Here is a 288,358-nt window from a genome sequence, read left to right as displayed (position 1 = left end):
TAAAGACGATCGAGTATAGTAGTAGGGAGAGCGTAGGGGTACTGGATCAATGTAAACATAGAAATGTAAACACAGCGCCAGTACCCCTATGGGCGCCGCCATCTTGTTTCATGGGCGCCGCCATTGTTGTTGACATTGGTTACCAGGGCGCGCCACCGTCGCCGCCACTGGGCGACGCCATTGTTGTTGACAGTGGTTACCAGGGCGCATCGGTAGGCCGCCATCTTAGTTCAGCCTTTAGTTACCGGAGCGCGCCACCATCGCTCCGAAGGCGGGAATTGTATACAAAAAACCTGGGCGCTAGGTGGATTCGATCCCGGGGACGCACCAACATCGTGGTTAGGAGGCGTGCGCCTTGACCACTAGACCACGAAACCATATGAAGTATGGGGAATTAAATAACGAACATATGCCTTAAAGAAGCTATGCTTAAACCGCCATGTTTAAATGTCAAAAAACACGCTTAAAAGCCCCGCCACTCCACAACCGCCGCCAAGTTGTATGCTTAAAACAAATGACGCCATGATGTATGCTTAAAGCAAACCCCACACCATTAAGCTTAACCGCCATGTCTTAATAAAATATATGTCTATAACCCCCCACCCCAAGTATGCCTAAAACCCCCGCCATTATGCCAACCCGACATGTCTTAAAAAATGCAACCATACTAGCTATGCCTATAGACCCCACCACTCCACAATCGCCGCCATGTTTAAATTACAAAAAGCAACCCCCACCACTCCACAACCGTCATGTCTTTAAAAAATGCTTAAAGGCCCCGCCATACCAGCTATGCCTAAACAGTTAAATATCGAAAAAAAAAAAACCAACCCCATACTAGATATGTCTAAAGCACCATGTCTTTTTAAATTACAAAAAGTATGCTAAAACCAATTACCGCCATATTAGCTATGACTAAAACACTTCACTCCGAGTATGCTTAATCACCATATTTAATTTTTAAAAAAATACCCGCCATACTAGATACGCCTAAACAGTTAACTTTCGAAAACAAGCCGCAATACCAGCTATGACTAAAACAAACATAACCTCAAAAATCCCGCGCAGAGAGAGCGAGATGTTGCCTGCTGGAGCGTCACTCATAAACTGCGCAATTATAATCCCCACATCATATTATAAGCATAATAATGTCTTTAAAAAAATTCTTTAAGTAATAAGCATAGTTAAAATTTATAATATCGTAAAGATAGAAAATAAGCATAGTTAGGACAATGACTATTATCTTACATCAAGTAAAATAAATAATGTAAAAACAATGTGTAGTAATTAGCTCTCGGCCAATGTGTTAAGCATAGTGACTATTACATTACGCCGAGTACAAACACCGTGCTGTAAGCCTCGCTCGTGCGCCGGCGAGCAGGAATGTATTAAGGGACCCCTACAGGTAACACGAAGCGTTCAGTAATTAAAAATAAAACGTAGATGCGGCACAATCGACATAAGGTACCGAGGTAATAAAAAAAATAGCAAATAAGCATACATAAAATAAAAACTCATCGGAACGCACCCCAACCACCCCGGCGACGTGTAACAAATAAAAACGCAGACGAAAAGATATATTAAAAAAAATATAAAATAGGTATATTACAAAGCGGGAGCGGCCCACTCACGAATATGGTTTAGTGTTATAAGCATAGTTAAAACCAAAAATAATGTAAAACAAGTTAAGTATTAAGCATAGTTACTATTATTTTACGTCAAGTAAAAAATAAATATTATACAAACAATGTGTAGTAATCGGCTCTCGGCCATAGTAATAAACAAAATAAAAATAAAATGTAGATGCCGCACGATCGCCAGAAACAAATTACGTATGTTACCGAGATAATAAAAAAAATAAACTATAGGCGCCACCCCCATTCCTAGTATGCTTAAAACACCCACCCCCAAGTATGCCTAAAAGAAACCCCAACCATACTAGCTATGCCTAAATCATTTGCAGCCATGCTTAAAAAACCCCGCCATACTAGCTAAGACTAAATGGAGTGCCACATATACACACCGCCATCTTTAATGTCACAGAGGAGAGCGAGAAACGTAACGTAAAAATGCTTGAAGTAATAAACATAGTTAAAATTTATAATATCGTAAAGACAAAAATAAGCATAGTTAAAAAACGTAGATCACCATGTAATAGTACTGGACCAGATAACATATGCCATAGAGAAAGCATGAATAAGCATAGTTAGGACCCCTACAGTCAACACGTAGCGTTAAGTAATTAAAAATAAAATGTAGATGCCGCATGAACGCCAGAAATAAATTTACATAAGTTACTTAGGTAATAAAAAAAATAGCAAATAAGCATACATAAAAAAAAACTCACCGGAACGCATCCCGCTCACCCCGGCGACTTGTAACAAATAAATATAAATAAACGGTGAACAAACGACCGTGTAGGGGAGCTGTAAGCCTGTTCGCGCACCGCAAATAAGCATACATAAAGGAAAAACACACCGGAACGCACCTAATCCAACACGGTGACGTGTAATAAAAAAAACGCAGACGAAAAGATATATAAAAAATAGTAACACCTATGTACCCCGTGTAGAGTGCAACTCGCACAACCGACAGCATTTAACGATAAGTAAATTATTAAACATATTACAAAGCGGGAACACACGTCTGTACTGCGTAGACGCACTCCTCGAACTGTTGACGAATTCCTGGTACGACGAAAGCCAGCGAGAAAAGAAAGTTATTTCTCGACCCTGGCCCGCCGCGTGCTATAGTAGCTTGCAGCAGACTACACAGAACACGCCTAAGCGTGGAACACAATTAAAAAAACGTACAGCCCAGAGATACATGAAACCGCCGAATGCATGTGACAAAAAAAATTACCATAAATAATAAAAAAAAAACAATTAAAACATAACAAAAACAATCAAAATACACTCACAAACGCAATACAGCGCAATGCAGTGGAAACTCCCATGAAATAATAAAATCGCTTATTGAGACAGCATGATGCAAAGAGTAAAAATCCCTATACGTAAAATAAAACAAACGCGAAAACAAAAATATGACGTAATAAAATAAACAAACGACAGCAAAAGCAAGAAAGGTTATAAAAATACTAATTCAGTTACACATTGAGGAAATAAATGACGGACCCCCAAATACCACTAGGCTAAACACAACCCATAAGTAAATCACAATAAACCAAAACCAGAATTTTAAAAAAATCTATCTACGAGAACAATAATATAAAACTACCACACTCTCCAACACACCAAATGGCATGACCCGATAAATGACAACACAAATAAATATCAATAACCATAAAATACCTACATAATCAAAATACGTTATTAAGCAACCGAACGAACGGCACAACACCAGAGACAAAACATGCTATTCCCATTAGTTAAAAAGACGCACATACGAGTCTGTAGTGCTAGCCCAGCTAGTATACATTCATTATGGTATTTGTGTAGGCAATAAATAGGAAGTACAAAGCGATATAGCCACAAGACGTTATTAAATATAGTAATAAAGTGTATGTATATCCATTAAATAATATACATGTAAGTAAATCGTGTTATACCCTAAACCAAATAACTGCAGGTTTAAGCTCTTATGGTCATACTTTGTAGGAATATAAACATAAGTCGTTTTAACGGTCTGCGTAATACAAATGCTTATCATCAGCTCTGAGTAATATACCATTCATAGAAGTAAACACAGCATGTTATTCTAATAAACTATGTAACATTATAAAATAGTTATACCATCGTTACTAAATAATCATTCAAAAAAATATTAACTGCTATCCATCCGTCCCTTTCGCTCATGACATAGTGTGTGGTGTTCTAAATAAGGAGTGAAAGAATATTATATGAGTCATGTTGTAAATGCTTATAAGATTATTGTTAACTTTCCATCAAGGCTAGATAAAACACAATCTCTATATAGTGGTAGAGGAATAACCAGAGACCAACTATAGTCCTCATACTAGTAAATAAAAATAATTAAGGATATATCGGGGTACATATAAGAACCTATATAACTACACCCAATAAGCATAGGAAGCTCTAACGTTAATAACAAACCGTAAAATAAAAGGTTACTGGTTCAGTTTTAAATAAAAACTATATTCTACTACTACGCATCCCATTAAGCATAAGAAGGACTATAATCCCATACCAACGAAACCTGAATAGAACACACCAGTAATGTTTGTGAAATAACACACTAGGATAACATATTAATAACCACTTAGCCAAAATCGTTTACAGACATAGCAAACACCGCTTCGACGATGGTCCAGAACACGACAGACGCCTCGGCGGACCACTAGTAACTTTCACTTGCCGGAGGGCAGACGGAAATAAGTATTGTTTAATACAAACACGCAGCGTCCTCCGAACACAAACCTCCAGCAGGATAAAATAATATATTAAAATATGTTTTGCCTTGCAAACGATTAATTACGCCACCCATGCCTTTAAAACAAAGATAGTGAACGACGAGGCCCGACAACAACTTTATAGTGACAAGGAGTAAAGAAGGAAATAATAATTACATGGGGTGTACGAACACTCATTTGCCCACCAACTATGTACTACCTACGAGTGCTAATCCATTTATTGCCAGACATAAAATAACCATTTTTATCTATAGAAAACACCTTTACATTAAAATAAATAAGTATGGAAGTAACTGAAGCGTGTACACAAACAAAACTGTATACCCCAACATATATAATTCGTTAATAATAACATAATATAGTTATCAGAAATAACAAGACAACTCGAAAAAAAAAAACCAAACAACGCCTACAGGCATAGTGCAACCTACATCGAAACAACCACTAGATGCCCAATCCAAGACTCAAACCCAGACACCTCATAAACCCACAGAGATGGCCAGGAGAAATTACATTCCATATACTACAGATGCTGTACTAAAAAGACACATGTATGCCAATGAGAACAGGTGCAACCGCCATAACTGAAAGTACTATATAAAAGAAACAATACATTAATACCACAGCCTCAAAAAAAAAACACAAAACAGGAGAATGAACTAAAAGAGCAATTTCAAAAGCCTAAACTAAACAGAAAATTAGGTAAACAATGACGTATACACATGAGAGTACAATTAAGTAGAAATATATATTAAAAATATTACATTACCTAGTGTAAGAAAAACGCATTCAGAAAGACCAGACATCAATTCCCCTCGCAAAATGTTCAACGATACCCATAATAACATACATGTGAAATAGAAAGAGTTAAACACCAACTTTAAAGAGACAACCACTCGTTAAAGACGTGTAAAAGTTTAGATACCAACCATACAATTATAACAATTTAAATACGAAACATATAAAAAATCCTCGGGTAAGTCGTATATCTAGAACCATACTGTCACCAGTAGTTGCCTGTACACATAATGAAGTAATAATAAAACATCCAGTGGTTACAAACAGAAATATTACAAAAATATGCACTTAACAATGACTTAGGTTATCCAGAAGCATATAGTAATAAATATACAAATAAAAAGCAAACAAAATTACAAATAATATGGAATCACCTCAAAAAAAGTAAACAAAGTTCAGACATTACAAACACAGAAAGCTGAAAAAACGCAAATAGATCAGTAAGAAGAAGCTTCAAAGACCAATTCCCTCGCGGATAAAGGATGATAATCATTACAGTAGCACACATTGTCCCACATATGTATCGAAACACAAGGTTAGATCGTAACACACACACACACACACACAAACGACTTCCAGGATGTTTCCACCATCATGTTTGGAACCTTTATACTTATTGTTAATCTAAATTTACATTGATTAACAACGAGAACTGTAATATATAAACAACAGCACCGATAGTAGCTAAACACAACACACTTAATAGAATATTCTCCATCACTTTCACAAACCCATCCGTGAAATAAAAAATGAAGCAGCCAAGAAAAAAGTATCGATATAAAGACCTTAAACTCTGCCGTCCACCGCAACCCAGCATGAGTTGCCAGACGTGACCTTCACAGACAAAAGGGGTTGCCAGTGCGCAACCAATATGTAATTATTGTAAAAGTCTCAATTAAAAAAAATCAAACATGGACGTTCATACAGGCTAGCTTTTTCATAGTTTAAGGAAAACAGGCCGGAACACAACTTGGTAACATAATATTAGCTATTCCTAAACCTTAAATACACACAATGTAAGAAATCGCACTAGCCAACTTAACACTCATATTCCACAAAATATAAGTTCACCGAGATACAATGACAAACGAATATATACATGAATGATAGATAAGTACTATACAAGACACAAAAATTCAAAACATATTTATCAAAGTACACATTCAATACTAACCCCAATGAAGCAGAAAACTCTATTACACCCCAAGCATTGTATATGAAAGTAAGCACATATCACAATTGAACTAGAAAAAAATAAACATAAAAAAAAAAGCTAGCGAACACAGACAAATATTCATCATAACACCATTGGGTGGAAAGAAGATAGTACCATCAATTTCAGCTCTACAACCACATGCATTAAGAAATACATATACTTTTATAAACCACACATGGATATTTTAGTGTATAATCGTTGTGTAGCAAAATTAGGAGGATAAAATTACAATGTATTTAAAAAATAAATCTAATTACAACTAATAAAAAGTATGTGCGCTAACTCACAAGTGTAAAACCATTAATGAAAACATACAAAACCTCTCTCTCTCTCTCTCTCTCTCTCTCTCTTTGTCTCTCTTATTCGCTCTATATACTGGTTGCGAAATTCCACGATTGATACAATTAACTTAGAGATAACCCCCACACCGATGCATTGTAACGTCAACTACATTCCGTTTTTGAGAGGGAAACGAGAGCAACTCGAGAACACTCGCAGACTCACAGCAACGTCCGCCACATTTACACACAGAACTAACCACTCATACCCACCGGATGGGATACGAACCCCGAGCAAAAGGCAAATACCTCCGCTTAAACACAATAACAAGTGATCTAAATATAGAACGATAGTGCTAACGCGAGCAAACACATTGGTTAAAAACTTTTTAGAGTAATGGAAGCAATACGCTCGTCAATTCTGTGTGTCATCTCTGGAAAATCATTACGTAGCGGCGGCAATCTTTACAACATCTTTTATAAAGAACCATAAAGGAAAAAAAAAATCAAAGATAATGATGAAAACAAAAAAAAAACCTAGTATTTGTCGGTCGATGGTAGTGAAATAATGTTAAATAAATATATTATTTTTTACTATAATATGAATCCACGTATAACCATAAGTTTTTTTTTGAAAATTAATCAACAAATCAACATAGATTTAAATTAATTAAAATGTTGTAATAATAAATTCTTAAAATAAATTTATTTCCTTTAACAAATTAACATATATGTTTCAATTAATTAAAAAAAATAGTTTAATAATACTAATTTTAAAATATATTCATTTTTTTATTATAAAATGACTGCTTTTAACCATTAGTTTTTGATAATTTTCAACAAATAAACATAAATTAATTATTAAAAAAATTAATTCATAACAATATTCTTAAAAAAATTTTGCGGCCGCAAAAATTAATTCATAACAATATTCTTAAAAAAATTTTGCGGCCGCAAAAATTAATTCATAACAATATTCTTAAAAAAATTTTGCGGCCGCAAAATTTTTTTAAGAATATTGTTATGAATTAATTTTTTTAATAATTAATTTATGTTTATTTGTATATTTATGTTTATTTGTTGAAAATTATCAAAAACTAATGGTTAAAAGCAGTCATTTTATAATAAAAAAATGAATATATTTTAAAATTAGTATTATTAAACTATTTTTTTTAATTAATTGAAACATATATGTTAATTTGTTAAAGGAAATAAATTTATTTTAAGAATTTATTATTACAACATTTTAATTAATTTAAATCTATGTTGATTTGTTAATTAATTTTCAAAAAAAACTTATGGTTATACGTGGATTCATATTATAGTAAAAAATAATATATTTATTTAACATTATTTCACTACCATCGACCGACAAATACTAGGTTTTTTTTTTGTTTTCATCATTATCTTTGATTTTTTTTTTCCTTTAGGGTTCTTTATAAAAGATGTTGTAAAGATTGCCGCCGCTACGTAATGATTTTCCAGAGATGACACACAGAATTGACGAGCGTATTGCTTCCATTACTCTAAAAAGTTTTTAACCAATGTGTTTGCTCGCGTTAGCACTATCGTTCTATATTTAGATCACTTGTTATTGTGTTTAAGCGGAGGTATTTGCCTTTTGCTCGGGGTTCGTATCCCATCCGGTGGGTATGAGTGGTTAGTTCTGTGTGTAAATGTGGCGGACGTTGCTGTGAGTCTGCGAGTGTTCTCGAGTTGCTCTCGTTTCCCTCTCAAAAACGGAATGTAGTTGACGTTACAATGCATCGGTGTGGGGGTTATCTCTAAGTTAATTGTATCAATCGTGGAATTTCGCAACCAGTATATAGAGCGAATAAGAGAGACAAAGAGAGAGAGAGAGAGAGAGAGAGAGGTTTTGTATGTTTTCATTAATGGTTTTACACTTGTGAGTTAGCGCACATACTTTTTATTAGTTGTAATTAGATTTATTTTTTAAATACATTGTAATTTTATCCTCCTAATTTTGCTACACAACGATTATACACTAAAATATCCATGTGTGGTTTATAAAAGTATATGTATTTCTTAATGCATGTGGTTGTAGAGCTGAAATTGATGGTACTATCTTCTTTCCACCCAATGGTGTTATGATGAATATTTGTCTGTGTTCGCTAGCTTTTTTTTTTATGTTTATTTTTTTCTAGTTCAATTGTGATATGTGCTTACTTTCATATACAATGCTTGGGGTGTAATAGAGTTTTCTGCTTCATTGGGGTTAGTATTGAATGTGTACTTTGATAAATATGTTTTGAATTTTTGTGTCTTGTATAGTACTTATCTATCATTCATGTATATATTCGTTTGTCATTGTATCTCGGTGAACTTATATTTTGTGGAATATGAGTGTTAAGTTGGCTAGTGCGATTTCTTACATTGTGTGTATTTAAGGTTTAGGAATAGCTAATATTATGTTACCAAGTTGTGTTCCGGCCTGTTTTCCTTAAACTATGAAAAAGCTAGCCTGTATGAACGTCCATGTTTGATTTTTTTTAATTGAGACTTTTACAATAATTACATATTGGTTGCGCACTGGCAACCCCTTTTGTCTGTGAAGGTCACGTCTGGCAACTCATGCTGGGTTGCGGTGGACGGCAGAGTTTAAGGTCTTTATATCGATACTTTTTTCTTGGCTGCTTCATTTTTTATTTCACGGATGGGTTTGTGAAAGTGATGGAGAATATTCTATTAAGTGTGTTGTGTTTAGCTACTATCGGTGCTGTTGTTTATATATTACAGTTCTCGTTGTTAATCAATGTAAATTTAGATTAACAATAAGTATAAAGGTTCCAAACATGATGGTGGAAACATCCTGGAAGTCGTGTGTGTTTGTGTGTGTGTGTGTGTGTGTGTTACGATCTAACCTTGTGTTTCGATACATATGTGGGACAATGTGTGCTACTGTAATGATTATCATCCTTTATCCGCGAGGGAATTGGTCTTTGAAGCTTCTTCTTACTGATCTATTTGCGTTTTTTCAGCTTTCTGTGTTTGTAATGTCTGAACTTTGTTTACTTTTTTTGAGGTGATTCCATATTATTTGTAATTTTGTTTGCTTTTTATTTGTATATTTATTACTATATGCTTCTGGATAACCTAAGTCATTGTTAAGTGCATATTTTTGTAATATTTCTGTTTGTAACCACTGGATGTTTTATTATTACTTCATTATGTGTACAGGCAACTACTGGTGACAGTATGGTTCTAGATATACGACTTACCCGAGGATTTTTTATATGTTTCGTATTTAAATTGTTATAATTGTATGGTTGGTATCTAAACTTTTACACGTCTTTAACGAGTGGTTGTCTCTTTAAAGTTGGTGTTTAACTCTTTCTATTTCACATGTATGTTATTATGGGTATCGTTGAACATTTTGCGAGGGGAATTGATGTCTGGTCTTTCTGAATGCGTTTTTCTTACACTAGGTAATGTAATATTTTTAATATATATTTCTACTTAATTGTACTCTCATGTGTATACGTCATTGTTTACCTAATTTTCTGTTTAGTTTAGGCTTTTGAAATTGCTCTTTTAGTTCATTCTCCTGTTTTGTGTTTTTTTTTTTGAGGCTGTGGTATTAATGTATTGTTTCTTTTATATAGTACTTTCAGTTATGGCGGTTGCACCTGTTCTCATTGGCATACATGTGTCTTTTTAGTACAGCATCTGTAGTATATGGAATGTAATTTCTCCTGGCCATCTCTGTGGGTTTATGAGGTGTCTGGGTTTGAGTCTTGGATTGGGCATCTAGTGGTTGTTTCGATGTAGGTTGCACTATGCCTGTAGGCGTTGTTTGGTTTTTTTTTTTCGAGTTGTCTTGTTATTTCTGATAACTATATTATGTTATTATTAACGAATTATATATGTTGGGGTATACAGTTTTGTTTGTGTACACGCTTCAGTTACTTCCATACTTATTTATTTTAATGTAAAGGTGTTTTCTATAGATAAAAATGGTTATTTTATGTCTGGCAATAAATGGATTAGCACTCGTAGGTAGTACATAGTTGGTGGGCAAATGAGTGTTCGTACACCCCATGTAATTATTATTTCCTTCTTTACTCCTTGTCACTATAAAGTTGTTGTCGGGCCTCGTCGTTCACTATCTTTGTTTTAAAGGCATGGGTGGCGTAATTAATCGTTTGCAAGGCAAAACATATTTTAATATATTATTTTATCCTGCTGGAGGTTTGTGTTCGGAGGACGCTGCGTGTTTGTATTAAACAATACTTATTTCCGTCTGCCCTCCGGCAAGTGAAAGTTACTAGTGGTCCGCCGAGGCGTCTGTCGTGTTCTGGACCATCGTCGAAGCGGTGTTTGCTATGTCTGTAAACGATTTTGGCTAAGTGGTTATTAATATGTTATCCTAGTGTGTTATTTCACAAACATTACTGGTGTGTTCTATTCAGGTTTCGTTGGTATGGGATTATAGTCCTTCTTATGCTTAATGGGATGCGTAGTAGTAGAATATAGTTTTTATTTAAAACTGAACCAGTAACCTTTTATTTTACGGTTTGTTATTAACGTTAGAGCTTCCTATGCTTATTGGGTGTAGTTATATAGGTTCTTATATGTACCCCGATATATCCTTAATTATTTTTATTTACTAGTATGAGGACTATAGTTGGTCTCTGGTTATTCCTCTACCACTATATAGAGATTGTGTTTTATCTAGCCTTGATGGAAAGTTAACAATAATCTTATAAGCATTTACAACATGACTCATATAATATTCTTTCACTCCTTATTTAGAACACCACACACTATGTCATGAGCGAAAGGGACGGATGGATAGCAGTTAATATTTTTTTGAATGATTATTTAGTAACGATGGTATAACTATTTTATAATGTTACATAGTTTATTAGAATAACATGCTGTGTTTACTTCTATGAATGGTATATTACTCAGAGCTGATGATAAGCATTTGTATTACGCAGACCGTTAAAACGACTTATGTTTATATTCCTACAAAGTATGACCATAAGAGCTTAAACCTGCAGTTATTTGGTTTAGGGTATAACACGATTTACTTACATGTATATTATTTAATGGATATACATACACTTTATTACTATATTTAATAACGTCTTGTGGCTATATCGCTTTGTACTTCCTATTTATTGCCTACACAAATACCATAATGAATGTATACTAGCTGGGCTAGCACTACAGACTCGTATGTGCGTCTTTTTAACTAATGGGAATAGCATGTTTTGTCTCTGGTGTTGTGCCGTTCGTTCGGTTGCTTAATAACGTATTTTGATTATGTAGGTATTTTATGGTTATTGATATTTATTTGTGTTGTCATTTATCGGGTCATGCCATTTGGTGTGTTGGAGAGTGTGGTAGTTTTATATTATTGTTCTCGTAGATAGATTTTTTTAAAATTCTGGTTTTGGTTTATTGTGATTTACTTATGGGTTGTGTTTAGCCTAGTGGTATTTGGGGGTCCGTCATTTATTTCCTCAATGTGTAACTGAATTAGTATTTTTATAACCTTTCTTGCTTTTGCTGTCGTTTGTTTATTTTATTACGTCATATTTTTGTTTTCGCGTTTGTTTTATTTTACGTATAGGGATTTTTACTCTTTGCATCATGCTGTCTCAATAAGCGATTTTATTATTTCATGGGAGTTTCCACTGCATTGCGCTGTATTGCGTTTGTGAGTGTATTTTGATTGTTTTTGTTATGTTTTAATTGTTTTTTTTTTATTATTTATGGTAATTTTTTTTGTCACATGCATTCGGCGGTTTCATGTATCTCTGGGCTGTACGTTTTTTTAATTGTGTTCCACGCTTAGGCGTGTTCTGTGTAGTCTGCTGCAAGCTACTATAGCACGCGGCGGGCCAGGGTCGAGAAATAACTTTCTTTTCTCGCTGGCTTTCGTCGTACCAGGAATTCGTCAACAGTTCGAGGAGTGCGTCTACGCAGTACAGACGTGTGTTCCCGCTTTGTAATATGTTTAATAATTTACTTATCGTTAAATGCTGTCGGTTGTGCGAGTTGCACTCTACACGGGGTACATAGGTGTTACTATTTTTTATATATCTTTTCGTCTGCGTTTTTTTTATTACACGTCACCGTGTTGGATTAGGTGCGTTCCGGTGTGTTTTTCCTTTATGTATGCTTATTTGCGGTGCGCGAACAGGCTTACAGCTCCCCTACACGGTCGTTTGTTCACCGTTTATTTATATTTATTTGTTACAAGTCGCCGGGGTGAGCGGGATGCGTTCCGGTGAGTTTTTTTTTATGTATGCTTATTTGCTATTTTTTTTATTACCTAAGTAACTTATGTAAATTTATTTCTGGCGTTCATGCGGCATCTACATTTTATTTTTAATTACTTAACGCTACGTGTTGACTGTAGGGGTCCTAACTATGCTTATTCATGCTTTCTCTATGGAATATGTTATCTGGTCCAGTACTATTACATGGTGATCTACGTTTTTTAACTATGCTTATTTTTGTCTTTACGATATTATAAATTTTAACTATGTTTATTACTTCAAGCATTTTTACGTTACGTTTCTCGCTCTCCTCTGTGACATTAAAGATGGCGGTGTGTATATGTGGCACTCCATTTAGTCTTAGCTAGTATGGCGGGGTTTTTTAAGCATGGCTGCAAATGATTTAGGCATAGCTAGTATGGTTGGGGTTTCTTTTAGGCATACTTGGGGGTGGGTGTTTTAAGCATACTAGGAATGGGGGTGGCGCCTATAGTTTATTTTTTTTATTATCTCGGTAACATACGTAATTTGTTTCTGGCGATCGTGCGGCATCTACATTTTATTTTTATTTTGTTTATTACTATGGCCGAGAGCCGATTACTACACATTGTTTGTATAATATTTATTTTTTACTTGACGTAAAATAATAGTAACTATGCTTAATACTTAACTTGTTTTACATTATTTTTGGTTTTAACTATGCTTATAACACTAAACCATATTCGTGAGTGGGCCGCTCCCGCTTTGTAATATACCTATTTTATATTTTTTTTAATATATCTTTTCGTCTGCGTTTTTATTTGTTACACGTCGCCGGGGTGGTTGGGGTGCGTTCCGATGAGTTTTTATTTTATGTATGCTTATTTGCTATTTTTTTTATTACCTCGGTACCTTATGTCGATTGTGCCGCATCTACGTTTTATTTTTAATTACTGAACGCTTCGTGTTACCTGTAGGGGTCCCTTAATACATTCCTGCTCGCCGGCGCACGAGCGAGGCTTACAGCACGGTGTTTGTACTCGGCGTAATGTAATAGTCACTATGCTTAACACATTGGCCGAGAGCTAATTACTACACATTGTTTTTACATTATTTATTTTACTTGATGTAAGATAATAGTCATTGTCCTAACTATGCTTATTTTCTATCTTTACGATATTATAAATTTTAACTATGCTTATTACTTAAAGAATTTTTTTAAAGACATTATTATGCTTATAATATGATGTGGGGATTATAATTGCGCAGTTTATGAGTGACGCTCCAGCAGGCAACATCTCGCTCTCTCTGCGCGGGATTTTTGAGGTTATGTTTGTTTTAGTCATAGCTGGTATTGCGGCTTGTTTTCGAAAGTTAACTGTTTAGGCGTATCTAGTATGGCGGGTATTTTTTTAAAAATTAAATATGGTGATTAAGCATACTCGGAGTGAAGTGTTTTAGTCATAGCTAATATGGCGGTAATTGGTTTTAGCATACTTTTTGTAATTTAAAAAGACATGGTGCTTTAGACATATCTAGTATGGGGTTGGTTTTTTTTTTTTCGATATTTAACTGTTTAGGCATAGCTGGTATGGCGGGGCCTTTAAGCATTTTTTAAAGACATGACGGTTGTGGAGTGGTGGGGGTTGCTTTTTGTAATTTAAACATGGCGGCGATTGTGGAGTGGTGGGGTCTATAGGCATAGCTAGTATGGTTGCATTTTTTAAGACATGTCGGGTTGGCATAATGGCGGGGGTTTTAGGCATACTTGGGGTGGGGGGTTATAGACATATATTTTATTAAGACATGGCGGTTAAGCTTAATGGTGTGGGGTTTGCTTTAAGCATACATCATGGCGTCATTTGTTTTAAGCATACAACTTGGCGGCGGTTGTGGAGTGGCGGGGCTTTTAAGCGTGTTTTTTGACATTTAAACATGGCGGTTTAAGCATAGCTTCTTTAAGGCATATGTTCGTTATTTAATTCCCCATACTTCATATGGTTTCGTGGTCTAGTGGTCAAGGCGCACGCCTCCTAACCACGATGTTGGTGCGTCCCCGGGATCGAATCCACCTAGCGCCCAGGTTTTTTGTATACAATTCCCGCCTTCGGAGCGATGGTGGCGCGCTCCGGTAACTAAAGGCTGAACTAAGATGGCGGCCTACCGATGCGCCCTGGTAACCACTGTCAACAACAATGGCGTCGCCCAGTGGCGGCGACGGTGGCGCGCCCTGGTAACCAATGTCAACAACAATGGCGGCGCCCATGAAACAAGATGGCGGCGCCCATAGGGGTACTGGCGCTGTGTTTACATTTCTATGTTTACATTGATCCAGTACCCCTACGCTCTCCCTACTTATAGTCAGAAGCAGGAGCTGTATAATTTATTGGAAAACCATAAAATTGTATTTTCAGATAAACCAGGTCGTAACAACTTGTATGAAGCTAAAATAGTTGTGAAAGCAGGAGAACCGTTCCACAAGAAGTCGTATCCGATACCTGTGAAGTATTTTCGGGAAGCCGAAGAATATTTAAATTTAATGTTAGACTGGAAATTAGTTCACAGGGAAGCTAGTCCATTCGCATATCCGATGGTCTGCATAAGAAAGAAGGATGGTAGTGTGAGGCTATGTTTGGATGCGCGAGAAATAAACAAAATAACTGTAAGAGATCGCGAAAGTCCGCACAACACGAGCGATATACTGAGATTATACCAGGGAGTCAAGTACTTAACTACTCTTGATTTATCTGCAGGCCATTGGCAGATTCCGCTCAAACGAGAGTCACAGCAGTACACCGCATTTCTTTTCAGAAATCACCAATACGTGTTCAAAGTCATGCCATTCGGACTTTGCAATGCGGTGGCGGAGTTCACTCGTTGTTTAGATGCGACATTGGGTCCGGAATGCAAGAGTTTTGCGCGCGCATACGTGGACGACATATTGATAACTTCCAGTACGTTTGAAGAACACATGCAACATTTAAACCTCGTAATATCGAAACTGAGAGCCGCAGGAATGACAATCAAGCTAAAGAAATCGCTATTTTGCAGGGAAGAGGTACCTTTCTTAGGTCACATACTCACGCCTTCAGGTATTAGAACTGCACCTGATAAGCTAAATGCTATTGTGAATTTTCCTACACCGAGGAATGTAAAGCAGCTCAGAGCTTTTATCGGAGTGATAGGTTTCTACAGAAATTACTCGGATCAAGTTGCTAAGATCGCCTTACCCCTGTTTGCATTACTCATGAAAAGTAAAGAATGGAACTGGACTGAAATTGAACAGCAAGCGTTTGAATCGTTAAAAGGCATATTTTTGAACGAACATGTAATACACCATCCAATCCAAGGGCAAACGTTTATTTTGTACACTGACGCATCAGCGTATGCATAAGGCGTGAAACTAGCGCAATGTGATGAATTGAGCATAGAGAAAACAGTTGCTATGGCGAGTCGTACTATGAACGCAGCGGAAAGAAATTATACAGTAACCGAGCGGGAAGCGTTGGCAATCGTCTGGTCTTTGCAGAAGTTTAGAGATTTACTCCTTGGCGACAAAATAATATTAATGACAGACCATCAGGCACTGACGTGTCTAAAAACTGGCAAGACATTCGGTAGCAGATTAACGCGCTGATGCTTACTGATCCAGGAATACGACATTGAACTACAACACGTGAAAGGTCAAGACAATATAGCAGCTGACTATTTGAGCCGAGCTCCGGACATGTTAGGCGAGTCGTCAATTCAAAACAGAAATAGTAAGGAGTACCTTGTAGCGAAGTTAATCACGCAAGCCATAGAGGAAAATCCTAAGTTACAGGATATATTTCACAATCTTAAGGAAGCGCAAAAAACGGACGATTTTTGCCAAGCTGTCAAAACTAAATTATTGGAATTACCACAAACTCACAAGATACATCTATTGTATAGTATACCAGAAGAAGGTATTCTCTTTAGGAATAATGCACCTAAAACACCAGTGGAAAAGTATTGGAAACCAGTGATACCAGCTAGCATGCAAAACACTATCGTTCGAGAAATACACGAATTGGTAGGTCACATTGGTTCACCTAAGCTCTACGAAATGCTACGAAGACAAGTTTACTGGAATAATATGCAGAAGTGTATATTAAGAATAGTGTCTACATGTGACCTATGTCAAAAATCCAAACACTCTAACGAAAGTATGGAAGGGACATTTCAGCCAATTTTACCTGAAAAACCGCTACAGCTAGTCTCTATTTACCTGTATGGACCCCTACCCACATCCAAGGCAGGCGTAAGATACGTTGTAGTAATTATGGACATATTTTCCAAATATACTAAGCTTTTTGCTATTAAGCAGGCAAACGCTGAGACCGTGTTGAGGAAGATGAAATCATTCATTTCGCAAATAGGAAAAGTAGAGTGCGTTTTGTCAGACCGTGGAACTCAATTCACCAGCGCTAAGTGGCAGCAAGGTATGCAAAGTTTAGGTGTGATCCCTACTACTTCTTCTGTCCGCCATCCTCAAAGTAATCCTGTGGAGCGGCAGATGAGGAATCTAGGAAATATGCTTAGGGCATATTGTCACAATGCACAACAAAGCTGGCGAGATTACATACCGTTGGTAGAATGCATCCTTAATCATACAGTGCACAGTTCGACAGGATTAACACCCCCTGAGATAATTACTGCGGAACGATCAGAGGCGTTACCTATCACCATATTACCTGACCGTGATAAAAACGCGAAAGAACAAGAATCGATAAGCGAAGATATGAGGGAACAAATAGAGAAGTTTGTTAGAGCTCGTCTACATCTAGCTGCAGAACGTCGAAGTAAGCTACAGAAGCCGAAACGAATAACGAAGTTAAATGTAGGAAACTTAGTGCTTAAACGAACTAATCCTGTTAGTGACATGTGGAAACAGGTGACGAAGAAGTTGTTTTTATTATACGAAGGACCATTTCAAGTTTGTGAACGAATAAATGAGAACTGTTACACTCTCAAGGAAACTGACAGTGACAAGGTCATCGGAAGATTTAATTTAACACAGCTAAGGCTTTATAAGCAACCTGAGGCTTAGATACGCTGATCTATTACGCATATGTAATAGTTGATGTTTGGTCAAGTCATCAGTGACGTTCGACATGAAGTAGATTTATTGTTTGGCTTTAATTAATGTTTATCCCAACAGTATAAGGGAGCACTATGTTGCATCGCTAAAACAAGCACGCATGCTTCAGGCTAATTTAGTGTCCACTGTGTCAGAGTACCAGTCATAGGCGTACCCAGGGGGGGTGTTTTGGGGGTTCAAACCCCTCCCGAAATAAGGCAAGAAAATTATGAACACTCATGTCATTCGAGCTAAATTTCTAAATACAGAGCAACGAGAGAAATAGTCACCAAGCAGTCCAATTGGTAAGTAAACGTAAACAAATTTGAATTGCAGTGGTTGGTTCATGATAGGTCAGTCTAAATTCTCAAATAGTGGTGATTGGTCTATGGAATAATCAGTTCAACTCTACTTTGATTATATTTTAGATTGGATTAGTAGAATTGGGCATTGAGTAACAGTAGTGATTGCGACCTAATTTCATAAAAAACTATAAAACTATTAAAACGTGGGGGGGGGGGGGATGGGACGTTTTTTGCTCGTTTTGTCAAGTCAGGTACTTTCATTTAAATACTGTACATCTGTACGTATAACACGAAGAAAAAAGTTTGATTATCGCAAGGTGCGTAATTTTAAACGACTGTTACAAACATTGAAAAGCTGAAATGTGAATTTCTCGCCTCAGATGAAAGGGACCTCGTTGGGTTCAACGTGGTGTGAAGTTGTGTTTGAGTCAGTAGCTTAATGGCCTCCACTCAATGTGTAGGTGTTTTAAGCGAATATTGTAATAGAACAATATAATTTAATATATATATATATAATATACTAGCTGCCCAAACCAGCTTCGCACGGCTATACTAATGGGGAAAAAAATGAGACTAAATATCCCATTTACAGTAATAAAAAATGAAATAAAATGCAATTAATTTCGACAAAAATTTATTACAATGCTTTGTAATGTATCGGAGAGAAAACGAGTAACACCGATGGTTTCCCGCTTCTCGAGCATGCAACGTACAACTGATGTACCCGTAATTCGCTACGGCAGTCTGCAGGCAGTACACTCTTGCGCCGCTCATTATACATGCCCCTCCTTGTGGGTACGCCACTGCCACACCTCGAAGGAAAAAAAATCAAAGCAATGCTCGTTGTCATGGAGACGCAGAAGGCATAAACAATGCAAAATCCCGCTGTGCCACTATTTCCCGGGCTTAACCACCCTTGGGAGTTGATTTTCGGAAAACGTCATCCTGCATAACATGAGGAACATTACTGTCAAGTTCAAGTCTGTAGGATATAAAATTGACAAAAAAAGGGCAATTTTTGATTTTTAAAGTCCCCGTAAAATTTCAACGGTGATGAGGACTGCATTAACAGTGAATTAGTTGTTGCCATAGACACGAATGAAGCATTAACAAAGCAACAGCCGTTGCCATGGTGATTTTCTACCAAAAACTGGAATTTTAATATTTTACACCCCCAAAACTCCCTTTGGGAGCTGATTTTCGGAAAATCATATCTTAGTGAGCGTCTACATACATCACAAAATGAGTAAATATGCTAAGTTTCAATCGGTTGAAAGATTTCAAGTCAATCGTAATGAGTCAGTCAGTTGTATTTCGTACAAATTTATTTTTAAATTTAAATAAATTTAGATAAAATAATAATTAAATCTATACAGAAATATGCCTCGAATTGAAAAAAAAATTGATCCAAGCGATGCCCGTTGCCATGAAGACGCAAAAGGCATAAACAATGCAAAATCCCGTTGTCATGGAGATGGAGTATCCATTGTTGCCAGTGCTTAACCACCATTGGGAGCTGATTTTCGGAAAACGCTGTCATTAATCGAAATAAAATGTGGCCTATATATAAAGTTGGACAAAGTTACAAATATTTGTGCGAAATTTCATTAAAATCAATGCAGTAGTTTCAGAAATTAGCCCGGACAAACATCGTGACAAGAGATTCTTATATTAGTATAAAGATTCAATTTTGTTTTGCTACATTTGAATTGTAAAGCCTGAATTACAACCGCCCGTCGCATCCGTCCGTCATCCATTCGTCCGTCAGCCGCCAAACGATATACAACTTCATTTCACTTCACTGCTTGGATTTTGGCCTTGAGCAGTATCCGTTTAGCCAGAAATATAAATTTCATTATTCTTTTTCATCATCTTTCAACGCAAGTGTATTTTTTTAATGTCTCGATTTTACTCCTATGCCTTACCCGGGACTCGAACCCAGAACCTCTCCACCATAAGCCGGTGTGCATCCGACTACGCTACAGAGGTTGGCTGGCGATTTACAACACTCCGCTCGTCCGTCATAATATTTCTCATTGTCAGTGCTGACAACTGTTGAGTAAACTTAACAATTTTGGGAAAAAAATTATCATATCTTCTTTATATATATATATTTCTTGTGTGCGTGTGTATGTCACTGAACTCCTCCTAGACGGCTGGACCGATTTTGATAAAATTTTGTGTGTGAGTTCACGGGGATTCGAGGATGGTTTAGATTCACAATTGGATATTTTATCTCGATTCTGAGTTAAGAAAAACTTAAAAAAAACACGCTTTAAAAGCAAAAATTGCAACGCATTATTAGAAGATATTAAGTTTTGCTATTGTAAGGAACTAAGTAGAAAGTAATAAAAAAATAAAGATCCTGACAGTTTATAGCGTCGCCATATTTGTTTCAATTTTCAATACCGTTTTTGTATATTACAATTTAAATTGCAGAAAAAAAATCATGTTTCATAGCAACACAAATAGTGAGGATGGTTTAGATTCACAATTGGATATTTTATCTCGATTCTGAGTTAATAAAAACTAAAAAACACGCTTTAAAAGCAAAAATTGCAACGCATTATTAGAAGCCATTAAGTTTTGCTATTGTAAGGAACTAAGTAGAGAATAAGAAAAAAATAAAGATCCTGACAGTTTATAGTGTCGCCATATTTGTTTCAATTTTCAATACCCTTTTTGTATATTACAATTTAAATTGTAGAAAAAAATCATGTTTCATAGCCACACAAATAGCTTTGAATATATATACTGTATAGAAGTCGCCAGCCCAGGTTAAAATTTCTAATACGGTTTTGAGGTAGTTGGTTAATTCACCGCCGCAATCGCCACCATCTCTAGGGCATCGACTTGTGGTGGTCCCTAGCGGACAAGTGTCCAACTCTTCAAAACACCCCTTCCCCCTCCTGTTGGACGACGTTAAGCTGCAGTGAATGATGAATGAGGGGTGCGGGGAATGACAGCGGGCGACAGCGCTGCGCTCTAACGTGTAAATAACAACTAAGACGATACAGGGCTTTACGGCAGCGCACTGCAGCGGTGAAGTTCCCAAGCTGCTCATCATACGCTTCTGAAAAACGTAGAGTAAATCCTATCCACTCGCGACTTCTATACAGTATATATATTCAAAGCAAATAGTGAGTGTGTGTCATTTCTCTATGTCCACGAGGTCTCGCCGCGTCAATTTTCTCCTTGGAGCGAACCCGTCTGCTTAATTAAATAAACAGCTTTTATCGTTGAATGATTTCATGATTTATTTAATGAAAATATGCTCTCATAAAAAAATTAGTTAGATAGACATTCAATAGGTGTCTTTCTCTCACTCTCTCTCTGAAATGTATGTAGCTTGCTCGCGGGTCAGTAATGCAGACAATCTTTACATTCTAGCTCGAGACGGAAAAAACAGTAAATGTGGTTTACAGAGACATTTTATAAAGTGTCTTCCTGTCATTACATTTGAAAGTAGAAACATATTTACTCAAAATTTAGGTAGTAACATATTTTTATTGCAAAGACTGAAATAGAGGTTGACGCCAACCGCCGGTGCTCCCTCTGGTCCGCAAAGGTCGTTATGCCACAACAACACTGGCTCCGAAATGCGTCGAACATGCCCGAGCGTGATCTTCACAAAGTGTAAGAAAGTGCACCGCGACGAACGCCGCGGCGACGACAGCGCCCGGCCGGGTGTGGCAATGCGCCTAACTAAACACTTGATTATTTTGTTAATTAAAACAACCAAATTAATAACAATTTAAAAGAAGGGTTCATATAAGGGAAATTATGTCTAATTGTTTTATAAGCATATATTTTGTAACTTGTCTTTAAGTACAAAACTGGCCGGGGCGGTTTTCCCGCGTTTCACGTGGTTAGGCGCGAGGTCGCAGGGCGGTCTCGCGCTCAGTTACCGTTTGGGGCATAGAGTAAATAAAGTACTAGTACAGAGTGGACACTCAATGCTATTGCAGTTCTACGTTTTTTTTATTCAGAAATGCGCTAATTGCTATACAAAAACGCAAACTTGACAAACATTAAAACGAAGTTGCAATGGCTTAAAACCGAGATAAAGTACCTTCTGGAGTAAGACTTACGTTTAAAATTATAAGTAAATTTTAATTTAAATACAATAATGATCCTATAATGTACAATTTGCAGTTAATATGCTTAAAACAATAATTTGATTAGTAGGTAAATTTGCAGCTTCAACTGAATGTTGGCAAGCTTGTGACTTGTTTCGTGCATGCATTAATATTTATAAAAAAATTGATTTTATTTTTTTTTCCCCCTAATAAGCAAATCATTTAACTAAATATCGGTAAACGTAACATATAATGATTTAGGAGAGCAATATTTTTAAAACAATAAGTAAATTTCTTACCTTCGGGACAGTGTTTGACTTAACCTCATTTCGGTTAAAAATGTTTTCGTTACGTAGCATAACATTTGTTAAAATGCATAAAATGTAACATATTTTCGGATTATAATAAATCGCTGCCTTTTTTTATGTCCAAGAAATAATTTCTGTTCTAGTAGAATCACGTTGATTGAAGTTAAGGTTAGGATTTTCGTAGGTACCTACCGAATTGCATTACAAATCGCAAACAAAATGCATAAAAATAACGTGCAGAAGTATATAATCATTAACACAGGCAATGTGTATTTCTGGCAAATTTAACTGCCTATGATGTACAATTTTTCCACAAAAACTGAAATGAAGCTGTTACCAATGGCATCTAATTCTTTATGGATTAGGTGAAAGTACAAATCTTTATCGTATCTTCACTTCTTGAAGACACGTGTGTAGCAATAAATTAAGAAAAAAAAACCTTAATTTCAACATAAACATTTAAGACACTTAATTTTTTCGCAACCCTAACCTCGGTAAGTGTTCCGTATCACGTATCCAAGTTTATCCCTTGATCCTGTTGGCATGATCATGTATGATTTATCCGGTGGCACATGATGCTTGCTGTTTTAATTAATGTTAAAACAGCAAGCATCATTACCACAGGATCAATGTATTCAGGATCATGCCATTTATTAGTATCAAGGGATAGACTTGGATACGCATTACGAAATTTTTACCCACACCTCCCTCTCGACCTAAAAATAAAATTCATACAAAACATTTAAACTAATTAAAGTACATAAGCAGCAAGTTTGAGCAGAATTTGAGACTCAGTGACATTTAGAACAGTACCTGAGTGACGCCGACCGCCAATGCTCCTCTATGTCGCATAGACCGCTATGCCTCATCAACGTCTCCTAGAAGCGTGTGCACCGAACGCGCTCGTGCGCGCAGCTAAGTGTAGTGCGTGCGTCGAGGCGAACACCATGCAACGAGTGCTGCACCGGCGGAAGGATCCGGCCGGGTGTGGCATGTCCCTCCGCCGCACTACAACAAATTATTTTAATTATGTTTTCCACAGGTTTTATTAAACATTATTTTCCATTAATTAATAATTCAGTCTTTGCTAAATCATGTTTCACTGTGCGATTTGTCCCGAACCTGGCCGGTTCAGTTTCCCGCGAAATTCACACATTTCCTCGGGAGGGCTGGCGGGGGAAGGGGGTCGCGCGCGGCGACACCTTCAGTGTCCTTCCGGGAGCTCGAGAGGCCGGCAGCCTGCGCGCAACGCGGAACCTTCAACCTTTGCATTCACCGACATGTAGTTTTTCAATAGTGTAGCTTCTCTTAAACCTTTTACGTACAGTTCCGCGGTCGGCCTAAATTTACCATGAGGTACTTAACTTAATTCATCAGTGCTCCGAGATGAGTGTTCTACGTCTTACGTAAGTACTGTGGGGAGATTTTGTGGATTTACGTCGGCGCTTCACGCCCAACCTAGTCTACCGGCTACCTAGTTTTGGCCCGCACGGGGCAGCCAGCAGGCGACGCGTGCCATCAAACTTAATAACGAGTCAGTCCCTGGGACACACCTAGGCACCACGTAGAGTCGCCGGAGACACGGGCCTACGTGTTGCTAGCCCAGTTTAATTAGAGTTAGGTCATAGTGTAGTGTATTGTGCGTCAGAAATCATGTGCCATAGCAGAGTGTATTTTTTGTAACTATCGCATCACGTGTACAAGTCCGCCCCTCACGCGCATAACAATCGTGAGCCGCCACTGAGGAAGTGAGCTGCGCGTGTGACTAGTCGCGTCGGGCAAACAGTTACGGCCAGAACGGGCAGCACCATGTATTGGGCTGTGCTGTATTAAATTCACCAATTGTCTTCAGAAGCTTTGTGTTATTATTCAGGCGTCCTGAGCGGCCATAACAGCTCGGGGGGCCCTACTGCGTTGACCCCTACCTCTAGCCACAAGGCCGAACCTTCCCTGAGATCTCGAACTGAACAAAAATCACGTCTAAATAATCGGAGGTAGTGGGGACGGCGTCATAAGTATTTATGTATTGTGTGCTTGTCCTCAATGTGCGACTTCACACTACCTAAAAAGAGGAAATTCTGTAGGGCATGAAAACAAAATGCTCATCACTATTTTAATTACACAAAACTTTTATTTTGTTTCGTTTTAATAATTTACACATACCTAGTTTCGTCAAGCGGAAACTTAAAGTAAAGTTAATTATTATTATCTCTTCTCTTGTTGTAGCAGTAGTTAACACAACACGTAGCTGAATCAGGCATGTTTCATAACAGTGATTTATAAAGCAGTTCATGAAATCATTGATATTATTTAACGAGATTACTATTTCAACATGATTGAAACAAAATTTCCTTAGAAATCTTTTATTAACCTAATATCACTTAATTCAACGCCGACGCCATTAATTATGGTGTTGATGGATAAACAAGTGGTTCAACGTGCCAACGAAAACTCGTTTATTTTCTTTTACGTAAATATATTATTTTCATTTCAACAATATCAATTTATGCCATAAATTTGATAAAATGTTAAAACAATAGTAATTATTATTTAATCAACGTGGTATTTTGATTATAATTTTTGTGCTCAGATGTTGGATAAAGCTGTATAGCAACTAGAAAAATGTGTTTGCTATACCCTATGAAGTGGTTTGGGGCTCGAAGGGGTCGGGCGCTCCGCGAACGTCGGGTCATCAACTCCAGCATTTCTTCAACATTTCAGCAATAGTGTAAGTTTTTGGAAACCTTTTAATTAACTTGGCGCCGACCCCAACCCAGTCGCACGATATTTCGTGCGGCTCTTAATTTATTAAATTCTTCCCAAAAGGGAACTTTATTTTTCATACGTAAATCCATGTCCAGTTTAAGGACCGCGTAGTAGTGGTACGCAATTTTCGGCTGAATAGCCAACTAATCGTTATCGTCGTAGATCCTCTGTATTAAGTGTTGAGAATAACACTGACTAACTTTCGTCTTGTACCTTTCTCCGTTTTCATAGTGCAAAGTGTAATGTGTATTTAAGTGTCTAACTTTTATTTGCAGGAACTTTTACGTGTACGTCTTCAGTCGGCGTGCCCACGTCATTGTTGGAGACGTTAATATTTCGTAGCAGGCTAGACTGCAAACTATCCTGAACATAGAATCTTGCCTGCGTAGTTACGTGCCGGCCTAAGTTACGGCAACAGCCATTCATTTATATGCTAAACCTTTCATAGGGACGAGAAGCCATTGTTTCAGTTTGTTGATATAACTTTGCATTCTATCCTGGTCGCGCGAACCGTCACGTTTAGAGGTACGCGTGTCATAGCGGTCCGACAACGGACGCGGCCAGTCTCAGGGCGTATGAGTGTATCAATACTGAATAAAGTGCAGTGTCCTGTAAACCGTTGTCCATTCATTTACAAGGCATCCTGGGTGGCCTAAACAGCCCAGGTAATTTCTGAACGTTTTTTCAAACTCCGAGATGCGCTCCTGCCTGCAGCCACGAGGCCGAACCCCCGTAAAACCCCTGAGATATTTCACATTATTAATAATTAAATAAAAGCTAAAAAAACAGGCAGCGGGAGTGGCGTCAAGGTGAGAAAAATTATCATTTGTGAACATAAGAAAACTACTACAACTGTATCAACTGTTATGTTTGACGTCGTCCGGCCGGAGGCCGTCTTCAAGCCCGACTTGCGACCGCCCGTACTTAGTCCCGCTAACGAAGCGCGCCCCTAGCCACCCGGTCGAAGTCAAGTGAGCTTCCCGCCACTCCGTACCACAAAGGTAAATTGCGGTAATTACTGAGGGCTCGAGTGCCTCTCGCGTAAAGACGAGTAATTAAGGGAGCCCAGTAATTACCCTAATTTTTACAAACTCTTCACAAGAAAAGTGCGTCGTAGGAGTGTGCCACTTACTTCTGTGGGGAACTTGAAATCACACGTAGCAAGTGCTCCCTTTGCGGCCTTCCGCCTAAACTAATTAAATGACTCTTCCATCATCATTTTCCCCCCGTTCTAACTTGTCTGTAACTGCTTGAGTAGTTGGTTAACTAACAAACAGTCTCCAACTTGACTCTCCTTCCTTTTAAGTACATTTAAATACAATTAATGTAACTACGATTATTATAGGCCTTCCACCATTAGAATTAAGCCTTAGTAATTATTGTGTGAACATTGTAGTGGTTATGATCTCTTTAAGTTATCTTTAAATAAATATAACAGTAAACGGCGAACTTTGGCGCGCGGGATCAGCCTACCTCTCCCCCGCGCCAAGGCTAGCACGCCAGTATCGAACTACTCGCGAACCGGGCCGGATGTCCTTAGTGCCACGGGAAGCCATCATCGCTTTGCAACCACCAAGTAACGCTGGTAAATATAGTCACTAACCAAACCTTCCTTTTTCAGCTTCCCGTGTGCGTCCGCGTTCATTTACGGTGCAGGGCTTAACCCGGCCGCTCCAACTTAAACTGGGCGACGCGACTCCGGTCCACCGCGCAGTGTCTATTAAGGGTATGGGCCGACTCCCGCCCCTCATTTACTACAAGTAATAACATCGCGCACACAAGTGCCGATGCTAACTTCATGGGCATTCGCAAGTAATTTAACACGGACCGCGGCTCACACAAGTGACCCGGCCGCTGCTAAGAACTAAGCTTACGGGATTGGCCGCCCCCAATCACCCCCCTTCCCCCCGTTGCTATGGGTGGAAATGGCGTAAGGGCGGAACTTTCAAGTGTATAATGTAAAGTATAGTGCCTCTCCAATTGTGTGAACTGTAATGTGTAACTCAGTGCTCACAGCGCAAAAGGGGTCAGCCCCGAATAAAACCCAGTAACGTAATTAATTGTGTTCTTCCGTAGTGTTGTTTGCCCCCTCCAGCTAGGGATCAGTGTACTATATTGTGTAAGGAGAGTACTGGATAACTAGCTCTACGAAAAACCCCCCTCTTAAATTCAATCACAGCCGAAGGCCTAGTGGTCCACGCCGGGGCAAAAAGTATCCACGCCCAAAACCATTGGTTAACGACTGTGCTAGCCTGGTGCCCACCGGAACATAACCACACACCACCACTTCCCACTAGGCCCCGCCCAGGTCTCGAAGCCAAGATCGCGGGTGACGGCATGTTATAATGTTTAAATTTCTAAATGGTGCAAGATAATACAAAATTCCATGCGGAAAAAGTCGTGGGCAGCAGATACGTATAGTTATAGGTGTGGGGCTATGCATGCTGATTTTTCATATACTGCATGGATGCGAACATGTAAGAATAATCTATCTATCTATCTTACTATAATAAAACAGTACTTTTTCTGTCTGTTTGTACGCGATTTTGATGAAATTTTGTGTGTGAGTTCACGGGGATTCGAGGATGGTTTAGATTCACAATTGGATATTTTATCTCGATTCTGAGTTAAGAAAAACTAAAAATACACGCTTTAAAAGCAAAAAAACTAAGCATTGTTGATAATTAGCCTCCATGGCAACGGGCTTTTGCATTGTTGTTGCCTTCTGCGTAATCATGGGAAAGGTTTTTGGTAACGGCAGTGGCGTGCCCAAGAGGAGGGGTATGTATAATGAGAAGATACAAAATGTCCAGCGTAGAAATACTTACCGCCATATCCATATCTCACAAAAAGTACATTTGGGCAGGACAATGTCTGTCGGGTCCGCTAGAAAGATATATAGAGAGATAGAGATATAAATAGAAAGATAGAGAGAGTTATAGAGATATACATAGAGAGATAGAGAATTAGAGAGATAAAGAGAGATGCTTAGTATACGTTTAAAAAATTACAAAAAAAAATTGATTGAGGCATTGCAACGCATGCCGGGCATTATCTAGTGTAATTATATTACTTAATAAACAATTATGTAAAGTAAGAACTCGAAACTCATTAAATTCAGAATGTTTTTTTTTTTTTTTTCGGTGTGTATTTTCACATTTCCAAAGTTACCATACGTAATTATAATACTTCCGTGACTTAGACCATTTTTGTTTCAAAAAAGAGCTTTCGAAATGTGTTCAAACGTAAGCTAAGAAATGATTTTGGAATCAGCTAAACCATTAAACAAACTTTAATGCATTTTAATATAATATTTTATATGCAAACACATAGAAGACATTAGGAGGTTATAGTTTCATCCGTTCACCCGTCAAAAGTATAAAGTTACCAAGCTTTAGACGGACGAGTGGATGACATTTTTCAGTCCATCTTATTGGGTGCAGGTCACGTAATTGACAGACGGATGACGGATGGACGGGCTATTGTAATTCCGGCCTTAGTTGCTAACACCCTTACAATCAAATTATACAGCAATTATTATATTGTCATGCCGTCAACTTAATAGGAATAAGTTTGTAAAGAGCGTACGTAAATTCGTTAAGTTAACTAATTATTTATATATCTTTTTGGGGGGTTTTGTAGGTATTTTAATATTGTAACGTGAACTTGCGTAAGTTAATTGAAAGAAAAAAATTGGTTGTCTGTAAAGTCGGTTTACGGACGATAGTTTAACGTGACGTTATAACAAAACATTGATGAAATGATTGATCCAGAAGAAAAGGAAATATCATATTCGGCCTGAGACTGAGCCGTAATAGGTTTTTGCAACCAAACCATTTAGGCATTAAAAATATTATATTCTTTGAGGAAGAATTTTTTTTTTAATTTTTCTATCTTTTGTATGATAAAATCTACCTCTGCATACTTTTATGAATAAAATTGAATCATTTTTATTGAATTATCACTATTTTGTATGGATACAAAGGAGTGAAATGAAATGTACAATTTAATTAATAAATTTTCTTTTATTTGCATTCATTATTCAAATATATTTATTACTTTTGAAATGTTACGTGCACCGTATTTATTTTTACAAGTACAAAAAAAATTCGTACCTGCCGGGATTCGAACCGACAACCTGGTGCCGCCGTCAGTGCTCCCTCTGAGAGCACTGGCCGTTATGTGTCAACACCTGATCAGTGCCGCGCCTCGAACGCGCCCGCGCGCGCAACATAGTGCAGTGCCCCGAACGGCGTGACGTCAGTCACGGCCCCCTACGTGTGCAAAGCGCCCGGCCGGGTGTGGCACTGCGCAAGGGTATTATTTATTCATGCATTTGATAAGATAAACAGAAACTCATAAGTCTAAAACCATTAATAATTAATGTTAATTTAATAATCATTTTATAAAGGGTTATCATTCACAAAACTGGCCGAAGTCATCTTCCCGCGCTCCGCAGTTTTCCCGCGGAATTTCCCCCCTCCCTGGCCCCGGCGGCCAGGGAGGTTAGTCAGTCGCCATCCAGCACTCGCCAGGGCCGGCAGCCCACGCACGGGGAGCTCTCAACTTTCGCGCCAACATATCAGTCACTGCAATAGGTAATTATAGTCAAACCGTTTAACTCCGCTCCCCGGCCGGCCCGAATCGGCCGTTCGCGATTTCGCACGGTCCTTTAATGTAATATGTAGCCTGCCATCGAGCTTTTTCGTGTGATACGTAATCAATTAGGTGACCCCTCGTGGCACCTGCGCCTCACGCCAGTGATATCCCCTCTCGGGGAATAGTTCTTCGCCCACGCGGGGCGGCACTGCGCCAAACCCGTACCTAAGTGTAAGGACGAGTCATTAACTGGGACGTGCCACGGTCGTGCGTGTGATATACTGCCGGATTCCACCGCGCCCGTACCCAGCGTAACGTGGCCCCAGCCACCACGCGGAGTAGCCGCCTTTGTATACCCATCTGTGCGGGACTAACCACAGTGATTATAGTGTTGTGTGTTATCTTAAGTAATTTTGCGGGACCTATCGCCCACGCATTTCACGTTGCGTCCGCGGACTTTCACATAGGCCGGAACAGGTTCATCGTGCGCCTGAGCACCCCACTCGCAAGTCGCCGGGAACAACCCCCTTCAACGTACTTGCCACCGGGTTACCGTGTGGCCGTAACAAGTCCGCCAATAGAGGGTGGCGTGCGCGGAACTTAGGTCGACGATGAAGCGGCCAGTTACGTGAGCGTGTAACGTGTAAATTGTGCGACGGAATAAAACAGCTAACAGTACGTGTGTGTTTTATTAATAAGGCGTCCTGGGAGGCCATACCAGCCCGGGGGGCCCTTTGTCGACGCGTCCCTGCCTGTAGCCACGAGGCCAGGAACCCCGCCCTTGAGACCCAAAATTATTTAAACAGTTAGATTCACGTAAAATTCAGATCAGGCAACGGGGACGGCGTCAAACCTTACGATTAGAAGATTGATTGATTGATTGAAAAAGTCTTTTTATTTTACAATTTGCACTTTACATTGTTTTTACATTTTGTTTTCTTGGTACCCCAGCACACAGTGCTCTTTTACCAAGTTATTACATGGTTATTTACACATTGTTGGTTACATTTACAAAAAAGGAATACATTAAATTAAAGGGAAAAGTTTGAAAAACCCTTTAGTCCTGCGGTTGGAGCCATCTGGCTCAATGGTCTCTTGAACTTGTTGCACACGTTTACACAATTGACACTAATTTTTTATGTACACAGAACATATATTACACTTTTTACAACAGAAGAACAATATAAGAATATATAGAATTATGGCACTATGGTGAGCGTCCATATCTATAACTTTTTTGCACTATGGTTGGTGTCCTTAATATCTTCCTGCTTGAGTGTTTCCCAGTCAGGGTGGTCTGCCAGGGTGGTAGTCTAGAGGTGTAAAAGTAACGAAAAAATGTGTACCCGTATGTATTCGTTACTATAACAATTAGTATTCGTTACTTTTGTATCGTTACTCGTTACTTCTGATACTGCATGACATGGCACATGCTATGTTATGTAACAGCATCGAATCGAGTCGTATTTCGTACGCGTACAGTATGACGTCGCGTAAATAAAAATAAATCGAATATAAACAATTAAAAATATTTGATAATTAACAGCTTTTGTTAACCAAGAAACAATTAACTCTCATTAGAGCGGCTTTATTATAATATATCTTTTAAGATAAGAACATAAAACGTGAAAATACGCGATAATAAAAAACAAAAACATACATATTTATAATTTGTAAAAAATACTTTCTTACGTTGTTTCTGTTCGAATCTAAAACTTTGTCTACACACACAATACCTTTAATAAACAGTAAAAACCTTGGACGACGAATTTCCAAATTATACTTTTATTAATAAACAAACATCGTTCTTTGTAACGAATAAGCGCGCGCATGCGTGAAACATACGAAAGATGCAAGTAACGAAATGCATTCGTGTGTAACGTTTCGTTACTCGTTACTAGATGCCGCACCCGTTACTCAGTAACGAATACATACGGTTTGCTACAGCTCTATTACACAATTTGTATGTGAGGAAAAATGTTTAGTTTTGTTTTCATTCATACCATTCTGAATAGTTGGTCCTTTATAACTTTTTCTACACACAATGATATTTATATGTTACTTCAATAAAGAAAATGTATAATAAAAATGTGAGTTTTGGAATGATATGTAGCTTGACACATGGTAGTATTTAAACAAAATGTGTATCAGCTGCAACATTTCATTGTTTTGCACAATTTGTACATAGTGAAAGTTTCCCTCAGCTGTCAATTACGTTTCCACCTCACAGGAGGAAACAGTCTTTTTTTCCATGGTCGTGGTATAGGGCTTCATGATCTTGGCAAGTGGCGAATAAGAATCCCTCCTTCGGCTTGCACAAGAAGTCTTCCGTGTCCTTTATAGTATTTGCAGCATAATAAAATTGCCACTTACTGATATAACATGTAGAATATGAAACTGATGTCAACTATACTTTGTGTACAGCACCAAAAAGTAGATGTTTGTGGTTGCATGAAGATCCCAGAATCTCGTATGTTTAAGTGTGTGTGTAAGTGTGTGAGTGTGCACACATGTATTTATAAACAATCTCGCAAAGTTAGAAATGTTGTTTGCTCCTAAATATTATTTTGTACCTAACCAAGTCACTGAGACAGATAGAATTACTATCATGAACTGTTTGACGAAAAATCTGCAGGACTCGGTAAAATACCAACACAAGTACTGAAATGTTATGCTAATAGTATATAGCTTCAATCTAACGCTCTCGGGCATCGTGGCGGCGACAAGGCTCGACGATGACGGCAGGCGGATGATCAAGGACAGAAGCACCTGTCTTGATCTGGTTCCTCTTATTTTTATTTTAAAATCTTGAGGAGAGAGCGCCGTCGACAGTGTCTTGCCGTTTCACTGCTCGCTGCCCTGGTTTGAGGTCTTGCCGGCCGCTCCAGTGACACTTGCACTTATTATGGCGACAGACTTCCTGCAGTTATTTTCACCCTGACTACTGATTGTGGCATAAGCCCTCCATAACAACAATAATACATCATTAGGAGGGTTTTATTCTCCACAATTTATTTTACAAAGTAAAATTTTTTAATCATGTTTGCCTGAATACTGTACATCAACAATTGTGTTTGTATATTCACACTACAGTGCACTTTGGATACATGAGGAAGGGTTGAGGAATATTACTACCTAATGTATTTTGTCACTACAAAGCCCTATGTGATAAATACATTGAGCCAAGTTTTGCCAGATATTGTACCTTCATTACTTAGACTTAAAAAAATCTGGCCTGAACATTCAATTCAGCTGTATTATTTAATTTCATGAGTGTAAAATCCACAGTACTTAGTTTTAGACCCTTGTGGTCTATAATAAATATAAGTCAACTGCAACCACTCACATTAAATAATTGAAGTGTGCCTCCTGGCTGTAAAATACTGAAACCTGCTAATTAATAACAAATGGTAAACGAGTAAAAATGCTCAGAATGAAACTAGTTATGCTCTGTCTTGCCAATAATTATAATAGATATTTGAAATATGAGTTATAAAAAAATTTACCAAATCCATTATTGTAGGATATAATACCCCTTAACTGTTATCAAAATAAAAGTTCATACACACAAGTTTTCTCTCAGAGGGAATTCTACCTTAGAGGCGTTCAGGTGTAATCCCATGAATGTTAGCTTCGCACCGCAGGTCATTCAACCGAGTGCTTAAACAAATGGCCCGTACCTGCAGTTACACTCATACAAAGCAGAAATACTGGAGCAAGGACACTTTGTCACAACCCACCACCTCCGGCTAGCTTAAATTAGGTGATGAGTGGAACATACTGGTTGCAGGTCACGAAGAAAGAAGAAATTTATACACAATGTTCCATGTATTACCTGTTTTTTTTTTTTTTTTTCATTTACAAATCACACTATTTTCCGTACAAACCGAATAAATATTAATTACAAGTACATAAAAAAAGCTAACAAGTAGGGAAAAACTAACCTGTCTCAAGACAGTCTAATGGGTAGGGATATGTTTTAATGGTTTTATTGTTAGATCAATTTTGTTTGAACAGGTTATTTTGGTGTTATTTTAATACATCATCTTTATTTATAAAATAAGTTTATTTTCAATAAATATGTTACTACAATATTTATTAAACTAAAATAGTCCCATTTTGACTGACACATTATGCATTTAAACAATAAAATCTATAAAATGTCTAGAACAAAAAAAAAAACTATAAATTTTTAATGTTTGAAAAGTGCCAACGTTATTAATGTAAGAACATGTTATTAATAAGAGATACAATTATAAACAATGTAATATCAATTTTTTCTATTCCATTTAGTTTTAACATTTGATACAAAATTCATGCAAAATGATAAAAGAAAAATTTTGCTATATGAGTAAGTTTTGTCAAATTTCTCATTGGTATCATGTTTTTAGTTACATTTTGGTGCTAAATGGTATACATAACTTGCATTTCTGTGTTATCATCAAGATTACCTTGGTGAGATAACATGTCCTACAAAGCGGTGTTCATAAATTATTTTATACATAAAATTAAATAAGAAATGAACAACTCTTCCACATTCCAGCACAACCCCCATCCCCTTTCCAGGATTATAAACACTGTTCGATGGCAATTGTAAAATACTGGAAGGGTGTGACTGGGTCCATAAGTGAAAACCACCTTGAGCAACGCAAAGGCATTTTCATCTTCCTTCCTAGGGAACACAAGGCACTGAAAATACACCCATACAGTTCATGAGCAGAACAGGAGACATGGTTTTAGCATCACATACTATTAACATCAGGGACACAGACCAGTTATGCTTTCTTTGAAGTGCAATAAAATTATGCTCGACAATGTCAATATTTACAGATAGCAATAAAAAGTGCACATGCAAACAACATAAAAGTGTACACACAGTTCCATGAAAATTCAGTCTTTTGCATAAAATATACTTCAGTCTTATTTTACTTCTGAATAGTGTTTTGGAACTTCTTGTTCAGACACTTTTCTTGAAAGACAAAATGTGAGTGCTGCACAGTGCAATTACTGAGCTTTGCCAATGACAATGTGAGTGGCAACGAACTTTGATATTAGGCCTGGAGGTGCTTCAACGCCAACAAACTTGATGTGATCTCCTGGGGAAAAACATGCACACTTTCAAATATACAGTCCTGTTAAACATTAAAAAATTCTATCATTAGAGAATACATACATGAGAAAAATATAGTAGAATCAGAATAACATTATGAACTAATTGATTTCAGCAAAACTAAATGTTATATCTGCATCACTCATAATTTAATTCAAAAGAATACTGAGAAACGTTTAACTATTTTTTTTTTTTTTTTTTACAATTTGCATCAAAAGAGATTTTTAAAAAGAATCCGCAGGCAATTCTCTAAACGGAAATAAAACCTTAGTGAGTCCTATCTGAAAAATATTACAAATTACGTAAATGTGAGGAGTCATGGCATCTGGGAAATAACATAATAATGTAGCCGACCTAACCTAACCAACCTTTTACATCAATCCATTCAGCTGCCAAGCTACACATTTACCTTAAATGGGCTTTTTATTCTTGTAAACCACAATATGATCTATGGAAAAAAGTACTGTTACTGTTTAACAAACTCTCTGATAACACATTGTGTTATACAAAATAATTTGTGCATGGAGTCCACATGCGACAGAAGTGAAACTTCTTGCTTATTATATTATTAGGTTTAGAGAACATAATTCTCTTTGACTGAGGTCACAGATAAAAAAAAAATGCAATATGCGAGCGCTAAACTATGCTATTGTGCATGTATGCGAGTGTGCATGTATTCAAGTGTGCAAGCTTGCAGCATCATTTCTACCTCTCCCCTGCCTCATCTCCCAGTTCCCCCTCCATGTACCTAACTATTCCCCTCCTCTCACAGTTCCCCTACCACATACCTAACTATTCCCCTCCTCTCCCGGTTCCCCCACCACGTACCTAACTATTTCCCCTAATGCGATCAGAATTTTCATAATGCTCGAAAAGTGTAGCAAAAAGTTTCAATTCATAAATTTATGTGTTCTGCAGAGTTATAGCTGGTGGTCATAGTCAAAAAAAGTCTCAATCCTAAAATTAATAATAATAATAAAAAACAAATGAAAGTGGTTTAATAAGCACTAGATAACAGAATGTGCAGACCAATGAATGTCGGATGTTTATTTACTCTTCTATAGAAAGATATTTATTTCATTTAATAACATATTCTCCAAAAATCAAAATTATATTATTGGCACTCATAGTTATAGTTTTTACAAGATAATCAGTATTTTAGTTCTGAAAAGAAATTATTTAATTGTATTAAAGATCAAAATTTAAAACATAAAATTATTGTTTTCAGTAAACTTTCTACATATCCCCCATCATTTTTATGTTTTACCATTAACCACATTCAAATTTCCCTCTATGTTCCAAATTTTTCAGATTTGTAGTAACCCTGATCTGTTTATATAATTCTAGTGTCATTTTCACAAAGAAATAGAACCCATAAACATGTGGGTATTGCTTTAGCTATCAACCAAAAATATGGTCATTAGACACTACAGAAAAAAACCATCAAATGGACTTGGAAAAGGAATTTGCAATGTCCTATGGTAAGAAATTATCTCAACATGTGCTTGGAAGTTATTTTGGGTAGAGATAGACTCTAAAAAACTGTCAGCAGCTTCAGCTTGACTGCTTGAAAGTCAAGTTACTTGTACTTGATGGGAAAAGACTATACTACAGCTTCCTCAAAACTTAATAAGTACTAGACAAGTACAAATACATAGCATAAAATCACTTACCACTATTTTGAAAGCCCTTTACCATTAACTTATATCACACTCTTTGACCAATGTGGGACATTAGGAGTACGAAACATGTCAATGCCATTACAAATACATACTACTAAAAGTTAGTTATTTTTATAGCTTTTTTTGTTGCAAGATTTAACATCAGATTCGTCCTCAAACAATCATGCTGATCTATTGGCTTTGAGACTTTCAGCTCTCTCAGCAGTGACATGTCTCTATAAAGATTTTGTTCTAAAAGCCACTTTTAAGACCCCAATTTTCCTTTTTTTTTTAGTGGCTATCAGCCAAACAAAATTATTTGCCAAATAGTGCAAACCTACTTGCAGTCATTTTAAAAGTAGAACACAGACTGTCAATAATCTTGCAAAAGAAACGAGCATAACCGTTGTAGTGTGGTTAGCGGCAAAATATTTAACATGTCCACTAGTGTAGGTGACACTTTACTGAACTTGTATCACCTTCTGTCACACTCCAGCTTTAATTTTGCAAAGCCAAGGAAAACTGAAACCAGATTGGCGGAATAATTATCTAACCATAGAACAGTGTTCAAATAATGTACCACCTTGCTCCGTCATATAAATAAATATTATTCAAGTGTGAAGAGTGACGTTAAAGCCTCACCTTCTTTCAGGAATTTCTGGAGATTACAATGCTTAAGGCTATGTCCCAACAAATAACACACACTTCTGTGGAACAGTGCACTCATCGATATGTTATGCTTCATCAAAAGCATGGCTACTCCGAACTCATTGTTGATGAGGAACATTACTCTGGCTTCAGTCTTTACGAACATCGCATTGGGATCAGATGCAAACTGAAAAATGTAACAAAAAAAGTGGTAGGTTATTACATAAACTGATATTACATGAACAAATAGCCACTTCATCATGACTAACACATTTAACATATTATCACAACAACAAAGTGTCACCAACAGCGGCCATATGTAGCAAGTTTGAGTACAAACATGATGTAAAAAAAGTATTGTATTGCTAAAGATTTCCCTGGAAAGTCTCGCAACTGAACTTGAGAACTATTTAACTATGGGAGCAGATAAATTCTAACTCAATTATAATGGTCTGGGTCTTACTCGACACAGCAACGGAATTTTTAATAATCGAGTGTTATTTTAATTACCATCTAATTGATGCACCAAAGTTCAGAACAGCTCTAACCTGATACAACATCTGCTGTAAATTGCTTCCATCTGTCAACAGGTGCTTCAGTCCGATGTCTGTGGACACCTCAGACTTGCATATGTTTGGTCGTCGCCCCTTCCAGACAAGAGTCGCAAACCAGCTACACGACTTGACGTTGCCTTGCGAGTGCATCGGCATGGCATCAAAATACACAAGGTCGCCCACCTGTATCACCTCCGGAAGTTTTTGGTTCTGATCCACTGTCTTGCCAAACAAAACCAACTTGTGTGCTGTGAAATAAACACGATTTTCTCCTGAAAAAAAAAAAAAAAATTTGCCCATGAAAATTGTATGTGGTCAAATCCTAGGTGTAAGTTTCAAAAAACAGAATTTTGAATTCCGTTAAATTTTAATAAAAAAAAATTAAGGATACAGAGTATTAAATATGATTTTAAAAAACACGTCATACTTAAGTAATAAAATAACTGTTGGACTTAGGTAGACCAATATAAAAAAATTCTTTTTATGTTTACCAACAGTTGTTTACATAAATATTCCCCTAAAATGGTGGTTGGATCATTTCACATTCTCAAAATCTTAAAATTCAAGAGTGCTGGCTGCAAATGAATGAAAAAATAAATTAACCAGGATTTAATTTCTAAATGAAACAAGATCACTGCAGGCCAATAAAGGGTGACATTGTGAGATTCAGGATTGACAGATGCATTAATGGAGGGAACGGGAGTACCCAGAGCCAATCAACCACCTCACTGCAGAGCCCGCAGCATTTACAACTTGTGAAAAAAACGTGTTTGCCCTGATCGCCAATTAAACCTTGATTGCTTTGATGGGAGGTAAGTAATCTAACCACAGATCACTAAATTATTTCAGGGAAAAAAAAAGTATCTAGGTGTTCCCTCCAAACTTGCTGCTCAGCTTGAACTCAGTCAACCAATGGTAAAGATTTTATAAACTATACACAATCCCCTTTAATAGCCATAACAAAACATCAATGGCACTTTCTAATCACAGAAAAAAAAATCTCTCAAGTCTAAAAATTCAACTAGGCCAAACCTGATTGACCGAAAACAAAGAGAAGTAAATGTTTAAAGTCATAGCTTATTCCAATGAAGTGAAATAAATATGTATACTAAATGAATTGTATCAGCATGAAGGAACATTACCACATAGTTTCCTGGACAGGGCATTGAAATATTACAATTGGTTTTTTAACTGTGAAGGTTGTAGAATTGCGAATTCCAGGAAATAATTAATATATTAACCCTCAATTTCAGAAGCTACAACTCTACAACCTTAATTAGTAAAAAAAAAAAAAAAACACAATAACAACAACAACAACAACAACAACAACAACAACAACAACAACAACAACAACAACAACAACACATTTGCAATATTTTTTGGCCATTAAGCAAAAGTAAAAATGTGGTATTGAGCCTAGGTACCAATAAAACTTATGCAGTTAATTTATCATGCTCAGTTATAATCTGCCATGACATTCAACATTTACAGGTTATTAGGACAAAAATTTTGTGGAGTATAACAACTTTAGATATTATTTATAAACATCAGCTTCATTGTAAATCATTGAAAGGCACTATTATAAAATAAGTCTTAGATGATAAACTTTAAAAATCAGAAATAGGAATAAGTAGCAAAGTTTATAAGAAGTGATGGACTTAATTGGATGGATGACAGGTAACATAGTTCCATGAGGAACTTACAGAAGGCTTACGACAAAGAACCATCTGCAATGTTAAGTGCATATTATGGAGCTTATTAGACCACAAGTGTGTGTTGAAATGGTTAGGGTATTTTCTGATGGGAGGAAGCAGTGGTCAGAGTTTAATACAGTTGTTGAAAGTTACTGAGGAGCATCCTGGGACCTTTAAGCTTACTGTTTAGCAGTTCAAATGAATGATATAAATTATAGCAAGACGAAGATCAAGGATAGTAAAGTTTAAGAATAAATAAAATAGTAGCCAGAAAGGCTTATCGTTGGAGGCAGTGGAGGGAATGGGTTATGAATTCTTCGGGGTGTCATTACGACCGGACTTCAACCATATTAAGTCCCGCTGCGGGATAGGCATTTAAATGCAAAAAGAATTTACGTGTGATTTCCACAATTTTTGTGATAACAGTGTCAAACAAAAATCATAAAGTAGATTTAAAGTTTTAATTTTTTACTTCAAGATGGCGATATAATATGATACAATACTCAAAGTATCATAGATTTCTGGCTATTCATTTAATCACTTAAGCAGCCACACTACACTACTGACTGAGTTTAACTCTTTAAAAATGGCAGCAAGGCTGATACTATAAAAACAAAGTCACAGCACACTTTTTTGTAATTGAAACAGATGCGAGGCTCCAGCACATGGTTTGGGCGGGGCGCACCAGGGGGGAGAGAATAACGCGCAGGGTGGCGAAGGCAGGCTGCCACGTCGCCAGCTCCTTCCTGGAATGTCACCCACCCCCTCGCGGTTGAGAGCGGGGGAGACGGACAGGGGCTTATGTCAACCTCTTAGCTAGGCGTGAGGCAGAGACAGTTCTGCATTTACAACTCTAGTGGATAGTGTTTAATTCTTTACAGGACAGCAAATAAAAACTGATAACATGATGGTTGTGTATAGAAAATGTATCATTTATGCTCGCGCAGTTCATCTTCACAAATTTAGTTTGTACATGACTTTAAATAACTTTTTTCTGTGGTTGTTTATTCATTTATGATTAAGGAGGATTTTGTGTTATGCAAAAGACGCTTGCTTCACCTAAAACAATTCTGTTTGAACAATATGTTAATTAAATTTTTAAATTACACATGTTTTGTGACATATGTCTCTAAGTTCTATATTAAGGTTTTGATATACAGTGTAAACTGTTTATAACGTCACTCGATTTAATGATAAACTCCTTAAAATGTTGAAATTGCTTGATTTTGGTTGGTTTACCTCATTTTCTATACAATAATACATTCTATATAGCGTCACGCTCACTCTATTTAATAACAATACAGCATTATAAATCATTAAGCAGTACTTTCTAAGTTGCCGAAGTTGAAAATAACTGCAGCTGTGTAATTTTTTTTGTTTGCTGTTTTGTTGTATTATCTAGCACGTTTTCACTTCGACTGACGTACCGGAGATTCTAAGAAATTTTGTCTTTTGTTTTTGTATGATGAACTTGCACATGTTTACCTCGGTTACTAAACTTTTGTCATATTGTTACAAGTTATCATTTTCGCAATTTCTTACAGACTTTCGAACTGTAAACATGGTAAGTAAACGAAAATCTTTGTGTATTGACGAAAAAGTTTTATTAAGCACTTGATGCAACGAAACTATTAGAAAAATACTTTTGATATAATCATGGTGAAGCAGCAGTATCTCAAGATATCAGTAAAATAATAAGAAAATACAACTAAAATATTGGAGCAGCAAAACCATCAGACAAAGATAACAGACTACCTATATGCAATAAGTGTTGTTATTTGTATGAATATTAATGTTTGTGTGTAAAATGTGTACTATATTAGTAAATACAAATTATTATATAATAGTAAAATGGTATCTTTATTTCTTTCCATTTAATGACCACTCTCTATAACGCTGAAAAATGCTCAGTCTGTTAAGTGTCATTATATAGAGTTTACACTGTATTTGTATAAGTATATTTTGAATAGCGAGTTTTAAAAATACTAGCTTAGAATAGCAATCACATATTGAGGTTTATGCTTCTTCGGAAAATGCAAATGTTTCCTGAGACACCCCCCCCCCAAAAGCAAACATATTATGATTGCTTGTGTCAAAACTTTGTAAAATTTTTGGTACAGCTGAGAAGATTTAAAAAAATCAAGCTGCACTAACATTCTGTCCATTTCCATTGAAAATTTTGTAAGGAAAAAGTTGGCGTCGCCGAGATCCGTGCCTAGCTGTGCCCTCGGCTACCGAGCTTAAGGGAAATGGATGAGGAAGGGTATGTGGCACCAGCTTCTCACCAAGCTCACTTATTCACTCTTGAGCAGCCAGGCAGTATTGTGGTCGCAACGCTCGACTACGTGTAACTTGTTCAACCAAGTAGTACGCAGTGTGTTGTTTACAAAAAAATGTGCAATAATGGGCAGCACAAAATATCTCAAGAAACTACCTCGATTATCACAGCAAGGGAAAGGAAATCCACAAAAAGGAAAATGCTTCTGGCACATACTGCAAAAAAACAAAAAAAGGTATGTACAGTGAGTGTTATATGTAATATACATACTCGAATATATATTTGTGTGTGACCGTATTATAAATATGTTTAAAAATAATACTGAAACCTGACTGCGTTGGATTTTAACTTTCATTTTTTGTAAGAGTTTAGGATGTATTTGCTTTGAACATATTCCATACAGATTTGATGTTTCCTTTTTTTACTTACAAATACGTAATAGTTATAGGCCTATAGTCTGCAAATTCATTAATGATACATAATATACATGTGTGCTAGTAGTGACAATGTTTGACGTAAAAGTGCAGACTATTTTAGTTTCCATATGCAGCTATAAATGCCATTTTTATTTTACGATGCAATTTGATGTTAATAATTTATTGTAATCCTTATCATCAATTTCAAGAGCTGTCAATGATTGTCAGTAGCGACAACAGCTTGTAAAACAGAAACTGAGAAAATGTTCCAGAAATATTTCTGTAAAATACACTTTATGTTATTATGTACATGTTTCTATTTTACCATGCATAAATTATTTTACACGTCTATACAAAACATGTATATTTTTAAAATTACTCAATTGATATAACAAATCAATTTAGGTTAAAAGTAGTACTGAAATGGATTTTCTGAGTTACGGTGACGTTTTTGGTGATATGAACTGCCATGGAACCTGTAGACCCATCTTACATTTGCCAAAATATGACTGAAATACATTATTATATAAGTGAACATTTAATTTTATGTAATAATAATGAATAACTAATATAAAAGGTATACTATTAATTAAATGTTATAATTACATGCATGACATCTAAATGGTGCATGAATAAGTACATCTACGAGTATTATGTATTTCTGTGACAAAACTTTGGTGCTCAAAAAGGGGGTTACCTGGAAAGTTTTCCGGGAGTTTTGAAAATTGGTATTTTTATAGATTTCAATGTGCTCTTTTCGAATTTTCACTTTGCCACCTCATATCTTTGCCGCTCGCGCCGCCATATTGGAAAAATGGCGCCCAAAAACAGTTTTTTGACTGTAACTCCTTTCCTACTCATTTTATGGTGAAAATAGTTACAAGATATATTAAACTAGAGAACATTTCCTATAATTTATGTAGTAATACTTTTTTTTTTTGTAAAATTGATAGTTCCAGCGAACGAGCGCCGCTAACCAACACACATCTACACGAAAACACGTATTTCGTATATTAAGACTATGGTCTATACGAAATACGCGTACAGCTAATGCTCTATACCCACGCGTGTGTACACACACACACGGGCATGGGTATAGCATGCTCTTCATATGCGAAATACGTGTACAGCATGCTCTTAACGAAAAATATTTTGTATGTTGAAAAACCCGCCTAAAGATTTTTTTTATGTCACAGGTATAAAGGCGCGCTCCCCCTCTACCTTGGGGCCCCTTAGATGGAACATCTGCCAACCTAACTCAAATATTCTGCGTGAATCATTAGTACGAGTGTATCGTTTCACGGTGTCGTTTGCATTTTCAGTGCCATGGCTTCTGCGGAAGCGAAGAACTGTTTTATTTGTGAAAATCCATTGCATGGAAGTGAGGTGAGTGAAGTGAAGGAAAAAGGAGTGGAGACTTTTGTAAATATAGTATTAAAAGAAAGGACAGTAAGGGCAAGCTCTTGGAGGGACTAAAATCGATAGTGGTTCACGAGGTGTGTCGAAAACATTACAATAATGAGAAATTAATTACTGCATGCTTGCGTAGAGGAAGCGATGTCACACTTTCTCATCCACAACTGTGATCCACTACACCGACATTCTCATTCAGAGATCATTGTTTTTTGTGTGCTGCTGAAATAACAGCAGAGTTTATAGCGAAACAAAAACAGGCGCGCTTGTGCGATCGCAATATTGTGTATGGCGTGCGTAAATTATCAATGAATTACAGCATTTCAGAAATTGCTAGAGCTCGTAACAATGATTGGTGTCGGGCGATTGTTGATTGTCTCGAGCAAGTGAATGATTTAGTTGCTGCCGATGCCCAGTATCACAACTCGTGCATGAAAAAATTGTACCAAGCACCACCGACTGGAGAAATAAAAAAAAGATGCCCGCATGCAAACGAGATCGATATTGCGATGCAGTATATTTACTCGTATCTCGAGCAAAATTCTGAAGAGTGTCAGTTTTCTCTGGATTTATTGATGGGCAAAATTGAAGGCGAATACCACCCACACATCAAAACAGTAAAGGCACAACTCTTTAAGAAATATGGTGACGATATTTTGATTGCCTCAACTGCCAATAAGGCTCCTGTGGTTTGCTTCCGAAGCACAGGTTATAAATTATTGACGGATGCCTGGTACCATAAAAAAAAAAGAAAACAAAACAGAAGAACATCGGCATATTGTGAAGACAGCTGCAGCAATTGTTGTAGAGGATATTCGCTCTAAGGTCTACGAGACAACAAATTATCCTCCATCGGATAATTTTTCCCAAGAAATTGAGTCGGATATACCTGAAACTTTACGTGTTTTTCTTGACGATGTGATATTGAAGAACAAACGTGCATATCTTGAGAAATGGGAAAAAAAGAGCATTGCTCTCGCACATTGCATAATTGCCGCAGCAAGGCCGAAATCTTTTGTTTCACCAATGCAGGTTGGAGTAGCAGCATTTTTATTTCAAAAGTATGGATCTCGGCGACTAATAGATACATTGTCATCTCTTGGATTTTGCTCCTCGTATACCGAAGCGATGCTTTTTGAAGTTTCAGCCATAATACGCTCACCGTTGGATATCAATGATGTTAACGCATTTTCGCAATTTGTTTTCGACAACGCTGATTTTAATACGCAGACATTAGACGGTTATAACACTTTTCATGCCATGGGTGGTATTCATTGTATAACGCCTGGAAATGCTATTGAGCCAGATCAAAATATTCAACGATGTAAATGCCGTCTGTCCAAGTTGTAGATAAATTCTGCACCATTGTATTAAAAACATTTGAGAAGAGAAACGTAACGGGTTTGATGACAATAGAGATTCGAAGCCTCGATAGCATTCATTCGGTTTCAAAAGTCATTTTGCCGTCCGCTCCGGACTTGTGGCTATATGGAAAATGGGTTGACCTGCCTAACATACCTGGATGGAGTGGATTTATGGATTAAGCAACAGCGGAACTTCCCTTCCATAAATCGTTTGTAGGATGCATGCCCTTCATTAATGCTCCACCGAGTAATTACGACACAATTTTCACTGTTCTCTTATCTGCTTCTGAAAAATGTGAGCCATTACATCAGCACACTTGTCTCGTTACGTTTTACCAGCCCCTGTATTTCAAAACGCGGGACATTGTTTCCTTGTGTGCTGAGGACTCCAAATTAAGTAATGTTGTTGTAAGACTCGGTGGATTTCATTTATTAATGTCATTCATGAGATCCATCGGATATATAATGGCTGGAAGCGGATTGAAGGAGCTTTTCAACACCATTTACGCATTTAATTCAATTGAAAAAATTATAGCAGGACATGCATATACGCGTGCTGTAAGAGCGCATATGTTGAGTCATCTTTCAATTGCTAAAATTGTCATGCAGTCAATAGATTGTACAACCGATCTCCGTGCGGATTTGGAAAGAATTCTATACAATTTCGACAGGTCAATTATACTTGTGGCGGACCAGGAAGAATGCTACAAAAAACTTGCTGAGAAACTTGAGGATCAACTGGTCAAATTTGAACAACGTAGTTCTACAGCGAAATTATGGGTGCAATATTTCCGGATGGTCACGCTTGTAAAACAATTCATCGAGGCAGAAAGAATGGGCAATTGGAATTTTCATCTTGATACTATCCAGAAAATTTTGCCTTATTTTCATGCCAGTGGCCACTTCTTATATGCAAAGTCTTGCCTCTTATATTTGCAAGATATGCTTGACTTGAAGGAAAGAATGACAGCTGAGGAATACGAACTTTTCACAACTAAAGGATACTTTACAATTTGACGTTCCGACAAATTTTGGTGTGGTACGTGGTCAGATATGACGATTGCAGGGTGTCTACTAGATCTAGTAAATGAAATTCCCTGATTTTTCCAGGTTTTCCAGGTCTAAAACTGAACTTTTCCAGGTTTTCTGTAACACAATTACGACATTCCACGAAAATGAAAAAAACTGCATAACAGTACATTGACGGGTTTCAAAGTATTTCAACTCACTTAAATTAGTTTAAATAAATAAAAAAAATAAAAAAAACTTCTTCCAGAAGTGGCCAAAGTAACTCAATTGATGGCAAATAAAACATGCTGCTACAAATATTTCACACACTTACTTTTGCAAAAACATAAGTAAAAGGAAGCTCCCATCAATTTTGCAGTGACTCAACTTTTGCGTCTATTGCACTTGCTTCAGAACGAGCCAAATCCAACACTCGAGCCTTCTTAAACTGCAATGCCTTGATCTCCTCTTCAACTCTTCTTTTTCTGCCTTCTTCTTGTCTGTAGCTTCCTTTTCTTTTTGTTTTGTTTGCAGGGCTTCCTTACGCCTACAACTAGCATTTCTGTAACATGGACTTGGTGATATCAACATGCTCTACACCTCCAGAACGTTGAACAAAGTCGTACATCTGTCTTTGTGCGATCAGTATTTCTTCTTGAAAGTTTTCAGTCAGCAGTGTAAACATTTGGACATGTTTACATGTTTATAATTATTGTTGTATCTTAGCTTTGTATTTTATGATCTAAGTAAAAGTAACTATACATTTTTATGTAATGTATGTAAATGCTAAATTGTACATGGTGCGACGACCCAGAGATATTCCATAGTTCATCAGTTGACATTGATATTTGGGATGTTATTCTTCTTTGTTGAACATTTATTTGAGATGTATTGTTCCGTTTATTACTGACTTCGCATCATGTAGATACTGTTAGCTATGGTCTTCGAGTATTGAATTCTCGCCAGGTAAGAAAAGAGGTTGTTTAATTATTCTTCCTAGCTGAGATGCTCGCTGGTCGGCATTTTCGGGAGGAACGAGGGACTTAAGTTTTGAACTGCGGAGCGAATGGACGTTCTCTGTGCGTGTGACAGTTCCTGGGTTCGGGAATTGCGCGCAGAGGACAAGAAGATACGTGGCTACCGCGTAATTAGTTATTTTTGCAAGTCTTAAGTGAAGGAAGTCTGATTCTTCGTCATGCAGACTATAGGGAGTCGCATTTCGCAATTAATTTTACTACCGCGTCGGGCGAATATCCGTCCTTGCAAGACTTCCGATCATCTTCATGCTGCAGTTCCTGTCTGCGCTGGTGAGACCTGCCCAATCTAAAGATTTATCAGCACACCCGGAATGGCGTCAACAGTAGCTGTCATCATCAGTATTGCTACTGGATCGTAGTTTAGACTTTCTTTCACAGCAAGACTGCTCGTATATCCTGGAAAGCTGAGGACGAGATCAGTGGTCCAAGAAGAACGGAGTTTCAACTGCCCTCCCCTGAACTAAGCCGGACTATTTTCTTACGAATAACTTATTTATTAGCTAGATGCTCATGAAATTCAATTTAACCCTGAACATTACTGGCATTAGATATAGGTATCAATGGGTCGTCGCGTGCTAGGAAAATTTGTATAAACTTTAGAGTTATCAAAGTTATCATTTTTTTTGTCTTATCTCCTTATAATATTACTTAATAAACTATGATGAATTTAAATGTTGTAAATTTATGAACCCGTATGATACTATTTCACGTTGACCTGATACTAGATCACACACATCCATTAACATCACAAAATAAATTAAAATATTTAATTACAGATGACCTATCAATGTGGAGCGGAAAGCAGTAAATTCTAATTCCAATACATTAAACACAATAACGTGGGTCTGAAATCTAGCCTAAATTTGATAGATGGTGCACAACTACGGGGCCTCGATTGTCCTAAGCCATTTTCAGGATAGGTGGTAGCCATTTTGTTTAGTAACGTCCTCCTTCTCCCATTTACCTTGTCCCTACATCGAGGAAGGAGCTATGTCAGGTGACGAAGGTACGTACTTTCTACGCCACAGAAGCAAAGCCGCAAACGACACCGAGGAATGTGAGCATAATTCAGCAGAAAATCGTGATAGTTCATACAGCGAGGTTTTATCGCCCGTTAGGTGTTACTTGGCTGATAATCAAAGTAATAAAGTAACTGGGCAAGCAAGCGCCATCGATTCCCCAGAACAAATTCCATTTTCCAAAGAGAAAGAAAACCCGGTTAGTGCAGTAGAAAACACATCACAGACGGGAACGAATTTAACCACGATGGATGATTTCATGCGTGCTTTTGACATATTTTCTAATCAGCTAAACGCGTCACTAACATTGCAGACAAACAGTATTTCAGAGGAATTAACACGTCAAAGAGCTGAAGCGGCGGAACAAAATAAAACTATTTCAGAGGAATTAACACGTCAAAGAGCTGAAGCGGCGGAACAAAGCGCAAAAATAACCGAAAACCTAAATAAAATGCAAACGGAGGTATTAGCGAGAGTAGACTATAAGATCTCTGAATTCACGCAACACGTCACTGCACAAATACATAATGTACGCGAAGAAGCACAAAATTTTCGCGATTCAGTCACCGCGAAATTTACTTCTGTCGAAGTTCAGATGCAATGCATACAGCAATCCACAGAGAATGCTGAAACCGTGTGCCAGGACACAGCTAGGCGGGTAGCAGAGGAAACAATTACGCAAACCACAACTGGCATGGAAATACGTTTCGCTCACGTACAGCAAATGCTACAGCAACACGAGACTGACACTACACAAGAATTTAAGACGGTAATTAATAAAATCGAACGTTTGGAGAGTTTCGCACACAGGATATCTTTACATGATACTAACGCATGTGTAGTGGAATCGCCGTCAACACAACAACCCGATCGTCACATTCCGGCTTCGCCATTGCGTACAGACAACCAGTCGGCAAGCACGGCAAACGTCACACAAACCACGGCAAACGGGCAAGGGATATTAGTTTTAGATGCCGCCACTACGATTAATCATCCTGCGCGTCATTGGGCCGAAGAAATGCCCACTTTTTCTGCAAAAACGAATGAAAACCCTCGTAAATTTCTAAAATCATTAGACGAATATGCTAACCGATTTAACCTTACAGAATCAGAGAAAATGCGTTGTTTGAGTTCGTGCTTGAAAAGTACTGCGTACTACTGGTGGGAGGTTCACCAAAGCAGCACAGAATCATACAATGAGTTTTGCCAACTATTCCTACGCCAACACTGGAGTATGAAAATACAAGGAAACCTACGCGCGCAGCTGCATAGCGAAAAATTCGATCCAAAGCGTGGCCGGTCATTAGAGGCGCATCTTAGTGACATGTTCGAGCGAACGCGTTACTTGGACATTGTTATGAATGACGAAGAATTTATAGCTTTGATTTTGGGACAGTTGCCAATGCGTTATCAGCTGCATCTTTCCGGCAGAAACTTTGAAAATATATCTGATTTTCGTGAGCAACTTCTAGCCTACGATCGTTTGGACAGGCAAAGCCGTGCCAACACGAATGTTCGAGAGGAAGGAGAGCGACAGCCGCCAAACAAGCAGCCGCCATTGTACCAACCGTGGGTACGACGAAATGACAACACGAACAATACGAATATACATCGTACACCACAGGCAAACACATTAATTTGGCGTCAAAACAAAACAAATCACAGGCAAAAGCAGTGGTACCACGACAACGGAACCAATGGTAACTATCGTAGTAATTGGCGACGTAAAGGTGCTGATAAACAACCGTATCCGAATGCTTGGCAAAACAGGCATAACAGTAATAGGGATCAGACTACACCACGTCGGGAAGAAGATGTTAGGGGACCCGATAGGACTCCGTCATCTTCGCCTCAACGGCCTCCCAGGTCGCCGCGACAAGGAGAATGCAGACGCGCGCCAAGGAATTTTAAGCAAGACTACATTCGGTCTAAGCTGCAAACACCGCAGTATTATGATGATCATGGCGAGTCACATTATGGTAAGAATTCTCAAAGTCCGCGGAACCGACTGCCACCTGAAACAAATCCCTCTGGTCAGTTGCAAGTTACCCAACTGCAAAGCACCGCAGCTTACAACGTTGCCAGTTCAACATCATTGCCTTCATTCCGCAAAAATCATCCATCGTCATCGTTACAGCAACCCGGGTACTTTCAGAGACAAGAACCTGTCAACCCAACTTTTTTCTATTCGAATAGTCAAGGCATTGAACCAATACGCAGAAACGTCGCACAGCAGAACACTAATGTTGTTGCGACGAATCCTGAGACATCTTTAAACCAGTAAGCATCGGTGATGGTAGTCCCTATCTCCGATCGCAACTGGATTAACCCCCCATGAAATTTTGTCACACGAACGTTCGGAGGCCTTACCCACACTTTTATTACCTATAATTGACAAGAATAAGGAAGACAATGAAGAGGACGCAAATAAGCAAGAAGAAACACGAGAGCAGTTGGAGGAGTTCGTCAGAGCGCGCCTTCACCTCGCCGCGGAACATCGTAGAAGGGGACAGAAGAGAACACGCAATGACAAACTTAATATTGGAGATCTCGTTCTGAAAAAGTCAAATCCTATTAGTAATTTATGGCAACAAGTTACCAAGAAACTGTTTCTCCTGTATGAAGGACCATTTAGAGTGAGCGACATAATCAACGAGAACTGTTACACCTTGAAGGCTTTGGACAGCGAGGAAGTGATTGGAAATTACAATTTAACACAGCTGAGACGCTACAAACAGTATGAATTGCAGTAACTTATAACATCGTTGAATGTTTGTTTCAAATGGTAGTTATGTTTTAAGTGAAGAAAGGGGTGAAGCAGAATTGTTTATTTGATCATTAATTATATTTGCATTTCGAATGGATAAATGTATGTTGCATCTCTGAAGTGATTAAACATTGGAAGCTGCTATTTTGTTTGTGTTCACTGGATAATAGAAACCAGTGAGGACATCTTGGCGCACCGCGCTGTCGACGTTATTATTTTTGTCCACTGAGCAATGTAGGCCAGTGCGGACATCTCGTGCAGTGATTGCATTACGTCGATTTTAGTTGCCCACACCTAAATGGGGTAGTGTGACGTGATTAGCTTCAATGTTAAGTATTGAGCGATGCCACATTTTTTTTTCATGAAGAATTTTATGGAAGATTCAAAATTTTGTTTTTTTTTCTGCCAATTGCCTAATTCACAGCGGACAAGATATCTACCATGAAACTGATATTGCTGCAAGTCTAATTTAACTAAAGAGCTGGCCCACAAACGAAGAACAACTGCTAGCTGTCAATGGAATGAGTACCTCGAGATTATTTCCCACTAGCACTCATATATTGCTTGTCCATGAGTTAGTCGCTATTCTCTCATTTATACTTGTTAGAGTTGTCCTTATACACTCGTTCTAACATATACTCCAAAACAATGAAAGCGAAAATATTGATTTCTATTTGTTTACTTCTATTGTTGAAAGAGATTATCCTAATCTGTATGATGTCCTTCTCCATGCTCCTGTTTATTCTATCGCGTTCTTTTTCTCTTCTTCTTACCTTATTCATGTTTTCATTACACAACACGACATATTACCTACAAATCAAGAACTTGAATGCTGTTGCATTTATTGGTATTTAAGTGTGATTTTCATTTTTCGCACGCTTTGTCATACAAAAATAGGAAATTGTTATTGGTAAAATAATTACTAACTGATTTTCTTTATCTAATATGCAGTCATAAGGGATACTTAAAATAATAAAATAAAATGCGGTTTCAATTTGTTTATATATATAGTAGGACTGTAAATATAAGAGAGCATAGTTCTTAATGAATTTGTTGTTTTATTCATATTACATGAATTAGTGATGCAAACTTTAGTGTAGACGCAATGTTATGAAATTTTAAAACTTAGATGACAAGAGAAACGGTTAATGATAAGGAATTGTCAAATTAACCTACACCGACACCCATTGAAATAGGTGAACATTAACATTAATTAATACAGCCTCATTAGGGAGTGAAATGCGCGAAAACGATCGTTGGTATACGATATGCTACTTCGATGGTAATTCGCTAGCGAGTGATTAAGGTCACAGTGCTTCGATCTACACTCATATAAGTGCAAACTTCATCTGTTAAGACTTATCGACTTTTTGTAAATTATGTGATTGTGTCAGCGAACAAGTACGTCCTAACAGACTATAACAGTATTAAGTAACAAATCAATTTTATTCTTGGTACAGTTGTATACAAAAGTATTATGTATGATTCATGTTGTCAATTGATGTTGAAAAAAAAATTTGCATCTTTGTTTATCATCTCCATAAACATAAGTCATGTTATGTTATAAGGGTAGTAATATGTGATAATGTCAATTGTAATTTTATGTGTAATACCACAAACATTACAATCAAGCACGATTGCTTAGAAAACATTCAAAAATGAAAGAGACTGACATCAAACAAATTGCATAATATTGTCTATATTTGTCAATTATAAATTTTAAGAGTAATCAAATGTTTTTCTTTCTTTCAAGAAGGTATGAGTTAAGAAAATTTACAATAATGTTATGTCATTAATATTAAAATTTTCTTGAAGCGGCTCTGTAAACATTTGGACATGTTTACATGTTTATAATTATTGTTGTATCTTAGCTTTGTATTTTATGATCTAAGTAAAAGTAACTATACATTTTTATGTAATGTATGTAAATGCTAAATTGTACATGGTGCGACGACCCAGAGATATTCCATAGTTCATCAGTTGACATTGATATTTGGGATGTTATTCTTCTTTGTTGAACATTTATTTGAGATGTATTGTTCCGTTTATTACTGACTTCGCATCATGTAGATACTGTTAGCTATGGTCTTCGAGTATTGAATTCTCGCCAGGTAAGAAAAGAAGTTGTTTAATTATTCTTCCTAGCTGAGATGCTCGCTGGTCGGCATTTTCGGGAGGAACGAGGGACTTAAGTTTTGAACTGCGGAGCGAATGGACGTTCTCTGTGCGTGTGACAGTTCCTGGGTTCGGGAATTGCGCGCAGAGGACAAGAAGATACGTGGCTACCGCGTAATTAGTTATTTTTGCAAGTCTTAAGTGAAGGAAGTCTGATTCTTCGTCATGCAGACTATAGGGAGTCGCATTTCGCAATTAATTTTACTACCGCGTCGGGCGAATATCCGTCCTTGCAAGACTTCCGATCATCTTCATGCTGCAGTTCCTGTCTGCGCTGGTGAGACCTGCCCAATCTAAAGATTTTTCAGCACACCCGGAATGGCGTCAACAGTAGCTGTCATCATCAGTATTGCTACTGGATCGTAGTTTAGACTTTCTTTCACAGCAAGACTGCTCGTATATCCTGGAAAGCTGAGGACGAGATCAGTGGTCCAAGAAGAACGGAGTTTCAACTGCCCTCCCCTGAACTAAGCCGGACTATTTTCTTACGAATAACTTATTTATTAGCTAGATGCTCATGAAATTCAATTTAACCCTGAACATTACTGGCATTAGATATAGGTATCAATGGGTCGTCGCGTGCTAGGAAAATTTGTATAAACTTTAGAGTTATCAAAGTTATCATTTTTTTTGTCTTATCTCCTTATAATATTACTTAATAAACTATGATGAATTTAAATGTTGTAAATTTATGAACCCGTATGATACTATTTCACGTTGACCTGATACTAGATCACACACATCCATTAACATCACAAAATAAATTAAAATATTTAATTACAGATGACCCATCAATGTGGAGCGGAAAGCAGTAAATTCTAATTCCAATACATTAAAAACAATAACGTGGTTCTGAAATCTAGCCTAAATTTGATAGCAGATTAGAATTCACTGAAAATCCTCTTTCCAATGATGCATTTCCATGAGAAAGTACCAACATTATCCTCACAAACTTTAGAAGGCCTGTTTTGGTAGCTACTGTATTTCCCTTAAGAATGAGCATCCACAAGTGATCAAGGCGCCAGTCTTCTCGAGAAAAAGACGAGAACAGTGCTTCAGAATCTTGCGAGGAACATACCAACTAATATGATCACTCAATGTTATCAGCTTCTTGTCCTTATAGCGACTTGTTTTGAAGACCATATTCTAAACTGTAATTCACACGCTGTTTCCTCACACCCGAATTTAAAGCCACAGACGGACATACGCAGGAAATTCCCTTCGTAAGTTTGTACTTCAGGGGACTTTTGTCTTGAAGTTTTTTTACCATAACCTTTAGACAAGTCCTAACATCATTTTTCAGTAACAGGACAGACTTTACTGGTACTTTCTCGTTCTTGATGGCATGGCGTACTGCATAACCCAACTTGATATTGTTAGCAGTCAATAGATTTTCCTAGTTATCTACATCCAATCGATATACATTGCGTTTCTCCCTAAAGCTCTTCAGTACCTCTGGTTTCAAAAACTTTCCTGCCAAAGCTAATAAAATGTCTACCAGTGAATCATAGAGAAAAGGTGCCATGGGTGCTTCACTTTGGAACATTGTGAGAAACAATTCCAGCTCTGATGCCAAAGAGTAGAAGAATGTCAATTTTACTTCTAGAAGATTATCTTCAAGAGCACTTTTCACTACACTGAAACCACAGATGAAATAGAAAATTCACTAACAAATTTCTTTAGGTGGGGTAACATTTTCATGGCACGCTCAGCAACTGCAGTATTACATCTGATTGCACAAAATTTCTTGGAAAAAAGCTTTGATCCAGTTATTCTAATGTAATCTGCCCTCCTTGCAGGTACATGCATAAACAAATAGTAACTGTGCCTGAAAAAACTAACAACGTCCAATTATATAGCAGAAATTCCAGTTTTGAAAGCACCATGGACCATATGAAGCCCACAGCTACCAATTTCTAGCAACGATGGTGAATCTTCACCAAAAGTGTCTGTGATATGTATTTTCAAAGCTAACAAAAATGCCCAGTTTACGTTGAGGGCATCCATAGATACTTAAAATTAAATGCACCTGTCGGTATAATCCGAACGTGGGAAGCACATGCTGCAGTACGTACGTCAGCAGGATAACAGACCAGCTTGAACCAGTTTGTATCACGTGATTTAACGCCACTTCCGAATCCGATGGTAAATAAAAGAAAATGGACGTGGGAACTGTTCGTTATTTTCCATTCAAAAATAAAAAATGGGACGCGATACACTTGATGCTACGTCAATGCAAGCAGATCAATAAACAAAAAAAGTATTGCCAACTAGAACCTACCAAACAAAAATTCCCTGATTACAATATTCCCTGATTTTTCCAGGTTTTCCAGGGTCAGTAGACACCCTGTGATTGAGCAATCGTTGATGAGGACGATGAAATGCCTTGGCGGCCTTACTCATGGACGAGGAGTCAACGACAGCGTGCTTTCCAAGTGGACCTTAGGAATGGTGTTTCTGCACAATGTTTGCGACGAAGTTGAAAAATTTTGCAACGTATCTTTTTCCAGTTCTGAGCAGCATGTTGAAATGAGAAGCTCGCGGTTTAATCGTGATAATGACGACGTAAGAAAACTAATGGATTGGTTGTGCCAACATTATCCTTTTCCGAAAGTAAAGGAACGGATGTCAATAAGCACTGGCATTATTGGAGATTAGAAGATAAATTGTCACATGTCTCAAGAAATTGGAAGTGCTGGCATTTCAAAAATAATTGGCGGGGACTTCTATACTGTCAAATCTAAACGGAATGACAGAGTGAAAGCACTGGGCGTTATGAATGCAGGCATCAGGATAGAAGAAGAGATTATACCGATTAATCAAAGAATGTGCATTGCAAAAGAATCTGATAAGGAACTTGAAAATTTCCTTACGTACGAACTTGCTCCTTTTCCATTATCGCTTTTCAATGACGAAGGCATGCACAAGTGCGTTAAATCTCCTCTATATAAGACATTTGAGCAATATTCTGGAGATATAAATTTTGAAGACGCTATGTATGTCATCGACGGAGGATACTTATTGCACCGAGTCGTTTGGAATCGCGGTGAATCGTTTTCATCCATTTGCAATAACTACGTCGCATTCGTTTGCTCGAAATATCACTCCAACGCCATTTTCGTAATTGACGGATATCCGGAAGATGTAGCAGGCCGTAGCATCAAATATGTGGAGCGATCCCGACGATCACGGAAACATTCTTCAGTAGACATTCTTTTTGACGAGACAATGATCCCGACTGTGTCGCAAGGCAAATTTCTGGAAAACGATTCAAACAAGAACCATCTCATTGGAATGTTGAAGTCAAAATTTGAAGCTGCGAACTTCATGGTCAAGCAAGCCACGGAAGATGCAGATAGGCCTACGCTAATAATCAATACGGCAATCAGCGTTTCATGTACATTTGATTCCGTAATAGTTGTCGGCGAAGATGTAGATCTGCTTATTCTTTTGACGGCTCTATCTACGCGTTCAAACATATACATTCTCAAACCCGAAAAAGGAAAAATTTTGCAACAAATATATTCAACAAAAATTATCATAGACAAAAAAGCTGCAGATAACATTTTATTCTTACACGCCTTCAGTGGCTCTGATACATCAGCACTCTTCAATCAAGGAAAAATAAAATGTATAAATGTACTCCGAAAAAACTCAGATTTAAACGAACTTGTCCAGGTATTTAAAAACCAAAATTCTGACGCAGAGATCATTGCTGAAGCTGGAGAACGCTTCCTTCTTGCATTGTACGGTCACAGTGGGGTCAAAAGTATGTCGTTAAACAACTATAGATACAGATGCTTTACAAAATCAGCATATAAAAATAAATTGGATATTGCATCGCTTCCACTGACAGACGCAGCAGCACGACAACATTCGTTCCGAACTTATCACCAGGTGCAGCAGTGGTATGGATTGGATAAAAACGCAGAGCGATGGGGATGGAAAAAAACAAAGAATGGGCTAATTCCTGTCACCACACTCAAGCCACCAGCTCCGGAAACATTGTTAAAACTTATTTCTTGCAAATGCAAAAAGGGATGTCGGGAAGGCTGTGGATGCATGAAGGCTGGATTAAAGTGCTCCGTTAATTGCACGAATTGCAATGGTACATGTGAGAATTTGCAAGCTTCACTACAAGATAGTGATGAAGAGGAAGAAACGGAGACTGTTCTTGAGCAAACATATGACGAAATTGAGGAAAAAGTTGATTACATTGAATCTGATAACCCTATCGCAGATAACATGGAAGAAATTTCTGTCTGTGATGTTTTGCTTGGTTCTGAAGACGAACTCGCAAAACCTGGTCCATCAGGGATGATGAAGCGAAGGAGAATTCACTAAATGTCATCATTAGTGTAATACATGTGGATTAGGCCTACTGGGGATACCACAAAAAAAAAAAGCAGCACTAACTCTACTTCATGGTGGTGTGGAAATGAGTTTTTGCGCTAATACGAGTTTTGGAGTAGACTTTGCAGCGCTAGTAGGCTTAAACTATCAATTTTACGATAAGAACGTTATGAGATAAATTCTAGGAAATTTTTTCTAGTTTAATTTATCTTATAACTATTTTCATCGTAAAATGAGTAGGAAAGGAGATATCGTCAAAAAACTGTTTTTGGGCGCCATTTTTCCAATATGGCGGCGCGAGCGGCAATGATACGAGGTGGCAAAGTGAAAATTTAAAAAGAGCAAGTCGAAATCTATACAAATACAAATTTTCAAAACTCCCGGAAAACTTTCCAGGTAAAACTACCAAATGACTGGACTATATGACATAAAACTAAACTAGTACTAAATGTTCCATAAACCCTGAAGAAATTTACCCCTAGCGAAATTAAGAAAAAAATAAGTATTGGAATGTAAAAAATCATAACTAACCTCATGTTTAAAACAAATCATTATAAAAATCTTACGCAAACACCAACTGTTATGACATTTACAGGAGTTATTAAATCAAACAAATTTATGAATTCTCTGTAATTGTGGAATAAATGTTTTATAGTATTTTGTTTATGCTAGAAAGGAGTCTAAATAGTAATTTGAACATAAAATTACCCTGACAATTATTCAAATTATAATATTTAGTAAAAAAAATTAACAAGAGGGATTACATATGTGAATTATAATTAGTTATAACACGAACTAAATAAACTACAAAACATTAACTTTATTAGAGATGTGTTTATTTTCTTTGCATTAACAAATTATGCAACTTACTCTGTTTTGTGGTTGGAAACTGAACTCATGCAATTATGTTTCATATTTTATTAAAATGAAACATGCACCTTATATAAAACAAAATATGCTAATAGACCTACTTTATAATTTAGGTGTGTGTGTGTGTGTGCACACACACACACAGAACTATTCAAAGTTACAAGGATTTATTAAAAAATTTCTCCGAAAAGTAGCAATAAACGCTCTTAAAGTATCACTCATTTGCCGCTAGGTTATATTATTGTTCTGCGACTTCACTTTTCGTCCAATATTAGATTTAAATAAATTGAACTTAAATTATATCAATTGTATTTGTTTTCAATACTATATATATGCATTAGTCATATCCCATACACATACTTTAGTGTTATTGATCAGGCGGAACGGTAGCAGGACATACATAGGGCACAACAATTTTTTTTCAAAAGTTCTCGCACTCTCTCAACTATCCCCGAACGAACATATCGATGGTGTTATGCAGTAAGGGCCTTATCAACCAAATTTTCGATTTTGACATTTTGGTATCGTTTTTCAGGATTTTCCAAGCTGAATAGATTGACAGTAAGGGCGTTATCGTAGCCTCAATAACGTAAGAGATATGGAAAATTTAAAGGGCACTATCAACACAGTTTTATTCTGTCTATCGTGCAGTAAAGGCCTTATCACCTTTGTTGAGGGCACTGTCAAAGTTTGCTTAGGAGGTATATTCCGTTTTATAAATAAAGATTCATTATTTATATTAGTTCTGTAGAAGTTGTTTAACACAGCCCATTTCTTTATCTTATTCTATGACTATGAATGGCTTGTATACATAATATTGTTTGCTGTCATTTGCTGTAAATGAGATTGTGTTGTTGCAGAAATGTCCGACTTTAGTAGAGGTCGCTTATTAGTTAATCTTGTGTTAAATCAAGAAGATGAAAATAATTCGATAAGTAACACAGGTAATATTGTACAGTCAGTGTGTGATGATACCTCCAAGCCTGGTTTAGAGGTTAAGAAACGTCTTGCAAATGTGCCAATTAGCAATAGTGTTTTTGAAGGTGAGGGTTCTGTTTTAAATAGAGACAACCAAAATGTTGACGTTAATGTGGTACAATCTTCAGTGGTACTTACCAGCAACGATATAGATAATGCCGAGATAATATTTGATGGGTTTGTGACAGTAACGGACAGAAAAGATGAATACCATGATACTAATGTTTATAGTGTGTCCGAAAATACAAATGCCACAGCCGAAAATTATTTTGCAAGTAACATGCCAAGTGACAATATCACTGGAAAAGTATGTAATAGTGAATTGGTATTGAACGAACGTGTCGATGAAATGTGTACGTTTGGTAGTGAGCGTGGTGACACTGTGGTTGCAAATGAGAATGGAACATTAGATAACGAAGGCAACATCAGTGATTCTATAGGCGCACAAAATGGAGACAACGCATCAGATTCTGATGGAAATGCTAGTAATCACAATGACATGGAAAGTGAAATAGCTATTGGCAGAAAAAGGCAAAGTAAAGAAGAAAGGGGACGTGAGAGACGAAAAAGGCAATGAAACAGTGGTGAGCCCTATGCGAATGACAAAGGATTGTTTGTGAGTGGAAAAAACATGCAACCCAATCCCTGTTCTAAAGGAAAATGTCCCAATAAATGTTCAGAAAGCTTTACCGAAGATGAGAGACAACAGTTATTTCAACAGTATTGGAGTCTTCGCGACAGGAGTAAGCAAAGGGATTGGATACTGTCTTGTGCAGCTCAGGTACAAAATAAAAGGAGATGGACTTCTGACAAATCAAAGCAAAGGGAAACAAGGTGTTATTCTTTCCCATCTAAGGGAAAACGAATAAATGTTTGTTTGAAATTTTTCGTGAAAACATTGAACATCTCTGCAAAAACTGTGCGCTATACATGGGAAAACAAGACTGGCATAAGCAGAGCTAAACCAGATGAACGGGGCAAGAAAGAACCTGCAAACAAAACACCTACTACTATTACAAAAGACATACACACATTCATCCAGAAATTGCCAGCAGTGCCATCACACTACTGTCGTAGTTCTTCCAAAAAAACCTACATACCAATTGAGTACAAGAGCCTAGAAAATGTGTATAGGCTTTATAAGAAAGACTGTCAGGAAAAAATGATCCCCTTTGCTAAAGCTGGGGTGTTCAAGAATGTTTGGAAGGAATTCTACAACATTGGAATACACATTCCGAAAAAGGACAAATGTGTTGTATGTTTGGCAGAAGAACAAGGACGTTTGGAACACGGTGGTATTTCTACTGAAAAGTTTGAAGACCACATTAAAGAAAAAAGAGGCAACAAAAGTGCATTTTACGAACGATCAGAAATTAAGTGGCACTGAAGGATTTTTATGTGCTAGTTTTGACTTGCAAAAGGTGTTAAACACACCACATGGTGACAACATGTTGCTATATTACAGTAGAAAGTATTCTGTATACAACTTTACTGTGTATGAAAACCATACCAGAAAGGTTTATTGCTATGTGTGGGGGGAAAGCGATGGCAACCGAGGTTGCAATGAAATAGCATCTATGCTCCACATGTACATAAACAAAGTCGACTTGGAAAAAAGTGTGAACACACTGTCACTCTACTGTGACAGTTGTCCGGGGCAAAACAAGAATCATGTTATATTGAGTATGATAGCTTATACTTTGCAAAATTTACCTACACTCACAAGCATAACAATAAATTACCTTCTCCCAGGACACACATATATGCCTGTAGATTCAGTTCACGGTGTAATAGAACGCAGCCTAAAACACAAAGTGGTATGGGCTCCATCCGAATGGCCTACATGGATAGAAAATGCTAGAACATCACATAGACCATACACTGTGTATGTCATGAAGTACTCAGACTTCAAAGATTGGAAATCAATTGAAAAGAAGTTTTTCCCCACACAAAGGAAAGAACATACATCAGGAGACAAGATAAAGTTTCAGGAGATATGTCAAGTGAAATTTATGAAGACGTTTGAAACAGTTGACATCAAATATTCATTCCAAGAAGGCAGCGAATCTCAAACTATGACCATTGGCCCCCATAAAGGAAGAGGAAGACCACAACAAGAAGAAGACTGTGAGCTAAAGCAACTTCACAAGGCCAGACGTCCAATTTCAGCTGAGAAATATAAGGATTTGTGGCAATTGTGTGAACGCAACATTATACCGCAGCGGTGCTGGGATGAGTACCAGAAGATACCCTGGAAAGCTTCTGTAAGAGACTGTCTACCAGAGACCGATGAGGAAGATTCTGATGAGTAATTGTAATTAATTTTTTTTTGTATTGTAAGATGTTAAGTCAATGTATACTTATGTGTATTAGCCTGAAATATGTTTCAGTTGAAATGTTCATAATAATTGTATGTTTCTTGAGTGATTCAATATTGTAAAACAGATGATAGTTTAATTATGCAAATGTGAATGTTTTTAATCTATTTAATTAAAAGAACATTGTTTCATTGATAAAGGAATGTTGATGTAAATTTAAGTGCCTATTCTTAAAATTTCCAATATTCTAAATGTTATTGTTCTTAATTTTTTAGAAAATACAGTGGGGTAATTCATAAAATTTTAACAAAGTTAAAAAAAACCTTTCGTGCAGAAAGGGCCATGTAAAAAAATATTTTGGTCACTATCAACTATTCAAGGTAATCTTGCAAGCAGTAAGGGCTTTATCGACATTATATAGTTTGTTTCTATTATTTTTTTGACATTAGTAATTGTGTGTGGAATATGTCATGTCTTATAAAAATACATGTCAGTGTTCGAGAAGGGAAAACAGTGGGAAAGGAATCATGCTGAGCATAGTACAGGGCGACACGAGAAACGGCTTGAGATCAGGAAGGAAGAAACTGAGAAAGTAGTGAAAAGGTTAGACAGCAGGAAAGCCATAGGTAAGGATGGCATAGGGAATGGGATGATAAAGCTGGGGGGGCAAGCCATGGTGAAGTACCTGGAGCTGCTATTCAGTAGATCGATGCAGTAGGGCAAGTTGCCGCAAGAATGGAAGGAGGCGGTGGTGGTACCGATATACAAGAAGGGGGGTAGCAAAGAGGACCCAGCCAGCTATAGACCTGTTAGTATCACGTCGGCGGTGGGCAAGGTGATGGAGAGGTTAGTGCACAGGCATGTGGTAGGGGAGCTGGATGGTAGAAAGTGGATTGACAGGAGACAGCATGGATTTCGAAGGGGATATTCGTGCGAGACTCAGCTGGCTGGACTGTTGGAGGAGCTGGTGGAGGGGGTAGATAATGGTCTACAGATTGATGCCTGCTTCATCGATTTCGATAAAGTTCCTCACGAAAAAATGATGAAAAAAGTGGAGGGAGCTATAAGTGACAGGAGGGTGGTGGGTTGGATTGGTGACTTCATAAGTAACCGGACACAGAGGGTACGTGTGGAGGAGGAGTTATCGGAGGAAGGAAGGGTTACATCAGGGGTGCCGCAGGGCAGTGTGCTTGGCCCACTTCTCTTTACCATAATGATGAATGATATAGGAGAGAAGATACAAGGGCATATTAGGCTTTTTGCAGACGACTGCGTGGTTTACATGGATGCGGAAAGAAATGGGTTACAGGAGCATCTGGAAAGGCTGGAAGAATGGGTGGAAAATAATGGTATGAAAATAAATGGGTAAATATTTACTTGGGCGGTATTTCCGAAAAAAAAATGTTAAAAATCCGAAAATACCTTTATTTTATGCTCTTCAACTTCCTCTTTTCATTAAAAGTGGCGGAGGTAAGAAATTCCAAATACTTTAGGAGATATCTAATTTTTAAATTTCATCATATGTAGTTGAGCGGTATTTGCAAAAAAAAAGTTACAAATCCGAAAATACCTTTATCATATGCTCTTCAACTTCCTCTTTTCATTAAAAGCGGCGGAGATAAGAAATTCCAAATACTTTAGGAGATATCGAATTTTTTAATTTTGCAATACAAGACCTGTGGAACCATTCGAGCGCCGCCATTTTTGTTATTTTGCCGTGTGTTCGTGAATACGTGAATCGTGAATGCGTAATCAATAAAATGGTTGATTAGGTCAGGTCAGTTACATTATTAATACTTTCAAACTAAGCCGACATTAAAAATTATTTTGTGAATTAATTTTAATGGCTGTTTAGTTTTAAAATATTTATAATGTAACTGACCTGACCAAACAAACCCGGACAGAGGGTGAACAGTAAACTAAAATGGTCGATTAGGTCAGGTCAGTTACATTATAAATACTTTCAAACTAAGGTGATATTAAAAATAATGTGAATTAATTTTAATTATTCTTTAGTTTTAAATTATTTATAATGTAACTGACCTTACCTAACAAACCCGTAACAAAGGATGTACAGTAACAACTCACGTAAATTTTTTTGTTACTTATTACTTGCGCAACAATATCAAAATAACAAATAAGACTTTAAAATTAGAAACGTTAAAAACTCACCTAAGTTGGAGGCGGTAATTAAACACCGTTTTAAACAATAATTGAACTAAATAATCACGTATTAGTTCATTTGAATTCTGGCCTATCACGAACAATCACGTGACGACATTATCCAATAAAAAAATAGATACTCGTACGTAAACAAAAAACAATGGTGCACGCACGCCACAGGAATGCGCTGGTTTTGTGCTGAAATTTAAAAATTTGATATCTCCTAAAGTATTTGGAATTTCTAATCTCCGCCGCTTTTAATGAAAAGAGGAAGTTGAAGAGCATATAATAAAGGTATTTTCGGATTTTTAAAATTTTTTTTCGCAAATACCGCTCCACTACATATGAAGAAATTTAAAAATTCGATATCTCCTAAAGTATTTGGAATTTCTAATCTCCGCCGCTTTTAATGAAAAGAGGAAGTTGAAGAGCATTAAATAAAGGTATTTTCGGATTTTTTTCATTTTTTTTCGGAAATACCGCCCAAGTAAATATTTACCAATAAATGTGGGAAAGACGAAAGTGGTCAGGTTTACCAGGAAGAGGAAGATTGTCAGGAGGGAATATCGCTGGAGGGGAGACGTGATAAGTGAGGCCGACAGCTATAAATATCTAGGGGTGGTGCTGCAGGGTAACCTGGGGTGGGGGGAGCATGTAGACAAGGTAGTGAAGAAGAGCAGACAGGCCCTGGGCATGCTGGGACGAGTGCTCAGGGGGGGAAGCAGCAGCATACGTGACAAGGCCTATAAAACTATGGTCCGCCCCATGCTGGAGTATGCCGCAGCAGTGTGGGACCCATACACGGCAGTTCTTGAGAGGGAGCTGGAGGGGGTGCAGAGGAGAGCAGCTAGATGGGTGAAGGGCAAGTGGAGGAGAACGGACAGAGAAGGGAAGGGGGAGTGCAGTACCACAGAGATGATGATAGGAATGAGATGGGAGAGCTTAAAGGATAGAAGACAGAAGGAGAGATTGGTCAAGATGTACCAGGTGCTGAGTGGAGTAGGAGGATGGGGAGAGCTGGGGGGCAAAGTCAAAATGGGAATGCCTAGAAGTAGGAAGGAAAATACTAGGAAGGTTTTCAAAGAGAGGAGGAGAACAGAAAGGGGAAAAAATGTGATGGTCGTGAGGACAGTAGGGGAATGGAATAGGCTGGAGGAGGAGTGTGTGGCGGCTGGGAGTGTGGACCAGTTCAGAAGGAGAGTGAGGGGGAAGTAGGGAGAATGCTTGCCACCGGGCAATTTGTACCCAATTGCAGCTATTAATAAAATAAATTTCATAATGAAATATTTTGAGATTTTTATCATGAAATTGTGATTTTTGAGGAAGTTTTTCTGTTCTCCTGAATAAATTACATTTTGTTGATAGGGCCCTTACTGCATAACACCATCGATATAATCTAAATCTAACAACTCAAAGAGAAATGAAAGGATATAGTATATATGAGTATTAACTAACATTCTCACCTGCAGTATCATATGCTATGACACCGTGCCTCTCAGACATTTCAAAAATAGTTCCATGCAACTGATGAAGGCCTGGCAAAAAATCAGCAGTCTGGTTCACACAACCTGGAGAGTTTTTAGAATTAGAATCCAAACTAACCCCAAACTGACAAGAATCTTGCTTGATAGCATGAGTTACAAACCACGCGCATTCTACAGACTTTATTTCAGGTATTTTGTAGCACCAAAACTTAATAATGGAGCCAACAGGCAAAACTTCTGGCAGAGATTCCGCACGCACATGTTGCCCTCTAATCGTTAACTTCTCCTTCTTTAACAATGCATGTTCTTGATCTCCTTCATGACCAAAAACTATAATTGCTTTGTGCATCTCCACTTCAGCTACCATTCCAGTAAAATTTTTCAAATTCTCTACGGGAGTTGACATTTTATATCACATTTAAAGCAACAAATAAAAACTTGAAAAAATCAGTCATAGCAAAACTAACCCACAAGCCACAAACCGCAACAATTTTAAACGAAAATGATCAATTTGAACAGTTGCTCCAACTGCTTCGAGTCAGTGTAACAAACAAAATAATATTTGTTAATATTCGTTTCATTCTAAATTAAGGGGGAGAGAAAGGAAATAAAACATGCCATTTGGTTGCAACAGTATGTAGCCAACAGAATGTTTTAGCATTTATCCAAAAAATATAGCAACAGAAGAACAAAATGTTTAAAAATAAAAATTATATCAAGATTGTAAATAAAAATAAATTAAATACTAAATGCCAATTATATTACAGGGGAAAATATTTATAGCAGTCAGTTAATCATAATATCTGGTACCAAGTTGACATCACACGGGGCCTTGAGCTCGATACCCGGGATGAGCCTAGTAGTTGCTGGTGTCTCTGTTGAGGTGTTAGTTCTCCGCAACGAGCATTACTCCTACGGGTTCTCCGGGAGGGCGCCAGGCTAGTCTTAAAGCGTCTAGCCATTCATGTGGTGAGTCGTCAGCCCCAGCGTGCACTACTAAGCTCCTAGGCTATTGATTAGGGTATGGTGGCTGAACACAATAAACACACGCACGTCATTACCTGACGTTGGTTACTTGAACGGATGGGAAACGTGGGGAATGGCACGTCCGTCCTAGTTGATGACCCGTTGTCGACTGCCGATGACCGTGGCCGGCCGAGGAAGGGGGCAGTATCATCCTGCGTAAGCTAGGCTAGGGGTGCGGTCTCGCAGCGGGGTCCGGTACTGGCGGGGTGGAGACCGGACTTCACTGTGACGCCGTCACCGCTACCTCTGACTATATAGACGGGATTTTTGTTCGGGTTCGTGATCTCAGGGAAGGTTCGGCCTTGTGGCTAGAGGTAGGGGTCAACGCAGTAGGGCCCCCCGAGCTGTTATGGCCACTCGGGACGCCTGAAGAATAACACAAAGTTTTGTTGGAGAATTTAATACAGCACAGCCCAATACATGGTGCTGCCCGTTCTGGCCGTAACGGTTTGCCCGACGCGACTAGTCACACACGCAGCTCACTTCCTCAGTGGCGGCTCTCGATTTTAATGCGCGTGAGGGGCGGACTTGTACACGTGATGCGATAGTTACAAAAATACACTCTGATATGGCACACGATATCTTGACGAACAATACACTACACTATTACCTAGCTCTTAATAAACTGGGCTAGCAGCACGTAGGCCCGTGTCTCCGGCGACTCTACGTGATGTCTAGGTGTGTCCCAGGGACTGACTCGTTATTATGTTTGGCGGCGCAATGCCGTACAACGATGATACATAAACCCTGACGTGACAGATAACACTTGGACGAACAACTATTTCATTGATACATTACACTTAATAAACTGGGCTAGCGACACGTAGGCCCGTGTCTCCGGCGACTCTACGTGGTGTCTAGATGTGTCCCAGAGACTGAATCGTTATTAAGTTCGATGGCACGCGTCGCCTGCTGGCTGCCCCGTGCGGGCCAAAACTATGTAGCCGGTAGGCTAGGTTGGGGCGTGAAGCGCCGACGTAAATTCACATAAACTCCCCACAGTACTTACGTATGACGTAGAACACTCATCTCGGAGCACTGATTTAATTAAATTAAGTACCTCATGGTAAATTTAGGCCGACCGCGGAACTGTACGTAAAAAGGTTGAAAAGATATTACACTATTGCAAGCTACATGTCGGTGAAAGCAAAGGTTGAAGGTTCCGCGTTGCGCGCAGGCTGCCGGCCTGGTTGAGCTCTCGAAGGACACTGCCGGTGTCGCCGCGCGCGACCCCCCTCCCCCGCCAGCCCTCCCGCGGAAACGTGCGAATTTCGCGGGAAACTGAACCGGCCAGGTTCGGGACAAATCGCACAGTGAAACATGATTTTGCAAAGACTGAATTATTAATTAATGAAAAATAATGTTTAATAAAAACCTGTGGAAAACATAATTAAAATAATTTGTTGTAGTGCGGTGGAGGGATATGCCACACCCGGCGGGATCCTTCCGCCGGCGCAGCACTCGTTGCATGGCGTTCGCCTCGTCGCACGCACTACACTTTGCTGCGCGCTCGAGCGCGTTCGGTGCACACGTTTTTGCGAGATGTTGATGAGGCATAGCGGTCTATGCGACAGAGGAGCATTGGCGGTCGGCGTCAACTGTCACGGGCGGTCCGACGTCAAAGTATTATATACTATTATTTGATGGAGCCAAATTTTATAATTTTATTGGCCCATTAACCATTGGAAAAATTATGGCGTCTTTATTTTCCAATTACTCAGCTTAAGGGACAAGAAGGAAAGTAAAGGAAAAGGCTTATTGCACATTGGTGAGGCTGATGTTGGAATACGCTGACGTGTCCCGGCAGCAGCGTCGGGTGATGGAGTGGCATGAGGTGGGGCGACAGGCCCCACTGGTAGGTTGGCAGCTGCTCCTTGACGCACAGATATTGGTCTAACCTGCCCTCATGCTTGGCATGAGCGAAGATAGGGGAGAGGGGGGTAGTAACAGGAGCTTAGAGCGAAATCCCCGAAGGGCCGCTCCAAGGGGGGGAAAGGAGTCTAGAGCGTAATCCCGAAGACCGCTCCAGGGGGAAGAAAGATGCTAGAGCGTAAACCCGAAGGCCGCTCCAGCAAAAGATTCCAGAGAATAATCCCGAAGGCCACTACGAAGGAAGAGGAGAGAGAGAGAGAGAGAGAGAGTAGGAAGAGGAGAGCAGTAAATAAACACCAATTCAATGCTACTGCTATATTTCCCCAGATTTCTCTGGGGTAAGGATCTATGGCTAGGCAATTTTTTTTTTTTTTTTTTCCTAACCTAACTAAAACTAAGTGTATTTTGTTTGGGAGGGTCTGGGTTAGGGAAGACTCTAGGTGCGTCCCAGGCCGAAGCCTTTACGCCTATTCATGCTGGGTTTAAGCCATGCAGACAAGGGAGCATGCATCGTGTGCTTGTTCGGGGATTGGCCAGCCATGGCTGCAATTGGCGCCATGACTAACTCCCCTTCCTAAATACTAGACTATAACTAGATAAGTTGGGCCCAGGTAAAACCTGCATAGACACAGGGAAAACCCTGGGCACTTTCATGCGGGATGCAAAATTTCATGCATTAATTACAAGCAGGTTGGTTACAGGAACAGAAGGATGGTTCAGGAAGAAGAGTTGGTCAGAGTAGAAATAGTCTACCATGCGGGGGTTGGGCGCTTGGACGGTTGTGTCCGCTTGTGGTGTTTAGGGGCACTGGTTTTTTTGGGGGGCGACTTAGTCGTTTCCCCCCAGCTGCCAGCCAGCTGAAGTTAATACTATTTTGTTTCCTAATTCTAAATGACATGTGTTGTAGCGCATGTGTGAGTATTAGATATTTTTATTACGTTAATTACCCGCGAGCTGAGACAAGGGCCTTACTCCGGAGAAACTATAGCTTCAGGTCGCCTGTCGCCTGTCAATGGCTGTCGGCACTTAGAGAAATTAGTTCGTCCGTCATTGCTTAGCCCATTATCACAGCATCTACGCATCGATAGCTACGAATAATTAATTTAAATAGTGTGCCCGCAAGTTGATGTGTCGGGACAAACTCTGGAGAGGACATAGCTTCAGATCGCCTGTCGCCAGCAAAAGGCAGTCGGTCGGTTAGAGAAATTGCCCACTCCTTCATTGCGAATCCCTAGCAGCAACTTCCTACGCTTATTTTCTACGGGTTTGTGTACTCTTAAAAATTAGTTGTGATGTGTGTGATAGCTGCCAGCATACTTGTGTGAAGTGCACTAGTGTTTTTGTGTAATTTGAAGGCGCGACCTGCCCTCGCTATGCTAAAGCATAGGGCAGAATTTTCTCGCCGGTCCGCAACCGTTTGGTCGGGGTACCGCTTTTTCGGGTAAGCTGCGCCGAGCGTGGCCGGGTGGCCGCGTATGCGCGCTGTGATTGGCCGCAGGGTCCGGCCAATGACAGGTCACTATGGTGGTCGGTGCGCGAGTACCATTTTCGGTCGCTTAAACTTAATTATTTCATCCGGGTCGTATTGTCCGAGGGATGAAACAAGTGGGTTTTGATTTGTCGCACATTTATCGTAAAATGTTTGTGTAGTTCGAATGTAGAAATCGTGTAATGTCTCCATGTCCGTTTCCCGATGGAGTGCCTCTACTGGGCAGTATCTGGGGGCGTCTGTGGCGATACGAATGCATCTATTTTGTATTCGCTGCAGTTTTAGTAGATGTGTTTTGGCTGCTGTGGCCCACACGGGGGCTGCATATGTAATTATGGGTCGAATGAGGGCGGTATACAGGGCCAAGCCATTGTACACAGTGCCTCCCAGGCGCCTACTCATTACTGGGTAGAGTGAGCTCATTCTCCCATATGCTTGGCCGCGCTTGGTGTCTATATGGTTTCGCCATAGAAGTTTGCGGTCCATGATGACTCCTAAGTATTTAGCTGCGTCCTTGTGCGGTATATTTTCGCCAAACAAGGTTAGCTGTGGCCTGTTATTTGGTTGCGGTAGATTTTTTCGTGTAAATACTACTACTTCAGATTTTGTGGTATTTATTTTAGTGCGCCATTTTGTGCACCAATGTTGCATTGTATCTAGCGCGGTTTGCAGTCTAGTCGTAGCTAGGCGCAGGTTATGTGATCTGCTGTACAGAACCGTGTCGTCTGCATAGCAGCCTAGCTTCACTAGGCGGTGCTCTGGCTTGGGTATGTCGCTTACATACACATTAAATAATACTGGCCCTAAAATGCTGCCTTGTGGTACACCAGCATTTATGTGTTTAAGTGTGGATTTAGTGCCTTCCGTGGTGACTCTAAATGTTCGATTGGCCAGGTATGATGCTATTAATTTTACGTAGCAGTCGGGGAAGCCTGTTTCATACAATTTGTATATGAGGCCTGCGTGGAAGACTCTATCGAATGCTTTTTCAACATCTAGAAATGTAGCAATTACATAGTCTTCGACATTGAATGCGCTAGTTATTTCCTCTGTGAGGCGAACTAGTGGCTGTATTGTGGAATGCGCTGCGCGAAAACCAAACTGCTCGTTGGGCAGAATGTTATGTTCTCTTATGTGTATATTTAACCTGTGTAAAATTATACGTTCGGCTACTTTTGACAGTGTGCTTAACAAGCTTATTGGTCTGTAATTTTGCGGGAGGGTTTTATCTTTCCCAGGTTTATGAAAGACAATTACATTCGCCTCTTTCCATTGTTCGGGAAAGTGTTGCAATTTAAAATCGCATTAATACACGCAGCTAAATATTCCAGTGTTTCATCTGGAAGTTGTTTTAAGACGATAGCCTGGATGCTATCGTTTCCGGGGGCTTTTCGAGGTTTCATGCATTTTATAACCCTTTTTATTTCTTGTGTGAAAGTGGGAGCCGGTTCGGCTATCACTGGCTGTTGTAGTTTAGTACGCAATTCCCTGTATATTTGCGCAGTGAATTGCCTGTCGCATGGCTGATTGTGTGGCTGGAATGCGGTTTCCAGTGTTTTTAAAAAGGCTTCTGCCTTGTCCGCGGGTTTGAAAGCTATTCCCGTGTCAGTTTGTAGGGGAGGAATTTTCTGTGATTTATTAGGTATGCGTTTCGTCATAGTCCAGGCGCTATTGTCCTGGATTTTGAGTTTAGAAATTTTATGTTCCCATGTGCGGGCGCGCCAGAGTTCTATTTCTTCCGATATTACTGTCTGTAATTCATTTATTCGGCGCTTGGTTTCGGCCTGTCTGTGTCTCGTGTACCGTCTACGTAGGCGGCTTTTTTGTGCTATTAATTGCGAGATGTATGCTGGCAGCTCGTCATGCTCTAACCTAATCTCCTTTTCTGGTATGCACGCGGTTATCCCGTCTTGTATTTTTGTTGTGAGGTCAGCTATCGCTGCCTCCAATTCATTGCCTGTTGTAATATTAAGCTCTGTAGCGTCAGGCAAGGCATGTATTAAATGATTTTGAAAGCCCCTCCAATCGGCGCGGTGATAGTCTTTAGTTTTGCGGGGCGTGTTGGTTTCTGTGTTCGCATTGTCGAATAGAATGTGAACTGGGAAGTGGTCTGAGGACATTTCATGCACCACTTCCAGCTCGAAACCTGTATTAAAACGCTTATTAATAACCATGTCCAGTATGTCAGGAAAAGAATTTATTTGGCCTGTGTCATGAGTAGGCTCTGAGGGAGCATGCACATGGTAATTCCTATTAAGTTGGTGCGTATAGAGCAGTCTACCGTTCGCTGTAGTGCGCCTGCAGTTCCACTCTATATGCTTAGCATTTATGTCCCCGATAGCCAGGAAACACGGCCCTACATTGTATAAAGCCTCCAGGTCTGCCACGGTAAGTGATCGGCCTGGTTTAGCATATATGGAAATTATTTTAACTTGTTGTCTATTAATGACCAGGTTAATGCCTACAGCTTCTAAGTTAGGAAACTGTGGGAGCTGGCATTCTGTATGTTTAATGCGCCTATGCACAGCTAGAGCTACGCCTCCGCATCTGGCGCTGTTATCCCGATCGTGCCTATAGATGACATAATTTAATATAGTAAGTCGGTCTGCTTGTTGCAAAAATGTTTCATTGATTGCCGCGATATCAATTTTAAAGTTATTCAGGTGATGAATAAATTCTGATATTTTATTTTTAATTCCACGTGCATTCCAGAAAAGGATTTTGTATAGACTATTATTAGTATTTCCGGCCGATTGCGTTTGGTACGGTCCGGAATTATTTGCTGCCATTGAGGCGAGCAGTCAGTAGCTTTACGAAGCCCATTGTGGCCTGTATTTTATCTGGCAGCTCCGTTTGCGGATTGCACCATATGGCCATGAGTTGGCACATTGGCATGATGGTCGCTGCCAGGTTGGGGTCTGACTTGAAGGTCTCGGATTGCTCCAATACCTGCAGGAAGTCCTCCAGCACTGGTTGTTTTGGTGTGGGCGCGGGGGTGGGCTGGGGTGCCGATGACGTCCCCGGGGCGGCATCAACTGCCATTGTGTCGGCAGGTGCAGGTGAGGCCTGCTGCGGCTGTGCACGGGGGGCCTTCTGTGGCTCTCTGCGTGGTTGGGCCGGAGCCTGCGGTGCGGGAGGCGCAGGTGTGTCGCGCGGCTTGCGTGCAGCACTCTTGCCATTTTTGTGGCCGCTCGGGTGCTTTTTGAAGTGTGGCGCGGGCTGGCCCTGGAACTGTCTGCGAGGCCTGTAGTCGTTGGCACAGACTGGCCATTCTGTTTCTCGGTAGTTCGGATCCTGCGCAAGGGGCGCGAACCTGTTTGGTGCTGGCTGGGGAAAGTATTGCCCCAGTTGGGGGGGCGCAGGGGGGCCCCAGGGGCAGTGCCTGGGTGGCGCCGGTGGGCCCGAGTACTGGCGCGGGTTGCCAGGTTGCTGGCCTGAGGGGCCTTGTGGCTGGGGCGGTGTTTGTGCTGCCGCTGCAGCATGCCGATTTGCCCTCATGTCATATTTTGATTGCCGCTCTCGCTCGCGTCGTGTCTGTGGCGGAAGGTGACGGCGCGATTTAGCCTTGTAGACTGGGCAGCCCCGGTAGTTGGCTGCATGCTGCCCTTTGTAGTTCGCGCAGCGAACGTATTCGCGATGGCCCCCGTGCGAGCAGTCGGGAGCGCGGTGCGGGCCGCTGCACCAGCGGCAGACTGGCTTGGAGTTGCAGCCCCTACCCACGTGCGTGAACCGCTGGCAGTTGCTACACTGACTCGGTCCTTCCGGGTGGCGGTAGCTCTCCACGCGTATGCTCATTCCCGCGAATTCCCTGATTGCAAGAATTTTATCACTGTCGCAAGTCTGAGGGACTTCGAATACTAGTTTATCACACTTCTGGCGCGTGTGCCTGTTTTCCAGGAACCAGAACGACTGCACGGGCAGCCGCATGTCCTGGAAAGTTTCGGTCACGAATTCGGTCGGGGTCTCCCTGTGGACTCCCCGAAACACGAACTTGTTTGGAATCTCGTCCTTTTGCAGCAGGACAGAGAACTGGGCACCGATGGCCTTAAGGGCCCTAATCGCGGTTTGGTACTCGGGCACGCTCGCGGTCTGGATCTGGAGTTGGTCGCGGCCACGGTTGTATACCGTGAACTTGTCCTGAAGGGACCCCTTCAGGGCGCAGTAGATTGCCGGGTAGTTGTGGGTCGCATCCACAATCGCGTACAGTGGCTTTATTTGGCTCCTGCCTTGCTTGGTCGCTGCCTGTGCGGGCTGATCGGTCGCTGCCGCGGGCGCAGGGGGCTGGGCCCTCGTCCTGGCCGTCCATTGCGTCATGGTGTCGCTTAAGGCGCTTGTCCGGCACTGTTTGCCACTCGCCGTCGCCAGTGTCTCTCGGTACGGCCGCTGATGGTGTAGTGTCCATGGCGTCAGATGTCAGTGTCGGTGACAGCCTAACCACACTCGCCTCCAGGGATGTTAGACGTACCAACTTGTTGGTACACATACCATTTTTCAGGGTCTTGTACCATGTACCAAGTATAAATTGTGCTGGTATGCAGAAATACCAACTTTGAACATCGACCATACGCGATGCGCCATGCATTACCAATTAACATTAGGCGTGGACGAATAATTCGAATAGTTGCATTTTAATAATTCCATCTGTATACGTTTAATAAAACTGCATTTTAAGAGAAATTTTTAAGTGCCAATTTAATTGAAACCATTCATACTAGGTGCTAAAGTTTTTATGGCCATCTTATAATTTCAGAAGCTAGTTCTGTAGAAATTGATCACAGCGCCATGCCGTATTGCCGTCATGGCGTGCGGATTGAATAAAAAATAGGTTACCAACCTTATCATACTTTATTTGTTGACAATTGTGTAACCTTTTATGTTTCCATAGTATATATCGTATTAAAGCAGTTTATATAAATATCATTATATATATATATATATATAACCTATGAAACAAAATCTACAGGATCTTTGTCAGTGTAAGATCTTGGAGTGTACCAGTTTTTTTTCTTCAGATACCAGCTTTTAGTGACATCTGTACCAGGTTCGTTGAGCCACTGTCTAACATCCCTGCTCGCCTCACCCGCTGACCGCTTCCCTGGGACTCAGTTAGCCAGGGTCGCGGCTAGGCCAAAGGGTGCTGCACCCTGGGTGTAAGCAGTGCTGCTGATTGCTGTTATGTCTGAGTCAACAGCACAACTGTTACCCCTGTGCGCTGAGAAGCGCACAGGTAGGCTTCTGCGGGCTGTGCGGCACTAAAAAGTGCAGACACAGCTTGTTGCTCTCTTCCACTCTTCACTCCACGCTGTGGCTTGAAGGTCTCGTAGAGCAGCTCCTCAGGACGTCCTCTCTGCTCGGCAGTAGTGATGGGTCGTTCGTTAACGATTCGTTCAAAAAGAACGAATCTTTGAGAGAACGAAATCTTGCGATTCGTTCGCGATGTAAAGAACCGGCTCTTTGAGAGCCGGTACCTTGAAAGATTCGGTAGAACGAAAATGCGGAGAGAACGAGAGAACCAACCGGCTCTTTGAGAGCCGGTACCTTGAAAGATTCGGAAGAACGAAAACGCGGAGAGAACGAGAGAACGAGATGAGAGAACCTGCCACGCGCCCGGTCTGATTCGTTCGTGAAATGATTCATGACGTCAGGAGTCTGAAGAATTAGTAATCACAGCGTGAGCATGTTCATAAGAGCAAACGATAACTGATCAAATAAAATAGGGTAACATGAAAAGTATCTATACCTGAAAATGTCAACTGTTAAGTAGTGGTTTAAAATTGCGTTTTCACATTCACATACACAAATTTGGGGGAAAAAAAAACATGAATTAAAAATAACAGGGAAAGTAACTACAAATGTTCACACTTACCATTTAGGTGTTAATTAATGTACCTACTTCATTTTTCTCTCTTCATACTGAATCGCAGTAGTAGTATTCAATTTTTGTCTTTTTTTCTCTAAATGTGTTGGTCTACATGTAAACACTTTACTCTCTCTAGAGTGTAAATAGCCTGTATATTAATATTTGTAACTTAAAAAGTAATACAATATAAATAATCTTGTTTCATATACGCAACTGTGATTCACTGGCTACGAAAAGCAATGTTCAAGTACTAGCTATAATAGTGCGATTACAAATTAAAGTTAAGAAAGATCACTTTCGTACCTAACATTCTTAGATTTAATGCTCCCGTATTATATAGAATCACTGCATGAAGCATTTGCAGCGATCAACAGTCAATAATTTTATAACAGTCAGTATACAACTAGAGGTTTGAAATTTCATTTACCCATGCAGAGTAGATAAAGATAACCACCCACGCGATCCAGCCTCCTCTCGTTATCGGGTCACGCGATAACGAGGGGAGGCTGGAAGCAAACACGTAGCCAATACTCTAAAGGATGAACGAGTTACGTCACCTGATAAAAGAGCCAGATCCTATTCACAGAAAAGAACGAAATGACCGAGATGATAGTGATGGGTCGTTCGTTAACGATTCGTTCAAAAAGAACGAATCTTTGAGAGAACGAAATCTTGCGATTCGTTCGCGATGTAAAGAACCGGCTCTTTGAGAGCCGGTACCTTGAAAGATTCGGTAGAACGAAAATGCGGAGAGAACGAGAGAACCAACCGGCTCTTTGAGAGCCGGTACCTTGAAAGATTCGGAAGAACGAAAACGCGGAGAGAACGAGAGAACGAGATGAGAGAACCTGCCACGCGCCCGGTCTGATTCGTTCGTGAAATGATTCATAACGTCAGGAGTCTGAAGAATTAGTAATCACAGCGTGAGCATGTTCATAAGAGCAAACGATAACTGATCAAATAAAATAGGGTAACATGAAAAGTATCTATACCTGAAAATGTCAACTGTTAAGTAGTGGTTTAAAATTGCGTTTTCACATTCACATACACAAATTTGGGGGGAAAAAAAACATGAATTAAAAATAACAGGGAAAGTAACTACAAATGTTCACACTTACCATTTAGGTGTTAATTAATGTACCTACTTCATTTTTCTCTCTTCATACTGAATCGCAGTAGTAGTATTCAATTTTTGTCTTTTTTTCTCTAAATGTGTTGGTCTACATGTAAACACTTTACTCTCTCTAGAGTGTAAATAGCCTGTATATTAATATTTGTAACTTAAAAAGTAATACAATATAAATAATCTTGTTTCATATACGCAACTGTGATTCACTGGCTACGAAAAGCAATGTTCAAGTACTAGCTATAATAGTGCGATTACAAATTAAAGTTAAGAAAGATCACTTTCGTACCTAACATTCTTAGATTTAATGCTCCCGTATTATATAGAATCACTGCATGAAGCATTTGCAGCGATCAACAGTCAATAATTTTATAACAGTCAGTATACAACTAGACGTTTGAAATTTCATTTACCCATGCAGAGTAGATAAAGATAACCACCCACGCGATCCAGCCTCCTCTCGTTATCGGGTCACGCGATAACGAGGGGAGGCTGGAAGCAAACACGTAGCCAATACTCTAAAGGATGAACGAGTTACGTCACCTGATAAAAGAGCCAGATCCTATTCACAGAAAAGAACGAAATGACCGAGATGATAGTGATGGGTCGTTCGTTAACGATTCGTTCAAAAAGAACGAATCTTTGAGAGAACGAAATCTTGCGATTCGTTCGCGATGTAAAGAACCGGCTCTTTGAGAGCCGGTACCTTGAAAGATTCGGTAGAACGAAAATGCGGAGAGAACGAGAGAACCAACCGGCTCTTTGAGAGCCGGTACCTTGAAAGATTCGGAAGAACGAAAACGCGGAGAGAACGAGAGAACGAGATGAGAGTACCGGCCACGCGCCCGGTCTGATTCGTTCGTGAAATGATTCATGACGTCAGGAGTCTGAAGAATTAGTAATCGCAGCGTGAGCATGTTCATAAGAGCAAACGATAACTGATCAAATAAAATAGGGTAACATGAAAAGTATCTATACCTGAAAATGTCAACTGTTAAGTAGTGGTTTAAAATTGCGTTTTCACATTCACATACACAAATTTGGGGGGAAAAAAAACATGGAATTAAAAATAACAGGGAAAGTAACTACAAATGTTCACACTTACCATTTAGGTGTTAATTAATGTACCTACTTCATTTTTCTCTCTTCATACTGAATCGCAGTAGTAGTATTCAATTTTTTTCTTTTTTCTCTAAATGTGTTGGTCTACATGTAAACACTTTACTCTCTCTAGAGTGTAAATAGCCTGTATATTAATATTTGTAACTTAAAAAGTAATACAATATAAATAATCTTGTTTCATATACGCAACTGTGATTCACTGGCTACGAAAAGCAATGTTCAAGTACTAGCTATAATAGTGCGATTACAAATTAAAGTTAAGAAAGATCACTTTCGTACCTAACATTCTTAGATTTAATGCTCCCGTATTATATAGAATCACTGCATGAAGCATTTGCAGCGATCAACAGTCAATAATTTTATAACAGTCAGTATACAACTAGACGTTTGAAATTTCATTTACCCATGCAGAGTAGATAAAGATAACCACCCACGCGATCCAGCCTCCTCTCGTTATCGGGTCACGCGATAACGAGGGGAGGCTGGAAGCAAACACGTAGCCAATACTCTAAAGGATGAACGAGTTACGACACCTGATAAAAGAACCAGATCCTATTCACAGAAAAGAACGAAATGACCGAGATGAACGTATCGTTCTGAACGAATCTTTCACGGAACTGATCCGAAAGTACCGGTTCGGTCAAAAGAACCGTTCTGCCCATCACTACGAGATGAACGAATCGTTCTGAACGAATCTTTCACGGAACTGATCCGAGAACCGTTCTGCCCATCACTACTCGGCAGCCGGGCGACCTCTCTTTAAATGGCTAGGCACATTTCGACCTAGCTTAAATACAGCTCCTTCAGACATTCGTAACTGACAAAGCGACAATCTTTCTCCAATACAGAAAAACAGGCCATCCTGTGCCCTCCCCAGTAATTCACACACTAGGATATTATTTACTTATAACATATATAGCACTGACACACATTTTATATTATACAGTCATTAATAAATCCATATGCACTGCTATAACCGTTCTAAAGATGCGTGCTGTCATCTATGATATGTAAACGGCACCACTCGTAGCCTATATCCCACGGCTGGTGTAGAGAAGCCTGTTGGGATACGGCTTTCTTGGCGAAGCGGCCATGTTGGTTGCAGAGAGAGGCCGAGGACAATTATAGGACACAACAATGCTACAACAATTTGGGACTCATACATACTTGAGGAAGGAAATTAAAGCGCTGGAAAGAATGCAACGTACTATAACAGCGAGGTGGTTGACGAGTATGTTGCTGAGAAGGAAATGCAAGAGAGGGTCGATGCATAGACCATCGGAGATGATGAAGGAGCTAGAGTGGGACACACTGCAAAGGAGAAGTGAAGTAGATAGACTGGTGAAAATGTTTTGTAAGATTAAAGAGAAGAGGGCTGGGGAAAGCTGCAAGATAGGTTGAACAATTGGGTTTAACAGAGGGTTTAATATAGGGAGGAGGGATTGTAGTTGAAGATCCAGGGGAGTGGTGACGAACGGAAAGTGGTAAGTGAGTATTTCTGGTGAGGACTGGGTGGGAGTGGAATTGTCTTAGTGGGAAGATGCAGGTTGTAAAAGGAGGGAAGAAATTAAGGAGACCTGAGGAACTGGGAGAATAGATTATGAGGGTTGGTTCCTTGCCACCAGGCGGAAGCCCAATCGCAAGCATATATAATTAGCCAATAAAAATTAAGGGACTGAGACAGGAACAGAAAGATGTAATTTCGTTCCAACAGTTTAGTTATCGGTTTCTAACGAATGGGGCGTTCTAATCGTTAGCAAGGAGTATAGATAGTTAGGTTATGGCCATTTATGTTGTTTGTAGCCAGTCGTTGAGCCAGTCACGTTTATTCGTGCTTTGTTGATGTTTACAAAGGTAACAGAGTGTTTGACAAAATGCACTGTTGAGTAAAATAATGTATAAATCAGGCATATTTTCGACTGATACTGATTTCGGCTCTGTAAATGGATTAGCCTGCAGTACTTTTATGTTTATTACATAAATTTAGCTACAGGAATCTATTTTTTCTTCCTTATAAGTACTGTTAGTGACGTCTTTCGGTAGGTATATCAAACAATATATTCTAGAATATACTACAATCCAGTACGGTTTGGTATTGTTTGCGATGCCAAATATATATAAAGTATTTATAGATGATGTTCAAATATGATTTTTATGACCCGGGTATAGTAAAGTATACTATAGGCCTACCTATTTTTGTATAGAACACGATACTGTACGTGTATTACCTACGGTATTGTCTTCTATACAATATCACATGGTTTAGGATATTGTAAGGGTACCACATTTATCTAATTAATTTTTTTTTCTATGATATATTTTTTTGTGTATCAAGTAAACTTCAGCCCTACCTATTCTAATATAGAACATGCTACTATATACCTATATACACACATATACACATAAATATTTAACACTTTCTGTACCCTTATGTCATTTCCTGAAGAAACATATGCTAACAAGCGTGTTGAATCTGCCCTGTCGAAAAGTTACCCTTACCACATTGCAATGTAAAAAAAAATTAGCTGTCTTACCTTTACCAAACGTTCACTTTGTTCTTATTACTTCAATGAGTGTAAAACTAACCTACTTTAAGAAAACAAGACTTTTTACATTACAATGTAAATTTTATGATTAACCTGCCAAATAAAACTAATATTTCATCTAACATCGCTGATGAATCACAGCAGGGTGAAGTTAAATTTATGATACCGGATTCCTATTGATTGGAAATAAAGTAGGGGAAAAGTATGAAGTCATCAAAGTTGCAATACCAATGATAAATTGAATTGAGTAAGGAAGGAAAATATATTATAGGTATAAAATTGGCAATAGCGATAGATAAAATATCACAGTTTGAAAAAAGGCATATTATAGTTGAGTTTTGGAGCCACTGTGATAAGATAAGTGCATTAAGTGGCCCGCCTCGTCAGGGGTGTAAATAATATATATTTAAATTTTAATACTTTACTCCTACTTTGTCATCGTCCGGCCGACTAGTCCCTGAATGATACTATTTTTCCGGCTACTCAGGGTTCGGTAGAGGGGGATTCGGGCCGCGTGGCCAAGGGACTTAGTCTCCAGAATTAAAATTAACACAACTGGAATACAGTTTCCTGGTTCTTTATGCACGATAAGATGAACCCTTTACATGGGGCTACCGCGTTTCCGCCTGTGACTATTGCTATAGGGCGAAGCCCGGTTCCGCGCACTTATATTGTACTGAAATTACGGGACGTCGCGCCCGTGACGAGTATTACTCACGCAGCAAAGACTTGAATTTGCTATGACTCGTGTAATAAGATGACCGTCCGACTGGACAACACAATGTCCGGGAGGACACAAAAAACACTGTACACACAATGGCGAATATCCAGTCTACAAAATACTCCGCGACTCGCAAAACTCCAGAGAAGCACACACGTGAGAAAAGTGACAAGATGTAAAACGCGACTGAATGACGAAGTGACAAACTCGGCTCAATGACAATGCGACTGCAAGAACTGAACTCCCTTCTCCTCGGCAAAGTCTGGAACTACAGCAAGACACCGCGCCCGTTCCAATCTCAGCGTCTCGGAGCGATGTCACAGACACGTCCGCTGTCTCTCGTGTCCAGCTGCCGACTGCCTCCCTTCCCCGCCTGGCGCGCCCGAGCGCCCGTGTCTCTCCCCTCTCCGCGAGCCCGCGGAACACGCTCATTGGTCACAGGCGGAAGCCACGGCCTTGGCGCCCGGTGAACAAGTAAAAACTTATTATACATAACACTTCAAATAATAAAATAAACTATTTACAATAAAACAATGTTAATGAATATTTACAATAATTAGTCACGTCTGGTCCTTATGTATTTTACAGTTGATTTCCCCTGGCGCGCGAATCTGTCTTCCCTCCCCTGCCCTAGCCGCATAGCACAATCGGCGCATACATGACACAGGGCAGGAGAAGGCATTGGCGTGGCATAACGGGCTGTGAGAGCTGGGTTGACACCTGGGTCGACTTAAACTTTACCAAAACCTCTGGTTTTGCTACAAAACTCACTCTTTCATTCTTATTTATACAGACTATACATCAATATTCATTCTTTCACTGTCACCAGTATTGCATACTATAATTCACTTTGTTCTTCTATTCAAGTATGCTATCATTTGTCAATTTTAATGACATTAATTTCCCATATATTTTTTTAACCAAAAATTACACTCCCTGCTTACCAGTATCAAGATGTTAGTGAGGCGGGATGATAAGCGTGACGCTTGCTGGTGCTTCTAGCGCGGTGTCGCCTCTAAGCGCAAGGCTCTGAACTAACGCACAGTCTTCTCGTCACAGGATAACTGTGAAATTTTGAGCGGTGAACGTAACATTATATGGTCGAGAAAGGAAGATAAAGGTGTATTGCACGTCTGTTAAGTGCTTTCAAGAATCTGTACCGGTTGTTTTACGCTTAAAATTTACTGTGAAAACACGCGTTTTAGCCATTTTCGCTCTTATAAAAATACAGTTTAAAAACTTAATCCAAAATTAAAAGTACTTTTCGGCCCTCGTCAAACTCCTAAATGCTTTTCGTAAACAGACCGCACACGGATATCTTGAGTAGTTTTCAAATCGCACTGAAGCTCTGCACAGTGTGTGTGTGCCCGGGTAGGTGGGGGCCTTAATGAAGAAATTAATTTTTTATAAAGTGACTAAATAAGTGCACAAGAAGTAATTAGTAGATATTAAGAAATTTATTGGATATATGTGGAAATAAGTGAAGAAGTCATAAGAGAATATTAAGGTCATGTTTATTTATATTAAATCAATATAATGGTGCAGTGTAGAGAAAGAATTTGTGGTTTGTGATTCTAGTAGTGAACAGGGTAACGATTGTTCATGTTTCGCAATATAAAATAAATTAAATGGGGTAATGGCAACTGTTTTACTGTAAATTTAATATTTAAAGAGAGTTATTGATAGTAAAAGATTATTGTCATAAAGCCTAGAAAGGTAAGTGGGTTTTTATGGCTTTTAAATGACTGTGATTTGTAGTTTTATGTGCATTTAGTTTGATGTTTTAGGTGAGAGGAGAAATGTATGTTAGGCTAGTTTTACAACTGTTGAAGACAAGAAGCAAAGCAAAAGTTTTGGTGAGGATAGATCAGCTAATAATATATATATATATGTGCATGTATGTGTGTCTATATATACATACACACACACACACACACACATATATATATATATATATATGTGTGTGTGTATATGTGTGTATATATATATGTGTGTGTATATATATGTATGTATATATGTATATATATATATATATATATATATATATATATATATGTGTGTGTGTGTATATGTATATATATGTATATGTTTATGTATGTACAAATGCATCATGATATGGTAGACATGTTGATGAAGTCATCAACAAAACTTTGCTGAAGCAATTACGACCTGTGAGTTCTTATGGTATAAGGGAGGAAATTTATGGGTTTTGGCAAGAGATACCTAATGTAGATGCAGTAATTTTGGTGTAGGTACATTAAAGGTTAAGGTTATCGTAAAGTAGTGACGTCGACCCAAGAGTCTCCTCGGCTCCTTCAGGACGTTATGCCTCGTCAATGTCCTCCCTTGCGATACGAGTGCACCATCGGTGAAGTGCGACAGCCAGGTACGCACCCACGTGCGCCCTAGCATACCAGTGAGCTTCTTTTGTGTAATAAATAATTCTGTGTTTTATATATTTTTTCCAAATGGTCACGAGCCTCAATAATTGTGTATATATTTGTAACCATAACTAATTAACTGATGTGTAAATTCACAGTTTGATTAATGTCTCGCTAAGTTGTGTAAATAATTTTGTAACTTTTCTCAAATGTTTCGCAGTGCTAGTAATGTAGCCGCAGCCTGGCGCGTCGCGGGGTGGGGCCTCTCCCACGCCGGCCGATTTCTCCTCCCCTCCTCCGCGGCCCGCGGGCCTTGGCCCGCTGGCGGGCAGGGAAGGGCAGAGTTGTTCAGGGCGCGATCGTAGACAGACGTGCACGCCGCTCCGCACTGCTCGCGAGGCGCGTCTTCTGAGCTCGGGGTCCGACGACAGTGTAACTGCACGGGTTGTCGCGTCAGCTGAGCTGCATCCGTCGAGTCGCTCACCCAGTTGAGTTTTACGAGTCTTACGAGTTACGTCACCAGTCGAACGTCCTAGAACGCGTAAGCGCAGTTACGAACCGCCGAACTTTCGCCGTCAGTACGAGACTTTACGTAACGGATCGCGCACGTGTTGCGCATCTTTGCGGAGCAGCCTTAATCGGGGACATTGTTACGTGGGAAAATTTCCAGTTTGTGCCGGGACGTGTTAATGGACGGGACGGTCTTCCGGGAGTCCGGGTCGCCGCGGGAAGGGCGCTCGTTCCCCGACGGGTCCGTCAGGCTGCGGCAGGCTCTCAAAACGACAATAAAGGGGGCTCGTGGAACTGTTAACACCGAGTTATCCTTGGAACTGCCTACCACTCTTCCTCCTCACCTCACTCTCCCTCCAGGTCCTGTATTTCCCGGTCCCGGCCACGTTGGCCTGGACCCACACCTCACCGACGAGAGCAGTACGGGCACAACAGGACAATTACGTAAACGGGTAATCAGGGACCTAAAGCCGAGGGACGTCAGTAGATTTAAATTCAACCAGGTCTAGGTTGTTTAGTGATACCAGTTGCAGTATTTCATTTGGTGAAAGTGAGACATTTTGCCATGATATTTTTGCGGTTTCGTGAAGTAGTACAGTCCCACCCAGTCTAGTCTATTTTGTGTTACCGGAATTTATTATTTGAAAGAGAGATGGTTTGAAATAATATTATCTCGGTATCACTATTTAAGATTTTTTTTTCTTGGTATTGTTAAGTAGTCCCACCCGATCGAGTTATTTTTGTGATACCAGTATTTTATTCCCCATATTTTACCACTCTTCCTACCACTTTTATTTTTCAGAATCATGAAGTATTCTAATAAATAGGGCTTGCTGTTATATTTCACGATACCGCATAAGTTGTAACATTTACAGACACTAATTTCTTTGAAAATGAAATATCAAGATCGCAAAATAGACTAGAGGCATGGAGGGGTTGGGGAGGGGGGGTGGGGGTTAATTACAGTGTACTTTACGATATTCAAAAATGAAATGTGTGATAATAGAGTGCTTATAATCCCGAGTTTGGTTTCCACCCTGTGGCAAGTAGTCACTATATAACCTTCCCACCCCTACTTTACATTCCAAAAATTGTCAGCTTATTCCTATTTAAGTTCCCTCACCACCCCATTCACTTCCAACACCTTACCCTCAAGCGCATTCCACTTCTGCTTGGTCCTCACCAAAAGAGTGACCTTTCCTCCCTTCCCTTTTATCTCCACATCCGGTGTATCTTGCATTTGTGGTCTCTTTTTCCTCTTTAGCCTACCTTTCTCTGTAAAGCCTGTTTCCCAGCTTCTCTCAGCCCCATTCCAACAAAAAAAACTTCCTTTGCTACCTTCCTTTTCTTTGTGAATCTATGTTTGTTGTGTTTACATTATTCTTCCTATTTTTGGCACCAACCACGCCAACGTGTCCCCAAGTCCACAAACAACACACAGTCATCTGCAAACAACATAACCTTACATTAAATTCCTTCAGGTATATTATTCACCACAACCATGAACCTCTGGGTTACCAGGAAACTTTCCTGATGCACCGCTGATGTCTGATCTGTCCATCCCCACTCTCGCTTACTGCCTCCTGACACCCAGAAAGCCCTCCCACACAGTTCTCAACCCTGCTGTCACTTATCCACATTGCAACCTTCTCCATTACCCTCCCATGCGGCACTTTATCAAAGGGCTATTCAAGGTCCATGAAGCCTGAAAATGTCTGCTTTCCCCATCTCCTGTCGCCATGAGATCCTCATCCTGTGTCGTGCATGAAAACCCTTTCTTAGATACATGTTGTCTATCATCCAACCATCCCAGTCTATCAGTTTCCCCCATCATGTATCTGGCTATCACTCTCTTCATTACCTTACCCATACTGAATGCCATTGGACAGGCCTGTCGCTTGCAGGGTTTGTCTTGTCTCTTCTTTGGAAAATACAGTAGTATATATATATATTATAAGCTATCTCAAGTTAGTCAAGTTAGCATCTAAAAAAGGATTCTGGCCATTAAAAAATATATTTACTTATTGTCTTAAACTTTGCAATTTAATTCCACCACTTGCTTTTGAAGGATTGTGTTATCATATTTTAGTCATGTTCCATATTGCACTAATTACAGTGATTAATTTTTTTTTGTTACAGCACCTAATTTGCAAGCTGTTATACTAATATATTTGATTGAAAAATGATGACTCCTCTACATAATGTGGTAAGCATTTTTTGTTGATGTGAAACATTGTTTAAATCTAATCCATTGACTAAGCAGGAAATTAAAAAAAAAGTTTAATAGGTGTTATGAGTTTTACACCATCACTAGTAAGACACCATCACTAGTAAGATGTTCCTGAATACAGACCATAGTGTGTGAACATTTTGATGCAACATTAGGCTTTTAATGCCTTCCTCTCCAATAACTTTGAGACTTGTGTTGTCGTCTGCTGCAGCAGAGACTCCAGCTGACCCCTGAGCATGCAGACAGTACAGGCCAATCAATCCTGACACCACCACTCCTGAGAGTCTCAAGCTTACACACATCCAGACCACAACATCAACATACCAAGTGACATCCCGGGGCAATGAAAAGTAGCAAACCTTGTATCCTTGTAGACTGATTTAGGAATAGAGTAGGGGTAAATTCACTTTAAAAAATGGTGCATTAGTTATTGATCTATAATTGGTGTGTTGATTCTCGGAGGACAATAATCAACAAACTCTCCTTCCCCTTTACAAACAATTGTTCCTAATGGTTAAGTTTTTACTGTGGGCTGGAGACCACAATTGTGACTAACAATAATGTTGAATGTTTCTTCATACAATCTTTCTCCTGTAAATAGATTAAACAACTGATTATTAAAATAATATGACTTTGCCCCACAATTCAGAATGGGTTAAATTGTACTCACAAGTAGCATATGAGACACATTCTGTGGAATAGGTAGAGGGGAAGTGTGCCAACATAGCAACTGGTACCAAAAACAGTTGTGTAAACTATTTCAGGTACCTCAGACAGTCTTACTGATGTGTTTACCTTGGATGAAAGCATGAACCACACAGTGGTTGTGACTGTGCTCACTCTGTCCTGGATGTGTTGCCTATGCCATTCCAGAATGACTGAGAACTACCTCCATGAGCCAAGTGTGCTCTCCCACCAGTCTTCACAGTAGAAATACACAGTGACATTATACACAATGCTCATGACCAGAGATCATAAGGTTATGTGTCCCTCTATTAGTGCTGCATTTGGTTGTCCTTTTAATGAAACATTTGTAAGCCCTTCTTAAAATCAAAGTCTGTATTGCTCTGCCAGAAGCAGATTCAGCATCACAATGAGACTAGTAAGTTGCATTTTTTTTTTCATGGCAGGCTACTGTGAAAGTAGATAAAATGAGTTGTAGAACTACTTTTCTTGATTTGCCACTAACTTGAGAATGTACAAATGTGACTGTGTTGCATTGAGTTATGTGCAGGTACAGGCAGTGATTTTATTCAGTTTGAGCCTAGAAAAGTTCATTTTCCAGAAAAGTATTTTTGGGGAAATTGACTAGTAATTTACTGAAAAAGTTCCTTCAAAACTGGAAAATTTTCCAACTAGTTAGTCTTTCACTGAAATACACAAATTTTATACAGACAGAATCAAATAAAACGTATATTTTGTCTTGACGTCGGCCCAAAGGCCTCCTTAACTCTTACAGGCCTATATGTCACGCCAATGCCTTCTCCTGCCGAGTGGTGCTTCGTGGAAGTGTTTCTACTCGCCGAGGGTGCAGTGTAGACTTGTGTTTTGTTTTGCAGGTACTTATTTTGTATTGTATTTCATTTTATATTTTATTTGTTTTATAGTTTATATAATTTTTTATTTATTTTATTCATGTTTGGCCAATCCGCGGGCTCGCGGAGGAGGGGAGTCGCGGTCGCAGCACGTGGGGAAGTCAGTCGCGCTCGGGAGACGCTGGGAGGTGGACGCGGGAGACGTCGCTCCACAGCTTGGGTGAGGCCGGCGTCGGCAACGCAGCAAGTCACCATCCAATCTGTGTCGGTCACGGGACGCGGTCTAGGAGCGCTCCCTGGATATTAATAATAACTCTTATTGTTTCTTTTTAGCCATTTTTAGTCGCGATTACAGTACGGGTGGGACGCCCCTTGCAGTGTGCGGAGAAACTAAAGCGCGCGGAACCAGGCATCGCCCTTTTTGAGACTGCCACAGGCGGTATCACGGTAGCCCCATGTAAAGGGTGTGTTTTATCATACATAAAACCCGGAAACTTCCTGCTGACTTTTATTTCCTGAAGTCATCCTGGGCAGACTAGATCCCTTAGGCCTCGGGGCATGAACCCTAATCTACCGCCCCTGAGTAGCCAGAGACGCGCCACTAATAACAGGGACTAGCCGCTGCCTTGACAGTCTTTCTTTACCAACTTTTGTCTCACATAATTTTTAATAGTAGATGCTACTCCCTTCCAACTAATAGAAACAAAAGAACAATACCTACCAATTTGTAGCATGGTACAACTATATCAACCTGTCTTAAATTATGTAAAAATAAATTGGTAATAGAAAAAAGAGTAATTTTCCAGAAAAAAACATGTGGTTAATATTTTTTCTGAAAATTATCTCACTCACATCTCTCGTTGAGCCTGAACAGACTGTAGTTCATTTAGTATTACGCAGGGTGCAAGTGTTATACCGTGCAGGCTCTTTGACCAAGCATGTTCGGGACCATGGTCGTAGCGATTTGGCCGGATTGTCGAAAGTCAATATAGTTTTAACAGGAATACCAAAGAATAATTATTACACTACAATGGTATTTAAAACAAGTTGCAATAAGCTTCTCTAAAACCAGCACTTAATAGAGTTAAAAAAAAAAAAAAAAAAAAAAATGCTATACGTTGCTTTGTCTCAACAAACATCTGAATCCACTCGTAAAATCTGAATGCGGGAGGCTCAATCGGTGCCGGATTGTAAAATGTGCCGAACCCGAGAATGCAGGGTCAAAGATTGCTGACTCTGTTGAACTATGAACACGGACTAGCTCTACAGCTCCGGTCAGCCACTAAGGGTGTTGTCCGAGTTCGCTAGGATCCAGTTGACTTCGTCTGCTGTCACCAAGGACAGTTGGAAGCAACGTGTAATCATGCCACGAGCCCAGAATGCCAACTGTAAAAGATCAGAAGAAATTTGTCTTATTTTTTTTGTGACAAAATATAATTTGGTGCCATGTTATAATTGCCATAGACAAAATTATGGATTTTTGCAATTTAAATTGTGTATAGAGAAAGGGTGATAGGTTATGTACCTATAATCAGTTTTTGTATGGAGAGCGGGAAGAATAGAATAAAATAACACTATTCAAAATTTTGTTAAGAAAGTAAAAGAAATGTTTGAAAATCTTTTAAAGATTGTTTGGTGAAATTTTATGTGTTAGTGTGACTACAAGACAGAAGGTATGCGGAATGTATTGTCATAAAAATGAGGGTAAATATTATTAATAAAAGCAATTATAGTTAGAGTTGTGTAACCATGGTACATGTTTTGATGTTAAAATTTGATGCAGAAAGTTAGTGTTTGGGTTCTTCTCTCATAGGTTGAGTGTAGTGATTGTGTTCGTATTTAAGAGTTAGGCCTGGCAAATTAGAAAGAAAAAAATTCACACCTCTCTCGTTAGGCCATTCTAACACAAGTTATTTTATTATTATGTATGTCGGACTGAGAATGAAACTCCTCCATGATCTGTAACTAACATATAAGAATATTAGTTTTTGGATTCGTACTTAAAGTGAAACTTGCTTGGCATTAATGTACTTTTGTTCCAGTCTGTGCCGTACATAGGCCCAATCCCAAGTGGTCTCACACCTGGTAAAATGATTCGTATAAGAGGCACAATCCCACCATCTGCAAATAGGTAAGTTGTACATTGTTAATAAAATAGCAGTAAAGTCTCATAATGAGCAACTATTCTGATCTAAGCATTAAATCTAAGAAAATGTTTTAGAAATGAAAAGAGAATGTCTATCAACTTTTTTCCAGCCTTCAAGAATACTATATGATGATGGTAAATGTCATATGAGCAGGGCTACATTGAAAGTAGTTTTCTGCTGTTTGTAATGTTCTACAGAATTGGCTAACACTATGGTTTATGTCATTGCCTCTAATTTTAATCCACACAACCACTGTCTATTATTGACAGACATTAATCGCCGCTTCATCAGAAGTTGGATTATATTAATGAGAGAGTAACCTAACTGACTAGGTAGAAGAATCATTCTAAATAGCCAATCAAAGTATGGATGTATAAAGGTTATGTTACTTGCTCTTTGTCTGGACTCATAATTTTCTTGCAGAAGCATTTATGTTTTGTTTTAATACCGGTATTGCCTTTTTAGTTTGTGGTATGTACTGAGTTCTGTTTGTTCAAGAAAATTGTCAACTTGATTTGGTGAAAAATCAACTAAACTAAGCAAGATTACTGGTTACCCTTATGCAAAGTCACTCACTGCAATTAAACTCATTGAATGTAATAATGCCGACTTGTTAATTTGTAGCTTGTTGTGCTCTACCAAGTAGAGCTGAATACTGTGCTATTTTCCTTGTGACTTTGTAGCTAGTAAAATCACATTAACATGTGCCTACTAAGTTTATTGATTGTTCGAATATATGTATTTGGATGAATTTTTTTAGTATCTCAACATTATTTAAGAGACTCTGAAACATAGTTGTTTAAGTAAAAAAATTTGCAGTGTTCAGTTAGTTAAATATTTCACCTCTGAAATGCTCAAATTATTATTCGGTATGGAAAATTTTTGACTTGAACCATTTTCTAAAACTAAATAAATTAAATATTTTATGGAGCCCTTCATTTAATTGTTTCATACAATTTTATATTAAAATAATAAAAACAAAGAATCAGCCATTGAAAAGGATTATTGTTAAAGAATAAAATCTACCACAGAACCTCTACTAAGTGAGTGGAGAGTTTCACTAGCTCTGTGTAGTCTATACTCGCTGAGCTACTACACACCCAAGCCAACTGTGGTCCCGAGGAGGGGAGTGATGGGAGCGCTAGTGTCGTAGTGAGAGAGGGGTGGGGAATGAGAAGGGGTTGGCTGTAGGGGAATACCGTTAGCTGTGGAAGCAAGGAGTATACACATGCGTTCATAAGTGTACGCAATATGTAGCATGATTACCTGGATGAAACGATGGCCATGAAGCGCAGTCGTGCAGTAAGAAATGTTGTGATAAGCTGAAGGTACAGTCGTATGAAACAGCGAAACACAGTGTCTACGAAGATGCCACAGTGTGTACCAAAGTGTGTCATAGCATCACATCGTACCGTTTGTGTTATAATAATTATTTCACTCAGCACCATGTTTAACATACATGTCGGTATATATTTGCCTATAATCAAAGAAAATATTGTTTGTGTGATTAATTAATGAAAAAAATGCAAGAAACATTTCAACACAGTTTCGTGCATAGTGCACGTAACAAACGCCCACTCAGCCATTTAGTTCTTCAATTCCTGATATGTTACCATTGGAATATGTGCTGCTGTTGTCCGAAAAGTCCCATTCACTGTCTGAGCTGGACTCGCCAAAGTTAACAACAATTTTCTCAATTTCGTGCTCCATTAGACAGTCACCTGTCCAGTACTCTGCTTCTGTATGTTTTACATGATGTAAAATAGCATTTTGCCATTCTTCTTTGGTGACGCTATTGATTCCTTCTGTTGTGATGTTTTCAATGGTACATGATGATTGAGCGACATTTTTTTCAGGAACACGTGATTTCACAATGTTCCATACATACTCAATAGCATTAAGCTCACAGTGGTATGGTGGTAATCTTATTACTTCATGCCCATGTTCTTCTAACATCTCATCTATGCAAAACCTGGGAGGTGGACGTCGACCACGAACGAGCTGGAGGAGTTCACATTTTGTCATATCATTGTCATGCGGAATGTTGTTCTTTAACCATTGGATGATATCTTGTTTTCTTGTACCGGCTGTTGGTGGCTTATTTAACTGAACGGAATGATAAGGGGCATTATCCATTACCACCAACGAATTAGCAGGCAGATTTGGAATAAGCTTGTCTTGCACCCATCTGGAAAAGTTTGCGAAGTTCATCTCGTCGTGATAATCACCACTTTTACCTTTGGACTTGAAAATGAGATATGCACCTGGAATGAAACCTAGATCGCAACCTGCATGTACGATCATCCAACGTTGAGCAGCGCTGTCATTCTTCAAAACACCGGGTGTTTCGTTGTCTTGCCAACACTTGCTTACTGTGTATGTCGGGTGAATCCAGGTTTCGTCAATGTACACAACTGTTTTTTTCTTTTCACCAGCCTGCTCTTTGCTTTAATTCGACGTAAATATTTGCCCCTACAAGCAACAATGTCGTTGCGTTCCATTAATATTTTCCTTTTATTCTTGCATTTTTTGAACCGGAAACCCAATTTATGCAGGATTATTCTCAAAGTTTCTTTTCGTCCAGGGAAATTTATTTCTTCTTGTAACACTGTAAGAAGCTTATTAAGTGTTGGAACCTCTTCTTTCACCGTATAAAACTGTTGTACGGTGCGCCGTATTATCCCAAGGTCAATTTCATCAACCAATATCTTGTTACTACTTGCTTTTCTTTTCTTTCCTGGTGTGTGCAAAATTCCCCCACTGATAGCAGCTTCTTACTTTCTTTTCTAATTTTGCGTATTGTTCCTTTTGATTTCCCTGTCGCTGCGGCCGCACGCTTTGTTGCATTACATAATGGGTGGGTAAGTTTGCCTGATGCCTTCTCCTGATCACAAAATGCAATCACATTGCTAATCACTTCCCTGCACTGGCTATGTATAATTTTGTGTTTTGTTGTACTGCCCGATGCCATTTGTCAATGCACGTTATATTACAGTCACACACGCTTCGAAACCTTGCACCGCTTTCAAAGGATCCGTGAAATACTTGAAAACCGATACGCCCGTATCCGCGCACTGTGTCGTGACTTATGGTAACAACTCTACTTGCCGTCCCACCCGTGACATGACGCGCTTCAACCCTTGAGGCGGACTAGGGAAAGGAGGGGACAGTGTGGCGGAAGGGATGACGGCGGAGGGAGGGGTCCGTCTGACCTTGGGTAGTTCACATTTTTCCCAGGACCACAGTTGGCTTGGGCGTGTAGTAGTAGCAGCTACAGGCTCAATTACATATGAATTTTTCCTTTGGTGATTAGTCGACCATTTAGATACATTAAGCTTTGCTTGCACTGTGGAGACTTGAGGCTCGGAAAGATTTTGCCTCTCGCGAGTTTGCACGCCGGGTCTCGTGCCTCACACGACGTTAACTGAAGTACCATTACTGTTGAAAAACAGATTTGCAGTGAATCTCCAGTGCGGCCCGAAGATAGCTCCTCGGGATGACATAGCTCTGCACCTGTCTCCGAAGTTCGCAGAGAACGTGGTCGCCAGGAGCTCCCTGCACGGACTGACTTGGGGCCCGGACGAGACGGTGGGGCACATGCCCCTGGCTCGCGGCCAGGGGTTCGAGCTGCTCATCCTCTGTGACCCCGCACATTACAAGGTGAAGTGTGCCTGTGTCAGGGGTAGGCGATTTAGCATTGTTACTCTCTGCCATGGTAAGAGATGAGTGAAGGTTATATAGTCTAGTATCCAAAGATTCGTGATGTTTGAAGATTTCTTTTGCATTTTGGTTTATATTCTTGTATTTGTCACACTAACAACTACTATTATTAATATTATCTTTAACTGACCAGTGAAAATGATTAATGAAAGCATGGTTTTGTTTATCTACACATTATTCAATAGTACATGGTTTTAATATCTAAGTTCACAGTTCATGTATATACATATGCCCAAGGGTAAGTGAAGTGTGACAGGGTGCTGTTATACATGTACAGTTATTTCCAGCTAGTATAAACATTTTATAAATGACTTCTAACATTTATTTTTGTCAATAATTGCTCAAACTTCAACTTGTGCATTCTCTATCCTATCTTACAAATAATTATTCCTACTACAGTTTGTTATTAGAATTAGTTTCATATGTTGATCCATTACTGGCTAAATGAAAACACTGTACAAGAATTCAGTAGTGTTAAATTATCTATAACTATAATGCACAACACATGAAGGTACGCGTATGAGTTTTAAAGCAGCCAATAAACAAGTGGGATAAGATTAGTGTATAATGTCATATTCATGCAGTTTCTTGAATTATTATTATTACTATTATTGGTTGTAATAATGATCTGGTAAATACTAAAATAGATTCACTTACAACATTGCATACACATAGTGCTTTCAGTATTTTTTTTCCCAGCTCTATTAGGATTGGTCTGGGTGTCCAGTTAAAACAGAAGAGTTTAAATACTCTGGTTATTGCTTCATCATTCTGACTTAATTTTTTCTTTTTACTCTTTGCTCATACCTACTGACTATAAAGTAATTATTGATTCAACAAAATTTCATTTTATGACTTGATGAACCTAATTTGCTTTACAATTATTATTTTTTTTAAATTTCTAGATTGCAATAAACGGACAGCACTATACAGAATTCATACATCGAATACCGTATCAAAGAGTGAATCACATTTCCATTGATGGCGATGTTGTGGTCAACGAGCTCCACTTCGACGGGAATGTGCCGCCACCGCCGCCAGTGGGGTTCACGCCTTACCCGCCCAACTCTGCCCCATTCACAGCGAACCCATCTCCTTTTCCTAACAACCCAGTTCCATACCCTAGCAACCAGAGTCCGTACCCTAGCAACCCGAATCCGTACCCGGCTGGTGCCACCCCGTACCCAACTTCGTTCCCTGCAAACCCTTCTCCGTACCCCACCAACCCTGCGCCATACCCTCCAGTTGTCGGCACTCCTTACGGTCACACTCCATACCCGACCCAAGTTCAAGGTCACGGCTATCCGGGCTACCCGGGCTATCCAGGATACAACCCAGTAAGTGCTTGTGTTTACTTACTTCTTCAATTGGACGCTATCAGCTGTCTGCATGCCGTTAATATTTCTGTGTACATTTCATGGAGGCTGGAAGTGCATTTAATATATTAGTGTGTGAGGATAGCTAGTGTAAAGCATTTTAGCCATGTGTTTTTATTCTTGGTAGCTTTGTTTGCACAGTGACAACTTTTATGTGGTTGGGTCGAGGAGTAATGTGCTTGTCATCTCACCCTGAAGTGCAGCTTTAGTTTTAATAATAGTTAACTAGTTTACTATTTAGTGACTCAAAACAGTTTTTAAAATACCCATTCTTTTTCCCCTGTTTTGAAATATTTAGCCGTGCCGTAAACCTCTCAGGAAATGTCTTGAGGGTTTGCTTCAAACATGAAGGAAATTTTACTCATTAAGTTGCAGGAGTAACATGATTAAATTGATGATACTTTGAAAAATCTTACTGTGTTTAATTTTTTTCCCCCTCCAACATTCAAGACATTGCACAGAATGGAGAGCACAAAATGTAGCACTGATGGTAAAATAAGTGGTTTAATCGGAACTTGTTTTGTAGGTGATAAGAGAAAAGTTATAATATTGATACATATTTAGGCTCCACTCGCTTATCCGTCAATGTTTATCGTCGTCATGCTTCACTGTGGAAAGGACCAAAGAACTCGAGCCACCCTTACAGTTCATCTCAGTTCTCTGTGCCTCCGAACTGCAGAAGGAATAAAATGCCTATGTATTTATTTAGATTCTGATTCTGACATCCAAAAAAGTTTTTTAATTATATTAATAATTTTTTAACAAACCTCAAAATTATTGAGGCAATGTACTTCAAATGCCACGATCCATTGTCTGTTGTCTGCTTCTTATGCTGAAGCTAGATATATTCACGTTTTCCGCCTTTACCTGAATCCAGTCCGTTGTTGGACTGGGGAACCAAACCTGAAAGTTGTTTCCCTTGCGCCAATAAAGAATGTTTGCGTATAATTATTTAATCTGTTGTTAAATAATGTTTTTTGTTTAAAATTATTTCAGCAAATGTCTTTTAAGGTCCTCAACATGCAATACAAAGGATTTAAATGTCGTGAAAAAAAAAATTCTAGGCAAGTCTAGATGGAACAGATTATTCAGTGCAAGAGGACCGGCAGTTGGTTTTGCTTCCTCCAACTATCCGGGAAAGGGAGAGGAAGTAGGAGAGAAGGGTACAACATTTGTAGGCTGGAAAATTCACTCTATGTCATTTGTTAGTAACACACTTGAGTATAAAATAACTACTGTAATTTTAAGTGCAGACTTGCTGCATATGTTTGCTAATACTAAATGTAAAGGCAGGGATAGCAAAATAACACTTTTGTACATGTATGTTTATTTTCATTAATAAAAGCATCAATGTTGCTTGCAAATTTTTGACACTTAACATTTTGATCCCCCTGATTTGATTACCACCCTTTGCTCCTTGTTCGTGCTTGTGGGAGAATTTTTCTATACTTTTTCGTTTCCACAAAGGTATTCCTATTTTTATTACTGATTTTGTACAATACTCTTAGGCCTGACATAAATTGGACTTCTTACTGTCTTGTATTCTTGGTTGCTGTAGCATGCATTGTTGCAAATTAATTTTCAGAAACTATAAAGAGAAAAACAAGGACTTAAATTGACATAAGTTTAGTTATCATAGGCGTACCCAGGGGGGGTGTTTTGGGGGTTCAAACCCCCCCCCCCTCCCCCCGAAATAAGGCAAGAAAATTATGAACACTCATGTCATTCGAACTCAATTTCTAAACACAGAGAAACGAGAGAAATAACGTCACCAAGCAGCCTAATTGGTAAGTAAACGTAATCAAATTTGAATTGCACTGGTTGGTTCATGATAGGTCAGTCTAAATTCTCAAATCGCGGTGATTAGTCTATGGAATAATCAGTTCAACTCTACTTTGATTATGTTTTAGATTTGCTTAGTAGAATTGGTCATTGAGTAACAGTAGTTATTGCGACCTAATTTCATACAAAACTCTATAAAACTATTAAAACGTGGGTGGGGGGGATGGGAATTTTTTGGTCGTTTTGTCGTCAGGTACTTTTATTTGAATACTGTACATCTGTACGTATAACACGAAGAAAAAAGTTTGATTATCGCAAAGTGCGTAACTTAAAACGACTGTTACAAACATGAAAAGCTGAAATGTAAATTTCTCGCCTCAGATGAAAGGGACCTCGTTGAGTGCAACGTGGTGTGAAGTTGTGTTTGAGTCAGTAGCTTAATGGCCTCAACTCAATGTGTAGGTGTTTTCAGCGAATATTGTAATAGAACAATATAATTTAATATATGTATAATATACTAGCTGCCCGACCCAGCTTCGCATGGCTATACTAATTGGGGGGAAATGAGACTAAATATCCCATTTACAGTAATAATAAATGAAATAAAATGCAATTAATTTCGACAAAAATTTATTACAACGCTTTGTAATGTACCGGAGAGAAAACGAGTAGCACCGATGGTTTCCCGATTCTCGAGCACGCAACGTACAACTGATGTACCCGTATTTCGCTACGGCAGTCTACAGGCAGAACACTTGCGCCGCTCATTATACATGCCCCTCCTTGTGGGTACGCCACTGCCGCACCTCGAATGGAAAAAAAAATCAAAGCAATGCTCCTTGCCATGGAGACGCAGAAGGCATAAACAATGCAAAATCCCGCTGTCCCACTGCCACCCTTGGGAGTTGATTTTCGGAAAACGTCATCCTGCATAACATGAGGAACATTACTGTCAAGTTCAAGTCTGTAGGATATAAAATTGAAAAAAAAAATGGCAATTTTTAATATTTAAAGTCCCCGTAAAATTTCAACGGTGATGAGGACTGCACTAACAGTGAATTAGTTGTTGCCATAGATACGAATGAAGCATCAACAAAGTAACAGTCGTTGCCATGGTGATTTTCTACCAAAAACTGGAATTTGGATATTTTACACCCCAAAACTCCCTTTGGGAGCTGATTTTCGGAAAATCATATCTTAGTGAGCATCTACTTACATCACAAAATGAGTAACTATGCTAAGTTTCAATCGGTTAAAAGATTTCAAGTCAATCGTAATGAGTCAGTCAGTGGTATTTCGCACAAATATATTTTTAAATTTAAATAATTTTACATAAATTATAATTAAATCTATACAGAAATATGTTTCAAATTGAAAAAAAATTCGATCTAAGCGATGCCTGTTGCCATGAAGACGCAGAAGGCATAAACAATGCAAAATCCCATTGTCATGGAGATGGAGTACCCACTGTTGCCAGTGCTTAACCACCCTTGGGAGTTGATATTCGGAAAACGCTGTTATTAATCGAAATAAAATGTAGCCTATATATAAAGTTGGACAAAGTTACAAATATTTGTGCGAAATTTCATTAAAATCAATGCAGTAGTTTCGGAAATTAGCCCGGAAAAACATCGTGACAAGAGATTTTTATATATAAAGATTTAATTCTGTTTTGCTGCACTTGAATTGTAAAGCCTGAATTACAACAGCCCGTCGCATCCGTCCGTCATCCGTTCGTCCGTCAGCCGACAAGCGATATACAACTTCACTTCACTTCACTGCTTGGATTTTGGCCTTGAGCGGTATCCGTTTAGCCAGAAATATCAATTTCATTATTCTTTTTCATCATCTTTTATCGCAAGTGTATATTTTGAATAAGTCTCAGTTTTACTCCCATACCTTACCCGGGACTCGAACCCAGAACCTCTCCCACCATAAGCCAGTGTGCATCCGACTACGCTACGGAGGTCGGCTGGCGATTTACAACACTCCACCCGTCCGTCATAATATTTCTCCATGTCAATGCTGACAACTGTTGAGAAAACTTAACAATTTGGGGGGAAAAAATTATAATATGTAATTGTATTACTTAAACAATTATGTAAAGTAAGTCTTTGAAACTCATTAAACTCAGAGTGTTTTTTTTTCGGTATGTATTTTCACATTTCCAGAGTTATCATACGTAATTATAATACTTCCGTGACTTAGACCATTTTTGTTTCAAAAAAGAGCTTTCGATATGTGTCTAAACGTAAGCTAAGAAATGATTTTGGAATCAGCTAAACAATTAAACAAACTTTAATACATTTTAATCCAATATTTTATATGCAAACACCTAGAAGACATTAGGAGGTTATAGTTTCATCCGTTCACCCGTCAAAACTATAAATTTACCAAGCTTTAGACGGACGAGTGGATGACATTTTTCAGTCCATCTTATTGGGTGCAGGTCACGTAATTGACAGACGGATGACGGATGGACGGGCTATTGTAATTCCGGCCTTAGTTGCTAACACCCTTACAATCAAATTATAAGCAATTATTCTATTGTCATGTCGTCAACTTATTAGGAATAAGCTTGTAAAGTACGTACGTAAATTCGTTAACTAATTATTTTTATATTATATATATATATATATATTTTTTTTTTTTTTGGGTTTTTGTTGGTATTTTAATATTGTAATGTGAACTTAAGTTAATTGAAAGAAAAATTACGTACAAATTACATATCAACAATAGCCCAGGTAAAAAAAAATTAAATTTGAGACTATTCTATTTATTTACTCAAGAAATAATTAATTTTTGGTGTTTATGCAGTTTTTCGTAAAAATCTGGAAGAACACCCCCCGAAAAAAATTCCTGGGTACGCCTATGTTAGTTATACTCTATATTTAACTGGATATTAGAACTGTTGTGGTTCTCTCTATTCTAATATTTGGTAAAAAAAAGTCATTAAATATGAGTACTTGTTTAAATGTTCATTAGGCATTTGCTATATTCTTTGGTGTTCTAGTTATGTGGTATCTTTTTCTCAAGTGTGCTTTCATAGCTTTTATTAGTCATGTGGCAATTTTCTGATTACGTTTATAGGTTGTGCTTTTCAAAAAAAAATTTGTTTACTTATATAATTTGCTGTTTTTCAGTAGATTGTTTAATGTTAACACTCATGCCATGTAATTATTTTCAATTCAATAATAAATATGTAATGGTTTGTGTAAGAGTGGTGCTTTGTGCATTTTTAGTGAGCTTATTCCACTCCTTATGTCTTGTCCACATGTGGCTTCAGTGTTTTAAGTGAATTTGCTTTGTTGTTCGTAGAGTGTAGTTAATAAAATGTGGAGTGTAGGTCTGTAGTGCCTACTGTGACAGGTGTGTGGTTTGTGTATGGCAGTCGCACCAACCTGGTTATCACACATCACCAGCCAATAAGGGCCTGGTGGGGAAGGCAGGTGCTGTTCTCTCAGGGGTTATGGGTGCTGCGGCTGGAGTAAGTACATTATCGTGGGTTCTTGTCAGTTCTGGCCTGGTATTGGCTTGTGTTTTAATGTAGCATCAATCATGCATGGTTCGTGAGTGCCTTCCCGTTGTACAGGCGAAGGGATTTTGATTAGTGATGGGTTGAATCCCAATTTCCTCAAATCCAAATCTTGAATTCAAGTCCCAAAGAATACCTCAAATATGCCCCTCAAATCAAATCTGGGTCTAAATAGTCAAAAATAATATACAAGAAATTTAAAATATTAACTATGGTGTTGAAACATTCAACCATTTAAATGTTTATTTCACAAACTAAGTTTCCAAAATCAATACATGTAATTTTATTTAGATATTACATGTTAAAAGTACAATATCTCGGGGAATGTAAACAGGATAGGTATGAAGAAAACAGTTGATGTAATACACTTCAGAGGTTAACATTGTTAAATTTTTGTAATTTACTTTATTTACTCTAATATTTTTCTTCAAATCTTTTTCCTGGAATATCAAATTCTTCAAGTACTAAAGATTTGATCTTCTTTCAGGATTTGATTGGTCCATCCCTAATTTTGATTTTAAGTATATGTTATTTAATTGTTTACGGAATTCACTAAAATTGACGTCAATTTATTATTAAGTGATAACTTAATAGTGGTTGCTAAAGTGAATTTTGTAAACGCACATGCTAAACACTTATGTTAAATTTTGAGAATAAGTGTATTGAATATGATATATCCTTTCAACACATTTTTCATTGTAGTGTTGTAAACTAAATTCACATGTCCTTTATCATTCAAATGTTCTGTTATATTTAAATAGGCTTTGTCATAGGACACAATATAGTACATATATAGAATAAATATCAAAGTAGCCATTAATTTGTAATGGAAAAAACGAATGCAGAAATATTCTCACACCCGACTAATGATGGGATAGGTATAAAAATTTGAAGATTGTTCGCTTAAACCAGATGATAACTATCTATGAAAAGTTTTTTAGCTTTACTACAAAAATCAGCACGCTCCTGCAAATAGTAGACATATTTCATATTATGTTTAATTTAGCTTATCTATATTAATAAAAGAGAGAGTTTGTAATCAGTCTATAATAATGAAAGTGAAAGTATGAAAATGTAGTTAGCATAGCGCAAAGTCTAGAAGGCCTAGAACTGTGAAATTTGGTATGAAAATTCTCGGGGGGGAGGGGGATCAGTTTGCTCTGTAAAACAATGTTTTAGAACTTTGATTTAATTTTTTTTAGCAATTTTCAACTTCCATTTTTTTTAATATCTCACGGCATTGGCTATTGCATAGTTGAAGTTTTTTTCATCTGGCAATGGCTTTTGCATTGTTGAAGTTTTCTTCATTTCCTGTCAAGGGCTATCACATCATCTTTGCCATCAAAATTGGTTACAAAAAAAATTAATATAAAGGCTTTTAAAAACTGTTGAATCCAATATTGACGTATTTTATTTATATTTTCTCCCATTATCTAAGTGATAATGATTGTTTTGTGCTTTAATTGATTTTCAAAATTCAAATTAGTTTTTTTTTTTCCTAATCCTTTGAGATGCAACAGTGGCTCATCCACAAAGAGCAGTGAGAAGTGTAGAAGTGTTCTGCCTGTAGACTGTCTTAGCGAAGCATGGGTGCATCAGCTAGGTAATATAAAAAAATAGTTGTGATAAAACTTTATTAAAAAGTCCTGGATTGGGTTCACTAGGCATGTGTAGACACTCTCATCTAAGTTGCTATTATGTTATGAAAACACATTGCAACCTTCACATATTAGAAATGGTTTAAGACTGTTTGGGTGGTGGTGATGTGCAGAAGAAGGCGTACAAGTCCCACAAGAAAGCGTCGAAGGCCCTGAAGTACGGCGTCCCCCTGGCCGGCGTGGCGGGCCTGGGGTTGGGGGCGTACGCGCTGTCCAAGGGCTTCCACAGCGGCAGTTCCAGCAGCAGCAGCAGTAGCAGTAGCAGCGAGGAGGAGTGACCCGCGTTGCAGGTTGACGCTGCGCATTGAGAGTCCATCACAGTAGAATCGCTTTTTGTTTGACCATCACCATGGCCACTTATATAAATTATTCATTTACTTCATTTACTTCTGTAGTCCTGTTTTTTTATAATGTTTCTTCATGAAATTCGGGTATCAGCAAAATACCGTAAACTTAACATGGCAGGTGAAAATCAAACTTAACTTGGATATCTAGATACACCTAACTGATATAGATGAATAAATAAATGAAAGTAATAATATCAAAGAGCTATAAAATACAAATCAAAATTTTGAACTAAAAAAAGATATCCATTTTTTTTTTAAGAATTACTGGCAGATTTATATAGCTTATTGCTCTAATTGGTGTCAACAATCGTAACTGTACTGTGCAACTGGGACAGTACATGTGTTCGTTACCTGTAAATATGTTACAAACTTGTTTGTTTTTTTGTTATTTTCAATGTGATAAAAATTTTCTGCTAGTACTTTGTTTCATGTATGTATTACTTTTTTTTTTTAATTCTGGTGTTAACTTACATTTTCATAATCTCTCGTTGGCTTGTCCCAATTAATGATCCAACATAATGAGGTTCTTCTGTGTATAACTGGTTGGGTTAGGTTTTACTTATTATTTTTTTTTTTAACAGTATTTCTTGACTTTATGTGTACTGTTACTTATGTAAATTACTTTTAATAATGTAAACTGCTTTTACTAGGTATATTAAACCATCTATATGCTGTGTGCTGGTGTAGAGTCAATTAGGCTAGCCTCAAGAATACGTGGAACAAATTATATGTGCATAATGGAACTGTAGTCAGTAAGAAACCTGGTTATAAAATAAATCACTTCAAGTGTGTGCTAGTTGTAAAATTTGCTTGTTCTGCTGCAAATGTAGTTGTCTAGTTAATTTTTGCATAATCAGCAGTAGTACATAAAAATTCTGTATAATTGTTACACAACAGAAGCCAGATTAAACACATTGTTGAGGGATGCAGGCCGGGAACGCACAGAATGAAGCACAGCATGAGTGGCAACATTTTGTTTTGTAGTAGTTGACTTCCAAGTATTTTTATTCGAGCAGTGCACACATAATCAGATGGGGCACGATGCAACAAAACTGTAGTGATCAGACACAAGGCAACAACGTCGAATGACTGCCCATCTGCTCGCAAGCAGACTGACTGATGGCTGTAGTGTTCTTTGTATGTTCAAGTATAAAGAGTCAACAAAAGCATGCCGAAGTGTGTGTATAGCTGTCTAGTTAAAGACTGATTTAGTGTTTTTCATTGTTTCTTTAATTTGAGCAAATATTCACTTCTTTTGTATTTTAATTGATTTTTTTCTCAGTATGTAGGTTGATTAGTATGTTTAGTACCGGGAAGGCCTATTATATATAGTCCATCTTTAAAAGAGAATTGTGACAAAAATTTCACTTCAAAAATGTGGGAAGAAATAATGTAACAAAAATACAGTTAAGCTGTCGTGAGGCATCTTGTGATGTCGCACCATGTGTGGTTCTGTATGTGCCCAGCCTTAGAACTGCCACTCAAGTAAGCTCTCGAAGTTAACGTCTCTATCCCTTGCGGAGATCGCATTTGTTGAGTTGTCGGATGTTTCACCTTCCATCGAGCTTGTTTAGGCTTGATTCCTGATGGCAATAAGCCTACAGTTTTTGTAGGTCAGGACTCTGAATGTATACCAAACAATGAATTGCCCAAAAATATTATATTGACCTGAAAGGGGAGAAAGTGACTTTTTTTTGTGTGACAAAGTTCTTACGTAAATTTTTCTGTTGTAATCAAATAGATAAACGTATAGAATATGCTAGAAAAAGGTCCCATCTTCGATTTGTTTTGAAATAGATGGTGTTTTTGTCCATGGTTTAAACTAGGCTTTTCCTTATCCTGTGTTTTTATTTAAATCAAATTTTGAATACAATATCTAATTATTCATGAATATCTTATATTTTTCTAATGAAATTGCAAAATACGGTGAAACAAATGAAGATAAAAGAGAAATAGGTATGAAACCATATAGTGAATATAAAATGTAAGAAAATATAAACTTGGCAATCCATTATCTTAAACCAATTAAATTTTTAATCAATTTTGTTGATCCAACTGATTATATACATAAAGATAAAGTACCATTAATAATAACTTTGTTTATAATCACAGTATATTTTATGTTTAGTAAGGATATACATATTTTTATATGCAGAAAACAAATCCAATTTCTCAAAAAAATATATTCTTAGGTTCGTACTAGTCATACTTTTCTTCATTAAATTTTTTTTGTGATTGAGTCCAATTGGATGTATCTATTGGTAATGAATGTTAAAAAAATTGTTTGACTTGAAATGTAAAATCAAATATAAAATTATTCACAAACAGAAATACCAGTTATTTTTCGAATACTCGCAGATTCCTAGTTTAAACCACATATTCAATTGCTATTGGATTATGAAGTACCTGTGGTTAGAACACAAAACTGACAATATATTAGGTAGTTCATTCAAGTTGATAGTTGATAATGTTAAATACTTTCATGTATACAATTCATTATGCACATTTACATATACTAAGACTAATATTATCTACAGCTAACAGGCCTTCAAGTTACAAAAAGTAAGTTTGAGAAACATTTTCTAAATTTTCTAATCCAATAACCTGGCCTTATTCAGTGTTGATTTTGTTTCTGAGTAAAATATGTTGTGTGTTTGGGAACTTCTTTTTTAACGGTGTGCCTTCTATCAATGTTGTAACTTAACCTTTTGGAAGTTTTAAAATAGTATTATAGTAATTGAACAGATAAATAATGTATGGCTGTGAAATAACAGGTTATAAAATGTCATAAAAATATTTATTTTTACAATATATTTTATCTACTACTTGTATTGTGTGTGGAAATGTTAATTTGTGTTGTTCTTGAATTAAATTATCAATGTTACTTGTGTATTTTTCTCTTTGACTTTCTTGCCTTCAATTTGGGATTTTGCAAAACTGTTATTCTTCTATGAAATTAAAATGAAATTATAGTTAGTGAACTTTAGTGAAAAACAAGAATTCTCCGTTAAGGTTCACCTCTAAATAAATATTATTTTGGAATAGTGAAAGGAAATTTTCTCTAATGGAATATCAAATAAAAATAGAAGCCAATGCTACTTAGTTACTAGAAGCCAATGCTACTTAGTTACTAGAAGCCAATGCTACTTAGTTACCGTATTTACTCGCATAATGTCCGCAGTAATTTGGCTACATTTTTGACAAAAAAAAAATGGGGTGCGGACATTATGAGGTGAAGTCCGAAAAAAAAATTTTTCCTCAAAATTTTGTGTAGAGTAAAAAAACTGTTCTCTCATAATTAGTTTACTAGCAGAGCGCTGGTGACTGGCGACCCTCCGCAGCGGACGTGAGAAATGTGACAGGTGTCGAGATAATTGGGTGCCGGCGATTAGTGGAAGACGTCACTCATTGTTTTTCTTCTCTCACTCGCGTGTGCACTCTTACGTTCAGAAGCCGCAGCCAGCCTACACAAAATAAATGCTTTGTGTGAAAAGATATTTTTTTAATCTTTCATTGAGATGGCCACTGACGGCACGAGGCAGATGTCTAATGTCTGCATTAGCCGGCGCCGGCGAGCCTCCCTCCCTGTCCCTTGCCCACTGTGTGTATAAAAAAACCGTGCGCATGTACCCCCCCACTTCTCCGCTACCTCCCCTACTTTGTGACGTAGTGTGAGTTGACGTGTACTGGCTTGTGCTATATATAGCCCATCCCCTTGCAACTCGTGTGACGTCACAGGCAGCTGCGCAGTGGAGTGCGAGTTTCTGAGTCCGGACGGTTTCACCACGCTACAAAAACCTCTCAGCGACCGCTCCGGAGAAATGAACAACTCAAGGTCAAAGCATTGTTGACAGCGTCTGTAATTTTCCATCCCGTTACTGTGCCTTTCAGGGGTGGCCAAGGTTGCTTTGTCTGGTGCGGACTTTATGCGGATTTTAAAATATTCCATTTCAAGAATTTAAAAAGAAATGTGCGGACATTATGCGGTGGCGGACATTATGCGATTAAATACGGTAACTAAACTAGCATGTGAAATTTTTTTACACATTACAAGTTATTTACATATTATGCAATTATTTTGTTAATTTGTAAGTTGAATTTAGAGTTTAGAATTTTTTAATAACCTTATCTTACAATTGAAGTTGCTTCATAATCAAGTATTTTACATTCATATATGATTGACATTGACTTATACTTATATTTCTGGCTTTAAGGATTGTTGCAAAACATTAAATAAAAAAAAAGCCCCATATGATTCCAGATAATAATTGTGCTTACCTAGTCTCATACATGTAATCAGTGTTTCTGTTAGAAATAACCATCAAAGATAAATTTTCTGCACATGTTGAGAAACAGTTGTTTTGTAATCATAAATTTTCCTTGACTTTAGAGATGAACTCTGAAAGTGGCTGGAACAACATAGTTTGATTTTGATTTGTTATGGTTTTGCACATCACGGTTGAGCACAGAGTCTTATGTGACAGGACCTAAGTAGGCTCTGAGCCAATTTGGTAGTATTTGAGTCATGGTAGAGCGTTGTGATTGAACCCTCGACTCTTGCAGTGCAAGTGCAACACATTCGCCATCACGGCCGACCAAGGTCCTGCTGTAACTGTTTCATTTCTGCATTTTGAGGTGGTGAATTAGTTTTTTCTCAGATATTTTGGTAGTAAATGTTTATTTCCAAGAATGTTTAAGGGCTTGAGCTTAAGAAAACATAGCCTGAGTCTAATAACGTAACTGCATGGTGTTCACTTGCATAAGTAACATGAAATGGTTACAGTGGTCCAAATACATACTGTGTACTTTGCACAAACTTGTTAGTTCAACTTAAAAACTTGAATGTTTTAAAATAAAAGCATTTATGTAGCACATTTTTTGCACAGCGGAATGGTTACTCCTTTCTTCTCCGCCGAAGTAGGAGCAACTCAGACTTTCTGATCCGTTCGGGAAACAGAGCCTGGCAGCCTGGCGGGAAACGACGAATGTTGCCCCCGAAAAAACCAGTGCCACCCAATGAAATGCGGACAGGAATGTCCAAGTTCCCGCCCTTTGCTTAGCAGTTTATTTCTACTCTGTCCAACTCTTCTTCCGGAGCCATCCTTCTGTTTCCTGTAACCAACCTGCTTGTCATTAATGGATGAAATTTTTGCATCCCGCATGTAAGTGCCCAGGGTTTTCCCTGTGTCTATGCAGGTTTTACCTGGGCCCAACTTATCTAGTTTTAGTCTAGAATAGTTAGTGAGGAGAGTTAGTCATGGCTAAAACATTTACATGGCTGGCCAATCCCCTCCTAGCACATGATGCACGCTTCCTCTCCTGCATGGCTTAAACCCTGCATGCTTAGACATACTTGCCAACTTTTACGATTTTTTCGTAAAATTTACGAAAAACATACGTCTTTACGATTTTACGAATCTTATAAATTTTTTACGAATTTTTCCAGTTTTTGTTGACACTTCTGATATCGATTGTTGCGACCTATTTTGTTCCAAGTCGATCGATAAATCGAACGCTTGATCGTTTACGAATCGTTTTTGGTTGGTTACGCCGCCATGTTGTGTCTTTGATATCGTGTTGTCTATTGTTGATCGTCTGTTCGTAAGCGTTTCGGGTGGTTTTTATTTGGCATGGATTGATTGCGTAGCATCTGCAATGGGCGGTGGCGTAAAAAAACATTATTGGCAGTGTTTTCGTAAAGATTATTCGGAAGAATTCTCGTTCATTTTGAAGTCGGACAAAGGTCAGAAATATGCATTCTGCAGTGTGTGTAGGTGCGATATTAGTATTTCTCATGGCGGAAGAAGTGACATATTACTTCATGTTAAATCTAATAAGCATGCAGGCAACGTTCAAAATTCCGAAAACAGCCAAAAAATCAGCACGTTCTTCACAAACAGTTCAATCGAAGATAGCGTCACACGTGCCGAGTGTTTGTTTACGTATTTTTTGATTGAACACAACGTTCCATTAAGTGCAGCAGACCACGCGGGCCCTTTATTCCGGAAAATGTTTCCGAAATCAAAGAAGCACAAAAGTATGCGTGTGGCCGGACCAAAACAACTGCAATTGTTGAAGAAATGGCGAAAGATTCAAGGGACGACGTCGTTAAACATCTGCAAACAGGTCCGTTCTCTTTGTCAACTGATGGTACAAACGATACAGACTCCAAATTGTACCCGATTGTTGTGACGTATTTTGATAAAAATATTGAAAACATTGTGTCTTCTGTACTTTCACTGCCAGATTTGCAGGGCGATTCTACCGGACTAAATATTGGAAATTTAATCATAAACGAACTTGAACGTTTCAATATTCCTTTAAAAAACATGATTGCTTTTTCGGCAGACAATGCGGCAGTTATGATGGGTAAGAAAAATGGTGTAGTTGCGGTTTTAAAAAATCGACAAGAAAACCTTTTTGTGATGGGTTGCCTTTGTCACCGCATTAATTTAGCTGCCGAGAAGGGTACTGACAATTTGCCACTGAATGTTGAAGAGGCTTTGACCGACATTTTTTATTACCTTGAAAAGAGTGGTAAGCGGAAAGATTGCCTTAAAAAATTCCAAAACTTGCATGGTTGTGAAACCAGAAAAAATTTAAAACATGTCTGTACGAGATGGTTATCCCTGGGAAAAAGTTTGACAAGATTAGTAGAGCAGTGGGACCCTTTGTTAAGTTTTTTCAAAGACCAAGTAAAATGTGTGAAACCATCATGTTCTGTGGGGATAAGTTCATTCACAATACCAAAACAGCCAGCTTCAGATCATTCAGTTCAGCCATTAGTTTCAAAGTCATCTAAATCCTCACAACAGGGCTTTTCCCTAAAAAGGAAACACTCAGAAAGTGAAGATAAGATAATTACCAAAAAAACTGGTACTTCACATAATGAAGGTAAAAGTACATTTCCTTCAGTTAGATCAGAAAATCAAAAGTCTCTCGTAAACATTACCAGTGGCAGTTTAAGTCGTGAAGAAAAACTGTTCATGTTTTTATCATCATCTGTGAACAAAGCATTTTGCTTGTTTTTACTTAATTTAATTCCCACATTTGATAAATTTAACACCATTTTGCAGTCTTCACATCCACAGATTCATATTTTGGGAGAATTAATTTGTGATTTGTATAAAGATTTATTACTTCGATTTGTCAAACCAGTTGCATTTAAAAATTCATCTTTGTTTGATATAAAGTATCATCATGCTGATAATCAGAGGCAAGACAGTGAGTTGATAGTTGGTACAGCAACATCAGAGTTTGTTAATACATTGAATGACAAAGATAAGAAACTATTTTTCTCGTCTGTCAGAAGTTATTTTGCAGCTTCTTGTGATTACATTTTAAACAAATTTCCCATTAAAGATGAACTTATTAGCAAAGCAAGAGTAGCATCGGTGGAGAATGTAGAAAATACCAGTTTTTGTGATGTCAAGTTTTTCGTAGACTTATTTCCATTTTTGCTACCAGTAGATGAGAACGAAACCAGAGAATCAGCCTTGGATTCTCTTCAAAGCCAGTTTACCAGTCTGCAACTTGAAAACATAGATTTGTTAGTCCCTAAAGATGACACTGTAGTGAAAAAATGGGTTAGTATATCACATGCAAAAAATGTTTGTGGGCAGCCTAAGTACGACAGACTTTGCAATGTAATGTTTGGTGTGTTGACAATACCACACAGCAACGCGGAGTGTGAACGTGTGTTCAGTCTGGTGAAAAAGAATAGGTCCCAGTTTAGGTCTTTGTTATCAACCAGAGTACTGGAAAATATTTCTGTAATAAAAAGCAAACATTCAGACAAGTGTTTTGAACACATGTTCAGTGAACAATTTTTAAAGAAGGCTAAGAAAGCAACAGCACTGTACTTAAAAAAGTAACAGATGTAGTTAAGACTTTTTTTTCCCAACCTTCATAACATTATCTTTATTAGTTCTTTGTATGTGTTTTATCAGTATGTTTGGGACTTGGTAGTGACATTTTTGTCGGTCTGCTTCATTGTATTCAGGCCTTTAGTAATAACTATTTTTTCCTTCGGAAGTTCATCAAAGTCTTCGGTTTTTTGTTACACATAACTAGGACTTAGTAATAAGTAATAATCAGGGAGTCATTTTGTGAACTAGATTGTGCTGAAGTTTATTTTATAACTGACTGGTGACAATAGTACTCTGCTGCATTTCATGTAATTAATATAAGTTTTTTTACAGTTTTAGTCATAAGAATATTTTTTATGTGTGCTCTAAAAATTTTACTATAATTTGAATGTGTTTTAATATCTGAGGGTCTACATTAGTACATATATTGGTGATGTTTAACAAATAGTTGAAAAAAAGGATATAACTTAATCCTTATTGTAATTAAGCCTATGGTACTGCAAAAATTGTAATCAGGTACACTTTTAATGCCAATTTTTGGATGAAATGTGTGAACATCAGTGTTTAGGCCTAAAGTGTTTGTCAGTTTGTTTGAGTGGGTTTTAGTAAATGTCTTATGGGTTTATTTTAGAAATAGGGTGTTTTTAATATTTAAAACAAATATATATGCATTTGTAGGATCATTTATTTTTTAAATGAAAAAATGCCGCGTGGAGTTTACGCTAAAATTTAATATTTTCGAGAGTTTTACTAATTCTTATTTGGAAAAGTTGGCAAGTATGCTTAGAGCGTATAGGCTTCGGCCTGAGACACACTTAGAGTCTCCCCCTAACCCAGACACCCCACATACACTTAGTTTTATTACTTAGGTTAGGAAAAAAAAAGGCGTTGCAGCTCAACAGACACACAAACACAAGGACGACCTGGTGGGGACGACCTGGTGGGGACAACCCAAGTAAGGGACTGCCTGGCAGGGCCAGTGCTGGTGGTGAGCAATCGCCCTCGAGTGCTACGCTAGCCGATGGACCTGCCACGAATCACAAAAAAATGGGGGGGGGGGGGGAACCATTAGGCAAACAGGTATTTAGTTTACATAATTAAAAAATAATAGTCAGTAGGCACCCACTAGCAAACCATAGATCAGAAGCAGACAATGATATGTATCCCCTTTTATATAGGTCTCAAATACCAAATTTTATTTGCAAGTGAAATGTATATAATGATGCTGTTTAGAGTCCAGTAGGGAAGCCCCATTTAGACGAATTATTATCTGGGAGGGGATAGGCATAGAAATAAGTATATATTTATTAGTATAATTTAGGCTAAGCACAGGGAACAAACATACCCTATTGGTATAAAGCAACAAACATGCATAAAATAAATAAAACTTATATAAAATGAGATAAAATTATACAAAATAAGGGAACAAAATAATATTAAATAAAATGAAAGAGTTAAAACATGTTCGGGCAACTTTGTTGACTGGCCATCTGATCCAAGGTGGTTGGTCGGTGGAGCAACCAATTATGATTAAGCACCAATCACCAGGCAACATGCCAATCTAATGATAGGATAGCATTAGCTTACACAACCCCTAGGCAGGAGGTAAAAGTCCAGTGGACTAGGTACTCCACAACAAACTGCAAAGGGTATCTGGGTGGCACTCAACAAAGTGATGTGGCACAGGGCCTTAAGCAAACAAGAAGAAAAAAAAAAGCAAGCAGAGTATTTCATGCAGGGCTAATCTACAAACTTTATCAAACAGGATTCCCAGACTGCTACATCAAGCTAGTCGCGTCCTACTTAGCAGACAGAACCTTCAGAGTATCTACTGAAGGAGCTCTATCTAACCTTAAAGAAATAAGAGCAGGAGTGCCACAGGGTAGCATCTTAGGCCCTGTACTCTTTAATATATATGTCAGTGACATTCCCCGCCCTGCACACTGCCTTGTGAAGCTGGGCTGCTATGCAGACGACACGGTGCTGTATAGCAGGTCCCACAACCTCCAGCTAGCCACAAACAGGCTACAAGTCGCTCTCACGGAGTTTCAACAGCGGTGAATGATTATAACATACGTGGCACCATTGTGGGCAACAGCAGCTGAATCCCACCTAGTGAAGTTTCAGAGAATACAGAATAAGTGCTATGCACAGAGAGCTTAAACTAGAACTTCTGAAAGATTTTTATGTCAGAACTGCTCAAAAATTTTATGATAAATGTGCCATAAGCAGAAACCTGTACATTTCATCCCTAGGGGAACAATTACATCGAAATATAATATGCCGATTTCCATCCTTGCCCACAGACCTCCATAGTGCGCTGTGGTTGGCTGAGCGATTGGCCAATCGCAGCGCTTTGCGGTCTTTCACCGCGTGCCCAGCCTCACCATTGCGAACAACTAGTATTATGATACCAATGTATCTCTGTTCTTGTTTGTAGTAGCTGGACATGTTGTCAGTTCAACCATTATACAATTACAGTAGAATCCCGCTGATGCGACCCCTCACGGTTTCCAGAAAAACGGACTTATAAACGGAATGGTCGCAATAGAGAATTCGGGCCAATTTTACCCCCCCCCCCCCCCTCCCCCCAATTATAAAGTGAATTTGCGTCACGCGAGTTCGGCTTTCAGCTGGCTGGCAGCTGGGGGGAAACAACTAAGTCGCCCCCAAAAAAACCAGTGCCCCTAAACACCACAAGCGGACACAACCGTCCAAGCGCCCAACCCCCGCATGGTAGACTCTTTCTACTCTGACCAACTCTTCTTCCTGAACCATCCTTCTGTTCCTGTAACCAGCATGAAATTTTGCATCCCGCATGAAAGTGCCCAGGGTTTTCCCTCTGTCTATGGAGGTTTTACCTGGGCCCAACTTATCTAGTTATAGTCTAGTATTAAGATAGGGGAGTTAGTCATGGCGCCAATCGCAGCCATGGCTGGCCAATCCCCGAACAAGCACACGATGCATGCTCCCTTGTCTGCATGGCTTAAACCCAGCATGAATAGGCGTAAAGGCTTCGGCCTGGGACGCACCTAGAGTCTTCCCTAACCCAGACCCTCCCAAACAAAATACACTTAGTTTTAGTTAGGTTAGGAAAAAAAAAAAAAAAATCGCGAGTTCGGCTATGCTAGCCGGCTGGTTGTTATTTTCGTATAAAACGTGGCGAAGGAACTTGTGTGGATCAGGTAGAAAACATTCGGCTATAAACGAAAGATATAGGTAAGAACAATGCTATCCTGAAATGCTGTGACATGTTTTTGGAGTAGATAATCACAGCGACAGACCGACAGGATGCGCTCCCGTACTTGCCGTCAGCGATGTTTATTTTGACAGCTCAAGCAATTATCTTTTCCACGTCCCTTCACAGCTTTTTTTTTTAAAAAAAAAAAAAAAAAGTGCAACGGGTAAATGAGGGGAAGGAGAGCGGAACTGCTGGCTGCGCACGCATCTACTCGCCAGTCGCCACTGTCTGGCGGCGGCGCGCGCGCATGTGCGCGTGCGCGTGCGTGTGCGAGGCTGGCGACCAGCAGCATCGTTAGCTAGCGAGAGTGTGACGGTAAATGTCGACCTTGAACTTACACTTCCGCTTACTGCAGGGCTCGCTCTCTTTTATCTCTGTCTCCCCCTCCCACAAATATATTGGCTGGCAGGTCTCGCCCTCTTCACCTTCTTTATCTTATCTCTCACGCACACTTGAAGCACCTAATACGTCGCGCCCCTCAAATTTTTCAATTGCAAATTGCTGCCTTCCTTCTGTACTGCATTTATAATTTCTTCTCTCTTTTTAAGAATCGTGAAGAGAGTAGACTTCGGAATGCCATATTTCTGTGCTATCTTCATCTTGGAAATTGTTTTCTTATCCACTTGCTGTATAATCTCATAATTGTTCATTAGCGACAAACTGGCTCTCTTTATACTCATTTTCACGAATCCACGAGTCCGTGTAAATTGAAAAACGAGTCACAATCGTCAAACGGGACCGGGACCGAGACGGCAATAGATGCGCGCGCAGATGCTATCAGGTGATGCACGCAGTTTACCGGTATTGGCTAGCTTGGACAGTCTAGAGGGGTGGTATCTATTTTTAGCCGTCTTTTTTATGCCTGCCTGCTTACAGTACAGCGCTCGCCAAGTTAAACGTGAACACACAGCGCCCAACAAAGTGTAACAGACTTGTTTTTCTGCCGATTTTACTCAAATTTTCGACTTTATCTGCTCATATTTTTCACGGTTTTTCAAAAAACGGTCGTATAAACGAAATGGACGCATCAGAGGGGGGTCGCATCGGCGGGATTCTACTGAATAGTTATATTGTGTTATTGTTGTATTGTACAGCTTGTTTATATTTAGTATTTAAAAAATCCCTCTTGTCCCGTGATGTGCGGGTCTCCCTGAAAAACAGGCAAATCAGACTCCGGCTTTAGGGAGGTGGCCTGCAAGGCAGCACTATGCGACATGTTAGAATAAGCACTGTGTAAGCATAAAATAATAGCATTAAGAAAAAAAATAAATAAGAAAAAAAACATTCAAATAAACAATTTTAAAAATTAATAAAATGTTTAAAAACAAAATAATAGAATTAAGTATTATTCATAGAATATGATGTCATTTGCTTCCGCTCTGCACAGCGGCATGTTTCTTTTAATTTAATATATTGTTTGTGTCATTGACTTTTACTTCTTTAGTTTTAGATGCTGATTGGCAGCAGAGTGAGTGGTCAGTGTAGCCACTCACCACCAGGGGCGCTTGCATCCCTGGTCACTTAATACAGTCCTGGATAAAATACAAAGCGGACCACGAGTCCAAGTGGCCATCCCCCCGCATGGTAGACTATTTCCACTCTGTCCAACTCTTCATCTAGACCATCCTCTGTTTCCCGTATTTTCCTACACTTAATGCATGCAATTTGCACCCCGCATGACAGTGCCCAAGAGTTGTCCCCCTAGGAAGCGCAAACAGGACGGTCTCTGGTGCCCCTGTTGGAAGCAGCACATACTTGGTTGCGCAGCCCCTGTTCTAGGCAACCCGAGTGAAGAGTTTGAGTATTCGAGCTCTGGGGGTGTGACGTCACTATGGACCCAGACTACGCAGTGGCGGATGAACACGAATACGCAACTTGAACGGAGCGAGGGAGGACTTGGTTTCACGAAGGCGTGCTAGTCCCAAGGCTAGCCACTGTCACGACGAGCGAGGAATCGGGCATCTGCAGACGCGGCACGGGACGAGTTGCGCCAGGTTCCGAACCCGTGACTCTGGCAGCGAAGACATGGCTGATGTTTCTCGGTCGGCGACCCAGAGCAGCCCGAGATCTGCTGCCGTGCACCTGAGGACCCGGTGAGGCCCAACCAGGTGTTCATCGTCGGCCTCCCACTGGGACGAAGAAGACGTCGGGACTATCAAAACAGGCGAGTGATGACTCATCACTTGTGCCCTAGAGACAGGCGGGAGTAGCGCAGAGTATATGATGGTTAACGATAGACAGACGGTGTGAACCCCGGGCAAGTCAGTTATTAATGCTTCAGAGAAGCAACAAAATATTAAATATCTTAGACACCATGTTCTTCCTCGCACAATTTTCCTAGCTAATAAATTATAGGTATTTTTAATGTTACTGTTATATTTTGTTATGAATATTTAAGTTATGAATATTCAGGATAGTTTTACTACCATAAAGTTTACTTTGTCACACCAGTACACTTAGTATATCCCCGTGAGTCCACCATCTTGATGACCAGCTCATGAATATAGCAGTTTCTGAAAGCATGTACATTATTAAACCATCAACCTGTTAGATTTCCATTGTGTAATGCATGCTTATTTCAATGCATTTCTGGTGCATACTAAAATTTCCCCTCAATGTGCCTAAAGAATTATCTCCTCAAAAATGATAACACCATCTTCTTAACACGAATTATACAGTAGTTAGATTTTAAGAAAGGAAAAAAAAATTGATTGTTATTATGTAAAATAAATATTTTTCATATAGTTATCATCTTTGGCATTGTTTAAAAATATTCTACATTAAATTTAGTGTCCAAGTTTCATATTTATATAAGTCTACTCTTTTATTTTTCCTTAAAAAGTTCTAAATTTTGATACTGTTCAATTATTTTGAATGACATCAAGATATCCTATATTTATAAAATAGAAAGTATAAAAACAAATTAATTCAGCTAATTACTCTTAAGAAATTTCCCTATCACTCATTAACTTCACTTACTGACAGTATAACTTATTTTAATTCTCATTTTGTTCTGAATTGCTAAAGTCCTGAAATAAAATTAACCTACCTCCTCAATAAAACAGTTCTGAGAGTTCCACAATTTAATAGTCGCCTCCTTTAAACTTTCTGTACTCCCCATAATGATAATGATCTAATTTACAGACTCATTTTGAACTACATTAATTAAACACGTAATCCTCTCACTATGTAATTCATAATCTGTTTAATTTGATTTGTAGTCAAATCTATTTCATATTTACTTGTATTCCTAGTGGTTTTGTAGTTAATTAACAGTTATTGTCATTATATAAAAACATTTCCTAACTTTGATGTATTGTATCTTTGTTCTGTTTTGTGTTTTTTGTGTTATTTGTGTTTTGTATCCGTCTTTAGGTCTCTGCCGCTATATGGTGCACTCGTCCTCCGTATGTAGGCCATTTGTGGATCTGCCTACGTGCTGTGGTTTCCCTTCAGAGTGCTTAACTACTGTTGGTGCAGACGGTTGTGGGGTGCCCATATAGCGGCATAAATCACTAAATTACTACTGTCCTTGGAATATATGTGTTTCCCACCTCCCAAGCCCTTAGCTATTTATTGGTGGGCATGTAACAAATTTAAAATAAATAATTAAAACATAAGAACACATGAATTTGCTTGTTACCAAGGTTAAATGTTACACATCTCTGGGGAGCACTGAAAGACTTTCCCACAATTTTTTTTCTATTTCTTTCCCTTTGTACTTGTTATATGATGTGGCAAAAATATTTAGTGGGATTATAACTCTCATTTTTTAATATTCAATATTCGTATTAGAGAATAATTTGGTATTTATATTTGGCCCAAACTACAAAACTGATATTCGCATAGGCCTTATATGTTATTAATATTTTTAAACATGAACTTGTTACCATGGTATACATAAACTTTACTATGTACTTTGTACAAAATTGTTCAAATTAAAAACCTTGAATGTTTTAAAATAAAAGTAGTTATGCAGCACATTTTTCGCATATTGGGAAGGTTACCTATGCATACAAAAGGTTAATTACATAATTTGCACTGAAATCAATACACTCATTATTAACAGTCATAAACTTTTATTCCATTTACAATTGCAAGTTATGTTGTTCATTATACATAACCAACGTGAAAATTTTTTTTACATCTGTTCAATATTATCGCTAGGAAGTAATATTTCAGTCTTGATTCCATTCATGTCATCAGAACTGAAATAATTTCAGTGTTTTGCCTCTCTCTGCATCATCATAACTATTACAAGGTGATTCCATGCCTGTACTCGGAGGCTTTCATTCACTGGTGTTTGAACTTGCAACTTACCGAGTGAAGTATTTACAGTAGTTTTAGGACATAGAGAGTGAGAACCAAATATTGGCTCCAGAAGGGAAATCCTAGTGCTGCTACACTTTACAATGTTTGCCAGCTGGTGTTCAGATTATTCTGTTCCTGTACTTCATACTCAGTGAAAAATATTTAAGAGTCAGCTGAGTAACAAGAAAGTGCCCCACAACAAGCTGTGGTTTAGATGTTGAGGCAGCACACAAAAAACAACGGCCATTGGATTGCCATGCCTTCTCTACGTATGTTGCAAACTAAAATATACAATGACAGGTCTGCCATGAATTACAGAACAATTGGCTTTCACACAAGTGGTTCCATTTCAACATTTCAATCAATAGAAAGAGTATCCTACAGTAGCATCTGCATACCTGCCAACTCTCACGATTTTGGTGTGAGGCTCACGATTTTAAGGTTCATCTCACGCCCTCACGCCAAAATAGTGTTTCCTCACGATTTTTTGGGGCCCCAAGATTTTGTTTGTAAAAGTTACAAAACAAGTTTTATGAAAGCTTACAGTAACGAGTTTCCATCAATACTCGAGTCACGTAAAGGAAGCAATTTTGCGTTTTGTAGCATGTGCCGTGCTGATTTTTCTATCTCGCATAGTGGAAGAGGAGACATTGTGAAACATGTCGCTACAAAAAAACACTACTAACACGTGAAGTGTATTGCTTCCAATAAAAAAATTAATTTTGCTGTGAACAGTGATAATAGTGTTACACGAGCAGAATGTTATTTTACATCTTTTTTTATGCGGCCCTGCATGATCACTACACAACAGCGCTAAATTATGTTCAACTAAATTAAATCTGCAACCTATAATTTGTTGAAATAAATTTTGAAGCAGAGACCATGTAACATATGTACAGGTATGTCACTTAAATTTAAAGATTTTCATTTGTTGTTTTTTATTTCTAACTTGTATTTATGGGCCTGAAAATTTTTATCGAGGACCTCATGATTTTTTAAATTTGAATGTTGGCAGGTCTGCATCTGTGGCTTTTGAAAAGATAACCATGCAAAAGTGTTCAAGTATAGTATATTCCAGAGGTGAACAATGATTTAAGAGACCAGTTTATAATAAACAAAATATAATCATGTATTCAAGATTATTTAGACAGAGATACCATAAAGTTTAACTGCAGATTCTGTGACATAAACAACAAAACTAGGTTATGACAAATTGTAGCTGCAGAGATGTCAAAATTCTATAATCCTAAAAGGAACATAACTGGTATGCATTACTTAATATATTACTTAGAACCATATTGTCCACATCTTCTGACAGCACAGTTTCCTTTTTCTTTCTTTCAAAGATCCACTTATAACTCATTACTTATTAAAATTATATAAATGTTTACCAATTATTAACACATAACTGCAAAAATTACAACCATTAATTCCCTTAGGCCACTCAGAAACACTGAAACACAGTGGCTTTTAAGACAACCTATACAACCATCCCATTTGCAGTCAAGGGATTTATTTTATTTTAATTATTTACTGGCATTTAAAAATGAAGAATGTTCAAGGCTGAATGATAAAAAAAAAAAATCATGTGTAGGCAAATTAAATTTTCCATAGTTGTGCAATACCAGGTAATTAGTTTATTGACATCCATTAGGAATAATTTTTTTTTAATTTCATATCCCAGCAACAAATTTTACACACAAATTTACTTAAAATGTTATAAAAAAAAATTGTTGCTCACTAATGGAATGAAACTGTAAATGCCAATAAGTAATGAATGTTAATTCTGCATGAATTTCCATACATCTTGAAAAATTATACAGAAAACCATAGTTATCAGAATTTCCCAAGCAAAACATAGGTTAACATTCACATACAGTGTCTTTTCATAAGTGGTGTTAAAATTTACTATTGTAAAACAAAGGTTTACTTCTACTAATGCGCTAAAGAAATCACTGGCAGTCAATATTCACAAAACTAGTTAACTATGTACTTGTTATGTTTTGGAGGAATTCACAAATTGAATTCTATGAAATTTTGAAACAAAAATATTTTTCTAATACAATAGAAACCCTACTTTACAATTTTAAAGGAACAAAGAAAGATGAAACTTAGGGAAAAGAATAAATAAAGGAAAACAATAATTTCACGTAATTGACCTAAAATATCATTTGTACGAAAGATGTTTGAAGAGTTTACACAGAATATGTGCTAGCAAAAGTGAAAAAAAAAACCCAGTTGCTAGGCAGTGATTGCTCTTTACAATCCTTCTAATGCTTCTTTATAAACAACATGTATCTCCCTACCCTCCTGGCTTTGCCCTCTTGTTGATATCTCAGCTTTATGATCACTAAAGTAGCCACAATTGTGAGCTCAAGTGAAATAATTTTGCATCTTATCAAAATATTTTATATCTTTGGGAATAAATGTAGATATGACAAAGAATACAATGGTTCAAATTAAATACTGATTAGCAACACGAATGTGACATCGACCAGGTCTAAGTCCGTCCTACGCCCGGTGTGATCCATCAGCCACCTCTTCTGCCCCCTCTCTCTTTTGCAGTGCTATAGTCATCTCCTGTGTATTTGAACACCAGCGGGCGTAATATTAGCACCCCGCTCCCTTAACGATGCCAGCGTAATTATTTGTAAACTCAATTTTTCTGCCCCTTAGTGTTTTATGTTTAGCAGATAGAGTAAAAACTTCGAGAAAAGCGTTCCTTTTAAATGTAATCTAAAAATTTTCAGTGACCCGAACGATTCCAACCTATCACGAACAATCCAGAGGCCTGCCACAATGAAATATTTAGTTTGTTTTAAATATAATTTTCACTTATGTAATTGTCTGTAGTTAGTTGAATGATTTAAATAATATGTGTTAATTTGTTAGTCCCAGTGGCACGCTTTTAAATGTATGTAACGGCCGTTGTCGGATTGGACTGGTTTTGGCCAGTCTGTAGCCACCGCTGCCCGAGGTAAGGAGCTCCGATCACCCCTTCATCTTCCAATTTTGCTGTTCTCCGATTGAAATCTGTTACTATAATTCATGTAAATCGTTTTATTTTAACTTACAGGCGTACCTTGGGCAGTTGACTGCTTAGCCTAATCTTATTTGATTCCCTCGCTGAATATTTTGTCATGTAATACAAACTCTTACTTTTGCCCAGCACATGTGGTGCCCTGGGCCGCAACTTATATTGATTTATGCCACTGGCTTTAACACTATTAAGTGATGTGGAGGAGTGCATGAGTGAGTAACGTAAATAAAGCAGTTATTGAATAGTAATTGTTTCTTTTAAACAGACGACTGTAAGGTGAGACCTCGTGCAAAGAGGTGTGTGGGCCGCCTCCGAGAGCCTAATTGGTTGTTCTACCTTAATATAGCATGTCCACCACTCAGAGTGAACATATTACTGTGGGGTTGTTTTTGTTTAGGGGTACGAGTCTCGCTTCACACGGGCCTTGAGTTAAGAGTAGCCGGGTCCACATGACCAAGAACCCATGTGGTGGCGGCCTAGGCAAACGATTCGCCCTGACTTAAACCGAAACAAACTCCCCGAGCGATAAAAACTGCATTTTTTCACTACACAATTAATATGCCAATATTGCCGTACACAGTTTCAAGGCTTGAGCACAAAGTATACAAAAAACAGGAATAATAGGCTGGGCAGAAAATGAAACATTTCAAGGTGCAATATTAGATAGAACTGATTTTTTTTAGCATTGTGATAAAGTAAAAATTCCTACTTTTAATACTGGCAAAAGAAATCCATATTCTGTAGTAAACCAGGAAAACAAAGAAAACATTGTAAAAATTGAGAATGTAATCTCAAGGTTCCACAGTAGTTACTGTGAGATCTAGCATTTTCAAATACAATCAGATTCTGAGTAAGACAGGAATTTTTTTTTCAAATTGAAAGTTTGTAATACACACTACAGGTAAACTGAAAGAAACAATAATTAGTGCTGAGTTGATTGCAAAAATATGAAAATTTCAATATCAGTTGGGATTGGATTCTTCAATTTTTAATTTGATTTAATCATATTCAATATGCTTTTTAAGACGAGCTTATCAATTATTCATGATTTATGCACCCAAATACAAAAAATTTATTATTTTACACATGTAATTAAAACTTATGACATTTGTTCATTAACTACAATTACAAATAATGATATAATAATAGCTTACAAAGATAGGGTAATATAATTTCATTTGGATACATGAATGTCTCTAAATGAATAAACTTGCAAGTACTAGTGCTTTTTTTGTTAGACAGTAAACTTAAAATAATAAATATTTATTTAAATATATATTAAACAAATAAGTGTAAATTTCTTTTCCTTTTTTTAAACTGTGACAATAATGCACATGTTATATCTTGGTATCACAAACCTTAAAATAATTGGATTATATTGCAATGCCATTTGAAGTAAAAAAAAAAAAAAAGATGTAATGCTTTCTTAACTGTTCAATGGCATAAATACAAGTCAAACTGGTTGATGTAAGACTTATGCCCTTCATAGCACCCTCTAAAGAATGATCAGTGGAACCTCGTTATAAAATAGGATTTCTTAAAGTAGATATTTTAAGATCCTTGTGAAATGTTATGGATTCATTATCAGTTCAATGCAATCTACTTTCATTTTTAAAACTCAAATCATGGGTTTATCGATGCTTGAAATGAGATTTCACTGTACCTACAATAGTAACTTTCGTTGAAAAGTAAGAAGAATTATTGTTTATTAATTTGGGAAATATAGCTTTCACTCAAACTTACTATTTAAGAGAATTTCCAAACAAAAGAAATATGACATATTAATTGAAAAAAAAAAAAAAAATAGAAAACTTTTTGTCAACTGAACAAAAAGTTTTAAATTTAACCACACACCATTGCCTATTCCTTGATTAATCAGCGAAAACATAAATTGTTTGCAAGATCTCAGTAATTAAATATACCAATTATCAGAAAGTCAGATTAATCAGAAAAATATTCTAATTTAAGGTATCACGAACCAACATTAATCCCCTTATAAAAAAACACTATACTCTCACAAACTAAAAGAGGATAATTGATCAGCTTCGATTCCAAAAACCACTGAATTCTGAATCTGTCAACTGAACTGGAACTGATGGAATCGGCTGATTCCAGGATTCGAATCAACTCAACACCAATTATTACACATTCAAGTCTCACTCTAATGCAAAAGAAAATAAAAGCTTCCACGAAACACATGGGTACATAGATGAAAGATGCAATAATTCATCACTAAACCAAGAAACAATACTGTCTAGTTTGGGAGTACCAAATTTGTAGTCTTAACTTATACCATGCTTTCAGCAAGGTGTCAACTATGAAGCATTATGCTTACATCCAACATAAATGACCAAATCAAAGAAGTCTTTTTGCCTCTGGTACGTATAAAATATGCAGTAATTTCTTTCCCTTTAAAGATTGAAGACTAGGGCATGTATAAAAATTCCTTCCATTTACTCCTCATGTTGTGAAGGTTACTTGTTCTTCATTAGCAATGTTCGCTTGGTAGCACGGCCACAGAACAGTCCCATTATGAATATAAGTCCAACTATTGTGAGTGACACAATGAGGAAGTACCTTCGAGCTGGGGAGTTTGCCACCTGAGTGTACAACTCATGGATGTTCTGTGGATCAACCACCTGCAATCAAGAAAAAAAAAAAAAAAACACTTTTTAAATTCTATACTTTTTTTTAAGGGGAGACACCAACTTGGATTCCCCAATTTTTAGGTGAATATGACTTTTTTTATAGCTTATGTGGAAAATATATAACTTCATTAAGACATAGCCTGTGAAATCATTTGATAACAAAGACTACAACTGTAATAATATTACTATCAATATTCATTCTAACCGTCTCAGAAAAGGGACAAGATTATATGGTGAATTTTGATAAAATGGAAATAACACTGAAAAACAAGTTAATACATATAACAGCACCCAAATGCAAGTTATTTCATGGAATTAAGCACCATTCAATCACAACTTAATTCAAATAACAAAAAAAAGTAATCTTTTAATATAAAAAATTAATTGTGGAGAATTTGCAAATTCTCCACAATTTATTTTTATTGTTCTGAATGTATCTGTTTTAGGGCCGGTTTTATGCTCTCCGGTTAAACCTTAGGCTAAAAGTTTACTCCAAGATAACTCTCATTTTTATTTTACAATCCCTGGTTAACATCAAACTCAGAGATGATCTAACGGTTGCAGTTTACCGTGAATGAACTGATGGCTAGTTGGTTAACCTGGAGCTAAAAAGCATCAAAAAAGAAAATGTCGAGATACCAGGTTAGTTGTTGACAGGGATAGGAATGACTATTTGGGAAATTTCAGTGGAATTAAACTAATTTAATACGTACTGCACACAAAATGCTTCTACGTTCCATTTATCAAAGTTTGATTAAAAAGTACATGATTTTATAATTTAGTTAGACCTATCGCTGAGTCGTATATTATTAATCACAAAGGAAATAGGTGTCATATATATACCTATATATTGAATTTCAAATCAAATATCAAGTTAATAATGAATAACTAATTTTTTTTTAATTGAATACAAAACTTCAGTAAATTTTTTTTCTCTTCTCAGGAGTCCAAGAAAAATTTATGCCGAAAACAGTAAATGAAAGATAGATATGTACTGAAAATTAAAATACAATCTTAGGCCTAATTTTTTGTATAGTAAAACACAATAAAAGTAAAAAATATGGAATAAGGGCATTCTGTAGTAACCAATCCTGCCCATAACACAGACTTGTAAAAAGACAACAAACTCATTATATTTTATGGGGGCCGAATGAGTTTATTTTTATTTGAATAAGTCTTAAAATTTATAAAATATACATATTGATGATGGAATTAACTTAAATAAATTAGAGGATAAGTTACAGAGTAATAACCTATAGGTGTTTTTAGTTTCTGAAAACAATACAAACATTTTAGATAATATTCTACAACAAACTGCACTTTCTCTGATGTTTTTAATTCTGTCTGTCATAATGATAACTAAGTCATTCAAATATGTAAGATGTAAATAATTCTGAAAATACGTGCGATGAGACCAAGCGGCGAGATATAACAGTTGATGGATACAATTTATATTTCAACTTTGTGTATAGTCGCAATTAACATTTACTAATTTCAGATTTTCATCGGAAATAATTATTTTGAGCGATCACAACTACATTCAAAATATTTTTTTCCGGTTAGGAACAAAGTTAAAAATGCTTCCAATGTTCAATTGGTTCCAATACAATTTTTAAATTTAGTGCTGTAAACTCTTTTCTAAATATTTGAGGTGGTAAATTAACATTGCAGAACATGCACAATGACTCCATATTTATAGGATTTGGTACATTAATTTAAAATCCACAGTTTATTTATGTAAAAACCTCTCTTTCAACTTGTTCCGTTAAAATTTTCCTGATGGTTTCCTATTGAATGCAATGTTAAATTGCAGGAAATACTTTCGCATAAAGCAAGAAAATAATGCATTAATATTATAGGCAAAATGATGGTGCAAGAAACAAAAAAGTTAATCACAGGAATTCATAAATCCCAGGTACGTAAAAATTAAGTTCTACTGTACTTTTTACTACACGAAAGGCCAGGATTTATGAAGTGATGTTATGGACAGTTGTGACAGCTACTAAAAGCTAAATTTCCGTAGGCTATTTTAGTAGCTATTGGTAACAAAAAATTTGTAAAGTTATTCAATCCATGGTTATATAAGTCTTAAAAAGTAATTTTATTATTTAATGCAAAGAAAGTTAGATGTCAATGAAGTTTTTTATTTCATTTTATATATTTCTGTTGCCAGATAAAGTTTATGACTTTTTTTTATTTCAGCTGACATAATTACGATTCTGAATTCACAATCACATAAAATTTAAACTAATAGCCGACTATCACAATAAAGGCGAGAGATGTCTTGAAACACTTAAAATTTTAAATGTAACCAAATTCTAGTTCATTTTATTACAACACATCCATTATTACACCACAAGCTTTGTCAGGTTTTGGTAAGCCAACCTTCAGCTAAATACAGGTCATAAAAATAAAACACCATTCGTTTTTCAACCAGAGGTTAGCTTAACTATCAGTTGGCTATCTTTTAGACATAACGGGAGATCGTAAAACCGGCCGTTATACCAATTTATTACAAATTATTTTATAGTAAAAATGCAACATAGAAATACACTATTTAGGTAGAGTAAGCATTGCAAAGGAGTATTCATAAAAATAAAAAAACAATAACGAAATTCTGTTCTAAAAATTAAATTGGACTAAAATTAAAACCATAAGATCATGTCTCTAGCTATAAGGAAGACCACATTTCAGTTTTGATAGAAAAAAGTAGTAAATAATGAATAGGGCACAAGAAAGTTTTGAAATAAAATGAAACAATGAGCTAAAGTGAAAGGCTTTTAATCCAGCATTCTAATGATCAGCACATTTTATAATCTGTCACCAATCAAGCTGCTCATATGTATTCAGATTTTTTAACATGAATTTTAACTACTAACCACCAGGTCACACAAATGCGCTGCCGGTGCTTTTAGTTTGCTCAGTGTTTATTGTTTCTGTCTGTTTTCATTTCAGTGCAGCGATTCCTGTTTACTAGCAGCTTTCTTTTAACATTTTCACACTTGGTATTCATGTTAAAACTATGTGGATGTCCAATAATCCATCATGGACCGTAGTGCCAAATGTGCTGGTTTCAGGACCTATTGCTATCATTGTATTAGACTCTATGCACTAGTGAAAAGGGGCAAATGTTGCTTCAAACTTATCAAGTCTAAAAAAGGAGATACAGATGAATATAGAGGAAAAGGATTTGCAACGATTGTTTATTTTGTTACATATTTAAGAGTTCAATATTTAATGTTAAACATCGTAGCCATTCAGTTATACAGGAAAACTGAAAAAATTTAAAATTTATATTTCACATGTAAAAAAAATATGTGCTTTAATTTCATTTTCACTTAAGTTTTCTAACTATTGTTTCGTTAAGTTCACAAAACCCTAGGGTTTGTTTTAAAATGAAATAGGTAATTAATCAGTTATCTCAAAAATACCTTATGCACTAGAATATAAGGGACAAAATCACTTAATCAATTGATCTTCTTTTCAATGATCAACAGAAGAACAGTGGCCTTAATTTCGCACTTTTCGGTCTACAACCAGCCAACCATTTATGAAACAGTGCACAATAACCTTGTTATACACTAGTACTTAGGGTCAAAACCACTTAAATTTTATTAAGGCTTAGCTGTGCTTGAGAATTCATTTGGGTAGAATTTAGAAATTCCATTGACTAGTTTATTAATTTTAAAGCAATATGTACAAGAATAAATTTGATCCTTTTTGAATGATAATAACTACATATTAATAATAAAAAGGCAACGTTACTTCAAGACATAAAGTCAAACCTTATTAATACGAAACCGCTTAGTACGAAATTTCCGTTTATGCAAAGTACTTTCACAGTGCCATAAAATGTATTATTTTCCTATGTTATTCAGTACTTTTAATACAAAATACGGTTAATATGAAATAAAAAGTTATTTTGATCCCTCAAGTTGATGTTTACATGTTCAGTAAAACCTCGTTTATCCGGCCCTCTTTGATCCAGATCTCCAGATAATCCGTAGACATTTTATTTAGTGTTCACACAAAAATGACAATTGTATTCTATATCTATGCAAACAAAGACAGTCAGCACACAATAATGTACCTGAACATGCTTCATTCAAATGCCATTCATGTTTGTAACAGAAGAAAGTTGATTAATTCTTTGTTAAGAAATGATGCCAAAATATATTTGAATATAGGACATGTATACTATGAAATTTTGGTACAAAAAATAGTATTTTTATCAAAATGGTAAGTCTACTTAGTAGAAAGTTTTATTTTACTTAGTACCCATATTACAGGGATTAACCGGGTTTTGGATTGTCCGGATTGCCTTTGGTCCAGTTAGTCCAGATAAACGAGGTTTAACTGCATAAGTAAATGGTTAATACAAATTTCACTGCTGGAGTTTAAAATAAATAATCACATTTTTATAACCATTAAGTACACAAACTTTTATTTAAAGATATACGGTATGTATGTATCCTACAGTGCAAAATGGTTGAAAAATAAGATGAAAAGTATAACTCTAGTGGCGATGTTAGTAACTAAACTAGTAGACACGCAATTTTGTAAACTGAAACTAAAAGAAAGGTACTCTGTACCTTTTTGATATCAGCCATTGGAAGTGCACATATGAAGATGTTTAGATAATCTGTGGTAATAAGTTCGGGTATTTTCTTTTGTTCGCTCGCTCATGTGCCATAACATGAATTATTGTGCCATAACCTGAGTTCTGAGTGAGTGTTGTGTTGTAAAATGACTGCAAAATGTAAACTTGATGATATAGCATTGCAAGTTAAAACTAAAATTATCAAAGAAAAAGAAAATGGATAAAAAACACAAACTGAATTGTTACAGATTTAACATCTCGCAATCGTCCTTGTCAACACTATTAAATAGAAAAAAAAATTGCAAAAGAATGAATCAGCTTTTGAAAGTTCTTGTTGGTTTATACTAGAAAAAGAAATGGAATGCATGCAGCAAATTTGCCAATTTCTGGACCAATGATGCAGAAGAAGGCAGAATTTAGGTTAGGGATTTCAGAATTAAAGTTCAGCAGTGGTTGGCTACAACGGTTTATATAATACAGTTTATATAATATTCGTTATGGTTGTAGTTATAGGAATTAGAGGTTAATTTTTTGTCCTTATGATTTCTCAATTGTTTCGTTAATACAAACCTCGTTATTACAAAGTGCTAAATTTATGGTTCCTTCAGGTTTGTAATAATGAGGTATGACTGTATATCGTATTCACCCTAAAATAAGACAAGAGTTTTTCACTGAAATCCCACCCAAATAAATCGAGGGTCATCTTATAACCAAGAGCAAACTATTGAAAAAAAATTTTAAAAATGGTTTAATCGAAAAAATTGTTTAAATTTACATATTTCAATTTGTTTTTCATATTGAATAGAAGCATTACTAATGCCTTTAAATATTAGTTAAGCATTTTTAATTATCACAGAGATTCGGGCAAAAAAAATTAGATTTTAAAAAAAAATTTATTTTATGCAGTGACTTCCCACTAAGCAAGGAAAGGAAAAAGGTGAATTAAATTTTTTTTTTCTTGGAACCTTCACTTCCATAATTGGGGATCATTTTACATTCATGTGAAAATGGTACTATAATAACTGTGAAAAATTTCATCTAAATCCATTTCAATCCATTAGATGTATTTTTAATAAGGCTGTAACATATAAACAGAAATTTTTTTTTAAAATTAGTTGTTAGCATCTTTGTTACTTATTACCAACTTTAAAAATAAAAAGCGAAAATATATTTTAAATACAGCATGGAAGAGGGGTTTCATGAAAGATCAAAATGTTTACAAAATATGGTAAATAGTTACTGTGAACTACCAGACATGCTCTATGTTTACACTCAATATTTAATCACTTGGGAATGAGGAACCTATAAGAAATAAGAAATAAGAATAAAGAAGTACCTAATTTGGGTTTTGGGGAAGGAGTATTAATCACCTCCACACAAAGCATTATCATCCAAATATTATCAAAAATAAGTATTACAATGACAATTGTGTGATACTTAAATCAGACATGACATGAGACATATAAAATAATTAGTAAAACTAATAAGCATATCTAGAACAGAACCACTCAAAAAAATAAATAAATAAATAAATAAATCAGCAGATTTCTGTGTGTTTGAAAAATGTTACGTCATTATTTAATGTAAAAATGTGTTGCTAATCGCTAATGTAAGATACAAGATCAAATAATGTAATGTTAATTTTTTACAATCCATTTAGTTTACACTTTTTGGTACAAAATTCATGCCAAATAAATTACATTCAATGATTTTACCATAGTAGAAGATAAAATATTTGTAAGTTTTGTCAAATTACTAATTGAGTTAATGTTTCTAGATACAGTTTGGTGCTAAATGGTGTATTAACTTGCATTTCAGTGTTATATGTTGTATTAAAATGCTTTGCAGTGTTAATTCAGTCTCATCGCATTGTATCTTATAATCTTGTCCCTAATTATAACTAATATACATACCAGAGCAGCATATTTGAACATTTCTATTCGTTTTGTGAGCATCTCTTCACACTTCGGTTGTAGAGATTTTGTTGAATCTTGGAGAACATTTTGTAAGCATTGAATATCTGAAAATACACACAAAGAGCAAATGTTTACCAAATGGAGTTGATAACCAAAAAATCTACATATATCCATAGCTACCCAGGTGAAAACTATTTATTACTGACATGGGAAGCTTCCATGTGTGCTTCAATACCAGTTTTTATTTCTCCTTAACCAAAAATTAACAATTACATCTTCCGACCAATAAAAAAAATTGTACACAACGAAGGAAAAAAACTCCCAGAAACCAACAGCTATACTTGTTCAGACAAATCAGTTCATCATTGTTCAATTACTGTTCAATATGGACATCTCACAGCCACTTACCAACTCGTGTTACAAATGGGCGAGAGACCTTTGGGTCATTTCATGTGAAATCAACCAATTAAAAATTTTAATTGGACCTTACCCCTTTAGATTTCAAAGATTATTGGTACATTTGTTATATCTACAGAAAAGATTAAAAATACAAAACATGAAATTTTTGGGGAAATCAAAATTGTCATTAAGTTAAACAGATAAAAATTTATGTTTTTGAACAGAACCGCCACCTCTATTCTTCAAAGTAGAGTGTTCTTGTCATTTCTAAAAATCAGGTATTGGTCCGTTAAATAATGTGAATTAATACTGTTTTCGTTGAACCAAGTTTCTGTAAGACAAATAATGTCATTAGTGGAGTTAACAAGGTTTTTGAAAAATTCAAGAGATTTTGTTCAAAGTCCCCTGACAAATTTTTGAAAGATGTCTACACTGAAGGACATTGATATGCTCCTCCTGGCACCGGGGATGAAGTAGAGGCCACAATGGAAGGATTGGAGGTCACGCGGCTAGCATTATTAGGCTCCTGAGCGATTAAGACATTGCTGGCTTTTTGATTTGGATGAAGTTTCCTGTAAAAAAGGGCTCATAAGGTTATAAGACATCCACTTAGCAAGAAAACATTATTGTTTAATATATCAAAATACTCTTCCTAGACGGATACATGGAAAGATGTATTTGTGTTAGATTTTGTCCAAGTTTTGTCACTTTAACTTGAGCCATGTTGATTTTTTTGTGAAATGTAATCAATAATTTCTTTTTCCTGTACGTTTGGTTCAAAACACGTGACAAAGAGAGTTTTTTGTCTTTTTGTGAATTGGTTTGGAGACTGTTTATAAGGTAAAACTATTTATAATTCCTACATTTTTTTCGGTCTTGATCACGTTGAGCGGCAATGTTCCCGTTGGGACGAGGTTTACGCGCATGTTGCACAACGGTAAATCCATCGCTGTCGACATGCTAGTTGTTCAGTAAGCTCGTAACTACACTGAATTCTTGCTGAGTCAAAATCAGGTCACTTGTCAGTGTGCGGTTGCCAGACGTTCCCGATGTTACGACACGGTCAGCTTTCTTGTGTTGGGGAGATTTTTCAACCACTTAACTATAAGTGTTGTAATCTTTCTGAGAAATTAGACTTTGTTTGATCAGTAGTAATTCTTGTCTAATTTCGACTCGTTCAGATCTTGAATCCATCAGGAAGGTCTTTAAAGATCACATTTTAATTTTTTTTTAATTTTCAACTTTATCACATAAAGATTTAACAGATTTTATGAATTCATCCAAGTTAGACACTTCAAGTTTAAAAACTTCACTTGTTTGTTGTTTTTCTTTAACTAAAACATTAGAGCCAGATTTCTTAGACGGAGATTGAAACATGTTTTGCTGGACGTCTTGTTCTAAAATAATAGCTTTCACATCTTGTAGGGGTAATGAAAACTCCCGAAAATCATGACCAGTCAGTGATGAATTAATGATAATGAATCATGGCACACACAATGGAAAAATAACACTTATAAATAGATAACCAGGAGCACTAACGTTCACACTGTTAATTTTGCTCTGTTTCCCAGCTACGTTAGTTGATTTTTTTTTTTTAAAGCTTGTTGAAAGAATATAGGAAGCCTTAGTTTTAATTACTGAATCAGCACAGGCCACTTAGATATTTGGTTACCTTTCCTTTCAGCTTGGTGTTGTCTATATGTGCATGAGAAGGGAGGGGGGGAAGAGGGGTGCACATTAGTTTCCTTAAAAATAAAAATTTGTGTGAACAAGTGAGATATTTTAATTTTTATAAAATAGTTGTTTGAAATTAAGATGAATCTATCATCTCTGCTCCCAGCTGCAGCTCGAATCAAGACTGACTTACTACATACTGTACAAATCTTCTGCCATCTGCATTGACGCATATCTGTTTCATGATTTTTAAAAAAATTGACTGCATGGAATAGCAAAAAACTCATGAATGCAAATCATTTGCAAAGGAATTAGTGAATGATTCGTGACTAATTACCAATTTTTAATAGTGTTTGGTAATTTTTCTCAAATTCGCAGGTCAGATTTTTTTTGGGTGATGGAGCCAGGTCCCCATGGGGGCCGTACTCACGTCTGCCCGCGCCCTGCGGGATGTCGCCACAGAACTTGGTGACGTCCACGCCGCACGCCTGGTGCAGCAAGGGGTCCACGTGGATGTCCGCCTTGGCGTCCTCGATGATGCCCGCCACCTCTTCGCGGCAGCTGGGCTTCATGGGGCGGTGGCTGTGGAAGGCGTTCTTCAGGCACTCCTCCACCTCCCCCGAGCCGTCCTCGTCCTCGCTCCCCTTGCACATCGTGTTGATCTGCGACAGCAATGCTTACACCTCAGCCCTCCTCCCCGCTCTGATCGTCTCTCTGTACTGTTCATCGCAGTTGCTGTGGCTACACGTGTCTTTTTCCGGGACCCTGAACAAAAAAAAAATACAACTTACACAGGATGTTCACACAAATATTTGATGAAATATCCCTGACCAAAATTTCAGACCAATTTCTTAAAAATAATTCACCTATTTAAAATTTTTTTTGAAATAAATAAAGCAAAATCCAGTCAACACCATCCCTATCACAGGCCCAGTTCTTTCTCCTCTTTCTTTATTCCTTTTTATATCTGATTTACTTAACAAAAACAAAACATTTAACAAATCATCTGTATGCATGGTACCAAATATCCTAAAAACTAAACCTCAAATGACAAGTTACAAAAATCATACAAAAGTATGCAAATGTTCAAAAGTATGAGAAAGCAAGTAAACGTTTACAAAAATATCAGAAATTATACAAAATCATGGGCTGCTGCTGCCTTTGTAATCAACTATAAAAATGTTTCAATTAAAACTTTTATTTAAAATCCCAGTGTCATAGAGAAAAATTCGTTAGAAACATCACACGTGTTAACAGTGTTATCTACTCATTTCCGTTACACTGTGATTCTGTTCTTACTCTGTTTCACTATTCAAAAAAAGCCTTCAATGTCTGAGTGATGACAAACTACAGCAAGACACATTCTTCTAATTCCCTGATGTTTGCCTAACAAATTAGACTTTCCACAATGTAGATACACTGTTACGTTATTTTTAAAATTAAATAGTTGGTATAATGTTTAGAGGTAAAAACAAACAAACAAACAAATAATCAGCTATTGTAAGTAAGTAAAAATAGTTTAAATGTTTGTTTACTATTCTAAAATACCATTTTTATTTCACTGTTCACTATTTTATCGTATAATTTTAACTATTTTACTGACACAATGGTTTTGTTTTGGCAGTTTGAAAATGTTATAGTGATAAATTCAGTTATCTAGCAAACACTGAATATAAAAATAAAATTTGAATTTACATCTTAATTGATTACTTTCTCTGATATTTAAAAACTTTCTTTGTGTTTTACACAGCTTAAGCAACCCTGTTAACGTATTTGTGTTGCATGTAGGTATTTTCATGTGTTTTTTTTGTTCAGTGCCAGGCTATTAAGAAAATCAGTATGTAATGTTTGGCTGGCACTCAAATTACAATAACGTAAAATAAAAATTATAGTTACATTTATGACATGCATTTGTTGTGTATCTTTCACACAAGCTGTTGTGAAACACACAATTTCTTTATATAAAAGTGCTTACAGAAATCTATCCCCCCATATATACACATACACAAAAACACACACACACTAGCTGACCTGACAGACATTGTCCTGTCATTCAATTCAAACTGGAATACTATGCTAATAATAATTATTTCTATTGTATATTTTGATATTGTATATGTTTGTAATTTTTTATTATCTCTATAACATATTGTTTATTGTAATGCTTGATACACAACATTGGCACTGGCACGTAAATAAATAATGCTGATGGTTTTCCGACACGGGAACAGACGACATACAGTTGGCCATGTGAAAAACATGGATTTTTAAGATTAATGCCACAAACACTTAACGACTGTCCTTACTATTTATTAATTGACAATGCAAATGCAAGCCGCACTGGAAATTGCAACCGTTTAAAGTCGAATGGCATGTCGTTCGGAATCATAGGGATACGTTGAATCAAAACGTCTTCGCCTTTATACTTCCCTTTTAAAATTGTGGCTTCAATGACGTTGTTCATTGATTTCTTCACCACAAGGTGGGTGCCATTACAAAGACGTGGCTGGTTTATGTTTCGTAACATTATGATTACTGATCCGATTTTTAGTTGCAGATTATTCGGGCAATTCCAGGGAATTTTAAAATTACGTTGGATAGTTTACATCATCATCTTGGTTAGTAACGGAATCAATCGATTAGTATGTCATCAATTCGCCAGCTATCTTACTTTGAATTTGAAAATTCATTTCATTGGCATCAACGTTTTTTGCAGCCAATATAACACGTTCACTTAACCAAACATGATTTATGTCATTTTCAGCAATGTTTGGGAAAACCATCTCAATAATTTCGGTCTTTGATTCAGTAAAGTGACAAAAATTTGCAGGGAATGTAATGTATCCAGACGATGTGTCAACAGGAATTTTGCCATTACCAAAATCGAGCAATTGTTTGGAAAATACTTCACCAGATTCATCATTTTGCAATACGACTCGCATATTCATATTTAATTTTAGTGTCTTGACGTATTTCCTTAAAATGGACGACTTCAAACATGCATTAAGTTCGTCGGCTAGCGTTGATCTAGGCATTACTGGAAATGTTTGTCGAAAATCACCTACTGCTCCACCAAATCGGTTTTGGGTGTTTCGTAAATCTTTCATTGTGCGGTCTAATGCCTCCAAAGATTTTTTGTGTGCCATCGTGCATTCATCCCAAACGATTAATCTGCTTTGCTGCAACATTATGGCCATCGCAGAATTCCTCGAAAGGTTGCAAGTTGGAGTTTCGTTAACTTGCATGTTCAACGGCAATTTGAGTGCTGAATGAGCTGTTTGACCGCCTTCCAATAACGTTGCTGCAATACCTGATGATGCAAGTGTAAGTGCAATACCGTTTTGCGATTTTGCGATCTAATCTTTGCCAAAATCAATGATATGAAGAATGTTTTTTACAGTTCCACCGGGCGCATCCAAGAAAAAAAATTCCCCCAGTTCCATTGTTCACTACTTGCATGAGTGTATCGTAGGCATATTTTTGTTGCTGATTTAGAAGGGGTACGTGTCTTTGAACGGTTTCTCTTAATGTTTCGCAATCGTATTGGGTTTCGCGTCTCAACTCTTGATTAAATGCGTCGTGCATTGGCCGATTGGGCGTTGTCATTCCTAATTTTAATAATCTTTTGTTGGTAAGCATCAAGCACAAGTCCTCAATTAAAATTAATGCTTCATTGTGAATTTCTTCGTTCATTTGCAAATCTGCATTCAATGTTCTAAGACGCATCTGATGAAATACATATATCTTAAGCCATATGATCTTTATATTTGTTCCATATATCAATAGGTGTGGATGGGAAGCATGTGCACAAAATAATAGCAAACATTGTTTGTATTTGTTTAGCATTTGAAGACATTACAGCATCTTCGAGTGTGTGGTCCCAATGAGCGTCATTCTCTAGGAATCCCAAATGTTAGCAGGCTTCTCTGTATGTGCCGCACAATACACCAGTAACTGTTCGCAGATGTTGGAATGATGTTGGGCCACAAATATTGACTAACAGTAAACGCAAATAAAAACTAAAGATGGCGACGGTGGCTCGCTCTGGTAGCAACACTAGGAACTAAATATGGCGACGGTGGCACCATCTGCCAGCCAACTTCAGAACCAAGATGGCTGCGCCTCTGACAACTAATGTTTGAATTTGGCGCGCGATAATAGCAACATCTACCAGCCAACTTGAGAACCAAGATGGCGGTGCCTCTGACAACTAATGATTTAATGTTTGAATTTGGCGTTTAATACTAGCGACATCTACCAACCAACTTGAGAAACAAGATGGTGACGTGCGACACCTGTCTGCCGACTCCCTAACTAATATTTGAATTTGGCGCCATCTGGTGGTAATGTCTGGTAGTCTGTGCTGAAATTAAAGATGGCGGCTGTATAATAATTTGAATTTCAAATGTTGCGCCTTAGGTATGCATTAAGGAAGGCAAAATCCCCCTCCCCCCTTTTCTCATAAACTTGCATTCAGTACATAGCATATATAGATTATTTATTCCCCTATATCCCAACTGGTCCCGTGGTCCTGTGGACAGAGCGTCTGCCTATCACCCAGCGGACTCAAGGTCAATCCCACACCACGGCAAACAAATATTTTTAAAACAAAAAAAAAAATAATCCCTGCTGATACCTGGTGGCGACCAACAGAACTATATGACGTCACAAGATGGCAGTCTCCAGCAGATGGAAACAAGATGGCAGCCTCCAGCAGACAAAAACAAGATGGCGGCCACCAGCAGATGAAACAAGATGGCGGCTGATGTTTACATCGAATTTCGAAAAGTTAAAGTCCGAAGGAAAAAATTTGAATCCAAGATGGCGGCCGTGACGAAAAGTGCAACGGTGAAGTCACAATTCGAAGTTGGTGGAAATTTCTAGAAATACAAAATGGCAGATGGATTAGCATAGATTGGCATAATGATTGGTATAGATTAGCATAATGATTGGTATAGATTAGCATACGGATTGGTATAGATTAGCATATAGATTGGCATACGGATTGGCATGGATTAGATGATGTCATCCAAGATGGCGCCCGGATCCTCAATCCTCAGCCTGTCCTTGAATCAGTCTTTCCCATCTACTGGTACCTGATGTTACAAATTGTTGATAGTGGCATACAATATAAGCATTCATCAACAAAGCACATGATGTAAAATTTGATAGAAACCATACCTCCTCCTTACACACTGCTGCCAACAGAGGATTCAAGTGATAGTTGAGAGCTGCCTCACGAAGGATTGTAGCCATCTGTAGCTCACATTCTGTTCGCAGCTTACGCTCCCGAAACTTCACCTGAACAGTAAGTAGTACAGCATAACTCTTTTGAAGAAACACAACTATGCCAAAAAGAGTTTCTGCACATCTTGTGAAAACTTCCCGTTACCTTGAGACACTTTATGACCTTCCCTTCTAGTTCCTTGTCTTGAGGTTCCGATGCCACCACGTCAGCACAGAATTTCGGAATATCCAAGTGACAGCCTTTCTGAAGTAGAGGGTTGAAGCGGTAGTCCTGGTTTTGTTCGATCATTCGACGAACCACCACCACCTTGCACTTGGGGTCGAACGTCATTTCATCTTTGAAGCGCTGGAAAATACACATGCAAACCATAGTGAAGGATATTTTGAATCCTGGACCATGCATGACAAGCACAGCAAAAACCATCAACAAGATGTACTTTAAATTTAAAAAAAAGTAAAACATAATTCAAACAATATAAATATCTTTATCATACTATTGCTATGCATTAAAAAACATAATAATTCTATAAACTGTATGAATGTAAACATAATGAAAACTTTTAAAATGTTTTGGCAAATATTTATTTTTATGTTATGATTATACTTAAATATCATTATCATATTACCATTATATATTTAATCTGGTTACACACAGATTACTCTTATTTGTACTAACAACAATAAATGTTCCAATACAGTTAAAGCATTTCTTTAGTTAATGACTTATGAGTTAACTCTGATTTACAAAAATTATATACTCAGAAAGATGTAAATAAAACATGTGGCACCCAACAAAACTAGTTTCAATAACACACATCATTTAATAGGTTTTAATAATATGCCTCCAGCAAAAGTTTAAACACTGATCAACTTTAAATCAACAGAAATCTTGGCCATGACTCAGGCAAAAATGTCATCTGATAAGATAATTTTTTTGCTATACTATATTTAGCATGAAAATGAGACAATTATCAATAAGATTACTTTGTATTCTTTATTTTAAGTATGTAAATGTATTCTATTAAAAAACAATGACTATAAGGCAAATATAATACACAGTGAAACTGAAATGTTACTGATGTGTGTGTAAGCTGGTACAGGCATATAACATCAAGGATACTAAAAGACAGTTGCAAGAATTCATAAAGTACATGGGTAATTATAGTCAGGGGTGTATCTGTGTTAGTGAGGTGGGATAATAAGTGTGATGCTTGCTTGTGTTTATAGTGCGGTATCTCCTCTAAGCACAGGGCTCTGAACTGGCGCAGTCTTCTCATCGTGAATACGACAACTATGAAATTTGATCGGTAATCATAACAGTATATGGCGGAGAAAAAAAATAAAGATGTAATTAGGCATGGTCGGGCAGAGAAATTTGACTTCGGGCGGGCTCGGGCGGGTAATTGTCCAAAATTTTCGGGCTCGGGCAATTTCGGTCGGGCATCAAAATCAGTTAATGAAATAAATTTTGAACATAAAATAGTCGTACTTAAGTTTGCATTGACAAACCTGAACTGTTTTTATTTATTTACTATACCGCACTGATATGAAAGTTAAACATTAAACTAAAAAATAGAGTGCATATTAATCTTGGAAATAAAGTGCTTATTAACTAAATTGTTTTTGGGTAGCTGCTTGAAGGTTCATTGTCACTGCTGATTGACCTACACTTCCACTGGTATCCATTTTGGTAAAATAATGACATGAATTAAATAGAAACAATTCACAACCACTTTCTGCAAATGCCACGCAACTACAATGTGTGTAATTAAAGTCAGCTTATAATCCTTCTCGCGCACAGCAAGCAGCTCCACCGGCCTCGAACACTACTTTGTGACTATTGAGCAGTGAGCATCGGCCGCGCGAGAGCGAGAGAGAGAGAGAGCGAGAGAGAGAGAGAGCGCGAGAGCGAGAGAGAGAGAGAGAGAGCGAGAGAGAGAGCGAGAGAGAGAGCGCGAGAGCGAGAGAGAGAGAGAGCGCGAGAGCGAGAGAGAGAGAGAGCGCGAGAGCGAGAGAGAGAGAGAGAGCGCGAGAGCGAGAGAGAGAGAGCGCGAGAGCGAGAGAGAGAGAGAGCGAGAGCGAGAGAGAGAGAGAGCGAGAGAGAGAGAGAGAGAGAGAGAGAGCGCGCGAGAGAGAGAGAGAGAGAGAGAGCGCGCAAGAGAGAGAGAGCGCGAGAGAGAGAGAGAGAGCGAGAGAGAGCGCGAGAGAGAGAGAGAGCGAGAGAGAGAGAGAGAGAGAGAGCGCGCGAGAGAGAGAGAGAGAGAGAGCGCGCGAGAGAGAGAGAGAGAGCGAGAGAGAGAGAGAGTGCACGAGAGAGAGAGCGCACGAGAGAGAGAGAGCGCGAGAGAGAGAGAGCGCACAAGAGAGAGAGAGAGCGCGAGAGAGAGAGAGAGAGAGAGCGCGCGAGAGAGCGAGAGCAAGCGAGAGAGAGAGAGAGAGAGAGAGAGAGAGGCGGGCGACCAGCTGAATCGTTAGTCAGCCAGCGAGAGTAACGGTAAATGTTGACCTTGACCACTTCCGCTTGCTGCAGGGCTCGCTCTCTTATATCTGTCTCCCCCTCCCACAAACACACTTGCTGACCGGGCACCTTCTTTATCTTATCTCTCACGCACACTCACTTCACCGGCTGGTGCCGGGACGGCGGCGGCGTGGCATGTTCCTGCAGCTGTCGCGCGTTCCAAAAAAAAGAAGCTTTGTTTACTTGCGCCGTGCGGTATTGCCGTTTTCCAAGGTGCCCGATATTTTCGGGCACTGAAATACCCGCCCGGAATTTCGGGTATACTTGATACCCGAAACACTGCCCGAAATTTCGGGTACCCGACCATCCCTAGGTGTAATGTAACGCCCTCATGTGCTTTCAAGAATCTGTACTGGGTGTTGCAAGGCTAAAACTTATTCTGAAAAATTAGCCATTCCACTATTCTAAAATTATAATTTAGAAAACCAAATATGCAAACAGAACTAGTTCTCCACGCTCAGATTATCCTTAAATGCTTTCCATGAACAGACACCAATCAGATATATTGAGCAGTTTTAAAATTGCATGGTTTCTTCTGAGGCTCTGCACACCGCATGTGTGCTCTGGTAGGCGGGGCCCTTAAGGGCCAGTTGTAAAGATTCCTTTATTTACCAACACAACCTAAAGTAAAGAATATTTTATATATGTAAAAAAATGTAATTCAGTAGTATAGCCAACTGTAAAGTAGTTTTCAGGGAAATAAGTGATAAAAAAAGACACCAAACACATCATAAGGAAAACTTATTTCAATTATCCCCTTGAACCATGAAACCAATTATTCAATAATTCACTTGAACTAAAAATGATAACATGCTAAATACCATCATGTCCACACAAGGTGCAACTGGGAGACAGCCTAAATGTGTTTGTAGTTGGCTGTGTTTCCAGCGGGCTGCGTGCACAAAGAGTGGTGGTCACCGGGACAAGTGCGTCCCAGTATGTTGACAGCACAACTACAAATACAACACTGTAACGTTGCTTCACCAACGCCTGCCTGAGACTGAGGAGTGTGGCACACTCATTATTCCCCCTCCCCCTCGAGCATCACACACCTGAGCATTGCACTTTTAGTTACGCTCTGATGAGTCATCGCCGGCTGTAGAGTAGTCTCACTTCATAATGGTAGAAGTAAAGCGCATGCGTTAATCGCAAAGTACTCACTTTCAGGCACTCGAGAGCATGGGACTGGTCTTCCTCATGGCAGAACTGCCTGATCATCTGTCTGCACTTGGTGATGAGCACATAGTCACTCGAGCTGTCCAGAAGCTCCTGCTTCTCCACGTTGAAGATGGCCTTGTGACAGTCAGGCGACAAGTTCTTCACGTTGATCTGCAGGCACTCCAAGATCTGTGTGCGCAACACCATCAACATCATAAATTCAGTGATAGACATATTAACTGTTACTTTCTACCAATTTAGATGACAAGTCAACTATAACACCTAAATGAATAAAGCACACTGCAACTACTAACAAACACAAAATAATTCTTTTAAAATTTACAGCATATAAACGGTTGCTGTGAAATGCTGTGAAAATGTTGACCTGTGACATATTAAGAGTATTTATCCAACACATAGGTATAAAAAATGATTTGTGGTACAAAAATAAAACAAAAAATTGAACACAAATATACTACATACAATCATCATGCTTTCGAAATTCAGCTATGTAGCAAGCAGACAAACGCCACCAATTTTGTGGTGGATACAGTGTGGGTGCTTCAAGAGAGAAAATTTAAGACAGCCACCAGAAAGCATACTGTTTCTGATCACACATGTAAACTAAATAAATACTATGCACCTTTCTTTGAGTCAAACTAGTTGTCAAGACTCACAATTGTGCCAAAGTTCCAGGGTTCAATTCCCAGCTGGGTGGGGAAACATTTTCACTTGTGGAAAATTTCCATACTGAGTTGACTGAAATGTTGTATTATCAATCAACATTAATTTGCAAAGGGAAATGGCAACCTACTGCAGAATTAGCCTTCCACAAAAACTTTTAACGAGCACTGCCGCTGTCACCTGGAGTCACAACTCTTTGCATTGAGCAGAGCACAAGTGTCTCCCGCCAAAAAACAGGAATTGGTTGGACTGTTAAGAGTAAGTACATTTTAAGAATGTTTTAATTTTGTGACTTTTAGCAAATATTAAAATATGGTACTAAATACAGTATTAGTGACGAACAGACTACAGAGTCAGTGCTGGGTCAATTAAAATATATATATATACCGTATTCACTCGCGTAATGTCCGCCCTCGCGTAATGTCCGCCCTCGCATAATGTCCGCACCCTTTATTTATATATGCTTAAAAGAAAAAATTTAAAATTCGCATAATGTCCGCACCAGTCGTCTATGGCGGGCAACACAACTTTGGCCACCCCTAAAGGACGCAGTACGAATGGAATGTTGACGGCTCTGTAAACAAAGCCGTGACCTTGAGCTGTCCTTTCTCTCCTGTTCTGAAAGGGTGGGGAAATTCGTTGAACTGAACAAAGCACGGTAACGGTAAACACAGCTGACCAATGACCAACACGCACGCAAGTTCAAGGCATGAGTGCGTATAAGCCCCCCTCCTTGTTTTGTAAACATTTTTGAGAAAAAATGTAAAAACGCATTTTTCTGGGTTTATCTGAGGGCAGGGCAGCTTGGCATGCATCAAACAACAAGCCATGTATTGTGGGCGGCGGGAGGTGATTTTGGAAGCGGCAGTGATACAGAGACTGGTATTATAGTTTGTCCGTTCTCAGAAGGACCGTCGTGAGGCATGCCAGACGTAAGCAGTTAGTCCTATCTCAAACGACATAAAGATAAAGAAAGCTGGTCTCGCCCTCGCTCGCTGCCGCTGTGTTGATGTGGAGTGTTGACGGAGAAGTAGAGGGGAAGTGAAGGAGGAAGGGAAGTGGGTCAAGGATTCTAACACTCCTTTGTCTGGTTGGCTGACTAGCTGGCAGGAGGGAAGTTAAGCCACGCCTCTGCCTCTCTCCCCTCCTGTCACAGCGCTGCCTCTGCCTCTCTCCCCCCTGCGGAGTCGTTGCCTCTCTCTTCCTCCTGCTGCGTCGCTGCCTCCCCCGCCGCCCTCATTCGAACAAAGACGCACGACTTGAATAGAACACAAAATTTTTTATTTTTGTATTTTTCCTCACATAATGTCCGCACCCCATTTTTTTGGCCAAAAATGTGGTCAAATTACTGCGGACATTACGCGAGCGATTACGGTATATGAAGCCATGTTTGGTTTTTGCAAGTGATGGGTCAAAATCCCAATTTTCCAGAATCCAAATCACAAATTCAAATCCCAAAGAGTACATCAAGTGTACCCCTCGAATCCGAATCTAGGTCTTAATGGTCAAAAATAAAATAATATTAAAAAAATTAAAAATTATTCACGAAAATCACGGAAAACAGAAATCAGGATGGCCGGGATCAGGATTGGAGCACCTGCCTTCTGGACCACACGTCCAAGATCTTGCCACTGTGCCAGTGCCGCCAGTAGCCCTGAAACCACCACTCACTTGGCCAGCCCCCTCCACAGTGCCGGGGCAGAACTTCTTGATGTCCAAGAAGCAGGCCCCCCTGAGGCCCGGGTCGAAGTTGATGTTCTCCCGCTGCTGGAAGAGCTGGGCCCTCAGCTGCTGGCGGCAGTCCCTGGGGATGGTGTGCTTGGCGTCGTGGATCGTGTCATTGCGAACGTGCTCACTCAGACAGGTGATCACCTCCAGCCTGCACACAGCACCAAGGTCCGGTTCAGCTGATTGTCCGCCGACCCTTTTAGGCACAAGAGTTAAGGACAGGAATTCCTGCCTGTTGCTTTCTCTCATCAAATGCGTGCTTGCCCCTTCATCACCTCGGCCCGGAGGCTAACCTGAATGGCTTTGCGCCGAACCATCAGCCACTGTTTGTTCCCAGCCCTGTGCCATTACACCTGTGTATAGTAAGTGGTACGTATGGTGCAAACTTAAGAGACATGACAAGGGGGGATGGCTTTTAAAGTTATGTTCACTAGCACAATAAATTCAGGTTCTAGTGTTGCACCTCTGTTCTGAACTCGGTAACTATTACTCTCTCCACAACTAACTAACTAACTAAATAACACACTCTCTCTCTCTCTACTTCTCTCTACTTCTCTCTCCCTCTCTCCCTCTACTTCTCTCTACTTCTCTCTCTACTTCTCTCTTTCTATCTGTCTCTACTTCTCTCTCTCTATCTCTCTCTACTTCTCTCTCTCCATCTCTCTCTACTTCTCTCTCTCTCTATCTCTCTACTACTGTATCTAACTCTCTACTACTCTATCTCTCTACTACTATATCTCTCTACTACTATATCTCTCTACTACTCTCTATCTCTCCACAACTCTCTATCTGTCTCCACAACTCTCTGTCTGTCTCCACAACTATTTACATATGTCTCTCTCTTCACAACTCTGGCTCCAAAACTCTCTCTTCCTCGCCAACTCTCACTCCCCAAACACAATACACAAACAAATTACCTTTTTCCAATTGACAAATTAAAGCTTCAAATAAATTTCAAGAGAAAACCCAAAAAAAAAAAAATCAATAATATTTACAAGCTTAATTTGTTTCTTGATTTCTGTCAATGAATTCCGGTATTGTGAAGCAATATTTCCTAACCTAAAACAGTAAAACCTCTTTAAAGATAAACCACTCAAGAAAATTTCCTATATAATACGATTAGCAAAATTTAGCACTTGAATTAGGAACCTTTTAATATGTTTTAAATGATGAATTTTATAAGTACCTTGAGAAACTTCTTTAACAAGGTTTTACTGTATTAAATAATTCTGGAATGTGTGTTTTACACAGCGAGATAATTAAGGGCAAAGGAAAAGAAAGTTCAGGGAAGGTCTGACGGAAATGACATTGCAACTATTTTGCCTCTGGGTCATTACTTCCAATCACGTTCTGCTGTACAACATCCTCATCTTCCACTTGGCCAGTGAACTAGCAAACAGAGAGCAGGCAGGCAGACAGGAAGGAGCGGGGCCAGGTGTCACTCACTTTGTACGCGCGCCGGGGCAGTAGCGGATGACGTGCGGGCGACAGGCCTCCTTGAACTTGTAGGTGAAGTGGTAGTCCTTGAGCGAGATGAGCTGGAAGTGCTCGATGGCCGCACGGCACTTGTAGCTGCTGCGCACGTCCGGCTCGTTCTTGTGCTCCACCAGGCACTCCATGACGTCGCCCTCATCGCGGCCCGTCTGCAGCACCGCCGCGCAGTGCTTCTCCATCACCGCCTGGCACGTCGACGTCAGCACGGGGTTCAGCTCCACATGCCGCGCCTGCTCCTCAGTGAAGTTCGACACCGCCTGCCGGCACTCCGGCGTCAGGCTGCAACGCACCAGGCAGTCCATCAGCGCTTACCGTCCTGTCCATGAAGGGGTGATGAGGTGAGAGTTGGAGCAATTACTGGGAAGAAAAGGAAAAAGAAGAAACCATAACTTGACACTAATATGCAAAAAAGATTAAACAAATACACAGAATTCCAAATTTAATACAGTCACTGCAATTCTCAAGAGGTGTAGAGCAAAATTGAAGGAACACAATTTTTGACTTTGGGAGTTTGTTTGGACTTGTTAGGAGCTGAACATACCAAAAGTCCCACTTATAGGAGGTGAGCGGGGGGCAGGGGAGCACGTATAAGATCTCTTTATTTCGGTTTTTCACTTTTATCTGGAAAATTATGCATCCTAGCAAAAAGACCACTCTATACCAAATTAAAGCTGCAAAATATTCCACAACATTTGTGCCCCCTGCTCACCTCCTAGGAGTGGGGACTTTTAGTATGTTTACCTCCTAACCAGTCCAAAAAAAAAAATACTCCCAAAGTCAAAAATTGTGTTCCTCCCATTTACCTCTACAACCTTTCGTTGACTGAACAAGTGTAATGTTGTATACACGTAGATAGCAATTTTCAGGAGACGACATGTTGTGACATATATGAAGTCAATTTTTTACCTTCCAATCACCATATTGTAACTCCCAAAACCTCGCCAAAATGGTGCTTGACCACGTCTAATGATGGTTAATTATGAATTAGAATTTCGATCGTTGAACACATTAACTTAAAATACAGTCATTTAAAACTTTTCCAAAACACAAGTACTACTACACTTCAGCCAATATTATGGGCGTCTAACTTGGCGCAGGCCTTGACATAAAAGAAATACTTCACCTAGCTACAATGTAAATTATGCAGACATGACCATCCTCCAGTCATATGCAACTTAAAATACAAAAATTTGTAAGTAAAAAAAAGAGTAAATTTAATTCGTAGTGTATGCGACAATCTGTAAAACCACAAAAGTAAACAACTGAACTATAAAGATCACAAATGAACAGGCCGTCGCAGCAGAGATCCAGGCCCCCCGTGGTTCGTAATGCAGCCTACCTCTCGAGATTGTCTTGCAGGCAAACCATCTCTTCTCCTTTGTTGACCTTGTCGGAGCACATGGACGCCAGGTTCTCGAGACACACCTCCTCCACCTCCGGCTGCAAGTCCACGCTGACTGCCCGCTGCCTCATCACCCGCCGGATCTCTTCCAGGCACTCCGCCTTCAACTGAGCCACAGTTACACTTGGTATCAACTTACACGTCATGACACAGGTTGTTCCCTGACTTTTCCTCATCCAGGCTTGAGAAAATATTTTCTCTGACCATTAATTAGTTTTTCGCAAATAACTATCAAAAATTTACATTCGAGATAACAACTTGTAGGCATGCCACACTTCACTCTTGCAACAGCAACTATCAATTATTTTACTGTTCATTAGCAATGATGTCAATGTGTGTAGTTTAAGTGCTGATGTACTACTTACAAGCAAAATGGAATTGGGAGAAACAAATTTTTTTATTACTTAGATACAGGTTGGAAAGGGGGAAAAAAAGGATGTTTATGTGGAACCGGTACTAAAATCAAAATAAATCTCTGCTGTAACTTGTTACAAACAAAAAAAAATGTAGGTATGTGTACTATGTTGCTGAAAACAAATACAAAATAAAATGATGAAATCTCACCTTCTTTACATTTCACAATGTTTTAACCTGGCCACCTCAAAAAATGTATCCATGAACACACTAAAATGGGAGTTATAAAAATCAATCATAAACTGTTTGTTTTAATTCTATATATTATGTATATTTTCAACCCTCGAATACTAACACTTCGAAATAACGAATATTCGTGTGCTTATGAATACTTGACATATTACACCTCATGAGTTTTGTCATATACCAATGTTCACTGATGAGATTAAGTCATTTGTACTATATAAATACCTTTTTTTGATGTTTGATGGGTCTTCATAATCAAAACATAAACAATAGGCAAAGTTTTAAACACAAAAAAAATATTTTAAAAGTTTTTTTTTTTGCTACTGTCTTTGTAAGCAATAATGGAATAAATCACGTAAACAATTCAAAACATGGCATATTTGTAAATTCAAACTTGAAAACAAATCATCATTTGTATTCTTTTCATCACATGCACCAGAATTGAGAAAAAATAAAAAATAAGTCTAAAACCATGGACTACATCTTCACAAAACACGGACACTCCATTGAGGTGGGCATCTAAAGAAGTAATCATCATAGTTTCAACAACGTATAAATCAATAGTCACAATCAAACACCCGGTAATACAGAAGCAGCTTACTTGCTGTACACATCTATGAAGAAACAGACATTACAACTCAAAAGTATGTGTGTGTGTGTGTGTGTGTGTGTATATATATATATATATATATATATATATATATATATATATATATATATATATATATATATATATATATATAAAAAAGTAAATAATGGATCAAGATGCAAGATGAAATTAGAAAAAGTTGTGTTTATATTCTTGTTGAACTAAAATACAATTTACCTGGCTGCTGTTAACGAAAACTCATGAGAAACTAGGATTTAAATACGTAAATATTAGCTCATTCAATCACTAATTTGGGAATACAAAATTTAAAAAAAAAAAAAAAATGTTTTTTTGTAAACTAGATTGCACTGGATTTCACAGTATACTGCGGTTCGCAAAAAATTTCTGGATCAATATGTAGAGTAGCAGGTTGTGGAAAATAAAGAGAATAGGAACCGAAATGAATGGTTGGTTGGTTGGGTTAAGTTAGGTTAGCTGCATAGTTAAAAACAATTTTCATAATTTAAATATTTAAAAAAATATTTTCCATATAATTATTGTAGTTGACATAACCAACCTTTCATTTTAGTAATATTGGTCTAGTTTTCTGAAGTTGTTACATGACGTGCAAAAATATTTTTAGTGGGATTCTAATTCTCATTCTTACTATTCTAATTCGATATTCGCATCCACAAATAATCTGATATTCATAATCGTATTCGATTAGAACCAAAAATTCTGATATTCGCACAGGCTTACTTATAGGTAAGGACAAGAAATAATTGTTAATGGCATGTGAAGACATGTAACAATGTGTTTAACATACGTTTAGCCCCTCCCCATGTTTTCATTTATTCTGTTAATACAACATGTAGAAATGTACACATTGTGTATGTTCTGCCCAGTTTAAGCCAAAAGATAGAGTTGGTGTACTGCTTCATTAGTACCTACAATGTGTTTTTATGATTCAACAGTAAGTTATTTTATTTTTTGGGTTGAATTAAAAAAAAATATGGAGATGATCTTATGTATATTTTTTGAGATATTTTCCGAAACTCAGAATTGTTTATTTTGTAAACAAAACAGTCAGTAATTCTAAAGAAAAACCATGTTTCAGCGGAGGAACTTGAAAATTATTTTTTCCTTGATTTACTGACATGTTTCCAAATCATTCTGCAAGATGGCATTGTGATACTTCAAGCAATGTTTCATTTTATCAATGGTTAAATATAATAACCTGATATTGTAAAAAGGGTTGGTTGGTATAGCTTAGAGACATTTAAAATACTATAAAATCATTAATAATTAAAAATTTAAAATGTAGATAACAATCTCAGAAACAAACACGTTCTAATGTTTGCAAAAATTTTTATTTCTTCTAAATTATTTTATTTTTGGCTCTGGGAACCTAGATTCCAATTCGAGGGGTGGATTTGAGGCATCTCTCTCTCTCTCTCTCTCGCACACACGCAAGCAACCATGCATGCACGCACACATACACACACCTGACAATTTATAGTGTCTACTATTTCTTTACTTAGAATGGTGAAATCTTAGCAATACCCTGAAACTGTAACTGTGACTGTAACTATGAGATATTAGATACTGTTTGTATAAAACTGATGGTAAAATTTATTTTTGTGTTCCTGTAGAAGTATAACAATTGGAAAACATTCTGTTTTCCAGAACGTTCTTTCAAAAATTCTTTTCCACAAAACTAACCTCTCAACTCATCGAGACGTTACGCGCACCTACCCTCATCTTATCCTGCGCGTGGTACGCGTATCTGTAGAGACAGGGCAGCACAAGGGGGCCACGCTCCGGGTCCATCTGCCCGTCATCCGTCCACGCCTTCTTGGCATGGCAGAGCTTCACAGCGTCCTCGCGACACCTGCGGTACAGCTGGGGGTCCAGCTTGAAGTCGCGCACCACGAAGTACTGTATCTCGATCAGCGCGGCTTCGCAGTCAGGGGTCATGTAGTCCGTGCCGAGTTTCTCCATCAGGCACGTCATCACCCTGTGCAGCCGTAGCAGAGCACTCACACACGACCACATCTGAATATGAAGTACACAACAAGGCTCTATTCTTATAACAATGTTATTGAATAACGTCTTTATCGACTCTGCTAAGCCGAGTAACTTTTGAAATGTTGATAATCAAGTGTTTGAAGTAGAGAATTTTGTAGACTCTGATATTTAGCGTAAAGATTTCAACACTCTCGTATTAGTAACTGTTTCATCAATAGCACTACTACAACAGTATAGCATTTGAATGTTAGCTATACAGTCAAACCTCTCTGAAACGACCCCTCACGGTTCCCAGGAATAGAGTCGTAATAGAGGGGGGGGTGGTAATAGATGTTTTCCGAAATTTTCAGTTGATTTCAACCCCCTCCCAAACCGCTACTCGCTAAGAAACCCGCCGTACAATGGCAGGATGCTGTCACTCACAATGCTAGACGGCTTTGCTTTAAACCCACTTCAACCTTCATGACAAGTCCGTCGCCCTACAGGCCACATCTAAAAAAAATATGTCAAAAGACAGTTTATTTTTACTGGTTAGTTTACATGTATGTTTTCTGCTTGCCGTAGTTAAATACACTAGAACCCCGATGTCACGAACCCCAGATTTAACGAAGCAGTGATTTTACGAATACATTTTCGGAAACTGTCAAAAAATTGGAAATTTTGACCAAAATGTGAAAATCAGAAAGAAAAAAAAAGGGAAAAAAAACGAAATGAAAGATCATTAAAATCTGTTAACTTTAACACACAGCGTATTTTTGTGTCGGCTTTAATACTTCCAATAATGTTCATGTAAGAATAACAAAAAAATAATGGGACATTTCCTTTAAAAATATGGCAGCGGTAGGTTCTGCAATGCAAGTGGGCGCACACGAAGCTCGCCCGGCTGGCTGGCGGCAGCGGCTTCATGACTCATAAGCTCACCCCTCCCTCCCCTCGTTATCATTCTTCAAGGCTAGCTCATCCCTCCCAGACACATAAACCATCTAGTGTCCTCTCTTATAACACCCCAACTTCACTCTGCTTTGAAAAACCTTCAGTGAGAAAATGCTCATTTCACCCTCCCTTCTCCCATAAAATTGGGCTAATTATGAAAGGGGTACTAAACCGGTGGGGGAGGGGTAAGATCATTGTAAATATTTTCGGACCCCTCCCTCCCCACCAAACACGCCCAAAAAAAAGTATGTCAAAATATGTCACTTTTCACACCAAGTTCGAGTTCAGTCATCTCTGGCAAGGAATTTACAAGCTTTCAAACTTAAATATAAATGCATTTTAATAGCAAGGGTCCTATGAAAAGGAATACCGTATTTACTCGCGTAAAGGCCCCGCCCGCGTATAAGCCCCCCTCCTTGTTTTGTAAACATTTTTGAGAAAAAATTTAAAAACGTATTTTTCTGGGTTTATCTGAGGGCAGGGCAACTTGGCATGCATCAAACAACAAGCCATGTATTGTGAGCGGCGGGAGGTGATTTTGTAAGCGGCAGTGATACAGAGACTGATTGTTCATTCTCAGTAGGACCGTCGTGAGGCATGCCAGACATAAGCAGTTAGTCGTATCTCAAACGACATAAAGATAAAGAAAGCTGGACTCGCGCGCTGCCGCTGTGTTGATGTGGAGTGTTGTCGGAGTAGAAGAGGGGAAGTGAAGGAGGAAGGGAAGTGGGTCAAGGATTCTAACACTCCTTTGTATGGTTGGCTGGCTAGCTGGCAGGAGGGAGGTTAAGCCACGCCTCTGCCTCTCTCCCCTCCAGACAAAGCGCTGCCTCTGCCTCTCTCCCCCCTTGCCATAGCGCTGCCTCTCCCCCCTGCGGAGTCGTTGCCTCTCTCTCCCTCCTGCCGCGTCGCTGCCTCCCCCGTCTTCCTCATTCGAACAGAGACGCACAACTTGAAAAGAAAAATCTATTTTTTCCTCCAAATTCGCGTATAGGCCCCCTCCCCTTTTTTGGAGTTAAAATTTGGGAAAAAAAGGGGGGCCTTTACGCGAGTAAATACGGTATACCGAATAAAATCAAGCTACTGTCACCAAACAAAGCTTTAAACGGCCCAATGCGTGGTTGTTTCGTTATTGCTCGCGCGAGAGGTGAGACGTGGAATGTTAGAAGAAGGGAAGGGGGAGACAGATGGTAGCCAGTGTGTTTCCTGCGTGGGGAATAAGTGGCGTAGCCTTTTTTTTTATGCTGGGTGAAGCGACCTTTTTCTATCAACCCACTGGAAAAGATAATTGCTTGAGCTGTCAAAATAAACATCGCTGCGGCAGTTAAAACAAGTTGAGGCGGGCGTGCATCCAGTCGGTCGCTGTGTATATCTACTCAAAAAACATAACATCTCAATTCATAACAAGATTCCTTATAACCTACACGTATTGCCGGATGTTTTCAGCCTGATCCATGCAAGTTCTTTAGCCACGTTTTGAATGAAAACAACTGGCGGGCCTGTGTTGTGCCCTGTTTTGCAGACTCATAAAGCTTTTATCTATTTGCTGATAGTTTTAATATATTTTTACTCTGTTAAAATGAAGCAGATAACGTGATTGTTAACAAGTCAAACAGCATCCGAGATCGGCCGCAGCGCACGGTATGGGGGGAGGGTGAGCAAGGGCGCAAAAAGCTAAACGTAAACAGTTTGCCACGAAAACCTTTATCTGCACCCTGCCAGCAAAGGGACGTGGAATGGGGGTTGTCAAGCGCTAACAGCGGTCGACAGGAAGTGGTATCTATTTTTAGAAATGCGCTGCCTACGGCAGTACAGCACTTGGCAAGAGAAACGCAGTAACACGCTACTCACCACAAGAAACTTATTTTCTGTCCGATTTTCTTCGGATTTTCGGCAATTTTTTCACGGTTCCTCGAAATTGGGTTGTAATAGAGAGGTGATCGCAATAAATGGGGTCGCAATAAAAAGGTTTTACTGTATTTAACTAGTACTTAATCCCAAATTTCAAATAAGTTATTTATATCTAAATTTTCTTTTGTGTATAATAATGTGAAGTTCTGTGCAGATTGAGATAGAAAATCATAAAGTTATTGTTTTCTGAACAAATTATGTCAACTTCATTTCCTTCAGAGTAAAGTAATTTTGTTAATATTAAATATTTTCAAGGGTCTGCAATGGCACCCAATTTCCGATAACGTGACTACTACTTTCAATCACTGACGAGATTAACAATTTTGTGTGTTTAGCTGGTATCACTATAACTTAATTGGAGACAGTTTACTTACGCAGCTACTTTTCACTTGTAGGGATTAAACATACACTTTCGTGGGTGAGACACTACAGTTATAATACACCAACATTTGCTACAATTAAGAAACATTTCGCTAACCAGAGATTTAAAAATAATACAATACACAAACAAAAAATTCTGTATAAAGTTTATTTTGGTTACACCGACACATTCAAAAAACATTACTTCAAAATCCATACTTCCAGACTACTATATGAACAAAATTTAATCCAAAGCCTTTAAAATGTCAAAATTCCCACTGATTACAGCACTGCAGCATTCATAATGACCTAAACTAATGCAAACAAAATCCCAAATCACAGATAAGATAAAAAAATAATAATTAATGGCTTGTAAAATACTGTAATTTACTTAATTCTAAGAGGCTTTTATTTGCAACTTTGGTACTTTTTAACTGACCAATGATTACTTTTGCTGAATTGACTCGATTCTAAAGCGCACATTTACTGTGACTTTTGATTTAAATTGCTTCTTAAAATCATATGTATATATAGTAAAGGAACTAAGAACCAAAACGAGAAGCGCATCTTAGAAATGATGGTGTGTGAGATTTGAGTAACCATGGTACGTTTGAACGGTGAGGAGACACCAGTTACCGGGCATCGCCGCCTCTAATGTCCCGGCAGCTGCGTTGCACCACCGGCCGGCAGGCCTCCCTCAGGACGGGGTCCACTCGCCAGTCCTCGCCCACGTCTGCTTCCTTCACCAGCACTTCCAACTGGAACCACAACCAACAACCAACGATCCAACAGCCATCCCACAATTAATGAACTAATGAGTAAAACATGGCTTAACTTCCAGTTGACAGCAGTCTCTTGCCAATGCTTTTTTTTTATTTGAATTGTTTTTCGAATCCAATATATAATTATTCACAAATATTTAAAAATTCTTCATCAAATTTAAACATGCAGAGAAACTTTTTTTTTAACACTTCACAGGAATCTTAGAAATACTGATGCAAAATAGTAACATAAAATGTAAAATAGTGTGTTGTAAAATGGAAGAAAATAAGAACTTGGCAATGCATTCTCTTAAAGCAGTAAAATTTTAAGTTTGAAAGTTTTGTTGATTCAACTGATAATATTCGTAAGAATAAAGTGTTTTTAATCTTTCTTTTTTTTCACATTACCTATAATAACCACAGAATACTTGTTACAAACAAAAAAATGTAGGTATGCACTATGCTACTGAAAACAAATACAAAATTCTTACTTAATCTTTTGGCCTTTCTTCATACATGTTACAGTTTTTAAATTTTAAATTTTTTATAAATGAGTCCCAACTTGTTGTACATATAAAAAATAAATAATTAAAATTATTATTCCATTTGAAATACTGCAAATTAAACTATTCACAACTATAAATTTTCCACTCACACATACCTCTAGTTAACATCAAGTTCATTGTAGATAAAGAAGGGTGAAACAATGTGAATGGAGCAGCAATAGAACAAACTGTGGTGAGGAAACAGGTGCATTCCTAAAAACCCATTGGCTCATGGCAACATCCGCCACGTTAAGCCTTGTGTTAAGGCGATTGGTGCACGGTAAAAAACGGTCACAGGCCCGAAAACAATGAATTTTGTATCATATGACCACTAAAGAGTCTAGATGCCTATGTGGGTGACCGTTACTATGTAGGGAGGTCAGGAGCTTAGTTCCAGCTCGTTAGTGGCGAGATGGCCTTCAGACGGGAAGGGTGTTGCTGGTGGTCGCTCTGCGGCCTGCCATCTGCGGTAACTAACAGAACCTCGAAATTGTATCTCGCTCTCCTTCTAACACACAGCCGATACGGTTCTATCGTGCCCGGAGGAGGGGAAGGTTTAGCAGGTTTCTCTTTCACTCATCCTTCGCCATGGGGAGGCGGAATGGATTATTTTTTTGTCCGTAACTGCGCACATGTGGCTGAGAGCTAACCTCTGCCACTCCCGCACATCTTCTCACTCAACTCGCTCGTTCTATCACACTATTTCAATAAATCTTTTCAAATCTTCAACATCAATACTTTAAACCATTGCGCTTCCTACGGATTAATTATATTTCATGCACGTGCCCAAATTCAGCTGCAAAAAAATAAAACGGGTAGTCAATTTTTTTCTTCAAAAACCTTCCGAAACACTGTGTGTTAAAAACATTCTGAAAGCGCACTTTTCTAGATAAATGGAAATTATAAATCACCTACGCCACAAGGAAACATTGTGCTTTAATATTATGTAAAGAAAACACCTCTTAGTTTAATAGTTATGTAAAGGTGGTGTGATATGTTTTAGATGTCGCACCATCTTATCATCCATGTAGAAGAGTTACCCGAAAAGCTAACAAAACTATTGCCATGAAAATGGAAATATGGTTAAGGAAATATTTTTCAAATGTTTGTAAACAGTAAACAACATATAAAAAATCTTATAACTGTAAAATTAAAATACAAACAACCCTATAGCAAATTTAATTTCAATATGAAAAAGTCTACAATAATCAATGTTTACAAGAAACGAAATTGCAATAGCAATACAAAAATATCGCAATTTTGTTACATTGTTAACGTATATATTATTTTTAATAAAGGCAATAAAAATGACATACTCAATATTTGGAATACAATAAATACCTTAAGCCCTACATAATTGCTGCGATATTCACAATAAATGCTTTTCTTAAATATAGTAGTTAAAAAACATTGTAAATAAATTACGAACATACATATTATGGTGAAGGAAAGTGGACACTATCACACTGAAAAATCTTAGAGGGTAGTTTTCCTCATCTTATTTCTTTCTTTGCATTTTTGGTCTTGTTCGTTAAAATATTTCATGTTCAAATACTTGATACGCATATACGTTCTTGTCCTGACAAAACAGTATATAACTTCTTCTGGATATTTATTTTCAGTAGTTCCGCAAATAATTTTAGTCAGTGATTCAAAAATCCGCTCTTTTTTGCACAAATTGTTGCCATGAACATTATCAAAACACATTTCAGCTATCTTTATTAATTCAAAAAATTCATTAGTGGGACATTTTAAGTTACTCTTTGATTGTACATGTATCCAGCTATCGTCCTCCGAATTGAAATCCGTAGTGCTAAGGTCAGGATATTTATTTCTGAAACGGTGAGCTATATAGCCAGAAACATATTTCAGCCCTTCAAGAGAAATTTCGTCACTTGAAAGGGGCCTGGCATCTAAATCTAAGTCTATTTCTTCCATGTCAGCAAGATCTATTTCATTTAAAGGTGATTTCTCTTGAAATGTCTTTGTAAAATACATTTCCTTGCACAAAAGTAGTTCTGTACTTTCATTCTGATAAGCACTGTCCTGTTCCATTTCATTTGACGAAAAATCACTTACCAAACACATTTTGTCTGTCTTCTCATCCGTGTTTTTCCGTTCAGCAAAAACTGCTGCAGAATGTTTTCACAATATGTAGTTTATAATTCTGTATTTAAAGTCAATGGGTGACAGATGCGTATTTTGATGTCCCATACCTCTAATATACGGAGAGAAAAAAACCACTCTAACACATCTTAGTTCAGTTTAACTGTTAACAAATATTTAGGTTAACAGGTCCTATACATAGGTATTTCCGAGTGTTTTACTGACTGAGTTATACTGGACATTAATTAAATTGATCGCTGTATTTATACTTTTAAACAAAATTTTGGATTTATCATTTTATGTGAACTCAAATGCGTTAAAAAGTGTAACGCAACACTACACACGGGTAGTGATGTCTAGTGCACTGCCCTATGCACATTAGTTAACAAAAAAATAAAATAAAATATTAATTACTGATAAATAATACCTTGATGTCGTGATACAAGTAACACATGCTTATCTGATATTTATCTCAAATAGAATACGAAATAGGAAAACAAAATAATTAACTGATTTTAAGACTGATTTATTACTTACACACGAATAAACAAATACCACGTATCCCTCAATACAGTAATTCCATTTGACCAAAATATCACTCCGATTTTTTTTAAACTATCGTTGCCAGGTACATGGGCACGACTTAGCAAATGTCAATGTTTCACGTAGAGTTAAAAAATGGATTTACGGTTCGAAAAATTCACTAACTCATAAATTAAATCAATTGTCCGATAAAACATAAGACCTATAGACTCAAGACCACTAAGATAGTTGTGCATTGTATGTTCATATGATCATGCCATTAATAATACTGAGAGGCTAATTAATTTAGTAAATATAATATTTAATAGCGCCTGGTTTTAGTTTATCCCAGCAACATCAACAAAGTCATAATATCAATCGGCAATGTTAAAAAGTTGCAGGGCGTCAGTACAGCGTTAGTGATAGAGTAATAACAAAATGGCCACACCAGGACTAATGATATCTTCTGACGTTAATAACTTTAAAATCGCGTATTCCCGTTCGCAACTTAACATACAATCAGCAGTCTGATGATAACCTTTTTATACATATGTACTATTATTACCGCACACGTAACATAACTTATGGTAGGCCCGCGTCAGGAACGTCCTGACGCGGAGCTGCACGCACCAAAACGGCCAAAACCAAGCTTCTTTTTAGTAGCGTAACTTTTACAACAATAGGCTCGAGGCACTTTTTGAAAGTTCCGCCGAAACCTCTGGCTATTTCTGGCTGTGAAAAACGTAATTCCAAAAGCCGCAATTACTTAATAATTACATAGAGAAAAGCCCAAACGTCTGTAACAATGTCAGAAATATAGTTCAAAACCCAAAATAAATTAAACATATAAATTTAAATAATGTAGCACAGAATAATAAAACTGTAAACAAACACTTGAAGTATTAGGGTTTCAGTGTTCTGTGCAATGTAATACATATTACAAAAGGACATTTGTAATAAGTGTGCCCGACATTCTGGCATCGCTAGCTAACATTTCCAATTTTTTTTTATTTTATATAACTGGAATAACCTAGTGTTGATTTGATGTTCTAAATAAATTTTAATAAATATAAAATCTATTTTTTTGGTTAAATTTAGATCTGTCATTCTAGTGTGCATATAGCATACCCTAACTAACCGGAATACACAACTGATGTTCTATGCTGTCAAAACATATTAATCTGGAGGGTAAAAATTTATTCATATGTGTAAACAACCACCACAAAGAATAATCACCGTGTCAATATTCAACTTCAAGTCAAAACATAACCGCTGAAAAGAATTTCGCTGTATGAATTTTTCTGTACAGAGACAATTTCCTTGCTTGAGCGAAGATAGACTCCACTATGAAGCGCGACCTTGACAGACCCTTCGTTTCTTCGGCCTCCTCTCTCGTCCTCCCTCTACACCCCATTCTTCCCCCTCCCCTCCCGCAGGCTGCGGCCAGCCGGCCGGAGCTCCGCCGGACTACCTGGTTCCGACAAGCGCCGCCCCTCAGCGCAACGTCGCGGGGACATTCTTCCCGGCGGCGAGAGTTTTACACGCAGCACTAGAACTGTCACTCCAGAGGGCGTTTTTTGAGTCGGATCGTATCAAAAACAAAAGGATATGAAAATATATACATAACTCAATTATGTTTTCATTATCATTTAAATTTATTCTTTAAATCGCTCCTGAAGTAGTCCAGCAGTGATCAATGGAAATTGTCAATATTAAACTGTAATTTTGACGATGAAATTTTTTTTTCTTACTTTTATAGGTGCAGAAACCTATTCGTACACTCGTTTCTTGAACTATACTTAAGTTTAACATAATTATGTGTTTTCTAAATAATTCTGGCTTGGAATAAAAATAAATGCATTTAAAAAGACATAACTCAGTAAAAATAAGTTTATTAAAAATATCCTAGGTATATTATGTCTTAAAAAGAAGCATCAAAAATAAATATGTACTGTTAAATTAGTTTTGTCGTAATATTTTCCATGCACCAATCGCCTTAAGTCTGGACTTGTATCCGGCAGGGAATCGAACCCGGATTCCCTTGCTAGGAGGCCACAAGAAGTATGTACATCAAATCAAAACTCTAGTAAAAACAAAGGTACATACTAAACTCAACACCTTGCACCAAGCACCAGGGCATCGTGAGCGAATTCCAAAGCCTCAGGTGCCTTGAAGGACCCGATTGGATTTCAAGATGTTTTAAATCTGATAAGATAAAATATTGTAATTAGGCTTGATTTCAGCCCCCACATTATTGTGTTAACTGTATTGGAATTAGAATTTACTGTTTTCCGCTCCACATTGATGGGCCATCTGTAATTAAATTAAATATTTTTTTTTTTGTGATGTTAATGAATGGGTGGTATCTAGTATCAGGTCAACGTAAAGGAATATCAAACGGGATTATAAATTTACCACATTTAAATTCATCATAGTTTATTAAGTATTATTATAGAAAATAAGAAGAAAAAATGACAACTTTGATAACTCAAAATTTTATACAAATTTTCCTAACACGCGACAACCCATTGATACAGATATCTAATTCCAGTAATGTTCAGGGTTAAATTGAATTGCATGAGCCTCTAGCTAATAAATAAGTTATTAGTAAGAAAATAATCCAGCTAAGTTAGGGGAGGAAAGTTAAAACTCCGTTATTCTTGGACCTCTGATCTCGTCCTCAGCTTTCCAGGATATATGAACAGTCTTGCTGTGAAAGAAAGTCTAAACTACGATCCAGTAGAAATACTAATGACAGCTACTGTTGACGCCATTCCAAGTGTGCTGAAAAATCTTTAGATTGGGCAGGTCTCACCAGCGCAGACAGGAACTGCAGCATGAAGATGATCGGAAGTCTCGCAACACACACAATGGCGGATATTCGCCTGACGCAGTAGTAAATGTAATTGCGAAATGCGACTCCCTATAGTCTGTGTGACGAAGAATCAGACTTCCTTCACTTAAGACTTGCAAAAATAGCCACGTATCTTCTTGTCCTCTGCGCGCAAGTCCCGAACCCAGGAACTGTCACACTCACAGAGCACGTCCATTTGCTCCGCAGTCCAAAACTTAAGTCCCTCGTTCCTCCCGAAATGGCCGACCAGCGAGCATCTAAGCTAGGAACAATAATTAAACAACTTCTTTTCTTACCTGGCGAGAATTCAATACTCGAAGACCATAGCTAACAGTGCCTACATGCGAAGTCAGTAATAAAAGGAACAATACATCTCAAATAAATGTTCAACAAAGAAGAATAACATCCCAAATATCAATGTCAACTGATGAACTATGGAATATCTCTGGGTCGTCGCACCATGTACAACTCAGCATTTACATACATTACATAAAAATGTATAGTTACTCTTACTTAGATAACAAAATATACATAAAGCTAAGATACAACAATACAATCTAGAGGCAAGATTTTGTGGTGTTATTTTAAGACAAATTTCGGTGTAAAGAAATAAAGATTTCGGTGTTACACGAAACCCCTTATTTAGGTTACCGTTATTTACGTTTTCCCGTTATTTGCACTATATTCTTCAGGTTCCGTTTGGTTCCCATTTAGTCCAATACAATACCTTCACGCAAATTACGTCTCAAAAATCGAATCCATCCCGCTATTTACGTCACGTAACAAACATAAACAACTTGGTGCAATCGCCATAGATGATGAAACTGTAAAAGAATTGTCCGAGAATAAACATGTGAAACGCGTCAAAGATTTTGTTCGTATCGAAAACCACAACACACTACATAATGGCGATGAAGTTGTGCGGGCTCTATTTGCGCTGCGAGCGCTGTCGATTTTCTGGACGATATTTTAATCACATACACAACTGCATGTTTACATTCTGTGAACATTATGGTAAAGGAAAGTCAACATCCGGTAACGGTAAATAGAATGCTAGAATAACGTGGTAGAAAATATTGTGTAAAAAAGTTTCCTTTTATTTTGAATTTTTTTTATCAGTGAAGTCTGTCGTTTATGGTTAAGTAATGGAGAAAAGGCAGCGTCATACGTTTTCAGTGGCGGAAAAATTAAAAATAATTGCAAAATCAGACGAGTTTGTGGGAACACGAGTTGATTTGGCAAAAGAACTTTCAATTCCCATCAGCACACTCAATACGATTTTGAAGAATCGTAATAGCATTGCAGAAAATGCAGCAAAATGCGGGCCAAGTGCAAAAAAACGAAAATACTGTAAAGATTCAAAATTTAAAGAAGTTGAAGATATTCTTGTGGAGTGGTTTGTGGGTGCACGTTCTGTGAATCTGCCAATCAGCGGGTCCATTTTGCGAGAAAAAGCTCGTGTGATTGCATCCCGGCTTGGCATTGAAGATTTTACAGCTTCCAATGGATGGCTAGACAGGTTCAAACAACGCCATAATGTTGTTTACAAAGTTGTATGCGGTGAAAGCAAGAGTGTGAATGAAGAGACAGTGGAACACTGGAAGGAAACTCAGCTTAAGGAGAAGATTGCCAGCTATTCTCTGAAAAATATATTTAATGCTGATAAAACTGGATTGTTTTATAATATTCTGCCTGACAAAACCTTCACTTTTAAAGGGGAGAAGTGCCATGGAGGAAAGTTAAGTAAGCAACGAATCACTGTACTTTTGTGTACAAATGCTGATGGAAGTGAAAAGTTGCCTCTCTATGTTATTGGCAAGGTTATGAAACCCAGGTGTTTCAAAAACGTATGCACCCTTCCTACCAAGTACAGAGCGAACAAAAAGTCATGGATGACGAGTGCACTGTTCCAGAGCCAACTTCATGCACTTGATGCCAAAATGGGTGTACAAAACAGGAAAATTGTTTTGTTTATTGACCAGTGCCCTGCACACATGGGCAACATACAGCTTCGTAATACAGAAGTTGTTTTTTTCCCTGCGAACTGCACGAGTGAACTACAGCCACTGGACCTAGGTATTATACAGTCATTCAAGTTCCTGTACCGAAAATACCTGGTCACAAGAGCGGTGACCATGCTTGACAGCGGTAAGGATCCCTCGAAAATGAGGATTGATGTATTGACAGCCTTACACTTCACAGCTAGAGCATGGAAAGAGGTCACAGTTACAACGATTCAAAATTGTTTTGCGAAGGCAGGCTTTTTTTTTCCAGAGGCAGGTTGTAGTGCCAGTGAAGATGATGGTGTCACCATCATAGAGGATGTGCCTGAGTATTGCCAACTGTCTCAAAAGGAGTCTTTTAAGAACTATGTGGCAATTGACCAGCAGGTAGTTACCTCACAAGTCCAGTGTGTGGAGGACATTATTATCAATAGTGGCATCACCAACTCGCAAGAAGATGATGATGATGATGATGATGATGAAGAAGAAGAAGAGGGGCAAGAAGAACCAGTTCTTACTACAAGAGACGTGCTCGCAGCTCTTCAAACATTGCGCAGCTATATATCAAGTTCTGAAGGCAGTGCTAGCTCATTTGATAACTTTTATAATTTGGAGAGGCAAATAATCTCCTTGAACAGCCAAAAAAGCAAGCAGAAAAAAATTTCAGATTTTTTTGTTAGGAAGTAATCAGAAAAACTTTTTGGCTTTCATTATTTTTTTATTTTTGTCAAATGTGGTAAATTAAATGATTAAATACTAGAGTAAAATTTGTTGTTAGTGTGTTTGTACCTACATTATAGTATGTGCTATTAAACAAAAGGAAAAAAATACTGAATAAGGTAAGCTGTACTCCTTTTCATACTTTTCCCTTTATTTACACTTTCCCGCTTTTTACACTTTTTTAATTTGCCCCCATTAAAAGTGCAAATAAGGGGTTTTGCTGTATATGGTTTTATTTTTTTGCTCAAAATACCCACGGCAAAATTTTCTTGCTTTTCTGTACGACAAGCAAATTTATTAAACAAATATTAATAAACACTAAAACCTCATGATCTAATTACAATTAAGTTCATTTGCAAATTCATAGATAATTAAGTTCATTTGCAAATTCATAAATTCAAACTTTTAAATAACTACTAAAAATTTCACGACTTAATTAGAATCACATATACTACAAAATTACACAATTAAGTACTTCCAAAGTTACTATTAAGACGGTTTTATTGAAATGCTACCATAGTTAAATTTTCCGCATTTTCTGGAGTGAGACGTTGTCTTCTGTCACTAACTACCAGTGAGTACCTGGAAAATGAACGTTCTGCATCAACATTTGATGTTGGGAACCAGATTGCCATTAAACTGGCTTGAGCAAATTCACTTAGTCCCCTTTAAGGGAGCAAAGTTCCTTTGAAACATCAATTTGGCTTGTTTCTGGCAATGAAAGTTCATCCTCAATTATTTTTTTGAAAGCAACATAGCCATGTATGAATGTATCACTGGGAAGATGGGAAACAGAAGGCAAGTTATGCAGAGACTTCTGTAGGTTTGCATCTTCTATGCTAACCCTACTCACATTTCATGGGTTGAACAGCAAATTAATGGCATTAAAGACTCTTAGACAAGGATGTCGTTTAACAGATGAGTTTTGCCTCAAACGCTTATGTTTCTCACTCGCGACATGTTTCACAAGCGTATCGCGTCTCTCGTAATCTAGCCTGCAGTTACAGAATTTGAACATTAAAATTTTATCACTGAAATAAAATCCTTCGCTGGAAAATTCTTTCGATCGGTCACTGGCAGAAACCTTCATTTTAGGCACTATCAAAATTTTTTAATCACATAGGAAGAATTTAACCTCTTAATACAAAAAAACTTGCCGTGCTGGAAAGATCAAAACAATGGAGAATAGATGCAAATACAAACGCATACGTGAAAATTAATACCGACATAAACATGTACTACTTATTATTTACAATCGTTACGTTAAGCAGGGTTAATTTTATTTTCGTACCCTACGTACTTTATTTTAAATAAACAGTAAAAGCAATGCGCTTTAGTGTGTAATATTTTAATGATTAAAAACGTAATCTTAGAAAAACATATTTTGGACGTTTGTTATTTTTGTATTTACAGAAAGTGAACGGCGGCCATTGTATCGTAGTTATCAACATCTTAAATTATTATGGTACACAAGATTACCGTTTAAAGAAAATATTACGTTAATTCCGAGACTTCATTTAAAATCTATAATGAATCACCGTCACATATAATATATATGGCTGCTAGTTACTGTCAGAAATATTTGATTGTGCTGAAGATAGTGAATTGTCCTTACAGAATGGAAAAAAAGTAAATAATCAGGATAGACAAAATTTCGTGACATATCGCGGATTTCGCACAATTTCGTTTTATTTCGTGTTTTCAAGCGGTTTTCGGTGTTATTTTGTTTTATCGCGCATTACCATATAATCGTGCCTCTAGTAATTATAAACATGTGAACATGTCCAAATGTTTACAATTTATAAAAATTATAAATGATAAGATTTAAAATTACAAGTATATTGTTAATATAATTAATAGGAAACCTAACAAGTAATGTGTATGCACAGATCATGTTTACAGTTATGCCACATTAACATTCTATCTTTAGTTTTTTTTTTATAATTTTGGGGTTTGAAAAGTTGTAAATTAAATAATTGGGAGAGGGCCTGACAAAATTATTTGCCTTCTCCTATGCTGTTCCCCCCTTCATGATTTTGAAGAAGCAGTTGTATTAAAGTTGATGTTGAAGTTCGTAAGAGGTTTAGACGTTCTTTGTGGACCAGGGAGGTTCAGTTTGAAGCTAATGAGGCTAGTGTCCAAAAGAGTTGTATTATGCATTCATTAAATTAAGAAGATATTATTGGGTGTTGACATATTTGGAAAAAGTTAATGTATTTGTTTCCTAAGAACTAAAATTGCATATAAGAGTTGATGTTTGAGTTTTTGCGAAGCCCATGACCAGTTGTATACTGAAAGTGTAATACGAAAGTATGTTTTGGATTGTTTTACCGAGTTGCCAGGAGTAGACGTTTTAAAGTTACATATGCAAAGTTTGTCTGAGTGTGATAGTGTGAGCTTTTAAATTCTTATAGCTTTTTTTATTTATGTAAAGTTTTTTTTACCCTAACTTCTCAATTAAATGTCAAGTCTTTAACTAAGAAGTAGGAGGGGTAATGCAGCAACCCAGGTTACCGCCTTTCCCACTTTGTGAGTTTACTAAAGACTTATTTTTATTAATACTTTTTTGGGTTTTCTATCATAAAAACAAAAGCTATTTATCTTTTGAGAAGTATTTATACATTTGCAACATATTTGATGAACACAGTTTACATTTATTAATTGATTTTTTATTTTAAATAATTCTGATGGTTTATTTACTTTATAATGAAAAATTACCCTCAAGTTATTAAGTTTTTATGTGCTTTCATTTTTTTTTTTTTTTGTATTTTTCTTGGTATGAAAGCAAGATGATGCAACAACTCGTGACAAGGAAGCCTTAATGGCTGCGAAAGCTTACAATCTTTATTACAAAATTTCCTCATTTGATCAAAAAAATAATAAAACATTTATCATAAAGGTCAATGGGATTTTAGCAGTTACATGAATAAGATCTTAGACTGAGTTAAAACTTTTATTTTCATTTGAAAAAATTAATGTGTGCTTTGAAATTATCATAAAATATTTGAAGATATCAATAAATTGGAGCTGGGAAAACATTTATATTTACACTTAACAAACAAAGATTTAGAAATATGTTCATCATATAACACTGGTGCTTGGAAGCATGATAATGGTCTGTACAGAGCAACAGTTACTGCTCTGCACACACACTAAATGAACAGCTACTACATGGGCAAGGAACTTACCGCCCTCTGACACGGAGAAGAAACTCGCTCCTTCCTCTTCCTGGGCCGCACATGGTCCATCAGGCAGTGGATGGTTTTGCCCCCCACTTCCAAACCTCCACTGCAGAACTTGGAGATATCAGACGAGCACTGAGACACTATTTCTGGAGACAATCGATAGTCTTCCATCAAAATCTTTCTGTGCTCCACCATTTCCACTTGACAATCTTGCGACACTTTAGAACCTGGAATACATTAACACAATGCATTGCAAAACCAAATGTCAAAATTATTCCTGAAGCATTTTACATACTTAAAATTTTAAAGATAGCCTACTAATAAAGTTAGAAAATATGAAAAAAAAAAAACTTGATATGCATAAACTTGTTCTATGAAAAATAAGTACAAAATGAAACTAAAACTGTGCATTAAAAGTACCAAGATTCTTTTCTCTTATCCAAGCTTTCAAATCATTAAATCATAAATTTAAGGCATTAAAAACATTTGCATTTACAATGTGGTGGGTTCAGTGTGAGGCAAAGAGATGACTTAATGTCAATATGGTCCAAGTATGATTGTACCTAAGATGCAGTCTGGTTTATGCTATACACCAGCTACTAAGGACTGCATTAGTAATGACAGCCAAAACTACATTATAGCAGTAGTGAAAACATTCGTTGAAGGGGAGAGAAAACATTTTCTTGTGAAATCCGTTCCTAAGTATATTTTTAATTTGTCTTTAAAGAAGTATAAGTCCAGTTTATTTAATATTATATATATATATACACATATATATATATTTAAAAAAAAAAACTTTTTTCCCCTTTCTTAAAACCTGTCTTAGTATTAGTATCTGCAAAAACTGAGTCAAAATAGAATACAATCATGATAAAACATTGTTTAGAAAAAAGTTGTTTGTTTTTTTAATGAAAAAGACTATTTTTATAAGTAGTAATATAACTTTGAACATTAATATTGTACATGATGATTACCAATAATTAACATAGTCAAGAATATTATAAACTTAACCACGATAACATATTTCTTCTCCGACATATCCAGAAATCTAAAATCAATAAGAGCTCTAGTGCCTTTTTAAGTCCTAAAACCATTATATCAACCAAATACTGTAGAGGGAGAATACAGGACAGCTCGCTCGTTTTCGCGAGAAACCGACGGTGCTGCGCTCTCGCGGCTCGGCGTGATGACAACCCCTAGCTGCCGCGACCACGGCCGCGCCATACGAAAACCTTTGAAACTAAACTCGCTGAAGTATAAAGAGTAACCGTCAGAATTGAAAGGAATTATTATTAAATATTTTTTTTTAATTCTATTGCCTTATAGAACGTAATAATTTTCCCTAAGTCAAAATATTTCTCTTAGAAAAACATACTATCGTGAGTATTATTTCTTGCAGGAATGTCAAATTAAAAATGATTAGATTGATTGAGTAACCCACTGAAATCGAAATGTGTGACGAATGCTTAAAAATTTTGTTAACAAATATTTTAATGTCATAATCAATTGTTTTATAAAAGGTGTAAACGATGAATGTGGGAGAACCCGGAGTAAAGAAAACAAAAAAGCAAAAAAAGGCATGTACATGTAAATTGTATGGAATATCTAGCATAGCAATGGTTATAAGGTATGATCGGGGAAAATAAACTTCTTGCTACCTATTTAGGTACAGCTGGATAAAATTTTATAAGCATATTCGTCTCTTGTATATTATTTGCCTTTTTCATTTACAATGGAAGTGAATCTTGTAAAACTTGTTCTAGCTCTGGTACCATTGTAATAATGCATTTATTTAAATATTATTATTTTAAAGTAACGAGGTATTAATACATATTTAATATTTATGGTAGCTTAAGATGGTGCAATTGTAAGTTCTAATTTAAGGATATATTGTTTATTTACTGTGTCAAACGCTATGTAGGTACTTCTACATATTTATGTCATACTGAAATTATGTATTTTTTCATCTCCCTTTAATTTTCAATATTATTTAAATGTTTATGTTATTTAATTTCATAATATCGTGCTCTAATATCTTTTAATTGTACATATAATTATTATATACGTATTATACACTATATAAACAACTGTACTCATTACATTGCACATATTCATAAAAATTTTTTTAACCAATAGGCTGTTGAACGATAGCAAATCAATAGTATTTAGTGGCTAAAAAATTTGGAAAATTTAATTAATTCATTAGATAATTGCCTAAATGAACGATGATTAGCAAGAGAATGCTTTGAAAATTTTTACTTCAATTTTTCTTGAAAATATGCTGTTCATTGTTAACTATTTTTTACATCGAAAGCAACTAACTTTTCAGCAAATAAATTTACATCTGCATGGCCGCAAAGAATACGAGGGTCAACAAAATTTTTTTCAAAAGAATCTGTTAATTAGTCTAGGTGCAATGACGAGTTGAATTTAATACATTTTAGGCTTGGAATGCATGGCCGTGGGTGCTGTTATCACGCCGAGCCGCTAGGTAGCAGCGCTGACGCTCTTCGCCCGCGCGGCTGTGCTATTAGTATAGAGCTGTCCTGTATTCTCCCTCTACAGTATTTGTATCAACCAGCCATAATTGAAAATCATGCCGTCTGCTGATACTGGGATCACCTGTCTTCTCAAGCTCTAGTAAAACTGAATCTCACACAGGGGCAGAGAAAATATGGTCGCATGACCTCGTTCCCAGTTACTGCCAGTAGCTCCAGTAAATAACAGAACAGTTGACAGCACATTTTTTTTAAGGTTATATTATTATATAGTAAATTTCAGAATATGCATGAATTGGCTTCAAACGTGTTTAGCACTTGTGTATGGCATGCACTCGAAGAGCACACGGAAACAACAGCAGATAACGCACATGACTGGCATGCCTGTTTTACAAGTAGTTTCTCCCACATCTTACTGATCCAAGCTAGCCCAGATCCACAACCCCACTTCCAGAACCACGATTTTCACCACTGAAACCAAAAATCACACAATTTATCTTTAGAACAATGTGGAAAACAAGTAACATTACCATTCCGTATGACACCTTCAAGGCAGAGTAAAATTTGAGCAAGCCTGATTTCCTTATCGTCGGAGACTAATCGCCGGCAGTGGTTCAGTCGTATGTCTTCCTTGCAAGACCTGGCAAGCCCCTTGCTCACTTTGTAGTCACGAGCAATCAGTTTCTGGCGACGCAGCAGTTGTTCATGGCACTGTAACAAGCGACTGTGTGAGAGATGAGCAGCGCTGACATCTCCAATCACCTCCTGCTGTGAGTACCGTTCGTTTTATTATGAGATCAATTTTGTTTTTAAAACACAAGCATTATGTCTCTTTTTATATATAAAATCTATTTATCTGTTTATACGTAAATATAGTGTATTATTAAAGAAATATAAAACTAAAATGTTACTTAATACTACATATTTCACAAAAAAAAATTTTAATTTCCAAAGTTATACACAATCAATTTATGGAGTAAAATAAGTAGTAACTGGCATGTTTGTTGCATAATTCCCATACTTAAAACAGTAATATTAAATGAGTAAGCATTTTTTGCATGAAAAACTCTACCAATATTAGTTAATTAAAAGTGAGGCAAGATCAAACAAAGTAATAATTTTTTTTAAGTGCATTTGATTCTAACATTTTATAACCTCATGCTAAATAAAGGACATTCATAGAATTAGTTATGTATATTAAATATATATTTTTTTTATTTCACTGAATTTTTGTTTAAAAATATTTTTCTAGTTGCATTTTGGTGTTGAACAGTGTACTGACATGTTCCGTATTATTTGGTTGTATCACAATTCAACATAATACATTGTCTGTACCCATCATTTGTTCATGAAATTTTTTTTGGGTTTCTTCTTTAAAAACTTTGAAAACTAGAATTGTTTTAAAATTATTCAACTATTGTACTCGCTTTAAAAAAAACACATAGGTATGAAATGACAATGAGGGCATGTTCTGAAAAGTAGCACAAAGCTTTTATGAATACATTATAAATAATATTTAGGTTTGATATGCATTTATGTCAATCTAGTATATTTACAATTTAAATGCTAACTCTCGAATTTTATAACTATCTTTTTTAGCATTGCACTGGGCCATCTGCTGTTTTTTTGTTTCTTGGCCATAAGGTAACTTATGGAAGAATTTTTCTTAGAATTTTTCATGGCAAAATATACATCTAATTTTCTAAAACACAGCCATTACACATTGGACCTTTGAAATAAAAGAACTAAAAGGAACAGTTAGCTTCTCTAGTTAAGTCTGAATGAAAACATGTAACTAGAATGACTTCTCTCACATCACTACAAAAAACATGGCAGTGTTTATTTTTTCCTACGCAAAAATATATATGTAAATGAAAAGGGTAAAACGTAGTTATAACCCATGATCAGTTAAATTCAAAAATATTTATTGTAAAAAAAAAAATGACACAAATAGAAATACAGCAAAATCTCCAAAAAAGTGAACCTTTGAACATATTTATAAGAAAAACCTCACACTCAAAATATTTTTTTAACACCAAGAATTTTTAACTCTCTGTTACAAATTTTTCCTTCTTTCTTTGATGAAAAATGTTTTATACAAAAGAATAGAAGTATCAATTATTATTTTCCCTCTTTTAAATAGTCTTAATTAATTATTAATTTTGTTATATAGTTATATAAGAATAATAGTAAAATGTAAGGACACTTAAGGGCTCTGGGTAATAAAAATGAAATGAAGTAATTTTTGAAGGAAACTAAGGCTGCATGCCAGTATCCCTCGGTCGTGACGGCCGCTCACCTCCGCGCTCAGGGTGCGGTCGAGCCGGTGCTGCATGAGGCAGCGGTACACGTCCTCGCTGCCGGGGGGGATGTCGGGGCAGAGGCGCAGGCGGTCCGGCTGGCAGGCGAGGTACAGCTGGCGGTCCAGCTTGATGTCGTCCGCCTGCACCTCGGACAGGTGGAGCACCTGCTTCTGGCACCGGGGCTCCAGGTCGTCCACGCGCTGCTGCAGGCAGGCCAGCGTCCTGCCCTGGGACACCGGCTGTCGACACACGGCATCACTTTACTCATCATTTACACTTTCACACAAACATACATTAAATTTTATCCTTTTTTATGCAAACTGAACCAAATAAAACATACATTTTGGGCTTTCTTTACCTCCCGATGGCTCACTTTAACATTTGAGAGTTTGGTAGAACCCATGCTACCAACTGTAGGAACAAAAAAATTGTTACTTAAATAGTACCTACCAGTCTGCAGAAAATAAATAATTCTTACAGAAACACAAATAAATTTTATCCGTTTTTTATGCAAACTGAACCAAATAAAACATACATTTTGGGCTTTCTTTACCTCCTGATGGCTCACTTTAACATTTTGAAAGTTTGGTAGAACCCACGCTACCAACTGTAGGAACAAAAAAATTGTTACTTAAATAGTTACCTACCAGTCTGCAGAAAATAAATAATTCCATCATGTAAATCGACCTACCTTAAATGAGGTAAATCTAAGTTCGTAATGGGAAATAGGGAAAAATTTTTCCAGAAAGCTACAGTGGTTATATTTATTTATCCAGAAAATTGTCTGAATAGAAATTTTTCCAACTCACGTCTCCACATGGTCGATATAAACGGCAGATGTGAGGGCACGAGGCGGTAACACATTGAGTATCACCCTAACATAGACTAAATATTGGGTATGGGCCAAACAAATCATCAAAAGAAATAAAATCTCTCATAATTTTATATTGACGACAAATCGAAATGTTCCAAGAAAAACATTTGAAAAGTTGAAGAGGCCTAAATTACTTTATTTTACATAACCAGTATAAAAGTGTTTGTGCTTTCCACCAACTACAGTGTTGTTTAACACTTCAGGAAATATTTGTGAGTAAAAATGTATTTTTATATGATGTACATATAAATATGCTTTTGTGTTTTAAGAATACATTTTTTTATAGTTCAATTTTTTTTTCTTTCTTCAAAACTTATGTTTGAGTGTATTTGTTCACTTATTATTTTATTCCTGACTCTTGAGATCTAAATTTGGATATGAGCCACTATTTTAAAAATCAAATTCAAGATTTGAATTTTAGAAAATGAATTTGACTCATAACTGCTAAATATGGATAAAAACCATGTGCCCACACTGGGGAATTGAAAACTTTTGAGGCCATCGTTGAAAAACTTACTTACCAATAGAACTTTTGGGATCAAGTGCCATGGTGGATGAAGCTGGTGCATTGATGAGGTCATGAAATATAATTTCAGTTTGTATGTGCACGTTTCAGTGCAGCAAGTGGTCGACATTACTTTACTAGTGGATTTGAATATGTTCTGCTTCAATTACCTACTTGACAAATAATGGTTTAAACTAAAACGTGTGTGTCTGAGTGGCATTTGTAGGCGAACAAACATGTTCTTGTTACATCAGATAATTTTGACAGTTCTTGGTCTCACATGCCATGTTGATTTTTAGTTTTTATATCATTAATTTTATTTAAGGGCCATTTCTAATTTTTTAACTCAAAAAATCCTTTTCATTTGTTTCTCTGCCAAAAATATTTCAATACATATTATAATTATTATCACTCGCAAAACTTTTTAACCAGAAATATTACATCAAATGAATATCTGTTGAAAATATTTGGGCAGAATTGCAAGGAAAGAGCCCTTAAATTAAAAAAAATTATGAAAAAAATGGAAAACAAAAATCAATATGGCATGTGAGACCGTGACTTAAGAATCAGTATATCATCATGTTGTGGGGGGGATGTAAATAAGTGAATAGTTAATAAATCTGGCAGTAGTACAGATAAAAATTTTCTGAATCATCAATAAACTTCAAGAAGTCATCTCCAATGACTGAAGCTAAAAGTCAACAGAGTTGGTTTACCATAAAAATAAAAGTAAGCTATTACATACCGTAGTTAGGCAAATATGCTCAACTTGATAAGGCCTTTGAGACTACAGTGAGCTACTTCTACTAATCCCTCTCCACTGCCCTGGTGCTCGTAACTTGGAGTCATGCCAGATGACTTTCGCCACACAAATGTGACATGTTAGAAATCACGAGCATCAAGGCCCTTTTAAAAAACAGTGACAACAATAATGATTAAGAATCTAGTATAATGTTACTGGCAATTTTATTCAAAATATAAACATTCATCACTGAAACTGTTGTGCAGTACTTCTTTGCTGATATTTATACAAAATGACACATATTACAATTTGTGTTAAAGAGAAAATGTCGAAGAAAAAACAAGAAACACAAACCTCTTCAGATGGCAGGCGACCGCACTGAAACTTCTCTATGCTGGCCCGGCACTCGCTCACAAAGGAGGAGATGGTTCGGAAATCGCTGAAGACAACCCACTCGAGGCGCTGGATGAAGGCCTTGCACGGCAAGTACGTAATGCTCTCACGGCGGTCGATCAGGCACGCCAGCAGGCTGCCGCCGGAGCTGCTGCACTTCTTCACGACCGAGTCCTGGGAGCACGCGTTGTCGAGCAGCTTCACCAAGTTGTCGTCGCTCACCAGGTCCGTCGTATGAACCCATATTTTGTGCTGGCACACTTCGCTGATCGAGCTCAGCTCGTTTGCCTTCAAACATTCCAAAGGAAAATCATCATTAGTCGTGCGATGGTAGCTGTGCAAATATACAATGTAGACCATGACATAATGTAACACATTGATTTTTTGGTAGTACTACACATTGCAGAAATCATACAATATTTCATAAATATTCAGTTTTGTCGAAATTGAGTTAAGACATCCTTTTATTTTTACAAAACCAAGTGGATGCTGTGAAGGTAAAAGTAACCAAGTACAATATGTTTGACTGGTTTTAAGTGAGAAATAAAATCAACCTCAAGTCAAAAACTGCCCAAGTACAATGAACTTGGGCATTTCTTTCCATGAGGTTGGTAGCCAAGCTTTTGTAATTCATAAATGTCACATACCTACATTTAGGACATATATAAACCTTGAAGATGCCTCCTGCAATGCAGAGCAAAACATCTGCACAACTTCGATGTGATTCAACCTCGAAAGCCAAGATAGTTTATTACACAATGTCCACGAGAGCCTGCATTTTGCAAATAGGCCTATTTATAACTTTTGAATTTTATTACTGTATCTGAAAAAGTGCATAATTTGTTGAAATGTTATTTATAACATTTATATAACATGATTTTTCACTCTGTGCAAATTTTATTGCATGAAAAAATCTAATGGATGCAACAAACTTACTTTTTTTTACATTTAACAAATTTAGCTCTCAGAGAGCTTTGTAAAATAAATAAAATCACAGTAAAATGTATTGGCAATTGAAGAGTATTATTAACATTTAAAAAGTTTTCATTCAGCCTTAAATTATACTCCACAGAAAGTTAATTACAACATTTTAAAGCTTTTTTGGTAACAGAGCTTAAATCTAAAATAATTATGAGTCTCTGGGTTGAGGCCACTTCTCAATTATTTTTTTTTTTGTTCATTCTCAGCCATTGTCAGGAGAAGAGATAACGGGAGAATGGTTTTGGTTGGTCCAGGTGTGTTGCCAAGCATCGCAAGTAGCCATCGAAGGGTCCCAACAAGGGGTGGTTGGTTGTTCATTGCTGTGGTTGAACATGGTTTGTACTGTTTCACATAAACTAAAATTAATGAGTCTTTAAACAGACTTATAAGGATTCTTTTAATGACTTACAATATAAATAAATATGAATAAATTTAATTTAACTCAAAGTTCACAATGAGTAAAGTTTATTACTATTATAAAAACGATTTTAAAAAATGTATTGAAATTATAAATGACAAAATAAAATTCTTCTCGTCTAAATTTTGAAAATATGTTAAAATTATGAAGGAAGGTTGCAAACAGTCTCCTGAAGAAATTGAAAATAATGTACTATTAAGTGATCCAGCTGCTGTAGACAATTCCTTTGGTAAACACTTTGCTGAAGTTTATGACCAGCTACATGATATGCATCTGCAACCACAAATGCATAAATATGAAACTAACTTAATGCTACCTATCATTATCATCAGCTAAATTTTTTGGACAATTAAATGTCTAAAGCCAACTAAATCAACAGGAGTAGATGGAATTCTCAACTTTATTATTAAGGGCTGCAAGGAGATTTTAGCACCTATTTTAACTCATATTTTCAATAAAAGTCTGTCTTCTACAATCTATCCAAAATTATGGAAACAAACTATTGTAGTACTAATATTTAAAAAAGATGATAAACAATTAGTTACAAACTATAGACCAATCTCACTGTTACGTGGTTTTTCTAAAATTTTGAGAGAAAAATTGTTATAAATAAACATATTTCTTTTCAAACATACAATTTAATATCAGACTGTCAACATGGTTTTGTACCAGGTAAAACTACTATTACAAATTGATTTGCATTTACTTAATTATACGTATGACAAAATTTTATCTCAATCAGGTAGATGCTATATATTTTGACTTAGGTAAAGCATTTGATACATTCAATCATTCTTTAATTGTAGATAAATTAACTAGTTTAGATTTGAACGCTTGTTACACTAATTGGTTCCGTAGCTATCTAAAGGAAAGATTCTTTGCTGTTATAATTGGAAATACTTTATCTTCTACTTTCAATGCACCATCAGGAGTGCCTCAGGGTGGAACTCTTTATCACCTTTATTTATTTGTAATTTTTATAAATGACATAGTTAATGTAGTCCAGCATACTAGAGCTCTCCCCAATGCTGCTGATCTAAAAATATACACTGCCATTAGAACACCAAGTGATTGCATACTGATGCAAAAAGATAAAAATTACGTAACCAAATGGTATCAAACTAATGGAATAAAAATAAATGTAAACATGATTAAAAGTATAACATATTCTCTGAAGACTTATACAGAAAATTTTAATTATGCAATAAACCACAACAGGATACTGAGAGCTCAATGTGTGTGTGATCAGGATATTCTTTTAGATTCAAAATTTTACTTTCATCACCATGTTGACAATTTAACTGCAAGTGCAAACAAAATTTTAGGACTTGTAAAATAATTTACTTATTTGGATACCTCTCCTAATTCTGTGTGTAGTCTTTATTTAACTTTAGTAAAATCTAGATTAGAGTATGACTCCGTCACCTGGAACTCTGCACTCTGCTCTCGATGGCGAGCGTAACTCGAGTGAGACGTGATGAGTGCTCACAGGTCCAGCAAAGCTGTTCACGATGGTTACAAATACTTAATTTATAAACAATTACAAACTAGACATACATCTTTTTAATATACATATAGAACCACTTACTAAGGAAATACAAAAACATCGCAACGGCACACGCACTGCTACCAAACCTCACAGATCAAAGGACAAACTGGGGACGGAATACTATGGGTGCAACATTTAGGCAGTATCTCAACTGATTAAGTATGACTGCTCTTATGCTCTCACAATTACTTCAGAGCTGTAAAGAGTTCTGGGTGGCAACTCTCTTGAGAATATGTAATTACAGGAATTTTTCCTAATGTTATAAATTTTTTTTCATAACTATCACAAATTCTGGTTATAATAACCACTAAGTTTTGATTAATTTTGTAAGTTGTTTTTATAATTGATTAAGCAAAGAATTGAATAGTGATATTGAGATATTATGAAAAAACTATTCTACATAATGTTTCTTATAATAAATCAAACTATAGCCATCAAAGAATACTTACAAATTATACAGAACACCTATCCCTCACATAGCACGACTAATTTGTTCCTAAAAATGCTCGTGTTATTTGAAATCACGTATTCTGAAGCATTAGTTTCCATAAATAGCAAGGCTAATTTATTTAATGTGTTCCAAAATTGTGTAGGAAAATATACTTTACGTAATATAAATGCGTTGAATAACACTCAACTATAAATATGTCACACCATTTATTTTTATATACCACCCATCACACTTTGTATGACAAATACCTACGCGTAATGGGAGATACGAGGTTATATACTTTATCGTCAGTCGGCTGGCTGACTTGCCCACCCGGGCGTGACTTTCAACTCACGTCGCGTACCTTTCCAAACCATACTTTACTGTCAGTGAAACTGATATTACTGTCCGGATATTACATTATAATTTTTCAAAAATTAAAGTGCTTATTCGCATATCACCACCTGGTTCACACCAATCCTGTCAGGCCAATGATTATTTTTTTCATTGCAACATTCATTTAACAACCTTTTCCATGTGAAACATCTGTTCATTTCTGTTCCGGTATCTAATGTCAAATATATTCCCGTTAGTACAACCAACAGCATCAGACTTATATAAACTTTTGGTAAGAGTCCTTATTTAGTACGATTGTTCACACAGTTGACTTGCTTAAAACTAAAGTGAGACCAACATAAGCGTGGTCTTCATGACAATCTGCACTTCTAGTTTTGTCTCAAATACTTGAACACGATGGATTATGAGTGATCAAGCACGTAGTTACCGGAATCTGAATGGGCAGACGTTACTTTTGTTTGAGTGAATTCCCTGCCACTGGCTAGACTGAGTTCACGGCCCAGTTTGTGGCCAGGCAACAATGGTACGGCACGGCGGCATACGCGTGGACGTAAAAACATTTGGTCCTTTCAACTCCATAGCCGCAACTTAACTTGCCATAGCTGATGTTTGTACAACAGCCGATAGCATAGTCAGACTTCATGGCGTCGTGCCAGACTTTTTTTTTTTGCCTGCGGAGATTTCGTGCTAACTGAAATTTACAGACGTGCTATTCAAGACTGGGGCAGTAAAATTCATTTCGCGCTAAATGAATCCGCGCAATCTGAAGATGTGCTAAGTGAGGGATAGGTGTATATCACTGTATTAGTTTTGCCATTCAGCATTTTTTTAATTTCCAGGCATACCAATCATGAAAAATAAAAGGTAAAGCTCATACATCAACCTCAATACTTACAATAATTATTGTATAGTGTGGGCCAAACCTCCTGCGAGCCGGGCTCCATAGTTCAAAGGAAATGCGCTATTCATAACGAACCAGCAGAGCCAAACAGCAGGGTGAGCATTAGGGAAGCAAATAAAGCCGATTCTACTTGGTTCTTACGGTCCGATCACACATCAACTGTTCTAAAAATATAAATTGTTATAATGACTATGGTGTGTATATCTATGTATCCTCTGTTAAGCACTACATAGTCGAAGAGATCTCCCATACCCAAGGCGATTTTTCAACCTCTTTGGCCCTGTCCCAAGATATGTTTTCCCTTCCCCAACTTTCCCTTATATACCTCTTACCTCTCCTCCACCCGCTCCCCATCCTTCCCTGGTTGATGTTTGGCCCGTACCATATTTACACATATGATTAAGGGAGGAAATAGTCAACATGAGAAATGTGTGTGTATTGAATAAGGATCATCATAACATTCATTTTGCATACCTGCTGCAAGTGATGGGGAGTGTGGTAAATTTCAAGTTTAGGGTTCTCACACTCTTACTTCAGCTAATTTTCCTGAGCTTTCAGATTTAAAACATTTTCAACAATATCAGAATACTATCTCTCATTTGTTATTGTGGTAGTTATAACACCTGAATAAAACTGCAACAGCCATTTAAATAACAGCAATTTAAATAATAAAAAAAAAGACGAAAAGCCTACATCTTTTAAAACCCTTAATATTTAGTTGCATAATGTGCTGTTTCTGCTTGAATTTGTAAAATTTTATGTTTAGGGGTAACTGGAAGAGGAAGAAGGCGGCTAAAGATTATCTATCCAGAGCACTAGCTGCCTGGAGTCGGGGTCTGTCCCTGTCTCATCCATCTATCTGGCAAGATATCAGATGGCTTATGCTACAATACAAATTATTATCAAAATAAGATTTTAAAAAACATATAAATTGCAAAATTGATTACGCAAATTTTTCCTGTACAATATGCAATTTGTACTGTTATCATTTACATCAACACTACGTAACCAACATTGCCAGTCTGAAAAATAATACAAATAAATATTTTGATAAAAATTTGGAATTATACATTACTGAATGTTACTATGCGAAAAAATTTAGATATTTTACTGTGCTTAAAATTAATACAGAGTCGTTTGCACCCGTAAGTTGAATTCAATTAAAAAAAATTAAATAATATAATGTAAGAAAAATTATTACAGATACTAATTTGTACTTAAATATTATCACTTCCCCTGTGTTTTCCGGAATTCAAAGAAACCTTTTAAAATACCTGAATTTACCCGTTTTTCATATTTTCCTTATCAGCTAGAATGCTGAAGTTTACCAACTGTTTTTCATTGCTTAGAAATACTTTTACAGACCTTGAACCTCATCTTGTTCTGTCTTTCAAGTCCTCTGTATGAACTTTGATTCCTACTGAGAGGAAAATCTGGTTGACATAACTCAAACCATGTTACAGCAAACTACAGTATAGTTTTTTTTTTATAAATTATACAAACAATCTAAAGTGAGTAATAGTTGGAAAAATAGAGCACTCATTAAAAGAAAATTTTAAAATAGTTTGACAATTAAGAGTGAACCTTAAAGAGACAAAATGTTGCCAAATTTCCATGCATGTGTAAACCAGAGTGTCTACAAATATCTAGTGAACCAACAGCAGGACTTTTTCAGGACATATGAATTAAAGTGTCTTACAATTTTTTTATAACTCAGGTTCATTTTTACATGTAACCAAAAAAAATTAAATATACTAAGAAATAGATTTACTATTCAGAGAAACATGTCAATTTGTGTATTTCAAAGCTGCTACCTTTTCAGAGATAAATTTCCACACAATTTAAATGTTTAGTCTCAAACTAGTTGTAGTTAAATGTGACGTCGTACCTCCTCTTTATTTAAACTAAAACCTGGGTCACAGTCCTGTCCGCGGCACAACATTCCGGCCATGGCCATTGTAGTGCAACCAGTCATCACCAGATGGCAGTTGTAAATATGAACAGACAATGTATTATAGTTATGTTAAGACATGTTATGATATTGTAAATATTTATGAAGATTATTAAGTGTGTAGTGTAAGTATGTTTCGTAGCCTTGTAAATAACATTGTAAATGCAAAACATCCAAAGGGATAGCAATATGTAAAGTTTTAACACGAACGATTGTAGAAGGAAACTGTATAAATCGTGCGGGCTAACAAGCCTAGACAACTCACCTCTCTCCCAGCCAATCTGGGAGAATAAATACCAACACAGTAAATAGTGATATTATTGGCTTAATTCTCTCCTTCTCCTTCTCCGCTAGCGATTCCTAGTGAGACCGCGGGCTTCCCTTCTCTCTCTCATTCTCCCTCTCTCTTGTACCCATCCACTAGTGACTCTTCGTGAGACCGCGGCCATCCCTCTCCCCTACTTCCAACCTTTCCGCTAGCGACTCCTTGCGAGATTGCGGGCAGCTTCCTCCTTCTACCTCCCGTCCCCGCAGGCCTGTTCCGCGCAAGCACGTCCTCGGTCAGCTGCACTGGGCCGAACTGTCCACTCCCACCTCAGAGTGTGAGGCTGATCTACCCAAGAGCTGGCGCCGGGCAAACACCACGACAACCAAACGACCGAGCGACGTCCACCCCGTCTCCACGTCTTCATCATAGACGAGGCCACGACAAATGTGTGTATAAAATGAGGGAGGCATGGAGACAAAATGCAGGTTAGCAAATAGCTGCTGGAAATTAAAGTTTCGTCACTTCCACCAACATTGCTATGTATTTCGAGACATCTGTAACTAATACTTCAGTTTCGTTACTTTTTCACGACTTTCCTAATTTTTTTAACATGTCGACACCCTGTAAACAAACCCCCCCCCCCCCAAAAAAAAAAACACAAACACACAGAGACACACAACACAGACAGAGACACACAACACAGACAGACACACACACAGACACTCTCTCACACACACCCAGAGACACACACACACACAAGCTACAGTTTGGCAAGAACGGTAGATGTACAAAACACAGACCAGGCTGGGATGCATGAGCTGTTAAACCCCTCTTGTTCCTCGGAGAGTAATGTCATGCTCCTAACAAGGTTGCTAGTTGCTTAAGGTAGTAAGGACACTTAATTTAATTATAAGCAGGATTGGCTGATTTAAAGCAGAATGCTTTAAAACATGGTTTAAACCAAGTGGTTGTTATAAAAAACCAAATAGTTTTTTTTTTTTTAAATTATGTATTTTTAAATAGAATTTCTTCATTTTTTTAATGAAAGGTCTAAATCCACTCTAATAACAAAAGTTTGCTCATTAATGTTTCTTGTGATTTACAGGAAAAAAAAGATTATATATTAATCAAGATGTTATTTAAATTATCAGAATAAGCTATAACCTACATCCAGCTGAATACTGCTCTAAAATTAAATTAACTGGTGAAATGTAGTCCAAGTATAAAAAAGAGGAAACAAATAAATTTATTATTAAAAAAATTCCTATTCTGTGAGATACCCCTGACTCCTGTAAATCCCCATTCTGTGGGAAACACCCTTGCTATGGTGAATCCTCCTCCTGTGGGAAAATACTGTTTCTGTGGTTAAGTCCCAGTCAGATGTGCAGATATTCTGGACTTCAGTTCTTTAATGGTATAACTTTCTGGTTCAACATGAGCGGCAGAAAGCAGTATGTTGTATGGCTTTCATTTGAACACAGTGAGAATCAAAAAACTGGCTTTTTTTTACAAATATTGTTTTTTTTTTTTACTTTTTTTTTCCAACCCTGCTTACAAGCACCCAAATACCCCTACATTGTACACTTTTCCCAATATATCCATACCTCTAAGTTGTGAATTAAGTTCAAAAATTCATGGCAAACAAGATTTAATTTTGGCAAACAAATATAATCCATACATACTATTTCCAGGTTATACTCAACCTGTTTAATAAGTTTGAGCATCTGATTGGCCAAGCCACCAATCACATGACTGCAGACAGGCGGGGCAGAGCCGTGCCAATGAAACCGGTTAATTTTTTATTCTATTGGCACAGCTGGTCAACTGCCACTGAACACTGTGCACGCTATTGGCCATTATGAAAGACGCAAACCAAAAAGTGTGCAAGAGATGTGCAAAGGCACAATACCAATGAGAAGTCGACATTTGTTTGTAAATAAAGAATACTTTTGATACTATTATTACATTATAATATTCAATTATGAAACAAACATAACTAATAACTTACACCATAGTAAATTGTAATGATAATACAAATAAAAACTCTAATTATTATGTGATAATGTTATAATTTAATAATGAGACAATCACTTTTTACATCACAGAGTCAGCAGAGCAGCACAGCTGTCAGCATAAATATTGGCTCACTGCAGCTGAGGCTCAGTCCCATGCAACCAATACCTGTATAGATACTTGTGCTTGAGAAATAGAAACTCTGTCTATGTAGGCCTACCCTGGATTTATGAACTTAAAATTTCGACTTTCAACTGGTTTTCCACCAGTGGCAAGGAATCCTCCCCTTACTTCACTCTCACTCTCCCTCCCTTCAGCCTTCCCCCTATGACCTTTTCATCTCTCAACTTCAATTTTTATCCTTCAAGCCCATTCCATTCCCTCCCTGACCACGCCACGAATGACTGCCTCCCACTTTCCGTTCGAAGCTACTCCCTGCGGGGCTTCCACTCCTGATCTTTCCTTTCTCTGTATCCCACTCTGTGGATCCTAGTTCCCAGCTTTCTTAGCCCTCCTCTCCCTGTAGCACATTGAACAGCCTTACCAACCAGGGTTGCCATAAGAGCTTGAAATTCCAAATTTTCCTGACGTTTACAGCTTTTCCAGATCTGAATCGAGTTTCCCTGACCTTCCAGACACAAACTATCCTGCGGCTAACTTGGTTTGCATTTGGGGGAAAAAAGACGTATGTGCTTTACAATATGTCACCTTAGCAAAATTAATGTCATTTTAGATAGATACACATGTTTTTATACTATTATTATAGATTCACTTAAAGCTATAAAATGTAGGTTATCATTCTTGTACGTAAGCATTAGGAAATTAGTTTAGTCTCCTTGTATTTAAAGTAAAAACCAGGGTTTCAGAAAATGGAAAATCAAAGAAATTTCATGATTAGTAAATTTTGCGCAGTTTTTGAGGCACCTGAATGTTGGCGGAAATGGTATTTTCTGTTTATTTTGGCCGTCACAAGGAAAAATTACAGATATATTTGGTAATTTCTCTGACTTTTTCAGGTATTTCCAGACCATTTTAATTTCCCTGACTTTTCATTATTTTCCATTTTCTATACCTGTAGCAACCCTGCCAACCTTTCTACTCTCCTACCAAACTGTAATGTTTTCCATCCCAACTCCAGAACCATTTTTGAGGCAGTTTGTGAAGCACCTGAATGTTGGCGGAAATGGTATTTTCTGTTTATTTTTGCAGTCACAAGGAAAAATTACAGATATATTTGGTAATTTCTCTGACTTTTTCAGGTATTTCCAGACCATTTTAATTTCCCTGACTTTTCATTATTTTCCGTTTTCTATACCTGTAGCAACCCTGCCAACCTTTCTACTCTCCTACCAAACTGTAATGTTTCGCATCCCAACTCCAGAACCATTTCTGATGACCTATTATACATCTCCTGTTCTCCTTTACATATCCATAACCCAACTTTCTGCTCTGCATTGCACTTTCTCCAGCTCATGACTGTTTAACTTTACCACATAACTTGATGTAATCTTTTGGACATACGCCATTGCTAAGCACTTTTTCTGTTGAAGAAAACTAAAAAATACCCAAAAGACAAAAAACACAAATTAAGCAAAAAATTTGCTGTTATCAACAGGATATAAACATTACATAATATTCCATAACAGGAATATGGTCAACAAACAAAGAAAAACAAAGAAAAATGGACTGTTCCAGCTCCTACTCAATCGCACCTGTGTTTTTGTATGTACCATGTGCGTCTCTGCCTGAGGATGGGAGCAGATATCAGTTCCCGAAACGTCGCTTGTTTATATTTTGGGAAATCTATTGTGTTTGTTTCGTCTTTTCGTTTTGTCGTGTTTTTGTCTCATTTCAACTGTTGTGCTAAATTTTGTTTGGGTTCAATATATTTGTGCTGTCATCATTTGTGGCGGTTTTTTCGTTCTCTTCTGTTTAGGAAAACTATTGTGTTTGTTTTGTCTTTTCGTTTTGTCGTGTTTTTTGTCTCGTTTCAACTATTGTGCTGAATTTTTTTTGGGTTCAATATTTTTGTGCTGTCATCATTTGTGGGTTTTTTTTCGTTCTCTTAGTCCATTTTTCTTTGTTTTTTCTTTGTTTGTTGACCATATTCCTGTAATGGAATATTATGTGATTATTATATCCTGTTGACAACAGCAATTTTTTGCTTAATTTGTGTTTTTTATCTTTTGGGTACTTTTTAGTTTTCTTCAACAGAAAAAGTGCTTAGCAATGGCGTATGTCCAAAAGATTACATCAAGTCATGCACTCCCATTGCACAAATCTTTCAAAGATTTTACCACATAAGTACCGATAAAAAACTTTATTTAAAACAAACCAATGTGTCGAATATCCACATGTTACTGTGCCTGCATTTTTATCATGCCCACGAGTAAATGATTTACATAATTCTTAGTAGTCAACAGCATGCAAGAGCTGATCAGCAGCCTATCAGACAGCTGCAACACAGCACAATTGATGGCAGGGTATGGAAGTTCTTCAGGAATCAACATGAAAAATGTCCTACTTATTCCTGTCAGACTACCATTTGCTTCCTGTTCAGACCATCAGAAAAGTGACAAGGAGATACGAACTTTTGGCTCATAAATTGAGTAACTTAATTTGGTTTGAATTATAACATAAAAATAATTAATTTTTGTTTTGCATTTGTTACTTGTGTATAAGTTCTTATCTGACAAAATAATTATACAAAACAGCTGCATTTTGTAGTTTACCAAATTCGAAAATTACGTAATTTGATAATTCTGTTTTGTTTAAAACTTTGAAACATGTGTACAGTCAACATCGTTTTGCTCTCGGCGTCCCATTAACGTTTCGTTCCCGGGTATTGTGAATCCGGCTTATATGGGCGAGCAAATTCTTGTAAATGTAAACAAGTTCATTTTGAAACAACACATAGTAAAGGTTAACATAAAACTTCATAAAAAGAAAAAAAAACTAACCTTGAAAGACTGGATACATTCCAACACAAATAAATCGTCGGAGTTTGGAGGTAAAGTTCCACATAACCTTTTAATGTCTGCAATACACTCAGATTCATTTATGAGTTTAGTTTTGGAAACCTCGTTGCGATTTACAGTTTGAATACTCCTTTGTGAGCGACTGACACTTGTATGTCCTTTACTACTCTCTGCATTACTACAATTTATAAAATACAACACCGAAAAAATATATATATAATAAACAAACGATACTGCTCTAAAAGCAAACATTTTAAACAAGCTCAAAAAAAAAGTAAAATATACTTGAACATTAGCTCTACCACTGCAGTGTCAACACATCACTTATCTACTGCAACAGTATTACATTACGGATTAGCAAAATCAAGCTCACGACACTGTTTTACCACGCAAAATTTTAGATCGACGATCAGCTCAGTAGCTTTGTTTACGTTTTTGCGGGTGCATTTACAAACTACACAAAAAAAAATCTTTTTCAAAGAGCTCAGACAAATTAAACCGTATAGCAAATATAGCGTAGAAACCAAATAGATATACGCTATTTTTTTTTTCCTAACCTAAGCTAAAGTGTATTGGGAGGGGTCCGGGTTAGGGAGAGACTCTAAGTGCGTCTCAGGCCGAAGCCTATACGCTCTAATCATGCAGGGGGTACCATGCAGAAAGGGGGAACATGCATATGTGCTAAGGAGGGGGATTGGCCAGCCATGGCAGCAATTGGCGCCATGACTAACTCCCCTCACTTGACTATTCTAGACTAAACTAGATAAATTGGACCCAGGTAAAACCTGCATAGACACAGGGAAAACCCTGGGCACTGACATGCGGGATGCAAAAATTCATGCATTAATTTCATGTTGATTGGTTACGGGAGTAGAAAGATGCCTCAGGAAGAAGAGTTGGAAGAGTAGAAAATGTCTACTAAGCAAGGGCGGGCACTTGGACATTTCTGTCCGCATATTAGTTTTGGTAGGACTGGTTTTTAGATATACGCTTTCTGGGAAGAGAGATAGCAATGAAATAAAATTCATAATCAACACTGTTAAAACGTTTGTTAATACTTCGACTTTACTTCGCAGCATCGAAAGTGAGAGACAGGCACAAATAACTGACATATTTCTGGAAAAATAGGAAAGTAAATGGTCATAGCCTTTTCACAACTACTCTCAAAGACATTTAAAAAGTATTACTTTGATTTCCTGTAAATATATTGTATTTCTATGTTTCGCACTATAGAAAAGCATTCAAAACGTGTGTGCTCGTTTAAGATGTTAGTGTATTAACGGGGCTTGCACAGTAATGACTTGAAATAAAGAAAATTATTTCTCTATTTTTCTAAGTTTTTGCTTAGATTTTATTTACCTGACTCTGTAAGTGGCCTAAATCATGAGATGAACTTGTATAACCATGTAGTAAAAATAAAATCATTTTAAAATATAAGATTAGTATATGAGTCAGACTATATTATTTTGTTCTTTAAAGTATTCATGCAATTGGGAATTTTGATTTAATAGGTACAATATTCTTGGCCATACATCATTGCAATTTTGAAGTGTTTTTCAAGGGAAAAATTCATAAATGCAAAATAACAAATAAAAATTGAAACATAAATTCACAGAAAATAAGCCTAAATCAGATGATGTCAAACAGATAAACCTAATGATGAACCTAACAGGTACCTATTGTGGATAACACAACCACGACAGCACAGACGAAGACATTAAAAAAAATGGTTATCTGTAAAGTCGGTTTACGAACGATAGGTTAACGTGACGTTGCCGTCGTCCGGGGTCTCGAGCTCGAGTCCCGGTGCGGTTCCTAGCGGGAGTGGCTGCTGTGAATGTAATGTGTCCGGATGGGCGCCAGACTAGCTCTGGTGCTAGTCGGTAGGTGGGTCGTGGGGTCGATTGCCCTGTGTGGCCCACTAGGACCGTCGGCGATGTTGCGTGGGTTTAAGGAATTCCCTACTCGGAGGTGGTTGGGAATCGTAGGGTGAAATAATCATATGCTGAAATAAGGCAATAAATGATGTATGTCATTTATTCAGGCGACTGTGGCCTGGGTGTAACGCCGTTTGTTACACGCCACGTCGTACAACAGGTGACGTCACAAAATACAAAAAACTACACAATTACACACAACTAAGTCTGAAAGTTACTTAATAAAATGTGGCACAAGTTTACAAAAGAAATGTTACACGATGGTGCGTTGCACAAGTTGCCGTCGTCCGCGGTCTCGTGTTCGAGTCCGGGCGCGAGTTCTAGCGGAGTGGCTGGTCTGATTAACGTTTTATGTTCCGGGAGGGCGCCAGGCTAGCTCGGTGTCTAACCAATGAGGGTTCGTGGTTCGTTGCCCCAGCGTGGTCCGCTAGAACCGTCGGCGGTCTTGCCTGGGAATTTACGTTAAAGAAGAATGCGTAGGATTGCCGTAGTAGCGACGTGCCTTTATTCAAGGGATTGACGTCACACCATACAATTACTGAGCACAGACATGCCCCTGAGGGCTACTTGTCCGTTGCGAGGTGCAGGCCGGTTCATGTTCAATGTTTCGTGGCACTGGTTTCTCGGGTAACAGTATGCAGGCCAAGTACACTTGGTGCAAGAGAGGCGCGCACAGATGACGTGGCGCAAAGTTACATTAACAAAGTACACTTAATGAAAATTAGGCGCGCACAAATGACGTGGCGCAAAGTTACGTTAACAAAGTACACTTAATGAAAATTAGGCGCGCACAAATGACGTGGCGCAAAGTTACGTTAACAAAGTACACTTAATGAAAATTAGGCACGCACAAATGACGTGGCACACAGAGTTTGTGGGCGACTGGAGTCGGCCAGTCCCGTAAGCGATTGTTTCTACGCTGGTGCCGTGCCCACTGGGGTGGTACACGCACCGCCACTAAACTTGGCGAAGTTTTCCTTGCGGGTTTGTGGTCTGCGCGAAGGCGCGTGGCCTTAAGAAAAGTTCTGTGGTTTGCGGGAGACGGCCCGTGCCGTATGCTGAAGAGCGACCCTGAGCACCAGGTGTGGTGCGGGACGTCTTTACGTTTACGCGGTCGGATTAGGTCCTGAACCGTAAAAAACGGACCGGGCACGCACGGAGAGGTGAATAGAAAAAGGTTTGGTTTATGCTAAATGACTATATTTACCGGACGTTACTTGCGATGAAGATAATGGTTGTGGTCTCTCCGTGGGACGTAGGTCCGTCCCGGTCCGCGAGTCGAGTAGAACTGCGGAACTGGCATGGCGTCCGGTGGCGCGTCGGCCCCTGCCGCGCCAAGCCTGACCTCATTACGTTAAAAACTAAATGACTGCGTCTGGAAGAGACTTTAAGGTCGCAAAATTCGTAATTAATTGTTTGAGGGGGAATGGGTGTGGTTCGTCTCTAGTCCACTCGGATTTAGTGTGCTTTATAATAATAATGTCTGGTTTGGCCGTTCGGCTCGGTGGCTCGCTCGACTCGGGTGGGCCACGGCCAGGGGTGCGTTCCGTTAGCGGGAGAGTATACTGGCGGTTGCAGGTCGGGCTTAGGGATGGTCGTCGGTCGGACGACGTCAAACGCCCCCCCATCGAGAAGCCCGACCTTGCGCCGCTTATGGACCCGCCACGTGGTAGCACCCCTAGCTCCGGCAGCTCTGTCCAGTTGCGGTTCGCGGCTCTGCAGCTGATAGGCCCCGCGTTCTGGAGCAGGTGTGCGCGCCCGTGGTTCGGCAGCTGGTAGGTTCGGCGCTCTGGACCTGCTGTGCAAGCCACCCCGGCTGCCGCGGTGGTGGACCGGCCGGGGGCGGCGTCGTGGCGCCTGTGGTGGCCAGCGGCTGATAGGGTCAGCGCCCTGGATCTGATGTGCTCGCCACCCCGGCTGCTGTTGTGGCAGGCGGGCCGAGGGGCGGCGTCGTGGTGCCTGTGGGGGCGGCGGCTGATAGGGCAAGCGTCCTGGTCCCAGGTTGTCCCACGTGGATTGTCCGGGTGCTGGCCTGTTGACGTAGTCCCTCGGCACCTGGTACGGCGTGGATGGGTACAGCCTCCTCTCCCGTTCCGGTGTGCCGGGCGGGTTTGGAGTAGAGGCCTCCTCGTCCTCGTCGTCCAGTTCCGTCACCATGGGGTGGTGTCGGCGTGGTCTTCTGCGGTTGTGCCCTAAGCACCTCCCCGGACTCGTTCTCGGGGGGTGACAGTGGTTCCAAATGCGGCTGCGGTGTCTCGCAGCGAGCGGCGGTGCGGTGGTGGCCAGGGTGCCGGCCGGCAGGGGCGGCGGCGACCAAGGTCAGGCGGTTCTCGGCAGGCGGGCAGTAAGCGCGGGCGGCGCTCGGCACGGCCCGGCTCAGCCTTGCCGACATGCGGGCGTTTCGCGGCCCGTCGTGCCAGACGGATGACAGGTGTCATCGGCCGAGTGGCGGTCACGTGCGGTGGTGGGGCGGTCGGGCGTCCAGGTGCCGTGGCGCCTCTGGCGGCTTGAGCGCGCGTCGCCTCGGCGGCTGCTGTGGCAGGCTGACCGAGGGGCGGCGTCGTGGCGCCTCTGGCGGCTTGAGCGCGCGTCGCCTCGGCGGCTGCTGTGGCAGGATGTCCGAGGGGCGGCGTCGTGGCGCCTCTGGCGGCTTGAGCGCGCGTCGCCTCGGCGGCTGCTGTGGCAGGCTGACCGAGGGGCGGCGTCGTGGCGCCTCTGGCGGCTTGAGCGCGCGTCGCCTCGGCGGCTGCTGTGGCAGGCTGACCGAGGGGCGGCGTCGTGGCGCCTCTGGCGGCTTGAGCGCGCGTCGCCTCGGTGGCTGCTGTGGCAGGCCGGCCGAGGGGCGGCAACGTGGCGCCTGTGGCGGCTTGAGGGCGCGTCGCCTCGGCAGCTGCTGTGGCAGGCTGTCCGAGGGGCGGTGTCGTGGCGCCTGTGGCGGCTTGAGGGCGCGTCGCCTCGGCGGCTGCTGTGGCAGGCTGTCCGAGGGGCGGCGTCGTGGCGCCTGTGGCGGCTTGAGAGCGCGTCGCCTCGGCAGCTGCTGTGGCAGGCTGTCCGAGGGGCGGCGTCGTGGCGCCTCTAGAGCACAGAGTGCGCGTCGCTTCGGCAGCTGCTGTGGCAGACTGTCCGAGGAGCGGCGTCGTGGCGCCTCTGGAGCACAGAGAGCGCGTCGCCTCGGCGGCTGCTGTGGTAGGCCGGCCGAGGGGTGGTGTCGTGGCGACTGAGCCTCGAAGCCAGGTGGGCACCGCGGGGCGAATCCAGGCGGCGGGGCCTCGCACAGACGTCTCGGCGTCGTGGCCCTGGGCGTTGCCTTGTCCAGCGTCCCTTTTGAGGCCGCGTACTCACGTGGCAGTGAGGACGGCTGCATGACGTTGAAGCTAGGCGGTGGCGACGGTGTGGCGCGACGTGTCGTTGTCGAGCCTGGTGGCGTCCCGGATGAGGCAGGTGTCGGAGACGATGCGGGTTGCGTCGGAATGGTCCTTCGCGGCACGGTGACGGTGGTCAGGTGCGGTGGCGAGGTCATCCCGGCGTCGTGAGATGTCTCCGACACGAGGCGGGTTCGGGACGTCGTGACAGACTGCGATGGGACGGTCGGCGTCATGCGTCGTTCGGTCGGCTTCGGCGGGTCAAGCGTCGTCACCGTCATGTTGAGTGGCGTCTGGTCTGCGAGGGGTGTTGAGGCTGGTGGCTTTGGGCCCGGGGGTGGAGGGAGCAGGATTGGCGGCGAGAGGTTGACGAGCGTCGGCGTCGGGACGGAAGGCGTCCTTGGTGAGGCATAGTGCGTCGGCGTGAGTGGCGTCAGGTTGAAGGTCGTCGTCGTCGGGACGGTTGTACGTGACGGTGCGGATGTCGTCGGGGCGTGTGTTCGTGATACGTCATGCGTCTGCGTGAGTGGCGTCTCGATGTCGTGAATCGTCGCGGCGTATCGTAGGGGAGGAATTATTGACGTTGCTTCCGGATACTGCACTTGGGTGGCTCGTTCTGCGGCACATCGCGCGCACGTGAACGTGAAAAACTCGCGCCTCAAAGTCCCTTCACGCTCGTTGGTGCAGTCACGATGCCATAGGCTGGCACACTCGTCGCAGTGGTAGCCCCTGCTACTTCCTCCGGGACACGACAGGTTTCCACACATCGTCATCCCGGTTGTGCGATACTCTTGACAATAGCCACACTCGTACCCCGCGGCGATCCTGCCGTTTAAGTACCATCTCGGGTAGAGGTGGTAACACCCGCTGCATTCATCTGCATACATCTCTTGTTATCGTGCGTGTTCAGCTGTGTCGATTCGTGTTTTTCACTCGCGGCTCTGTGCGCGCTGTGCAAGTCTGCGCGCGGGGTCGCGCTCGCCGGCTGGGCAGGTGCCCGGACAGTCGCACAAAGCGGGCGGGTGGAGGATTGAAAGGGGAGGGGAGCTGTCCGGATGGCCGCGCGAAGCAAAGAGTTGATAGGGGGTGGATGGGTGAGGGTTGAGCGCCCGGATGGCCGCACAAAGCGGAGAGTGAAAAACGAGGGTGGTTAGGTGGGAGGGGGGGGGAAGAGTACTCTGACCGCCACGCGAAAGTGAAAGCGGGCGGGTGCGGGAGTGACGGGGGGTTGGGGGTGGTGCTGGGCTGTGATGTTCGCCTGCGTCGCACGCTCTGCTGGAATGTCAGCGCTGGGGGTGGGGGTTGATAGATCCTTTGTCCGCCGCTCTTGGTGCGTCCAAAATGGCCGTTTTCTTGCCGTTTACTCAATTTTCACGTTTTTTGTTTAAAAATTTTGCCACACGCAGGGGCGCCATTTGCCGTCGTCCGCGGTCTCGTGTTCGAGTCCGGGCGCGAGTTCTAGCGGAGTGGCTGGTCTGATTAACGTTTTATGTTCCGGGAGGGCGCCAGGCTAGCTCGGTGTCTAACCAATGAGGGTTCGTGGTTCGTTGCCCCAGCGTGGTCCGCTAGAACCGTCGGCGGTCTTGCCTGGGAATTTACGTTAAAGAAGAATGCGTAGGATTGCCGTAGTAGCGACGTGCCTTTATTCAAGGGATTGACGTCACACCATACAATTACTGAGCACAGACATGCCCCTGAGGGCTACTTGTCCGTTGCGAGGTGCAGGCCGGTTCATGTTCAATGTTTCGTGGCACTGGTTTCTCGGGTAACAGTATGCAGGCCAAGTACACTTGGTGCAAGAGAGGCGCGCACAGATGACGTGGCACAAAGTTACATTAACAAAGTACACTTAATGAAAATTAGGCGCGCACAAATGACGTGGCGCAAAGTTACGTTAACAAGTACACTTAATGAAAATTAGGCGCGCACAAATGACGTGGCGCAAAGTTACGTTAACAAAGTACACTTAATGAAAATTAGGCGCGCACAAATGACGTGGCGCAAAGTTACGTTAACAAAGTACACTTAATGAAAATTAGGCGCGCACAAATGACGTGGCACACAGAGTTTGTGGGCGACTGGAGTCGGCCAGTCCCGTAAGCGATTGTTTCTACGCTGGTGCCGTGCCCACTGGGGTGGTACACGCACCGCCACTAAACTTGGCGAAGTTTTCCTTGCGGGTTTGTGGTCAGCGCGAAGGCGCGTGGCCTTAAGAAAAGTTCTGTGGTTTGCGGGAGACGGCTCGTGCCGTATGCTGAAGAGCGACCCTGAGCACCAGGTGTGGTGCGGGACGTCTTTACGTTTACGCGGTCGGATTAGGTCCTGAACCGTAAAAAACGGACCGGGCACGCACGGAGAGGTGAATAGAAAAAGGTTTGGTTTATGCTAAATGACTATATTTACCGGACGTTACTTGCGATGAAGACAATGGTTGTGGTCTCTCCGTGGGACGTAGGTCCGTCCCGGTCCGCGAGTCGAGTAGAACTGCGGAACTGGCTAGGCGTCCGGTGGCGCGTCGGCCCCTGCCGCGCCAAGCCTGACCTCATTACGTTAAAAACTAAATGACTGCGTCTGGAAGAGACTTTAAGGTCGCAAAATTCGTAATTAATTGTTTGAGGGGGAATGGGTGTGGTTCGTCTCTAGTCCACTCGGATTTAGTGTGCTTTATAATAATAATGTCTGGTTTGGCCGTTCGGCTCGGGGGCTCGCTCGACTCGGGTGGGCCACGGCCAGGGGTGCGTTCCGTTAGCGGGAGAGTATACTGGCGGTTGCAGGTCGGGCTTAGGGATGGTCGTCGGTCGGACGACGTCAAAGTTTATGAATGTTACGTGGAGTTGCGTTGCACAAGTTTACAAAAGAAATGTTAAACGAGGGTGCGTTACAAAGTCACTAAATATTCCGTATTAACGTGGCACTAGGCGTTTCTGAGCCTGGTTACTCAAACGAGGGGTGAGTGTGATTGGAGGCGGCTAATCCCGTAAATCTACGTATCGAGGCAGTGCTCGCGTCCACGGTCGTGGAGCGCGGACCGCGGCTAAATTCGCTCAAAGTTCCCTTACGGGGTGGTGTCAGTGCCGGAGCGACTGATTTTAACTAAAGTTCTGTTTCTCGGGAGACGGCCCGTGCCGGATGCTGAACCTACCCCGCGGACCAGGTGTGGTGCAGGGGGGTTTTAGATATATGCGGCCGGATTAGGTCCTGGACCGAAAAATTGGACTGGGTACGCACGGAGAGATTATTAAAAAAGAGGTTTTAAGAAGTGACTATATTTACCAGAGTGAGTTCGATGTAGACAAAGGATGATGTCTCTCCGTGGGACGTGCGTCCGCCCCGGTCCACGAGTCGCGCTGTACTGGCGTCATGTCATGGCGCCCGGCCGAGGCTCGGTGGCCCTTGCGCCAGGGTTGACCTCATTACGTTAGTTTCTGATATGATCTGTTAATAATAGAATTTAAAAGCGTTAAATTCTTACGTTAATTATTAAAGCTGAATCAAGGTCATTCGTCCCTTCTACAAATTGAAGTTATTATGTTTAGGAATTATTTCATTTAAATTTTACGTCACACCAGCGACTGTTCGTCTCTTGCCGGATTGCTCTGGTGGGGTTAATAACGTAACACGAGGGATGAATAATTATGTCATATGGTTTCATTGACTAATACAGGCAGAAGGCCGCCAGGAGAACACTCACACACGTATCGACGTATCACACACGTGAGTGCCCGGGCACTCCTACGTCGCACTTTCGTCAACCGACTTTAAATTAATACGTAATACTGTTTAATAATCAGTGTTTGTTTTTATAACGTGGTTGGTTGAAATGACGGTCTGTTTATTTGGGTGGGGCCGGGTTCTACCTTGGTTGCTGGTGGCTCGCCTGACTCGGGTGGGCCATGGCTAGGGGCGCGTTCCGTTAGCGGGGTTGAATACTGGCGGTTGCAGGTCGGGCTTTAGGGTGGCCTTCGGTGGGACGACGTCAACGTCATAACAAAACATTGATGAAATGATTGCATACTTTTATGAATAAAATTGAATTTTTTTTTTAATTATCACTATTTTGTATGGATACAAAGAAGGAGTGAAATGAAAGCTACAATTTAATTGATAAATTTACTTTTATTTGCATTCATTAATTCAAATATGTTTATTACTTTAACTAAGAGATTATATTAACTATAACTTTTATACATGTTCGCTATTTAACTTCTTCCAATCTGTGTTATTCTGTTAAGGATATGACGATGATAGGAAAAGTAGGAAACGAATGGGAGTGTTACAAGTTTAATGTGCCTCAAAAAAGTCAAATCTGTTATTGTTCCAATCGAGTGGAGGTTAGATAGATGCGGCGCAAGCGTACAATGAGCGTAACGGGACACAGTGTAACGGGACAATGTGCGTAACGGGACACTTTTACGTGTGTGCAGCCGGCGTTCATCGATTTATTAGATGTTATCACGTCAAAAAAAATAATTCAGACAGCACAAGATTTCCATGCAAGGAATTTAGTCATGAAAATATAATAACAGCACAGACGAACACAGTGGGCTAACAACGACGAGAATGTTTCAACAATAACAGTAAATGCAGACCGATAACAAAACCTTTACAATGCAGGAAATTTACGAATACAACGATAATGATAAACAGATATTATGGACAACACAACGACGACAACACCGACGAACACAGTAGGTTTTCTATGACAGACAGGTATTTTTGTGCCTGATGATTGGAACAGATGCCAGTTCCCAAAATATGGTCAAGCATCATTTCCGCAATGTTTAGGGCGTAACATAATGGCGATGTAATTGATAAAATGTGTCTACGTCATAACACGCCGTCTTCTGAAAATTCCTAACGCAATGTGTTAAATATAATAAACTTTTATAACATTTTTATTTCGAATATTAATGCTCAATTAATTAATTTGTTTTTCTTGTATAATACGAATTTAGGAAAGAAGAAAAATAACACTAGACATAAAAATACACTTCAACAAACATCTGACTACTGAATTTTAATATTTTAGGCGGAAAACGGTTTGTCGTACTATCGTCCTCTGTTGTCGCTCCGGATTTCTGCAAAAACTATTTACGAATTTTGTTAGTTTTTATGTATTTATGCAATTTAGTTTAAGCTATATATTGGTAAGCGTTTTATATAATTTTTACTTTCATAAAGTTAGCATTTAGTCAACTTTACTCATTGTGGTACTTAATTGGGAAAAATATAAATTTTTGAAAAAAAAAAAATTAATTATTTTAATTTAAAAAATACATCAATAAAAACTTAATTTATCATAGCTAAATGGTTAAATTAAATTGGTTTTATATTTAAGTTAATTGTATATCTAATACAGAAGTTTGTGGTGTTGGCCATTAAAGGGTCTGGCACAGTGAGCCTATGGTCTGCAGTGCCGATTGCATGCCAATGATATTTTGGCAGCTGATTAGCTGAGCTGCCTGTGTGGTGTGAAAACAGATCGCAATACAGAGCTGCACTGATGGGTAAGGTTAATTTTAATTTTTAGCATTTTGATTATCTCCCCATCGACACTGTGCTCACTATTTAAACAATACTATTTTCACGAATCAATCAAAGGCATGATAGATGTGCATAGGTGGAATAACAAATGGGAAGGTGACATTTATTCGTAAATAAAGTTTTTGATAACTCTGTCTATTAAGTACCTAGGTATATCGAAATACTCACATCTAGGTTTATGGGACTTAGCAACAAAAATTAATGCCTGTAAAATACTTATATTTCTGTAAAATAACTTACAGACACCAATTTACAAGCTGAAGATGATCTCGGCCACATGTAAGGTATAAATCTTGTTTCATAGGCAGGGCATCAGCGTGCCATGGAAAGGAAGGCATGGTGTTGTGGTACCCACAAAGAGAATGTTCTGCCTGCAGACTGCTGTAGCGAAGTGGGGGTGCATCAACTAGTAGTAGATAACAGTCCATAATTTATTGATAAGGAAACAAGGTGAGTGAGTAATGTTTTCTGTGCAGTTGGTCAGATCTTCTCTCGCCGGTCTCCATGGAAGTAACTCAGCGACGCAGGGTCACCAAGGTGGCCAGTGGTAGCCTGCTGGAGCTATACCCCCACGACTTGCAGTTGTACGTCTTACCGCCAACGTGCAACATCTCGCTGGCCGAGTTTGAGACCCTGGCCTTGGACCGGCTGAAGGGTAGATCCAAGCTCTTTCACTTAATCTTTCACCTAACCATGACATTGTCGCTCATGTTTCCTTTGGGCTGGGGTTTGTCTTGAATTGTGCCGGTTTGGTTGTCGCTCTTGAATTTGCATCATAACTGAGCTGATTCGATGAATTAATTATTTAATTAGTAGGGACCAGATTTTTGTTTTGTTTTATTTTTAGGTCAAATAAGTTTTAAAATAAGAGATTTTTCATCATTTCTTTGTTTTCTATAGATTGTATTATTCATAAAAAATAGTTCCTCAAATATGAAACTGAAATATTTCCCAATGCTTATTTCGCCCACCAGAATAGTCTTCTTTGACTGACACATTATCCTCTTATGCAATAAAATAATTGGTAATAAGCATTTTTAGAACAGAACTAATAATAAAAATATATTGGAAAATTTTTGTGAGTTTGAAAAATGTGCCATCATTAATGTTAAAAACATGCTGCTAATAACATAAAGAGGTGCAGAATAAAACACTGTAATATAAATTTTTTACAATCCATTTAGTTCATACCTTTTGGTATTAAGTTCATGCTAAATAAATGTTATTACATTCAGTGACTTTACCATTGTAAATAAATAAATAAATAAATATATGTATGTATGTATGTATGTGTGTGTGTGTGTGTGTGTGTGTGTGTGTGTGTATATATATATATATATATATATATATATATATATAGAGAGAGAGAGAGAGAGAGAGAGAGAGAGAGAGTTACGATCGCGCTTTGCTGCAGTGCTTGGGTTCGCCACGCTCGTTCGGCCTGTCTGCGCCCCCTTCCACCCGCATCCTCTCCCTGGTATCTCGTGTCATACTATCTCGCGACATCCTGACCGTCGCAGTGCGCACCTGCCTCAGATCGAGTTACTTAAAAGAGGCCGCACTGCGGAATAAAAGGACTCAGACATGTTTATCGGTGCGTTTTGTGGGAACCCGATGCTTGTTGCGTTTATCGGCGTTCTTTTAGCAGCCGCCGCGTCCTTCGAGGACTCACGACGCGTTTCTGGGCATTTCGACGGCGAAGGTCGCGCAATATCTCGGAGACATGCCCGATTGTTCTGGACGGGAACCCAAGGGCTATATAAGGAGGTTGGGCTGACCTTCGAGTTCAGTTCGGTGGGGAGTTCTCCCACGGCGGAGTTTCCGGGCGATAGTGCCGCGGGTGTGGCAGAGTGGCGAAGTCCTTGGACGAAGGTTCCAGGGCAGGGAGTGAGTGAGTTCAGTGGAGTCGGGAGTTTCCGGGCGATAGAGTCGCGGGCGCGGCGGAGTCCCGAGTGAAGTGGTGAGCGAGTCGTCGTGTGGGATCTCGGCGAAGGGTGTGACGGCGGCGGCGGAGTGCGGCAACGGAGTCCCGTGGCGGAGACCCACGAGGGGTGCTGCGGCGAGAGTTGCGCTGGAAGTGCGGCCCAGCGAGGTGTGTGAAACGAGTGACTGGGGAATTGACATTTCTTTACGTGTAATTAATTATCTGCCAATTTATAAGATTATTTGTAAGTGACAAGTAGTGGTAATAAATAAAACTGTGTGTGATAAAAATCTTTAATTGGGCTATCCTTTACGAACCCCCACGGTAAATCGTAACTATATATATATATACACACACACACAAACACACACACACACAAAAGCTGTAATACCCATCGTTGCCTGGGGGCTGAACACAGGGTGTACTTAGTAATTGTCTTCTTAATTTGAATGTTAAGTGTGAAGATTAATTTATATCACTTTCAGATCCCGACAGACGTTCTGCCAGTTTATAGTTATTTATTTGGTCTGTATGTAATTTAGACTTTATAAAGCAATATAGAAAAAACTGAAAAATAAGAGATTACTAATATTGAAAAGATTCCATTATCTAGCTAATGCTCGGCCTGCATTGCAATGCCTCATTCGATTTTATTTTGTAATATGTTTGAAGTAGTTCCTCATATACAAATCATTTATCCATCTCTCTATATATATTTATCTCTATCTACATCTATATATGTACATCTATGTATCTCTCTATCTCTATTTATCTCTTTATATCTACATATATACTTCCCACTATCTCTATATCTTCTATATATAAGTCTCTATATAGCTCTATACATCTATAGGTATATCTCTTTATCTAACCCATTTCATTCTGTATACCTCACTCTATCTCAACTTATCTCTCCGTCTCTATCTCACTTTTTATATATATATCGCTCTATCTCTGTCTCTCTCTTATATTTAAATAAATTGTGTCATGCGTGCACACTTATACAAAAACAGACTATGTGCCGCTATATAAAATGAAATAAACACATTTTTTGACACGATTCGTGCTCCAACTATTGCAAAATAGTTATACCGTCTCAGTAACCTTCATGGACATGCGCATAACAAATCACCAAAATTTCATCGCAATTGGATGAATGGTATGGGAACGCATACAGCACAAACAAACAAAAATTAAAGACATGACAAACCCATCAAACGATGGTACGTTTAAAATTCAAGGCAACTCTATCTATTGATGAAGTTAAGAACAAAACTGTTATTAGCACCTTTATTTTGCTAGCGGCTGCGAGCTCCACTAAGCGGACTGGTCTCACCAAGGAGAAATACGTATATTAATTTGCCAGACCTTACTATGTGTATGATCGTGTGTCAGACATAGCAAAATGACACTCACTCAATATTTGTATGTCTATGACCTATGATTTTTTCTGTTATAAAATTAAATTATCACTTTTTCACTCCCTTAGGGATGGAATTTCATATTAATATGGGGTCTATGTGTTAATCCAGGTTCTAAGCCAGCTGTAGGCCAAATTTCATTTAAATCCATTCAGTAGTTTTTACGTGAAAGAGTAACAAACATCCATCCATCCATACTTACAAACTTTTGTGTTTATAATATTAGTAGGATATATATATTGACGTCGTCTGGCCGACGACCACCCCAGAGCCCGACCTGCACCCGCCAGTATACGCTCCCGCTAACGGAACACACCCCTGGCCATGGCCCACCCGAGTCAGGCGAGCCGAACAGCAATTAAAGGCAAAACCGCGGAAACCTGAGTAGACAAGAGAAGAACCGTACCCATTCCTCCTGAAACATTAAATTAGGATTTTAGCGACAATAAAATCTCTTCCAGACACATCCGTTTGGAGTCTAGCGTAATGAGGTCACGCCTGGCGCGAGAGAAGCCGAGCCTCCCTCGGACGCCATGCCAGTTCGGCAGTTCAGCGCAGCTCACGGACCGGGGCGGACCTACGTCCCACGGAGAGGCAACATCCTTTGTCTACATTGAAAGTAACGTCCGGTAAATATAGTCACTAATTAACAAAACCCCTTTTATTACTTAACCTCTCCGTGAGTACCCGGTCCCTTTTTTCGGTCCAGGACCTAATCCGGCCGCATCAACTTAAGGACACCCCGCACCACACTTGGTCAGCGGGGCTGCTCTTCAGCATACGGCACGGGCCGTCTCCCGCAACGTACAGAACTTTATTTAAGGTCACGCGCACGGCGCTGACCACAACCCGCAAGGGAACTTGGACAAACTTAATTGCGGTGCGTGTTTCACCACAGTGGGCACAACACCCGCGCCGAGACATTTGCATACGGGATTGGCCGTCCCCAATCGCCCGCCCCCTTAATTCAGTGTATTTTGTATCCCGTATTTTGTACTGCTAACTTACGTTACCCGAGTAACGAGTGCCACGTAACGTGTGCGCGCCCCCTTAATCCAGTGTATTTTTTTATCCTGTGTTTTGTATTGCTAACTTACGTAACCCGAGTAACGAGTGCCACGTAATGTGTGCGCGCCCCCTTAATCCAGTGTATTTTTGTATCCTGTGTTTTGTATTGCTAACTTACGTTACCCGAGTAACGAGTGCCACGTAACTTGTGCGCACCCCCTTAATTCAGTGTATTTTTGTATCCCGTATTTTGTATTGCTAACTTACGTTACCCGAGTAACGAGTGCCACGTAACTTGTACGCGCCCCCTTAATTCAGTGTATTTTGTGTCCCGCCTTTGTGTTACGAAATTACGTTACCTGCGTACCCAGTGAGACGTCTGAGACATAACAGCATCCGAGGCCACGTAACGCGGAACACAAACAATACGGCGCCACGGAATAACAAGTAAAAACCCCCCCCCGGGGACCTCTGTAGAGTGTTGTATTGTGTACGACTCGCTCCTCTGAATAAAAGGTACGACACCGCCACCTCAACCCCACGTCTCTTATTTAAAATCATCTCACGCAACACCGCCGCCGGCCCTAGTGGGCCACGCAAGGGCACATACATCCACGACCCCAAATTCACGACTAGAAACGAGCTAGTCTGGCGCCCACCTGGACAACACAGATCAAGAACCGCCTTTTCCCACTAGGAGCCACACCGGGACTCGAGCCCGAGACCCCGGACGACGGCAATATATATACATATCAATCAAGTTTTGTTTAATTGTTAATTGATTTCATGTTTGTAGTTACATTTTGTTGCTATAAGGTGAATTGAATTGCATTTTGGTGTTACATGTTTTATTTTAGTGACATGCTTTGCAGTGTTATTTCAGTTTTATCACAATTCTATGTGTAATATTGTCCCTATTAATTAGAGCTTAACATCTCATCGACATAATAAAGGTAATGAGAGTTGAGATGAGATGAGATGAGATTGAAGCATTGACAGATTGAAGCCTGAGAAAACCCATTGGCTCACTGCAACATCTGCCAAGCTGCCCACTCGCGAAAAATTAAATTTTGACCCCGCCCGAAGGGAAGTTCAGGTTACCTTGGTGAGAGGTGAGTGGTCTGACCACTCGACCACCGTGGCGCTCTAGGAACTGTGGCAAAGTCGAGTTCTCTGTAATTGTCTAATATAAGAGCATTAAATGTCGGGGTTGGCTTGTTGAAACCAAGTGGATTTTATAAAAAAAATTGGGTTTTTTAAATAATGTATTTTTTAATAGAATATCTTATTTTTTTTAATGTAAGGTCTGATTCCACTCTAATAGCAACAGAAGTTAGCTCATTAATGTTTTTGTGATTTACAGGAACAAAAAATTATATACTAATCAAGATCTTATCATTTAAATTATCTGAATAAGTTGTAAATTATACCCAACTAAATTCTCCTATAAAATTAAATTAATTAGTGAATTGTAGACAGAGTGTTAAAACAAAGAGGAAATAAATAATTTTGTTATTTAAAAAATTTCGTTTCTGTGGGAAATCCCAAACTGTACTGTAAATCCTTATTCTGTGGGAAACACCCATTCTATGGAGAATCCTCTTCCTGTGGAGAAGTACCCTTTCTGTCGTTAAGTCCCAACCAGATGTGAAGATTTTCTGGACTTCAGTTTTTTGATATATCTTTTCTGGTTCAACATGAGTGGCAGAAAGTGGGATGTTGTATGGCTTTCATTTGAACTTGCTGAGAACCAAAATAACTTAACATAATAAAAGAACCTGGTTTAAACAAAAATAAAACTTGGTTGTTTAGAAAAAAAACAGGTTTTTCTCAACCCTGTTTAATGTACTCTACTTCTATACTTCTTGGCATTCTATGCACTCTAGAGCATCTGTTTCGGTTTGAAGTGCATTGCTCTGATCTGAAAAGTAATGGTTAAGAGAGAGCATAAAATATTTGTTGTTGGAATGATTTTTTCAGTGGGGAAAATTGATTTAAAACATTTTTGTGGATATACTCTTTTGCTGGTTTACACTGATGTAGTAACCTCAAGAATGGACAAATATATTGACATGGCCCGGGGCCTAACTGTCCTTATACTAAGCGAGGGTTCACGTCAATGCATGTCCTAAGATTAATTTGAGGGCGCCACCGTGCAAGGGGCACGAACCCAGTAGAGAATCTTTTTCAGGGCCATGACGTCGCCCATGTGAGGCGTGATTTTAGTCCCCCTAAAGCCATTCCTAGTACTCGCCACTGGTCCGCTCTCAGCGTCAGGTATGCTCTTCACCTACGCAGTGGGCTCTTAAGGCGTCCCACATGCCGTCACACTCAGGATGTTGAAATAAACAAATACAAATAAAATCGTACACCCTGGTTTATTAAGTTGCTATTTCGCCTACACCTTTGATTATATCACACAATGCCCGTGGCACGAATCGGTTCACGTGAGGTGCGACCTGACCACGTGGTCACACTATACAATTAGTTAACTCACGGTAAAAGAACCATAGTGGTCACTTATACAATTACAGTTCCCCCAACCGAGAGAAGCCCCGAGGAAGGGATTTATGAGGATTAAAAATTTAACAGAATTACTTAGCAGTGCAGGCAAGCGGTGAGGTCCCCGGGGTGCTGATGCGTCTGCTCTCGGTCGGTGCTGGCGAAGGACTGGGGCGAGCTCAGGGCTCTGCTAGCCTAACATGGTGTCTTCCCGCCGAACCAATTACCGTTATTTCTATTTATGATTACGTGCCACAGGAAGCTACAGGTAAGACATGAAACACTCTTAATAATTAGATTACACTTAATGCATGATGAAAACTATTAACTAAAATTACAACAAATTATTATTAATGTTAACCAGTCCGGCTTCGGCGGACTTGGTTCGCCTCGTGCATGTTCGGTACGTCTTTCCGTTGTTTATACTCTTACTAAAATATGAATTAATTAAAGTACATAAAAACACTCCCAGCCGATCTGCCGTCACACGCCACTTGGGGAAAAATAAGCAAAATAAGAATTACAATGTTTATCTCTAGTTAAAGGGGTGTGGTGCACTGCTGCTACAGCGCCCTCTTGATGTCCGTGGCGCGCTATTCAAACAAACGTCCTAAGACCTAACGGTGGGGAAGGATGAAGGGTGGGGTTTGGCTAGGCGGTGGCATATCGGGCTTAAAATGGCCGCAGGCCCGAATGATGTCAATATGAATTCACAAACACACATAAAACAATGTATAGACAGTACAAAGAATTAAGTTGAAGGAACTTGGTGTTCAAAACCAACTCTGTGAAATAAGTGGAATTTAATTCACCAAGCACCACCTGACTGATTTCATCAACGGAATTCTCTGTGCTATCTATACATTATTTTTAACATCAGCTGTTTTTGTTAGAATGAATTATTTTTTGTCCGTTCTTGAGGTTTCTCTTTGTCATAGCCTATATGGTAAACCAGCAATTCCTCAAAAATGTATTAAATAAAATTAAAACATGTTATAAAAATTGATTCTTTTAAAAGTTTTCTTTTAATTTTGGCCTCAGCCTAAGACAGATTTGAGGAGTGTTCTCAGCAGATGCAGCTCAAGCTCAGAAGACTTGGTTACTTAATGGATAAAAAAATTGAGCGAGCAAAATACTCCCTACATTACAAATAATTCTTAACCTTAAAATACATAAGCTATTTGTTAGTGTTGTGCACATATGCAACTCATGTACGCATTTTTTAATAGTTATTAGTTTGGAATAGTGTTTTTTTTTGTTTTGAAAGTATTTCTTTTTGGCACTCCTAAATTTTTTTACATAAATGTAGAACATTTAAAAAAAAATTGCTAGGTTCATTATTCAATAACCAAAACCAAGTAATACACTCGCCAATCCACCATATCCCTGCCATCTTGCCCTTCCACCTCATATGTCCATCCACTTACTGCCAACCATCAAACACCACATATGTAATGTTGCCTTACAAGTTTTAAGTTAAATGATGGTTTGGGGTTCCAATGATGTGGTATTTGTTCTTTTTAACTCTATATGAACTTAAGTGACTGGCCACACGGTTTGTCATGTAATACCAAGTACCAGAACCTATTTATAAAGGAGTCCTACCTGCCTTGCTGTTTCGTAAGTCGTAGTTCTCCTTGTTGATAGTTTCCATAATTGAGACGTCAGTTTTAAAAGTATACTGCTCCATATTCTTCTGTCTTCCCTCTGCTGATCCATCATGCTACCAATCAAGGCATTGTGTGGTTAGACCAGAAAAGAAAGTATTCATAACTCACTATATGCATATTATTTCAGATGCACCCCACACATTTTATGATTTACTTGCATTGGAGGTTGGTATGCGTGTCGTGTGGGATGAAACGTCTTACCTCCATCTTACTGCCTTTGATCTGGTCCAGGCTTGCCTCTCACTTCTGTATTTACTTCTCCACTTCCTTTAGCCATCCATCCCTTGGTTCTTACCTTGGCCATTTTATACTTTTCTCTCACCTTTACATGTCTAGCCATGACCTTGAACCAGTTAAGCTTTGAAGTCTCCAGCTTGTCTGTGCAAGGGGAGTTTTTTCACTATTTCTCTTATCTTTATGTGTCGAGCCTCAATAAATGGAATAAATATTGTATGAGAGAAGTTCCCTTAAAGGACTTGTGTAGTGGGGAGCCATAGGTACCTGTTATTACTGAATAAAGCTTCCTGATGGAGTAATTGGGGAATGGGGAGCAGTACATTGAGAATGCGGAATGTTAACATTTTGTAGACTGATTCATTAGTTATTTTTTCACTAGACAATGCAAAATTATCAATTTTTATGAAGATCAACATAAATTTTTTGTGTATTATTTAAATTACTAAAGTTTTAATATTTGTTTTTGTGGTTGAAAATAAACATCTGGATTGTGAATGACCAAATGACTACACCTTTTATTTTCAATTAGTCACACTTTATGTAGAGTTGGCTCCGTCATATAACTTTACATGATGTGAAGCAACCAAGAAACCTTCCCCTCAGTCTATATGCATGCTTCGTGAATTAAATTCCACTTATTTCACTGCGTTGGTTTTGAACAGCAAGTCTGCTACAGTTTATTTTTCTTGAAAACAGCGGAGGAATAAAAATTTTAATACATTTTTGTATTGTGCTAGTTCTGCGGATCATCGAGCAAGTTGGCATCAAGGAGCAAGTGAAGAATCTTGAGGATAAGAAGAATGCTGTTGTAGCAGAACTGAAGAAAAGTGGCTTGAAATCATTTGCCAGATTGGTACGTATATACCTAATGAACAAAATTTGTACAAACATGTGCATAAGAGTAACATGATTGAATGAAGCAACATTTTGTAATAATTCATAGTCACTGCCTTAGTTTTTTCCCAGCATGAAAGTGATGCTAAGAAGAGATTTGACAGTCTCATTGCTGATTATCAAACCTGCCAATATTTTTAGAATTTAAGTCTATGCTTTTTACCTCATATTTTTTATATAAAAATTACAGTTGTAGTTAAAGGCCCCTACAATTATTTTATTTAGAAATGAGCTATTCTGATCTTTAAACATTAGAATACAATTGAATCTATATTTGTTGTAAGATTTTAGATTTGGGGGAAAATATCATAAGAAAAATATTGGGAGAAATGCAGTAAAAGTATTAGTATACTACCCATTCATTAGAAATGTGTCCTCTACATTGTGGCTGCATTTGCTAAAGAATGTAGGGATGTGTGCGCCATGGACGCATCCCTATATATTCGGATACAGTTGTAGTTTATTGTTTGTGTTGATAATTGGTTATGATTTCTTCACTGCAAAGGTTTTTGAAACAACCTCATCAAAGTTCATTTAGCAAATCTCTTTACATTTAACCCATGCTTCGTACAGTGATAAGGTAATTCTATGGTGCCACATTCTGTAATCTGAAACCAATCAAGCCACTCACATTCAAATTTTTTTCGGGTGAATTCTGGCTGTTGAACTTTGCTGCCAGATCTCATTACTGCGCAGTCAGCTAGTGTTTTCAGTTATCTCCTTTTTTTTTACTGTTGGTATTCATTTCAGTGTTTCCTGTTTTCTAGAAAGTTATGGTTCACGTTTCAAGAAAAAACATTCTCAATCTTTCTTTTCTTTCTATAGAGCAGCTTATTGAACACAAATGATCAGTACACTTACAAAAAATGATAAAAACTTAATGGTGTGGCAGATTTACCTGAAACTTTTTCAGTCAATGGAGGATCTCTGAAAGATATTTTTACAAGTTACTGTGACACATGAACTCTTTTGCTGTGCAGTAGATGCCATCGTCAATACTAGCTGCTCATAGCGGAGGCAATCTGCAACAAACCATTCTAAAACAAAAAAATTCAGGTATTCTCTATGACATTTTTTAAAGTGTGTGATCAGTTGTGCTCATCCTGTACTATTCTACTAGATATCAATTTTTCTGTGGTATTTTGGTTAAAGCACTATTGACATTAGAAAATCCAGCAAACTTGGATGTGGTCCCAAATGTGTTGGGTGAAAGATTAGGGTTACATGAACATTAGGTATAAACAAAAATGTATCATTAATTTTTTTTTCAGAAGTAAGAAATTCTGTAAATGAAAGTCATACTGAAACCAACTTTCTGCTTTATGAATCTTCAAGTGTCAAACTGGACAGAATTATTTCCAAATTTTATAATATCATTTCCGGTTTTTAAGTACTAAAGGTTATTTCAATTTTCCCCCCCCCCAAAAAAAAAGAAAGTATTTTGTTGATTATTATATACCATCAAATAATAACATGTGCTTGATGTATGACCACTTTTAATATAAGATAGCTTCACACATAAAACTATTTTGAATGTAAGACTATATTGAATATCTGACTTTTACTGATTAGTGAATATTTAAGATTGTATTTTTTTTTGTGTGTGTATATATTCCAATAACAAGGTCCTTTCATAATTCAGTGAACAGTATTCATCAGGAATGAAATCATACCAAAGAATTTGTGTTTTCTTTCCATCGTTATGAAAATTCAATAATGACCTATATTTTAGTTTTAATTTACTCATTGCTACATGACATATGTTAGTGGGCTGTGTGGGTATTAAGTTACAAATTATGTAATGTGAAATATATTCATGCCAGTGTTGGGACTTGAACCCATGATCTCTGGAGTTGTGTTCGGTGTGCCGACCACTTCACGGTGCCAGTGACATGCGTCATCGCAGATGACGGGGCCGGGCACCGGCTGCTCGGACGCAGAGCTGCAGGCCCGCAAGCAGGACCACATCTCCCACTTCATCCTGCGGCTGGCATACTGCCGCTCCCAAGAGCTGCGGCGCTGGTTCCTCTCCAAGGAGCTGGAGCTGTTCCGCCTGCGCTTCCACAGCCTCTCGCCGGAGGGCGTCCGCTCCTTCCTGCAGATCAACCGCCTGGACTACTCCCCAGTGAGCCCGCCCCCTCGCGTCCAGGCCTCGTGTCTCCTTGTCCGACCATTTGGTCGAGTGGGCAGGGCTCCTGAAGGTCACAGGTTCTATTTCCTGCCGGGCGGGGGATTTTTTAACTTTACATGAGCGTTGCGCTGTTTTTTTTTTACCTCTGCACTGGATACAGCAGAATCACTCTAACCTGAAAACCTTTCACCGGTGCATTGCTGCGTGTGGTCGCAACGCTCTGAATTGAGCAAAAAGGGCTCATTCCTCACATTTTCTCCGTCCTTCTGCCACATAGTTGGATCATCATTTCTTCAGTCTATTGATTTGTACCCATATTTCCCAGATGTTGTAAAAATATTGCACATACAAATAACACTGAGCTGCAAGTTAATACACCTTATAGCACCAAAATGCAAGTTATATCATGGAATTAAGCAGCATTTAACCAAAACTTGATTCAGATTATAAAAAAAAGGAATCTTTTAATGTTTGTAATTCAAGGAATGTCATTTCCTGACAGAAAATTGTTCCAAAGTGAATTGAATCACATTTAAACCACAAATGCTCCCTTATTTATTTTTAGTGTTTTTTTTTTAGACCAATTTACTAAAAATTATTTTATCATTAAAATGTAGCATATACGTTTTACAACTATTTTTGTGTATTAAGTATTATAAAACAGCTTTTATAAAAATAAAAACAATAATACTGAAATCTTCGGTTTTAAAAATGAAATTGGATTAAAAATGAAACCATAAAATCTGGTTTCTATCAATAGTAAATTAATAAAATTCAAATGGTGCAAAAACTAATTATTTACTCAAAATGTTAATATAAGATGTCGTAAGTATTGTGACCAATAATGTCAAAGAATGGCTCCATAAAAGATTATTACAATCATAATTTACAAATAAAATAAACTTTCTCAGAGACCAAAATTTTGTATGTTTTGCAGTCGGAACAGGGGCTGCATTATATCAGCTACTCAAGAACTATTGGAGTTTAGTTCTTCTATAAAGCACATCAGTGTATTCTCAAAGGAAAATAAAATTCTGCTCGCTAGATGGGAAAATAAAAGGTTTGCAGCTATTGTATTGGTTGTTTGGGATCAATCACAATTTCACGGGAACTGAAGCTCTGTTGCTATTGGTGGTTTGGGAGCATTTACAGTTTAAGGCTTATTAGGCCCTCGGCTACGAGAATAAATTTCCGATGCTAACACATCTGTTGGTCGTTTTCAGAAACACAGGGCAAGAATGAGAAAAAAGTTCAACTGTTGTCCGTAGGACAGCGCGTCAGTCAAACCTTTCCTCCTCCCCACCTCCCACCCAACCCGGGTCTAATCTTTATCTTTGACACCAAACACTCGTGTTGACACCCGATTCTCAGAAATGCTGAGCTCGTCCCATCCCTGGTTGTCGTCCTCTACGTTGTTGCCAAACTGCAGAAGGAGCGATAGAGTTGGAGTGCAGTCTACGGCATTTTCGGTTCTGTCAAAATGCCAAAGTGGCGCAAATTTATTTATTTATCGTCTTTATTGGTGGCGAAGTTAAGGCGGTACGCCTTTTCTTACACTTAACCACTTTTCTGCAATTACATCAAATAGTGGAATATTAAAAATTAAGCATTATATAAGCAGATGTTGACTAAATATTAAGAGAAAAAATTTAAATTTTAACTTAATGTTCAAATATTAACTATTACCAAAGATTCAACCATAACTAATTTAAAGTAATTAAAAATTAAGCATAGACATACATAAAAAGGGAAGTAATTAAACATACAGCAAATAGTATTTAAAAAAAAAAAGTGCCACTACATTAAAACCAGTCACTCGCACATTCACACACAGATTAAAGCAATAGGGTAGCGCCGAAGTGGTCATGGTAAGCAGGTGTTACAAAGATGTTTTTTCAGCCTGTACTTAAAGGAAGCTAGATTTTTTGTTTACCTTGTCGCTTGGTCTAGACAACCAACCTTTTTTTTTTATCAAGAAACTGAATAACGGTGTTAAAAGTAAGAAATCGTTGGCAAATTTGGTACAGACATCAAGAGTGGAGAAACACGGGTAAGTTAAAGCAACACCTATTATTAAAAACAGTTAGACAAATGGGTAAAGGTCTCGGGAACATTGTATTTAAATGTTTCTTAATGCGTAACAAAAAATACACATTTCCGGAGAACAATCGCATATCCAAAAAAAATTGGTTGTCTGTAAAGTCGGTTTACAGACGAAAGTTTAACGTGACGTCATAACAAAATATTGATGAAATGATTGCATACTTTTATGAATAAAATTGAATCATTTTTATTGAATTATCACTATTTTGTATGGATACAAAGAAGGAGTGAAATGAAATCTACAATTTAATTGATAAATTTACTTTTATTTGCACTCATTAATTCAAATATGTTTATTACTTAAACGAAGAGATTATTTTAACTATAACTTTTACACATGTTTGCTATTTAACTTCTTCCAATCTGTGTTATTCTGTTAAGGATAGGACGATGATAGGAAAAGTAAAAGTAGGAAACGAATGTGAGTGTTTCAAGTTTAATGTGCCTCGAAAAAGTTAAATCGATGATTGTTCCGATCGAGTGGAAGAAAGATAGATGCGGCGCAAGCGTACAAAGAGCGTAACGGGACACAGCGAAACGGGACAATGTGCATTACGGGCCTTTTTTTCGTGCGTGCAGCCGGCGTTCATCGATTTATTAGACGTTGCCACGTCAAAATAATTTATTCACGACTAATAAGTAGGGCCATAAAGTTCGCGAAAAAAATTCTAATGCCCATTAGACCGCAAGAAGGTATGTCCACGCCAACGGTTTCCTCCTTGTGACTGGTGGCCGCCTGCAAGAGAAGACAGCCCTATTTCACCGTGCCGTTCAGAACTCTATGTTACTCCGCACCTTCAACTTTGATATCGATTCATATCAAAGTTGAAAAGTCAAAGCCCATAGAAACAAACACTTCTTCTAACATATACTTGGTCGGTTTAATGCAATATTTAAATGTACTCTGAATATTAAAATTTGAGTATAGGGTAATAAATTACTTCCGTATTCTAGGGCGCCAATTTACCTTCATAAACTGTATATCATTGTCCTGTCCAGCCAAATCTACCATGAAATATAAATATTAACTTTGTCAGATCTATATTTTTAACAACTATCTGGCCAGGTTTCATTACAACCATATGAATACAAATTCCTGCATCATAGTCGATCAGCAATATCTTAACACATAAATACTTATTTACATAACTTTTTAAGATAATACTAATATAAGATTTGATATTCCGATTTCCATCGGTGGAGATTAGCCAGTTTCAGTTTGTGATAAATTGAGTAGGTTAATAGATATATATCATATAATTAAGTCAAACAATATTATTCTGACTAAGCTCAGTGTGAGTAAAGCAATTGCAAGAATCTCTTTCTCTCTAGGGTACTCTAATAGGCTTTTAGTTAGTACAGAAATGAACTGAAGATTGACATTAAAATTGGTCAAACAAAGCATTCAACAAGGCAATTTAAGTTAGTTCAAGACAAGTAAATATTAAGTAATATGGGAAGGAATAATATCAATGTGTGGAGATGGAATTGGGAATATCACAAAATTACATAAACACTTTCAAAGTAAACATTTACATACACAATACACTAACTTGCGTACACACCGTTTGATGATACATAAAATTGGACAATAAATTAATCAAAGGATATATCGACGATTTTGTACGATGCTGTTCAAACGTCACGTTCAAAAAGATGCGTCGCTGTACAAGCTGAGTTGAAACAGCTCACAGCACGATGGAAGAAAGTGGAATCGTCGGCAGCAGTCCTCGTCAGGTGTGTTCTTTGCATTGCAGACGTGTTCCAGACGATTGCTGCGACTTCTCTTCAAAGACAATATTAGTACCATCCCTTGTAGAACGCAGTTAAATTGGTGTAGTTCAAAGTTTATCAGCTCCTTTTCGAAGTTCTCCGTCGAATTTTAATTAAAAGTCTTTGTAGTTCAACTCCTTAAAACATAGTTGACTAACTTCAACATATCTTCAGTTCCAACTAGTTTCATATATCACATCGTAGCAAACTATAATGGTATTTCACAATTTATTGATGTGCATTCATATTTAATTACGTAGTCAGTACTTTTGAATAATATTTCATTTCATTACCTCAATGTCTTATTAACAGTAATTCATTTTCATTACACTTTTGATATCATAAAAACGTTCTACCATTAATAAAATTTTCTTACAATAAAGAATTCCAATCAACAGATTGTCTTTTTCGTTTACGTCATAAATTCAAAGCACTATTGCATAGAGCAATTAATATAAATTTTATTTTACAAAGAATTATCATCTATGGTTGGGAGAAACAAAATAAAATATTCAATTATGTGAGATGTAATATCACAATGCGTTTTCTCCCGCACTGGATGGCTGTGTTTCATGTACTAATAGTAAGTATCTGCTTGTACGAAACTGAACCAGTCACGAAACATAGACAATACTAGTGTTTTAACTCTCAGCTAGTCTCGAAATCTTTTCGCAGAAAATGCATGCTCTTATTAATAAGGAAGTGATGAAGATAAACTTAGTATTTCTGCACTATTAAAATATAATTAATGATTGCTATTTTTAGATTAAAAAAAAGATACCTGATATCATCATAAGGCTGGTGATATAATAAGTTGCGAACCAGCATTCGAAATTTTACGTTATTAACGTAAGAATAAATCGTCCGTCCAGTTATGGCATTTTGTTAATGCTTTGTCATTAACGCTAGCCTATACCGACGCCACGTAACATATTAACATTTGCGAGCGATATTTTGAATGCATTGACATTACATTAATAAACTTTAACCCGCTGCTCTTAAATATTATATTGAATAATTTCATTAGCCTCTTTGAAGTGTTAAATGGCACAATCATACTATGCTGAAACATGACTGTCCTACGCACAGAAAGTGTTTTGTTTTATTTAAATAACATTTTTAATTATTATTATTATTATTATTTATTGACATTTTATTTTTTGGTTCTATGATTATGCATTTGGACGTATCTGCAAGTACCGTTCTCTATGGCGTAATTTGAATGACGCCGAAGCTCAGTTAACAAGACCCCTCTAGGGAACATTGGACTTAAAACGGCGAATTGAACTTTTTATTTATAATTTGTAAAACAGATTTTCCATTGTTGGAAAATCCTATTTTAAATTTAAGGCATTTTGATGTATTAATTTGTTTTGTTAATTGTCTGTGAGTGATTTTGAACGTGTAATTAAGTCAACAATCTTAGTGTTTCAGCCAATCAGCGACGGTGTTACTTAAGATAAGCGTCACTACAGAATTAACGGTAACGAGTCTGAAATTAACGGCGATGATGGCTACATAGCCTGGGTTTAAATCCCCTTAAAAATCAACGAATATAAATAGCTGGGTAGATCATCCTACAACCAGGATGCTTATTACGTCGTATAAGACTAAAGTATATGTTATTTAATTAGGGCACGTCATAACTGACGTGTATTCAGGTGTGATTTACCGTGAGTAATCAGCCGACTCATGATGCTATGTTAATGTAACAGTTTTCTACCTACATACATCTTAATAATGCCGACGGACTTTTAAATATTAATTTCATTGTTGAGCGCGTTAAGGGACCTTTTAAGATAAACATTTTATAAAACAATCACGCATCCTGTTCCTATATTTGACTTTGTTCCAACACCCAGAGGTGAACTGAGACAGATGTCTCAAAATGCTCTACCGCAATTATTTATTGAATTCAGCCGCGGAACATAAAAATCAACTTTAATAAAGAACACTACAAGTAAATATTATTTTCTCATGGAAAAACTTTCGATTATAAATTAAGATTACAACAGACATTATTATTTTGGAACTATATGAACTTTTGTTTTTATGCTATCATGTGTGCAACCTAAATCCAGCAATTTTAGAACATATGAATAGCATACCACTGGACCAACTAGAAACTAAGATATATATTTATTTGATTAAAGAATATTGGTGTTAATCATATGTTTCTTTGTTGTCATTTTACAGTGTATGTGTATGTGTCCCTTATAGTTTCCAGTCGTCTGTTGTCTATTCTCATGTCTTGTGAAGATTTTAAAGTGTGAGAATATTTCATTTTTTCCCTTATGTACTATACTTCATTAATTTTGACCTATTAAGGAATTTTAGTTCGTGCATAAGGGTGGCGCCCATAATTGAATCTTGAAGCTTATTTTTACAGAGCCATAAATTACACAGAAAATTATTTATTATTTAAACTCTGATAATTAAATAACACCATTCATACATCCATAGACCATATTCAGGAAGTGACAATTATATATTGTTTCTACCTAACAACACCACACATTATCTGTGTATATGTATAAATAGTGCAAATAGCATATAGCATAGCAACACAGAAAAGTGACTACCACCACGTGTGGCCAAACACACCGAAGAAATCTAGCAGCAGAACAACTACAATACGAACATTCAAATACACAACTGACTTACAGGTATTAAGACTATATAGATCTCAAGTTCTACTGGACAATTGATTTAATTTATGAGCTAGCAAACATTAGAAACGTAAATTTATTTGTACATTTGTAACAGTGTGCTCATCGTATCTCGCCAAGATAGATAGGAAAAACCTGAATGTTATTTCGGTTAAACGTAAATACTGAATTTAGGAATACATGATATTTATTTATTTGTGTTTAATTAATATATTAGTTTTGAAATAATTTTATTATTTTGTATTCCTATTTATGATTCTACCAAAAGTAAATGTCAGCTATTCATGGGTTGTGTATATTATTACAAATATTAATTTTTTTCACTAATTGATATTTTATCTTTTTGCAACTAATGTGCATAGTGCAGTGCACTAGACACCACAACCAGTGAGTGGTATTGTGTTAACAGTGTAACAAAATAAATAATAAGATAATAAAAAATTTGTAAAGTGTGTGTGGATGTATTATCATATTAAGTTAAATGTAGGGCTAATGCATTTTGTGTTTAATGTTCTACAAGTTATGTTTGTATAATACTGTAGTTTTTGTTACAGTATTAAGAAATTATAAAAAAAAGTGTTGTTCTACGAGTTTAGTGTTTTGAAATATCGTTTGTGCCACTTCAATACATCTATTATTTCTGGTAGTATAGTAATTATGATAAATCGTTTATATGCAGTGAAGTGTTAAAATTACAATCATGCTGCTAAATTATTAATGTTTTATCCAAACTAGCGCGTACTAATTTCAAATTAAATTTTGTGAAATTTCCTTTTAATAATTAGACTGTGTGTTGCTTGGGTCATACCTCAAATAAATAACTTTTCCGTGGAGAATACAAAATTTTATGTTAGGTTATTTCATTGTTTCGCTATTGCTTTGCTGGATCATTTTTAACCAACGTTCAAAACTTGTTTTCATGGTAATACCTACAAATGTGAAAACATACAGTATTTCTCATGCTATTCGTTTATTGCTATGATGGTTTATGTCAACAACTTTGCGTGAAATTGCAAATATTTTCTTAATTCCTAAATGTTACTATCCGATTTCTGCTTTCCTGACAATAGGTAAGGAAGTAATTTTTAAATAGTGTAGCTGTGTGCTCACTATAAAGAATATTAGTTCAGTTATAACCAGTTATTTTTGTGTTTTGCACGAGTGTTCCTAGAGAATTCGTTTCGTTGTGGTACTTTTAAATGGTTTCAACCAAAAGTTTGCAGTAAATGTTATTGAGTACAATTTAAAACATGTTTTCAATTAAATGATAGGCCGATTCAGGTATTTATTTTTATATATATATTTAATAGCTCTTTAATATTTTTTTAAACAAATGCATTTTTAAAATTTTACATTAATGTTACCTAAGCTCAACTCGTTAACGGAAACAATTTTTTACTTGTTTTCATTATTGTCATTAGTATATTACTACATACAACTTGTCAAACGTTTTAACACAACTTGCACCAAACCCTATGCCTAAGCGTTTTTGAGTTATATTTTTTTCCGCTCACCCAGTTGGTAATATTCCTCAAAAAATTAGCGACGATGTTTCGGTGGCGTGTGACGTAATACGTTAATGGCATAATCCACGAACTTTCTTAATCTTTGTCCTATTAATTCAGTACTACATATTTTAATATTCGTTCGAATGAAAGTCATTAATAATTTTCTGTTTACACAAATACGTTACATTGACTTCCTTTATGTCCCATCGCCGGTTAAACGTTTTTCATAAACAAACCTTAAACGCAATGTATTCAATAAAGAAAAAAATTATTTCATGCATTGCCAAAGATAAAATTTATTGCAAATATTTTTTGAATTGAGATATTTAAGATTGTATCTCACTTTGAAAGATGGTACATAGAAAAACTCGAGTCAGTTGAAAATCTACAAAAGAAAAAGGTCATTTCACAGTGCGTCACTATGATTAAACTGCTTAGTACATCTTGTATTGAATGCCTTACACTTGTATAACTAATTCATGTCATTTTGGATGTTATTATATTACCCGAAGTAACTAATAAATCAATTTATTTATCTCCATATCTTGCCTGGACCGCTCATATAACTGGACGCCGCACAGTGGGGCCAAATCCGAATTCCCTGGCCAAAAGTCAAATAGGTTTGACAGTTGACGCGAATGATCGTACTCGGGGGTTTTCGGGGTCACTGAGTTCAAATCCATTGTTGTTACATCGAAATTCGAAATATTTACTTCGAAATTACTTCGAAAACGGCGAATATATGCTTTTGACGCAGAAAACTGTGTATTTGCTGGGTTTCTGAGGTCCCTAATTGTACATCGTTAAATGTTACGTCAAAATTTAATAACATTACTTCGAATTTTAATAAAAATTACTTCGAAAATACCACAACATTGATAGTAGCGTTAAAAAATTGTCCCCTGAATGATTTCGAGGTCGCTGAATTCAATTTGTTTATTTTTACATAAAATTTGAACTAGTTACTTCGAAACTACTTTGAAACAGCCAAAAAGAAGCGTTTGACGCAGAAAACGGGATTTGGTTGGGTTCCCAACAAAACTGATAGCAAATCTGTTAATGTTGCTTTCAAAATTCGAGATGACTTTTCCGCAATTTGTTCGGAATAACTTCAGAAGTGTCAAAACATTATTTGCACGTAAAAAGTAGAGCCTCGGGGTTTTTGAGGCTGCTTAATTCAAATACCATAAAACTTATTTTTAGCTCACAGTTTTTACCTTTAAATGTGAAGTGGTCATTTGGAAATTGATTTGAAATATTGAAAAGCATAAGACTGACGAACAAAAACCGGATGTGATTAGGCTGAAGGCAGTGATTGCAAATTTGGACAGGAACTTTTCTTCTCCTCTCTGAACGCTGTCCAGCTTAGATTTAAATTTAGAGACCTCGCGGGCTACATCCTTTTTAATTTGTGCTCGTACCTTCTCCGATTTATCTTCTATGCCCGTGGCTCGCTCGACGAAGGTAAACGCGTGATAATGCTTTAAATTCCACTTTATTTGCACTTTAATGACTTTGTACAACTCAATCCTAGTTATAGAAAACATTTTGACTCGTAAAAACGCAGCCTACTAGCGTCATGGCGACCTGCTCATTGCTACTGTCCAAAGACAACTGAATCCAGGCCCTTCAAAAGGACAAACAAACAACGTTTCTCTGTTCACTCTTAGCTGAGTTTCGAAGTAAACAAACACCGCTGTATCACTGCGCCCGCCGCGTCAGCAAGTGATAGGCTGAATTTATCTTGCGCGCCGAGCACAGGTACAGTCGGTAATAAAAAAATAAGGAAAAAGTAATATCACAGAACGCCCGCGGAATTCACGCCAGTACGCAAAAGCAAACATAGATGTTTTGTTTATTACATTATCTATAATATAGTAACATTACGTAAGATAATATTATGAAAGAGTTGCAATTTGGTGTTAAGAAATAAAAAAGGTATTGTTCTAATAGTTCAGTGTTTTGAAATTTCAATGGTTCCACGTTTATACATTTTGTGTTTGTTAATTTAATGATTATGACGGAACAATTACATGCATTTAAGTGAATAGAAATTACAATAATGCTGTCAGTTATCCATATCTTATGCAACAAGCATGTAGGTACTTATTACGCATTTAATTCTGTAAAATTATATTTGCAATAATAAGTGTGTGTGTGTGTGTGTGTGTGTGTATGCTCGGTTATACCTTACTGTTTGTAAATAACTTTTTCCGTTGATAATACGAAATTTCATGCTATATTGCTGTTTCATAGTTTCGCTAGTGTTTTGCTTATCATATTTTAACCAACATTTGTGACTTTTTTTCATTGAAATACAATTTTGAGAACATTCACTTGTGGGTACTGGCTAGAGTCGTTAACCTATTTTGTTTGGTTAGTTCGAAACTTTTAAATTTCTTCACTAGTCGTCAGCAACTTTGCGTAAGTTTGGAAATATTGTCCTGATTCCAAACGATAGATAAGGAAGTATCAAATAATAGCGTAGCTGTGTGCACAAATGAAATAATGTACATAGGCCCTATCTTAAAATATTTAAATAATGTAAGTTTTGTCTGAACCAATTATATTCGTATTGTGTACGAGTCGTATAAAATTTACTTTCATTGGGTACTATTAAATTGTTTCAAAAAAAATTTTGTACCAATTGTTCTTGAGTACAAGTTACAACCTGTTACGTACAATTTAATAATAGGCAAATCATGAAATAATTTATATATATTTTTTGGATTCCTAAATAATTTATTTTTAAGAAATAAATGCATTTTTAAAAGTTTACAGTAATGTTACCTAATATAAAATAGTTATCGAATTATTTTTTCCACATAATTCCACTATTTCACATTAGCTTATTACTTTATATATTTTGTCAAACTTTTTCAAACAACTCGCACAACATCCTAAATCTGTGCGTTTTCGCGCTATATTTTTCCCACTTTGCCAATTGGTAATATTCCCCTATAAATTAGCAACAATGTTTCGGTGGCGTGTAACATCATGCGCGCATAGTGTAAAGCCCGTATCAGACGATGGAAAGTTTCGTTTGGATTCTGCTAGAAGCTTCCAAAAAAACTGCTAGCTGGCAGCTAGAAAGGTATGTTTCTCTGAAAGAAACTATCACACACACGGCCTAATTAACTCGTGGTGAAATTTAATTGAAATGAAATTAAATATTGTTCAAAAGCCATCACGTTTTATAAATATATAAATTATGTTTTATCTTCTACCTACAACACATCTCGTAATTTTAATATAGGCCTATGTCTAACTATACGATGGTCCAACTAGTTGAGTATTTAAAATTCACTTCAAATACTCTTATTAACATTCATAAAACGATCGAAAATGGGCGAGTTTCAACAAAAAAAGTTTTCGAATAATGCTTGCCGTAACTGCTTAGATTTCATTAGAAATTTATGTTCACCATTATTTTAAAACAATCAAAACATTTCAGTTCCTTCAAAGTTAATTACAGATTTCAAAAGAACTAGGGGCATTCATTCTGATTGGTTAAAATATTCATCAAGTACGAAACCATCCACATAAATTCGAACACGGCCGATTACAAAAACATCCATGAAAACGGCCAGCGCGCTGCTATTTCAACTCCTAAATCATCCATACTAGCTGGCATGGATGACCTTCCAAGGAAACTGCCATCGTGTGATACGGGCTTAAGTCGTGAACATTCTTACTTCTTTGTCCTATTAAAATTGTACTATATATATCATATACACACCCCCTTCCCTTCCCTGTGTCAATGCTTATCATAAATAATACTTAATTAAAAAACACTGTACTCAATCAAGAACACGGCTATGATGAATCAAGAAAAGTTTACTGCCATTTTTTTTTGCATTAAGAGTTCTGAGGTTGTATTTCACTTTGAAAGATGGCGCATGGAGTGACTCGAATCATTTGAAAACCTGCAAAGAAAAAATGTCCTTTCCAAACTGACATTATAATTGAACTGATTAGTACATATTTTTGTATTGAATGTCTTACACTTTTAGTATAACTAATTCATCTCATAACCATGTATATCTGACGAAGAAATTTCAGATGTTGCTTAGCATTAGGCCTATAGTTTTAAATTTAACCAATAAATACATTTATTTATTTACAGTTTTTGGGCGTTTGTCTCTTCCCTTTCCCCCTCCAGACGGACCCGTACAAGTTTGTAGTTAACATTATCTCGATATCAGACATGTCATTACTACTTATCACAATATGTAAAAAAAAATAACTCTTACAGCAATGTAAAACATAAAACGACTCTAAGCAAATACAAAAGACGATAAAATTATCGAAGCAAGAAACTTCATAAACTTATTTTTTGTTTGTTTTTGAACTTCAATCGATAACCTAAGTAATGAACGCAATGACTGATACAAAAATTTAATTGGTGTTTATTTAGTTAATTGTTTGATGTAAGCTGTAAGTTGTAAGTTTTCGCGATATCACACATATTTGACTTGTTAATTAGTTCATTATGAACTCTTCTCATTACCCGTTGCAAATTACGACCTCACACAAGATTAGTAAAAACTATTTTATATGCACAACGCCCCGTGCCCAGTATCGCTCGGAACTGCCACTTGCCTTTCAGCAGTCTAGCCCTCGGCCGTACAGGCTCGTGATTGAGCTGTCCCGCTACAAGGACATCAGGCAACGCTGTTCTGTGCATTCCCTACCTTCCACCCCTCCCTCCAACCCGTCCACACATTATCGCAAGCGAACAGAACAAGTGATTCACCACCACCGACAGCGCATCATGTTACAGTCTGGCTCCATTCAAACAACCAAGATGAGGGGGCAGAGGGTGAAGGCGTGGCGAGTCCAAGTAGTTCTTCTCTTTGGCGCGAGAGGGCTGCACTGCACGGTATTTGAATGTTAGATCTGTTTGAAGAATGCAAGCCTTTATCTTAGCATCTCCAGCAAGTAATTGAAGGAATTAAACTTCAGAATCAATGAATATATGTATTCGTTAAATTCTGAAGAATACTCTGAGCTAAAGTTTTTCTACAATTTTGATACATAACTCGTTTTAATTTAGTGTTGAAAGTTGTTGATTCTCAACTTGAAAAAGGAGATTTACAACGGCATTTAAAACTAGATATTTTTACATTTTAAAGCACTATTTAAAGAAAATCATTATCTCATGGCATTCCATATACTTTATTCTTAATAAAAATCAAGTTTCTACAAGAAAATTTTTCACCTGCTTAAAGCTGGAGTTTCCAGCAAAATATGAGTCAAATAACAATTAAAATGCTTAAAAAATATATAAAAAAATGCTAATAATTTTTTTTTGTTAAAAGAACATACACTTTTAATGTAAGAAACACTTGAACGCAAGGCAAGCATTATCTGAGCACATTTAACTTAGGGATCAATACCCCTTAATGTAGTGGCCTTGTCATTGGTGCTATAGGAACAATAGTAGTTTTCATATCTCTTAGAGTGCAAGTCATGCAATTGCTCGATATCTATGTCAAAATCAAAGGTTTTAATTTTATGGTACATCTCTGTACACTGCTATTGTTTGGAAAACAATCACATCAAGGGATCTAAAGCTGCCTGTATTGCTGTTGGTGGTTTGAGAGCAGTCATAGTTTACTGAAAGCTGCTCTGCCATTGATGGTATGGTATCAGTCGTAGTTTCCGTACTCCTGAATTTTCCATATTGGCTGGAGCGCTAGTCACATCTTAAACAAGCCTAAGCCTGTAACATTTTTCTGTTCCTAAATGCAAACAATTGTTTAAAAGTTATGTTCATTAAATACAGGTGTTTTGGGAAAAAAATCAGAAATCAATCAAATGTTAACACATGATTTTACATTAAGTCTAAAATTGTATTGTGTAAGAAAATCTCACCATAAAACAGTGGATATTTTAAATTTCTTCAATATGCACATGTTTTTTTTCCCCAAGAACTAAAGAGTTCATTTTTAATTGTGAACAGAATTGTGAAAAATCACAAGATGATTAAATTAATTCATTGTGAGATAATGAAGTTTAAGTCATTGTATAAAAACGTGAGCAACTCTGACATTTTATTTCGTGTGGTATTTGCTTCTTATTGTTTTTTTATCATAATGAGATAAAAAAAAATGAAATTGTATAACTTTCTCTTTTTTACATTTTCCTGCTTTTTACATATTTTTCTCCTAGTCCCTTGAAATTAGAAAAAATACATTCTACTGTTAGTATAAAAGTACTTGTTATTTAATGAGATAGTTAATTATAATGTGGCACAAGAAACAGCTGCTAGTTCGTCTGTCAGTTTAAGATCAAATCCTGATGATTACAGGAGTACCAATGAAATGTGTAAGCTGAGCTCGTGTTTACTACCAGGAAAACATTGAGCATTTTACATAGCAAAGAACCACCTCTTTTAATTTGAGGTTGAAGCAGTTCAATAAATGCAAATTATATTACTACACTCTGTGCAAGAAACCTGCTGTGCAGTGCTCTGTAGTTGGGAAACTCTTAGAACTGATGCACCTGTATTACCATTCACCTGTTTCGAACAATTCAATTGTGTTTCCTACTTAAACTTAAGCGCATCTTATATTTGTTAGTAAACTTTTTATTTTAGAATAACAATGAATCAAAAGAGGGATCTTGTCTTATTGTCAATGGCATCTTAGATTTGCGTAAGTATGGTGTTACAAAGGATTAAATTTAAAAAAATATAGTATCAGATGATGAGTTGTTGCTGTTTGTATGTGGTTAGTTAGACAAAGCTGTGCATTACTATTCAAATGAAAGTATATGAAAGTGACTATTTTATCTTTATCTTCAATTATGGTAAGCTTGCTTCAGAACTTGTAGGTTTTATGTTGGGATCATATCCTCAAACAAAATTTGTGGTCTTTTAAAATAGTCTGCTAAAGTAAATTAAAATTACTTTTTTTTTAATTTGTAATTTTTGGCACGTATATACTTAAAGTTGATTTGGAAAGCCTAAATTTTTGTTCCACTTGGTTTCTGCAAATCAGTAACTATAGCTAATGTATTTTTTAATATGCATGGAATGTCATCAGTCTACTGATGTTTTTTATGAGCAAGCTTCATACAGTTTTTGTGATTAGAATTTTTTTCTTTCGATTTGTTTGGTGCTGGAATTTCACCGCTGTGCTGTTTGTGTGTGTCAGATCTCGGCGGAAATGAAGGCCAGCATAAAGGATAAACTGTACGAGTCAACGTTCATGTTGAGTCCGGCTCACGTGGAAACACTCGAGTTCTACCGCGTGCCCTTTACAGACGTCGTGGACTTGGTGCGTGCACGGAAGATATATCTCTCTCAAGGCTCTGCATTCGTTCCCAGCTCAGAGTTCATCTCCGTGCTGTCGTCAGTCTTCAGAGAGAACCTATCGCACGCCCTCGCGGTGAGTACAGAATAATGAAATGAGCATCATGTGTGTGTCGTCTTCTGTTCTGGGGCCGGTTAGATCCTCATCAGTGCTAGCATGCCATAGATGCAGATACATGTGTGTTATTTTTAAGTAAGTACCGTTTTGAAATACAGCCACAGCAGCGCTGCGGTCGGCATTCTGCGCATGTGGGCTGTGTACCTACATCTGTTGGCAAGCCACAGACGCCACTACGGAAACATTCGACCGTGTTTACATTTGTTTGTGAGTATTTAAAATGCCTCCGCTGACTGAGAATCTCGCTGACTGTGAAATACACGGTGTGATTACCGTATTTACTCGCATATATTTCGCGGCAATTTTACCAGATTTGATGGGGGGGAAAAGAAGTGCGACCTATATGTGAAGAAAAAATTTTTAAAATTTTTGAGGAATTTTTTTTGCAATACAGTAGAATCCCGCCGATGCGACCCCCCTCTGATGCGTCCATTCCGTTTATACGACCGTTTTTTGAGAAACTGTGAAAAATTTGAGCAGAGAAAGTCGAAAATTTGAGTAAAATCGGCTGAAAAACAAGTCTGTTACACTTTATTGGGCGCTATGTGTTCACGTTTATCTTGGCGAAAGCTGTACTGTAAGCAGGCAGGCATACAAAAGATGGCTAAAAATAGATACCACCCCTTTAGACTGTCCACGCGGCAGTGTCTAGCCGAGCTCGGCACGTCCACTATCGCACGAAAAGCCGTCTCAGCTGTCATGTTATCTTACCCGCCCGCACGAAAAGCCACTGTGGTAGCTTCTGCGAGAGCATAAGAAACTCGTCCGGCCAGGCTGGCGGTAGCGGCGGCTTGATGTCATACGCAGACCTGCCAACTCTCACGATTTTGGTGTGAGGCTCACGATTTTAAGGTCCATCTCACGCCCTCACGCCAAAATAGTGTTTCCTCATGATTTTTCGGGGCCCCAAGATTTTGTTTGTAAAAGTTACAAAACAAGTTTTACGAAAGCTTACAGTAACGAGTTTCCATCAATATTCGAGTCACGTAAAGGAAGCAATTTTGTATTTTGTAGCATGAGCCGTGCTGATGTTTCTATCTCGCATAGTGGAAGAGGAGACATTGTGAAACATGTCACTACAAAAAAACACAACTAACACGTGAAGTGTATTGCTTCCAATAAAAAATTAATTTTGCTGTGAACAGTGATAATAGTGTTACACGAGCAGAATGTTATTTTACATCTTTTTTAGTTGCGGCCCTGCATGATCACTACACGACAGCGCTAAATTATGTTCAACTAAATTAAATCTGCAACCTATAATTTGTTGAAATAAATTTTGAAGCAGAGACCATGTAACATATGTACCTACAGGTATGGCACTTAAATTTAAAGATTCTCATTTGTTGTTTTTTATATCTAACCTGTATTTATGGGCCTGAAAGTTTTTATCGAGGACCTCATGATTTTTTCAATTTGAATGTTGGCAGGTCTGCATACGTGACGTGACGCTTACCTCTCCCATCCCCTGCTAATTCTTCAAGGCTCATCCCTCCCACAGCCACAAACCATGTATAAACACCCTCACCCCCTTTTCAACTAATATTTCAACACATTCCCTCCCTTATTTCAACCTTCTGCGTGAGAAACTGTCAGCATCCTCCTCCAATCCCACACTGCGTGCGGCAAAAGCCAGGTTGTATAGTCCATTTTCGTAAAATAAATATTTTTATGGGCTTATACAACTGTCCTTCGCAGTTAATAAATACTTTAAAAGTTTAAGTTATTATGATACAATATTTGTTTATTAGTCACACGGCAGTTTCTGCTGAAAAATCACTAATACCTGCAATTTTATTGAATAGAAAAATTTAGCAGGGCCATAAATATATTTATTTTACTGCATAGTTACTTTTCCATCTGCATTTGAACGTGTTTTTTTCTTTTTTTTTACGCTGTGAAGGGTCGTGGAAAAGATAATTACTTGAGCTGTCAAAATAAACATCGCTGACGGCAAGGGCGGGAGCGCATCCTGTCAGTCTGTCGCTGTGATTATCTACTCCAAAAACATGTCACAGCATTCCAGGATAGCATTTTTCTTATATCTTTCGTTTATAGCCGAATGTTTTCTACCTGATCCACACAAGTTCCTTCACCACGTTTTGAACGAAAATAACAACCAGTCGGCTAGCATAGCCGAACTCGCGTGACGTGAATTCACTTAGCCTGAGTATTTATCGGAACCCATAACGAAAACCGCTGTAGATATAAAAAATCATAACAGGCCTTTTTTATTTGTAATTAAATTTACTACAACTTTTATTCTGTGCATTTTTTCAATACAAAGCACTGTTTTCGAGTTATAGTCTACAATTAAGACATATTAAGAAGTCAGGAATCTAACTTGACTTCAATTTTCTATATTCGGTTATTACAAGTACTTGTTGTTACAACAATTTATCACGCCATTATCAGCTCTCGTAGTAGCGGAGTTTTACAGTACCAGTTAACTCTTTCGTGCACGGCGCGCCGGCCGTTCGCGTCATTAAATTACCGGTGCGACCTATATGGGGGGAATCTTAAATACCAAATTCAAGACCTCAAATTATGAGTGTGACCTATATGCGATGGCGACCTATATGCGAGTAAATACGGTAGTTTTCATAGTGCTAAATGCGTGAAAGCAGTTGAAATTTATTGTCAGATCAATGAAGTGTGTGGATAAAACATTATGACAGATGGAATGGTATGGAAATTGTTTAAGGGTTTTAAAGATTGCTTCACAAAAGTTCATGATAATGATTGAAGTGGGGGACCTTCTGTCATTAATAAAGATTTGGAGCAGAAAGTTGACAAAGAAGTGAAAGAGAATAATATATGTTATGATTTCTTTTTTTTTGGGGGGGGGGGATAATAATAATAATAATAATAATAATAATAATAATAATGTAAATACACAACCAGACAGGCAAAAACAAGGCCTAGGGACTTATTCACTATAAAGTAGACAAATTGTCAGAATAACTTGAAAAGCATAAAATTATGATTATAAAATATATGGCAAGCATAGGCATACTTCTTAAAAGGAATAAAAAGTGGTTATATAAATATCAGCACACCTAACCAATGTACGGAACATGCTGAAATAACATAATAAATTATTAGATTATTACTTAAATTATGTAATAAGTGGGGAGGGCATTACCCTGGGTTTTTACAATCTAGACCACTGTTTTTATTTGTAAGACTTATTCCTAAGCTGTTGACAAATTTTGTCTATTATTGCATTGTGGATTGGGAACAGCCATTTTTTTGAACAGACATGTGGCTATTAAGCTTTCATAGCCACCACCAATCATCTATTCTATGCGTATTTGCTTTGTCTTTTACCATTCACATGAGCAAAAATCTGAGGTTAATTCAGGACCTATAATTCTGTAACACAGATAAAATATTAATTGAACTTTCACATTGTCTATGCATTTGTTTGATTGCTGACAACATTCAGATGACGGCACGCAGACTGCCAGCTCTGGAGGAAGACGAGAGGTTATTCCGGATGCTGAAAGGCCTCCATCACACGTACACTGGAGACGACTATATCACCAGTAAGAACAAGGCGGGTGTAAGCATCGAAGAACTTGACAGTGTAAGTTAGTGTTGCATCTGTCGTCTTTCTCCCTGGTTCTCGATTTGGATCTGGATCTCGTAAATCAGTTATCAGTTAACCCTTATTACATAGTTTCCTCTTACACCAAATGTTTTATAGATCGCATCATTATTTGTTACCATTACATATTTGCATTACATATTTATTTGTAGTTGAAACCCATCTGTTTTCATTATTTATTAAACATAAGAATTAATTAATTTTATGGCAATTTACATGACAGTACCAACACACAAAAGTGATTGCGGTTTTATTTTATCATGGATGAAAGCTGAATTCCTCAAGGTATCTTAGATCTGCTAAGAAAGGAATATACATTTACAGTTTGTTGGGCATGTTTGTATGTTTTACAGCTGCAAAACCGGTAAAAAATACCTTCAATAATTTAGTAGTGGTCAGTTTTAAATTGTGGTGGTTTATTTTTGAGATAATAGTTTTTTTAATTTTTTTTATTTTTATAGTGAAATGAAACGACCATTCTGGTTTCCTAGTGAAAGGCTGAACATTATAATTTTTGATTTAGTTTTACCAGGAAATTTGCTATTTGTTTTATTTGAAGCTTTGAATGTGATGCAAAGCTTTGCATATGATGTGATGCTTCGCATTTGTTGTGAAGCTTTAAAAATTGGAAGCCTAAGATTTGCTGCTCCTTAGTTATTAGCCCAAATTTTCCTATTTCGAAATTTTGCTTTATAATTTCGCAAGTTCAGACTAACATAACTTAATATAAGTGGTGGTTAGGTTTGTATAATCATCCACATTAATACAAAGATACCACCTATTTACGGTATTGATTTGTACTTTTTCCAGTCATTTATGCAGTTTCATGGTGGTACGTTTAATTTTAAATTTAAATCAATGCTAAGCATATCCCAAACTACATTTCACAGAAAACATTTTTATGTTTCTAAACATTCATTATCAGCACCATTTTTGGATATATGTAAGACAATAAATAAGTCATAAATTAGTAACACCTTTGAATATATATACTGTATAGAAGTCGCCAGCCCAGGTTAAAATTTCTAATACGGTTTTGTTGTACAGTAAGTCCCCTTTTTACGTCGTACCGATTTACGTCGTTTCGGATTAACGTCGCTAATGTTTGAGTACTCATGTTTCAATTTAAGTTGTCGCCGATTCACAATAACGTCATTTACAATGACCGTAAATCTTTATTTTAACCAAAACACCGTATATCATTCGTTTATAATTCTTTGTTTCCTTCGGTATTTAATTTATGCTATGTAGCGTAAGCTACACGTTCACCGCCTTATCTTATCATACATCATGAGGGACGCTTCCTGCTCCGCTGCTCTCCGCGCGGTGATGGAATACTAACAGCCCGCCCGCTCGGCCACCCACGTATCTCACACGTAGAAGTGTTATCTACTTCCCGCAACGACACAGCATTTTCTCCTACCCCTTTTCGTCCAACTCCTTGGCACTTCAGTCGCTATGATATCATTGAGTTGGCCGGAGTTTTAAACTTGCCGTTGTTACGTAAAATGATATAATTTATATTGTTTGCGACGTAAATTTAAAGTAGTGTTTCTCATGAAAAATATTTTACATTGATTTTTATTAGAATTATTCCCGTACGTAAATTGTAAGAATTGCGCCGCGCTATTGTATAACCTCTTTTAGGTGTTTATTACTTCATGTGATTATTTTAAATCAAGGGCTCTCAATGTTTGTCATACTTATAATACTTTTATTGTATGTATGCATTTCTTTTGACTTTGTTCTTACCAGCCTCCAAAAGAAAACAGTTGTTTTCTCCCGCGAATGACTCAAAGTAAAATCTGTGTAGCGCTAAACCACTTTGTATCCTTACACTTTGAATGCATTATGCGTTTATATTACGTACAGTATGTACTATATATCTGTTTTTATATTTCAATCAATAAAGGTAATAAAGCAGCTGGTTAAATAACCATTCTATAAAGCTGAGAAGTAGATACTAGTTGGACTTGTTTCCCACGCTGTCGGTTGTCATTTGCTGATAAAATTGCCCGTTGTCACGTCTGTATGCCAGCGCTTCCGGCCGACCTTGGGCCGTGGTCAGCCGGTAGCATGAAACATGGCTCATTTTGCGTCGTTTCTATTTACGTCGCGGTTTTCAGGAACGTAACCCCGACGTAAACCGAGGACTTACTGTAGTTGGTTAATTCACCGCCGCAATCGCCACCATCTCTAGGGCATCGACTTGTGGTGGTCCCTAGCGGACAAGTGTCGAACTCTTCAAACACCCCTTCCCCCTCCTGTTGAACGACCTTGAGCTGCAGTGAATATTGGTGGGGGGTGCGGGGAATGACAGCGGGTGACAGTGCTGCGCTCTAACGTGTACATAACAACTAAGACGATACAGGGCGTTACAGCAGCGCACTGCAGTGGTGAAGTTCCCAAGCTGCTCTTCATACGCTTCTGAAAAATGTAGAGTAAATCCTATCCACTCGCGACTTCTATACAGTATATATATTCAAAGGTAACACAGTAAGGTGCTAATAGATATTATCACTGTTTGGGGTCAATGTGATAATGATCTTTGTGCTAAAAGAACTACAAGAAAATGTTTCACCTTGTATTTTTATATATTTAGTATTTATTTTAATAATGGGATAGCTTTTTGTCTAATACAAGTGTTAATAAAAATTTTATAATTGATTTTATGATACATATTTTTAAGTACTTTTTTTAAGTATTTTTACATGTACGACTTTCCCGGTATTGAAGCTATCTGGATCAAGGTAAAAACGTCTCCTGCAACAACTTTTATCATCGGAACTATCTACCTAGCCCCGGACATCTCGCCGAACAAATATCTCGAGTACCTTGAACACTTGGAAGAAAAACTATCAACCACTCAAGAAGATATTTTAATTCTTGGTGATTTTAATGTTCCAGGTATTGATTGGCTCACTCGGCACTCCTCAAACATTACTCATTCACATGTCAAATCCAAAGCCAATTACCTTCTCAATTTTGTGTCTACATTGGGTCTGACCCAATATAATCACACCCAACCTTGCAAAAATCTTCTCGATTTATGCTTAACAAATCTACCTCAGTGTACAGTAACGCAAGCCTCTGAAATACTTACCAAAGAAGATCTGTATCATCCAGCTCTAAACATTAACATTGAAATTTATTCTAGCTCAAGAAGTGTTAATCCTCCCTACAGAAATTACAAAGATGGTAATTTTTTAGGTCTTTATAACTCCATAAAAAATTACGACTGGTCTCATTTCTATGAATCAACCAATGTTAATCATCAGGTGGATTTTTTAACAAATTGTATAACTGACAATATGAACACATTTATACAAAAATTACCCAAATATCTGTTATGGTTTTCTAATGACTTAATTCAAGCATTAAAATAAAAATAAACATTTTCACAAACTTTATAAACAATCCAACTATCCTTATTATTATTTACAGTTTTCACATTTTCGCAAAATGGCAAAATCTTATATAAAACGTGATAAAATTAATTGGATCCGCTCTACTAATAACAACATCAAGAACAATCCAAAGAAATTCTGGAAGTATGTTAAATTAATGAAAGATGGTTACTATGAACAATATTCTTTAAAAATCAATGATGATATTTGTGATGATCCAAATGTTTTATCTAATGTTTTTGCACAATATTTTTCCAGTGTCTACAAGACTTCAACCAATAATGTGACGTCTTCAAACATGTCCTCGGATTCTATTCCTATGTCCTACATTTCCGAATCCCTTATTCTATGGGGCATCAAGGCTCTCAAGTCATCCAAATCCACCGGCCCAGATGGCATCCCTAATTTTATCTTAAAAGGCTGTTCGTACTTATTAGTTCCTCTTCTTTTTCATATCTTTAACACCAGTTTGCATTCTCAAGTTTTCCCTGACAAATGGAAAATAGCAAAGGTCATTCCGATACACAAACATGGCTCTAAATTGATTGTGTCAAACTACAGACCAATATCTTTACTTAATGGCTTCGCAAAAATATTTGAAAAAATTATACACAAAGTTTTAAATTTTCAACTTCAAAATAAATTATCAGCCAGTCAGCACGGTTTCAGATCTGGAATGTCCACCACTACTAACCTAATTACTTTTCTTAACCCAATCCATAATGTAGTTACTAACAGAGGTCAGGCAGATGCCTGTTATTTTGATCTAGCCAAAGCATTCGATACAGTAAACCATTCGCTACTTTTAAAAAAACTATCAGATTTTGGTTTTTGTACTAACTACTTGAACTGGTTTTCTAGCTATCTAAATAATAGATATTTTTTGTATCTGTCAATAACCATAAATCCTCTTTACACCATGCTAGTTCTGGAGTACCACAAGGTGCCACTCTCTCACCTCTCCTCTTCAATATATTTATAAATGACATTACCATGGTCCTTGTTTACTCAACTGGTGTACTCTTTGCTGACGATCTGAAAATCTCTAAAATAATATCTACAGTCAATGATTGCGCTCTTCTACAAAGGGACATTAATGAAATCAATAATTGGTGTCTTCTAAACTTGGTCAATCTTAATGATAATAAAACTAAGGTAATATCCTTTACTAGGAAATATAACCCTATAGTTTATAATTACATCTCAAAAACTTTCATTATAAAAGACCTTGGTGTCTTTCTAGATTCAAAATTATTTTTTCATAAACAAATCGACTACTTAAACTCCATTTCAAAAAGAACATTTGCTATTATAAAATATATCACTCATTATGCTACCAATTCCGATTCAATTATTTCTCTTTACTTGGCATTAATTCGATCTAAATTAGAATACTGTTCAACTATCTGGAATGACATTGGGTCGACTGATATTGAGAAACTAGAAAATTTACAAAATAAATTGTCTCAACTAATAATTCATGGAGGTTTTCCGCATCCCAATCTTATTCCTCTAACAGACCGTAGAGCTTATTTGGACTATCTTTTTCTACATAACATTTATAACTATAAAATTAAATGTAGCTATATTCTTGAGAACACCGGATTGAGTATTCCCCAATTCAATTCTCGGCTCTTTTCTTGTTTATGTACTATTTATAACAAGAATGATCTTATTTATAGACTCGTTAAAAACTATAATAGACACAACACCAAGTCAAATTAATTGTGTACATGGCTATGTTTAAAAGTATTTAATGTAATTTATATCCTCATACTAATTATAGTCGGTATTTTTTCTCTTTCACGTTTACATTATTGTACTCTATTAAATTTTATGTCTTGCTGCTTACTACCTTACTACTTTGTACTAATTATTATTTTAAGTATTATATTTGTATTTGTCCTTGTGTTGTCTGTGTGTATGGATGTCTTGTCCTTTGTTTCTTGTTTCTTTATGTATTTGTGTATATTTTGTATACGTCGTGCCCACCTCTAAAGTCCCTGGACTGTTGGTGCGCATGTAACAAAATTCAAATAAATAAAATACATAAATATTTTTAAGTACTTGATGTGACATTTGATAATGCCTAAGTAGGGCTAGAAAATATTTTTTATGGTAAGCTAATATTTAGTTTTTTTTTTTTTTGTGTTTTCTAAGTTTTGCATGAATAAAGTTAGTTTCTTAAAAAATCAAAAGATGGCACTCAGATCTGCTTTTATGAATGCTCAGTATTATTATTATGCATGCTAATTTTATATATTTTTAATAATGTTAAATATGGGGCCCAATTGGTTAGTTACTTAATCAATTCAAACATTACAAACATAAATTAATTTTTTAAGTTCAATCTGGTATTTTATAAAATAAGTGTAATACAGCTTTGCTGAGAAAAATATTCACAATTTTATTTGACTTTGTGAATATTTTAAACATTCAGTTTATATTTGCTTTGCTGTTTATTGTTAACCATTACTTTCATGTTTCCAAGGGAGGGGGAATCATTGGCAGATACATAGAAGGGAAGTTGGAAAGTTGTTCTGTGTGTCCTCTGCGGAGGTAAGTTATGTACTCCAACAGTGATGTTTAACTGGAAGTCTTGTATTTTTAGTGGGAATGGTTTAGCTGTGCTGTAATGATATTCTTTGATATCAGGATTATGTTTTGGGTTTACTGTGCTTATTATGTTTCCAAGAACCGGGAGAATCGTGAACTTGAGAACCGAGACTGACACACTACGTGTGAAGAAAGTACATGTCTATTAGCTATTGCTATTGTTTAAGACTAAAGTGAAATCTCTTGCTGTTAGTGCTTGTGTTGTATTATAGTTTAAATAGTGGAGCATCATGGGATTATAATTCTCATAAACTCATAACTATAGATGATAATGATTCTGCAGATATTAAGAGAGACAAGAAACAATAAACCAGGCAAATCACAGCAAAAATCACTGAAGCTTTCAACATCATTTTGGTCTTCATCAGGAGTAGAGAAGACAATGTTTTGTGGTCAAAAATTTTCTTTTAACTGCACCATTTGTTTTTCATTACCTGTGTTGTGGTCTAAGCTTTCAACAACATTATGGCCTTCATCAGGAGTAGAGATGACAATGTTTTGTGGTCAAAAATTTTCTTTTAACTGCACCATTTGTTTTTCATTACCTGTGTTGTGGTCTATCTGCCACAGTTGTCGCAGAAATCGTTCCCGCTGTGCATGCGTCACTTGCACCAACATCTGCGTGCGAACCACCACCTGAGGCACGGTGGCAGACTGCAGTACGGTTTGTTCCTGAAGGGCATCGGGCTCTCCTTGGAGGACGCCATGCGCTTCTGGCGGTCAGAGTTCACCAGGATCATGGATTCTGATAAGGTATTCTAGTGTTCTTTCTCTCTACCTTGGTTGTATTTATTATTTTGTATCACATATTTTGCTTACTGATTTTTTGTAGAGGTATGTGAATCTTTTTTAACTGCATGTTAATTTATATATATATATATATTAGAGAGAAAAAGGGGGGGGGGGGGAAGGGGGGTCTGCGAGCCTAAGAATTCTACTTCGAGTCGAGCTTGAGCTCGCTCAAAGCTCGAGAACTTTCAAGTAGGCTCGCTCGAGCTCGAGCTTGAGCTTCTGTGGTACAGTTGCACATTTTGGAAATTATTTTTACCTTAAACTTAGTATAATGTTTTAACCCTTTAGCCCCTGTTGACTTCTGTAGAAGTCGGCCAAAGTCGGGCCATACAGACGGTGGACTGCTGCAGAAGTCCACTGGATGCAGTGCCTTCCCGCCGGTGGACTGCTCTAGAAGTCCTGACGACTCTACCTCTTTCCCGTTTCGCTACGTTGAACTGCCGTGGAAGTCCGACCTTGGCGATAACTAGCGGGCTGTCGGGATACTAGTAGTACATTTTTCTGCCGCTAGATGTCATCAGCATTCACTCGGCGACCTGCGGCGCTGCCGAATATTTTTCGCGCCTAATTCACGTGTCTGGCTTCCTTCTGTAGTGGTTTTAGACGTATAAACATGTGAATAAGGTGCTAAATTTTTTATTTACATTAACTTATAATGAAAATTTGTTTTGTGTTATCACTGTGTTTAAACGTGAGTATGAGCACGTTGTGAGCTAACAATTATTATTTGTAATGGAAATTTATTGGTTTTTTTTTTTTTTTACGAATTTTCCCTGACGGTTTTATTGCTTTACTTTTGTGGGTTAGACTTTAAAATGAGCAAACGTTTTTACACAACCGAAGAAGCCTTGCAGCTTCTGTTAGACAGTGACTTTGAGGTCAGTAGTGATGAATCGGAAAATGAATCATTACCACGAAAATATTCTACTCAACAATCGTGGTCAGGTCCATCGACATCTTCAGGCCCATCGGCGTCTTCCGGCCCCTCAACAACACCTGACCCTGAATTGTCTGATGATTCTTCAGAGGGGGAGGAAGGGGATGAAGAAACAATTACATCTCCAGAAGCAAAACGGAAACTTGTGTGGTCTTGTAGAAATCTCACCCCACAAAAACATAAGTTTTCCTCCGCAGACTCTGGACTGAAAAGCGATGTTGATACAAACAGTTTTTTCAGTTTGTTTTCCTTGTTTGTAACTGAACAAATTGTGGCTCATATTTGCCATGAAACAAACAAATATTTCACACAAAGGGCTGACGATTTGACAGACAGAACAAAGAAAGAGTGGACAGAACTGACCCCAAATGAATTTTTTATTTTTGTTGCTATGTCTCTCATTATGACCAGGGTAAAAAAGTTGGCTTTATCGGAGTACTGGTCAAAAAATCCGGTTCTGGAAACTCCGATTTTTTCTCAACTTCTTTCACGGGACAGATACTTGTCAATCCTTAGGTTCCTACACTTCAATGACAATACTGTGGAAACCACAGATTATTTATTCAAACTTCGTCCCATTTTGGAGCATTTTCGCAAGGTTTTCAGAGAACATTTGTACCCATTTGAAAATCTTTGTGTGGACGAATCACTCCTTCTGTTCAAAGGACGTTTAAAAATAAAACAGTATATCCCAGCAAAGCGAAGTCGTTTCGGAATCAAAATTTTTGTGATTTGTGATGTTCAAACAAATTATATTTTGAACTTTTTAATTTATTGTGGAACTGACACTGATCTTACAAAACACAATCTCGGTGTCTCTGGAGATGTTATTGCAACACTGGTAGAGCCCTACTTACAGAATGGGCACACATTATTTTGTGATAATTGGTATACAAGTCCTACTCTTTTCTGCTGGCTGTACAATCGCGCAACTAATGCTTGCGGCACAGTGCGACACAACCGGAAGGAAATGCCAAAAATGGCAGAAAAATTACAAAAAGGAGAAATGACATTCAGGTCTGTTTCAGGCCTAATGTTAGCTTTGAAATGGTGTGACAAGCGAGATGTTTATATGCTGTCCACTTTTCACTCAGCAGACATGCAAGAGACTGCTAAAATGGACTATAGAACAGGTGCAAAACGTCTCAAACCTTCGGTTGTAATTGACTACAACAAGTCAATGGGAAGTGTTGACCGAAGTGACATGATCATGAAAACAGTTGAAAGCGTCAGGAAATGTACGAAATGGTACAGAAAGCTTTTCTTCCACATAATAGACATGTCTCTGTTCAATGCATTTTGCCTATACAAATTGTCTTCCGGCAAAGTGCCATATGCAAATTTTCAATTAGGCTTGATCCAAGAAGTTCTGGAAAAGTTTAAAGTTGACAGAAGAGCAAGTGGGGGTGGGAGACGAAGTGATCCTCCACAGAGGCTGACTGCTGGACTTCATCTTCCAGGACAGCTGTCAAAGTATGCGACATGTATTGTTTGCAAGAAGAAACATGGGAAAAGAAAGCAAACGAAAATTTTTTGTAAAGCCTGCAAGCAAACACTTTGTGAATTTCCCTGTTTTGCAATGTACCACGAGGTGAAAAACATTTTCCCTGGTGCCGATGCATAAAAAATTAATATTTTGATCAACTAATATTATATGTTTGAAAAGTTTTTGAATTTTGGGATCCTTTGCAAAGACTGTGTGAATTTGTTTGTTTTGCTATGCATAAGAAGGCGAAATACATTTGTGTTGCCCATTCAATAATTGTAATGATTTCAATGTTGACTAATAATTTCAGTAAAAAATACTTTGTTTAATTTTGCAGAGCTGATTCAAAGGTTGCAATGTAAATATTTTGTGCGCTGTAAATAATATGCTTAAACTATAAATATTTTGTTTATATGTGTTTGTAATATGAGAGCTAAAGAAAGCAAGTGGCAATTACGTTTTTATGTAAACGATGCGAGTACTATGCCAGTGAGAGAATTATATAAAACAAAGTATCTTTGTTATTCTTATGGTTTGCTAATAACAATAAAAAATTAAATATGTATTCCCGTCAGCAGATTCATAAATAACATGAACTATATAAACGTGTAAAATGTTTTCAAATATAAAAAAATAACAACTGATTTGTTCATTCTGCTGAGCAGATTCGTAAGTTAAAATAAAAATATTTTGTTTTTAATTCTACATAAATATTGACTGTTTGTAATCAAAACTGAAACACTGCAAAGAAAGCGTTTATTTCGTTACAAACCAAGGTTTATTTTGACAAGTAGCCAGGTTTATTTCAAGAAGTATCAAGTTCTTATTCTGCAAGTACACCTCAGCTAAGAAACCGCAGTAAATATTCAAAGAAAATCTAAGCGAATTAAAATAATGTTTGTGCGCTGCTGCCGATTCACTAGATAATAATGTAATAGTAGCATGTACAATATAATCATGTAAAACGTTTTCTTTGGAAAATCAAAAATTACTCGAAAAATGTTATTTATTTTAAGAAGAGCGGACAAAACTAGCGAGCGCGCTTATCAGGTGGATTCCAGTCGGAAGAGGCCCGTACAGGGGGCTCGGCCGGCCGGCCGCATGCCCGGCCACAAGGTCGCGCACGACGCACTCAGCGTCCGTCGCTAAAGGGTTAATGAAGTGTTAAAATGAAGTGGGCTTATTAATTTTGGTAACTATTTACAGAGTGAATTTACATTTTGCACTGCTAGAAAAAAAAAATTGCCATTGAATCTTACCTGTGTCCATTGGTTCATTAGTATCCGTTATCATCCAACTACATACATAATTACAGTTTACAAGCATGTTTTTGTGTAAATTTAACATATCTTTGGAATGATTTCATCCTTGTTAATTTTTATGGAGTCCTTACTTAGCTTCAACAAACTTAGCACCAAAAATCATTTTGTTTGAAAAGTACATTCACAACATTTCCACTTTTCAGCACAAAAATTCTGAGAGAGATAGTCATAGAGTATTAAATTCTGTTCTTTAATCTATCATGCAGAAAAATAATTTGTTCTGCATGTTCAGGAGTTAAATTAGCTCTGCGATTGGAGATGGTGTTTCCAGCAGAAGAGAAGAGTCTCTCGCTGGCAACCTGTGTGGCTGGAATGCTTAAGTAATGTCTTGCCACTGGTGCTAACAATTCTAAATGTGACATGTTCTGCCACCCATTTGGAAGGGCTGCTGGTTCTTGAAATAGTTGGCAGGGACGAATATTCTTGCAACAATTTTTGTTGTAACTTCCTTGTCACTCAACCATGTGGTATTTCTTTTGTTGTGCCATATGCTTTAACGAATTACTTTGAAAACACAATCAACCACGCGACTACAGTCGAACCCGTATCGTTTTTCAGGGGACTAAAAAAATTCAGTACATGTGGACATTCAATAGATGTGGACTTCACTCTTAGATTTAAAAAAAAATTGCTTAACCTCAAAATTAGTGTCAGAAATATCTGTTACTTGTCATTAAAGTCTAATCTATTGAAAATAATAAAAATAGAAGCATTTTACTTAATTCAATTTACACTTGCAAAAAAAAAAAAAAAAAAAAAAACATGTACAATAGACCTACAAGGAAATTAAAGTCTTTTCCAATATCCTGAAGGCTGAAATATGTTTACTCATGTAATCAAATGTAGAGCTGTACCGATACGAATCGGCAGAAGTCGATTTTGCCTATATTTAGTTGAATCCGCATTACAGTAATTATATGTAAAATGTTTGATAAACTATTTAAATTATGAAATAAAAATTGTGTTTTTAATTATACAGCTAACCATGTTTTAGACCCTTTTATAGTGAGGGAATGCATTAGTTATACAACACAATCTTGTAGGCTACATATCTTTACTTATCACTTGCTAGCCACATACAACACACACCGTGATGGCGACATGCCGCCTTCAGTTGTTACCCACTACACAGGGTTGCCAACTCTAACATAGATAACATCTACAACAAACCAAACTTAACCTACCATCCTATTGGTCTTATTTTCCAAAACCTGCTACTCTACACGTTGAACCAGAAAATTTTCTCAAACCACAAAATACTGTGAAATCAATTAAATCAATTTCACGAAAAATGTGTATCTTTTTTTAATATTCTGAATATATTTACATATTTAAACACTAGTTATTCACGAGTTTTTGTGTTAACGCAATCAAGTAGTTTTTTTTGGTTCAGCAACATTATAAACACAATTTCTGCTTATTACATCTGGTATCTTAAACAATTATTTACCTTTTTTATGTATATTTTTTGTCAACGTCTGTTTTGTCACATATACACACAGCAAGGAAGCTGCTACTGTGTCACATGGTGTGAGATTAATTGTAACTATTGATTTATACGCCGTTGAATCTATGACGTTTATTTCTTTTAATGGCCACCGCAATGTAGTATCGGTATTTTGTGGTGTTGTAGTCCATGGTTGTTGATGTTTATTTTTTCCCCAATTTCTGGTGTGTGTGACAAAATAAATACAAATAATATTTTGTTTTCAAGTTTGAAAAGATAAATATGCTGTGATTTGAATCATTCACGCGATAATTCCGCTACTGTTTAGCGAGACAGTAGCAGAAAAAGAAAACCTTGAATACTTATTGCATTGTTAAAACATCACTTGTTCATGTTTTTGATTATGAAATCCCATTAAAATATCAAAAAAGGGTATTTATTTACTTCACACAAATGACTTAATTTCAACAGGGGACGTTGCTGTACGACAAAATCACGAGGTATGCTATGTTGAATATTCACAAGCGAAGTGGTAGTATATGAGGTCAAATCAAATATGAATTGTTCATTATTCACATTTGAAAATTCTAATATTCCCACATGCCTAAATAATAGACATTACCATAGACTAAGTGTCATCCAATGATAAAATTAATTTTGTCAATTTTACATCAAATCTAACTCTAATGTATATAGAATAAAACACTTCTTAGTAGACAGCCATTCTGAAAGTAGCACGATCAGAAAAATACTAAGTTGGGGAACAAAATTTCTTTTTTTTTTTTTTTTGCCAACTGCAAGTTGTTAATGTAACTGTATGTATTTGACTATTTGCAGTTACAAACAGTGACTTTTTTCAGTGGTTTTCAAAAGTACTTGAATGAGCCGGAATGGACTGCTATCAAGACTATGTGTGTCTGCATGCATCTGCGTAGTTTGAAAAGCAGTACGCCTACAACGTCCGGTACAACTACGGCAAGGAAGGGAAGCGCACCAACTACACCCCGTACAGCTGTCTGAAGATCATCATGGAGAACGTCGGGCCGGGAGACAACCACGGCTGCCCGTTCAAGCACACGGACCTGCCCGTGCTCAAGCAGCAACTCCTGGGGTACGGCATTCCAGTCGCAGGTGAGTCACTCCCGCTCACGAAACTGTTCTTGTTGGTAGTGACGATGCATCTGCATTCTGTGTTCACTTGTTCGCATGCTTAGGATTGAGGCAGCGTGCCATTTTCCTACTCTCTCAACTGTTGAATAAATACACACAAGTGGAAATTAAATATATTAACTAAAGATAATGCTTAAAAAAATTTTTCAAACCTATTTGTTTCCCAACAAACTGTCAACTTTTTGAAAGACACGTATTAAGTTTTCATTATCATTGTGTTGACAGTTATAATCTATTTTTAACAATTTCATTTTATTAGTTCTCTTCCCAGTAGAAACAAAGTTGGCTGGCTGTAATTTGTAGCCTCTAACAGCCTCGTTAAATCTGTCTCTTTATTCTGTACTTCAAATTATTGTAATCTTGAAAGATGTTGAATCTTGTCGAGGTTAGCTATGCTTACCCCTAGATCTTAATAACTACTGTGATGTGAGTATATGCAGTGTGAAAGGGTAACATAGCCCAGTGTGGGTCGTCTTCTTGTGCAGGCATACAGCAGATAGCGGACTACGTGGAGCGAGGCCACTACCAGATAGCCTGCGGCAAGTACTTTGAGCTGAGCCACGGCATGCCAGCAGAGACCGGCGTCAACCATCCCAACCAGTATTTCGAACAGAGTCAGAAGATCCTGTCGGGCTCTGCTAATACCTTTAAGGTGGAACCAGGTAACTGCCAGTCGAATTACTTCTCAGCACCGCTTGTTGGCCCTGCTGTATTCAGGGTGCCTTGTGGGTCTCCAACAACTGAGGTTCTCAAAAAGTATTCAATCATAGAAAAGGACACAGAAGTCCCAAGTACCTACTAATTTTTATTTTACTTAAAAAACTAAAAACTTGATTTGCTAGTAAAATCATTAATAGACATTGAGATCATACTTCTTTTTTTTTGTATAGGTTTCTTGTGTTTCTCACTGAGTGTGCATGCTGATGCTACCTTTCACTGTTTCACTTAAGAAGACAAAAAAGTTGATGTAATATTTAATTTAGTAGCATTTGCAAATTGTTTTTTTAACCATCACAGATTAACATTTCCAATTTTTTTCTAAGGTTATTTATGTTTTGTCATAATTGTTTTAGGTTAACCTATACACATAACACATACGATGTAAAAGATATTTAAAATGCTCAAAGTTGCGCTGTAAACAGGGTTCGTACGGTCCTGGAATGTCCTGGAACTTTTACCATGTCCTTAAAAGGTCTTGAAAAGTCCTTGAATTCAATCCAGTCCTTGGAAAGTCCTTGAATTTTCAGGTAACATAATATTCCAGTTAGTTTCCCATCGTTAAAATCCTAGCTTAGGAATACAAAACCATAATTTGTTTCTTATTTCTAGAATATAATTTGCTTGACGTGAACAGACGATAACCGAGTGAATTTTCGTAAAAAAAAAAATGGATTTGGGAATTTCTCGTGTTCTATTGGCAACGACATTTATCGGTTATGGTGCGTAATAATGCTTTGCGTAACTGTGTTATTGGATATAGTTTGGTACACAAGAGTAAATGTGGTATTGTGTGGTAGTTGTGGTATCGATTTTTAAAATATGCAGGATAAATATGGTATAGTATGGTAAATGTGGTACAAACAAAAGAAGTTAGATGCAAGATGGTGGTTTTGCTTTGTACTTTTTCCGGATTTACATGCTTCTGTAATTGTATGGCATTGTCGGAGTGATTGGAAAGGGAAAAGTGTTATTTCTAGAAATGTTTTAATATCAGTTCCGACTTCGTTTTTAGTTTATACTTCCTACGAGTTGCGAAAAGATTTTTTTGCCGGCTTTGATATTTGCATCAAATAGCCTATTTGTTTGCATTTTGATTTAATTTTTGCGGCTGTCGTATGTAAAAACTACATTTTTTCACACTTTGGTAAATCTGTATTGTACGGATTAGCGCCAAAAAAAATCGTACAAATATGAAATAACTTTCATTATATGCTACCTTTCGTCCTCTTTTCAGAACCGCCTGCGGAGATAAAAAATTCCAATTACTTTTTGAGATATCGAATTTTTTAATATTCATTTTTTGGCGATTTTTTTAAAAAAAAATTTTAAAAATCCGAAAATACCTTTATTCTGTGCTCTTTAACTTCCTCTTTTCATTAAACCCGGCGGAGATCAGAAATTCCAAATACTTTAGGAGATATGGAATTTTTTAATTTTCATGATGTGCACTGATGCGGCATCTGAGCGGGAAGCCTACGATTCACACATCCTTCTGGACATACCCGAATACACACGTTGGCAAGCCTTCTTTTCTTAAAATTAGCAAGAAGTAATTAAAAATACTTTAAAACACTGTGGATGGTTGGTTATATTAGGTAAGTATAGCTACATAAAAAAAAAACTGTAAAATCATTTTATGGTTGCTTAGCAAATAACTTTTTAATATGTAGCTATCCAGCGCTAGGAAACCGTTTACATGATTTCACAGTATTTTTAATGTAGCTATCCTAACCAAATCAACCATCCACAATGTTTTGAAGTATTTATAATGTAGCTAACATAACCTAATTGACCATTAGTTTTCATGACTTGCATATTTATTTACAATAAACAAAAAAAAAACCGAAGATGCACGATCGGGCGTTTGCCTCTCGTCTGTTGAAAGAAGGCTTGCCAACGTGAGTATTCGGGTATGTCCAGAAAGATGAGTGAATCATAGGCTTCCCGCGTTCACCATTGTTGCTTGTTTACAAGTATGATTTTTTTTTTCTTTTTTTTCGCGACGTAGTTGAACGACTACATCACGTAAAAAGAAAATTACGTGAGTTCCTACTGTTCATCCTTTTTCCCGGTTTGTTAGGTCAGGTCAGCTACATTATAAATACTTTAAAACTAAACAACCATTAAAATTAATTTTTATTATTTTTAATGTTCGTTCAGTTTCAAAGTATTTATACTGTAGCTGACCTGACCTAATCTACCTTTGTCCCGTTTTGTTAGGTCAGGTCAGTTACATTATAAATACTTAAAACTATACAAGTAAAATTAATTGATATTATTTTTAATTTCCGTTTATTTTGAAGTATTTATCATGTAACTAACCTTACCTAATGGAAAATTTCTGTTATTTAGGCATTCACGCGCACACGGCAAAATATAAAATGGCGACGCTCGAATGATTACATAGGGCTTGTACTGCAAAATAAGAACGGCTATATCTCCAAAAGTAATTGGAATTTTTAATCTCCGCAGGCGGTTCTGAAAAGAGGACGTAAGGTAGCATATAATGAAAGTTATTTCATATTTGTACGATTTTTTGGGCGCTAATCCGTACAATACAGATTTACCCACACTTTCTCTTATTATTTTCCTTCAACGTGTTTGATAGTGCTTTTGGTGTTTTTATGTACCTATGCAACTTGAGAGATACTGTTAACATTTTTTCTCAAAATGCCTGGAAACTGTACTTTTAACGATTTGTGGTTACGTAACCCAAAATTCAGTAAATGGCTACAAAAAACGACTGACAGAAATAAAGCCAAATGTGTTTTATGTAGTAGTGTTTTCGATATCAGTAACATGGGTGTATCGGCGTTAACGAGTCATATGGGTGGGAAGAAACATGTCGCTCTGGCAAGTGAGAAGCCAAAACTTGGAATACAAGTATATCTCAGTGGTAAACAGCCTTCACTAGATGGCCAATCTACAAGTTTAGCAGTCGTGAAACCAGATATCCAGAATTCTCAAGATCAGCAGGTAGGCCTGATTAGTTCTTTTATTACTGGCCAGGACACTTTAAAAGCAGAAATTCTGTGGGCCCTTAAAGTATGCAGTAACCATTTTTCATACAAGTCCTGTGAGGATATTGGGCCCTTGTTCAGACAAATGTTTCCTGATAGCAGTGTTGCCAAAGGCTTTTCGTTGGGAGAAACAAAGTGTGCCTATATGTGTTGTTTTGGGATAGCACCTTATTTTAGGTCCTTACTCATGGAAAAAATTCGAAAGGAAGATTCGTATGTTCTGCTTTTTGACGAGAGTGTTAACCGAAAACTTCATCAGAAGCAATTGGATTACCATATTAGATATTGGGATACCGACAAAGTCGTCTCATGCTATATGCACTCTAGTTTCTTGGGACATGCAACTGCAGAAGACATGTTTAGTTCGTATGAAAAACTCAGTTCTGAAATTTTTCTTCCCAGCATGCCTTTACTGCAGCTCTCCATGGATGGTCCAAATGTCAATTGGAAATTTTACGACATGGTTTGTGATCAAATGAAGAAAGACACAAATAAAACAGTGATACAAACTGGCAGTTGTGGGTTACACATACTTCATGGTGCATTTAAGTATAGATCAGTTTCATCTACCTGGGATGTGGAGAGAATTTTGTCAAGTATGTATTATCTTTTTAAGGAGACTCCAGCTAGGAGGGAAGATTATGTGAATGTGACCAGTAGTACTCTTTTTCCTTTAAAATTTTGTGCTGTTAGGTGGATAGAGAATTCGATAGTTGCAGCTCGTGCTATTGAAATGTGGCCTCATATGCTCAAGTATGTAAAGTCTGTAACAGACAAAAATGTTCCCAACCCCAACACCAAATCTTTCATGGCCATCAAAGAAGCGGCAGCTGACCCACTCACGCCTGTAAAACTGCTAGTATTTCAGTCAATTGCCAAAGAAGTGGAACCATTTTTGATAGCATATCAAACTGATAAGCCAGTTCTGCCATTTTTAGGGAAAGATATGTTGAAATTGCTGCGAAGCCTAATGGAAAGGTTTATCAAAGATGATATTATGAAGAATGCAAATTCTTGTGGCAAACTTGTCAGAGTTGAAGTTGCAAAGAAAGAAAACCATTTGCCAGCAACCAAAGTCTATTTAGGATTTGCTGCAGAAAATAGAGTAAAAGATTTGGTTCACAAGAATGTAAGCAAGGATCGTGACATTATACAGTTACGAATGGAATGTCGTGATTTTCTCTTGGAAATTGTGAAAAAGTTGTTGAACAAGTGTCCTTTACAATATTCTGTTGTTAGGAACCTCAGTTGTTTGGACCCTAGAGAAATGAATGACCAAAAAATTTGCACTACCCGGTTTTCATTAGTATTGAAAATTTTGGTAGATGCAGGGCGAGTTGAAGAAACAGACTGCGATGCATTACTTTCAGCTTACAAAGATTTTATTCGGGAGTTTGGTTCGTCATCACAGTTTCGAAATTTCAAACCTGAAGCTGACCGTTTGGATTCATTGTTATTTGGTAGTGCAAACTCTAGTTCCAACTACGTAGGATTATGGTGTGTGATGAAAATGCTGCTGATTTTGTCACATGGACAAGCCTCTGTTGAGAGAGGTTTCTCAGTTAACAGGCAAATTGAAGTAGAAAACATGCATGACCGTACAGTAATTTCGCAGAGAATCATTTGTCAGCATGTTACATCTGTTGGTGGTGTCTCAAATGTAAACATTACAAATGATCTGATAGCTTCAGCAGCAAGCGCACGCCAAAAATAGCAAAGCTTTTTGGAAGAGAAAAGGCACAAGAAAGAAACAGAACAGCAGAAGTTAAAACGAAAAAATATCACAGATGAAATAGATGAACTCAAGACCAAGAAACAAAGAATCGAAGCAGATATTTGTGAACTCACAAAATCAGCTGATAGGTTCTCTGAACAGGCGGAAGCAACCGGTAGTTTAACCATGGTGTCAAAGTCCAACAGCCTTCGAAGAACAGCCAAAGAAAAATCTGCATCCCTTGCTGAAGTAAACAGACAGTTATGTGAGAAGTTAGAAGAATATAAAAATCACTAAGGTATTGTGTGAATGTTATGTAGGTTTTTAGGTAGGGATTAAATTTAGTAGAAAAACATACTTAACATACTAAAAATACAAAAGCAGTGTACACAAACGTGTACTTGATGAAACTAAGATTTTCCATTTTTAAATTACTCGGAACATTATTCCAGGAATTAATAATAGGGCGCCAGAGGTAATCAAGAATTAACAACAAAATAACACAATAAGACTTATTTTATTGTTTTAACCATAATGAGAAACCTCGAGTCATGGAAATAATAACCAAACAAACAAATATTAAATAAAGTCTATGGGATTTCGTAGATAACCTGACTCTTGAATAAAATAATACAAAATAAATAAAGTTCCTGAAATTGTTCACTGAGTAAAAGTTTTGGGGTTTTGCTCCGGCTTGCTCGAGCATGAAACGCCTAACCTAAAGACTTCTGGACTTGTGTACATATAGTTTGTGCTAATGTGAGTAAATTTGCCGTTAATCGCCGAAAGTCAATGTTCAACTAATTTTATGATAATCCAAAGTTTATACAATTACAGTTCGCATACGTTGACGGTAAAATTTACGTCAATTTTATTATATAGCGATGATGCAGACCATACCTTAACTCTGGATGATTAAAATACTTCGTCACTCACGTGAATTGAATGCGATTCTTCTGCATTCAATTACAGGGCGTCAATTAATATTGCCCAGTATTTTGACGTAATTTCCAGACCAATAACGCCGAAATTAGCATCGCCACGAATAAAATATTCCCAGAGGGAATACACTACCACACGCACTAAATGGCGTCATTTTCCACTCTCTTTCTTCTCTCTTGCCGAAATTAAATTGTTAATTGAAAAGGGCCAATCAAGGCCGCGACACGTTAGCGTCCTTTTTAATGAAGCCAATGAAATGTCAATATCAATCAAGCATAGGCTTGTTAAAGCTGTTCCAAACGCCGCGCGATTATTTATTTTAGCAGTTGTCATGACGACGCAGCACGAGCTGCGCGCGCCGCCATGCGTGAAACAAAACAAAACACTGCCGAAAGTATTGGGAAGCGGTATTAACCTCGAATGTAAAACAATAACAAACAGTTTCAGTTAGTCTGATAATACCGTAGTATTACAGCAGAAATAGAAATGTTGCGAAACTAAACTTAATTTGACTTACTTAAGTAAAAATTTGATGTAGCTAATATAATTTATTTTTACTGTGGTCCTTGAAAAATTATTGTACAGTCCTTGAAAAGTCCTTGGAAAGTCCTTGAAAGTTAATTGTAAGTTCCTGTAAGAACCCTGTGTAAACTGTACACTCAAGACTCAACATTTTGAAACATTTGCTGCATTGATTATTAATTCCATTTTAAGATATACCATTTAACTTGTAACGATAACGAACCTCTACCATTCTTACTTTAAGCATATTTGATAATGAAATAGTGAAACTATAGTACTTAACAATTTTTTTTTATTGTTTGTAAATGTCAGCTGTTGGATTTTTTTATGTATGATTTAGGGCCAAGGTGAACTGAGATCATAATTGCTCTTACTGACTCCTTGTCCTTAAGGGGCCTGTCTAGTCAGGCGCGTATCTGTGTTAGTGAGGCAGGATGATAAGCGCGATGCTTGCTGGTGCTTCTAGTGCGGTATCGCCTCCTAGTGCAAGGCTCTGAACTGGCGGGCAGTCTACTTGTCATGAATATTGAAATTTGAGTGGTGACCATAACATTATATGACAGAGAAATGAAGATAACAGTGTAATGCAAGTTCCTTAAGTGCTTAAGAATCTGTACTGGTTGTTTTATGCCTAAAAATTACTCAGAAAACAAAATTTTAGCCATTTTAATTCTTCTAAAAATACAGTTTAAAAACTTAATCCGGAAACTGAAAAACTTATGGGCTCTCAGCGAATTATTAAATTCTTTTCTTAAACAGACTCCACTCTGAGATTTTCAGTATTTTTTTAATCACTTGTTTTTCCTGAAGCTCTGCGCACCATATGTGTGCCCAGGTAGGCGGGGCCCTTCAAGTTAAATTTTATAATGGGTGTCCAGTAAAGTTGGTTTTAGCTTGTTTGTGAGTATGTACAGTTTTTCTTTCTTTCTCAGTTGCTAAGAACGCGTCGTCAACACCCGTGGCAACCGTGGATTTGGCAGCTGGGGATGACATGATGTGGGATGAAGATTTTAACATCAGTGCTTTGAATGAGAGTGCGAGTGTTGCTCTGGAGAAAGGAGTCCCTTGAAATACTTGAAGCAACTACTGTGTTGAGTGTTGTTCTCAGTTCAAACTACATATTTGATTTTTGAGAATTTTGCATTTTGCAACACATATGACTTGGCTTTAATTTTTTCCGGAGAAAACTGTGTCGTAATGCCAATTTAGTGCTCTTGATAAGGAAAAAGATGATATTTTCTGTGCCAGGCATCATTTAGTCATTTTATTTCCGTGAGATTAATATTGCAAAGAAAAAAAAAGATGTGATGAGAATTATTTGGTATAACTATATTTTAAACCTAGCCAAAATATTGAGTAGCTTAGCTCTCAATTGTAGATAATTGAGTATGTAAATTTTTTATTGTGATATTTGTATTTTAAAGGTGCCAAATGTTTGTTATGAATTTCATCCAAAGTTTGATTTTAAATAAAAAGAAAATGGAATGGCTCTTTCTTTGTGTAAAACTAGAAAAAGTTATTACGTAGTTCTGTCATTCTGAATATGTGTTCCATTTTTTGCTTGTGTTTGCAAAAATAAATTATAATGAACACTATTTTATATATTCCATTGACATTTATTGTAAAGTAATTGTAATATTTACAATGACAAGATAAAATACTGTGAACAATATGACGTTACACCATTTTTATGATGGAGGAAAGTGGTAGTGTTGAGTTTATACTTCAGTTTTCTGTATTCTGTATTATTTTTAATAGGCAAACAGTAAAGTATGTTCTAGCAATTACCCTATAATTTATGTTTTAGATAGAGGATTCAACCTATATTCAAGCAATATGTACTTTGCAAAACTGAGAATTTTTTAAATTTAGTATTTGTCAATGGGACTCTGGAATTACTTCAAACATTGCGTATTTATTTTTAAAATAAACTTTTGGATGTTAATGTAAGGTCATAATTTTAACTGTTTGTGATTGGATAAAACTGTATTTTTGAATAATTTTTTACACTAGTATTTACATGTATCTGTTGTTATTCCATACTGCTTGAAATAATTTCTATCTATAATTTCTCCAAAAATAATGACTATCTGCTTTCTGCTTCAAAAGCTTTATATTTTCTTAACTGTGATATTTTTACAGAAAATGAAAAATTAAAAAAATTTTGATGGACACAATATTTATCCAAATGTTCTTTATTGACTTATTTTGAATTTTACATGTTTGGTGATTTTCATTGTGAACTGAAAAATACACACACTAAATGAATCATGGTAAATTTTGAAATTATTGTGAACAAATTTACTCAAGGTTTCGTTACTGGTCCCTCCATGTACAAAGATATGTGCTTTTTTTTAAACAAACTGTAAAGTATTACAATTCAGGGTATTGATATAACGGAGTTAGGAATGTGCAAGAGAAGCCATAATTTGAAATCACTAAAGCTGCTGAGTTAGTCAGTTTTGCTACTGCCTCTGCTGTTGGCTAAAAATGTTTGTGTGATCACCTAAGAACAAACATGCTATCACTCTTATCAGCTGAATTTGGAAATAGAATAAAATGTTTTAAGATATTTAGAGGTTATTGTGACAATAATGAGGTTAACATCTGTTTAGTATACCTAATTTAATTACACTTACTATTGCGTTAATCCAAAATATTGTAATTCATTTATTGTCTATTTGTGATTGACTTTCAGCGGTACACATTTTACAGTACAGATGTTATCTGTGTAGTAAATTTTCTATAAATATTACTTCAGATATGCAACACCATGTGTGCTGCTTTGATTGTCTGGTGTAGTATTGGCAATGTGCAATTGTCGTCATAGTTAAGTAGTAAGTCATGCTGTTTCAGCATGGAATTAGTGTATATGGTATTCCCAGTGTTTTTATTTGTAACAACTATGTGGCCTTGCTTTTGGAGCAGCAGCAGCATAATTCCAATGCTTCACATGATTTTGCTTGGGGAACATGGATATTGGCCACATCTTGATTTATCTTGATTGAGAGAGAGGTACAAATTGCAATCCACTGGAATTAGAAAATTTATAGTTCTCATGCTTTTTACTGGGTTGGAGGTCATAGTTCATGAGCTTGTGTATCACAAGTTAATAGGTAGTGTAAACAAATTTTTGAGTGACCAAGTTTTCAATACATTTCATTAGATGCATACTTAAGTTCGTAAATGTCACGGTAGTTTAGTACGTAGTGAGATCTCTTGCCTTCCACCAAGATCTGATCTGGGTTTGAGTCGTAGCAGCTTCAAGCCTGGATTATTCATGTTTTAAAATGGTTGAAACGTTGAAAGTTTGAATCACCCTAGTAAATCTATTTGTCACTGCATAAAACAAAATATTGCAGAAGCTTGTAGTGAAGTACATATCAGTGTTTTAAGTTGCATAGAAAAACCACCATGGCAGCTTGTGTACAGGCTTGGATGGCAGTTCTGGTGGAATCTTTTACTGGAAGTTAGTGCTGTACTTTCGTGCAGACTTAAATAAAAAATTTGGATGTGATAAAAAAATTTGACTGTATTAAATACATGGCAGGAAAGTATATTTATAAGTGATTTGAGACTAATAATTTTGATAATCAGCATAAATGGAGTTTTAAATAATCTTATATACATATTGACTTTTGAAGTAGGTTTTTTCGTTTTTTGTAACAATAGTTCTTAAGTGAAATCTGATTTTACCAAACAATTAATTTTAAGAGTTACTTTTATTCATAATTTAATAGTTCATTACATAATTGGTTTTATTTTCATTCATGGCTCTGTGTTGTCTTGGTTTCTAAGAAAAGTTAAAATCTTTAACTTTTTATGGTTCAAAATTTTCAACTATTAAATAATAAAACAGCTTTAATAGTTTCTTTATAAATAACATTTATGAGAAAGTTTGTATCTTTTTACATTACATGTCTTTTTGAATAATATTATAGAGTACCAAAAGTAATTTGAGTTTAATTTATTTAAAATTATTTTAAAATAATGTCCACATTACTCTCCAGTCTTCACTGTATTGAATGGAATCAAAATTTGACTCCTGTAGAAATATACTATGTATTTCTTTTCGAAGAAAGAAATCATTGCTTCTTTTACCCAGTACCAAGAATTCTGCTGATACCTTTAAACGGCGTTTAAAGTATAAGGTACTTGGACACAAGCAACATGGGGCAGTAGTGTTTTACATTTTGTAGCCATCTGCTTGTGTCATGATGCCTCCATTTTATTCCTGACATCTCTTATCATTGTTTCCACAAGTTTGTTGATATCGTAGTTGTGACTCCAGCCCCAATCATTGCGAGCTTCACTGTCGTCGAACACACACGGCCACGAATCAGCTGAAATAATAATCACTGTCTCACCTAAACTTGGAAGCCTCCTGATACATCCAATTGAATATTAATTATACAAAAATTCCAAGTTTTTAAAAACATCTTGCTTAACTTATGAGTTTTCAAGTTTAAATTTTTTTTAGCCAACATAACTGCATATAATTATGACGGTTGAAACATACTGCACTACATACTTAAACTGTATATGTTAATTTATTTAGGCATATTCTCTGAAGAGCAGAGTTTAAATCGTGTTATTGGAAAAAGTATGTAAGCGGAGTTTCTGAAAACAGGTTTTTTGTAATAACCGTGATGAAGAGAATGGTTTCTATGTCCAGAAAAAGTCAGGAAGTGAAAGCTTATTTCTTATGGAATGTTTCAGATATTAAAAATTTTTGACACATACAATTTTGTCTCATTATTGACAGTAAGATACGTACTTGTATCTGATTATGTTAGTTACCAACTTTTTCCAGTAACCACATGAAAAACACTTAACCATGGTTAGAATTTGATATCCTTTTTTTAACAACACAGCTAGACAACATGGTTTTAATAGTATGAATTCTGTAAGTATTTTAAAGACCACTTTGGAGGTTAACATTTCATTAAAAATGTAAATTTTTTAAATATGTCTAAGAATTCTTTGAATTTTTCCAGGCCAATAGCTTTATTTTGAGGTAAGTCTTCATAAAAATTATTATTTGTTGAATCAGAACGCAATGATTGTAAAGGAAATCTAGTATGTAATTTGAAATTTGTATGTAACAAAAAAAAATTTCACCTATAGATAAAAAACTTTCGTTGCTGTAGACCAATATGTTTGGGATATGGACTATTGTATAAACTTGTGTGTCAGAATATTTTTTTTTGCATAGCATTAGCGATTGGTAATTAAATATTATAATTATTTAGGGAGGAATAAATATAATTGCATCCTTTTATGTAGCAAAATTAAGGCCTATATAATTTAATGCAGCTGTGTTCTTAGTTGTAAAATATAATATTAATTAACTATTTAACCAAATAGCCTACCAATCAGTGTTTTTGCTGTTTATTATCAAAAAATACTTATATCACACAGATGTCAGTTTAAATTACAATGAAGTTTGACCATGCTATTCCTTCAACAGTACTAGTGACGATGGTAGGTATTATAAATATATAACTTCTCATTGCAAGTGTGCTTGTGGCCATCGCACAATTATTTTTTATATTGTTGGATATTATTAAGTAATTACACTGAAATATTAATTAGTTGAACATTGAGAGATATTTATTGTGTATGAAATACAGTTTCTTTAACAATTCTAAATGTATCGCACACTTGCTAGGGTATTTGTTTGTTAGCCTTGTACTATGTACAATACCAGCTGTTGTTTCCCAATATTAAAGCATGGCTGTGGCAAGCCTAGCCGTCCATTAATAATGGTCAATGGATTATTACTAGGGACAATATTTTACCGTGAATGTGTTATGAAACTAAAATAACACCAAAAAGCATGTAAATCCAGGGGCATAGCCAGGGAGGGGGGGGGTTATGGGTTCAACCCCCCCCCCCCCCCCCCCCTTTAGCCCCAAATCTTTAATTAATTTCTTATTCATCACTCAAACAAATTTCATATTAAAATTAATAAAATTATTACCATTACAATATTTTAATTTAAGAACCGAAAACTGCTAAAATAGCACTATTTTACACCTTAAAATCCAAATTTTCCCGGGAGAGGACCCCCGACCCCCCGCTTTTATACGGGGGGGGGGAAGGGGGGGGGGCTGGCATGCTTCTCAACACCCCCCATACACAAATCCTGGCTACGCCACTATGTAAATCCAACATGTAACAACCAAAATGCAAAGTTAATACACCATAAAACACCAAAACTCAACTCAAATCATGATATTATTTTGGGTTTTAGCAAAACTTGACTTAAATCATAAAAATTGTACTGTATTAAATCAAATTAATGTAATTTTGTTAGTATGAATTTTCTACTAAAATGTAACATCCACGCAGATAGTAAAAAGAAAGTTGGCATTGCTTATCAGTTATCAGAAACCCTTTTTTACAAAACACACATCATGTTTTCCAAACTCACAATCATTGCAGATTTATTTTTCTTTCGAATATTATGCCCGAGACATACTTATTACTTATTAGTAATGCCATCACCCGGGGTTTTGAACTCGATACCCGGGGTGAGCCTAGTAGTTGCTGGTGTGTCTGTTGAGGTGTTTGTTCTCCGGGAGGGCGCCAGGCTAGTCTTAAGCGTCTAGCCGTTGTTGTGGTGGGTCGTCGGCCCCAGCGTGCACTACTAAGCTCCTAGGCTATATGGTGGCTGAACACAATGAACACACGCACATTTTTGAACGGATGGGAAACGCGGGGAACGGCACGTCCGTCCTAGTTGATGACCCGTTGTCGACTGCCGTTGACCGCGGCCGGCCTAGGAGGGGGGGCGGCAGCGTCAGCCTGCATAGGCTAGGCTAGGGGTGCGGTATCACAGCGGGGTAAGGTACTGGCGGGGTGGAGACCGGGCTTCACTGTCACAGGCGGTACGACGTCAAACGCCCCCCCCTGGAGAAGCCCGGTCTTTCCCTGCGAACGGTACCCCGCAGCATGGTTGCACCCCTAGCATTGGCAGCAGGTCCAGGCTGGAGGCACTTGGAGTGGCAGCAGCTGGTAGGGCCCGCGCTCTGCTCACAGGTCATCCCGCTGTGTGAACACGGGGGCTTCTTCAGCATACCGGGCGCCCCGGATTGTTCCCAGGTGATAGTCTGCGAGGTATCTCGGTGGCCGTCTGACCCGTTGGGGCCGTCCGGTCAGGTTGTCATGTTGGCGGAGGTCAGTTTGGGTAGCCGACGTGGTCTCTTCACTTTCTGGAATCCCGGGTGCTGCCAGACCACTCGAGTTCTGGTTGGTTCGGTCCTCCTCTGGTTCCATTGCGGGTGGTGACAGCGCGTGGTCGCTGCTCCTATCAGGTGTGGTGTCTGCGCCTGTGAACAGCCTTGTTCTCATTTTTCGATGCATTTGTCGCTGTGGGGTCATTGGCTCATTGAGGCCATTATCATCCAGGTGACACGGGTGCTGGAATGGCCGGCAGGGCTGTTCGTTAGCCTCGTCGTTCGGCTCGATCACATGGACAGTGAATTGGGCATCCTCCAGGGATGCCAGGTGGCCCCAGGCACCCCGGGTCAGTGACACAGGTGCATCGGGTTCAGTCTCGTACGGTTCGGTCACGACCGGTGGTGTACTTGGTGCCTCGTCTGCATCGAATGTCGTTTCATCCGCCGAGACATCAGTGATAATTACTCGTGGTAATCGTTTGCGTCTGAACCGTCGGCGTGAGACTTGCCCACCGTTCTGGTCCTCGTCCCCCTCACCCTCAGGGGTGGTCGGATCGTCCAGTTCTCTCCTGGGTGCTGGGTGTTCTGGTGGAGTCAGTGTTACAGGCGATTCTGGGAGCCTGTCTCCCGGGAGTTTGGCAAGGCGCAGGTCATCACGATGAATCTTCTTCACCCGCCGTCCACCTAGGCGCACGAGGTATGTGGTCTGGCCCAGGCGTCTCTGTACTGTGTAGGGGCCTCCCCAGCGGGGGGCCAATCCTGCGCAGTAATTACGTGGTGTGGCCGACAGGGGATGGACACGCACAAACACTTGGTCTCCTGCTTGTACGGTGGGTGGCATGTGGTTCGTCGTTGGTGTTATTTCCATCGCGTAGACTTTTTGCCGTTGGCGTGCTTCTTCATGTGTGGCTGTGCGGCGGCGGTCTCGCTCTTCCGGTCCTTCTGTCGGGTGTGGTACTCCATGCGTGGCCCATTCACCGGGCAGGGGTAGATTGTGTCCCTGAACCATCTCGGCGGGTGTTCTACCAGTTGCCGCATTCACCCGACGGCGCGTGCAGAACAGGGCATCTGAAATGTGCCTGTCCCACTGCGCATGGTCTGAGCTGAGGCGTATGCGCATCTGTGCCTTCAGCTCCTGGTTGCGGCGTTCGGTGGGGTTTGCCCGCGGGTGGTATGCAGGTGTGGTGTGGTGCTGTATTTGGTGGTCGTCGCACCAGGTCCTCCACTGTCGGCCCAAGAACTGGCTGCCATTGTCGGAGAGGGCTGACTGCGGGTAGCCCCAGCGCGGCAAGAACTCTTGTGCCAGGATCTTGGTGATGGTGGCGGCTCGCACATTTCGACAGGGATAGGCCTCCGTCCACCGGGTGAACAGGTCAGTTACTACAAGCAAGAACCTGTTCCCCCTCGGTGTTCGTGGATATGGGCCCATCACATCCAGTGCTATTGTCTGGAAGGCTGTGGTGGGTTCCCGTGGCCGCTGCTGCTCCTCCCCATCTCGCCGTCTTGCCTTCCGTGATTGACAGACTTGACATTCGCGCACGTACTCGCGTATATCGCTGGCGACTCCGGGCCAGTGGTAATATTGGCAAACAGCCCGCTTCGTCTGATCAGTGCCGGGATGGCCGGCTAGGTCGTGGTCATGGTAGAACCGTAGTACAGCTTCCCGGGCTTCAGGTGGTACGTACGTCTTCCAGTCCACTTGGTGTCCAGGTGTACGGCACCACACTGTCCCGTCTCGTACACACCAGGTGTCATGTTCTCCCATCGTCGCCTGTTGGCGCCGTCGATTGGCCTCTGGTGACGTCCCTTGGGCTTCCAAAACTCGCAGGTGGACGTCGGCTGCTGTACTCGGTGGTACGTTGTCTTCCTGGGCATCGGCTGTAATCTGCGTGCATGTTGCATCTGGTTGGGCTTGCCTGTTTTGGTGGCTGGGTGGCAGCATATACTCCCAGTCTTCATGGTCGGCTAGCTCGCTGTTCTCATCTGGCTCGCGAGACAGAAGGTCGGGCAGCTGGTTGTCTGTTCCAGGGACATGTTCGACTTCAAAGTCAAAAGATTGCAGGAACAATGCCCACCGGATCAGCTTGCCCTTCCTTCCCTGCATGGTGTGCAGCCAGGTCAGGCACCTGTTGTCGGTGCGAAGCGTGAATGGTTTTCCTTCCAGGTGCGGGCGGTACTTCTTCACAGCCCACACGACAGCCAGGCACTCCTGCTCGTTACTCCTGCTCGTTACTGTGGTAACGACACTCTGCCGAGCCGAACTTCGCACTCGCATAGTCGATGACTTGTCGGTCTCCATTTTGGTCCAGATGGAACAGCACAGCTCCCACTCCTAGGGCACTGGCATCGGTTTGCAGGTACAGGCGGCGCTCTGGGTCCACCCGTGCCAATGTGTGGCAGCTCGTGAATGCGGCCTTGATGTGGTCAAAGGCATTTTGTGCGATCGCATCCCACCTGTAGCGCAACTGTGGTGATAAAAGGTCTGTGAGTGGAACAATGATACTTGAAAAGTTGGGTATATAGCTCCTTAACCAGTTAACGAGTCCCACGAAACGTTGTAGCTGTTTGCGGGTCTTCGGCACCTCAGCCTCCGCGATTTTCTGCAAGTGGACTGGTTGTGGGCTGTTGCCTGCCGCATCCACCAAGTGCCCTAAGAACTCGACTTTGAGCGCCCCGACATGACACTTGGCTGGGGCTGCTGTTAGGTGATGTGTCGCGAGCCGCTCTAGGACGAGGGCAAGGTGGCGGATGTGGTCCTCCCATGTCTCGGAAAACACAATGACATCATCGAGGTAGGCTATGGCAATCTGTCCCACATACCCCTCTAGCACCCGCGTCATCATCTCCTGGAAGGTGGCTGGTGCGCACTTTAAGCCGAATGGCATGGCCCTGAATTGGAAGCGCCGCCCATCTGGTGTTGTAAAAGCAGTTTTACCTCGGTCCCCAGGCCGTATGGGCACCTGCCAATAGCCAGCCTTGAGGTCAAGCGTGCTGAACACTTTGGCTCGTCCTAAGCCTGCGATGGCGGCCTCGACACTGATCTGGGGCGGAGGTGAGCTGATGGTGATGGCATTCAGGGGCCGGAAGTCCACACAAAAACGCAGCGAGCCGTCCTTTTTCGGGGCCAACACCACACATGAATTATAATGGCTATTGGAGGGCTCGATGATGCCATCCCGTAACATTTCTGATACCTGCTCTCTGATGGCGCTCTGCTCTCGGAAGCCATATCCCCTGGGTGGTTCATGAATGGGTTGATCATGCATGGTTGGGATCCGATGCTCTGCCACTGTGGTGCGTTGCAGGGGGTTGGCAAGTGCAAACACATCCTGCCTCTCTTGCAGCACCTTTTCCACAGCTGCCTGATACTGCGGGGGTACATCGTGACGCAGTTGCGCCAGTGTAAGCGGTTCGCCAGGTGGTTCGGGTGCGAGCCCCGTGGCATACACTGTGTATCGCTCCCGGGTTCCCACGTGGACTCGTGCAGCCTTCAGCTCCACCACAGCATCATGCTCTGCCAGCCAGGGCTGTCCTAATACGAGGTCTTCATGCAGGTCCTCCACAACAAGGTCAAGAACTGTGGTCGACATTTCCCGAAGGTTTACCTGGAGTTCGGCTTGGCCCACTGTCATCCCTGGCCGTGTAGTGGTCGCGAGGCGCAGCTCGGCACGGTAGGGTTGGAGTGCTCCCGGGGGTACCAGGCTTGGGGCGACAAACACATGGCTCGCGCCTGTGTCGACCAGTGCCGCCGTCGGCTGGCCATTCACCTCCACCGGGATGCGCAGCAGGTGGTCGTGTGGCCGGAACAGTTGGCCCAGCGTTGGTGTGGTACCTGGCATCATCCTGATAGGTGGTGGTGCAGGTGGCATTGAGGGAATTGGTCCTGTGGCCAGTGATGCCATTGGTAAGGATGGTGCCAGTAGCACTGCTGGTGGTGTGGCTGGTGGTGCCAAGAGTGAGGTTGCAGCAGGTGGTGCCCTGGCTGAGGTCATGGCAGGTGGTGCCGAGAAGGGAGTTGCGGCAGGTGGTGCCGAGGAGGGAGTTGCGGCAGGTGGTGCCGAGGAGGGAGTTGCGGCAGGTGGTGCCGAGGAGGGAGTTGCGGCAGGTGCTGCCGAGGAGGGAGTTGCGGCAGGTGGTGCCGAGGAGGGAGTTGCGGCAGGTGGTGCCGAGGAGGGAGTTGCGGCAGGTGGTGCCGAGGAGGGAGTTGCGGCAGGTGGTGCCGAGGAGGGAGTTGCGGCAGGTGGTGCCGAGGAGGGAGTTGCGGCAGGTGGTGCCGAGGAGGAAGTTGCGGCAGGTGGTGCCGAGGAGGGAGTTGCGGCAGGTGGTGCCGAGGAGGGAGTTGCGGCAGGTGGTGCCGAGGAGGGAGTTGCGGCAGGTGGTGCCGAGAAGGTTGTGGCAGATGGCGCCATTCTCGCGGGGGGTGGGCCCCTCAGTCCCGCACCCCCGGTGGTCCATTTCCCGACTGCGGCACTGTCTGCTGCTGGCGTAGTGGTGGGGGAAGTGGGCATTCACTGTGCCAGTGATATGCCCCAGTGGCGCAACCCCGTTGGCACTGAGGTGGCCGCTCATGGTTGCGTTGCGATTGGTTGTCCCGGCGGCATGGCTGCGTGGTGATCTGGCGTGACGCCAGTGCATCCTCGATGGCCCGCTGCCGCCTGGGTGATGATTGAGGCTCACTCGGCCTGGCTTGGTGGTTGGTCACTGGTGCACCCGGTAACGCTAGGCTGTGGTACCCCCGGTCTGTCATTGATGGGTTTCGGCGCCACACTATCTGTAGGTTTCTTTCAGTGGCCACCGCCTGTTGCACATAGTCTTCTACCGAGGTGTGTCGGTAGCAGCGGAGGAAGGGCTGAAGCTCATCACGCAGCAGGGTGGTGACAGTCGGCAGTGCTGCCATTGGTTCTGTGTTCGGCATGATCCGCCGAAACAGCTGCAGTTTGTGGGCGACAAACTGCTCCACTGGTTCCCCGTCTCGCTGCTGTCTCCCGTAGAATTGGGAGGTACACTGTACTACCGCCTCTCCTGTGTCAAAACGCTGCATGAACTTGGTGGTGAACTCCGGCCACAGCATTCCGAACTGGCCCCAGAGGCTCCACCAGTGACGTGCCACGCCCCGCAGCTGCTCACTCGCACGTTCTGCCCATTCGTCAGATGGTATTCCCGCCCTCGCTAGGCGCACCTCGCATTGCCGTAGAAACTCGCCCGGGTTCTCCTGCGGCAGTCCACTGAACTCCAGTAGTGTTGCTCTACCCGTGTTTGTCACCATTCGCGGTGCCCCCCATGTGGCGCTCAGGTCGGTCAGTGATGTGTGTTCCCGTGCCTGCCTTGGTTTCTGCTCGCGCTGTGCGCAGTTTGCACACTCTGTTGTTTCTAATTTATCTGATGGGTTTCCCGTGGCGGTGTGCGTGATTGGTGCTGTGGTCACTAGGGCAGGCGGCGCAGTTGGTGGTAGCCCCGCTTCGTCCTTCCCTGGCCACACAGGATTCCATTGCATTTCCCATGTGGACTTTACTGTTTCCTGCTTGATCGGGAATTTTAAGCTGTCGGGTGCGCATCGGCATGTGTTATGCCATGGTAGTGTCCCTGTTAATAGGTCCATGCCCTTAGGTAGGTAGCAGTTTGCACAGACTGTGGTTGAAATGTGTGGTAACATTTTACCGGTGAGCAATTGTGTTGTTGATGTCACTGGTAGGTGTCAGTTAATTTGGTGTAGCTAATATAATTTAGAAGGATTCGGTCGCGTAACAATTTTTACCAATATAAAAGAAATTCACACACAATGTCCGGTGCTGTTTGGTGTAGTCGTGGTGCGGAATCGTGCGCACGCACTGGAGGGAGGGGTGGCGCGGTAGGCCGCTCCCGGACGACCGCACAAAGAGTAGAGCGATAACTTCGGCTGGTGGGAGAAGCAGGGTGGGCCGTAACGGAGTTCTCGGGGTGCGGGGGGGAGGGGTGTGGGCCGCTGCCCGGACGGTCGCACAAAGAGAAGAGCGTTAGCTCCGGCTGGTGGAAGGGGGAGGTCGGTCTCGCTCCTTTGGAATGTCCAGAAGTGAAAGGGAGGGGAGCCCTTTGTCCGCTGTCCTGGTCGCGCCTGTCTGTCTAACCCCAATTCCTTCACACGCACGAGATGGCCGTTTCACGCGCACTGGTTTCCTTGGTGTTGGCGGATCGCGGAAAAACACTGGAATTATTAATGTTTGTCACACGCATGGGCGCCAAATGCCATCACCCGGGGTTTTGAACTTGATACCCGGGGTGAGCCTAGTAGTTGCTGGTGTGTCTGTTGAGGTGTTTGTTCTCCGGGAGGGCGCCAGGCTAGTCTTAAGCGTCTAGCCGTTGTTGTGGTGGGTCGTCGGCCCCAGCGTGCACTACTAAGCTCCTAGGCTATATGGTGGCTGAACACAATGAACACACGCACGTTTTTGAACGGATGGGAAACGCGGGGAACGGCACGTCCGTCCTAGTTGATGACCCGTTGTCGACTGCCGTTGACCGCGGCCGGCCTAGGAGGGGGGGCGGCAGCGTCAGCCTGCATAGGCTAGGCTAGGGGTGCGGTATCACAGCGGGGTAAGGTACTGGCGGGGTGGAGACCGGGCTTCACTGTCACAGGCGGTACGACGTCAGTAATTATTTTATTGTGAGAGTGCATCATATATTAGGGAGCCAAAATGCCACTGTTATGTTGAAGTAAGTACATATTAAGAAATATCTGATTTGTTATTAAAACAATGTTATTATGAATAAAATGAATTAATAAAAATAAAAAGAACACTGAAATCTGTTTTGAAAATTTTGTCCCAAATTACCATTGAATGAAATTTATAAATGTTTCAAAATTGATACCATATTTGCATTTACTACTTACCAATGTTTTGCCTGCTGTCAGGATTGTAGGTTATTTTCAGGGAAGGTATGTGTTTCCTTATGGCTGTCACCAGCTCCTCGGGAGTGAAGCTCATGGCTGTTACGTTGTACACCCGACGCTTCAGTTTCTCGCTGGGAGTGACCATGTACTCCCAGATGGCGCGTTTGCAGTCCTCGATGTACATCATCGGCAGCCTGGTGTCTGGTCGCAGGTAGCATTCAAATAGCTTCTCCCGCAGCGATTCGAAGAAGATGGCAACTGCGTAGTCTGCGGTCAGTTCAAGAAAACAAAACTGTCAGCAATTCAAACTTTAAGGTCATAGCATTTTGACTGAGACAGTATGAAGTATTAAAAATGTTAGGAGTAAGTTATAATGATAATATAATATTTACAATGTAAGCTTAAAATTTGTAATCTAGGTATCAAACATTATTAATTGCTTTTACTGATGAAAGTGCAATTTCTAACACCGTTGGGCAGGGCCATCAAGAGAAACTAAGGGCCTAGGGCAGATAATATTGACCAGCCCCCTCCCCATTACTTAATGAACAACTTTTCAAACCCTACAATTTAAAAAAATTTAAAGGTGAAATGTTATGGTGGCCATAACTGTAAATGATATCTGCACACATCACGTAACTTGTAAGATTTCCTGTTAAATATTTTAGCAATAGAATAGTTATTATTGTCTTTTTAACAAAGTGCACACTAGCATAAAAGTATATTTCAGAACTCAACTAGGCCCTTGTAGCTAGAGCCCTGGGCATTTTGTTCGTTCTCCCTTCCCCTCTCCCATCCTTTTTCTCTATCTCGACAGCTCTGCCTTTAGGGAATCAAAGAATCACATCAGTGTCAGGTTGTTAGGTATGTATCTGAAAGTAAGTAGCAAACAGAGTTACAGTAATTATTGCCTGCATTTTTTTTTTTTGTTGGGTAGATTTACATTAATGTGACACTTAATTTTTTTTTTCTAATGTTAGAGGGAACCTGTTCTTAATTGTGTCGAAGGGTTGGAGCTTGCTTTTAGAGGCCTGGTAGTGTAGTACCTTTCATTTTCCTCACACCAATAGGCTATTCAACTGCATATTTTCAGAATAATATTTAGGCATGAAACTCACGATACAGATTCTTAAAAGCACTTAAAGGACTTGCAGTACACCATTATCTTCATTTCTCCACCATTATAATGTTATAGTTACCACTGAAATTTCATAGTTGCCCTATGCACAACTGTGTGCTTAGAAGCGATACTGTGCTAGAAGCACTAGTGAACGCTGCACTTATCACCCCACCTCACTAACACAAAGACACCCTGATTAGAATGGCTTCTTTAAGGTGGCTGCCTGGCTGGGTTCGCCAAAGGGTGTGCAGAGCTCCGGGTACTAATGCGGCATTTGCAAACCGTTCAAGATTTCTTGATAGTGTGTGATTATGAACAGCATTATGAGTCATTGCACTTGTCTATACAAATTTCGTTCCATTTTTCTTTACAGTGAATGAGTTTGAACCAGGTGTTTTCACATGGGGTTTTAGGTATGAAAAATACTAAACCCAATTTTGTAAAAGGTATAGGAAAGTGCGGGGAGCCTTTTTAATATTCCTCTTACAGTTACAGGGTGACTGTTTGAAGAACCATAGAGGCACGTTACCAAATAGAAGACCATGCCTGTTTGGTGCCTGGTGCATAGAGGTTGAGTGGCGTGTGATGAACGAGCCAGTGTTGCCCTTGGTGCTTTTAGAGCTTGTGGGCCCAGCCAGGCGGCACTCTTAAAGCCTCGTTTATACTGGTGGAGCGTGCTGGGCCGAGTAGCTCTCCCTTCCACTCGCCAGCTGTGAGTTTCTGTCTGCTCTCTACTCCACTGGCCGTGCACACACGGCGAGCAGTGTGGACGAGTGTGTGACGACTCGAAGAGCACGGTGAAGCGGTCGAGCCGCTGGGTCTCCGACTAAGCCACTCGACTTCGCCCGCCAACTCGACTCTACCTAGTACACGCCCAGCAGGTACAGTGACAGGACGAGCAACGACTTCACCATTTCACTCGCCTTTCCGACTCGAACATGTACATAGGTTCACACCTCTAATTGACATCGATACTCCCCCAGGCAGTTAATCCCGTTAGGGCATGATCCTTGTTAGGAGAAGGATGGGTCTTTTACATGCCAGACACTTACCAGTGCCTAACATGGGTTCCAAGAACCGGGAAATAGATTCGCTATTTCCAATCGCGGCATGTTACTGGAGAGCGCCCGGCTAGGTCGAGAGGTTGAGGAGACCCATCCCATTTTCGGCCCCACCGACCCACCCCCAGCTCCGCCGTTCACTCCCAGACCTCCTACAGAGCCAGCCCCCTCTGTGGGATCTGAGTAGCTACGACACGGAACCATACCTCTCACATCCCTGGGACCCCTCGGTCACCCAGTTACTCGTGATCCAGCTGAGGCCTATCCAACCTCTACTAGCTCAGCAGGCTAGTACCCGATCTTAAGTAGCTCAACACTTCCACTCGTCAACAGGGCGGGGACCCCTCGGAGTGTTCTCCAAGCATAGGAGGACCACTACCACCATGTTTTCCTACTCCAATCCTGATCCTGAGCCATTAGAGGAAATCTCAGCAGGGAACTATCACAGCAAAGGATCAGTCCCGTGGCACCCTTCATCTTCAGGTATAGTGCTTTCCCTGGCATCCTCACGGCAGCAGAGCACCCCCGAATCCAGACATGGATGTCTTTGGGAACTTGAATAACAGCATATCTCCCGCCCGAAGGTTACAGCTGTGCCAGAGCCCGGGTAGGTAAGGTAACACCAAACCAAAGATTGCCTTAATTACCGTCCCTTAGACGATCCACCGCCCAAAGGTTACAGCTTTGCCAGAGCCCGGGTGCCCGGACCGGGAGCGAACCCCCGCCGCGCTACAGCCCTTCGCTATTCCATATGCATCTTGGATTCTTCACGTTGAATCCGATGCTTTGAGACACCACCTAGGGTTTGGGGGTCCAAAACCCCCCTCCCGACTCGAACAATGTGAACGAGGCATAATGGATCTCCCAGAACATTTCTCTATGCGTCTACTGCTCCCACAATGAACGGAAACGTAACAAATGGCAGCCAATGAGATTGCCTTTCAAGGTTACGAAATATTAATTATAGCTATTATAGTACTGGTTAGAATTTAAATGCATAATAAAAATAAACCACAACTAGATGTTCTTGTGCTTGAAACAATCTAGAACATTATAAGTACATTATAGGCCGAGTGCTGGCCGCACGGAAGAGCCCAGCACTGTAGCAGCGTGTACTCGCCCGTGGTGCCGCCGCCCGGCGGGTCGCTGCTGATGACGCCGGGGAAGCGCAGGCAGCGGAAGTCCAGGCCGAAGCGGTAGTGGTAGTACTCGCCCATCAGCTCGGCGTGCACCTTGGACACGCCGTAGATGGTCTTGGGTCGCTGGATGGTGACGTTGGGCGTGGGGTTGCGCGGCGACTCGGGCCCGAACGCGCCGATGGTGCTGGGCAGGAACAGCTTCAGGCGGTACTGCTTGGCCAGCTCGATCACGTTGTGGGCCCCTGCGAACAAGGACGTCTGGAGAGCATCCCGGGTATACCCGCAACGTGCACGCGTCAAGCGAGTGGCAAGTTCAAACAATAATGTGAGCTAGAGATGTGCAACATCTAACCATTCATGTGCTATCATGTTCCAAATAAATTTCTAATATGAAACCCGGACACGAAAGTCAACGTAGAATTCTTTTTAAATAATTCCGAGCGTGATAAGTATACGCAAATTGAGTTTTCAGCTACATTTCTTGACGTGAATGACACGTAGTTTCTGCACTGCTGGAGCAGCTACGTCGACTATAGAATCATTTAATTAGCAGAAAAAATGTTAAAATATATGATGAAACGGCTCCGATAAAAAACGAAAAAGATTTGAAAAAAATACTTATCCCTGGCTTTGAACCTATTTTCGACAAGGAATTTTATTATAAAATACTGCTCATCTTGTTAAAAATTCACTAAACAATAAATAGTATAAAGTTTTCCCTTTGGTTTTGTGAACTTTGGTACGCGCCATTCGCCACAGATGGCAGCACCGTGGTTGTTAATGAAAAAAAAAAACATTAGAAACATTATGTTGGAGATACGCCATTGCTAGTTTACACTGTGCGTCATAGGGAAAACCCGAAGAACGGACAAACAAATTACGGGGGGGGGGGGGGGAACACGCAGAAAACCAAGCCAATAATCAGCACAAACAGCACAGAGATTTCCGTGGAAGGAATCTGTCATAACAATATCACAGCACAGACGAACCCAGTGGGCTTACAACGACGAGACAGTTGTGACAAGAACAGTAAATGCAGACAAACAACAGCCTTGGACAAACAAGCGACAGAGGAACCCAACGTGGATTTGAAAACAATTTTTTTTTATTATTTAATTAGGTTGATTAATTTTTTTAATGATTTTTACATTTTTTCCCGAATCTCTAGCATTAAAATTACGGATTTTCAAGATGGCTGACATGACGTCATGCTCACTGGCGATATACATGCTTTGAAAAAAGTGGTGGGAGTCAGTATGCCATCAGCCACCGTGGGGGAAGGATCAGTCGTCATTTTAATTTTTTTCCCCTCACCGGGTTTGAACCGAGGACTCCGAACTCCGTGTCGTAAAAGTACATTTTTTTATAAATATTTTTATTAAAATTTATTAATTGAATTTTTTTATAAATTTTAAAATTTTTTTCATTAAAATCGGATAATAAATAAAGATTTTAAAGATGGCGACCGTAACGGAAATTGCAACGGTGACGTCATCATCCAAGATGGCGGTCATGGTATCCTTATTCCTAGAAATGGCTTATAAGCAGCTATCTCTTAGGAGTTTTAAGCCAGTTTTAGGAATTTTCAGCCGCTGGGATTTTTGACTAAAACGGGAAATTTTCCCTCGAAACGGGAAATTTTTCCCTCGAAAAGAGAAATTTTTAATTTGTGGAATTTTTTGAGATTGTTTGGTGGAATTGTTTCCTAAGAAATGGAAATTTTGGCGAATTTTGAGGAATTTTGGGCAATTTTTGCCCAATTTTGGTGGATTTTGAGGGTCGAAGGTCAATGTCCTACTTGTCCCGTTACGTTGTGTCCCGTTACGCTCATCCAAGATGGCTGCCGTGACGTCACAGATGGACGTGACGTCAGAGATGTGGCTCGGCACCCGGCACCACACCCAGAACCCTGTTTCAGGACCGGCTAACCTATACTACTGTCATAGACGAACAGCAATTGTGTGTCATTTCTCTATGCCCACCACACTGTCATATAGCGCTACCCATTTTGCTTTGACTCGTGGACAATATGTCACCCTGTGTTCAGTCCGGGCAACGCCGGATACTGCATCTTGTATAATATTAACCCTTAAACTCTTCATACATTTGCGCAAAACTTATATGCTACGCCCGGTTTACATTTTATGACGTTTCAAAATCTATTTCTATTTTCGCTACACTCCACTTTTCAAAATGACATCTCGATTTGTAAGACGTATTCACGGCAAAAGAAAACTTGAATAAAGCTTGCCAAGACAAGCCATGAAGCTTATGGCAAGAACGTTAGCATGCAGCAAGCTTACTTGCCATGAGGGATTGGACCCGCATTCGCAATGACCGAGGTTGTAATCCCGAACCGGCCCTCCCCCTTTCCCATTTCCAACCCAAGAAATTACTCCATGCTATTTATAAGCTGTTTCCTCACTCTAATACATAACCGAATTTACCCAGAATTTTCTTATTAGTATTTACCAGAAGAAGAATAATAACTTCTTTTTTTTTTTTTTTTCATTTTTTTGCTTCATGTTTGTCTGTGATTTCCATACTGTATGCTGGCGTGGATAAAGCGACACATTTGCCTTATTTCGGTGTCCGGTCGCCCGGACTTCTGAACTGAGGTCAACACACAGTAGTGTGTTCTCGATTCATTTGTTTACCAACAGCATATTTTTGATAGCTGAATAACTTTCGAGAAGTCGTCGCTCCTCGCTTGGCTTTGTCTCGAGTACGCCACTGGAGGAAAGGGCAGTACCTAAAGGGCCTGCCCAAGGGCGTAGCCGGGGGGGGGGGTTAGTGGTTCAACCCCCCCCCCCCCTTAGCACCAAATCTTTAATTAATTTCTTATTCATCACTCAAACAAATTTCATATTAAAATTAATAAAATTTTTACCATTACAATATTTAAATTTAAGTACCGAAAACTGCTAAAAAATCACTATTTTACACCTTAAAATCCAAATTTTCCCGGGGGAGGACCCCCGGACCCCCCGCTTAAATACGGGGGTGCCATGCTTCTTAACACCCCCCTACACAAATCCTGGCTACGCCACTGGGCCTGCCACGTCCGCCCAGTCGCGTCTGTCAGTCGTGTCGGAGCTTCTCAGACTGTTTTTGCTTAATCAGCCAACACTGCGACCCAGTGTGCCGCAAAACTGTATTGTCATCATATCTATTTAGGGCCTCGTGGTCCGTGTGCCAGAGCCGAGCATCTAACCAAGGGCCCGCGAAGAATTTCAGACCTCGGAATGCCGCCCAATACCTCTTGTTGTGAAAATGGAGTTTATGTATGTACGTCTAGGGAAAATATGATACTGGGTTACTTCTAAGGTGGTGTTAAAATTTGATCCTTTGGCGGGATCGCGGTAGGGACTGGTACCCACGTGTTGCTGAGGGCAATGCGATAGATAAAGGAGTGGGAGGAAATAAACGGAGCTGATGGTGGACATGCGAGCGTGGCATTTAATTGGTTCGCGTGACCTGTGACGTCAGGTGCTGATGGTACTGTCGGCCGGAGCGGACCTGTCTGATTTGCGGAGATGGCGAACTTGAACTTCCGAGCCCAGACAGATCAGACAGCATCATCTGCATCTGACGTCATTGACTATATTCACCAATGAGAAGCATGGTGAGTACAAAAAAAAACTGTATTTTAGCGCAAAAATAATCTTTTCTAACAAACAATTTTATTTAATTTTTTTTAAATATAATTTCGTCTTTACCACCGTTTTGTTGTAATTATTTTGTATTAAACTGCTTTGAAACGGGAAACAAAGTACCCGAGAATATGAATAAAAATTATAAAAGTGTGTTGGCACAAGAACTACAGGTTCGTTTCAAAAATAAATATACACGATTAAAATTTCGAAGAAATTCATTTAAATTCCATAAATAAACATTTTTAATTTATCTCTAATTTTGTACTAGTTGATGTACCTACCCGCGCTTCGCTTCGAAAGTCTGCAGGCAGAACGCTTGCACTGTTAATTAGACCCTATCCATGGCCCACCTCTTGCTTACGCCACTCCCACGAGAAAAAAAAAATTAAATTTTGAAAACCAATGCATGGAAATAAAATATTTTATCTAAGAGATAAAGAAAAATAATATAATTTATTGTCCAATATTGTGTCGGTACGAAGGCAAAAATGATTACCGAAGACTGAATTGAGATCCTAACCCGAATGAGGCATCAACAATCCTACGCCTTTGCCATGGAAATAATCGGGAAAATATCATCGAATATCGCTATATATATATATATATATATATATATATATATATATATATTCATTCACACACCATATAAATACACACACATATATACACACACACAAAATATCACAAGATACCAGATTCAGCAGTATAAGCAAAACGGTGTCGTTAAGTTTTATCTTCGAATAGATTATCTTACTTATTTCCACACTGAATGAATTTGAGACTCGCGTTGATGATGTAGAGTGAAGTATCGAGGCACAGGCTATACACATATAAAATACAAATTTGAAATAAAACCTGTCGGAGGTGCAACCGGACACGACTCGGGGGCACCTCGGAAGCAGAGGCCACGGCTCCAGGGCTCCGGGTCTCGCCGGCTCCGCGCCGCGCGGACCGCAGACAGACGCAGACAGACGCAGACAGACGCAGGCAGGCGGGCGAGTGTGTGGCGGGACCCCCGACACTCACCCTCGATGTTGACGCGCACGGCGAGCGGCACGTTCTGCTCGCCGATGGCGCTCAGCAGCGCGCTGAAGTGGATGATCCAGTCGATGCGGTGCATCACCACGATCCTCTGCAGGCCCTTGAAGTCCAGCACGTCGGCGAATATGTACGGACCTTGGGGGCAACCACAGGTCCGTCTCAAAACTGCTCTCGGCTCCGGGCGTCGACGCGCCGTTTACAGCCTATCAAGATTCACACCGAGATTACATCCAGCTCGCGAACTGCATTTAAGGGGTCGGAAACTACACGGGTGTATTTGTATATTAGCGAGGTGGAGCGATAAGTGCGACACTCGCTGCAAATACCATTTTCTTTTCTCTGTACTTCTATAAAAGATTCCTATGGAATCTCTCTGCCCTGCAGTTTTACAAGTGATATCGTTGGCAACCGAGTTTCCAGGGATATTCCTCGTAAAAATACAACTAATTTTTTGAGTGTACCTGATATAAATTTATTTAAATATAATAAATAAATAGTTTGTAATTCTATAACAAATATATTGTAACTAAGTATTTCTAACGAAATTTACGCATAAATTATATTTCTTTATCGATGTTACATTCAAGCATAATTTTTTAAACAATGGACAAGATAATTGAATATTCTATATTTGGACCTTTTTGTTAATGCTTATCAATGTGGAGGTACCGGGACAACACAAAGCATAAATTTTTAGGCGTAATACAACCGGTGAATATTTTTGAAAGCATTTAAGGGACTTGCATAACACCTTTACCTTCATTTCTCTGCCATATAATGTTACGGTCACCGCTCAAATCTCATAGTTGGCCTAAGCACGACGAGAATGGAAGCCTTGCGCTTAGAGGCGACACCGCGCTAGAAGCACCAGCGAACGTCGCGCTTATCATCCCGCCTTACCAACGCAAATACACCCCTGACCAGACGGGCCCCTATTTTGATACGCACGGTATTGTAAGTAATATAGCGACGAAATTATTGAGTCGCCGCTTCAAGTCCCTTAGAGGCGTGTTACCGACGCGAAGACTGAACGCCAGTCCGATGCCTGGCGCGTAGAGGCGAAGAGACATGTGACACGTGAGCCACTGTCGCCCTTAGCGCCTCGGCACTTTTGGAACTTGCGCGCCCAGCCAGGCGTCCACCTTATTGAATGTATGGTTACAAAATAAATGCGCAGTATTTCAATAATGGCAAATAACTGAATCATAGACATTTTCGGACAGAAAATATTTATACTTGTCAGTGCACTGGTGGAGATACAAGTGATTTTATGACCTTTTTTTTTTTAAACTGTGAATTAAATTATTTACTTTTTAAACAATGGTATACCTTATTTTTTAAAAGATCTTGTTACTTTTCTAACAAAACCGGCAGAACACTGCCTTATTTTTAAATGAGTAATTGAGGAGATATGAGGCAGTATTTCAAAAACTTTATGCTCAGAAATCTCTGATACATTTAATCATTTGTTCCTGTGAAATAATTCATCCTTTTACTCACCACTTTCTGCTATTTCTTTTGTTGGTTTGATGATGTCAGACATGATGACATTGTCGACACTATATTTCTCCCTCAAGAAATGGGCCATCACAGGCCCTAGTTGTCCGAGACTACCTGAAATATTTGCTGATATCAATACCTGGCAAATTTGAGGGACATTTAATTATTTTTAAATCCATATAAATTTGATTCTTTTAATTTCTGAAGGCTAGTTGCGTTTCAGAGCAAACTCTCCCTGCTGTCCTTAAAACAGGAATAAAAAAATAGAGGAAAGGATACAAATATGGAGTAGTGATTTAATATGGAATACCACGATATCTCATGAAGTAGGTGGTACACTCTCTTGGTGGCGTTGAGAATCACGACAGCCGCACCAGCGATGCTCGTGTGAGGAAGACCAGCCATTATCCTAGTTACGATTTTGTTGTAAGGTGTCATTTGTATTTTTGAAAAAATTGATACTTTTGCAGGTATGTACTCATAATTTAATCATATAGCATAATTGTAAGTTATTAGGATATGTGTACTAATGGATCGCAAAGTACATGAATAAGTCTTATTAAACATGTAATTATAGTTTTATACTAGCACAGTTGTGCCTCTTTAGTGATTACAAGTATTTCAAAACGGCTAGGTGACTAATATGGAATACTAGGAAGGTTCAAAAATGGAATACTATTCCATATTTGTAACCTGATATTCCATATATTTGTACAGATATGGCGCGGGGAAATAGGAAAAAAAAAAAAAAAAAAGGAGAAAAGAAAGCAATTGAAAATGGCTATATCACAGGTGAGAGAAAATAAAATGGGCTACCTAAAGACTGCAAAGGTTTTCAGTGTTCCACGTACTACATTGTTTAGGCTTGCCTGGTCTGCCGTCTCTCCGGAAATCTCGGTTCAAACAAAGCTAGGTAGGAAAACGGCCCTATCAGGAATGTGAAAAGCATAGAATATCTATTTATGGAGAAATTTTTTTTTGCTCTAACGAGGGAAGATGTTCTAAACATGGCTTACCAAATTGCTAAAGTTAACGACATTAGTAATCCTTTTGCATCAGGAATAGCAGGCTAGGGATGGTTAAGGCTGTTCTTAAAGCAGCACAAGAACATTTTATCATTTCGTAAACCAATTGCAACTTCGTTCCACAGAGCTGTGGGATTTAGCAGATAAAATGTGCAGCCTTTTTTTTTTTTTTACCCTTTTGGAGTCAGAAATGAATAAGCACAAACACCCCGCTGACAGAGTCTACAATGTAGACTAAACAGGTCTGACTATTGTTCAAAGTAAAATCCCAGTTCTCACACTGAAAGGAAAATGGCAAGTAGCATCCATCAGTTCAGGTGAACGTAGCTCTCTTGTAACTGTGGTTACGTGCATGAATGCAGGCCGAGATTATGTACCGCCTATGTTGGTATTTCCTAGAAAGAATATGAGTCCACACCCCATGAGGGGAGCTCCTCCGGAGACCTTTGGTGTTTGTCATCCGTCTGGCTGGATACAGTCCGATTTGTTTACACAGTGGTTCTGTCATTTCTTGGGAAAACGTGAAGCCTACTGCTGAATCACCTGTTTTGTTTGTCCTTGCTGGCTACTACAGCCATTCCAGAAACTTAGATGTCCTCAACAGGGCAAGAACAAATAATGTATGCATTGTCTGTCTTCCGCCTCATTCGTCCCACAAGTTGCAGCCGTTGGACAAGTCGTCCATGAGTACTCTTAAACAATATTACAGCGAAGAAGTGCGGCTGTGGATGCGATCAAACACCCGTCCTGTAACCAACTTCGATGAATTTAGTTATTTGGCAAAGCGTACCGCAAAGTACAAACGGGTGAAATCGCAGTAAATGGATTGAATGAAACAATGAATTCTTAACAACAGGTCCATTAAACTCTTCAGCTGCTTCGCCAATGGATCCTGGTATACCAAACTCTTCAGCTGCTTCACCAATCGCCGTTGGTCCATCAAACTCTTCAGCTGCTTCAGCAATGACTGCTGGCACATCCAGCTCTTCAGCTTGTTCGCAAATAACTTCTGTAGCCCCATGGGATATTTCTCCAATTCCAACACTCAAGAAAAGTAATGGCACTTTAGGAAGAAAAGCTGGCACAGAAACTATCTTGACGTCTTCGCCGTACAAGATGCAGCTGGAAGAATCCTAAAAAAACAATTCTGGAATGAGCTTAAAAGCAAAGCGTAGACCTAGAACTACGCTTAGGTCTACACCTAGTAGGAAACAGAAGCCGACAAAGAGCACCACTAGAAAGTCTATGCACACTATTTCTTTTTCTGATGATGATGCATCATCAGATAACACAGGTGCAGATATGAGTGTTAGGGATGATTCGTCCGATTTCAGTATACCTGATGCGTCAGTGCCAGAAAATGGAGATGCAGAATGCATTTTCTGCAGTGAAAGATTCTCTGATGATGTGCGCGGAGAAGAGTGGATGCACGTGTGTGCTTTGTGAAATGTGGTCACATGTGGAATGTGCTGGTCACGAAGGTGGACATTATGTTTGTGATTACTGCAAGTAATTTTTAAGCCACAATACTTCAATTTTCATTACACACTATGTAAATTACTTCTATAATAATTTTGATGTTTGTCATATTGTACATTTATAGCTCTGTATAGTTATTGGCAAGACATGGAACGTTTTCTTCTATATTAATTTATTTTTAATTGGTTCCGTGGTATTCCATATTAGAAACCCTTTTTTTGGGGGGACAAAAATGTCATTTTTCACATAAATATTTTTTAAATAAAATTGTGATATGATGTGTTGTTACGGGTCTACAAATGTGAACGTAAATGTTTCAGGTTCATGCTGTATTTTTCTTGTTGTTCTACTACAATAGAGATAGCACTTATAAACAAAAAAACTAAATGGTATTACATATTTGTATCCTTTCCTCTAAATAAAAAATCTCATCGAACAGTTATTGCGACCGTCAATCGTCTTTGAAGATGGCTTCAACAGGGCGTGCCGCGGTGGCGGAAGTCTACTTGGAAGACGAACACGGAACAGTCAAACCCTCACCCAAGCAAGAAGCATAGGTCAGTAGTATGAAATAGGTAGTTCTGGCACAGGCACGCAGGACGAGGAAGCGAGGAGCTAGTGGCAGCACCGTGGTTTACACATTTATGTTCCACGCGACTTCCGTCGGATTCACAGAATGTTTTTTTTTTTTTAAAGTAAAAACAAAAGGTAACGTGGTTGACCAGCGGGTGTTCGCTCACGAGGAGACGCGGGCGGTACAGCACCTGTGATGAGAATCCTGGGGTTGTCGGTGCAGCTGTGAGAGCTCTGCTCCCACTCGCTCTGGCCGTGGTAGCGCGCTGTCCGGCCAGAGAACTGACACAGTTTCCCCGCCAGCACCCTGCAGGCGGCTCGCGGCAACATGTCGTGTCTGGAAAACACGCGAAACTATTACAGCAAAATGTAATTGCTTTCCAGCATAGCACAGTGATACTCATGCAATGATCCATGTTGATAACGTAAATATTCTTTGCGATCAGATCTCTGGTGCCTAACTATACGTTATTATTCGAAAATACACTTCAACGGTGAAACTAAAAAAGTTACCATAGACAATAACATACTAAGCACTATCAAATCTACTGAATGAGCAGCTAGGAGAGGCCTGTTTCCAGTGGACTGTGTTCAGAGGAACGGTGGTTAGCAGGGCGAGTGTGTCGCAGATGATCTTTTAGCTTTGGTATGAGGTAGAAAAGCTGTTGAAAATTTCGAACATCTTTATTTATTGAAACGCTTTTTTTTTTTGTTCGAAATGGTTCGCAGTTCCTACAGAAATTGTAGTTTATTAATTAGTTACGCGAGCACACTTCAACGTTTCTGTCTTAATGTTCCTTAGCTTGATGCCTCAAATTACTGAAGCAGTTTATAGACTTGATTTTCACGGTATCTCTGTGTGCTAAGCTATCAGGTGTGAATTGGCACATTTACAGCGGAACGATTAGGCTTTTCGCATCTGATAACTTTTTGTATCAGATAGTTTGTGTGATTCTTTATTACCATGCCTTGTTTTGTTGCACAGTTGGGTTACGTGGTCAAATTAGTTTTCACTTGTGGCATGTTGTATTGCTATTGCCTTACGCTCTTATATATTTTTCTCTTTCTCTCTCTCCCTTTCTCTCTCTCCCTTTCTCTCTCTTTTTATTTTTCTCTTTCTCTCCCTATTTCTTCTTTCTATTTCTTTTTATCTTTCTTTCTTCCTTCTTCTTTTTCCCTTTTTTCTTTCTCTCTTTCTCTCTTTATTCATCTCTGTCTTCTTCTCTCTTACTCTCTATTTATCTCTTTCTATTTGTCTCTTTCTTTTTCTCTCCATTTCTCTCTTCCTATATATATATATATATATATATATATATATATATGTATATATGTATATATACATACATACATATATATATATATATATGTATATATATATGTATATATATATACACATATATATCGATTTCATTTTGTCGATGCTGTACTTTAAACAGTCTAAAGAGTTGGCACATTGCGAGCGCATACTCACGTCATATAATTTTCAGCGATTCGCTACGTACTTTGTTTTACTACAATTTGAGCGCACTTAAATTTGCTTTGTATTTTTGGCAACATTTGAGGTACTGTCTACTGTTTACTGTTTACTGTTTGTTTATGTAAAATGTACGGACGCGCATTACATATGCTGATTTCGCCTGCTCGCGTTGTTGTCACTTATGGAGGTTCTGGGGTTTTGTAAGTTTGTTTGAGATTTGTCTTGTAGATAGTAGCTTTGGACGTTATGTTTTTCCGTTTCTCTTTTACCCTCCTTATTTCAAGCCATCATTTTAAACCGGCAAAAGGACATTCAGCTGACCTCATTTCAGTTAATCTCCTACGAAATTAGGGTAACGTGGATACTATTCAGGCGGGACTCGAACTTACAGCAGTGCCTACCCTAGTTTCAATACTTATTAAGCATATTATTAAAGCACTATTTAATGGATGAAAATCAATACTTTGTATTTTTAATGCATAAATCTCTTGTTTTAAATAAAATCATAAATTTTGGTTTTACAACTACATATATTATTACGTTAAATAAAATTCCACCTTAGATTACTTGACAGTTTGGAGGTCTCTGTGTTCGTTGTGATTGTATGCTGCAACGCGGTATACATCCTAAGTCACCAAAACGAGAGAAATTTTCCTTCATTCGAATATTTTCAAACAACTCTACAACGATTTAATTAAAATTCTTTACAAAACTTCCTTATCATAAGATACTAAATGTTGTAAACCATCGTTTAGAGTTTATTTTTGAGTTTCAGTAATATTTTTTAATGTACCACTTTAACCTGTTGAACGACTACAGTTATGAGAAAGCTTTTTCTCTGGAAATGATATTTGTGCCTTTCATTTTCTCGGTAACAATTTAAGTTTCGTGAATGGAAATATAATATTTGTTATTCCAGGCGATGTATTATCCACACACAAATTACAAAATATTATTAAAGTAGTTTACATGTTTTATGTGCGACAAACGTGGGCCTGGTAGAGTAAAATATCAAACACGTGAATTTCCCTCGTCACATAACATGGTAGGTACGGCTCACCTAGAAAACGTAATAACCATAGTCGACTTGAAGTAACTGGGACAACAAACTTTGCCAGAAGAATCGCGTTAAGAAATTGCCTGAAATGGCATCAGGAAATGCTTTCATCAGTTCACTGCCATGTTGGGCAGACAGAAAATGCTCAGTTGGATAGTTATAAATTAATAAGAATATCACGTTATAATCAAATTTACTCATTCCTGTATGTTGTCTATCTTCCCCCTCCTTCATTTGAGTTTGTTTGTTTTTAGGGGTGTGTGAGAGGTAAAGAAGGACCAAGTATGCGTTCAATGAAACTCTAAATAAAAGAGTCTGATGACGTCGGTAAAAAACATTCTTAAATTAGAATACTCCAAATAAGTAATTTTGTTAGATAGGTTAGTTTAAACATATATAGTTATTAGTTATAAATATAAGCGTTTGAATATTAATTATATTATATCTAACTTAGTAAAATTGACAGTATTTTAAACCCCTCTAAATTAGAGGTAGATAGTGAGCTATAAACGATACCGTCACCATAAGGCATGAAAGTAAACTCGTTACTACTTGTCGCATCAGTGTACAATTCATGTTATTTTAATTGTGGCAAGTCTTGTGCAACTAATGAGCTAGATATGCGAAACTGAACCTCCATGCGCCGTCAGGCTAACGGAACATGCAAGTGGGGATATGCTGATTTTCGTGCTATCTGAAGCTGGGAAATAACGGTACTGCTCAGTGTAGCGTGTAGGTTAATTACTTATCGTATGTGACAGGAGATAACGTTTATAGTCCGGAAGACACTCCACGATGCCGGACAAATGGTGGAGGGTGAATGCAGTCGATATGAATAGTACGTAGTAGCCTACGCGATGTTTGCGACGGGCTACAACTAGTCAGTGAGTGGTTTTTCTGGTCCCGAAGGTCGCCACGTGAGCACAAGTTGCACAAGGTAGCGGGGCAACATTGTGCGGAGTTGCGAACCGGGAACAGGACACGACTGTGATCGGTCAAAGATTAATCGTACACTTTCGAGAGCCTTGCCCATCGTAATCAATCCTTCCTTTCGCACGGATGTAGGTCAATATCGCTGCTCTAGTCCTCTTCGTTGATCAAGTGAAACTTATCTATTAAGAGACATCACACATTTTCTGTTTATTGGGTTTGTTCTCTGCTGTGCCTAAAACAACAACTCTTACACACGCTACGGATTTATACATGTTCTTTCTCTTTTTCCTTTGCAACATGCCACATATATAAAAATATTTTTCAACAAAATTACTTTCAAAGAATTTTCTAAGTTATTCAAACGTACTATTACGGTAACAACGAATTCGCTAAAGGCGGAGGTAGATTTCGAGGTACCTATTTCTTATGGAAATGTTCTGGAAACTTCTGAAAATTTTTAAGAACTTAATGTACATAACATCCCATAAGTTCTCCAATATTCCACAATGATCGATTAAAAGGTTTCTCATATTATATGATACGAAAATGTTTCGAGTGATTTTAACTAAATGCATCCAGCTTTGAATCAATTATAACTAATTTCATATTATGCCTACTAAGGTAGTTATGCATATTTGACCTTTAAACTTTTTCATTCCTTGCACTAATACGTGGTCGTAGAAAATTTTCTTTAGCCACAGGTTAGGATAATCTTAAGATGGTGTATTATAAATTCGAACGAATTTCATATTGAGGGAGTCATGATTTTTTTTTAATTTCAACCGCAGTTTTTACGGTAATAGTTTTCCCATGAAATACTATTTCAACCAAAAGTTTAACATAATGTTTAGAATTTTTGTAATATATTATAACTGTTTCGATAGTATATCTACTAAAAATTTTATGCATTGTTTTTTCTTCAACCCTTATAATTTCCCTTGCAGTAATTTATGGTTACATTTAAATTTACTTAAGACAAGCGTTTTAGAAAATATATGAAAAGTTTAAGATAAATAAGAAAGGACTTGATAGAGAACAGAATACCAAATTTATTTAATTTTCATTCCAACCCCTGGTTTTTTCAACCCCTCGTAGTAATGATTCGTCTTATCAAAAATTGGTTCCGACCAATGTTTTAGCTATTTTTTAGAAGATTTACAACTAATTGTTGTAGATTTTGTATATTACCTAATAAGGGCGCTATGATTTTTTTTTGTCGTTTAACCCCTGTTTATTTCGCTCTTAGCAGCATTGGTTGGTTGTAAAAATTGTTTCATACTAAAGATTGAGATAATATTTATAATATTTACAAAAAATCGAACGGATTCAATAGTGTATTTACTAAGGTAGGTAGTTATTAGTTTTTTTTATCTTTCAACCCTGTTATCTTCCACCTCTTGCAGTATGGTTGGTCGTATGTAAAATTATGTCGGGCGAAAGTTGTAGATATTATTTTAAGATTTCACAATAAATAAGAACGGATTGAATAGCGCACATGGAATGGAAATTATGATTTTTTTATTTTTACCCCTTGTTCCAGATAAAAGTTTTAGATCAAAATTATACGATTATAGTAGGGCCGCGACGTCTTGGCGGGTCGACTCCCTAGAGCTCAGCGACCTTGTAATCGACACGTACCGCCTTGTCTGCTCCGCTGATAGCAACGGCCTGGAAGTCTCCATGCCGTTCCGAAAACATTGGTCGAGAACAATCTCACGTACGGTGCAACACAGCGCAGATCTTAATGATACAGAGATGCGATAATGCTTTACGGTAATTTATTATTTAAAGGTAGTGCACCATTTGCTCGACTGGGCAGCTTAGTTAAACATAGTTAAACATAGCTATACAATTCTTTAAAGTTAAGAACTAAATTTGTAATTGTGGGTTGCGGTAGGAAACACAATTAATTAAGACTTGCATGTAACTCCCTCGCTGATGCTTACTTTTCCATTTGGTTTGGCTGAAATGTGAAGACGATCGACATGACACTTTCACGCACTTCAAGAACCTTAACACGGGTTGGTATTTTTTCCATAACAGCACTCTGAAAGAACCATTTTAGTAATTTCGAGGGGTCCGAAAACCATATTTATAACAAACCATCCTCGCGTATTTTATAGTCTCCTGTTGTTGTGCTTGCTTTATAAACAAGAGAGGCTCCAGGAAGGAAACCCTGCCTAGAACCAACGCTTAAAACTATCAGCCTGTGCGCTGCATTTCCTGTTGCCATTACCTACACCTTCAACGTCACCTTTCTTTTGCCAACATTTCTGAAAGGTTAAATTAGTGTCAACCCAGGATTCATCCATGTCAAATATATTCTTCCCAGTCTCCCTGCACTGTTTCATCTGAGTCAGCTACCGTTATCGCCAAGCAACAACGTCAGATCTTTCGAGAAGAAGCATTCGCTTATTTTGGCTTCTTCTCCACACAAAACCCATTTCTTTGAGTATTTTACGCAGCGATGTCTTTCCCTAACTCCATCCGAATTTTTTCTTTCAAAACTGGCAGTAGTTTCCTTGTCGTTTTTTTACTGCATAAAATTCGTGGCTAGTGTCTCTGATCACTCTTCTATCAAAGTCATCAACTGACAACAAACGTTTCCCAGGTTTTTTTTTGGCTTGAAATGAATAATTAAACATGAGAGGCTGTTTAACGGTCAAATAAAGGAGTGATATATATATGTAAATATAAACATATAAATTGTAAATAAATAATGTATTAATATAATATACATTAATATATATCATAAAATCATATATATCATAAAATATATAATGCAATATATAAAGTATATAATGTAATATAATATTATGTAATATAATGCAATATAATGTGTAGCAATATCGGCTACACTTGTAGATAAAAAATATTCTAACAAGCGGTGCAGAAAGTTTGGAAAATTGCCAAATGCAAAACAAACAAACCGCGGGTGAAATTACGGGGAATGCGTTGAAAAACTTATAATGTTGTTGTTTGTTTTTTATTTGGCGTCTCTCTGTTGTGTTTTCGGATGCGCGAAACTGATCTTTGGCTTATACCTGTGTATCGCGCAGCTCTTTCGGTTGCATTTGTTAGAGGTACTAGCGGACATATGTTGGCAGCTTCTTCATCACAACACTGGATTACACTACTTCTAATTTCCCTCTCCCCACTATGTATTACTTTATTGTATCTTGAACGTCCTGCGTCGGGCTCCATTGTTCACTTCAGACTGAGAGCGTGGCGCCTGATGTTTTTGCTATGAACCGCATAGCGGCTGATGTGCGCGCGCAGCTGCTTCCCCTCTCATTTACTCTTCCCCGCTTCCCGCAAAACGACACGCCAAGACGTCGCGGCCCTACAGTATGTGCCTATGCATTTTTTTCTAAAAACCCTTGTTTTATTCACCCCTTAAAGTAATGGTTGGTCGCATCAAAATTTTATTTAGACAAAAGATTTTGGTATTACTCCTACGAGTTATGAAACGTCTAAATTATGTGAAATTTTTCATGCTATGGCTGTTTTCATATCTTTCAAAAAACCTTCCTCTTATCTACCCCTTTGGTGTCATTATGACCATTAACAAACTCGACTGAGATTTAACCATTACCATATTTTATATTTATTTTTAAATTAAAGTCACGCAAACAGCATAAACTTGCAAGAAAATGTTCCTGTCTCAACATATGCCTTATAATTAGAGACCCGACAAATTCGCGCGTTCAATGACCTCCAGGATAGATTCCAATATCCTCTACACACTCGGGCAAATGCCAACTGTTCATTGGCTGCTGACTTGTGAGTCGTCTCGACTGGGTGGCCTGTGATTCGACACTTCTATGAGTGAGGGTCTCTAATTGGCCCTCAGTCCTCCAGATTAACAGTGAATCAACGACAGAAGCAGCACTAAGGTATAATTATTTGAATTTTAGCATAACACTAAATGAACCCGCGAATTTTACGGGTCTCTACTTATACAGAGGTGCCCCCCCCCAAACACTATGACTCCCCCCCCTATCCTAATGATGCGAACCCCCCCCCCTCCCCCGAAATTGTTTTTGCCATTTTCTCAATGATTTACTCAATTATTTAATAATATTATACTTTTTTAGTATTATATTTTATCACATTTTGCATTAATTAAAACTGATTTTCTAATAATAATTTTGGTCATATCAGGTAATATTTCCATCATGAACCGACAGATGCCAAACTGCTTTTGTTGAGGAAAGTGCGGGGTTGTCAATTTGATTTACAAGATCCCTTTCAATTATCAAAGCACCAGAAACGTATTTTCACATTAGAAGCTATAATTATGTAAATAATATATACATTTTTCTCGTCTTTTAACCCCCCCCCCCCCTGAAATTTTAATGACGCAGTCTGCGTCGTTACCCCCCCTTGTGGGCACCCCTGACTTATAATACAGGCTGAACGAGACCGGACTACTCCGCCCAGGTGCCCACGAGTCAGCACGAGTCCCACCAGGAGGCGGGGGTCGAACAGTCCGCGAGTCCGCCCCTGTCCGCCGGCGCCGGAGCGACGCGAGCTCGACCGAGCGAGACTGTGATCGAGTCCCGCCGCGCTCCCTGGCGCATTCTGGCGGAGCGCTTTCCCCCTTCATCCCTGTTCCCCTGTTCCCCTGTTCCCCTGTTCCCCTGTTCCCCTGTTCCCCAGCGTCACGTTAGCGGGAGGAGCGAGGCCTGGGGCGACAGGAGCGACTCCAGGCTATGGCGAGCCGCGCGGGGCCCCCGCACTCTTTGTTTTTCATTTTTATATCACTTGTTTGTCCGGTTTTCGTTTTAAAATATGAACATTATTGGAAAAAGAAACAGTGACATTACACTAGCGTGGATGTTACAGTCAATACAAATTTCAGTTCGTGATATCGTACTAGAAAAAAAACTTTCACACGTTTTATTTCCACGTATAATCATGCGATTCCACTGGGGGTTTGATCGCAGGCGTTCATAAAACTGACCCGAAGATAATTTATCAGAAATAGTTTCAACATTTCTTAAGATAAAGTGGCAAAAACCATCGCCCCTCAATTTTTAGTTCCAGATTGGTTTATAAATGTTGTCCGGAAGAGTCAGTTTTCCGAAGTTTCCGGAGGAGGGGCCCCGCAGAGTCCAGGACCGCCACTGGCCATGCGCGAGTCACTGCGTGGACAGTGCGTGATGTCGCTTTTCGTCCAACCGGTCCGCGCCATGTTTGCGGGACAGACAGAACACTGGCCAAGTGTAGTGTTCGCAGTGGAAAAGCAGTTTTAAACCGACTGTGTTTTACGGCGGTGACTGTGCTTAAAGGCGCCCACCTAGTCAGGGTTGTATTAGTGTTAGTGAGGCGGAATGATAAGTGCGACGCTCGCTGGTGCTTCTAGCGCGGTATCGCCTCTAAGGCTGTAAGGACAACTGTAAGAACTGAATGGTAACCATAACATTATTTGGAGGAGAAATTAAGATAAAGGTGTAATCAAGTCCCTTGGGTTGTTTTTAAGAATCCCTATAGATGTTTCATGCCTAAAAATTGTTCTGAAAACACGCGAGTTTTAGCCATCATTATTCACTCTTCTAAATATGCAGGCTAAAAATGAAATACGGAAACAGAAGTACTCATCCGCCCTTAGCGTATTATTAAATGCTTAAAATCGCGTAGTTTTTTTTCTAAAGCTTTGCTCAACCGTCATACTTATTAATTGATCGGGTGTGATCAAGCACCGTTCCCAAGATGTTCGCGTATTGCAACATGGCTACGGTGAAGTCAGACTGTCTCTTCGACGAAATCACACACAGCATGTCCTCTTACGTGGTTGTTTGCACGTGTCAATATGGGTTGAATACATGTAAATGATTCGTCAGTAATTGTTGTGGTTTGTAATTTTGTTATTATGTAATTTCATTTTTGATTCCTAGATGTAACTTATACGTTGTTTATGTCGGATTGTTCACTGTAAGAGAAGGCGTATTGCGCTAAACAATAAATAAATAAATAAGACGCCGTGGACGATATCCAAAGCCAAACGAGTGGACGAGACGAACTAGGAAGGAAAGACGCCGTGGTTACCTGCGGCGGAGACGGCGCGCGCTGCCCAGGTCCGCAGTCGGCGATCAGCTGTCCTCGACGGCCGAGACCACGGCGGGGCCTGGAGCCTGTGGGGGGGTGGGGGGGGGGGGGGGGTGCCGGCCGACCTCGCCTCGCCGCCGGCAATCACTCTCAACCGCCTGTAATTGAGCCGGGACCTGCGACGCGCCCGGCTCCTGCCGACCAATGGGAGCGGCCTGTGCGGTCGAGCCCCCTCCGCCTGCTACGCCCGGCAAAAAAAAAAAGAACACAGCGTCGGCGAGCCTGGATACTCCTTCTTCTTCAAGGTTCCTACCTCAAGGTGGTCACCTGGTCGGCTTGCACAGCTTTACGTGTTAAAAGCACCGTTCACAAACCGCTCGACCTTTATAAACGTGTGTCTCATTGCGAATAGCACTTGAGAGCCATTGCACTTGTCTATACAAGTTTCGTTCCATGGTTTCGTCCATAACGTGTACTTCTTGGACAGAGAAAAATGCTGAAAACAGGTATTTTCACGGAATACTTTAGGTATGGAAATCTTAGACACTGGCATCGTAATGTCGCGCATCATGTAGGTACTTGTAGCACAAGTTTTCGCCGCTAGGAGCTGCTTTAGGACCACTTCTGAGACTGTTTGCCAGGTCATGAACTCCCGCGGACACAGTCCTCGGTGGTCACCAGTCATTGGCCTTGCCGAAGACTACTGCTGCCCCGACCCACGCGCCCTAACCGCCGGATGTGGCTCCCTCGGACTTCTTCCTGTTCCCGTTTCACTGAGCCGACGACGTAAGACACAATGTCACGATGGCGCCAGCAGGTAACAAAGAGTACGAATTCGGAAGGTGATTCCAACAATGGAAACAACGTCCAGACTCGTACATTAGTGCTAATGGAGAGAACTGTAATGTAATATTAAAAAAAAATGAAGTATATTCTTTTTACAAAGAAATTCCTGTTATTTTTGGGTACTTGACATCTTTAATACTCCAGTATAAAACTGTTTGAGGTCCCAAAGAGGCACGTTATCGACACGAAGACTGGCGCGAGCCAGTGTCGCCCTTAGCGCCCCCGATGGCCATCTTACCCGAGCCGGTATCCTCTACTCCGCTGTCCCCTGCACGTGTTCCTGAACATTCCCGTCGGAGCCGACGACTCGTGGCCGGGTTTCAGAAAACTGCGCAAGAAACTCAGAGACAAGTTAAACGAATTTTTTTTTAAATTTAAATACCCATTCGTAAAGTACGCAACACGCAAACTTAACAAACATGAAACTGGTTTTATAATGTTTTTGAAATGTGATACACAGTTCGTGAGTCATTAAATAAGGCATGTTTTTTTTTTCCCTTAAGGGGATTGGTGCAGGACAAAAAACAGTCATTCGTCAGAATTTGTTGGAAATTAGCAAAAGGTATCTCTAAAGGCTAGCCTTATATGTTGGTATAAAATAAATGTTTAAAATTTATGTCAAATCTTTATGGGAAAACTAGATTTTTTTTTGCTAACATGTGGAGTATCAACCCTGGAATTATTAAATGATGGGTGACTAAAAAAAAAGTATAATAAATCTTTTTGGTTTTCTGTCCCTGTGGTATTTCACACAGTAGGCATATATATCAAATTCACACATATTTCTCAAATATCCCTACTACTGAATGAGATTCCTAGCAGCAAGCTCATCAGACGATTACCTACCACCATACATTGCTGTCTTCACCAAGATGTCTTGCTATTTTCAACAAGATTTCTCATGATTAAAAGAAATCAATTTTAAAATTTCATTAAGATGAAAGGTATAAGCAACAAAAAGGGGGTAATACAGATTTATTAATTTCTCTTCTGTTAAATTTAGCATTAGGTAGTGGAAAACAAAACTGTCTCGCTGCTCCCTATCCGGGTGTGAATTTTGGTTTATAGTAACCTATACTGTTCAATATATGTTAGAAAGAATCAATTCTGCATGCACAGTGTGGTCGCGAATATTTGCTAAGTAACATACGTCCAGAATCGCAATCGTGTAAAGTTACAGATGCGAACAGTAGCACACAAATTTAAATCTCCCGCGCATCAAGCATCACTCCATAGGCTGAGAGGACTCGCGATCGCAGCGCCGCGATGTTCAAGTGCTCCACGGAGGTTTAGAGTTAGTCATACACACTAGTACCCAGCTGTTTGGTGTACATCACCTTCGTGGTATGAATCTGCCAGTTTCAGACACTCGCTAGTTGAGACTTCAGAAGATCTTTCTCTATTTTTCACACGCCTGTTGTGAAACGTTCCTGGAAAATTCGCACTGCTTCTGCTGCAATTCCTTTCACTTCCCCGTACACCATGTGCGTATCAGCCATCTTGTGAGTGTAATGTCTGCCGCGCTACTGTACTCACTAAGGGTGGGTTTACGATTGAAAATTAAGAATTAAGAATTAAGACTTAGTCGTGTACTTACCATATGACTCTATGTAAACTAGTAGAATGGTTTATGATTGTCGTGTGTGAATTTTGACGGGTCGTGTGCGAACCATATGATGACTTAAGACTTAACAGAAATTGTTCTATTTTATATTTTTCGTTAAGACTTAAGGGAAGCGACCAATCACAACAAACCGGAACCTTTCAGCCGGAAGTTTATGTCTTGGTATTGTACCGAGCGAGGCAGTATTTTTGGTTAGAATTCCAATATTTGGAATTTGTAATCATCATCCATTTCGAAAAATAGATATCCCATTTGTCAATAACATATTTCAAACCTGCTTCTCCATTTCGAACAATGGCCGACCATGTGTTTTGTGCTGTAATTGGTTGGAATTAACGACTTCTATGTCAATCATAAACTGGAAAATGTAGTTTTGACTTAATCGTGTGCACGATGTTAAGTTATAATTCTTAAGGAAATCAATCGTAAACCCAGCTTAACAGTCAACACTGAGCTAATTGCTAAAGCAACAATATAAACATATCGCTACCAACTATCCATAGACTGCTGGTTGGTGCACACGGCTAACTCTAATAAAGGTATAAACCCCGCTTGTAGCCTTCTACCCACGCTGGTATCACGTGTCCTCTCTGCCAATGGAGTTATGCTTAATTGGTGAGCTTCTGTTTGCGCCTCTAACTTTGCAGGGTTGCGATTACGGACATACGTTCCTTGACAAATATTTATATTTTGGCATTCTTTACCAACCGTTACAAATTAATGCCCCACAATTCGCGACCATTCTGTATAGATTTATCCTATGTGTAATGATGGTATAGATTGACACAATTTTAATTAATAGGATTAATTTATTAAATCTTAAATTTTAAATATTGGTTAAGGTTGTGGAGTTAACGTTTATCAGTTTCATGATTGTAATTTTTTAATGTTTACAAGTGCCGAGAAATATCATAATTTTATTTCTACATATATAAAGAATGCTCAATTAAAGACGTTGCTGTGTCGAGGGTCGTGAGTTTAAATCCAATTTCAATGAAGTATTATAATTTATTCATTAATTTTAATAAATGTAACTCAAAGTCAATTATAAAGCAATTTAACAATTATAGTAGTCAATACCGAAATAAATATTAAATATCGCTGCCGGTGTGTTTAAGCCATACTGGCAGGCGACACTAGCGTACTCTAGTAACCAACAAGTAAACTAGTGGGCACGATTGAAAATAAATTTTCTTATCCAAACAAGAGTAGTTGAAGGAGGGGCCCGGATTAGGGATGGAGTATCGAAGATACCTGGGAAGACGAAAGAAGCAGGGGGTGAACTTCCAATCATTGGTAGCTAGCGATGGACATGCTCGATTTAGGTCGAAGATTCACGAATGGCAAGCCACCAAGCATCACGCTATCGAGCCAACAATTTACACTACTATTAATTTTCAGCACTTGACTAATAATTAAATTATCGTCCTAGAGTTCCATAACGCTCCATCTTACATTAAAATATGTTGTCCTGTGACTGGTATGTTAGTATGTATGAAACGATGCAGAACTATAAAGATGCACAACGAAAATGTTTGTTTTGTGACCCTCTACTAAATTCACTTTCCTGTAAAAAGAAATATTTTGTACCATATTTTACACATGGAAGTTATGAACAAGCAAAATATTGTTTGTTGATATATATAAAAGCTAATATTTATAACCTAAGATGTAATTTGTTTAGGAAATGTGCCCTCACCCACTGATCTACTAGGAAGGTTATTCTTATGTTTTTATTATATAGGTAAATTTATCACACTTGACATTTTAAAGAAGACATATTATTAGAAATAACATCTTTATAAAAAAAACATAAGCAATGTCAGAAAAATTGGTTTTAAATCATAGAATTACTCACGAATAAGTTTTTATTGGATCACGAGACCTATAAGCACAATAAAATAAATCACTATAATAGTTGATGTTAATTAATATCAAAGCAAATACACAGCGATGTTCACGACTGATAATAAAAATATACATCTAAATTATATTAATTAGATCACAGAGGATAAAAATCTTGCATATGTGTTCAGAGCACATAATATAAAAGCCGGCTTCAATATTTCTAGGAATAAAGGAAAACATGATTGCTTCTAATGCCAATGGAAAAGGAACTTCCCAAAATAAGGACATTATAAAAGTGATTTTTATTTCGTTATGCCTGGATATTATTATTTTTTTTAATTTTAGGGTTTTGGTGTCATTGACAATTAGTTATTTTCTCTATGCTGGCACCTCACACAAAATAATGATACAAACAATACAAGCAGTTTAATCTATAACATTTCTCCAAGAATTACCTATTCTCAGACACAGTTCATAATATTTACAAATCGACCGGAAATAAATGAGCTTAAAACAATTTAATCAAATTTAACAGAGATCACAATGAAATGACATTTCTTAAAATATTTAATAAAGCGTGATGCAATTGATAAACGATGAATTAATACCGCAAAGTATATTTCCCAACATTCTGTTTTTTTTTAGTTAACTGGTTGGCTTAGAATACCAGTATAAAAAACCGCTATGCCGTAAACAGTTAATTATTTTCATCCAGCCTAACTTATTTAACGAATTCTATGTATTTAGCGTTAATTTCCCCCCCCCCCCTTCTCTCTATTTTTTTTGCTTTCATTTCCTCCTTATTTCCCATTAAGTTGGATAGTTTAACTTTTCCGTAAGGAAAATAACATAAAATTGTTTGCTCCACCCACCTCCCCTTTTGGAAATTCTGGATCTGCCACTGTTTTATCATAACGCAAAGCACGTCTAAGGTATATGTACAGTGGGTCAGTATTTGGAGCCCGCTATGGTCATAACTGCAAGATGTAAACATTACTTTCACCTTACTCCAGTACATCCCCTTTCACCAACGATATAGTCTTCTTCCACAGCTAGCATTAACTTCAACCACTTTCACCCAGCCAGCTACGCTTTATCGCTGTCTCCTATTTTTCTCATCATTAACTCGTAATTAATCCCGCATTTTCTCTACACCCTTGCTTGACCCCCACATTACGAGGAAATCACCCCACACTTCCCGCACTCTATGTTAGAACCAAATCTCAAGGTTCGTCAACGACTCGCGAAACGTTTGCTTCCCAGCATGCTCCAATACGGCTAAGTAAACAAGTGGGTGTGATTATTTTAAGTATGTTTATAATGCAAACACACATACTTAACATTTCCCTCGATCTTATTTCTTAAGACTATAAGTCGTACTTGTACACAGTTGAACCAATAAAACCACTTACAACCTTCTTATTTATACCTAAATTAGCATCTCTTAAAATCGGTTTGTTGGTTCTGCGTGAGTAGAATTTTCTTT

General features: G+C 38.5%; 5 protein-coding genes across 7 annotated transcripts; 2 read left to right on the top strand and 3 right to left on the bottom strand.

Moving 5' to 3' along the window:
• Window positions 1-34,117: 34,117 nt before the first annotated feature.
• LOC134535583 (uncharacterized) lies at window positions 34,118-65,916 on the bottom strand. Its single transcript, XM_063374798.1, has 4 exons — window positions 65,360-65,916; window positions 38,038-38,315; window positions 37,484-37,676; window positions 34,118-35,166 (listed from the first exon to the last, which is right to left on the bottom strand). The coding sequence occupies exons 1-4, from the start codon at window positions 65,784-65,786 to the stop codon at window positions 35,075-35,077; spliced, it is 990 nt and encodes a 329-aa protein (XP_063230868.1). The 5' UTR covers window positions 65,787-65,916; the 3' UTR covers window positions 34,118-35,074.
• A 13,786-nt stretch (window positions 65,917-79,702) lies between these two features.
• On the top strand, window positions 79,703-105,255 carry LOC134535575 (galectin-4-like). 2 transcript variants are annotated; one of them, XM_063374776.1, is made up of 8 exons: window positions 79,714-79,914; window positions 86,173-86,239; window positions 87,928-88,018; window positions 89,841-89,929; window positions 93,398-93,605; window positions 94,571-95,002; window positions 100,215-100,310; window positions 102,130-105,255. In XM_063374776.1, the coding sequence occupies exons 2-8, from the start codon at window positions 86,235-86,237 to the stop codon at window positions 102,292-102,294; spliced, it is 1,086 nt and encodes a 361-aa protein (XP_063230846.1). In that variant the 5' UTR covers window positions 79,714-79,914; window positions 86,173-86,234; the 3' UTR covers window positions 102,295-105,255. The 2 variants fall into 2 exon arrangements, with proteins under 2 accessions (XP_063230854.1, XP_063230846.1); XM_063374784.1 differs by lacking the exon at window positions 87,928-88,018 and having other exon boundaries at window positions 79,703-79,914.
• Window positions 105,256-122,120: 16,865 nt separating this feature from the next.
• On the bottom strand, window positions 122,121-185,045 carry LOC134535571 (Golgi apparatus protein 1). Its single transcript, XM_063374765.1, has 16 exons — window positions 184,552-185,045; window positions 172,685-173,011; window positions 170,206-170,448; window positions 168,437-168,617; window positions 165,412-165,635; window positions 153,349-153,470; window positions 149,236-149,497; window positions 146,229-146,398; window positions 144,842-145,168; window positions 143,339-143,546; window positions 140,987-141,172; window positions 137,453-137,653; window positions 137,242-137,361; window positions 132,491-132,722; window positions 129,985-130,091; window positions 122,121-123,462 (listed from the first exon to the last, which is right to left on the bottom strand). The coding sequence occupies exons 1-16, from the start codon at window positions 184,819-184,821 to the stop codon at window positions 123,298-123,300; spliced, it is 3,345 nt and encodes a 1,114-aa protein (XP_063230835.1). The 5' UTR covers window positions 184,822-185,045; the 3' UTR covers window positions 122,121-123,297.
• Window positions 185,046-194,855: 9,810 nt separating this feature from the next.
• LOC134535553 (DNA primase large subunit-like) lies at window positions 194,856-250,344 on the top strand. Of its 2 annotated transcripts, none has more exons than XM_063374730.1 (10): window positions 194,856-195,015; window positions 195,889-196,067; window positions 204,912-205,027; window positions 206,975-207,193; window positions 222,413-222,646; window positions 226,137-226,277; window positions 232,892-233,074; window positions 239,241-239,436; window positions 239,961-240,137; window positions 247,326-250,344. In XM_063374730.1, exons 2-10 carry the CDS (start codon window positions 195,917-195,919, stop codon window positions 247,460-247,462), a joined length of 1,554 nt encoding a protein of 517 aa, XP_063230800.1. In that variant the 5' UTR covers window positions 194,856-195,015; window positions 195,889-195,916; the 3' UTR covers window positions 247,463-250,344. The 2 variants fall into 2 exon arrangements, with proteins under 2 accessions (XP_063230800.1, XP_063230809.1); XM_063374739.1 differs by having other exon boundaries at window positions 194,880-194,970; window positions 247,326-247,976.
• On the bottom strand, window positions 250,259-273,370 carry LOC134535563 (L-threonine 3-dehydrogenase, mitochondrial). The gene is made up of 6 exons (XM_063374752.1): window positions 273,228-273,370; window positions 269,960-270,073; window positions 268,445-268,594; window positions 263,744-264,004; window positions 260,443-260,709; window positions 250,259-250,736 (listed from the first exon to the last, which is right to left on the bottom strand). Exons 1-6 carry the CDS (start codon window positions 273,364-273,366, stop codon window positions 250,606-250,608), a joined length of 1,062 nt encoding a protein of 353 aa, XP_063230822.1. The 5' UTR covers window positions 273,367-273,370; the 3' UTR covers window positions 250,259-250,605.
• Between the last annotated feature and the right edge of the window lie 14,988 nt (window positions 273,371-288,358).

The sequence above is a fragment of the Bacillus rossius genome, chromosome 1 (assembly GCF_032445375.1).
Source record: "Bacillus rossius redtenbacheri isolate Brsri chromosome 1, Brsri_v3, whole genome shotgun sequence".
Lineage (NCBI taxonomy): Eukaryota > Metazoa > Arthropoda > Insecta > Phasmatodea > Bacillidae > Bacillus > Bacillus rossius.
This window is presented reverse-complemented; position numbering and strand designations above follow the sequence as displayed.

Excerpts from the sequence above, each read along its gene's own strand:
- LOC134535583 (XM_063374798.1), bottom strand. The coding sequence starts at position 65,786 with ATGTCAACTCCCGTAGAGAATTTGAAAAATTTTACTGGAATGGTAGCT. Across the intron at positions 38,316-65,359 it reads CATAGCATATGATACTGCAG|GAGAAAATCGTGTTTATTTC; the intron begins GTGAGAATGTTA and ends TTTTTTTTTCAG. Across the intron at positions 37,677-38,037 it reads TACAGCAGATGTTGTATCAG|TTTGCATCTGATCCCAATGC; the intron begins GTTAGAGCTGTT and ends TACATTTTTCAG.
- LOC134535571 (XM_063374765.1), bottom strand. The coding sequence starts at position 184,821 with ATGTTTGCTTTTAGAGCAGTATCGTTTGTTTATTATATATATATTTTT. Across the intron at positions 146,399-149,235 it reads ACGCGCAGGATAAGATGAGG|TTGAAGGCGGAGTGCCTGGA; the intron begins GTAGGTGCGCGT and ends ACTGTGGCTCAG. Across the intron at positions 137,362-137,452 it reads AGGTCATAAAGTGTCTCAAG|GTGAAGTTTCGGGAGCGTAA; the intron begins GTAACGGGAAGT and ends CTTACTGTTCAG.
- LOC134535563 (XM_063374752.1), bottom strand. The coding sequence starts at position 273,366 with ATGTTGCCGCGAGCCGCCTGCAGGGTGCTGGCGGGGAAACTGTGTCAG. Across the intron at positions 270,074-273,227 it reads CCCCAGGATTCTCATCACAG|GTAGTCTCGGACAACTAGGG; the intron begins GTGCTGTACCGC and ends CAAATATTTCAG. Across the intron at positions 268,595-269,959 it reads AAAAGAAATAGCAGAAAGTG|GTCCGTACATATTCGCCGAC; the intron begins GTGAGTAAAAGG and ends GTTGCCCCCAAG.
- LOC134535575 (XM_063374776.1), top strand. Across the intron at positions 89,930-93,397 it reads ATCCCACCATCTGCAAATAG|ATTTGCAGTGAATCTCCAGT; the intron begins GTAAGTTGTACA and ends GTTGAAAAACAG. Across the intron at positions 100,311-102,129 it reads TTATGGGTGCTGCGGCTGGA|AAGAAGGCGTACAAGTCCCA; the intron begins GTAAGTACATTA and ends GGTGATGTGCAG.
- LOC134535553 (XM_063374730.1), top strand. The coding sequence starts at position 195,917 with ATGGAAGTAACTCAGCGACGCAGGGTCACCAAGGTGGCCAGTGGTAGC. Across the intron at positions 222,647-226,136 it reads ACCTATCGCACGCCCTCGCG|ATGACGGCACGCAGACTGCC; the intron begins GTGAGTACAGAA and ends GACAACATTCAG. Across the intron at positions 240,138-247,325 it reads TACCTTTAAGGTGGAACCAG|TTGCTAAGAACGCGTCGTCA; the intron begins GTAACTGCCAGT and ends TTTCTTTCTCAG.